We start from the raw sequence: 288,358 nt of genomic DNA, 5'->3' as shown, positions 1-288,358 counted from the left end.
GGTAAAGACCTCAGGAGTAGAGTTGCTGGGTCACAGGGTAGGATTATGTTTAATTTTGTGGAAAACTGCCAGACCATCTTCCAAACTATTTTATAGTATTTTATACTTTCATCAACACTGTATGGAAACGTCTGCTTTCTCTTTCTGCACTGTAGCTTTATTTCTCATGCACTTCATAAGATGCATGCCTTTGAGAGCTGAGCTTTATATGGGGATTTTCTAATCAACTCCCACATTGGATGGGCCTGAGACTTCATTCCCTTCTTGGGTGCCCTGAGTGTCCATCAACGTTTTGCTACAGTTCACTGTAATTGAGAAAATACCCTTAGGATGAAAGCCAGTTTCAGGAATATGCTTCCTAGGATTCCTGTTTTTATTTCATTTTGTCATTTGCAAATTCTTCACGTGTTTGCCAGATCTTTGAAATGTTAAAAATATATAATTATTCACAATTTTTAGTTGTTTTCCATGAAAGAGTCATTTGAGAAATCTAGTCTGCCATGCTATCATAATGAGAAGTCTGCAGAATATACTTTTAAAAAGTAGATCAGGCCGGGCACAGTGGCCCACGCCTACAATCCCAGCACTTTGGGAGGCCGAGGTGGACAGATCACTTGAGGTCAGGAGTTCGAGACCAGCCTGGCCAACATGGCAAAACCCCATCTCTACTAAAATACAAAAATTAATGGGGCGTGGTGGTGGGCACCTGTAATCCCAGCTGCTTGGGAGGCTGAGGCAGGAGAATCACCTGAACCTGGGAGGTGGAGGTTGCAGCGAACTGAGATCACTCCGCTGCACTTCAGCCTGGGCAACAGAGTGAGACGCCATCTCAAAAAAAAAAAAAAAAAAAAGTAGATAAGATCATCTCATACCTCTGATTAAAGTTTTCTGATGATTTCATCTGGCACTTAGAACAAAACCTCAGCTTCCTGGCCGGGCATGGCGGCTAACGCCTGTAATTCCAGCACTTTGGGAGGCCTAGGCGGGTGGATCACCTGAGGTCAGGAGTTTGAGACCAGTCTGGCCAACATGGTCAAACTCTGTCTCTACTAAAGATACAAAAAATTAGCCAGGAGTGGTGGCACACGCCTGTAATTCCAGCTACTTGGAAGGCTGAGACAGAAGAATCGCTTGAATCCAGGAAGCAGAGATTGCAGTGAACCAAGATTGTGCCATTGCGCTCCAGCCTAGGCGACAGGGTGAGACTCCGTCTCAAGAAAACAACAAAACAAAAAAAAGAAACACAAAAAATCTCAGCTTCCTATTTTGATCTTTATGATATGCTTATGCTTACTTCCAGGTCATCTTAAAACATTGCCCTCTTGCTATGTTCTTCCTGCTGATCCTCAAACACACCTTCTCTCCATCTTGGGGCAATAATTCCTCCATGAAGCTGCCTCTGTTTTTAATCTTTAATGCTTCAGAGAGACTTTTACTGACTTTGCCACCAAAAGTAGACCTCCCCCAATACCACTCCTTATCCAAATAGTCTATATTCTCATAGCTCTTATGACCATAAGACATTGTGTTATTATTTACCTATTTATTTGCTTGTTGTCTGTCTTGCTCTCTAAGAGAATGTAAATTCTATGAGAGCAGACACTGTTTCTTTCATTTCACTACTGTTTCCCCAGTACCTAAAATTGCACTTGTAACTTAGAAGGGACTCAATGAACGGTTGTTAAATGAATGAATGAATGAATTCTGTAGCGACTAACCTTGCACACATATATAACATATATTTATGAACTGTTAAGTGTAGTCATGCCTGAATATGTAAATACTAATTTTTTTTTTTTTTTTTTGAGACAGAGTCTTGCTCTGTCGCCCAGGCTGGAGTACAGTGGTGCGATCTCAGCTCACCGCAAGCTCTGCCTCCCGGGTTCACGCCATTCTCCTGCCTCAGCCTCCCATGTAGCTGGGACTACAGGTGCTCCACCACCACGCCCGGCTTTTCTTTTTCTTTTTTTTTTTCAAGTAGAGACAGGGTTTCACCATGTTAGCCAGGATGGTCTTGATCTCCTGATCTCCTAATCCGCCCGCCTCGGCAGGCAATTACAGGCGTGAGCCATGGCACCCGGCCTAAATTTTTATTTTAAAGAATAAATTGCTGTAGGTTTATGTCTCCTTTACATGGTATTATTGGAATTCTTGAAAAATTTATGTGTATAGGCATACCGTGAAGATGTTGCAGGCTCAGTTTCAGACCTGTGCAATAAAGATATCACAATAAAGGGAATATTGCAATAAAGCAAGAGTCACACACATTTTTTCTTTTCCAATGCATACAAGAGTTACGTTTACACTATACCATAGTCTATTAAGTGTGTAATAGTATTATGTCTAAAAAAAAAACCAATGTGGGCCAGGTGCAGAGACTCATGCCTGTAGTCTCAGCACTTTGGGAGGCTGAGGCAGGTGAATCACCTGAGGTCAGAAGTTCAAGACCAGCCTGGTCAACACGGTGAAATCCCGTCTCTACTAAATATACAAAAATTAGCCAGGTGTGGTGCTGGGCACCTGTAATCCCAGCTACTTGGGAGGCTGAGGCAGGAGAATGGCATGAACCCAGAAGGCAGAGGTTGCAGTGAGCCGAGATTGCGCCATTGTGCTTCACCCTGGGAAGCAAGACCGAAACTTCGTCTCAAAAAACAAAACAAAAAACGATGTACATACCTTAATTTAATAATGCTTTGTTGCTAGAAAAACTTCTGGCACAGAGACATAAAATGAGCACAAGCCGTTGGAAAAATAGCATTAAGTGGCTTGCTCAACACACGTTTTCCATAATCCTTCAATTTGTAAAAAGTGCAGTATCTGCAAAGCACTTTATAAAGAGAAGTGCAATAAAACAAGGTGTGGCTCGTATTACCTATACATTGCAGAAGTGATACTAAGTATTTATTTTAAAAGGAGATGCTGGTTTTCAAAGGGTTGAGAACCACTGTCCTAAGTGCTGATGATTCTCTGTCCTCCAAGCACCAACCCATATTTGTCTGACATTCTACTGGACAGTCTACCCTCAGATATGGCATGGCATTCTAAGTTCAACACCTCCAAAACAAAACTCATCATCTGACTCCACAAAACTTCCTCCTTGTGCTTGGCTCCCAGGTGTTATGCTTTTGCCTACTATCCCCATGCCCACCATCATTTAATCAGTTGTCAAATAGTATCTTTGTACCTGCTTGACACCACTTGCAGTTGCCTATTCCTTTTCTTCCCCGTTACCATGTTGTAGTTTACATGCTCATCATCTTGCCCCTGGTACCTTGAAACATTCTCTGGAGTCTTCTGCTGCCCTATGCCACTCTTATTTACTCTCTAAATAGCATTTATAGTATGTATGTCAATGCACAGCCTGTTGTGGGACTTTTCAGCCTCAATAGGCGCATGAGCCAATTCCCCTAATCTCATGTATCTATCTATCTATAATCTATCCATCTTTCTATTTATGTCCCACTGGTTCCATCTCTCCAAAGGACCATTACTAATACAGATTTTGTTACCAGGAGTGGTACTAGAGGAACAGAATTTTCTCTTTTTTTGAGATGGAGTTTCGCTCTTCTTGCCCAGGCTGGAGGGCAATGGCGCGATCTCGGCTCACTGTAACCTCCGCCTTCCAGGTTCAAGCGATTCTCCTGCCTAAGCCTCCCAACTAGCTGGGATTACAGACTGCACCACTACACCTGGCTAATTTTGTATTTTTAGTGGAGATGGGGTTTCTCCATATTGGTCAGGCTGGTCTCGATCTCCCAACCTCAGGTGATCCACCTGCCTCAGCCTCCCAAAGCACTGTGATTACAGGCGTGAGCCCCCACGCCCTGTGGGAGAACATAATTTTAAGGAAAAGTTTCCCAAATTGGTTCTGGGGTTTCTGGAAGTGGCTCCTTAATTCGATTAGACCTAAAAATGCTAAGGACTCTACTTCTAGTAGTAGAGAGGGCACTGATAGTCCACGGCCTGTTTTGGAGATATGCAAAATAAATGCATTTGATACTCATAATTTACTACTTATAAGAGGCAAAGAATTTAATGACTCTATACATAATATTCTCAAAACATTTGTGGAAAACCAAGGAATATAATTGTGTCTGGAATTGGTTCCTTCCTGTTGGTTCTTGGTCTCGCTGACCTCAAGCATGAAGCTGCAGTGAGTGTTACAGAGACGGAGTCTCGCTCTGTCGGCCAGGCTGGAGTGCAGTGGCGAATCTTAGCTCACTGCAAGCTCCACCTTCCGGTTTACGACATTCTCCTGCCTCAGCTGTCCGAGTAGCTGGGACTACAGGCGCCTGCCACCACACCCGGCTAGTTTTTTGAGTTTTTTTAGTAAAGACAAGGTTTCACCGTCTTTGCCAAGATGGTCTCGATCTCCTGACCTCGTGATCCGCCCGTCTTGGCCTCCCAAAGTGCTGGGATTATAGGCTTGACCTATTGCGCCTGGTCTGTTACACTTCTTAAAGATGGTGTATCCACAGTTTGTTCCTTCAAATGTTCAGATATGTCCGGAGTTTCTTGTTTCTGGTGGGTTCATGGTCTTGCTGAATGAAGCCACAGGCTTTCACAGTGAATGTCACAGTTCTTAAAATGGTGCATCTGGAGTTGTTCGTTCCTCCCAGTGGGTTCATGGTCACACTGGTTTCATGAGTGAAGCTGCAGACCTTTGCAGTGAGTGTTACAGCTCATAAAGTAGTGCAGACCTAAACAGTGAGCAGCAGCAAGATTTATTGCACAGAGCTAAATAACAAAGCCTCCCAAGCATACAACGTGACCAAACAGGAGTGGATTGCCACTGCCTGCTCAAGCAGCCAACTTTTATTCCCTTATTTGGCCCCACCCACATCCTGCCGATTGGTCCATTTTACAGAGAGCTGATTGGTCCATTTTACAGAGTGCTGATTGGTGCATTTTTACAGAGCACTGATTGGTGTGTTTACAAACCTTTACCAGAGCACTGATTGGTGCATTTACAATCCTTTAGCTAGACAGAAAAGTTTTTCAAGTCCCCACCTGACCCAGAAGCCCAGCCAGCTTCACCTCTCATAATGATGTTGGTTGGTTACTCCTAGTGTCACTGGATAGAGTGATGAAGGAAATGGATGATCTCCCGGATTGGATTCCCTGGCTCCCAGTTCACATAAGTGACTTAAGAGTTTCTAGGTGTGTCCTGAGTCAGAATCTTCTCTCCTGTAACTACAGGTCTGAAATTGCCAAAAATCAAACACAAACCCTCATCACATGACTGGCTGAATTGCAAGGAAAGCTGAACTCTCAGCCTCACAGACTACTGTTAAAGTGGGGGCATTGATTAGGAGACAGTGGAGTTCTGCAAATTGTGATGAAGACGTGTAGGAAGACCCCGATGAACCTGATAAGTCTCACTGGCCAGAAGTGACCTCCCCATTTCTACTCCCACCCTCAGAGGCAGCAGTGTCCGCACACACAGTGGTATCAACTTTTCTGCTCCCTCTGAGGGGTTTAACCAGAAATAGTAATGGCTTCCCCTGAGGCAGTAGCCATACAAGATAATGCTGATTCTCCTCAGGACCCAACCCCACCACGCTTTTTCGCTTCTAGAACTGTAACTAGAGTTTCAGTTACAAGTAGATGTAACAAGTTTCCTCAGGACCCTAAAGGCGAAATACCAAGTGTGAGTCAGGAGGAGGTGTGCTACACTCCAAAAGGGCTACTTGAGTTTTCTAATTTATAAAGCAGAAATATGGAGAACACGTGTGGGAATGGATATTAAGGGTGTGGGATAATGGTGGAGGGAACCCACAGTTGGATCAGGCTGAAATTTATTAATATGAACCCACTAAGCAGAGATTCTGCATTTAATGTTGCAGCTCAGGAGTAAGAATGGTGCTAACAGTTTGTTTGGCAGAAACATGAATCAAAAGACGTCCCATCAACAGCAAGTTAGAAATGGCTGATGTCCTGTGGTTTACCATAGAGGAAGGGATTCGAAGGTTGATAATGCTAGAGTGAATTTGCCATGTGAAACCTCACCCACATTAGGAGGGCCCAGAAGACATGCCTTTCACCAATGCCTTGAGAAATAGATTTGTAAGGAGAGCCTCCAAATCCCTAGAGCTCTGTGACTGCTCTTCTCTGTAAACCATACCTTACAGTGGGAACTGTAGTCACTTAATTGAAAAACATAAATGCAATGGTAATAATTAGATTCCAAGATGGTAGGTCCCAAGTGCTGGCATTCAATGGTCAAAGGCAGTGTAGGGGTAGTTACTGTAAAAACAACAGAGGCAAGGCAACAATTGCCACCCTACCTACCTTTCTCTCTCTTAGATGGGCAGAGATGACTCACGTAGTTCCTTTTATAAAGAATCCATGATCCCACTTCACTCTACCATCATAACCTAGTCACCCCCTCATTAGGCCCCACCTCCCAACACTGTTGCATTGGAGATTAAGTTTCCAACACATGCTTTTGGAGGGACATTCAAACCTTAGCTCAGATGTAATGGAATTACTGCATATCTGTCATGGGTCGAGTAATTTAAGCTTGGAAAACCCCCCAAAACACTACAATCCTTATTTAGTGTTGTGAAACTCACAATCTTGTGAGAAAATGATGGTATCACAGAACGTTAGAACTGGAAGAGACTTTTGAATTTTAATCCAGTCCATCATTTTACAGAAGAGGAAATGGAGTAGAGGCCACACCCTGAAGGCAAGTTGTAGTAGAACTGGACTAGAACCTAAATTCCCTGGTAGGAACACTAGAACACACACACACACGTGCCTGCACACACACAGTAAGAGACTGCAGTAAGTGCATGCAGCCTTACTGGTTAGCCAGTAAATGAAACCCTATTTAAAAACTGGGAAATGCAGCTGGGTGCAGTGGCTCACGCCTGTAATCCCAACACATCGGGAGGCTGAGGCAGGCAGATTTCTTGAGGTCAGGAGTTCGAGACCAGCCTGACCAACATGGTGAAACCCTATCTCTACTAAAAATACAAAACTTAGCTGGGTGTGGTGGTGCATGCCTGTGGTCCCAGCTCTTCGGGAGGCTGAGACAGGAGAATTGCTTGAACCCAGGAAATGGGAGGCTGTGATGAGCTGAGATTGCACTCCAGCCTGGGTGACAGAGTGAGACTTCACCTCAAAATAAATAAATAAATAAAATAATAAAAACTGGGAAATATTAGTGAAGTGATTGAGATCAATGTGCAGCCTTGGATAAGTAACTTAAATTCTTTGTGCCTCTGTTTCCTCACTTATAAAATAGGGATGAAAATGCCTGCCTTTAGGGTGTTCTGGGAAAGATCAATGATGTATGTAAAACTAGGGATGCTTTTGGTTGCAAGGAACACAAAATCCAATTGATAGTGTTCTAAACAAATAAGGGTTGATTTTTGTCCTATTGAGAGCATGGAGGGGCCAGGCACGGTGGCTTACGCCTGTAACCCCAGCACTTTGGGAGGCTGAGGCAGGCGGATCACGAGGTCAGGAGATAGAGATCATCCTGGCTAACACAGTGAAACCCCGTCTCTACCAAAAATACAAAAATATTAGCCAGGCGTGGTGGCAGGCACCTATAGTCCCAGCTACTCAGGAGGCTGAGACAGGAGAATGGTGTGAAACCGGGAGGCAGAGCTTGCAGTGAGCCGAGATCGCACCACTGCACTCTGCAGCCTGGGCGACAAAGTGAGACTCCATCTCAAAAAAAAAAAAAAAAAAAAAAAAAAAAAAAAGAGCATGGAAGTAGGTGGCTGCTGGCATTTATTAGTCCAATGGCATGAGTCCCTGAAAGTTCCTTGGCCTTTCCTTTATGCTTGTGGCTTCATGATGTCCAAATAATGTGAACGTTCCAGATGTCATGTTTGCATTCACAGTAGGAATAAGAGGAAACGAAGAAAGACTCTCCTAGGCACATCTGTCCCTTGTCCTGGGGACAACAGTTTCACCTAGACATGCCCCAGAAGGATTCTGCTTATGTCTCATGGACCCAGTGCCATCATGTCATTACCCCTAGCAAGATGAAAAGCTATAGGAAGCTAAATGTTTGGCTGTTAAGCCTCCGCAGTGGGGATGGCAAGGGAAAGGGGGTTGGGAATAGCTTTTTAGTAGCCAATGAATGGGACCTGCCATAAGAAACTATCATATAAGAGGCCTATTAAAGGGCTGTTTTTGGAATTTTAAGTAAACCTTTGAAGCTTGCCATGAACCTCTCCAGGCATTTTGACCTTCAACAATGGACTTTCATTACAAAGAGTTAACAAGAAAGCATGAGCTGGTTTTGGTGTGCAGTTTGTAGCTCCATCTCATCACTTACTTTTCACATTTTATGGATTTCTTGAAATTGCCCTGGGATTATGGGAATTTGGTGACTCAGGTCATGAACTGCATTATTTTGGCTTTAGCCTTCAAGGTAAAGATCTGATATTAAGCTGGTCTTTATATCTATTTTTAATGTCTTGGATTTGGAGGTAAAGGCGATTGGATGAAACCCCCAAACGCATTCAAGGTTGTGAAATAATGAAAATGTAAGTGGAGGCACGAAGATTCAATGTGTTCTTTATCATCCTTCGCAGCTTAAGTAAAATCACTGACTATACTCCGAGTCAAAAATAATTCAGGATTTAATTGGCAAAGGTATTTTAAGGTTCTCTCTTTTTCTATTTTTCTCCTGCCTTGGTAAAGCTATGAGTTATGTTGTAAGCACTGAGCATCTTGAAATAGTAGTTACTAAGACAACGTATTAAATTAAGAATTAATTGGATTTTTAAAAATTCTCCTGTGTGTACATACAAACATATTGGTATTTTGGTTCTCATTTTACCTTGGCACAATATCCTCCTAAAGAGAAGCCCATATATTCTTTGGATTCTGAAAATTATCATTTTCACACCTCCATAAGCAAATAGAATCCTTTTAACATATAAAGGATCTCCTTCCTAGGGAAAAGTTACTTATTACATACTTGTTAGTAGGTCTCCAGGCTGGCTTCCACCAAATTTTAATAAATCATTGCGTTTTCTATAAGTTGATTCCCCAATTCTCATGATTATTTGCCGATAATGTCCAGGCGTGTTTTCCATGTGCTTTCCTTAATTCATCGTGAAAACATGAGATTCCTCTAAAGTGGTAAATTATGCATCTCAAATCTGAGATCTGTAAGCGCTGGCAAGTGCTACTGGTGATATGAACTAAGTAGTCCAGTATCCTGTTGCAGTTGTCTGCGAAACGGAAACAAATATAAGCTTTCCTGTCAATGCAGAAGGTTAGGATCAGAAGGCATCTTAAAGAGCACAAAACACATCCTATTTATGTTACAAAGAACCAAAGCATAGATTTTTGTGGGGTCTTTGTGTTGTTTTTTGTTTGTTTGGGGGAACAAGGTCTTGCTCCATCACCCAGGCTGGAGTGTATGACCTCAGCTCATTGCAGTCTCAACCTCCCCGGCTCAAGCAATCCTCCTACCTCAGCCTCCCGAGTAGCTGGGACCACAGGCACAGGCTACTACACCTGACTAATTTTTGTACTTTTTGTAGACATGGAGTTTCCCCATGTTGCCCAGGCTGGTCTTGAACTCCTGGGGTCAAGCAATCGCCCACCTTGGCCTCCCAAAGTGCTGGGATTACCGGCGTGAGCTACTAGGCACCCATCCTGCATATCTTTCAATAGAGATAGTATGGCAATACGCTTCTTTCGTAGCCTTCATTCCCTGCCTCTGCTGGATGTGAGGCACTATGCTAGATCTTGGGGATACAAAAGGGACTCAGATACAACCTATCCCTAAAGAGCTCATGATATTAGGAACCTGCAAGAGGAATGAGAAAGGGGAAGGGCCCTGCTTTACATAGACGTCATCTCTGCGCCTCTAAGAGACAGAAAGGTAGGAAGGGTGGTGATTTAAATTAAATGAAGCCTCTTCTCTTGTTCATTCTGTCTTCTCTAAGCAATCTTTAGCAGAAGGCAAAGTGATAGCTTTATGTTCAGAAGACTGAGAAAACAAATTTTGACTCAGCTGTTTAGCCCTTTGCATCTCAATTTCTTTACCTGTAAATAAGGATGATAGTAATACCCATCCTCTAGAATTATGACAATGTACATAGTAAAATAGAGCCCCTAACCATGTACATTTTGGGGGGAGGAGAATGTACTATTCTCCAGGTGGACTTCAGTGCATTTGATTTTCCTTATGTTTATCCAGCCTACTTATTCTCCCTCAAACAATTTGCCCTTCAAGGCTAAGACACAACTTCCATCAACACCTTTCCTCTTGTGCCTCTCAGATCTGGTGGCTTCCAGGGCTGCTGGCAACACAAACCCCTTAGAAATCACAAGAGTGAAGCATAGGTTAGGGGTGTGGGGTTGGGGTGGCTCAGTAGGTTGTGTGGAGTAGGGAGACAGAAGGAAGGTTGTAGCTGCAATCATTACAGGTTCCTCAGCTGTGATTGGGGTGTGGCTGCCAGCTCTTCTGTCTCTAAAACAGACGATGAATAGAGAGCCTTTAGCCTCAGCACTCAGGGTTTCCACTCCATCCTCACTTCTCATCTCCCACCACGAGGGCACCAACCAGGGCTTCTTTAGCATGGTTTAGGCAAGTGCCATGCCCTCCACTTAGAATAATTGGGCACTTCATAATTCTTTTTATTGTAAATAATGATGATGTTCTTCATTTTAGAAAGAATACATGTTATTTTTAATCAGAATAAGAAAAATATTGAAATACATTTTTTATTATTTTGAAGCTTCACCATCTTTTAAATGCAAGCATGTCAGTGAATTGTTGAAATAAGTTTTGAATTTTTTTGTGTTTTTTGAGACAAAGTCTCGCTCTGTCACCAGGCTGGAATGCAGTGGCACAATCTTGGCTCACGGCAACCTCCACCTCCCAGGTTCAAGCGATTCTCCTGCCTCAGCCTCCTGAGTAGCTAGGACTACAGGCGCATGCCACCACACCCAGCTAATTTTTCGTATTTTCGTAGAGACGGGGTTTCACAGTGTTGGCCAGGATGGTCTTGATCTCTTGACCTCGTGATCCACCTGACTTGGCCTCCCAAAGTGCTGGGATTACAGGCGTGAGTCACCACGCCTGGATGAAATTTTATTTTTTTTATTAGCTTAGTGCGTGGTTCCTGCCTGTAGTCCCAGCTACTTGGGAGGCTGAGGCAGGAGGACCACTTAAGCCCAGAAGTTTGAGGCTACAATGAACTACGTTCATGCCACTGTACTCTAGACTGGACGACAAGTGAGACCTTGTCTCTAAAAATAAAACATAAAAATAAAGAAAGAAAAAATTCACAAAATAGCAAAAAATTTTGAGTTTAATGATTTGCTAAAATTAAATCAATGAATATCAGTATTTCATCACCACTGTCTCATGAAAACTGGTTTTTTTTTTGGCTCAAGCTTTTAAGCATCACAATAATAATAGTTGTATTCAGAAAATTCATTTGCATCATTTCAGGTATGTTGGTTAGATATATATATTGTTTATATTTAGTATGATATTATTTTTAATACCCATAAAGTTGGGAAACAGTGAATAAATATTGTCAAGGACATTTTTGATCTGTAATCATAATAAATTAATACTAGTACTATATGCTTTCTGGCCATTGTGAAATACAAAAATAAATGCCCTCAAACTGTTGACAGTCTAGGTGGGGAAACAACTCTTTCATTGCTGCAAGAAACTGACCTCATTGTCCTGCTAGCAACTACTGACTGTGGTCCAAGATTTTTTTTTGTTTTTTTAAGATGGAGTCTCGCTCTTTTGCGTAGGCTGGAGTCCAGTAGCGGGATCTCAGCTCACTGCAATGTCCGCCTCCCGGGTTCAAGCCATTCTCTTGTCTCAGCTTCCCAAGTAGCTGGGACTACAGGTGCGTGCCACCACACCTGGCTAAATTTTTGTATTTTTGGTAGAGACGGGGTTTTACCATGTTAGCCAGGATAGTCTTAATCTCCTGACCTTGTGATCCACCTGCCTCAGCCTCCCAAAGTGCTGGGATTATAGGCATGAGCCACCGTGCCTGGCCAGTCCAAGATTTTTTTTTAAAAGACATCTTAGCCTGGCACAGTGGCTCATGGCTCTAATCTCAGCACTTTGAGGGACCGAGGCAGGAGGATTGCTCGAGGCCAGGAGTTTGAGACCAGCCGTGACAACATAGCGAGACCTAGTCTCTAAAAAAAATTTAAAAATTAGTCAGGTGTGCTGGCACACACCTATGGCCCCAGTGACTCAGGAGGCTGAAGAGGGATGATCGCTTTAGCCTGGAAGGTCAAAGCTACAGTAAGCTATGATCACACCAGTGTACTCCAGCCTGGGTGACAGAGTGAGACTTGTCTCAAAAAAAAAAAAAAGACTGAACTCACAAATCAACTCCGTTGTGGAGGTGGTCAAATTATAGAAGAAACAGTTGCACACTTACCACTAGTTCTGTGGTCTTTGTCTCTGGTGCTCCACCATACACCACCTTCTCAAGGATAAATGTGCACTGCTGAGACTTTGTCCTGCTCACACACTGAGACGTAGAATAAAGGAAATCATTCACATGGGTCAGCCATTTGGGGCTTTTAAATGATCAGATTATTTACCTATAGAAAATTTTACCCTGAATTACCTAAATATCTGCCTTGGTTCTTTCATTCATTTTATAAGTGTACCCACAGGCGAAGACTGAGTCATAGTTAAAAGAATGTTTGTTTATCTACTTATGTGGTACACTAAAACAGGGAGGCATCTTTATCCAAATCTGAGTTGCTTGGCAACTGAATCAGTTTTCCATTTCTAGTTAACCAGCTGTGAATGGAGCCTTACAGAGTCCAAGAATCACACTAATGCTCACGTATTCATGGGAGGCCTAGAACCTAGACCTAGAAGGTCAGTAACTGAGCTACAATCTCGATAGAATCTATATTTCATGCATTTATAAAGCCATAGGCTCCCAGATGTGAAAGAGGTCTTAAATGTATCGGAAAAGGCCTTACCTTTTTTTGGAGACGGAGTCTTGCTCTGTCGCCCAGGCTGGAGTGCAGTGGCACAATCTTGGCTCACTACCACCTCTGCCTCCCGAGTTCAAGTGATTCTCCTGTCTCAGCCTCCTGAATAGCTGAGATTACAGGCGCCCAACACCACGCCCAGCTAATTTTTGTAATTTTAGTAGAGATGGGTTTTCACCATGTTCGGCAGGCTGGTCTCGAACTCCTGACCTCGTGATCTGCCTGCCTTGGCCTCCCAAAGTGCTGGGATTACAGGCGTGAGCCGCCATGCCTGGCCAGAAGAGGCCTTACATATTAATCTAAGTGCCATCCTGTAGTTAACTTTACTGTGGAGTTATGGGCCAACCTCTGCATGGACATCTGCCAAGTTTAGTTCTAGCATACTCTAGTTTTACAGATGATGAGGTTTCAAACTACTAACCATGTGCCCATTTCAACATTTTTTTGTTTTTTTTTACAAGGACATGCATTATATGTTTTCAATGAAGAGAATCACTATTGCTTATTCCATCTTTGGACAGTTTTTACTCATAAAAATTACTTCTTATAATGAGACAAAATCTGTCTATTAATTCTCCCAATCGTAGTTTATCTGTTGGTGCCTTATAGATCAAATGTAATACCTTTCCCATAAGACAGCCCAGCAACGTGTTATCCTCATCTAAGTTTTTCCTTCAAGCTAAATTTTCCCAGTTTCTTCAATGAAAACTCACACATAGTGTCAAGTCCCTTCACTACTCTGATCAGTCGTCTCTCAACTCAAATTCATTTTTGCATATTGTTTTTGAACCAGGACTCTAGAAGTAGAATGCAACCTTTCAGAAATGACAGAGTGAGTTGGGACCATGCACTAACTTGAATTATCCCATTGTCTTGTGAATGCAATTTAAGATTGCATGAGCCTGTAATCCCAGCACTTTGGGAGGCTGAGACAGGCGGAACACGAGGTCAGGAGATCGAGACCATCCTGGCTAACACGGTGAAACCCCGTCTCTACTAAAAAAAATACAAAAAACTAGCCGGGCGAGGTGGCGGGCGCCTGTAGTCCCAGCTACTCGGGAGGCTGAGGCAGGAGAATGGCGTAAACCCGGGAGGCGGAGCTTGCAGTGAGCTGAGATCCGGCCACTGCACTCCAGCCTGGGCGACGGAGCGAGACTCCGTTTCAAAAAAAAAAAAAGATTGCGTGATCTGCTTGATACAAACAATCTCTAAAGTTGATAGGTATTGGGTTTACTGAAGACGAAAACCTCTGTCACTTAAACATAGTCTCCTTCACCATGTTCATATGCTTTCGGAATTTTTTGGACCCAAAACAAGGCCTTAAATTTATCCTGCTAAATTTCATTCTATTCAATTCTGTCCCTCATGTCAATATATCAAAATCTCTAGATTCTTTCCTACCTATATCCTTTCTTTCAGCTCAGTGTCTTGCAAATATATGATGTGCCACACCTTTTATACCTTTACCCAAGTAGATGACAAAAAAATTTAAGTAGATAACAAGGATAGAGTCTTATGCTGTCTTGAAACTCACTGCTAGCGATCCATTAATCTACTCCTTGATTATTGCCACTGAAGCAGTTGCTAATCCTTACCTCTAGCCCATACTCTATCTTTATGAGGAACAAACCATGAAGAACCTTACCAAATACCTCGCAGGAACCAGAAAAAGAGAAATAAAACATGTTGGCTACCTCCTGCCTTCAGTTATCTTTATATCACCTCATTTAATGAATTTGTGTGTTTTTAAAGAAAGATTTAGTAAGTACCTACTATATGTCAGGTGCTATCCTAGGCTCTGGGCATATGCAGCAAAACTTCTTTTTGTTTTTTTTTTTTTGGTATTATCATACATTCAAGTATTATCATCCTCATTTTGCAGAGTAAGACAATGAGACTCAGAAATGTGAACTACCTCACAAAGTGAATACATAAGTGAATACATACCTCACAAAGTGAATCCAAAGTGGAACAGCATCAGAGCCAGGATCCAAACTTAACCACGTAAATTTCTTTTTCACTGATGGATTTAATCTCTGAAGTGCACACCTGCTGTAGCTACCTAATCCTCAGTCACTTCAGTTTTTCAACTTTTGCCTTCTATGCATAATAACTTTTCTTTCTTTCTTTTTTTTTGTTTGTTTTGTTTTGTTTGTTTGTTTGAGACAGAGTCTTGCTCTATCACCCACGCTGGAGTGCAGTGGCGTGATCTCAGCTCACTGCAACCTCCACCTACTGAGTTCAAGCGATTCTCCTGCCTCAGCCTCCCAAGTAGCTGAGACTACAGGCACGTGCCACTGCGCTCAGCTAATTTTTGTATTTTTAATAGAGACAGGGTTTCGCCATGTTAGCCAGGCTGCGTCTCAAACTCCTGACCTTGTGATCCGCCTGCCTCAGCCTCCCAAAGTGCTGGGATTACAGGCATGAGCCACCGCGTTCGGCCCAATTTTTTCTTTATTATAATCTCTGTCCATAAAGTTTGTATATTAACCCTAAGTAGTGAATAATGATGGGAATTATATGCATCACAGTAAATTGATAGGAAAAATATTTGGGACAACCGGGCTACTGGTTTATAAGGAATCACTAGTCTTCTGTGTTTTCCCTGATGCAACTCATTTTCTGGTTCTATTGTTATCCCCTTACCATGCATCCACCTCCCTCAAAATGAGCAAAATCTCCCAAATTTTCAAGTCTCTTTGTTCCTCTCAGAAACAATCGTAGAAGATTGGTAAGGTGAAGCATATTCAATTTCATATCTATAAGTAATAAAATGTGCCTTAATTATAGTGAGTTGTTGTCCATATCATAACCCAAAGTCATGCCTTGGAGAAGAGGATGAAGGCTGAAGATTTCCAGGGCTAGCTTTCAGTTCCCAAAGAAACACTAAAGTTGTGTTTAATGCAAAAGATACCGGCAAAGCAGTTCAGAATCTCATATATCTCTTTATTCTTTTTAAAAAACATTTTTGAGACAGGATCTCACTCTGTTGCCCAGGCTGGAGTGCAGTGGTGTGATCATGACTCGCTGCAGCTTCGAACTCCTGGGCTCAAGTGATCTGCCCACCTCGGCCTCCCTGGGACTGCAGGCACATGCCACCAAGTCTAGTTAATTTTATTTATTTATATTTTTTGTAGAGATGGTGGTCTAACTAGGTTGTTCAGGCTGTTCTCACACTCCTGATCTCAAGCAATCCTCCTGCCTCAGCCTCCCAAAGTGCTGGGATTACAGGTGTGAGCCACCATGTGTGGCCTTATTTGTCTTTGTTCTTTTAGGTGACAAAATTAAGTTTATGTCCTTCATCTTTCTCAATTATTCTTTTTTTTCCCTAACAAAAATCATAATTAACTAGATTTTTTTTTTTTTTTTTTTTTTGAGACAGAGTCTCGCTCTGTCGCCAGGCTGGAGTGCAGTGGTGTGATCTCAGCTCACTGCAACATCTGCCTCCCAGGTTCAAGTGATTCTCCTGCCTCAGTCTCCCAAGTAGCTGGGACTACAGGCACGTACCACCATGCCCAGCTAATTTTTGTATTTTTAGTAGAGACGTGGTTTCACCATGTTGGCCAGGATGGTCTCTGTCTCTTGACCTTGTGATCCGCCTGGCTCGGCCTCCCAAAGTGCTGGGATTACAGACTTAAGCCACCACGCCCAGCCTAACTAGATTTTTTTAAAGTAACTGAAAATTGGGTCAATTTTTTTTAGTAAAAGTAAGAGGCATAACAAAAAGGAAGCCTCCTGAATTTCCAAGTCTCTTTGTGCCTCTCAGAAACAGTTGTAGATAATAGTTACCTGCATGCTCCTGCAGACCTAATTCTCTATGCACATATGTATATATATGTGTATATTTTTTGGACATCTTTCCATATTAGACAGGGCAACTTGTCACATTCTTTTTAATACGTTCATTATATACTCCTGTCCAAATGTAGTACTATATTTGATTTAACTAGATTCTTACTGATGCATATTTGGCACTTTTCCAAATCTTCACAATGAAAAGCAATTATTTTAACTTAACTGATCAATTCAAAGTATACTTATAAGGCACATACTAAATGCCAAGCTGTGTTCTAAGCACTTTATAAAAGTGCGCTCATTTAATCTCTAAAACAATCCATTGAGGTAGGTTCTAATAGTGTCATCCCTGTTATACAGATGAGAACACCGAGGATGGAGTGACAGTCAGGTAGGCCGGGCGCTGTGGCTCAAGCCTGTAATCCCAGCACTTTGGGAGGCCAAGATGGGCGGATCACAAGGTCAGGAGATCAAGACCATCCTGGCTAACACGGTGAAACCCCGTCTCTACTAAAAAATACAAAAAAACTAGCCGGGCGAGGTGGCGGGCACCTGTAGTCCCAGCTACTCAGGAGGCTGAGGCAGGAGAGTGGCTCAAAACCCGGGAGGCGGAGCTTGAGGTGAGCTGAGATCCGGCCACTGCACTCCAGCCTGGGCAACAGAGCGAGACTCCGTCTCAAAAAAAAAAAAAGACAGAATTCAACCTTGTTCTGGCTCAGCACTCCATGCCAAACTTTAGTAGGCTTTCATACCTCTCTGTTGCTGCAACACAATTGTCTATTCCCGAAGTAGATCAGCTGCTAGGCGTAAGGAATGAAAGATGCTTTTAGTAGCCAACATTAGCAATGCTGTGAAAAAAACTAGAAAAGAAGATTTAAAAAGTGATAGAATGGATCAAGACAGCCACTCCCATTCCACCCTACCACACCCATTCCAGCAACCTCTGCAAAGATTTTTAAAAGGTAGACAGACCAAATTCCCCTGCAAATGTGATAAATTTCCCTGCAAACATGAAATCGCTTCTACCAGACACATTGAGGGAGTGGAGGTGGCAGCTCAAAGAGCTCCGGCTTTTAAATTCTGCAGAAAGACAGTACAGACACGAATGCAATTTTGTACAAAGCTTCACTGGAGTTCATGATTTTAAGTTAAGGGTAAACACATTCTAATCAAAGCCTTTTAAAAGAATTTGTCTCAAGAAACCTTTTTATCAGAGCTATTTTCAGTCAGAAGAGAAACAGTTTTGTTGCTGTGAAGCTCAAAAGCCAAATGCATTAAATTCTTTTTCCCAGATGCAAAGCAGTTGGTTCTCTGGTGCCAATTTTTGTATTTCTTAAGAATGGCAGCCGGGCGCGGTGGCTCACGCCTGTAATCCCAGCACTTTGGGAGGCTGAGGCAGACGGATCACAAGGTCAGGAGATCGAGACCATCCTGGCTAACACAGTGAAACCCCATCTCTACTGAAAATACAAAAAATTAGCTGGGCATGGTGGCAGGCACCTATAGTCCCAGCTACTCAGGAGGCTGAGGCAGAAGAATGGCGTGAACCCGGGAAGTGGAGCTTGCAGTGAGCCGAGATCGTGCCACTGTACTCCAGCCTGGGCGACAGAGTGAGAGTCCATCTCAAAAAAAAAAAAAAAGAATGGCATTGCAAGCTGCCAGTGGTAATACTGTTTGAATACTGTTTGAATCTCAATACTGGTAATACTGTTTGAATCTCAAAAGCCTTGAGAACCCTGCCAATGTTTTGGGTTTTAAACTTGACAAAGCCAGCCCTCCCATTCCCAAGGGGTAAATATGAAACATAACTTTCAGTTCCTCTGTACATACAATGCTAATTAGCTCAGTGCTCTAATTTTATTTCTGGCCTTTGGTACAGCTGAAGCTTTGCTGGTGTATTAGTAACAACATAAATGTTTGCACATTTCTGAGAGTCTGTGTCTCTGAATCACCTTGAGAGAAATAGCTTTGATCAGAGCATGAGAGCTACATTTCAACAATTTCTTTACTGTGTTGATGTTATTGGTGGTAAAAGCAGAATTTGAACTTTAGGATGAAAAAAAAAATAGAGGATAAATAAAAGAGAGGGAGCTCCTGCAAAGTATATGCAACTCTTAGATTAGGCAGTCCAAAGAGAAAAAATGCAGAAAATTAATGGCTCACTTGGGAGACACAAATTAATTTGATGATCTGATAAAAGAAAAAAATAACATTTTCTTAGATTTAGAAGAATTTACATTTTCAGAAATGTTGAAAATCTTTGAAATGTTTCTTGACATTTCGTTTGACAACCCCAGAGGTCAGACCCGCTGAGGGTTCAAAGGCTGTTGGCCTCCCACTTCCATCTGATTGTCCCCATATCTGATATATCCTCTCCCGTCTAGTGTGCTGTCATTATACCACATGAGACACACACTCCAAGAGGGGATTTGAGCTCTCAATAGCCATTTTGTTCTGCTCTTGCAAGTGAAAGATGAATCCTCACATCCAAAAATTAAATATACATCATTGCTGTGTTTGGAATGACATTCCATAAGTCTACATACACATCAGAAATACAAACTAAGAGAATGATAATTACCAAGGCCTGGGAAGAGTGGTGGGATGGAGATGAACAGAGTTTGATTAATGGGTACAAACATACGGTTAGATAGAAAGAATAAGTTCCAGTGTTCGACAGCACAGTAGGATGACTATAGTTAATAATTCATTGTGTATTTCAAAATAGCTAGAAGAGAAGATGTGAAAATGTGAAGGACCTCTTCAAGGAGAAGTACAAACCACTGCTCAACAAAATAAAAGAGGACACAAACAAATGGAAGAACATTCCATGCTCATGGATAGGAAGAATCAATATCATGAAAACGGCCATGCTCCCCAAGGTAATTTATAGATTCAATGCCATCCCCATCAAGCTACCAATGACTTTCCTCACAGAATTGGTAAAAACTACTTTAAAGTTAAGTTCATATGGAGCCAAAAAAGAGCCCACATTGCCAAGTCAATCCTAAGCCAAAAGAACAAAGCTGGAGTCATCACATTACCTGATTTCAAACTATACTACAAAGCTACAGTAACCAAAACAGCATGGTACTGGTACCAAAACAGAGATATAGACCAGTGGAACAGAACAGAGCCCTCAGAAATAATACCACAAATCTACAACCATCTGATCTTTGACAAAATCTGATCTTTGACAAAACCTGACAAAAACAAGAAATGGGGAAAGGATTCCCTATTTAATACATAGTGCTGGGAAAACTGGCTAGCCATATATAGAAAGCTGAAACTGGATCCCTTCCTTACACTTTATACAAAAATTAATTCAAGACATATTAAAGATTTAAATGTTAGACCTAAAACCATAAAAGCCCTAGACGAAAACCTAGGCAATACCATTCAGGACATAGGCATGGGCAATGACTTCATGTCTGAAACAGCAAAAGCAATGGCAACAAAAGCCAAAATTGACAAATGGGATCTAATTAAACTAAAGAGCTTCTGCACATCAAAAGAAACTACCATCAGAGTGAACACGCAACCTACAGAATGGGAGAAAATTGTTGCAATCTACTCATCTGACAAACGGCTAATATCCAGAATCTACAAAGAACTCAAACAAATTTACAAGAAAAAAACAAACCCATCAAAAAGTGGGCAAAGGATATGAATAGATACTTCTCAAAAAAGACATTTATGCAGCCAACAGACACATGAAAAAGTGCTCATCATCACTTGTCATCAGAGAAATGCAAATCAAAACCACAATAAGATACCATCTCACACCAATTAGAATAGTGATCATTAAAAAGTCAGGAAACGACAGGTGCTGGAGAGGATGTGGAGAAACAGGAACACTTTTACACTGTTGGTGGAACTGTAAACTAGTTCAACCATTGTGGAAGGCAGTGTTGTGATTCCTCAAGGATCTAGAACTAGAAATACCATTTGACCCAGCCATTCCATTACTGGGTATATACCCAAAGGATTATAAATCATGCTGCTATAAAGACACATGCACACATATGTTTATTGCAGCACTATTCAGCAAAGACGTGGAACCAACCCAAATGTCCATCAATGATAGACTTGATTAAGAAAATGTGGCACATATACACCATGGAATACTAAGCAGCCATAAAAAAGGATGAGTTCATGTCCTTTGTAGGGACATGGATGAAGCTGGAAACCATCATTCTCAGCAACCTATAGCAAGGACAAAAAAACCAAACACTGCATGTTCTCACTCATAGGTAGGAATTAAACAATGATAACACTTGGACACAGGAAGGGGAACATCACACACCAGGGCCTGTTGTGGGGTGGGGGGAGGGGGGATGGATAGCATTAGGAGATATACTTAATGTAAATGATGAGTTAATGGGTGCAACACACCAACATGGCACATGTATACATATGTAACAAACCTGCACATTGTGCACATGTACCCTAGAACTTAAAGTATAAAAAAAAAAAAATGTGAAATGTTCTCAACACAAAGAAATGATAAATGTTTGAGGCAAGATATCCTAAATACTCTGATTTGATCATTACACATTGTATGCATGTATCAAAATATCACATTTACCCATAAATATGCACAATTATATATCAATGAAAAATTTTTTTTGCTTGAGGGTAATGGTTCACACCTGTAATCCCAGCACTTTGTAAGCCAAGGTGGGAGGATCGCTTGAGCTCAGGAATTCGAGACCACTTGGGCAAAATGGCGAAATCCCATCGCTACAAAAAATACAAAAATTAACCGGGCTTGGTGGCATGTGCCTGTAGTTTCAGTTACTCAAGAGGTTGAAGTGGGAGGATCATGGGTCACCTGAGCCCAGGAGGTCGAGGCTGGAGTTAGCTATGGTGGCGCCACTGCAGTCAAGCCTGGGTGACAGAGCCAGACCCTGTCTTAAAAAAAAAGACAAAAGAAGCATTTGTTTTTTCTTGGTTTTATATCATCTATGTAGAAAACATGTGTGAAAGACTTTGAAATATACCAAAAGATTACTGAGTGACTTCAATGGAAAACAGTGTTCTGCTTGTGGTGTGCCCTTGGGTTATCTGGTTCTATGGAGCATGTGTCTTTCATTGTCTTTGAGCTATCTTACAACTCTGCCAGTTACAGATAAAAGATTTTGCAAACATTTTTGTCAATAGACCTGCAAATAAATTCCACCTGGTGGAGACACAACTGATTTATCCACCCTGCAGAAATAGCCAGTTTTGCATCTATTTGGAAATTTATTTCATGGCGCATATATATATATATATATATATATATATATATATATATATATATAATATATAAGATATATATATATATCTTCTTTTCAAATTCCATTTGGAATCAGTTATAAAAAATCTTATTTTTCATTGAATTGATTTCATTTTGAGGCTTCTTTTAAAATTTCAATCAGTACCTCCTTGAAGTAAGTGGAAACATTTGTGTCATCCTTGTAATATTTGAATAATCCAGAACAGACAGAAGACCAGAAGTTTATAGGAATAGAATTTGTTAACTTTTTACAGAACCTACAGCTAACAGGAAATAGAAGGCAGAGACTCAGGGAGGAGGATGAAGTTTTGTTCTATCTAATGGTGAACCATAGCATACCGTGCCTCCACAGCAATCCCTTTACCTCTGACTTTTATAACAGAAAACAAACAAAAAAAAGACATTTCATTAAATTTTCAAACAAGGTGAAGCTAGAAAAAAATAGCTAATTGTTTGGATGATAAAACTGGGCATTCAAAAATATTTTGACTGTCTGGAAACATTGAATCACATCTCAAAGAATGAATATCAATTGGTATAAATGTAAAGTCCTACCTTTATGTTTAAAAATCCAATTACATGAGTAAAAAATGGGGGAAAATATGGTTTTCTTGCTTGTTTATTTTTTGTTTGTATTTTTTCTTTCTCTTTTCTTTTTCTTTGAGATGGTGTCTCGCTCTGTCGCCAGGCTGGAGTGCAGTGGCAATCTCGGCTCACTGCAACCTATACCTCCTGGGTTCAAGCGAGTCTCTTGCCTCAGGCTCCTGAGCAGCTGGGACTACAGGCGCGTGCCACCATGCTCAGCTAATTTTTGTATTTTTAGTAGAGACGGGGTTTCACCATGTTGGCCAGGATGGTCTCGATCTCTTGACCTCGTGATCTGCCCACCTTGGCCTTCCAAAGTGCTGGGATTATAGGCATGAGCCACTGCGTCCTGTCGAAAATATGGTTTAATAAAATCCCATTTGATAAGACAGATTTTAGCTGAATGACATTCCAAATGATCTAATAATATAATTTGGTTGCCATAGACTTGTGTTTTTTATGGAGACGAGTCTCACTTTTGCCCAGTCTTGCCCAGGCTGGTCTCAAACTCCTGAGCTCAGGCAGTCTGCTCACCTTGGCCTTCCAAAGTGCTAGGATTACAGGTGTGAGCCACCGTGCCCAGCCTTTTTTTTTTTTTTTTTTTTGGAGACAGAGTCTCTCTGTTGCCCAGGCTGGAGTGCAGTGGTGCCATGTCGGCTCACTGCAGCTTCTGCCTCCTGGGTTCAAGCAATTCTCCTGCCTCAGCCTCCTACAGGCGCCTGCCACCATGCCTGACTAATTTTTGTATTTTTAGTAGAGACGGGATTTCACCATGTTGGCCAGACTGTTCTGTAACTGCTGATCTAAGGTGATCCGCCCACCTCGGCCTCCCAAAGTGCTGGGATTACAGGCGTGAGCCACCACACCCGGCCGCCATAGATATTTGATTACAGACTCCATCCAAACACAGCATTAGCTCCTGGTCAATCAAAGCCCACGTGTCTTGCTGCATTTGGTACTGAACAATTTAAGGATATACTGGTAAATACAGATACAGAACATCCAGATAAGTGCACCAAGATATGGAAAGGGCTTTATAAACCATATCATATGAGAGTCATTGTGGAAGAAATTTTGAGTGATTGGATTGCAGGAGATTTAGGAGATAGAGGTAGGATGCCAGTTGAAAGAAGATTCCTACAGATCTATACTAGGACCAAACAGTGGAATTTGCATAAAAACAAATTTTAGGTCACTATAAGGAAAAATATGGAGTTGGAGCCCCTGTGGAGAGTCCCCACCAGGGCACTACCTAGCAGAGCTGTGGGAACAGGAATAGTGCTCTCCAGACCCCAGAATTACAGAGCAACCAGCAGCATTTAATCTCAGCCTGGAAGAAACACAGGCATTGGACTCTAATCACGAAATCAGCCTCATGGGCTGTGCCCAGCAAACCCATGGAAACTGGCTGCCCAAAACCTTGGGAGCCTTCCTCTCGTACCAGTGTGCCCAGGATGTGGAGTGTGGAGTCAAGCTAGATCATTTTGCAGCTTTAAGATTTAATGTCTACCGTGCTGAGTTTCAGACTTGCGTGGGGCCTGTGTTACCTCTTTCTTTTGGCTGAGTTCTCCCTTTGGAATAGGAATGGTTATCCAATGCTTGTATAATCATTGTGTCTTACAAGTAAATAACTTGTTTTTTATTTTACAGGCTCACAACTGTAAGGAACTAGGCCTTGAGTCTCAGATGAGACTTTGGACTTCAGACTTTGGGTTGATGCTGGAACAAGTTGACTTTGGGGACTATCAGGATGGAATAATTGTATTTTGCAATGAGAGAAGAGTATGAGTTTTGGGAGGGCCAGGGATAAAATGCTATGGTTTGGATATTTGAGGCTTCCAAATCTCATGCTGAAATTTGATCTCTAGTATTAGAGGTGGGGCCTAATAGGGTGTGTTTGGGTCATGTGGGCAGATATCTCTGAATGGCTTGGTACAGTCCTTGTGGTAATGAGTTGAGTTCTTGCTCTATCAGTTTCCATGGGAGCAGATTGTTAAAAAGTCTGTCACTTCCCTCTTTCTCTCTCACCATGTGATCTGTGCACATATGCCAGCTCCCCTTCTCCTTCTACCAGGAGGGAACCAGCCTGAGGTCCTCGCTAGAAGCTAATGCTGGTGCCATGCTTCTTGTACAGCTTGCAGCACCATAGGCCAAATAAACCTCTTTTCTTATAAGTTACCCAGCCTCAGGTATTCCTTTATAGCAACATACATGGACTAAGACAAAAGCCAATACTGGGATCCTAAATATGTCCATTTGTGTAACATGAATTCATAATCTACTTGTGATTCTTAATGTTTAAAACCCAGATATGATATCATTTCTTTAACAAATTATTTTAGTTATTTGAATAATTCAACCAAGAATGATAGTCTTTTGGTAGGCACAGGAGGTATAATAGGTGGCCCAAGGGTTTTCTGCCTCACTGAACATGGTACATATATCTTTGTTAAAGGTACCTCCCCAAATTCCAAGCCTGAAAAAGATGATGAACTTCTAGTCAAGAATAATCTGATTGAAGATAAAATAGAATTGTATACCTGAAGAAGATCGGATTCTTGTGTCCAATGTCATTCTTAATCTCGTAGGGACTCATTCGACTCAATCTACTCTGCACTCATTCACATTTCTACCTTTGCCACAATTATTTAAGGGTACCTAGCATCAGGATGACTGATACCACTGGGGATGCTGATAGTAGTGGTATAGCAATTCCTCTACAACACTTGTATGCCTTGACAGTAATTTCTGGTACTGTTCAGGAAATAAAAGTCCTCACCTCCTAGGCAATAAGGACTGGAGCTGTAGAAACATTTTCTGTCCTGGACCTTACCCTACAGTGAAGGATTTTACTTTGCCCTATACCAGCCACCAATGTCAATGGGATATTTCCCGCCAAAGAGTTTCTTCCATGTAGCACTGGCTCCAAAGTACTGCACCAAGAATTTATTCTCGTTTTGTTTTGTTTTTGAGACAGAGTCTTACTCTGTCACCCAGACTGGAGTGCAGTGGTTCAGTCTTGTCTCACTGCAAGCTCTGCCTCCCAGGTTCGAGTGATTCTCCTGCCTCAGGCTCCCTAGTAGCTGGGACTACAGGTGCGTGCCACCACGCCTGGCTAATTTTTTGTATTTTTTAGTAGTGACAGGGTTTCTGTGTTAGCCAGGATGGTCTCGGTCTCCTGACCTCGTGATCCACATGCCTTGGCCTACCACAATGCTGAGATTACAGGTGTGAGGAACTGTGCACAGCCAAATATATTCTTAACCCCGCCATCAGATTACTCATGCAAATATTTTCACAGCTTAATTTTTTTAAGACATAAAAATTGCTACTGGCTACCTTGATTGTGTTGTTGTTGGTGGTGGTGGTGGCGGTGGTGGTGGTTGTTAAGTGTTAAGTTAGGGAGAAAAACAACATACAAGTGAAAAAGCAAATGGATCCATTGCATCATTCATGGGGGAAATTTGTTTCTGGGTGTGTAATGTAGTCAACTCTAAAAATTGATGCAAGTGGTCAGAGGTATGCTAGTAGTTATTTAAGTACTCTCCAGGAAAAAAAAAATAACTGATTTGCCATGTAGGTGCCCATCAACAGAGGATTGGATTTTTAAAAATGTAAATATACCTCATGGAATACTAAGCAACCGTAAACAAGAATGAAATCATGTCCTTCACAGCAATATGGATGCAGCTGGAGGCCATTACCCTAAGCAAATTAACACAGGGACAGAAAACCAAATACCACATGTTCTCATTCCTAAGGGAGAGCTGAACACTGGGTGCAGACAGACACAAAGATGGGAACAATAGACACTGGGGACTACTAGATGGGGAGGGAGGGAAGTGGGGACTGAAAAACTACCATAGTGAGTACTATGCTCACTCCTTAGGTGATGGGATCAGTCATGCCTCAAACATCAGCATTGCTCAATATACCAGCGTAACAAACATGCACATGTACCACTTGAATCTAAAATAAAATTTGACATTTTAAAAAACTAAGAAAATAAGTGATTTGTAACATTTTCCAATTTCTGTGGTAAAACTACTTCCACAGTGCTCAATTTCAAGCTACTAAAATGGACACCATTGAACTCAGGGTTGAGAAGAGAAATGCTAATAGGCCCTTATGAGTCAAGTGAGCCCCCTCAATTGGAAGTGAGGGGACAAATTTTGGCAGGTACTTAGAGGAAAAACTGCCTGTGACATTTGACTCCTGGAGTGAATCATTTTTCATAAAAGATTTTGTAGAGTTATTTAAGGCTGGTTTGGACCTGGCACATTAAAATAAAGCAGTATTTGTTTATTTTTTCTGTCTTTTTGCCAACTATTTTGATCAGCTGTCCAAATTTGCTTTCTCTCTGAAAAGTATTTTAAGAATGAGAATTGCATCTATTCTAATATTTATCTTGAAGTGCTTCCCATCATTGTGAAGTTTAATCTGTATTTTTATATCAGGAAGAAACTTTAATAACAAAGCTATGTGGTTGTAAGAAGAAATATAATTTTATATCTTTTTTTTTTCTTTTTTTTGAGATGGAGTCTCGCTCTTTCGCCCAGGCTGGAGTGCAATGGTGTGATCTTGGCTCACTGCAACCTCCGCGTCCCGGGTTCACACCGTTTCCCTGCTGCAGCCTCCCAAGTAGCTGGGACTACAGGTCCGTGCCCCCATATCCTTCTAGTTTTTGTATTTTTGGTAGAGACTGGGTTTTACCCTATTGGTCAGGCTGGTCTCGAACTCCTAACCTCAGGTGATCCACCTGCCTCAGCCTCCCAAAGTGCTGGGATTACAGGCCTGAGCCACCGTGCCCAGCCAATTTTGTCTTTAGAATTATTCAAATACCAGTGATACTCCTTCCTCCATAAATACACACACAGTTTGATCCCATTTAATATAATGACATCTGTTGTTTAAGGTTGATAATAATTTGGAGGTAAAGAAAAGAGTGGCAGGCTAGGCGCGGTGGCTCAGGCCTGTAATCCAGCACTTTGGGAGGCTGACATGGGTCAATCACAAGGTCAGGAGATCGAGACCATCCTGTCTAACACAGTGAAACCCAGTCTCTACTAAAAATACAAAAAAATTAGCCAGGCATGGTGGCAGGTGCCTGTAGTTCCAGCTACTAGGGAGGCTGAGGCAGGAGAATGGCTTGAACCCCACAGGCAGAGGTTGCAGTGAACCGAGATTGTGCCACTGCACTCCAGCCTGGGCCACAGATCGAGACTCCGTCTCAAAAAAAAAAAAAAAAAAAAGAGTGGCAAAAATTCTTGGCTCAATATTCCATTCCCAACCCCTTCTTCCTTGTCTTCCTGAAAAGAACCTGGAAAACTAAACTTTCCAAGAATCCTCTGTAGCTAGACTTGACAATCCCGTGTTTAACAGGTCTGTCCAATACCATGCAAGTCGAAGCCTACTTGGGGATTATAGGAATGTTTTCCTGGCAAAAAGGAACAGACACAACTGTCCGCATCTACTCTCTATCTTCTCCTTTTATTCTGAATTGAATGTGAGGATAATGCCTAGATCAGTGTCAGCTTAGATCATGGGGCAGCTAGCATGATAATAAAAGCTAACACCATGGGATGGCAAATTAGAAAGAGAGATTAGTCGAACCCCGATAACATTGTCAAATCATTGACCAGAATAGAGTGTCTACATCTAGACAATTCATTATGTGAAAAAACACCCCTCTTTCCCCTATTTTTTAAACCTTCATGGAAGTATAATATTTATTTATTTATTTATTTATTTATTTATGTAGAGATGGACTCTCGCTCTGTCGCCCAGGCTGGAGTGCAGTGACGCAATCTCGTCTCACTGCAAGCTCCGCCTCCCGGGTTCACCTCATTCTCCTGCCTCAGCCTCCCGAGTAGCTGGGATTACAGGTGCTGCCACCATGCCCGGCTAATTTTTTTGTATTTTAGTAGAGACAGGGTTTCACCGTGTTAGCCAGGATGGTCTCGATCTCCTGACCTCGTGATCCACCTGCCTCTGCCTCCCAAAGTGCTGGGATTACAGACTTGAGCCATCGCACCTGACCACAAAGTCAATGAGTTTTGTTTTATTTATTTATTTATTTATTTATTTATTTATTTATTTGGAGATGGAATCTCACGCTGTCGCCCAGGCTGGAGTGCAGTGACATGATCTTCGCGCACTGCAACCTCTGCCTCCCGGCTTCAAGCAATGCTCCCACCTCAGCCTTCCAAGTAGCTAAGACCACAGGCGTGAGCCACCTCACCCGGCTAATTTTTGTATTTTTTGTAGAGACAAAGTTTCACCGTGTTGGCCAGGCTGATCTTGAACTCCTGGCCTCAAGTGATCCGCCCACGTTGGCCTCCCAAAGTGTGGGATTACAGGCGTGAGTCACCATGCCTGGTTAAGTTGCATAAATTTATAAAGTTTTGCAACCATCATAATCCACTTTTTCCTTAAAGTTAATTTTCAGTCAAGCCCCATTACCACCACTAGCCTTTGGCAAACACTGATCGGCTTTGTGTCTCTCAACTTGCCTTTTCTGGAGATTCCATATAAATAGAATCATACAGCTTTTAGCCTCACATCTGGCTTCTTTCATTTACAGTAATGCTTTTGAGGTTCACCTATGCTGTGACATGTACCAGTATTTTACTCCTTTTTAATGTGGAATACTATTTTATTTGTATAGATATACCTTAATTTTTTTTATCCATTTGTCTATTGATTGATAATTGTGTTTTCAGCTTGAGTCTATTACCAAAAATGCTGATATAAATATTCATGTATAAGTCTTGACGTGAACTTGCGTTTGCATTTCTCTTGGAGAGATTCCTAGGAGTAAAATAGGGGGATCACATGGTACATTTATGTCTAACTTTTACAGAAATTGACTAACTGTCTTCCAAAATGACTGTAGTATTTTATATTCCCACTAGCAATGTATGAGAGTTTCCAGTCTTTCTACATACTTGCCAATATTTCATATTATTTGTCTTTATAAATATAGCCATTCTTAGTAAGTATATAGTGGCTTTTTTTTTTTTTTTCCTTTTTTTTTATTTTGAGACAGAGTCTCTATCGCCCAGATTGGAGTGCAGTGGTGCAATCTGGGCTCACTGCAACCTCCACCTCCTGGGTTCAAGTGATCCTCCCAACTCAGCCTCCCAAGTATCTAGGACCACAGATGTGCACCACCACACCTGACTAATTTTTTGTATTTTCGGTACAGAGGGGCATTTGCCATCTTGCCCAGGCTGGTCCTGAGCTCCTGAAGTCAAGTGATCCGCCTGCCTTGGCCTCCCAAAGTGCTGAGATTACAGGCATGAGCCACGGCCCCAGCCTAGTGGCATCTTGCTATACTTTCAATTTTCATTTCCCTAATAACTAATGATGTTGAACACTTTTCCATGTGCTTATTAGTCATTCACATGTCTTCTTTGGTAAATGTCTGTTCAAGTCTTTTGTCCATTTTTACTTTAAAAATTTTGTATTGATTTTTATTTTTTTGAGATGGGGTATCACTCTGTCACCCAGACTGGAGTCTAGTGGCGTAATCACAGCTCAGTTCAGCCCCGACCTTCCAGACTCAAGTGATCCTCCCACCCTCAACTTCCAGAGTAGCTGGAACTATAGGCATGCACCACACATGCCCAGCTAATTTTTTAAAAAATGTTTTGTAGAGACAGGGTTTCGCTATGTTGCCCAGGATAGTCTCAGACACTCTTGGACTCACACAGTCCTCCTGCCTTGGCCTCCCAAAGTGTTGGGATTACAAATGTGAGCCACCTTGCCTTGCCCAGTCCATTTTTAATTGAGTTGTTTGTCTTATTTTTGAGCTGTAAGAGGTGTTTGTTTGTTTGTTTGAGACAAAGTCCCACACTGTCGCCCGGGCTGGAGTGCAAAGGCGTGATCTCGGATCACTGCAACCTCTGCCTCCCGGGTTCAAGTGATTCTCCTGCCTCAGTCTCCCGAGTAGCTGGAATTACAGGTGCCCGCCACCATGCCTGGCTAATTTGTTGTATTTTTAATATAGACAGGGTTTCACTATGTTGGCCAGGCTGGTCTTGAACTCCTGACCTCGTGATCTGCCCACCTCGGCCTCCCAAAATGTTGGGATTACAGCGTGAGCTGCTGTGCTGGCCACTGTAAGAGTTTTTTTATAGATTCTAGGTACATGTCTCTGAGATATATGATTTGCAAATGTTTCTCTGTGGCTTGTCTTTTTATTCTCTTAATGTTGTTTTTGAGGCACAAGGTTTTTATTTTAATGAAATCCAACTTATTGATTTGGATCAATGGGAGGTTTTTTATTTCTACTATATGGACACACAATTGATTTTTGTATATTGATAGTGTATCCTGAAAACTAGCTAACATAGTTTATTAATTCTCTTTTTTTGTGGATTTTAAAGAATTTTCTACATAGAGAAATAAACACAGATAAACAGTTTTATTTCTTTCTTTCCAACCTAGACTGTATGCATTTTTTGTTTTTGTTTGTTTGCTTGCTTTTTAACTTGCTGCAGTGACTAGAGAATATATTGAAGAATATATTGTTGAACAAAAGCAGTGAGAGTGGATATCCCTGCTTTTCCCCTGATTTTAGGGGGAATGTTTTCACTCTTTCACTATTTAATATGATTTTAGCTATAGGTTTATCATAGATCCCTGTTATCATGTTGAGGAAATTCCCTTCTATTTCTAGTTTGTTGAGATTTTTTAATTTATGTGTGGGTGTTGATATTTTTCATATGCTTTTTCTTCTTCAATTGAGATAGTCATGTGATTTTTGCTCCTTACTATTCTATTAATATGGTATATTACATTAATTGATTTTTTTAGGTGTTGAACCAACCTTGCATTCCTGAAATACATCACATTTGTTCATGATGTATAACCTTTTTAATACACTTGAATTCTGTTCCTGAATTCACTTTTCTAATATTTTGTGAAATTTTTTTTCAAGTATGTACATGATACTGGCTAATCTTCTTTTCTTGTGATTGAGCTATCTGGCTTTGTTATCAGGGTAATACTAGTCTCATAGCATGAGTTTAAAGGTGTTCCCTCCCTCTCTGTTTTCTAATAGTTTTGTGAAAACTGGTATTACTTTAAGTATTTAATAAAATTCACCAAAGAAGCCACTTGGACCTGAGCATTTCTTTGTAGGAATACAGTTATTTCTAATTACGAATTAGATTTCTATTAGAAATTACTGGTGCAATTTCTCTTTTTGTTTTAGGTATATTCAGATTTTCTATTTCTTCCTCAATTAGTTTTTGGAATTTGTGTCATTCTGCAACTCTCTCCCCACCTGCCCAGTTTCAAAGTTTGTCTAATTAGTTAGCATAATACTGCTTATAATATTCTTTATACTCTTTCAAGTGTTGATAGAGTCATTGTGATAGCCTCTCTTTTGTTCCTGATTTTGGTAATGTGTGTTTTCTCTCTTATTTTCTTTGTCAATCTACTTAAGAGTTTGTTAGTTTTATTGTATTTTTGATTTTCTCTATTTTTCTCTATTTTGTTGGGGGGTGGTTTCTATGTCAGTGATTTTCATTCTAATCTTTCTTATTTCCTTCTTATGCTTGCTCTGGGTTTAGTTTTCTCTTATTTTTCTAGTTTTTTAAGTTGGAAGCTTAGGTTATAGATTTGTGAACTTTCTTCTTTTCTGATACTAGCTTTGCTGCAGATTTGATGATATTTCTTAATGAATTCAGTTTAAAATTACCAAGCAAAACAGTACTTATGTGTAAAGTTTATACCATGGTAAGATCATTTTGACAGCAACTAATGTTTAAATTACAAATAATATCAAAATGCTTTGCATATCTTCTGTGCTGGCAAAAGCTAAAATAAGAAAAAAGATCTGCATTAATATGCTAATTTTCAGCAGATGTATGTTCTGATCTTAAACTATGAGATAAGAATCTGATAGGATTCTATAAATGCCTTTCAAGCAATGAATATGGTCTGTGTTTGTTATTTGATACCTATATTTGGCAGTACCTGTCTGTGTAAAAAGCCATTTTCAAAGGTGAAATACAGAAAGTCTCACTACAGATCAGCATAAACATAAGAACATTTGCAGTTGACTTTGATTTTAGGGAATACTAAATTTGAACCCTAATTAAGCAAAATGTCATCTCAGAAAAAGAACTGCATACTTGTGATTAGACCTGTATTACAAAAAGTTCTTAATTATTATGATTATATTTTGAATTTCATTGATGAAAAATGCATGAAAATTTATTTTCTCATGTTATATAGATACGTACATAAGATCCTTGATTGCTTCTTGGCCTGCAAAACCTAAAATATTTATGATTTGGCACCTGACAATAAGAGTTTGCCAGCCCCTGCCTAAGATAATATCTGCCTAACAAATTAAAAATTTATCCCAGGCCGGGCGTGGTGGCTCAAGCCTGTAATCCCAGCACTATGGGAGGCTGAGACGGGCGGATCACGAGGTCAGGAGATCGAGACCATCCTGGCTAATATGGTGAAACCCCGTCTCTACTAAAAAATACAAAAAACTAGCCGGGCGAGGTGGTGGGCGCCTGTAGTCCCAGCTACTCGGGAGGCTGAGGCAGAAGAATGGTGTAAACCCGGGAGGCGGAGCTTGCAGTGAGCTGAGATCCGGCCACTGCACTCCAGCCTGGGCGACAAAGCGAGACTCCGTCTCAAAAAAAAAAAAAAAAAAAAAAAAAAAAATTTATCCCATCTGGGAAATGATAACATCTCTAGCACCTCTAGTATTTTTCATACACAATGTCTGGCATTCAAAGAAAAATAACTAAGTATTTTTAGCAATAAAATCAAATTACCAAAAGCCAAGAGAAAAAAACAGACAATAGAAACAGAAAGATATGTATTATAGATACTGGAGTTATCCAATATAAATTTTATTCAAGCAAGTACATATATATTATATATAATATATTTATACTAATATATAATATAATATAATATATAATATAATATTTATAATACTATTTATAATATAATTTATATTTATTAATTTATAATATAATATAATCCCAATTTATACAATAATTTATAATATAATTTATTAATATAAATATAACAATCATTACATATAATATACTATATATTATATATATTAGCAGAATCTTTTGAAATTTATTTCAATAATTTTGGGGAACAAGTGGTTTTTGGTTACATGGATAAATTCTTTGGTGGTGAGTTCTGAGAGATTTTGGTGCACCCATCATGCAAGCAATGTACACTGTACCCAATATGTAGTCTTTTTTTTTTTTTGAGACAGAGTCTCCTTCTGTCACCCAGGCTGGAGGTCAGTGGCGCGGCTCACTGCAATCTCCGCCTCCCAGGTTCAAGCAATTCTCCTGCCTCAGTCTCCTGAGTAGCTGGGACTACAGGAACGTGCCACCACATCTGGCTAATTTGTTTGTATTTTTAGTAGAGATGGGGTTTCACCATGTTAGGTTGGTCTCGATCTCCTGACCTCATGATACACCTGCCTCCGCCTCCCAAAGTGCTGGGATTACAGGCATGAGCCACCATGCCCGGCCATGCCCGGCATATGTAGTCTTTTATCCCTCATCCCCCTCCCACCCTTCCCCCCGAGTCCCCAAAGTCCATTATATCATTCTTATGCCTTTGCTTTTTCATAACTTAGCTCCCACTTACAAGTGAGAACATATGATGTTTGGTTTTCTATTCCTGAGTTATTACACTTAGAATAATGGGCTCCAACTCATCCAATTTGCTATGAATGTCATTATTTCATTCCTTTTTATGGCTGAGTAGGATTCCATGATGTATACATACCACAATTTTTTTTTTTTTTTTTTTTTTTTGAGATGGAGTTTCGTTCTTGTTGCCCAGGCTGGAGTGCAATGGCATGATCTTGGCTCACTGCAACTTCCACCTCCTGGTTCAAGCAATTCTCCTGACTCAGGCTCCTGAGTAGCTGGGATTACAGGCACCTGCCACCACACCTGGCTAATTTTTGTATTTTTAGTAGATATGGGATTTCACCACGTTGGCCAGGCTGGTCTTGAACTTCTGACCTCAGGCGACCAGCCCACCTTGGCCTCCCAAAGTGCTGGGATTATAGGCATGAGCCACTGCACCTGGCCTATACTACATTTTTTTAATCCACTCATTGGTTGATGGGCATTTTGCAATTGTGAATTGTGCTGCTATAAACATGCATGTGCAAGTGTCTTTTTCAAACAAGTCATATAATGACTTGTTTTCCTGTGGGTAGATACCCAGTAGTGGGATTGCTGAATTGAATGGTAGTTCTACTTTAAGTTCTTTTTTTTTTTTTTTTTTTTTTTTTTTTTTGAGACGGAGTCTCGCTTCTGTCACCCAGGCTGGAGTGCAGTGGCCGGATCTCAGCTCACTGCAAGCTCCGCCTCCCGGGTTCACGCCATTCTCCTGCCTCAGCCTCCCGAGTAGCTGGGACTACAGGCGCCTGCCACCTCGCCCGGCTAAGTTTTTGTATTTTTAGTAGAGACGGGGTTTCACTGTGTTACCCAGGATGGTCTCGATCTCCTGACCTCGTGATCCGCCCGTCTCGGCCTCCCAAAGTGCTGGGATTACAGGCTTGAGCCACTGCGCCCGGCCTACTTTAAGTTCTTTAAGGAATCTTCATACTGTTTTTCTTAGTGGTTGTAGTAGTTCACAGTGCCACCAGCAGTGTAAAAGTATTCCCTTTTCACCTCATCCATGCCAACATCTATTTTTCTTTTTCTTAATTATAGTCATTCCTGCAGGAGTAAGGTGCTATCTCATTGTGGTTTTAATTTGCATTTGCCTGATAATTAGTGATGCTGGGCATTTTTTCCTATGTTTGTTGGCCTTTTGTATATCTTCTTTTGAGAATTGTCTATTCATGTTCTTTGCCTACTTTTTGATGGGATTATTTGGTTTTTTCTTGCTGATCTGTTTGAGTTCCTTGTAGATTCTGGATATTAGTTCTTTGCTGAATATATAGTTTGTGAATATTTTTTTTCCCATAAGAATATATTTTTTGGAAAACAGTGAAAAATAGATAATTTTTTTCAGACAATTGGCATATATGAGAAAATTTCCCAACTATCACAAAATCTACAAGAAAGAATAATACTTTTGTTAGTAATTTGTGGTATATCACCATAATGCTCTTTTCCAACTTTTTGGTCTGCTTACCCTTTCATTATTTCTTTTTTTTTTGAGACGGAGTCTCGCTCTGTCACCCAGTCTGGGGTGTGGTGGCCGGATCTCAGCTCACTGCAAGCTCCGCCTTCCGGGTTTATGCCATTCTCCTGCCTCAGCCTCCCGAGTAGCTGGGACTACAGGCACCCGCCACCTCGCCCGGCTAATTTTTTGTATTTTTGTATTTTTTTTTTTTTTTTTTGAGACGGAGTCTGGCTCTGTCGCCCGGGCTGGAGTGCAGTGGCCGGATCTCAGCTCACTGCAAGCTCTGCCCCCCCGGGTTTACGCCATTCTCCTGCCTCAGCCTCCCGAGTAGCTGGGACTACAGGCGCCCGCCGCCTCACCCGGCTAGTTTTTTGTATTTTTTAGTAGAGACGGGGTTTCACCGTGTTCGCCAGGATGGTCTCGATCTCCTGACCTAGTGATCCGCCCGTCTCGGCCTCCCAAAGTGCTGGGATTACAGGCTTGAGCCACCGCGCCCGGCCATTTTTTGTATTTTTCCAGTAGAGACGGGGTTTCACCATGTTAGCCAGGATGGTCTCGATCTCCGGACCTCATGATCCGCCCGTCTCGGCCTCCCAAAGTGCTGGGATTACAGGCTTGAGCCACTGCGCCCGGCCACCCTTTCATTTCTTTGCATAAGAATAATTTATAATACTATTATATATGGAGACAATAGCTGGATTATTCAGTCTTTCCTCTAACATGATTGTTCATTTCCCGCATTAGTAGTAATTTTGGGTGCCATTTCCTCAGAAAGCATCAGATTTTGTCAGGGTAAACTGTGTGAAATACATTAAGATACAATTGAGTACAGGGGCCGGGTGCGGTGGCTCACACCTGTAATCCCAGCACTTTGGGAGGCCAAGATGGGCGGATCAGGAGTTGGAGACCAGCCTGACCTACGTGGTGAAACCCCTACTCTACGAAAAATACAAAAATTAGTCAGGTGTGGTTGTATGCACCTATAGTCCCAGCTACTCGGGAGGCTGAGGCCGCAGAATTGCTTGAACCCAGGAGGAAGAGGAGGTTGCAGTGAGCCAAGATTGTGCCATTGCCCTCCCGCCAGGGCAGCAGAGCAAGACTCCATCTCAAAAAATATAAAAAGAAAGAAAAAAATACAGTTGAGTACACTGGGATACATAAAAATTTGTGACTTCTTACACAGACATACTTGCTCTTTATGGCATTGCTATTGGTTTGTGTTCTACAAATGTAGAAATTCTTGATAAATTTTATTTTACACAATTTCCATCAGAGAAAAAAATCCATAGTTGTATGTACTGTGTAACTGAGTATATTCATGACAGGAGAGAACTTTAGTATGGATTAGATGTTAATGGAAACCAAATCTTCCATTTATAATTTTTATTTTATTTTATTTTATTTTATTTTATTTTGAGACAGGATCTCACTCTGTCACCAGGCTGGAGTACAGTGGCACGATCATGGCTCACTGCAGCCTTGACCTCCTGGGCTCAGGTGATGCTCCCACCTCAGCCTCCCACGTAGCTGAGACTACAGGTACACACCACCACACCCAGCTTTTTTTTTTTTTTTTCATTTTTTGTAGAGACAAGGTTTCACCATGTTGCCTAGTCCAGCGTCGAACTCCCAAACTCAAGCAATCTACCTACCTTGACATCCCAAAGTGTTAGGATTACAGGAGTGAGCCACCATGCCAGGCCTCATTTATAATTTTTAAACGTTTGATATTTGGAAGAATTTTCCACAGACTGTTTTTGCCTCTCTACATTTCAATCTTTATTTTTCCTCCACTATATATTTGCTCCTAGTTTTGTCTAAACTATGATATGTTCACGTAGTGATACAATCTCTGGCTCCACACCTTTGTGTCATGAGGAATGGTGATTTAGCACAGTGAACAGTAGAAATATTCCTAAAATTTATTCCTACATCAGAACAGCTACCAATAATTTACCTATAAATGAAAGTGACTATAAACCACATAAATATATCCTTGTAAACCTAAATCAAATGTATCCCTAGGTCAACTTCTTCCTGGCTAGATCCCAAAATTGAATATCACCACCCTTCCTTCCTTGAAAAGCTGGCACAGGTGTGTCAAGCAATGACTTCATCAGTCCTACAAGCTAGAAAAGTAGAGAAAATGTGCCTTTAGAGCAGCATTGTCAAAGAGAAATGTAACGTGAGCCATGTATGTACATTTAATTCTAAAGTAGCCACATTTTAAGTAAAACAGGAAAAAGATTGAAATTAATTTTAATATGCTTTATTTAGCCTAGTACACTCTAAATATTATTTCAACATGTAATGAAATTAATTTTTTGTGAAATTGATTTTTGAGATGACTTTTTTGTACAAAATCTTTGAAGAAAGTTGTAATGGAGAGAAAGTTGGAATGGAAAGAGACAATGGCCTTAACTTATTGTGTTGAAAATATCTTATTTTTAAAAGGTTACAAAAATATATTTCTTTGTGAGTACATTGACTGGAACTCCAGCCAGGGACTTGGAAGGAACTGAGGCAAATGAAATGTCCTGAAGCTTAAGCTTCATTAGCTAGAAGGATAAAGGAGAAACAAATATTATTGGCAAAACCACAATTATTTTTGCACCAACCTAATAACAACAGTTATGCACTGGAGACTGGGGAGCTGAGAAGACAGAGGTCAAGGATAGAAAAGAAACACTCTACCATTTGCCTTTTATCATTCTGATGTTTGTGACGCCTATTAAAAATTAAATTTAGGCTGGGCACGGTGGCTCACACTTGGGAGGCTGAGGCAGGTGGATCACCTGAGGTCAAGAGTTTGAGACCAGTCTGGCCAACGTGGTGAAACCCTGTCTCTATTAAAATACAATGATTAGCCGGGCATGGTGGCGGGCGCCTGTAATCCCCGCTACTCAGGAGGCTGAGGCAGTAGAATTGCTTGAACCCAGGAGGCGGAGGTTGCAGTGAGCAGAGATCACGCCACTGTACTCCAGCCTGGGTGACACAGTGAGACTCTGTCTCAAAAATAATAATAATAAAATAAAAGTAAATGTTTTGAGGCCAAATATTACCAATTGTAAATGAGTGGCAAATACATTAGGCACTAAGTAAACACTGTTAGAAGCCTAACTAAAAAAAAAAAAAAAAGTCGGGAGCTGACAACCAGTGAATAAAGCATCTATCCAAGAATTCTGAGGGCTATCCATAGACCCTAAATACCAGACAAGTAGTAGGAGTAGTAGGATAATCATTCCATTTATCATCAACCCCCAGTCTCTCTCTCCTTCACAAGTATTACACTGAAATGTATCTAAGTATAGCATAATTCAATTCTTAATTTTATTTTATGGATGCAAAAATTCTGCTAATATTAATCCAGAAAGTAGAGAACTTTAAAGCTGCGCTGTGGCCCTAGCCTCATTTGTCTCCTAAGCACATAAAACGTGGCTAGTACAAATTGAGATGTGCTATAGGTGTAAAATACCAACTGTATTCAAAGATTTTGTACAAAAAATTAATTTGATTACATGTTGAAATAATGTTTGGAATGTACTAGGCTAAACACAATTTATTAAAATTAATTTTATCCTTTTTCCTGTTTTTTTTTTTTTTTTTTTTTTCTTGAGACAGAGTTTTGCTGTGTCGCCAGGCTGGAGTGCAATGGTGTGATCTTGGCTCACTACAACCTCCACCTCCCTGATTCAAGTAATCAAGTAATTCTCCTGCCTCAGCCTCCTCAGTAGCTGGGACTACAGGTGCACGCCACCACGCCGAGCTAATTTTTGTATTTTTAGTAAAGACGGAGTTTCACCATATTGGCCAGGCTGGTCTCAAACTCCTGACCTCAGTTAATCTGCCCTTCTCGTCCTCCCAAAGTGCTGGGATTACAGGCGTGAACCACTGCGCCCAGCCTCTTTTTCCTGCTTTATCTAAAATGTGGCTGCTTCAAAAATTAAATGTACATACGTGGCTCACGTTACATTTCTCTTTGACAATGCTGCTCTAAAGGCATATTTCCTCTGCTTTTCTAGTTTGTAGGACTGATGAAGACATCGCTTGACACACCTGTGCCAGCTTTATCATTTTTGAAAAGAAAGTTAAATTTCAAAATACCAAGAACAAAAAAACCTCCCAGAATGAGAAAATTACATATCTATCACTGTAATTGAATAGATCTATTAAAGTGTTATATAATTACATTGTTTCACAAGTTTGAAATCATCTCAAGAATTCTCTTTAAAGTAATAAGTAGTTTCTCCAAATAGTTCATTCTAGTTTTTTTTTATTACCAACACCCTTTATACCTCTCTCAAATATCTTAAATTATATAAAATGAGAATGATGAATTTTTATAATCTTTAGAAAATAATCTTATAAGGAAAAATTTATAAGCAAGCAAAAAAAGACATACAAAATCTGATTGTTTTTAAGGAGTCAGATTCATTCATTACAGTAAATAGTGTACTGGCTTACCCTTCAATATCAGTCTACAGCTAAAAGACTTGGCTTGGCGTGGTGGTTCACACCCCAGCACTTTGGGAGGCCAAGGTAGGCAGATCGTGAGGTCAGGAGTTCGAAACTAGCCTGACCAACATGGTGAAACTCTGTTTCTACTAAAAATACAAGAATTAGCCAGGCGTGGTGGTGTATGCCTGTAATCCCAACTACCCAGGAGGCTGAGGCAGGAGAATTGCTTGAACCCAGGAGTTGGAGATTGCAGTGAGCCGAGATCTTGCCACTGCATTCTAGCCTGGGCAACAGAGCAAGACTCTGTCTCAAACACAAACAAACAAACCCTTAAGGCAGGGTGCTTCAACATATAAAAATTAATTATGATAATATACTACATTAACAGAATGAAGGAAAAAAAGCTACATGGTCATCTCAATTGATGTAGCAAAAGCATTCGACAGGCCGGGCGGGGTGGCTCAAGCCTGTAATCCCAGCACTTTGGGAGGCCGAGACGGGTGGATCATGAGGTCAGGAGATCGAGACCATCCTGACTAACATGGTGAAACCCCGTCTCTACTAAAAAATACAAAAAACTAGCCGGGCGTGGTGGCGGGCGCCTGTACTCCCAGTTACTTGGGAGGCTGAAGCAGGAGAATGGCGTGAACACGGGAGGCGGAGCTTGCAGTGAGCCGAGATCCGGCCACTGCACTCCAGCCTAGGCGACAGAGCGAGACTCCGTCTCAAAAAAAAAAACAAAAAAAAAAAAACAAAAAAAAACAAAAAACACACACACATTCGACAAATTCAGCACCCTTTCATGACAAAAATACACTCAACAAATTAGAAATAGAAAAAAACTAGATGCTGGGCATGGAGGCTTATACCTGTAATCCTAGAGCTTTGGGAAGCTAATGAGGGAGGGTCACCTGATCCCAGGAGTTTAAGACCAGCCTAGGCAACATAGTGAGACCCCATCTCTACAAAAAGTTTAAAAAAGGCCGGGCGCGGTGGCTCAAGCCTGTAATCCCAGCACTTTGGGAGGCCGAGGCGGGCGGATCACAAGGTCAGGAGATCGAGACCACAGTGAAACCCCGTCTCTACTAAAAATACAAAAAATTAGCCGGGCGCGGTGGCGGGCGCCTGTAGTCCCAGCTACTCAGGAGGCTGAGGCAGGAGAATGGCGGGAACCCGGGAGGCGGAGCTTGCAGTGAGCCGAGATCGCGCCACTGCACTCCAGCCTGGGCAACAGCATGAGACTCCGTCTCAAAAAAAAAAAAAAAAAAAAAAGTTTAAAAAAAAAAAAAAATCGGCGGGGCACAGTGGCTCACGCCTGTAATCCTAGCACTCTGGGAGGCCGAGGTGGGTGGAGCATGAGGTTAGGAGATCAAGCCCACGATGAAACCTCATCTCTACTAAAAAAAAATACAAAAATACAAAAAATTAGCCAGACGTGGTGGCGGCGCCTGTAGTCCCAGCTACTCGGGAGGCTGAGGCAGGAGAATGGCGTGAACCCGGGAGGCGGAGCTTGAAGTGAGCTGAGATCGCGCCACTGCACTCCAGCCTGGGAGACAGAGCGAGACTCCGTCTCAAAAAAAAAAAAAAAAAAAAAATCAACCACATTTGGTGGGGTACACCTGTAATCCCAGCTACTTGGGGAACTGAAGCAGGAGGATCTCTTGAGCCTGGGAGGTTGAGGCTGCAGTGAGCAATGATGGTGCCACTGCACTCCAGCCTGGGCGACAGAGCTAGACTCTGTTTCAAAAAAAAAAACAAAACAAAGAAAACTACCTCAAAATAATAAAGCCCATATATAAAAAACCAACATCCAGCATCACACTCAATGGGGAAAGTCTGAAAACTTTTCCTCTAAGATCAGGAAAAAGACAAGGATACCCACTTTTGTCATTTGTATTGAACATGGTACCAGTAGTTCTAGTCCAGAGCAATTGGCAAGAAAAAGAAACAAAAGGCATTCAAATAATGAAGAAGTAAAATTCTCTCTGTTCACAGACAACATGATCTTATGTCTATAAAACCCTAAATGTTTCATCAAAAAAACCTATTAGAACTAATAAATGAGTTTAGTAAAGTTGCAGGATACACGTTCAACACTCAAAAATTGGTTGCATTTCTATACATTAACAACGAATTATCTGAAAAGAAAATTTAGAAAACAATTCCATTTATAACAGCATTGAAAAGAATAAAATACTCAGGATAAACTTAACAAAGGAGACAAAATATGTGTACTCTTAAAAACCACAAAATGTTACTGAAAGAAATTAAAGACACCAATAAATAGAAAGACATTCCATGTTCAGCCGGCTCACGCCTGTAATTCCAGAAATTTGGGAAGCCAAGGCGGGCAGATCACAAGGTCAGGAGATCGAGACCATCCTGGCTAACACGGTGAAACCCTGTCTCTATTAAAAAGAAAAAAAAAAAAATAGCAGGGCGTGGTGGCAGGCCCCTACAGTCGCAGCTACTCAGGAAGCTGAGACAGGAGAATGGCGTGAACCCGGGAGGCGGGGCTTGCAGTGAGCCGAGATTGCAGCCCTGCACTCCAACCTGGGTGACAGAGTGAGATTCCGTCTCAAAAAAAAAAAGACATGCCATGTTCATGGACTGGAAGACTTAATATTGATAAGATCTCTACCTGAAGTGATCTACAGGTTCAATGCAGTCTCAATACAAATCCCAGCATTGTTTCTTCAAAAAAAAAAAAAAAAAAAATTCGTACAGAAATCTCAAGAGACCCAGAATAGCCAAAACAATCCTGAAAAATATGAAGTTGAAGGTTCCCTACTTCACTATTTCAAAACTTACTACAAACCTACAGTAATCAAAACAGTGTGATACTGGCATAAAGACAGATATGTAAACCAATGGAATAGAATTAACAGCCAAGAAATAAACCCTTGCATATACGGCCAAATAATTTTTGACAAAGGTGCCATTTAATGGGGAGAAGTTTTTTTTTTCAATAAATGCTGGAAAAACAGAATATCCAGAAGAAAAAAAAAGTTACACTATCCCTTATACAGAAATCAACTCGAAATAAACTAAAAACCTAACAGCAGAAACTAAAACTATAAAACTCATAGAAAAAAATACATAGGGGGAAATCTTAACGACATTGAATATGATAATGATTTTTTAGATATGACACAAAAAGCATAGGCAACAAATGAAAAAATAGGTAAGCTGGACTTTATCAAAATTCAGAATTTCATGCATAAAAGGACACCACTAGCAGAGTAAAAAGGAAACCCACAGAAAGGGAGAAAATATGTGCAAATCATATATCTGGTAAAGGATATCTGGACTATGTAAATAACTCCTACAACTCAACAACAGTAACAAAAAGCGACCCAGTAAAAAAATACACCAAGGACTTCAGTACATATTTCTCCAAAGAAGATATACTAATGGCCAATAAGCACATGAAAAATTGCTCAACAGCACTAATCATCAGGGAAATGCAAATTAAAACCACAATGAGATATCACTTCACACACACTAGAATGGTCACTTTTAAAAAGAAAGAAAATAACAAAGGTTGATGAGGATATGGAGACATTGAAACTCTTATGCACTGTTAGTGGGAATGTAAAATTGTGCAGCCATTCTAGAAAATGGTATGGCTATTTCTTCAAAAAATTAAACATAAAATTACCACAAAATCCAGAAATTCCACTTCTGTATATATAGCCAACAAAAATGAAAGCAGGGACTCAAACAGATAGATATACACCCATGTTTATAGCAGTATTATTATTATTATTATTTTTTTTTTTTTGAGACAGAGTCTTACTCTGTTGCCCAGGCTAGAGTGCAATGGTGCGATCTCAGCTCATTGCAACCTCCGCCTCCCAGGTTCAAGCGATTATTCTGCCTCAGCCTCCCTAGTAGCTGGGAACTACAGGTGCACACCACCACACCCAGCTAATTTTTGTATTTTTAGTAGAGACAGGGTTTCACCATGTTGGCCAGGATGATCTTGATCTACTGACCTCATGATCCACCCATCTTGGCCCCCCAAAGTGCTGGGATTACAGGCATGAACCACCATGCCGGGCCAGCAGTATTATTCTTAATAGCCAAAAGGTGGAAGTGACCAAGTGTCATTCAATGGATAAATGAATAAATAAAATATTATATATACATACAATGAAATACTATTCAATCTTAAAAGAAAAGGAAATTAAGGCGTATGCTACAATACAGATGAAACTTGAAGACATTATGTTAAGTAAAATAAGTACATCACGAAAGGACAAATATTGTATGATTCCATTCACATGAGGTACCTAGGGTAGTCCTATTCATGGAGACAGAAAGTAGAATGGTGGTTGCCAAGGACTAGGGGAGGAGAGAACAAGGAATTAGTGTTTAACAGGTAAGAATCTCAGTTGGAGAAATGAGAAAGTTCTGGAGAGTGATGCTGGTGATGGTCGCACAATGTGAATGTACTTAATTGTACACTTAAAATGGTTAGCCTGATAAAATTTACATTTTGTGTATTTTACCACACAAAAACTTACTTGGGGAAAAATTGTAGGCTTTTAAGAAATTCTAGTATCTTTCATTTTAAATTGTCTTGAGTCTACTTTTAAGCAAAAGTAAAGCAGTGGTTTCAAGCCTCATTTTAAAAAAATTCATGCTAATCACTGGTGATATTAGCAATTGCTTATATCCTGAGTGCAACCAATTTAGAACACGATTTCGGTTATCTGCTTGAAGAGCTGATTAGGAAAGTGGAAGGGATCATGACAAACTCAGCAGAAACCCCTCAAACATTCTTTTCTTGGTATAGTAATGGCAAGAGTCACATGACCAGCATACTTCAGTGTGGCAAGACCAATCACTTGTTGAGAGATTGCCTGAAAATCATGTAAGGCTCTCTTAGAAATTAGCATTATTTACTTCTATTTGGTGGCATATTTTTTTCATGTACTTAGGAGCTTCATTTGGGTGCATTTACAGAAACTGGAAAAAGTAGCAGTTAAAAAAATTTGGTTGGGTGCAGTGGTTTACGCCTGTAATCCCAGCACCTTGGGAGGCCAAGGTGGGTGGATCACCTGAGGTCAGGAGTTCAAGACCAGCCTGACCAACATGGTGAAACCCCATCTCTATTAAAAATACAAAAATAAATTAGCCTGGCATGGTGGCAGATGCCTGTAGTTCCAGTTACTTAGGAGGCTGAGGCAGGAGAATTGCTTGAACCCAGGAGGCAGAGGTTGCAGTGAGCCAAGATTGTGCCACTGCACTCCAACCTGGGCAACAAGAGTGAAACTCTGTGTCAGAAAAAAAAAAAATTTAAGATGGTTACACTCTTAGTGATTTAAAGAGCTAAGATTTTTTTCCAGGCTACATTGTGTTTTTTTCTTCAGATAAACTTATTAAAATTGAAATACAATTCATATATCATAAAACAAACCTACTGAGTGTACAATTCAGAAGTCTTTATTATATTCAGGAAATTGTGCATCACCACTATCCAATTCTAGGGCATTTTCATCAAACCCAAAAGAAACTCCATACCAATTAACAGTCATTTAATTTTGTCCCTCCCTGAGCCCCAGGGAACCCCCAATTTTCTTTCTGTCCGGATTTGCCTACTATGGACATTTTACATAAATGGAATCATACAAATGTGGTATTCTGTGTCTGACTTCTTTCACTTAGCCTCATGTTTTCAAAGTTTATCTGTGTTGTATCCTATATTAGTACTTCATTTCTTTTCAGGGCTGAATAATAATATATGGTTGTATGACTGTATCACAATTTGTTTATCTACTCACCCATGGTTAGATACCTGGGCTGTTTTGGATATTGTGAATAATGTTGCTATGAAAATTAGCACACAAGGTTTTTTTTGTTTCTTTTTTTTTTTTTTTTTTTTGAGATGGAGTCTTGTTCTGTCACCCAGGCTGGAGTGCAGGGATGTGATCTCAGCTCACTGCAACCTCCACCTCCTGGGTTCAAGCGATTCTCCTGCCCCAGCCTCCTGAGTAGCTGGGATTACAGGCACATGCCACCACTCCTGACTAATTTTTGTGTTTTTAGTAGAGAAGGGGTTTTGCCATGTTGGTCAGGCTGATCTCAAACTCCTGACCTCGTGACCTTCCCTCCTCGGCCTCCCAAAGTGCTAGGATTACAGGCATGAGCCACCATGCCCAGCCAGCATATAAGTTTTTATCTGGCCATATGTCTTCACTTCTCTTCAGTAGATACCTAGGAGTGGAATGGCTGGGTCATGGGGCAAATCTATGTTTAACATTTTGAAGAACTGCCAAACTGTTTCCAAAAGTGGTTGCACCATTTTACATTCCCAACAGCAATGTATGAGATTTTTAATTTTTTTATATTTTCACCAACACTTGTTATTGTCTGTCTTTTTATTTTAGCCATCCTAGTGGGTGCACAGTGGCATTTTGTCGTGGTTTGATTTGAATTTCCTTAAAGACTGATGATATTGGGTATCTTTCCATGTGTTTATGGACAATTGGTATATCTTCTCTAGCAAAATACCTATTCAAATCCTTTGCCCATTTTTAATTATTTTATTTGTCTTTTAGTGTTGGATTATAAGATTTTTTTGTATATAGATACTAGACCTTTATTACATATATGACTTGCAGATATTTTTTGCTATTCTTTGTGTTCTTTTCACTTTCTCATTAGTGTTCTTTGAGGGTTTTAATTTTGATAGAGTCTAATTTATCTATTTTTGCTTTTGTTGCTTGTACTTTTGGTGTCAAAAGTGAGAAACTTGCCTAATCCAAGGTCAGAAAAAATTTACACTTATTATTTTGTTAGCAAAACTGCAGGGGTTTGGTCTAGGTTTGGCTGCTTGCTGCACAGAAGGCCAATCACTGAGACAAGGAGTATTGCCAGGGAAGAAGACTTTAATCAGGTGATACAGTTGAGAAGATGGGAGATCAGTCTCAAATTCACCTCTTTAACCAATTAAAATCAGGGGTGGGGCGGAGCAAGATGGCCGAATAGGAACAGCTCCAGTCTCCAACTCCCAGCGCGAGCGACACAGAAGACCGGTGATTTCTGCATTTTCAACTGAGGTACTGGGTTCATCTCACTGAGGAGTGCCGGACGATCAGTGCTGGTCAGCTGCTGCAGCCCGACCAGCAAGAGCTGAAGCAGGGCGAGGCATTGCCTCACCTGGGAAGCGCAAGGGGGAAGGGAATCCCTTTTCCTAGCCAGGGGAACTGAGACACACAACACCTGGAAAATCGGGTAACTCCCACCCCAATACTGCGCTTTAAGCAAACAGGCACACCAGGAGATCATATCCCACACCTGGCCGGGAGGGTCCCACACCCACGGAGCCTCCCTCATTGCTAGCACAGCAGTCTGTGATCTACCGGCAAGGCAGCAGCGAGGCTGGGGGAGGGGCGCCCGCCATTGCTGAGGCTTAAGTAGGTAAACAAAGCTGCTGGGAAGCTCGAACTGGGTGGAGTTCACAGCAGCTCAAGGAAACCTGCCTGTCTCTGTAGACTCCACCTCTGGGGACAGGGCACAGTAAACAATAACAAACGCAGCAGAAACCTCTGCAGACGCAAACGACTCTGTCTGACAGCTTTGAAGAGAGCAGTGGATCTCCCAACACGGAGGTTGAGATCTGAGAAGGGACAGACTCCCTGCTCAAGTGGGTCCCTGACCCCTGAGTAGCCTAACTGGGAGACATCCCCCACTAGGGGCAGTCTGACACCCCACACCTCACAGGGTGGAGTACACCCCTGAGAGGAAGCTTCCAAAGCAAGAATCAGACAGGTACACTCGCTGTTCAGAAATATTCTATCTTCTGCAGCCTCTGCTGCTGATACCCAGGCAAACAGGGTCTGGAGTGGACTTCAAGCAATCTCCAACAGACCTACAGCTGAGGGTCCTGACTGTTAGAAGGAGAACTATCAAACAGGAAGGACACCTACACCAAAACCCCATCAGTACATCACCATCATCAAAGACCAGAGGCAGATAAAACCACAAAGATGGGGAAAAAGCAGGGCAGAAAAGCTGGAAATTCAAAAAATAAGAGCGCATCTCCCACGGCAAAGGAGCGCAGCTCATCGCCAGCAATGGATCAAAGCTGGACGGAGAATGACTTTGATGAGATGAGAGAAGAAGGCTTCAGTCCATCAAATTTCTCAGAGCTAAAGGAGGAATTACGTACCCAGCACAAAGAAACTAAAAATCTTGAAAAAAAAGTGGAAGAATTGATGGCTAGAGTAATTAATGCAGAGAAGGTCATAAACGAAATGAAAGAGATGAAAACCATGACACGAGAAATATGTGACAAATGCACAAGCTTCAGTAACCGACTCGATCAACTGGAAGAAAGAGTATCAGCGATTGAGGATCAAATGAATGAAATGAAGCGAGAAGAGAAACCAAAAGAAAAAAGAAGAAAAAGAAATGAACAAAGCCTGCAAGAAGTATGGGATTATGTAAAAAGACCAAATCTACGTCTGATTGGGGTGCCTGAAAGTGAGGGGGAAAATGGAACCAAGTTGGAAAACACTCTTCAGGATATCATCCAGGAGAACTTCCCCAACCTAGTAGGGCAGACCAACATTCAAATCCAGGAAATACAGAGAATGCCACAAAGATACTCCTCGAGAAGAGCAACTCCAAGACACATAATTGCCAGATTCACCAAAGTTGAAATGAAGGAAAAAATCTTAAGGGCAGCCAGAGAGAAAGGTCGGGTTACCCACAAAGGGAAGCCCATCAGACTAACAGCAGATCTCTCGGCAGAAACTCTACAAGCCAGAAGAGAGTGGGGGCCAATATTCAACATTCTTAAAGAAAAGAATTTTAAACCCAGAATTTCATATCCAGCCAAACTAAGTTTCATAAGTGAAGGAGAAATAAAATCCTTTACAGATAAGCAAATGCTTAGAGATTTTGTCACCACTAGGCCTGCCTTACAAGAGACCCTGAAGGAAGCACTAAACATGGAAAGGAACAACCGGTACCAGCCATTGCAAAAACATGCCAAAATGTAAAGACCATCGAGGCTAGGAAGAAACTGCATCAACTAACAAGCAAAATAACCAGTTAATATCATAATGGCAGGATCAAGTTCACACATAACAATCTTAACCTTAAATGTAAATGGACTAAATGCTCCAATTAAAAGACACAGACTGGCAAACTGGATAAAGAGTCAAGACCCATCAGTCTGCTGTATTCAGGAGACCCATCTCACACGCAGAGACATACATAGGCTCAAAATAAAGGGATGGAGGAAGATTTACCAAGCAAATGGAGAACAAAAAAAAGCCGGGGTTGCAATACTAGTCTCTGATAAAACAGACTTTAAACCATCAAAGATCAAAAGAGACAAAGAAGGCCATTACATAATGGTAAAGGGATCAATTCAACAGGAAGAGCTAACTATCCTAAATATATATGCACCCAATACAGGAGCACCCAGATTCATAAAGCAAGTCCTTAGAGACTTACAAAGAGACTTAGACTCCCATACAATAATAATGGGAGACTTCAACACTGCACTGTCAACATTAGACAGATCAACGAGACAGAAAGTTAACAAGGATATCCAGGAATTGAACTCATCTCTGCAGCAAGCAGACCTAATAGACATCTATAGAACTCTCCACCCCAAATCAACAGAATATACATTCTTCTCAGCACCACATCATACTTACTCCAAAATTGACCACGTAATTGGAAGTAAAGCACTCCTCAGCAAATGTACAAGAACAGAAATTATAACAAACTGTCTCTCAGACCACAGTGCAATCAAACTAGAACTCAGGACTAAGAAACTCAATCAAAACCGCTCAACTACATGGAAACTGAACAACCTGCTCCTGAATAACTACTGGGTACATAACGAAATGAAGGCAGAAATAAAGATGTTCTTTGAAACCAATGAGAACAAAGATACAACATACCAGAATCTCTGAGACACATTTAAAGCAGTGTGTAGAGGGAAATTGATAGCACTAAATGCCCACAAGAGAAAGCAGGAAAGATCTAAAATTGACACTCTAACATCGCAATTAAAAGAACTAGAGAAGCAAGAGCAAACACATTCGAAAGCTAGCAGAAGGCAAGAAATAACTAAGATCAGAGCAGAACTGAAGGAGATAGAGACACAAAAAACCCTCCAAAAAATCAATGAATCCAGGAGTTGGTTTTTTGAAAAGATCAACAAAATTGACAGACCACTAGCAAGACTAATAAAGAAGAAAAGAGAGAAGAATCAAATCGACGCAATTAAAAATGATAAAGGGGATATCACCACCGACCCCACAGAAATACAAACTACCATCAGAGAATACTATAAACACCTCTACGCAAATAAACTGGAAAATCTAGAAGAAATGGATAATTTCCTGGACACTTACACTCTTCCAAGACTAAACCAGGAAGAAGTTGAATCCCTGAATAGACCAATAGCAGGCTCTGAAACTGAGGCAATAATTAATAGCCTACCAACCAAAAAAAGTCCAGGACCAGATGGATTCACAGCTGAATTCTACCAGAGGTACAAGGAGGAGTTGGTACCATTCCTTCTGAAACTATTCCAATCAATAGAAAAAGAGGGAATCCTCCCTAACTCATTTTATGAGGCCAACATCATCCTGATACCAAAGCCTGGCAGAGACACAACAAAAAAAGAGAATTTTAGACCAATATCCCTGATGAACATCGATGCAAAAATCCTCAATAAAATACTGGCAAACCGGATTCAGCAACACATCAAAAAGCTTATCCACCATGATCAAGTGGGCTTCATCCCTGGGATGCAAGGCTGGTTCAACATTCGCAAATCAATAAACATAATCCAGCATATAAACAGAACCAAAGACAAGAACCACATGATTATCTCAATAGATGCAGAAAAGGCTTTTGACAAAATTCAACAGCCCTTCATGCTAAAAACGCTCAATAAATTCGGTATTGATGGAACGTACCTCAAAATAATAAGAGCTATTTATGACAAACCCACAGCCAATATCATACTGAATGGGCAAAAACTGGAAAAATTCCCTTTGAAAACTGGCACAAGACAGGGATGCCCTCTCTCACCACTCCTATTCAACATAGTGTTGGAAGTTCTGGCTAGGGCAATTAGGCAAGAGAAAGAAATCAAGGGTATTCAGTTAGGAAAAGAAGAAGTCAAATTGTCCCTGTTTGCAGATGACATGATTGTATATTTAGAAAACCCCATTGTCTCAGCCCAAAATCTCCTTAAGCTGATGAGCAACTTCAGCAAAGTCTCAGGATACAAAATTAATGTGCAAAAATCACAAGCATTCTTATACACCAGTAACAGACAAACAGAGAGCCAAATCCGGAATGAACTTCCATTCACAATTGCTTCAAAGAGAATAAAATACCTAGGAATCCAACTTACAAGGGATGTAAAGGACCTCTTCAAGGAGAACTACAAACCACTGCTCAGTGAAATAAAAGAGGACACAAACAAATGGAAGAACATACCATGCTCATGGATAGGAAAAATCAATATCGTGAAAATGGCCATACTGCCCAAAGTAATTTATAGATTCAATGCCATCCCCATCAAGCTACCAATGAGTTTCTTCACAGAATTGGAAAAAAATGCTTTAAAGTTCATATGGAACCAAAAAAGAGCCCGCATCTCCAAGACAATCCTAAGTCAAAAGAACAAAGCTGGAGGCATCACGCTACCTGACTTCAAACTATACTACAAGGCTACAGTAACCAAAACAGCATGGTACTGGTACCAAAACAGAGATATAGACCAATGGAACAGAATAGAGTCCTCAGAAATAATACCACACATCTACAGCCATCTGATCTTTGACAAACCTGAGAGAAACAAGAAATGGGGAAAGGATTCCCTATTTAATAAATGGTGCTGGGAAAATTGGCTAGCCATAAGTAGAAAGCTGAAACTGGATCCTTTCCTTACTCCTTATACGAAAATTAATTCAAGATGGATTAGAGACTTAAATGTTAGACCTAATACCATAAAAATCCTAGAGGAAAACCTAGGTAGTACCATTCAGGACATAGGCATGGGCAAAGACTTCACGTCTAAAACACCGAAAGCAACAGCAGCAAAAGCCAAAATTGACAAATGGGATCTAATTAAACTAAAGAGCTTCTGCACAGCAAAAGAAACTACCATCAGAGTGAACAGGCAACCTACAGAATGGGAGAAAATTTTTGCAATCTACTCATTTGACAAAGGGCTAATATCCAGAACCTACAAAGAACTCAAACAAATTTACAAGAAAAAAACAAACAACCCCATCAAAAAGTGGGCAAAGGATATGAACAGACATTTCTCAAAAGAAGACATTCATACAGCCAACAGACACATGAAAAAATGCTCATCATCACTGGCCATCAGAGAAATGCAAATCAAAACCACAATGAGATACCATCTCACACCAGTTAGAATGGCGATCATTAAAAAGTCAGGAAACAACAGGTGCTGGAGAGGATGTGGAGAGATAGGAACACTTTTATACTGTTGGTGGGACTGTAAACTAGTTCAACCATTATGGAAAACAGTATGGCGATTCCTCAAGGATCTAGAACTAGATGTACCATATGACCCAGCCATCCCATTACTGGGTATATACCCAAAGGATTATAAATTATGCTGCTATAAAGACACATGCACACGTATGTTTATTGCAGCACTATTCACAACAGCAAAAACTTGGAATCAACCCAAATGTCCATCAGTGACAGATTGGATTAAGAAAATGTGGCACATATACACCATGGAATACTATGCAGCCATAAAAAAGGATGAGTTTGTGTCCTTTGTAGGGACATGGATGCAGCTGGAAACCATCATTCTTAGCAAACTATCACAAGAACAGAAAACCAAACACCGCGTGTTCTCACTCATAGGCGGGAACTGAACAATGAGATCACTTGGACTCAGGAAGGGGAACATCACACACCGGGGCCTATCATGGGGAGGGGGGAGGGGGGAGGGATTGCATTGGGAGTTATACCTGATGTAAATGACGAGTTGATGGGTGCAGCACACCAACATGGCACAAGTATACATATGTAACAAACCTGCACGTTATGCACATGTACCCTACAACTTAAAGTATAATAATAATAAATTAAAAATAAATAAATAAAAATAAAATAAAATCAGGGGTTTATATAGCAGGGAAGAAATGTAACTATATGCTGGAAAACAGGAATAAAGGAAGGGTAAGGAAGAGGAGTTGGTCAACAGGAAGTAGGCAGTTGCTTATGCAATCTTGATGGGTGAGGTGTCTGGGCTTTCATTGTCCAAATGCAGCGATCTGGTAAGCTTCAGTTCCTTGATACTATCTGGGAGGCCTGATGTTTGGTTTCCTAAGAAAGGAACTCAGATAAGGCAAATGTAACTTTCTCAGGTTTCAAGACTGGGATGGTCAATTTCTATGTTTATTCAAAAGAAACCATAAACATCTGTTTTATAAGACAATTGAGTCAGTTTCATTTCCTTTCCTTTCCTTTTCTTTCTTTTTTTTTTTTTTAAGGTAGAGTTTTGCTCTGTCACCCAGGCTGGAGTGCAGTGGCGCGATCTCAGCTCACTGCAACCTCCGCCTCCTGGGTTTGAGCAATTCTCCACTCAGCCTCCCGAGTAACTGGGATTACAGGTGCCCACTACCATGCTCAGCTAATTTTTTTATTTTTAGTAGAGACAGGGTCTCACCATGTTAGCCAGGCTGGTCTCTAACTCCCAACTTCAGGTGATCTGCCCACCTCGGCCTCCCAAAGTGCTGGGATTACAAGCATGAGCCACAGTTTCATTTTCTTCTAAGAGTTGTGTAGTTTTAGATCTTACATTTAGGTCTTTGACCTATTTTGAGTTAATTTTTGTATATGGTGTGTTTTTTTTAAGTCCAAATTCATTCTTTTGCATATTTTTATCCAGACATTTCACTACCATTTGTTGAAAAGACTATTCTTTCTCCATTGAATTGTCAAAAATCAATTGTCCCCAGCCTGGGCAACATAAGCAAACAAAGAAACAAACAAAAACTTTTAAAATTAGCCAAGCGTGGTGGCTGTACTACTCAGGAGGAAGAGGTGGGAGGGTTGCTTGAGCTGGGGAGTTCAAGGCTGCAGTGAGCTGAGATTGCACCAAGCATGGGCAACAGAGCAAGACTCTGTCTCAAAAAAATAAAAATAAAAATAAAAATAAATTGCCCATAAATGTAACAGTTTATTTCTGGACTGCAATTCCACTCCACTGATTTATCTAGCCTTATGCCAGTACCACACTCTCTTGATTTCTGTCACTTTTTAGTAAGTTTTGAAATCAAGAAGTGTATGTACTCCAACTTTGCTCTTCTTTTTTAAGATTGTTTTGACTATTCTGGGTCCGTTGCAATTCCAGAAGAATTTTAGAATCAGCTTGTCAATTTCTCCAAAAAAGACAGTTGACATTCTGATAGGGGCTGTGTTCAATTTGTAAATCTATTTGTGGAGTATTGCTATCCCAACAATATTAAGTCTTTTTATCTGTGAATATGGTATGTCTTTCCATTTATTAGATCTTCTGCAATTTTTTTTTTCTTTTTCTTTCTTTTTTTGACATAGGGTCTCACTGTGTTGCCTAGGCTGGAGTGCAGTGGTGCAATCATAGCTCACTGTAGCCTCAACTTCCCAAGCTCAAGTGATCCTCCTGCCTCAGTCTCCTGTGCAATTTCTTTCAGTAATGTTTTGTAGTTTTCACTGTATAAATATTGCACTTTTTTTGTTAAATTTACTCCTAAGTATTTGATTTTTGATGCTATTTGAATTATTTTCTTAATTTTATTTTCAGATTTTCCATTGCTAGAAGTAAAATAGAAATAAAATTTACTTTTTATATATTAATACTGTATCCTTCAACCTTGCTAAAATGCATTAGCTCTAATAGTTTTTTTGTGTATATCCCTAGGTTTTGTCACGTACAACATCATGTCATCTTCAAGTAGAGATAGGTGTACTTTTTTTTTTTAATCTAGATGTCATTTTTTCTTGTCCAATTGTCCTAGTTATAATCTTCAATACAATGTTGAACAGAAATGGTGAGAACTGACATCTTTTTTTCCTCCCTGATCTTAGGGAGAAAATTTTTAGTCTTTCACCATTATGTATAATGCCAGCTGTGATTCTTATAAGGTGAGGATGTTTCCTTCTATTTCTAGTTCTTAAAATGTTTTTCTAAAATCATTAAAGGCAGTTGGATTTAGTCAAGTGCTTTTCCTGTGTCTATGGAGATGACTGTGTTCTTTTTGCTCTTTGTTCTATTCATGTTGGTCTATTACATAATTTTTTTAATGTTTAAACAAGTTTAGATACCTGGAATAAATAACTCATGGTTATACATGTTGGTGGATTCAGTTTGCTAGTATTGGTTGGGGATATTCATCTGTAGTTCTCTTCTTTGTGTGTGATGTCTTTGTCTGCTTCTCTATTTCATTTATTTCTGCTCCACATTATTTTCTTCCTTCTCTTCGCTTTGCATAAAGGAAGGACTCCTCCTTCCTAGGCCTCCCAAAGTGTTGGCTTACAGGCATGAGCCGCTGCACCCAGCCACTGTTCAAGTCTTCTATTTCCTTTCTGTTTCCTTGCAGTTGTTCTCTTCATTATTGAAAGTGGAGTGTTGAATTATCCAACCACTATTTGTTGAATCATCTTTCTCCCTTACATGCTGTCAGATTTTGCCTCATATATTTTGGGAGTCTACTGCTGGGTGTAATATGTTTATAACTGTTATATCTGCTTGATAATTGACACTTTCGTTATTAGGAAATACCCTCCCTCTTTTTTTTTTTTTTTTTTTTTGAGATGGAGTCTTGCTCTGTCACCCAGGCTGGAGTGCAGTGGTGTGATCTTAGCTCACTGCAACCTCCGCCTCCCAAGTTTAAGGAATTCTCTGCTTCAGCCTCCCGAATAGCTGGGATTACAGGCATGTGCCACCACACCCAGCTAATTTTTTGTATTTTTAGTAGAGACGAAGTTTCACCATCTTGGCCAGGCTGGTCTTGAACTCCTGACCTCGTGATCCACCCACCTCAGCCTCCCAAAGTACTGGGATTACAGGCATGAGCCACCGTGCCTGGCCGGTTCTCCTTTTTCTTTAGTAATCTTTTTTGCCTTAAATCTATTTTGTCTGTTATTAGTATAGTCATGACAGCTGCTATACTATTCATGCTATGTTATGCATAATGTATTATGCTATGCTATACACAAATATATATATATTATATGTATATATGCAATACCTTATGCTACACATAACATGTACATGTACGTATACATAAATATACACCTATATACATACCTATATATTATGCTATGCTATAAACAGCTGGTTACTGTCTGCACAGTATTTCTTCCCTATCCTTTTATTTTCAAACTATTTGTGTATTCAGATCCTGTTGTACAAGAAAGCATATAGTTGGATCATTTAAAAAACCCATTTTGCCAATATCTGCCTTTGATTGGACTGTTTAATCCATATACATTAATGTAATCACTGATAATATAGAATTTATGTCTGTTAATTTGCCTTTGTATCTACACGTTTTTTGTGCTTTTTTACTCCTGTATTCATCCATCACTGACTTCTTTTGCATTAAATAGATATTTTTGTGTTGCATTTTAATTCCTCTTCACTATATATATTTTTAATTATTTTCTTAGTACTTACTCTAGGACTTATCATTAACCTCTCAATTTATCCAAATCTAGTTTGGTTTAATACCAACTTAATTTCAATAGCCTACACAAGTTTTGCTCCTCTATAGATCCATGCCTTATTTGTGCTGTTTTAACAATAGCACATCTCTATATATTATAGATCTGTCAACACACACAAATTTATGATTATTGCTTTACACAGTTGTCTTTTAAATAAAAGAATGTTTAAAAAATCAAAAAAGTTGTCTTTCATATTTACCTATGCAGTTACCTTTCTTGGAGACCTTTATTTCTTCATGTGGATTTGAATCACTTCCTGTCTGGTGTCCCTTCATCTCAGTCTGAAGGATTCCCTTTAGCATCCTTTTTTTTTTTTTTTTTTTGAGATGGAGACTTGCTCTGTCACCCAGGCTAGAGTGCAGTGGTGCAGTCTCTGCTCATTGCAAACTCCGCCTCCCCGGTTCACGCCATTCTCCTGCCTCAGCCTCCCGAGTAGCTGGGACTACAGGTGCCCACAACCACGCCTGGCTAATTTTTTTGTATTTTTAGTAGAGACAGGTTTCACCATGTTAGCTAGGATGGTCTTGATCTCCTGACCTCATGATTGGCTCGCCTTGACCTCCTAAAGTGCTGGGATTACAGGCTTGAGCCAGCATGCCCAGCCCCCTTTAGCATCTCTTGTAGGGCAGGTCTACTAGTGATGAACTCCCTTTCCTTTGATTTATCTGGGAATGCTCTATTTTTTTTTTTTTTTTCATTTTTGAAAGACATAGAATTCTTGGTTGACTGCCTTTCTTTCACCCACTTTAAATGTATCATCTCATTGCCTCCTGGCCTTCATGTGTTTTGATGCGAAATCTCATTGAGGATCCCTGTGTGTGATGAGTCAATCTTTCATGCTGTTTTCAAAATTCTTTGTCTTTTGCTTTAGATACTTTAAATATAATGTGCCCAGGTTTGGATCTCTTTGAGTCTGTCTATGTGGAGCTTCAAACATATGTACTTAATGTTTTTTCTTAAATTTGGAAGGTTTTCACCCATTGTTTCTTCAGATATTTTCTCTGTTCCTTTTTCTCTTTCTCCTCTCTTTCTGGACCTCACATTATATGTGTACCAGTTCACTTCAAGGTATCCCACAGGTCTCTAAGAATCTTTATTTTTAGTCATTCTTATTTTCTATTTGTTTCTCACTGTATAATCTCATTTGACCTATCTTCAAATTTGCTGCTTGCTCAAATCTGCTGTTGAGTTCCTTTAGTGAATTTTTTACTTTAGCTAGTGTACTTTTCAACTCTGAAATTGCTATTTAATTCTTTTTTACTTTATTTCTGTTTTTCTCATCCTCCCCAACAGCTGTACTCCAGAGAGGTGGTTTGTGGGGACTTCAGGGCTGGGGTGAGGTGATGAAGGCAGCAGTGGGTGGGAGCTGCATGGAGGAGGTAGAGGGATGCTGGCAACAGCAGCAATCTAGTTTTTAAAAATATATTTTCTGTCTCTTTATTGATATTCTCTAATGAGACATCATTCTCATACTTTCCTTTTAGTCCCTTAGACATGGCTCCCTTTAGTTCTTTGACAACATAGTTAAAACAGTAATTGAAAGTCTGCATAGTAATTCCAAAATTTGGGCTTTCTCAATGACTGTTTATTTTGACTACTTTTTTTCCTGTGTATGGGCCACACTTTTCTGTTTTTTGTTTGTTTGTTTGTTTTTGCATTATGTAATTTTCTATTGAAAACTGGACATTTAAAATAATATAACATGGGGCCAGGCTCAGTGGCTTATGCCTGTAATCCCAGCACTTTGAGAAGGGGAAGCTGAGGTGGGCAGATCACCTGAGGTCAGGAGTTTGAGACCAGCCTGGCTAACATGGTGAAACTCCATCTCTACTGAAAATACAAAAATTAGCTGGGTATGTTGGTGCATGTCTGTAATCCCAGCTACTCAGGAGGCTGAGGCAGGAGAATTGCTTGAACCCAGGAGGCGGAGGTTGCAGTGAGCCGAGATCGTGCCACTGTACTCCAGCCTGGGCAACAGAGCGAGATTTGACCTCAATAAAAATAATAATAAGAGTAATGATAAAAGCATGGCAACTCCAGACATTAGGTTCTCTCTGTTTCCCAGATTTGTTATTGTTGTTCTCTATGGGTTTTCTGTTTGTATGTTTATTGACTTTTCAAAATTAATTTCGTAAAGTCTGTATTCTTTGTCATGCATGGCCACTGAAGTTTGTTCTTGGTCCACTTAGTAGCAGCTAATGATTCTACATGGATTTCCTAAATGCCAAGAACCAACAAGTCTCCCAGTCTTTGCTGGGGGAGGCCTCTCTATGTGCACATTGAAGCATACCTTCTTCATATCCTGCTTGCACAGAGCCTCATGTGCAGCCATAGGTGACAGCTTAGGGCCTTCTCAGGTCTTTCCTGAGTGCGCACAGAGCTCTGAGCATGTGCAGTGTTTCCTATGCAGGCATATGGCCTTCTAGATTCCCAGGACTATGTCAGAGCTTTCCAAAGTGTCCATAGATGGCTCATTCCCCAGTTTTTCCTTTTAAGCTTTTGGTTACCCTATCGTTCACCCCAACAGTTATCTACCATCTCAGGCAGCTGCTATTTTAAACAATTGCTGCTGATTGTTTTTGTCAAATAACTTTAGGAGAAATTATGTTCTCGCTGGGAAAGTTCCAAATCAGGTCAAATAAAGACAAGATTCATGAGTGGGACCTTGAGAGAATCACCAGACAGGTTAAATAATGACCATTCTCTAGGAACAGAGCTTTGATGGTGCACCAATCCCATTTTATCCCTCCAGTGCCTGCCAAGCACTGTTTTCACTGTGAGTTTGGGCTGCTGGTTTTTAAGATCACCACAGAGCTGAGGTGATGAAAGTGGGAATAGAGAAAATTAAATTGCCACAAAGCTCAGTATTTTTACCAGATGTGACCACTTTTCCTGAAGAAAAACTCCCCTCTGATTGCTGCAAGCCTTCAGTTATTGTTAATTTTGAGTTCTGAAAAAGTTGATTTTGAATTTTTTCCCAGTGTTCTAATTACTTTTATTGAGGGGAGGATTTTAAGAGGTCCTTACTCTGCCATTGCCACCAGTATTCAATTCATTTTTTACTGTACTACAAAATTAGTTAATCAATAACAAGCATTTCAATTAGAAACCAATATTTTGGATATTTGGCTCTAAATTAAGTCCTTAAGTTGCTAAAGTACTGTATAAACCCCCTTAGAACTAAGATAACAAATAGACATTCCCTACATATATTTTTCTCGAATGGAAATTTCTTTCTAGATCTTTAATTTCTTAGTTTTCATCTTTTTTTAATATTTATTTATTTATTTAGTGACAGGGTTTCTCTACGTTGCCCAGACTGGCGTTGAACTCCAGGGCTCAAGTGATCCTCCCACATCAGCCTCCTGAGTAGCTGGAACTACAGGTGTGTGCCACCGCCCCCAGCTAGATCTTCCATTTTAAAGTTTAATGACACTTCACTAAAATTTAAATATTCCTGAATGGCAGCATTGATATGCATTCACTTGATTTAGATACTCCCTTTCTTCCATTTGTTGGACCTCAGTAGTCTAGGTCTTAGCCCTCACCTCTGTGGCTTCGTTGTTGCCATTCTTGTCACTGAACAAGAGATAAACGAGCCAAGGCTCTGAACTGACTCACAGTGGGAAAGATATCATTGTTCTGGCAAGGATCCCGATTCTGGGCTAAGAATCAAGTGCCCATTCTATTTATCTCTTTTTGGAGTTCTTTTTACCTACCATCAACAATTTTCTAAATTTGGTTCAATTTCCATAACCCTTTAGAGGTTGCATTCCACCACCTCCTCTTCTCCCCTTTAACAGTGAATTAAAAGTGTGACCTGTTAATTAACAAGTTGCAGGACTGTTTTCCTCTCTCAGCCTTCCTCCTCTTGCTTCCTCAGTAGAGCTCTTTTATTATGAGCAATTGCTCTTTCATCCCTCACTGGATTGGCTTAGTTATAAGGAAGGCATGTATAAATTTCTCATTCTGAGAGCTGCTCTTTCTAAGGTGCTTGGACCACTTATTTTTCCATGAAATGTTTTCTTGTCTTGGTTTTTATAATGTTGCTCTGCTCTCTCCTGGTTCTTTTTTTATCGTAATACTATATTTCCCTTTCCTTTCCTCGTTGATCTTCCAAATTTGAAAGAAGGACTTTCCCAAGGTCCAGTCCTCCATTACTTACCTTGCCTCCCTTTGTGCTGAGAGCTCACTGACTCCAGAGATCCAGACTTTGGAGATCTTATGTGGTGTCATGCCAATTACCATTTCTTCAGCAATATCTTAAGGAACCTCCATTTCTGTCCCAGAACATGCTCCTGAGCTCAGATTTATACTTCTAATTGTCTGTTACACATGTCCACTTGGCTGTTCTCCATTCCTTTCAAATTTAGCAGAGCTAAGTCAACTCATCACCCTGTCCTCTTCTCCACTAATCCTATCTCATCATAGTTAACCTCTTGATTTTTCTATTTATGTTTATGATGTCATAATTTTCTCAATCCTTTGGATTTCAGAGCTAGAAAAACATAAAAAAAAATTTTGTAAATCTCTGTGGCTATTGGTCCTTAATACATAGTATTTTAGTTTTCTTGATTCTTCTTACAAAGTTTACTTCTTGTTTCATCTTTTTGCTGGGAGATTGGCAGTATCTAATACAAATTATAATGTACATATTTTTTGACTCAACAATTATATTTAAAAGAATTTATCATACAACTTTATACAGCTGGGAAAAGATTTATACACACAGGTGTGTTAATTTCAACATTAGTGAAATAGGAAAAGTTTGGAAATAAAAATACCTACAAATGAGTGACTGGGTCTGTATGTACCAATATGATAAGATATCTAAGACATTCTGTTGCATTAAAAAAATCGAGTAATAATACTACATGCATGCTATTATTTCATTTTGTAAAACAACAAAAAAAAGATGTACACATAGCACACATACATACTTGTATATACATAGGCATTTTTTGTGTAATTTATTTTTCACCATTTATTTATTTATTTATTTATTTATTTATTTTGAGACAGAGTCTTGCTCTGTCACCAGGCTGGAGTGCAGTGGTGTGATCTCGGCTCACTGCAATCTCCAGCTCCCGAGTTCTAGCGATTCTCCTGCCTCAGCCTCCCGAGTAGCTGGAATAACAGGCGTATGCTGCCACGCCCAGCTAATTTTTTTTTTTGTATTTTAGTAGAGATGGGGTTGCACCGTGTTGCTTAGGCTGGTCTCCAACTCCTGAGCTCAGGCAATCCACCTGCTTCGGCCTCCCAAAGTGCTAAGATTACAGGCATGAGCCACCAAGCCTGGCCTATTTTTCCCCATTTAAAAAATTAAGGTAGTCAGCTGGGCGTGGTGGCTCACGCCTGTAAGCCCAGCACTTTGGGAAGTCGAGGCGGATAGATCACGAGGTCAGAAGATCGAGACCATCCTGGCCAACATGGTGAAACCCCGTCTCTACTAAAAATACAAAAATTAGCCGGATGTAGTGGCGGGTGCCTGTAGTCCCTGCTACTCGAGAGGGTGAGGCAGGAGAATCTTTTGAACCAGGGAAGCAGAGGTTGCAGTGTACTGAGATTGTGCCACTGCACTCCAGCCTGGCAACAGAGCAAGACTCCATCTCAAAAATAATAATAATAATAAGGTAGTCCAGGCATGGTGGCGCATACCTATAATCCCAGCACTTTGGTAGGCAAGGTAGGAGGATTGCCTGAGTTCAGGATTTCACGACTAGCCTGGGCAATAAAGCAAGACCCCCATCTCTACTTAAGAAAGAAAAAAATTAACTGGGCATGGTGGTGCCCACCTGCAGTCCCAGCTACTTGGAAGGCTAAGGTGACAGGATTACTGGAGCTGGGGAAGTTGAGGCTTCAGTGAGCCCTGAACGTGTGCCACTGCACACGATTGTGTGCACACTAAAAAAGGTATAATTTACGTACAAGAACATCCACCTGTTAGCATCCAGTTTTGAGTGTTTTCACAAATGCATACATGTGCAATCACCTTCACAATCAGCACACAGTGCAGTTCCATCTCTCCAGAAAACTGGCTTGTGCAACTTTGTGATCTACTCCAGTCCTCATCCTCAACCCCTGGAAGCCTTTCATGTGTTTTCTGTCCTATATATAGTCATGCTTTGCTTAGCAACAGGGATACAGTCTGAGAAATGTGACTAGGCGACGTTGTCATTGTGCGAACCTCATAGAATGTACTTACACAAACGTAGATGGTATATGACACACGTACACTATATGGGGTAGCCCACTGCTCCGAGGCTACAAACCTGTACAACATGCTACTGTACTTCATACTATAGGCAATTGTAACATCATGGCAAGCAATTGTGTCTCTAAACAAATTTAAACATAGAAAAGGTACAGTAAAAACACGGCATAAAGGATAACAAATGACACACCTATATAGTGCATTTACCAATGGAGCTTGCAGGCCTGGAAGTTGCTCTGGGTGAATCAGTGAGTGAGAGGTGAGTGAATGTGAAGGCCTAGGACATTACTGGACATTACTTTAGACTTTATAAACACTGTACATTTAGGTTACACTAAATTTATAAACAATATCTTTCTTTTTACCATAATGAATTAACTTTAGCTTACTGTAACTCTTTTACTTTATAAACTTTTAGATTTTTAAAAACTTGTTAACTCTGGCCAGACGTGGTGGCTCAGGCCTGTAATCCCAGCACTTTCCGAGGCAGGTGGATCATGAGGTCAGGTGATCGAGACCATCCTGGCTAACATGGTGAAATCCCATCTCTACTAAAAATACAAAACTTAGCCGACTGTGGTGGCAGGCCTCTGTAGTCCCAGCTACTCGGGAGGCTGAGGCAGGAGAATGGCCTGAACCCAGGAGGTGGAGGTTGCAGCGAGCTGAGATTGCACCACTGCACTCCAGCCTGGGTGACAGAGCAAGACTTCATCTCAAAAACAAAAACAAACTAACAAAAAAACAAACAAAAACTTGTTAAGTCTTTTTAACTAACACCGTTTAAAACACAAACACATTTTACAGCTGTATAAAAATGTTTTCGGCCAGGCACGGTGGCTTACGCCTGTAATCCCAGCACTTTGGGAGGCCATGGCTGGCGGATCACGAGGTCAGGAGATAGAGACCATCCTGGCTAACATGATGAAACCCCATCTCTACTAAAAATACAAAAAATATTAGCCAGGCGTAATGGCACGCGCCTGTAGTCCCAGCTACTCGGGAGGCTGAGGCAGGAGAATCGCTTGAATCTTGGAGGCAGAAGTTGCAGTGAGCCGAGATTGCACCACAGCACTCCAGCCTGGGTGACAAAGCGAGACTCCGTCTTAAAGAAAAAAAAAAAAATTTCTAGGCTGAGCATGATGGCTCACACCTATAACACCAGCACTTTGAGAGGCAAAGGCAGGTGGATTGCTTGAGTCCAGGAGTTCAAAACCAGCCTGGGTGACCTGGCAAAACTCTGTTTCTACAAAAAATAAAAAAATTAGTTGGGCATGGTGGTGTGTGCCTGTAGTCCCAGCTACTCAAGAAGCTGAGGCAGGGAGGCTGTGGTGAGAGGATTATTTAAGCCCAGGAGGTGGAGGCTGCAATCCAGCCTGGGTGACAGACTGAGACCTCATCTCAAAATAAATAAATCATATTTTCTTTCATTATATCCTTATTTTATAAGCTTTTTTCTATTTAAAAAATTTATTTTGCAAACATTGTGTATCAACAAAAAATGAATTTTTTTCTTTTACTTTTTAAACTTTTTTGTTAGAAACTAAGATATAAAACACACACATAAGGCTAGGCCTACACAGGGTGAGGATCATCAGTATCACTATCTTCCACGTCCACTTGTCCCCCTGGAAGGTCTTCAGAGGCAAAAACAAAACAAAACAAAACAAAACAAAACCAAAAACATGCGTGGAGCTGTCATCCCCTATGAGAACAATGCCTTCTTCTGGAATCCCACGTGAAGGACCTGCCTGAAGCTCTTCTTGAGGATTGGATTTGTTCACACCAGCATCATGCTGTTGTGCTAAATTACAGCTGCTACAAAGTCACTAGTAATTTTTCAGCTCCATTATAATCTCAGGGACCATTATCATGTATGGGGTCTGTCTTTGATACAATTGTTATTTGATACAATTTGATACAATTGTTATACCAACCAGGACTGTAGATTTCGTTTACCAGAATGTCATAGAAATGGAACACAGTAGACAGCCTTGTAAGTCTTGCTTCTTTAAGTTAGCATATTTAGGCTCATCCCTCTCATTGGCTGTATCAGTAGTTTATTTTAACCACACAGTAGCATTTCATCTTATAGATATGCCACAGTTTATTCCCCAGTTGAGGGTAATTTGTGTGATTTTCAAATTATAGCCATTTTGAATTTTTGAATAAAATCACTGTAAACATTTGTGTACAGGTTTCTGTGTAAACATAATTTTTTCTTCCACTTGGGTAAATATCAAGGGGTAGGATTAATGGATCATATTAAGTATATGTTGAACCTTATAAGAAATTTGCCCAATTTCTTCCTAAAGAGGCTGTACTAGTTTGCTTTCTCACCATCAGTGTTTGTAGGTTCTAGTTATTTCACATCTTCTCCAGCAGTTACTATTTTCAGGGTTTTTTTTTCTTATATTATTTATTATTTTTATTTTTATTTTGAGATAGAGTCTTACTCTGTCGCCCAGGCTGGAGTGCAGTGGTGCAATCTCTGCTCACTGCAAGCTCCACCTCCTGGGTTCACGCCATTCTCCTGCCTCAGCCTCTTCAGTAACTGGGACTACAGGGGCCCGCCAACATGCCCGGCTAATTTTTTTGTAGTTTTAGTAGAGACAGGGTTTCACCATGTTAGCCAGGATGGTCTCGATCTCCTGACCTTGTGATCCACCCGCCTTGGCCTCCCAAAGTGCTGGGATTACAGGTGTGAGCCACCGTGCCCGGCCTTTTTTTTTTTATTATTTATTTTTGATTTCAGCCATTCTAAAGGGTGACGTCTCACTGTGGTTGTAATTTACATTTCCCGAAGGGCAGATGTGGAGCATCTTTACTTGTGCTTAATTTATGCATAGGCATCCTTAAGACACATACACACACACACAATCGTGATTGTGTACAGTGTCACCAGGGGAAGTATTTGCAGTAGCTGGGGATGGAAGACTTTTACATTGCACCTTCTACTCTTCTTTATGTGGTACTAAAATTTTGTCAAACGCATGTTAATTTTGAAATTTTAAAAAGTTAACCTTAAAAAAAGTTTCCTCCTATAGATAAAACCATCTCTGTGCTTTATGAATTCTCTAATAGGTCTTCATATGCAAAATATAAGGAGAGTAGATTACTCAGATAACCACAGTGTAATCTAGGATTCAAAGGCCATTGTGTTCAATTCTAGAAAAAGGTCTTTTCCATCCATTTCTTCTTTGTAACTCCCTAGTTCAGACGTCATCATAAGATAAGACAATGTTATTTATTTCACCTATTTCAAAAATCCATAACCCACCACTTTGATCCCTTTAATAAGAAAAATGTCCGGGCATGGTGGCTCACACCTGTAATCCCAGCACTTTGGGAGGCCAAGGTGGTCGGATCACCTGAGGTCAGGAATTCCAGACCAGCCTGGCCAACACGCCAAAACCTCTTCTCTACTAAAGACACAAAAACTAGCCAGGTATGGTGGCACGTGCCTGTGGTTCCAGTCACTTGGGAGGGTGAGGCAGGAGAATTGCTTGAACCTGGGAGGTGGAGGTTGCAGTGAGACAAGATGGTGCTACTGCACTCCAGCCTGGTTATCAGCACAAGATTCTGTCTCAAAAGAAGAAGAAGAAAAAAAGGCATAGACGGGGAGCAATATAAAATTTTAATTTTAATTTCAAAATTGAACCCTAACCACAAAGAGATACCATAACATACCTATTAGAATGTCTGACATTGGAACACTTGAACATAACAAGCATGGTTGAGGATATAGAACAACTGGAATTCACATACAAGACTGGTGGGAATTGGAAATGGTACAACCAATTTGGAAAGCTTTTTGGCAGTTTCTTTAAAAGTTTCAACCAGGTGCAGTGGCTCACACTTGTAATCCCAGCTACTCGGGAGGCTAAGGCAGGAAGATCACTCGAACCTAGGAGGTGGAGGTTGCAGTGAGCTGAGATCACACCATTGCACTCCAGCCTGGGTGACAGAGCGAGACTCTGTCTCAAAGAAAAAAAGAAAAAAAAAAACCCACAGTTTCAAAATACTCCTACCATATGACCCAGTTATTCCCCTCCTAGATGTTTACTGGAGAGAAAGAAAATCATACATCCAAATACTTGTACACAAACGTTGATAGTAGCCTTATTTGTAGTAATTCCAGACTGGAACAATTCGCCATCAGCATGTGGATGAATAAACAATATGAGATACAGCCATAAAATGGAATACTACTCAGCAACTCAAAATAATGAATATGGATAAATCACGAAATAATAATGTTGAGTGAAAGAAGGCAGCCAAAACATGAATACAAACAGTATGGTTCCCCATATATAAAATTCAAGAATGTGAAAACGAACCTATAATGACAGAAAGTGCATCCGTGGGTGCCTGGGGATGGGAGAGGGAGCACAAAGGATGTGGGAACAGGATTACAAAGAGGCTCAAGGAAACTTTTGGGGACAATGGATGTATTCATTATCATGATGCTGGTGATGGCTTCTAGGTGCATACAGATGTCAACACTTAAATTATCTAATTTAAATACGTACAGTTTATTTTATGACAATTATGCTTTAATAAAACCTGCTATAAGATTATGCTTTACTCACGCCTGTAATCACAGCACTTTGGGAGGCCGAGATGGGCAGATCATGAGGTCAGGTGATAGAGACCATCCTGGCTAACACGGTGAAACCCCGTCTCTACTAAAAATAAAAAAAAATTATCTGGGCTTGGTGGCGGGCGCTTGTGGTCCCAGCTACTCAGGAGGCTGAGGCAGGAGAATGGTGTGAAGGTGGGAGGCGGAGCTTGCAGTGAGCAGAGATCACACCACTGCACTCCAGCCTGGGCGACAGAGCGAGACTCTATCTCAAAACAAACAAACAAACAACAAACAAATAAAAAATTATGCTTTAATGAAACCTGAACCTTAACAATATCTGCCAAGTGTTTGACTTCCTTATACAAAATTAATAAACAAGAAGCCCTCCTGATGGCTTTAGACTATAGGCCTGTGGGGGTTTTTTGTTGCTTTTGTTGTTGTTTGAAACAGAATCTTGCCCTGTCACCCAGGCTAAAGTGCAGTGGCATGAATATGGCTCACTGCAGCCTTGACATCCCAGACCCAAGGGCTCCTCCCACCACAACCTCCCAGGTAGCTGGGACTACAGGCGTGTGCCACCACTCCCGGCTAATTTTTATATTTTTTATAGAAAAAGGTTTTCTCCATGCTGTCCAGGCTAGTTTCGAACTCCTAGGTTCAAGTGATCTACCCTCTTTGGTCTCCCAAAGTGCTGGGATTATAGGCATAAGCCACTGTGCCTGGCCCAGGCCTGTGTTTTTTTAAATCTTTGAAGCATGAGATAATGGTGATGAGGAGGATGAAGAAGTGCTGGAGATGGATGGAGTGGCAGAACCCTTTGCTCCTCAACTGTTTCTCCTACAACCTATTGGTCAGCTAAATGCTGTAGTGTCCAAAACAGAAGCCACCAGCCACATGTGTCCATTGAGCACTTGGAATGTGGCTAATGAGGAGTTAAATATTTTATTTTATTTTATTCAATTCATCAATTGAACTAATTTAAAATTTAATTATGATAGCAATATGTCTAGTGGCTGCCATGTTGAACAGAACAACTATAAAGCACTTCTTGCTGGAAGTCTCTTTATCATTGTTCTGTCCCTGTCCAACTGCTATTTAATTTAATTTATTTATTTTTGGGGGCAGGGTCTGGCTCTGTTGCCAGACTGAAGTGCAGTGGTGCAATCATAGCTCACTGCAGCCTCAATCTCCCAGCTCAAGCAATCCTCCTCCCTCAGCCTCCCAAGTAGTTGGGACTACAGGTGCATGCTACCACACTCAGCTAATTTTTGTATTTTTTGTAGATACAGGGTCTCACCATGTTTCCCAGGTTGATCTCAAACTTCTAACCTCAAGCAATCCATCCACCTCAGCCTCCCAAAGTGCCTGGATTACAGGCGTGAGCCATGCACCTGGCCCTGCTATTTTAGTTTTTTGTATCCTCACAAAGAAGTAGAGGAGACTTCTGTGAGGGATAAAGTGGGGGGACAGAGGGAAAAGCACACCTGAACTCCTCCACCAACTTGGACATGAACACCTCCATCATCACAGAAAGTTCTTTTGGCGGCCGGGCATGGTGGCTCACGACTGTAATCCCAACACTTTGGGAGGCCAACGCAGGTGGATCACCTGAAGTCAGGAGTTCCAGACCAGCCTAGCCAACATGGCGAAACCCTGTCTCTACTAAAAATACAAAAATTAGCCCGGTGTGGCGGCTCACTCCTGTAATCCCAGCTACGTGGGAGACTGAGGCAGGGGAATCACTTGAATCCAGGAGGCGGAGGTTGCAGTAAGCCGAGATCACGCCACTGCACTCCAGCTTGGGTGACAGAGCGAGACTCCATCTCAAAAAAAGAAGAAGAAGAAGAAAAAGAAAGTTATCTTGGCCCCTGCTGCTCTTGGTTTGCTGACCATGTTTGAACATGATAGATTTGAACCAACATGAGAAATGAAATTTGCTGTCTGCTTACTTCCAAAGCCAAGAACTGAAGAATGATTGAACTGCACTGACTGCATATCTTAAAATACACAGAGCAAATGCTACCATGAGTCAGCCAAGATCAAGCCCCGCTCCAGAATGCAGACTGTTCATCATTGCTCCAGAAACCAGGGAAAAGACCAGATCTGGGACTTCAGGCACTAGGGATGGATTATATGTGGAGAGTTGAAAAACTACAGAATGTACTCTTACATAATGGCTAAGGTTTCTCCGCTGATAAATGCCAACTTTCCAGTGGACCATGGAAAATTGTCTATTTTGGGCCTCTCTGTGGGAGGCCATGGAGCTCTTACTCATGTTGTGAAGAATCCTGGAAAGTGCAAATCTATGGCAGCATTTGCTCCAGTTTGCAACCAGTTATCTGTTTTTGGAGGGTGGAGGTGCGGATGGGGCAAAAATCTCTCAATGGATATTTGAAATCAGATCACAAAAATAAAAGGCTTATGGTGCTGCCATTCTTAGAAAGCTCTATTCAGGTTCTGGTTAGACGTAATCAAGGAAATGATGTTGAAACATTTCAGCAACATAGCTACTTCCTTACACCAACTGTTTGTAGATTTCAAGAGGCTTATAATTACAGTTACTTTTCTTTGCAGTCTTCATTAATGACATCAGACTTCATGCAAAATACCTGAAGCAGGAAATATCAAGACACTGAAGTCTCCTCTGAATTATATATTAGAATAAGGGAAAATGCAGTTATTGTATTTGAAAATATGAGTTTTTGTGAACCTAAAATATCTTCATTCACAGTAGAATCATCTTCCAAATAAATGTACATAATACAAACAACAAAAAAAGTTCAAATGTATACTCATGGTTTTAGAAAGTGCATCAACCTTCAAAATGTTTGAATGACCCCATCCAGTTACTTAGGCTTTTCTACAGTTCCTTTGTTTATTTATTTACTTATTTTTATTGATTGAGATGGAGTTTTGCTCTTGTTGCCCAGGCTGGAGTGCAATGGTGCGATCTTGCTCACTGCAACCTCCGTCTCCTGGGTTCAAGCGATTCTCCTGCCTCAGCCTCCCAAGTAGCTGGGATTACAAGCATACACCACCATGCTCAGTTAATTTTTTAAAATATTTTTAGTAGAGATGAGGTTTCACCTTGTTGGCCAGGCTTGTTTTGAACTCTGGACCTCATGTGATCTGCCCGCCTTCACCTTCCGAAGCGTTAGGATTACAGGCGTGAGCCACTGCACCTGGCCTGCTTTATTTATTTATTTATTTATTTATTTATTTATTTATTTATTTTTAGATGCAGATTCTCTCTCTGTCACCCAGGTTGGAGCGCAGTGGCGTGATCACAGCTCATTGCAGACTCAACCTCTAGGGCGTAAGTGATCCTCCCACCTCAGCCTCTGGAGTAACTGGGACCACAGACACTGTGCCATTGCATCTTGCTATTTTTCTTTTTTTATCTTCTGAATCTCCCTCCGTTGCCCGGGCCAGTCTTGAACTCCTGGGTCCAAGCAGTCCTCCCACCTTGGCCTTCCAAAGTGCTGGGATTATAGGGATGAGCCACCTCGCCCAGCCAATTGCTTTTTTAAAATGTGGAGCAGATAGGTCTTACTTTACAGATTTCTTTGACACTTTTTTTAAAGTTGTAGTAAATTATTCAAGATTTGGCTGAAGATGAGTGTTGTTGCATAATGAATTTTCGCTACTGCATATGTGAGAAGTAAGAAATTAATCACTTTTTTTCTTTTTTTTTTTTTGAGACGGAGTCTCACTCTGTCACCAGACTGGAGTGCAAGTGGTGTGATCTCGGCTCACTGCAACCTCCGCCTCCCAGGTTCATGTGATTCTCCTGCCTCAGCCTCCTGAGTGACTGGGACTACAGACATGCACCACCACGCCCAGCTAATTTTTGTATTTTTAGTAGAGACAGGGTTTCACCATGTTGGCCAGGAGGGTCTCAAGCTCCTGACCTCGTGATCTGCCCGCCTCAGCCTCCCCAAGTGTTGGGATTATAGGTGTGAGCCACTGCACCTGGCCCATCTTTTTTTTTTTTTTTTGTAGAGTCAACTTAGATTTAAGACCCCAGAATTTTTCTTCTTCATTAGGTCAGAAACTGGAAATATCAACTTTATTCCATTCTGTGCCATAGAATTCTCTCTCTTCCCAGATACTGCCCCTCTTCCCAGGCATTTTGCAGGGGTGCCATTGAATTTATTTCGTCACTGCTAGGAGAAATCCACAGAATTGTAGTTAGGTGGCTACTAAAGTTTCAAAAATGCAGAATTTTACCCATTAATGCTTTTATTCTTCTTAAAACATGAAATTAAAAAGGTAGCCTCACTAGACTCTTTCAATTTAAATTCAAGATTACTTTCAGCGAGATCCACCATGTGGTCATGGATGGTTGAGTTGAAAGATTTTGTTCCAGCCGGGCCCTGGTTCCATGGGCCAGTGATGCCTGCAGCCCGGCCAGCCATGCTCACCACCCCAGCACTGTGGGCTGTCTTGGTTCTGTCTGTCCTTACTGGCCACATAGCATATTCTGCCTTTCCTGCTGCCTGCTCCTGGGCCTGCCTGCACGTGCACATGGCTGTGGGGATCCATGGCTATCCCTACTTCTTTTGTCTCAGTCACTGTGCCTCCAGTTTGCCAAGCGTCCTGCTCTTATGAATCCCTGGAAAGTAGAAGCCTGGGGAAAGAGCCAACACCAAGGAGGGCCCCAGCTCCCTTCTTCACACCACCGTTCCACTCACTATTAACAGATTTGATGGGGCCCATAGAACTTCTGGAATGGTATGAGTGAACATATGCTCTCTCTAAAGCATAGAAAACCCAGCTGCTTCTGGTCTAGTACCATATGAGATCTTATTCAAAAGAATAGGAGTGGCTGGGCATGGTGGCTCATGCCTGTAATTCCAACACTTTGGGAGGTTGAGGCAGCAGGATCACTTGAGGCCAGGAGTTTGAGACCAGCCTGGGCAACAGAGTGAGACCTCGTCACTACAAAAATTAAAAAAATTAGCATAGTACATGCCAGTAGTCCTAGCTACTTGGGAGGCTGAAGTAAGAGGATTGCTTGGGCCCAGGAGTTCAAGGCTACTGTGAGCTATGATCCCACCATTGCACACTACCCAGGGTAACAGCATGAAACCCCATTAAAAAAAAAAAAAGAAAGAAGGGAGGGAGGGAGGGAAAAAGGGAGGAAGGGAAGGAAGGAAGGCCAGGTGTGGTGGCTCATGCTTGTAATCCCAGCACTTTGGGAAGCCAAGACAGGTCGATCGATTGAGCCCAGCAGTTTGAGACTAGCCTGGCCAACATGGCAAAACTCCATCTCTACAAAAAATACAAAAATCAGCTGGGAGTGATGGCACACGCTTGTAGTCCCAGTTACTCGGGAGGCTGAGGAAGGAGGATTGCTTGAGCCTGGGAGGTAGAGACTGCAGTGAGCCAAGATTGCACCACTGCACTCCAGCCTGGGTGACAGAGTGAGACCTTGTCTCACAAATAAAATAAAATAAAAATTTAAAGACTTGAATAATTTTTTATTTATTATTTATTTATTTATTTATTTATTTATTTATTTATTTATTTTTGAGATGGAGTCTCACTCTGTGGCCCAGGCTGGAGTACAGTGGCGCGATCTCAGCTCACTGAAAGCTCCGCCTCCCAGGTTCACACCATTCTCCCGCCTCAGCCTCCCGAATAGCTGGGACTACAGGCGCCCTCCACCACGCCTGGCTAATTTTTTTGTATTTTTAGTAGAGACGAGGTTTCACTGTGTTAGCCAGGATGGTCTCAATCTCCTGACCTTGTGATCCACCCGTCTTGGCTTCCCAAAGTGCTGGGATTACAGGCGTGAGCCACCACGCCCGGCCAAGGCTTGAATAAATTTTAAGAGAAAGAAAGAGAAAGGAAGGGAGGGGGAGGGAGGGGAGGAGAGAAGAAGGGAAGGGAAGTGGAGGGAAGGGGAGGGGGGGGAGGGAGAGAAGGAAGGAAGGAAGGAAGGAAGGAAGGAAGGAAGGAAGGAAGGAAGGAAGGGAGGGAGGGAGGGAGGGAGGGTGGGCAGGATGGCAGAAGCTAATTAAGATATAGTTGACAAATAAAAATTATATACAGACACTCCTTGATTTACAGTGAGGCTATGTCCCAATAAACCCACTGTAAGTTGAAAATATTGTGAATGGAGAATGCATTGAATACCCCGGATAAACCTATGGTGAAGTCAAACATCCTAAGTCAGGACTATCTGTGTATTTACCCAAAGTGTACAATGTGATGTTTCTATATATGCATACATTGTGAAATGGTTACATCAAGCTAGTGAACATACCCATACCTCACATACTTACTTTTTGTTGTGGGGACATTGAAGATGTACCTTCTTAGCAATTTGCAAGTATATAATACACTATTATTAACTGTGGTCACCATTCTACACAATACATCTCCAGAACTTGCTCCTCCTCTCTAACTGAAACTTTGTACCCTTTGACCAACATCTCTCCACGCCCCACTCTGGCCCCTGGCAACCACCATTCTACTCTCTGCTTCTGAGTTCAACCTTTTGAGATTCCATAAACTGAGTCTTTATTGTAGCCTCAGATATTTTTGCGTGAGCACTGATGAGATGACTACCCCAGAGCCCGCATGGTGTAATCAAAGTGTGCATGCTGATACATTTCCTTAATTCAGGAATTTCCCCCGTGCGATCAAGTTCTCATGTCGGCAGCTGAGAAAGCCACTGACAGCTGGGGAGCTATTTTATCCTTTAGTCACAAGATGATAGAGATAATCTTGGATGGGAAGTGTGGGGGAGAGTAGGAGGAGAATGCTCGTTGCTCTGACCAGAATTGGTAAGGGGGCTCCTAGAGCTTCCTTTCCTGTAGACTCAGCATCTAAATAACTCATGATGTTATCCCGTACATTCAATGAGAAACAACTGCATCAGAGCAACAAAACACTTGAGGTATCAGAAAGAAGGATCAGGTTTTAAAAAATCAGCCTTATTGTTATTTTTAAGGATCATTGCAAAAATATTTCATCCAGATTGCACTGTTGCCAAAAACTGAGGAACCCGTAACACTCTAATAGAGTACTGTTTTTCAAGCATGACGTCTGGCCAGGACAGTTACTCAAAGTTAATCCCTCTTGTTTTGGTCATCAACAAAACAATGACTGTGGAACTAAAACAGGCAGAAACTTGGATATCTAGAGTTGGTCTTTGTAAAACGTTTGTACGTACCCTGACTAGGAATCTCCCTGATCGCAGGGAGAGTTTCTGTTTCAGAATTTTCTACTTGCTGTCTTAGAGATTCCATGGAATTACAGATTAATCCATTCTTTATTTTGTATATATTAAACATTATAAATACTCTGTATTTAATGGTACTAGGTATATAATATGCACAATATATACAATATCCAATTCATAATACACCACTGACTTTCATTTATTGTTTAAAATTGCTTTTGGACAATCAAAGTTTCTTCTAGGCAATGCATATTTTCCCTATTTTTTCCTAAGTGTTATGTGTCACAATATTCAGTTTGAGTGACATTTATTGAGAGCCTTCTATGTGCTAGGTGTGTGACATTTGGGCATTTGTTTCACTTCAAAGGGGGCTGTTAATTTCGGCTAAGTTCTGGGTAGCCTTCTCTACATCTCTCAGTTTTCTTTCTTTGCCCTTGCCCGCTGCCCCATTTCTAGCAATAGTGTAAAAACTTACGTTCTGCCATGATTAAATGAGAGGGGCAGGATTCCACTCAATACTCTCAATTTTATCTTTAAAATTGAAATCTAATTTTTTTTTTTTTTTTTTAACGGAGTCTCGCTCTGTAGACTAGGCCCAGGCCAGAGTGCAATGGCATGATCTCTGCTCACTGCAACCTCTGCCTCCTGGGATCACGGAATTCTCCTGCCTCAGCCTCCCAAGTAGCTATGATTACAGGCACCTGCCACCATGCCTAGCTTATTTTTGTATTTTTAGTAGAAATGGAGTTTCGCCATGTTGGCCAGGCTGGTCTCGAACTCCTGGCCTCAGGTGATCCACCTGCCTCGGCCTCCCAAAGTGCTGGGATTACAGGCGTGAGCCACCACGCCCGGCCTGAAATCTAATTCTTGATTACAACTATAGATTATGGCTTCTCTTTTAACTTACAAATACAAAATACACCACATAGAAGAGATATGAAGAGAAATGAAAGAATACACAAATACATGCTGTTAGGATGATGTGATATTTTTATCTGTTCTATATTTTCATTAAAGATTCTATGGAGAATAAATAAACTTGCTTTCTTACTCATAAAACCTAACCATTGGCCTCAGGCAATTTCACCCTCTGAAGCCTTCTTTATATTCAGAGTACAAGTGTTAAATATCATATTCGTAGCTTTTTCTGGGTTCAAGTCGGCCTACAGGTCTCTTACATTCTCTCGAATAATTTCTCTTCCTCAGACTGTCTCTAAACTTTGATGTCTGGCTTTTCTCTTATTAATTCTGCTATCAAAACCATTACCGTATTTCTTCTCAATAACTGGGATTTTTATAAAAACGTGTTCAATGCTTTTGGCAATCGTTTTATTTCCCACACTGTTTAAGATAAACTTGCCAGCCGGGCGCGGTGGCTCACGCCTGTAATTCCAGCACTTTGGGAGGTCGAGGCAGGCGGATCATGAAATCAGGAGATCAACACCATCCTGGCTAACACAGTGAAACCCCGTCTCTACTAAAAATACAAAAAATTAGCCGGGCGTGGTGTTGGGCACCTGTAGTCCAGGAGGCTGAGGAAGGAGCATGGTGTGAACCCAGGAGGCGGAGCTTGCAGTGAGCCGAGATGGTGCCACTGCACTCCAGCCTGGGTGACAGAGCGAGACTCCGTCTCAAAACAAAACAAAACAAAACAAAAAGATAAACTTGCCTATTTCTCTATAAGTCCCAACTTTAAATCTGGATTTGTTTCATTAAGCAAACTAATAAAACTGTTGACTGACCACTGATTGCATATCATGTACGAACTGTCCTTGTTCAGGAACACTAAGTATAGCTGTGCTGGTGGCTTACGGATGATATTTGCTAACATGTAACAAGAGGAAGACACACTGGGAGCAGCCCTTTCCTTAGGATTGAGTAATGACGTAAAAGACATTTGAGATATCTGTGACCTTGCTTTTAGGCATTTACAGATCGGTAGGGAACCCTTAAGAAACAGAAAACAGAAGAAATTTAAGGTAGTAATTTATTTCTAATTTAACGAATAGACTGTAAATTTCAAAGGTATTTAAGGAAGAAAGAGATGAAAGTGGACTGAAGCATTCAGGTACAGTTCTAAAAGTCAGTGGCATTTAAAAAAGATGATTATGTTTGTTAAGATCAGTGGTCTTATCTATTTTTAGTTACATAAATTTTTTATGTGGGGACAATCTTATCCACAAGGTAGATTATTAGAGACACACACAGTGGTTTGAGTGGTGTCAGGCACCTCCTTCCTCTTCTCAAATACCTTCTTCTAACCGACCCCAACTTCACTGCCTGAAAATTGAGTTAAGGCACGGCTATCATAAGATGGTCTTTCAAAAAGGAAGATATTCCCGAAAGGCTAAACATACCAAACACGATCTATCCAGATGATTCTGATGAATGAGGCTGTTCGTGCCTCAGCTCAAACAGTTTAAGACAGGCCCTCAGGAGAAGATTTGGAGAAGAGACCACAGAAGCCGGGATGCCATCTGATACAGCAGCCTGTGGTTTTGCTTTCTTTGGTTCAGTTATCCATGGTCATCTGCAGTCTGAAGATATTAAATGGAAGATTCCATAAATACACAATTTTAAATTTCAAACTGTGCTCCATTCTGAGTAGGGTGATGAAATCTCAAGCCATCCTGTTCCATCCTGTCCATTTGTGAATCATCCCTTTGCCCAGTATATTTATGCTGTTTAACAAGCTTGTCCAACTTGGGGCCTGTGAGCCACACGTGGCCTAGGATGCCTTTGAACGTGGCCCAACACACAAATTCGTAAACTTTCTTGAAGTATTATTTTTTATATATATATATATATATTTTTTTTTTTTTTTTTAGCTCATCAGCTATCATTAGTATTTTATGTGTGGCCCAAGACAATTCTTCTTCTTCTACTGTGGCCCAGGGAAACCAAAAGATTGGCTACCCCTGCTGTCCAGGTTATCTGCCTGTTGACATCATCGGCTCCTGCATCCAACCATAGCCATGGCAATGACTCCATGATCCAGTGTCACTGATATGGTTTGGATCTGTGTTCCTACCCAAATCTCATGTTGAATTGTTATCCCCAATGCTGGAGGTGGGGTTTGGTGGGAGGTGATTGGAGCATGAGGGCAGTTTCACATGGTTTGGCACCATCCTCCCTTGGTGCTGTCCTTGTGATAGTGAGTTCTCGTGAGATCTGGTTGTTTAAAAGTGTGTGGCACCTCCCCCTTCCCCTTGCTCCGGCTCCTGCCACTTAGGATGCCTCACTCTTCCTTTGCCTTCCACCATGATTGAAAGCTCCCTGAGTCCTCCCTAGAAGCAGAAGCTGCTATGCTTCCTGTACAGCCTGCAGAACCATAAGACAATTAAACCTCATTTTTAAATAAATTACCCAGTCTTGGGCATTTGTTTACAGCAATGCAAGAACAAACTGATAAAATCACCCAAAGCAGATGACTCGTCTTCTGACATAATCATCAGAAGATGAATAGCAACCTAAAGCGCCATCACAATGCCTACGTCATTCACCTCAGCTCATTAAATCCCACAGGCATTTTATCATCTCACATCACCACAAGAAGAAGAAGGGCGAGCATAGTACAATGAGATATTTGAAGAGAGGGAGAAGGACTACATTCACATAACTTTTACAACATTATATTGTTATAATGTTCTATTTTATTATTGTTATCATTGATCTCTTACTGTACCTAATTTATAAATTCAACTTATCATAGGTACATATGTATAGGAAAAAACATACTTTATAGAGGTTTCAATATGAATCTGTGGTTTCAGGAATCCACTGGGGGTCTTTGAACATATCCCTTGTGGATACAGGGGAACTACTGTACTATATAAGCTTTATAGACAATGAATTTTGAGGTCCTGGGTCACCTCCTCTGTTGAGATTCTAGCAAAGTCCCTTATATAAAAGAGTTCATTAAAAAGTTGTATTTTGTATAAACAAAGGTAAAAGAGCAGTAGAATCATTCTAACCATAGGTTTCTCCTTTTTCCCCTGAGTCTACTGTGTTATCAGCCCCTGAGTTCAGCCTTGGCTGTTGCAATTGGAGTGTAATCCATGAAGACAAACTCAGTGCAGAGGAGGTGGCTCACAATGCAAGGACAAGGGCACAAGGTGGAAGAAGAGACCAGAATACTTTTAGCAATGACAAGGAAGGAGACATCAACTCAAAATAAATATACAGGGCAAAGGAGATGATGGGAGACATTTTGAGACAGAGGGGAGAAAAGTTGAAGGAGTAGAAGTTAACACAGTTATCAGCCTCCTTGTTTAGCACATCATGAGATCATCAGCTAATGAGACAGGCAGGTTTGGGCTGGAATCTCCAGGGAAACTGAAAAGAGTTTAAAAAGCCCAGCTACTGTCCTCTTCTTTCCAATTCCACTACCTTCTGACCTAATCCTGTGAAAGAAAATGTTATCAACAAATACGTAGTCAATGATCTTCATGTGTCTGGCCTGAGAAAACAGCCATTAACCAAACAGACCTAATCCCTACTTTATTGGAATGTATAGGTCTAGTTGGAAAATATGGACAATAAGTATCAAAGAGTTGTGAGGAAGAAGCGTTCACTGGGGGCTAGTCCTTCTGGGGAGACATCGTATAGCAGACCGATGCTATGACAGACAGGGCTAGTTAAGGGAAGAGTTCAGGCTTCAAGTTGAGACTCACTACTTTCCCCTCCAGACTAGCTAATTATTTCTTAGTGGATTTCCCGGCCTCCTGTCTCTTTCCAGTCCTATATGCCACCACCAAATTAACGATTGTTATCATGATTATGCTCAAAAATGGTCAATAGTCCCCCAGTGCCTACTATTTAGGCTTCAAACATTTTAGGCTAAGATTGAAGGCATCTACCAGCCAGGGCCTAACCTTCCTTCCATACCTGGCTTCCACAACCCTCCATTCCAGCTAAACTCACAGACTGTCCTTCATACATGCCATCCTTTATTACCTCTCCACTTTTGTCCCTGCCCATCATCTTGAGGGTTTTTCCTCCACGATCCACTCTTAATGTCTCATTTCCTCATGAAGACTCAACTCTCATGCCCATCAGAAAGTGTTCTCTGATCCCCAGTCTAGAAGCAACCTCTCTCTCATCTGAACATCCATGGAAATTTGTTAATACCTCTTTTAAAATTTTTTTAATGACATTCCTTGAACTGTGGTTATTTTTATACTCTTCACATCTTCCTATTATATTATCAACCTAAAGACAGGATTTGTGGCTCATCCACTCTTACACTCCATAATACTTTATACTCCAATAAAAAATAGATTTAGCTAAGGAAATACTCTGCTGTTTGTTGAAGTTAGTGCTAAAAAAAAAAAAAGTCATATCGAATGGACATTTGGAACTTCCCTGTGATCCTGCACACATTGATTCTTATGGATATATATATTTTTTCTGCATTTCTGGAACACAAATGTTCTAAATGCATACATACTTCATCCATCCATCCATTCATTATTTAATATACGCATGTTGAATGCTGGCCATATGCAAGGTATCCACAGGATAGGGAGGGTGCTGGCTCTGGCTTTATGCAGTGTACGCACTCATTGATCAATGTTTCTGTCATTTTCTTTCCCTTCTTTCCAGACAAAAGGAAGCAAAGACTCGCTGCACCTCATTACTGTCAGCAGAGAGCAATGTGTAATTGGAATGACCTTTGTATAAGTGGTGACCTATGGGGTCAGAATAAGCCTTATAATGTACAGAACCAAATTATGTGCAATTTTAAAATCGACAGAGAATATTGGCCTTTTAGAAATTCATCTCATATTTATTGTTTGGAGATTTTACTTTCAGAAGATGTCAATTACATTTCCCCTCTTTTTTTCTCTTCTCTGCAATTATTTTCCTGGCATTCATTCAATAAAGAGCTTCAAGTCACTTTTTTAGATTGAAATCAACTTTGATGAAAATTGAAAATCAATGCTTTCCTTCTAATGACGTTAAGAGAAAAGCCTCCAATTTTGTAATTATAATCAATATATAAAGGGGAAGTGGCCGCAAATACACTGAACATCTTAAGAAGTCGAGTGGGTTTGGTTACTTTAATTTTTAAATAATCAGGACATTTTAAAAGTTGCTGTTTATAAAATACTTTTTAAAAATGTTATTACACGCACTATGAGTGCACCCAGTCTTGATGCCTCGTTAAAGCGTTAGCTGTCTAGCTCCTCCTCCGTGAGCCTTTCTCCTCATACTGGGTCTGGGGACACACATGCTGTCTCTTTATTTCTGAGGATCCGTTACCCATTTCTCTGCACAAGTCTTCGGGGTTCCCATCTATCTGTGCCTCCTTCAGCCAGGAGCCTCCGGATCTTTCCAGACTTCTTTGCAGTACTGCCTCATGTACTGAATCCATTTCTCTCATAGCCTGGCGCTTGGCAGGCAGGCTGGCGTTCCCTGGCTCTGCCTTCCCCATCTCCCTGTCTTTTCTCCCACGGCCCATCTGCCCCTCCTTTCCTCCACCCCCTTCTCCTCTCTGCTCCCCTTTATTTCCACTCCCCACCCGCGTGGCTTTGCCCTCCCTCTCCCCCCTCAGCTCGTCTGTATTTGGAGCTCCGGAAGCTGCCGGCGACTCTCCCCTGGAGCAGCGTGACTGACACCGGCTCCTATTCAGCTGGGAGGAGGGAGAGGGGAGGAGAAGGGGAGGGCCGCGGGAGGAGGGTGCGAGTGGCCGACCACGGATTTGCATTGCCGAGGACTGGACCCCAGGGCAGCGAAGCAGGTAATCCTGCAGCGGTCGAGGCCAGGCGAGGCGGGGAGGGGTCGGGGTGCAGGTGCGGGGGGCGCCTGGCGGCGGGCGCTGGCAAGTTGCGTCCGATGGGTAGGGTGGAGAAGCGGCCGGTACGCGGTGGCGGTGGCGGTGGCGGCAGCGCGCGGGGAATAAAGGCGGCGCGGGCGCGGGGGCCGGGGCGCGGGGCGCGGGGACCGGGGCGCGGGGACCGGGGTGCGGGCGCGGGCGCACTCCCATCTGGGTCAGCGGAGCGGCGCGCCCTGCCCCCGCCTCCCCAGCTCCGGCGTCCTGGCCGCTCGGAAGGCGGGGTGCGGGCGGGAGCGGCCCGGGGTTGGCGGGCGGCCGCGGCCTCCCCACCCAGCGCCACCGCCCGCCCCGCCGCTCTAACTTTGGGGGGTCTCGTCCGCCCGGCTGTGAGTCTTCCAGGGGGGTGGGGTGGGAGTCGTTGCGCCGGCTCTGACCAGAGCCACCTCGATCAGAAAGTGCTGGAAAGAAACAGACCTGGCTTCCCCTCTGCAGAACCTGACTTGAGGCGATGAGTCACTTCTGAAAAATGCAGAGGCAACTGAGACGGGGGGAACGGCTCGGAAAAACGGCACCCGCCGCTGGCTCTCTGACTGCTTTGGGTAGAGGGGTGTTCATGGAAGTAGCCACCCTATCATCACTTTTAGGGCCAAAAATCAACCTGCAGATGGCCTTTTCTTTATTCTCATCAGAGTGGTGTTCGCTGCAAGTTGTAGCAATATTTGAATGGATGCATTCTTAAAAATGAGTATGTATGGATTACTGCATTTAGGAAATTGAACCAGGACTAGGTCCAAACAGCCAGAGTGGAGATGAACACTTGGTAAGAAGATCTAGGGCCTTTGGTTTTATAGTCATGGAAATACAGAAGCTTCTGGGACTTGAGCACTGTAGTTTACTGAGTACTCCTGTTTCTTTACTGCTTCTGTAGATTTCATTTAAGCAATGTTCCTTAGAATTCTTGGTAAACTATCTAAGCTCACTTAGTGTAAAATTACAACCGTAGAGTGAACTTTAGAGAATTGGATTGATCGTTACTAGCGTCTAATTAGACTGCAAGCCTCTCGAGAGCAAGGATGGGTTGTTTGGTAGTTCCTACAGCACCAAACAGTATTTGGCTCACAGCATGTGATGGATGGACAATAAAAGTGTGTAAAATAGTTAATTCAGTACCTTAAGTGTAGATGGAGCATGACTTCTTGAATATACTGCATATTTTGCAAGGAAAGGCGACTTCTTCTTGAATGCCGACATTTAAAAAAATTCTTAATAACATTACAATCGAAGTGTCAATAAATACTTCTTAAGGATAAAGAGAAAAAGAAGTTACCTATCAGGAATCAGGAAAGTGATTATCAAGGTGGTCTTTGCTAGTAGGAAGTAGGTTTTTGTTCCCCATCGTTAATGTGAGAAGTAATTTAATTTGTTGATACAGGATAGGGTTTCGTAAACCTTTGAGTTAAGAGCTAGATAGTAAACACGTAGGTTGTGCAAGCTGTATAGTCTCTTTAGCAACTACTCAGTTCCACGGTTATAGTTTGAAAGCAGCTAAAGACAATACCTGTAGGTTGTGTTTCACTTTATTTACAGACATTGAACCTTGAACTTTTAACCAGTAACAAAATATTCTGTTTTTTTCCAGGCATTAAAAAATGTAAAAACTATTCTTAGCTTGAGGGAGGAGCAGAAAACACAAGAGAGAGGGGAATGGATTTGTCCTTCTAGTAGTAGTTTGCTACTCCCACTGCTTGACTCTGTGCTAGAATCAGGAGAGGAACCTTTTGAAAGGATTAATGGGCCACATTCTCTTGAGTGCCTGTTACAGCTTGGTAGTTAAGTTAAATACCCTCCAGAAAAGCATTAACTTATTTTGAGCATTATGGTGTTTTGTTTTGTTTTGAATATTTCCTAACATCTTTATGCATGAGGTTTGTTTTGTTTTTAATTTATTATGTAACATTTTATACATAAAAATAATATGCTAAGTCTAGGTAAGTTATGAACATTATAGTCAACTGAACAACTGTGAACCCATCACTAGGTTTATAAACTAGGGCTTAAGAACTAGACAGTTGTGAAAAGATAGCTCATAGAATGGGAGGAAATATTTAGGAATCGTGTATCTGATAAGGGACTTGTATCCACAACATATAAAGAGTTCTTACAGCTCAATAATAAAAAGAAAAATAATCCAATTTAAAAATGGGCAAAGGATCTGACTAGCTATCTACCGAGAAGATATACAAATGGCTAATAAACCCATGAAAAGATGCTCAACATCATTATTCATCAGGGGAATGCAAATCAAAACCATGATGGGATACCACTTTATACTCACGAGCATGGCTATAATCAAAAAGTCAGATAATAACAAATGCTGGTGAAGATGTGGAGGAATTGGAACCTTTGTACACTGCTGATGGGAATATAAGATGGTGCCCTCACTTTGGAAAAGTTTGGCAGTTCTTCAAATTAAACATAGAGCTACCATATGACCTAGCAATTCCATTGTAAATATATGTCCAGGAGAAATTAAAACATATGCTCACAAAAAAACCTGTACACAGATGTTGACAGCAACACCATTCGTAATAACCAAGAGGTGGAAACAAACCAAATGACTATCAGTTGATGAATGGGTAAATAAAAGGTGGTATATCCATTCAGTGAGATATCATTTGGCCATAAAAAGGAGTGGAGTACTGATGCAAGCTACGACATGGATGAATCTTGAAAACATTATGCTAAGTGAAAGAAGCCAGTCAAAATATCACGTACTGTATGATCTAGTCATATGAAAACGTCCAGACCAAGGAAATGTATAGAGCTGGAAAGTAGATTTTTTTGTTGCTTAGGGCTGAAGGGGTTGGAGGTGGGTTGGGTAGGGAAGTGATAGATAAAGGTCACAGGGTTTCCTTTTTAAGCTGAAACATGAAAATATCCTCTAATTGACTGTAGTGATAGTTGCACATATCTGTAAATACACTAAAAACCATTGATTTGTACACCTTAAATGGGTGAATTCTGTGGTATGTAAATTACATCTCAATAAAATTGTTAAAAAAAATAAACAGAAGACTGGGGGAGGAAGTACTAGATTGTTAGCATCCTGTTGCATCTTTGTGTTTTTCCTCTGTGCCTGCTCTCATGTCCCTCCCAACCCTGAATTTTGTGTTAATCATTCCCTGGTTTATTGTAAAACAGTTTTATCACATGTATGTATTCCGAAACAATAGTGTTTAGGTGTGTTTTTTGATTTATAAAAAAAGGTATTTATAATCTCACATTCTTTCTTGAGATGGAATCTGTCGCCCAGACTGGAATGGAGTGGCACAGTCTCAGCTCACTGCAACTTCCGCCTCTCAGGTTCAGGCGATTGTCCTGCCTCAGCCTCCTGAGTAGCTGGGATTACAGGCACATGCCACCACACCTGGCTAATTTTTGTGTTTTTAGTAGAGAAGAGGTTTCACCACGTTGGCCAGGCTGGTCTCAAACTCCTGACCTCAGGTAATCTGCCCTTCTCGGCCTCCCAAAGTACTGGGATTACAAGCGTGAGCCACGGCACCCAGCCTAACCTCGCATTCTTAAAATTCAACATTAGGTCATTAAGAATTACCCACATTGGGCCGGGCGTGGTGGCTCACTCCTGTAATCCCAACACTTTGGGAGGCCGAGGCAGGCGGATCACGATGTCAGGAGATTGAGACCATCCTGGCTAACACGGTGAAACCCCGTCTCTACTAAAAAGTACAAAAAATTAGCCGGGCGTGGTGGCAGGCGCCTATAGTCCCAGCTACTCTGGAGGCTGAGGCAGGACAATCGCCTGAACCTGAGAGGCGGAAGTTGCAGTGAGCTGAGACTGTGCCACTCCATTCCAGTCTGGGCGACAGATTCCATCTCAAGAAAGAATGCGAGATTATAAATACCTTTTTTTATAAATCAAAAAACACACCTAAACACTATTGTTTCGGAATACATACATGTGATAAAACTGTTTTACAATAAACCAGGAGAATGGTGTGAACCCAGGAAGCGGAGCTTGCAGTGAGCGGAGATGGCGCCACTGCACTCCAACCCGGGCGACAGAGCGAGACTCCATATCAAAAAGAAAAGAATTACCCATGTTGTTGCATGTAGGTATGTAATATTTCTTGGCAAATATTCCATGATTTATTTCACCATTCTCGTTGACAGGCATTTGGGTTGCTTCCCATGTTTTGCTATTACAAAGAATGCTGCTTTGGAGACTTTTTTCCATGTGTCTTGGCACATATGCGCAAGAGCTCTTTGGTGTGAATGTGCCATGTATTTTAATGGCAAAACAACAACAACAACAAAACCTGATTCTCCTTTGACTTACACATTGATGGCATGTAACCACTTACTCATTTCCCCAAACCAAGATAAAATGACTAGATCTGACATTGTGACTTCTCATCCTATTTACATTCTAGTTGTAAATGTATTTCCCAATGTTTTGAGAAGTGTGGAAAATCTAAAATTTCACAGCTGAATTTCACAGCAGAACCTTTTAACCCGGTCACTCATGGGCATCTTCATCTCCTTATATCACCTGGGTTTAGGATGGGAGGGAGGACAACTTTATTATTACATCAAAGGAACATTAATCAAAGTACATGAGTGGTTACTAAACCTCACTAAAAGTTGCCTTGTATTGTATATCCTGCTGGGTGGTCTAGTATTTCCGATATGATTTAGTTAGGTAATTCTGGTAACAGTGAGCCTTGGGCAGATCTAGATCTGTCGTTGACTTAGGCTGTGAGCTTTTGCCGTTCATTCAGGATATTTCTCCTTCAACTTAGAAGGGGGAAAGCACCTTAAAGTCTGAACAAATCTTTATGATTGAACTTAGAAGGGGGAAAGCACCTTAAAGTCTGAACAAATCTTTATGAGGAATTTTAAAATTGCTGCTAACTGGAGACAGAGTCTCGCTCTGTCGCCCAGGCTGGAGTGCAGTGGCCGGATCTCAGCTCACTGCAAGCTCCGCCTCCCAGGTTCATGCCATTCTCCTGCCTCAGCCTCCCGAGTAGCTGGGACTACAGGCGCCCGCCACCTCGCCCGGCTAGTTTTTTGTATTTTTTAGTAGAGACAGGGTTTCACTGGTTTAGCCAGGATGGTCTCAATCTCCAGACCTCATGATCCGCCCGTCTTGGCCTCCCAAAGTGCTAGGATTACAGGCTTGAGCCACCGCGCCCGGCCTGTTTTAAACTTTTTTTTTGAGACGGAGTCTCACTGTGTTGCCCAGGCTGGGGTGCAGTGGCACAATCTCAGCTCACTGCAAGCTCCGCCTCCTGGGTTAACGCCATTCTCCTGCCTCAGCCTCCCAAGTAGCCGGGATTACAGGCGCCCGCCACCACGCCCAGCTAATTTTTTTGTGTTTTTAGTAGAGACGGAGTTTCACCGTGTTAGCCAAGATGGTCTCGATCTCCTGACCTCGTGATCCACCCACCTCAGCCTCCCAAAGTGCTGGAATTACAGGCGTGAGCCACCGCATCCGGCCCAATTTTAAACATTTTTAAGCATACTATTCAGTGGCATTAAACTCATTCTCACTGTTGTGCAACCATTACTATTGTCCATCTCCAGAACTTTTTCATCACCCAAAACTGAAACTTCGTACCCACTAAACATAACTCTGGATTCTCCTCTTCCCCAATCCATGGAAACCACCATTCTACTCTCTGTCCCTGAATTTGCCTATTCTAAGTACCTTATACAATATTTGTCCTTTTGCTACATGAACTTTTGTTTGTTTGTTTTTGAGATGGATTCTAGCTCTGTCACTCACCCAGGCTGGAGTGCAGTGGCGCCATCTCGGCTTGCTGCAACCTCCGCCTGCCGGATTCAAGCGATTCTCGTGCCTCAGCCTCCCCAGTAGCTGGGATTACAGGCACGTGCCACCACCCAGCTAATTTTTGTATTTTTAGTAGAGACAGGGTTTCATCATGTTGGCCAGGCTGGTCTCGAACTTCTGACCTCAGGTAATGCACCTGCCTCGGCCTCCCAAAGTGCTGGGATTATAGGGATGAGCCACCACACCCGGCCTACATGAGCTTTTATATCTGGGGAAATTCCATCTTGTTTTGTTTCTCTCTTTAATAGACACTTCTCCCACTTTAGGAAAATATGGCTTCTTTCACTGAGAAATTATGTGAAGGGATTGTTTCCCTTTCAGTGTACAGCCCTATACAGAAAAGGACATAGAATGTTGTCTAAAACCAGAAGAAGAAATTATGACTATTATGAATGGCGTCTTCATCTACCCTGTCAAGTTAATTAGGCATCTAATAATCCTGGCTTCTCATTGAACACTTAGCCACCTGCAGAAGCTGCACTAGCCCCTGATTCTTAAAATTTCGCATTTACCTGATACATGAATGAAGTAAATCACCTTTGATGTTCCTATCAGGCCTCAGCTTTTCAGAATTTAAAGGCCATTCTGCAATATAGAAGTCTGATCTAAAATCTCTTTTGTTTTGATGGGAAGGGGTATTCTGAGAGGCTGAAGGAGGGTTCCAAGAGGCTGAACATAGAAGGGAGTTAACCTAAATGGCAGTTCTGAAGAGGAAGATGGTTCCTGGAGAAGTTAGATGCTGGAGACACCAAAGACAGACCTGGCACGGTGGCTCACGCCTGTAATCCGAGCACTTTGGGAGGCCAAGGCGGGTGATCACGAGGTCAGGAGATCGAGACCATGCTGGCTAACATGGTGAAACCCCGTCTCTATTAAAAATACAAAAAAAAAAAAAAAATTAGCTGAGCATGGTATCACGTGCCTGTAGTCCCAGCTACTCGGGAGGCTGAGGCAGGAGAATCACCTGAACCCAGGAGGCGGAGGTTGTAGTGAGCTGAGATCGCACCACTGCACTCCAGTGTGGGTGACAGAGTGAGACTCCATCTCAAAAACACACACACACACAAAACAGACCTGTAGTATGTAGACAGCTTTGTTGTCCCATTATTGTGCACAGTTTAATGAGAAAATAACCTCTGTTACTTTGCATCATTCCATTTGGAAATCCAGAGAAATTCTGGGATCCATTGGTTGACTTACTCCCTCTATGTTGAGTGACTGCTGTATCCCTAGCATCTAGGAATGCAAAAATGAAGATCGGTGAAAGAAGACAGAATGAATAGAAGATGACACTTAAGCTGTAAACATAAGTCTCAAAGAATCTATTCTGATGATTATCATCATTTCCTACTTTGTTTCTATTTAGTTTTAGTCAGAGAAGAATCACTGGATTCTTGGCCGGGCGCGGTGGCTCACGCCTGTAATCCTAGCACTTTGGGAGGCAGAGGCCGGTGAATCACGAGGTCAGGAGATCGAGACCATCCTGGCTAACACAGTGAAACCCCAGCTCTACTAAAAATATAAAAAAAATTAGCTGGGTGTGGTAGCAGGTGCCTGTAGTCCCAGCTACTCAGGAGGCTGAGGCAGGAGAATGGCGTGAACCTGGGAGGCAGAGCTTACAGTGAGCCGGGATCACCCCACTGCACTGAAACCTGGGTAACAGAGCGAGACTCCGTTTAAAAAAAAAAAAAAAGAATCACTGGATTCTTGTGAAAATGAATTATTTTATCCTAAGGCAACAAGAGCAGTTAAATTGGACCACACTAAGAAAATGAGATGATCAGATTTTTCAGAACCAGGTAAAAGAGGCTTCCAGATGGTGGATGTATAGTTCAGTCTGGTTATAATGTGATGCACTGGAGGTGGAGGCATCCATTTGTAATCTTAGTTTGGAAGCTGCTATGGGCTGAATGTTTATGTCCTCCCAAAATTCATATGTTGAAATCCTCACTGCCATTGTGATGGTATTAGGAGTGGAAGGCCGTGGGAGGCGAATAGGTCCTGGGGTAGAGCACTCATGAATGGACTGGTGCCCTTATGAAAGAGAACCAAGAGAGACCCTTTGCTCCTTTCACCAAGTAAGGACACAGCAAGAAAGTGCCATCTGTGAGCCAGAAAGTGGGCCTTGATCTGCATTGATCTTGGACTTCCCAACCTCCAGAGCTGTGAGAAACAAATTTCTGTTGTTTATAAGCTATCCAGTCTGTGGTGTTTTTTTATAGCAGCCTGAAAGGAACTAACATAGTAACCTATGTATTACCCAAACTGTGCAAGTGATAGATCAATATGATAGTGTGATCTTTCCATCGAATGCGTACTGTCCTGGTATTGCTACTCACCCCCTCCACTGGCAGGAAAAACAAATGTCTGGCCTAATGAGTTAGGTTGGTTGATGGACAGGTTCAACTAATTGGTTACTTGACATGAGGTAGGCTAAATGCAGATAGTCTTTCTCTCAGCGGTCACGCTAGAAGCTGTGGCTAGAGATTTTCAGGGTACAATGCAGATCCACAATTCTTTGGGCAATTTTAAGTTTACATTTTTATTTCTCCTCCATTTGAATGTCTTCTCTGTTTCTTAGTACTTCTCTCTGTGTTCAAAGTTTCCACTGTAGACAACCCTCCACTCCCCCTCCTTCCATCTTGCTTCAGAACAGCCTCTCTCTTCTTTAGGAATTCACTCCCCTCAATGCCTTTCTGAATAGAAGGTGGACAATTATCTAATTGAAAGTCTTCAGTAATTGAAAACTTTAAAAAGAGACTTGTTAATAGTGTGAGTCTCTATATAATATACGATTGGGATGGAACTCTTTTTTATGCTTCTTATTTTGGTTCAGCAATCTTTAAACTGTGTGCATTTGCTATATGCAAAGGCTTCCCAAAGGTACATATGCACAAGTGTTTTGAGAATATAAATGTCCAAATCCTCCTCTTCCATATGTGCTTTTTCCTAAGACTAATCTTGATGACAATGGACCTGTAATGGAGACATAAGTTCTCTTTCTCATCTGCTTTTCCATAATCACCTTTCTCTCACTTTCCTCGTAAAAAGCGTATGTCTATCCCATTTTCCTAATCCATTTTACTAAATGGTTTATGGCTAACCCATTTTAATAAATTGCTTTACCTAAGGATGTAAAACTCTAGGGGATGGGGAGGGCAAGAAAGGGGGAAATTTCTGAATATAAATTTCTTTGCAAGGGTGAGAAAGCAAATGACTCTATTGTCTGAGCAGAGACCCTTTTGCCAATCACGTGTTTTCTAAATCTATCTTAAAAAACAAAAAGCGAAGGCCAATCTAATCAAATTGTAAACCGATATTAAAGGATAAACTCTAAAAGAGAATGAAATTTTGACTCTCATACAAATAAAAAATAGACATTTTCAAACTTATTTAAAATATGAGAGAGCCAGAAAGGTCTTCCAGTCAATTTAAAGGAGATCATTTATAAGAATGCTGGAATGAATTTCCTTAATACATATAAAACTGGCTTCTTCTACAATGGGAGAGGGAAGGTGACTGGACTTCCACAGGATAAAGTTTATTTGCATGTCTGTATGACTTGCTTTACTATCAGATTTCTGCAAGTTAACATATCTTTACAGAGTTGTAAAATAGCTTAGTCAATGGCAATGAATGACAGAGGTGACCCAGATGAACAAGTATTAGGGTACTCATGAAATTTGTCTTCTCAGTTTTTCCTTACACTGACACTTAAAATCAGTTTTTTGTTTGTTTGTTTTTTGAGACCGAGTCTTGCTCTGTCACCCAGGCTGGAGGGCAGCGGTGCGATCTCGGCTCACTGCAAGCTCTGTCTCCCGGGTTCATGCCATTCTCCTGCCTCAGCCTCCCAAGTAGCTGGGACTACAGGCACCCGCCACCACGCCTGTTGAAATTTTTTGTATTTTTAGTAGAGACTGGGTTTCACCATGTTAGCCAGGATGGTCTCGATCTGCTGACCTTGTGATCCGCCTGCCTCGGCCTCCCAAAGTGCTGAGATTACAGGCGTGAGCCACCGCAGCTGGCCTAAAATAAGTTTTGATATTTCACTACCATGTGATGTTGAAGGAGTTCAAAAAATTAAGTGACATTTCTATAACAAAATTCCTCCCTTTCCATCTCCTTATTATGTTTCCCAGCATTACATTGATAAAAACAAAAAAATCAGAATCAAATTGATGCTCAACCTTCACTCATTTTATTTTTATTTTATTATTATTATTTTTTATTGAGATGGAGTCTTGCTCTGTCACCCAGGCTGGAGTGCAGTGGCACGATCTTGGCTCACTGCAAGCTCCGCCTCCTGGGTTCAAGTGATTCTCATACATCAGCCTCCTGGCTAGCTCGGACTACAGGCGCTAGCCACCATGCCTGGCTAACTTTTTTGTACTTTTAGTAGAGAAGGGGTTTCGTCATGTTGGCCAGGCTGGTCTCAAACTCCTGACCTCAGGTGATCCTCCCACCTCAGCCTCCCAAAGTGCTGAGATTACTGGTGTGAGCCACTGCACCCAGCCACCTTGACTCATTTTAATAAATATGTACATCCAATATCCATAAAGTAATGAAAAATGAAAGTGTTCAAAAGAGAGAGATTTCCAATAAAGTTGCTTTTTATTTACTTTTAGTAATTATTTCTCAAAATTTGTAATATTTGTGTTGTTTTCTAAGTAGTGTCCTACTAATAGTAACAATGGTATCAGAATAGCTTTTTTTAAAAAAAGTTTTGACCATTGAATTAGAATTTAAATTTAAATAATGTTTTTGATGCAGAAAAGTATGGTAGACTAATGAGTAAAATATACTAAAGTGTAAAATATACTAAATCATAAAATACGTAAAATTAGGATAAACTTCTGTAGCGCACGAAGCGTGGAAATATAAGTTCAGGGAGAAAATGGAATTATGCAAAAGTTGTGACTATTATAAGAGCAGCCTGTTCCTGTATTCTTTTAAAATGAGTAAGAATGAATTTCATTGGACATAGAAGATAGTTTTATATGTCAGTATTTACAGTGTTGGAAGTTACATTCTTTGCAACTATTCACATTTTGGTGACAGTTTCTATATGCCAATCTAAAAATGTGCAAGAGGCTTTTACAAAATTCTTTTAGGGTATATACAAGTAAAAGAATTGAAGACTCCTGTTGTAGCTCACCCTGCTGCTATTTTCTGACCAAAAACCAACGGTCAGTAATTGTGGCAAAACCTTTCTAGTTCAGTACTAGTAAATGAACCAATTCATTAATTGACGTAGTTCTAGTGACTCCTTGTTTCACTGGATGTCCCTAAGGAAGACATTTAAGAATAAAGGTCTTGGTCGGTCACGGTGGCTCGCGCCTGTAATCCCCCGCACTTTGAGAGGCTGAGGCAGGTGGATCACAAGGTCAGGCGTTCGAGACCAGCCTGGCCAACATAGTGAAACTCCATCTCTATTAAAAATGCAAAAAATGGCTGGGTGGTGGCTTATGCCTGTAATCCCAGCAATTTGGGAGGCCGAGGTGGGCAGATCACGAAGTCAGGAGATCAAGACCATCCTGGCTAACACGGTGAAACCGCGTCTCTACTAAAAATACAAAAAATTAGCTGGGCGTGGTGGTGCGTGCCTGTAGTCCCAGCTACTCTGGAGGCTGAGACAGGAGAATGGCATGAACCCAGGAGGCGGAGCTTGCAGTGAGCAGAGATCAGGCCACGGCACTCCAGCCTGGGAGATAGAGTGAGACTCCATCTAAAAAAAAAAAAAAAATTAGCTGGACGTGGTGGCAGACACCTATAATCCCAGCTACTCTGGAGGCTGAGACAGGAGAATGGCATGAACCCGGGAGGCGGAGGTTGCATTGAGCCAAGATCACACCACTGCACTCCAACCTGGGTGACGGTGTGAGACTTCATCTCAAAAAAAAAAAAAAGAATTAAAGGTCTTGGTACTTACGACACCTCTCAAAAAAGGATAACAGCCATTACATTTTATTTATTTCTTTGTAGGCAGTTATATCTTTACTTTATTCATCTTTATTGTTCTCCTCTTTGGAGGTACTCACTGTAAGGTATTGTGTGAGTGTGGGTGTATAACAGACAGAAGACAGACAGACAGCACTACAGTATTCCCCTCTTATCCATGAGGGATATGTTCTAAGACCCCCTGCTAATGCCTGAAAGCATGGATAGTACCAAGTCCTATATAGACCACGTTTTTTCCTATACATACCTACTGTGATAAAGTTTAATATATAAGTCCAGGTGCGGTGGTGCACGCCTTCCAGCACTTTCGAAGGCCAAGGGGGGTGGATCACCTGAGGTCAGGAGTTTGAGATCAGCCTGGCCAACATGGTGAAACCCCAACTCTATTAAAAATACAAAAATTAGCCAGGTGTGGTGTCAGACGCTTGTAATCCCAGCCACTTGCGAGGCTGAGGCAGGAGAATCTCTTGAACCCGGGAGGCAGAGGTTGCAGTGAGCTAAGATCACACCACTGCACTCCAGCCTGGGCGACAGAGTGAGACTCCGTCTCAAAATTTAAAAAAGTTTAATGTATAAATTAGGCATAGTAAGAGATTAACAGTAATAACTAGTAATAAACTAGAACATTATTGCCATATCCTATAATAAAGGTTATGTGAATGTACGGTCTCTCTCAAAATATCTTATTGTACTGTGCTCACCTATATTTGGGCCATGGTTGACCATGGGTAACTGAAACTATAGACAGTGAAACTGGGAAAAGGGCAACTACTCTATTTGGATCTGTAAATGTATAGCTTTCACCAAGTTTGGAAGTTTTTGGTCATGATTTCTTCTTCTGTTTTGTTTATTATTATTATTATTTTATTTGAAACAAAAAAGCATAAGGTTTTGTTTTTTTGAAACAGGGTCTCACTCTGTCACTCAGGCTGGAAGGCAGTGGCACAATCTTGGCTCACTACAGCCTCGATCTCCTGGGCTCAAGTGATCCTCCTGTCTCAGCTTCCCAAGTAGCTGGGACTACAAGTGCACACTACCACACTCAACTAATTTTTAAGTTTTTTGTAGAGACGAGGTCTCCCTATGTTGCCCAGGCTGGTCTTGAACTCCTGGGCTCAAGTGATCCCCCTGCCCCAGCCTCTGAAAGTGCTGGGATTACTGGTGTGAGCGACTGTGCCCAGCCTGAGCAGTGGTTTATATCTATTTCAGTTTGCAAAGCCTTTGGGACCGTCCCACAAATGCACAGCTCAGGGACTTGTGCTGGTTCATACACAGAGCCAGGGCATCCCCTTCTTTAGCTCTCTCCTCTCTGGGATTCTCGCCACTCACCTCTACCCCAAGATCCTTTTTTCCTGTTCTTCTGGAAGGATTGAATTTATTTTAAAGTTTACGCTGCTTATGCTGCTGTAGTACAGTTCTCTAAGACTTGGGGCCATCCTTAGGACATAGTAGCAAGAGGAATAAAATACCAGGAATTCTCCCCATACTCTGTGGACCACGAGGTCCCCTGTTCCCCTACTTTTCTGTCAGTAAGCCCATATTTCTTTCTTTTTTGCGGGCGGTGGGGGATGGGGGCGGAGTCTTGTTCTGTCACCCAGGTTGGGATGCAGTGGTGCGATCTCGGCTCACTGCAACCTCCGCCTCCCGGGTTCAAGCAATTCTCCTCCTCAGCCTCCTGCATAGCTGGGATTACAGGCGCGTGCCACCACACCCGGCTAATTTTTGTATTTTTAGTAGAGACAGGGTTTCACCATGTTGGTCAGGCTGGTCTCAAACTCCTGACTTTGTGATCCGCCTGCCTCGGCTTCCCAAAGTTATAGGTGTGAGTAACCGCGCCTGGCCCAGGTTTCTTTTGAACAAACCTTCAGGTGCCTGTGCTTCTGCTCACTGTTCTGCCACACAGTTCTGTGACTACAGCCACGTTTGGGAGAAAAAAATGCAAACAAAACCCAAAACCTGGGCTTTCCTCACACTCTTCTGTTAGTCAGGGCCCCCTTTCCAGTTCCTCTGGCCAAAAGGAGGGGGTTCTGTTGGAGTGTTTACTACCTGCACCCCCACACAATTCTGACTTCGGGTTGACCCTGAAGAAGAAAATAAGAAGAAAACCCAGCGTTTTACTCCCAAATGGGTTCCCTTTTCAATTTTGATTCTTCTCAATTCATGTACTATTGTTTTGTCTTTTGGAATCAGATAGTTGCCTTTTGGGTTTTGAACACTGTTTGGAGAGAGGCTGAAATGGGCTTTCGTCCTCCTTGAGTATCCCTGGTAGCCCCGTCCTCTTTTTGAAGCTTTCTCTTGTTTCCTTTTTCTTCTCTGTTTCTTCCACACCATTCTTTTCTCTCCACTTTACCCACTTTCTCCGTTTTCCCTTTTACTTTGGGCTCCCAGGTTCAAAGAGCAAAAAAAGAAGAACCTGCAGTATTTTTTTAGTGGTCAACAACACAGTTGAAAACTCTGATTGTGTTGAAGTAGTAAATTGAGGCTGGGTGTGGTGGCTCATGTCTGTAATCTTAGCACTTTGGGAGACTGAGTCAGGAGGATCATTTGAGCCCAGGAGTTCAAGGTTACAGTGAGCTATGATTGTGCCATTGCACTCCAGCCTGGGCAACTGAGTCCTGTCTTTAAAAAAAAAAAAAATGGCCAGATGCAGTGCCTCACGCCTGTAATCCCAGCACTTTGAGATTACAGGCAGGTGGATCACTTGAGGTCAGGAGTTCAAGACCAACCTTGCCAACGTGGTGAAACCCCATCTTTACCAAAAAATACAAAAATTAGCCAGGTGTGGTAGCGCATGCCTGTAATCCCAGCCACTCAGGAGGCGGAGGCAGGAGAATCCGTTGAACCTGGGAGGTGGAAGTTGCAGTCAGCTGAGATCCTGCCACTGCACTCCAGCCTGGGTGACAGAAGAAGACTTGGTCTCAAAAACAAACAAAAAAAAATCAAAGTCAAGTGTGAAAGTAGACCCAGGAAGCTAGAGACACATGCTTCTTCAAGGGGGCTGGAGGAATGCTTGGGCCTTCTCCAAGGGGGCTGGAGGAATGCTTGGGCCACATTGATCACCTGGCTATTTTATTTTACATCAGATGATCACACTTGGATTTGTTAGTAACTTCTATTCATAAAACTGGCTCAGCACTTAAGAACTGATCTTTAAGGTTTTTCTTTTTTCATTTTCTTTTAAGAGAGTTGCTGAATCTATTATTTAATTGCATATAATTACAATGAATGCTGGTACATTTTACGATTACAAGGAATTTCAACAAACCTTATTATTCATTGTCTAAGTCCATTAGTATTGCTGTAAAGGATACCTGAGACTAATTTATAAAGATAAGAGGTTTATTTGGCTCACAGTTCTGCAGGCTGTACAAGAAACATCTGCTTCTAGCGAAGGCCTCAGGCTGCTTCCATTCGTGGCTTAAGTTGAAGGGAAGCTGGAATGCGCAGATTACATGGCGAGAGAAGCAGCAGGAGGAGAGGGGAGGTGCCAGGCTCTTTTTTTTCTTGCCACTCTATAGCTCACAAGTGGATGCCAGCCTCTTATTAACAACCAGCTCCCTTGGGAACGAATAGAGCAAGAACTCACTACTGTGAGAATGGCACCAAGCCATTCATGAGGGATCCGCCCCCATGACCCTAACACCTCCCACCTCCCACCTCCCACCTCCCACCTCCCACCTCCCATTAGGCTCTACCTGGGGATCAGATTTCAACATAAGTTGGAGGGAGTCAAACAAACCAAACCATAGCGCTTACCATTCCAGAGAGATAAGACATTCTTCACATTGAAATGACAGAATTTAATAAAGGAAAACATTTCTAGTCATGAGAAGTGACTGACTATATAAAATCATAGCCTCTTTTATGCTTTCAGTCCATGGTCCTTTTGATATCCCTCTGGTTGCAGTCTGCAGTGATTTTGCAGTGTGTTTGTTCTGTGGTGTGGTTTGAGAAGTGTGGTGTGGTTTGAGAAGTGTGGTGTGGTTTGAGAAGTGTGGTGTGGTTTGAGAAGTGTGGTGTGTGAGGCGGGGCGTGGTGGCTCATGCCTGTGTGGGCGGAGGATTACTTAGGTGCAGAGGCAAGAGACTGAAGACACAAACTATTTCAGTATAATAAAGACAATAGTTAGAATAAGAATAGTCATAATACAAATTAGACATAGAGATGATCATGAACGATTATCAATTATTATAAACATTATTAATCGTTAGCTTTTAATATTACTCCTTGTTGCATTACTAATACAACCTAGGAATAACCGGTGGGTATGGGGTCAGGTGCTAAAGGGACATTGTGAGAAGTGACCAAGAAGACAAGAGGTGAACCTTCTATCACACCCGCATAAGGGCTGCTTGAGGGCTCCTTGGTCAAACGGTAACACCAGTGTCTGGGAAGGCACCCGTTACTTAGCAGACCACAAAAGGGAGTCTCCTTTCCTTGGAGGAGTCAGGGAACACGCTGCTCCACCAGCTTCTTGTGGAAGGCTGGATATTATCCAGGCCTGCCCGCAGTCATCCGGAGGCCTAAACCCCTCCCTGTGGTGCTCTGCTTCCATGGTCACGCTCCTTGTCGACTTTCATGCTCCTCCCATACTCCTGATTCCTCTTTAAAGTTCATAGTAGATAGTGGTAGAAAAAAATAGTGAAAGTCTTAAAGTCTTTGATCTTTCTTGTAAGTGCAGAGAAGAAAACGCTGACGTATGCTGTCGTCTCTCTGCTTCGGCTACCTAAAAGGGAAGGGCCCCCTGTCCTGTGATCACATGACTTGCTTCACCTTGTCAATCACTTAGAAGATTCACCCTCCTTACCCTGCCCACTTGTCTTGTAAGCAGTAAATATCAGGGAGTGTAGCCGTTCGGGGCCATCACCTGTCTCTACGTCTTGGTGGTAGTGGTCCCCCGGGCCCAGCTGTCTTTTTTTCTATCTCTTTGTCTTGTGTCTTTATTTCTACGATCTCTCTTCTCCACACATGAGGAGAAAAACCCACAGGCCCTGTAGGGCTAGTCCCTATATACCTGTAATTCCAGCACTTTGGGAGGCTGAGGCAGGCGGATCACCGGAGGTCAGGAGTTCGAGACCAGCCTAGCCAACATGGTGAAACCCCATCTCTACTAAAAATACAAAAATTAGCCTGGTGGGTGCCTGTAATCCCAGCTACTCAGGTGGCTGGGGCAGGAGAATCACTTGAACCCAGGAAGTGAAGGTTGTGGTGAGCCAAGATCATGCCAGTGCACTCCAGCCTAGGTGACAGAGTAAGACTCTGTCTCAAAAAAGAAGTGTGGTATGTGAGGTGTTGCCGTCATTGTGTCTGGAAGATGGAAGAGGTGGTGACACTTGCCATGATAATTCAGGGACTGAGCACTCACTGGGTACAGATTGCAGTGATGAGTGTGGTGGACCATTCAGAGGGAAATTATAATAATGACATGTAGGCATCACTTTATAGTTGCAAAGCTCACTTCATGGTCTCCTTTCACCTTCCCAAGAATCCTGGCATGTATTATTATTGGGTAGATAATACTTAAGTCATATTTCTAGAAGTCCCCTGAGCTTTAGGTCCCTACTTGTAACTGCCAACTGTAGGCACTTCTAATGCAGATCCTGTAACTCTGAACTCCTCTGCCCTGGGCACTCCCTATCTCTGTTTTGATTGGCACCACCTTCCCTGAAGCAAAACGTCTAAGATAGCCTAGCTTCTCCCTTTTCCTCCAAATCCTCAACCATTTAATCTTTTCCCAAATCTTGCCTAATTTAAACTTCCCTTAGATCTTCCTTAACCTGCTGTCACTTTCTTAGTAAATTCCCAACTCCCCTCCCAGCCCTCTCTACCACCCCTTCTAACTACTCATCAATCCCTTGTTTCCCATGCTCTGTTAGATAGCTCCTGGCGCATAATGAATGTTCCATCAATATTTACTCGTCATTCATGCTTCCATGCCTTTGCATATGCAAGGCACAGGCGCTGGGATGCCTTTACTTATTTTTCTTCTGAATACCATCCTCTCATCTTTGAGACTTAATTTGGTTCCTGTCATAACTTTGGTAGCCTCTCTACTTCCCAGGGCTCAGTTGCATGTCTACCTTTGTTGAGCTCCCCTTCCCATGTGCTCCCACTGCTTTCCTGCACACCTCTGTTATAGTAATTCTCAAAGTGTGGGCCCCTTCTACTCTGAAGAGTGCTTCTTAAAAAGGCAGATTCCTGGGAATACCGAGAACTACTGCATCAGTATTGTTGAGAGTGAGGCCCAGGAGCCTGCATTTAGGAAGCCTCACCTCTCCCCCAGTGATTCTTACACAGAGGAAGAAGAGTGGTGAGAATCAGTGTTTTATTCTCTCACCTGCCTTGGCCCCTACAACTAGTTCCAGGAGTGGGGAGTAGGGCCACTTAGAGTAGTCTCCGGGTAAGTTTCACCACCACTTCTGACCGTTGGGAGATGAGAACAGCAAAGTTACTCAGATTTAATGGTTTTTAACTGAATCTTTACAAAGAGGCACAATCCTTTTTCATTTGTTTGTTTTTAAACCTTTTTTGAGTTATAATTTTATATGTCATAAAATTGACCCATTTTAAATGTCCTAACCTACTTTCTGTCTCTATAGATTAGCCTTTCCTGGATATTATAAATGGAATCATACAATACACAGTCTTCTTGTCTACCTTTCATTTAGCGTAATGTTTTTGAAGTTCACTTGTTTTGTAGCATGTATCACTATTTCATTTTTTTTTTTTTTTTTTTTGAGACGGAGTCTCGCTCTGCCACCCAGGCTGGAGTGCAGTGGCCGGATCTCAGCTCACTGCAAGCTCCGCCTCCCGGGTTCACGCCATTCTCCTGCCTCAGCCTCCCGAGTACCTGGGACTACAGGCGCCCGCCACTGCGCCCGGCTAGTTTTTTGTATTTTTTAGTAGAGATGGGGTTTCACCGTGTTAGCCAGGATGGTCTCGATCTCCTGACCTCTTGATCCGCCCGTCTCGGCCTCCCAAAGTACTGGGATTACAGGCTTGAGCCACCGCGCCCGGCCTATTTCATTCTTTTTAATGGCTGAATAATACTCTGTTATAATACATATGTATTTTTTTGCTTTGCCATTCACTGGTTAATGGACATTTGGATTGTTTCCATTTTTTGGTCATTATGAACAGTGCTGCTACGACATTTGTGCACAAGTCTTTGTGCAGACATATATTTTTATTTCTTTTGAGTGAAATAGAGTGGAATGGCTGGTTCATATGACAAATATGTGTTTAACTTTTGAAGAAACTTCCAAACAGTTTAAACCAACTGCACCATTTTCCACATTCACCAGCAATGTGTGGGTTCCAATTCCTTCGTATTCTCACCAGCACTTTTTATTATCTGTCCCTTAGTTTGTAACCATCCTAGTGTGTGTGAAGTGGTATCTGATTGGAGTCTTGATTTGTATTTTCCTAATGACTACTGATGTTGAGCCCTTTCACACGTGCTCTCGGCCATTTGCCGGTCTTCTCTGGAAAGATGTCTATTTAGATATTTTGCTGATTATTAAACTGGCATATTTGTCTTCTTATTGAGTGTGAAAGTTTTTTATATATTCTGGATATAAGGGGAGTAATATATTTACTTGATGGAGGGAAAAAAGGTTCACAATCCCCCTGCCCAGTCTGTAGTGGCTTCACAATCCCCCTGCCCAGTCTGTAGTGGCTTCACAATCCTCCTGCCCAGTCTGTAGTGGCTTCACAATCCCCCTGCCCAGTCTGTAGTGGCCTGGCCAGCAGGGTCTCCATGGCTCTTCTTTTCTCAGTGCCAGGGTGTTGCCCTTAGGGGACTCCTAGAAGCAGTTCTTTGAACTCTACCTCGTCCATGGTGTAAACAAGAGCAAAGGGGCAACGTGGGGACACAGGAATAGAAAAAGCTTCCTCAACTGCATAGGTGCTTAGAAATGGCCATAGAGGGGCTTGGGGAATGAGCTCCTCTTCAGTGAAGGGTTTCTTTTTCTTTTTTTTTTTTTTTGAGACAGAGTCTCTCTCTGTTGCCCAGGCTGGAGTGCAGGGGCAGTGGCGCAATCTCCACTCACTGTAAGCTCTGCCTCCTGGGTTCACACCATTCTCCTGCCTCAGCCTCCCGTGTAGCTGGGACTACAGGTGCCCGCCACTGCACCCGGCTAATTTTTGTATTTTTAGTAGAGACGGGGTTTCACCATGTTAGCCAGGATGGTCTCGATCTCCTGACCTCGTGATCCGCCCGTCTCGGCCTCCCAAAGTGCTGGGATTACAGGCGTGAGCCACCGCGCCAGGCCTAGTGAAGGGTTTCTATCTCGTGTTCAGCTAAGCGAGTTTCCACTCCGTGATAGGGGAATAGCATAGGGTTTATCCTGGTCCTGCTCAGCATTCAGAGTCTTTTATTTTATGGCTCTGCCTTACTCAGCCCCATCACCCCAAGTCAGCGCACAGAGCCAGCCCGGGGTGTACTTAGCCTTCCCCATGGCCTCAGTTCTCACTGGGCTCCCTCTTGCCTCAGTAGCCCGGTTCCCTGTGGCCCAGTGCCATGGACAGCTGGCCGGCCCCCAGTGGCTGAACTGTCTACTCCTCAAGGAGATGGTGCCTTGAGAACACAGTCTGTGTCTCATCCACCTGTGTAGCCCCAAGCCAGTACTGAACGTAGCCCAAAACACCTTTGCAGACAATTTTCTTAAGCCACTGAATGAAGAAGAAGGAATGAATTCGTATATGGGAAATAGGAAAACTGAGACTCAGACAGATTAAGTAGTCTGTCTACTAGAAGACTCAAGACCTCCAGAATCACGTGGGTTGTCACGTGATGAAGGGACTGGGTCTCAAATTAAGGTTCTCTGATCCCCAGAGTGCTTTTTCCACTACATCAAGTTATGGGTCCTAGCCTTTTATCTTCAGACATCTCAACTTAGAGGACAAATGCTTAAACTACGAGGCTGATCAGAGATGGTTCTGAGGGGTGATACCACCAGAGTGGAGGGGGCAAATGGGATGGCAAGGTAATTGTATGTGTGGTTTCCATAGAGATGTTAGGGAATAAATATTTCTAATTTCAACTTAGAGGAGGCATATTTATATACAAGGCAAATTAGGGATGGCTCTGAGGGGTGATACCGCCACAGTGGAGGGAGAAAATGGGATGGCGAGGAAATTGTATATGTGGTTTCGATGGTCGATGGAGATGTAAATACCTTTCCGGAGATGACTCTGATTTGTGAGATACTGCAAGATCTCTTGGAGGAGCTGGGATTTGGGGAGTGAAAGTAGCAGTGCTAGGAAGAACCTTGGAGGCAGCTGAATCATGGCACAGGAGAGGGATAGGATAGGACGTATTTGGGACTTGGGGAGTTGTCCCTGTAGCATGTGGGTATCTCAGGAGCCTGGGAATTGTAGCTAGAGAGCTGGGGTGAGATCCTTCTGAAGGTCAGGCTGAAGCATTTTTCTCCTGTGGTGAGACCTGATTAGAGGCTCTAGAGGAGTCAGTTGGCTAACCAGGATCTCATATATGTTTTCTCCAGTTTCATGAAACATTGAGAGTGTTCCTTTTCTTATATAACTCTCTGGTCTCAGCTATTCTGATTTCACCATCTCAAAAATCAGAGACTCTTGAAACATCTTTGCAATAAAAAGAAAATGGTGCTTTTTGTTTGCTGTTTGGCGAGAAGCTGTCTCCAGAAATGCTCTATAGGAGAGTAAGCAAAAGACACGAAGGCGGGCACTTTGGCAACGTGAATGTATCTCTTAGTCAAACAGCTCCCTGGCTTGACTGAGCAGGGTTTGCTTTCAGCCCCCTCACACTACAGTAGGGCAGGAAACGTTTTTTGATCAGCCTTGGTTTTCGAGATATGAGCCTTGTGCCTAGCAGATAGTGGGAACTGACTGATTTGAGTGAATGAAACAAACATATTCAATGAGCCAGTTAATGAATGAATGAATACTGTGATGGTGTGTTTCTCCTATACATAGCATTACCCAATTAGTAATAGTGAATCACAAGGTTACTTCTCCTAGTGCTTGGTAGTTTCCTGGGAAAGAAAAAAAAGTCACTGATATGGTTACAGTAAAGAGAATTTAACGATTGACCAGGCGCAGTGGCTCACGCCTGTAATTCCAGCACTTTGGGAGACCGAGGCGGGCAGATCACACGAGGTCAGGAGTTCGAGACCACCCTGGCCAACATGGCAAAACCCCGTCTCTACTAAAAATACAAAAATTAGCCTGGCGTGGTGTTGGGCGCCTGTAATTCTAGCTACTTGGGAGGCTGAGGCAGGAGAATCACTTGAACCCAGGAGGCGGAGATTGCAGTGAGCCAAGATCACGCCACTGCACTCCAGCCTGGGTGACAGAGTGAGACTCTGTCTCAAAAAAAAAGAAAAAAAAGAGTTTAACAATTTAGAACGGTCTGATTTGATGGTAGTTTACCAAATATTTTAAATTTTGATGGACCTATAGAGAAATTAGCCCATTGTAACTTTATTTTTTGCAGAGAGTTCACATATAAACCAGTTGCCTAGCCTCACTATGAGAAAATGTTTGAAAGTCTCCAGTTTCCTGTCACTTCAAGTCTATTTCCTTTTTTTTCTTTATTTCTTAAAAAAAAAAAAAACACTTAAAAATGGGGTACATGTGCAGAACGTGCAGATTTGCTACACAGGTATATGTGTACCGTGGTTTGCTGCACCTATTGACCCGTCCTCCAGGTTCCCTCCCCTCAGTCCTCACCTCCCAGTGGGCCCTGGTGTGTGTTGTTCCTCTCTCTGTGTTCATGTGTTCTCAGTGTTCAACCCCCACCTATGAGTGAGAACACGTGGTGTTTGGTTTTCTGTTCCTGCATTAGTTTGCTGAGGATAATGACTTCTAGCTTCTTCCATGTCCCTGCAAAGACATGATCTCATTCCTTTTTATGGCTGCATAGTATTCTATAGTGTATATGTACCACATTTTCTTTTTCTAGTCTATCATCGATGGGCATTTGGGTTGGTTCCATGTCTTTGTTACTGTAAATAGTGCTGCAATAAACATATGTATGCATGTGTCTTTATAGCAGAATGATTTATAATCCTTTGGGTCTATACCCAGTAATGGGATTGCTGAGTCAAATGGTATTTCTGGTTCTAGATCCTTGAGGAATCGCCATACTGTCTTCCACAGTGGTTGAACTAATTTACATTCCCACCAACAGTGTAAAAGTGTTTCTGTTTCTCCACAGTCTCACCAGCATCTATTGTTTCCTGACTTTTTAATAATCACCATTCTGACTAGCGTGAGATGGTATCTCATAGTGGTTTTGATTTGCGTTTCTCTGATGATCAGTAATGTTGAGCTTTTTAAAATATGTTTCTTGGCCACGTAAATGTCTTCTTTTGAGAAAAGTCTGTTTCCTATTTAATACTAGGTTCATGATCTTCAGAAGCCCTTGGATCTGGGTCTCCCTTTCGGAATTGGAAGAGAAACACTCACTACCATTATTTCTGTATTTTTGGCCTAGTGAAGAGAACTTTCAGCTAGCAATCAGGAAACCTGAAAGACCCACTTGTTTTATTAACATGAAAACGTTATCCAAGTAGCATTATCTCTTACTTGTTTTGTGAACTTGTTGTGAGGAATTTACAAAATCCTTTAGACAATGTGGAGTTTTAACACAATTTGAAATCCTGAAGAAAAAGGAGCCATGGAAGAGACCCAAAGGCTTACATTAGAGGGAGCAAGTGTGCTCTTTCAAGTCATGGGAGGAAGCCACTGTGGTTCCAAGTAGGAAAAACCAATCTAGCGTCTTCTTTTAAATGAAAATTTCTCCTATGAAAATCTGGCTTTCAGCCTGATCTGGGATGGTGCCAGTGAGTGGGTAGGCAAGGAAAAGGCAGCGAGAGGTAGCTAATTAATTAGTCAATCAAAAAGTATTTATAGATTCTCTAGGTATAGGGCACCATGCTGGACTCAGTGGGAGATGCAAAGAAGAGTAAGATCCAACCTCAGCCCCTGAAAAGCTTGCAGCCGGTCTCCTTGGGAGACAAGGTGTACATGTGCTGACAGGAAAGAAAGCACAAGGCAGGTTTTTAATTGGGCAGTATGTCTCACAGATGCAAAATAGGTAATCCAGGCAAATAGGGTGTTATTCTAGGCTTATCACCATTTACATTGTGCCATGGAGTGTCAATGTTCAAAGCATCTATGAAAGCTGCTTTTGTAACTGGTTCCATTGAGCTAGTTAGGGCTTAACAGACCCTTCACCACTGAGCATAAGATGGGTTGGGTGAAGAAAATATGACGGATGAAGGAGTGCTGCTGTTTTGCAGAAATGACCCCAAAGAGATTGGGCCTTCACCCTTTGCTGTTTAGAAGCAAAAGAGTCGTTGTAAAAATGTTCAGAGGGAAAATATGTGATGAAAAACATGAATTACATACCACAATTTTCATTTTATGGTAACCGCACCTTCATGTAGACTTGAGAAAACTCTTTTAAACATGTTGGAGGAATAAGTACATGGACAGAGGAAAATGAAATGTTGGGGACAAAAATAAGGCTATACTGACCTGAAGTTTTCCGTTAGTCATTTCCATTGACCAGATCTTCTAGATGACTGCCTGACATTCCAAATATAACTATTCCCGCTGACAGCAAAATGAGATGGAATGACTTAATAGCGGCAGCTAACGTTTATTATTGACCATGTTCCAGACTTTCTCTACCTTTATACTTCATGGCAACCCTGTGTATAGTATACCTCCTGGCTCAGATGCAAAGAGTCATAATTGTGTTAACTCTGGATACTGATCACACAAAAATTGTGATATAACACTATTGGGAGGACAAGACAATAGGCAATGTGCATGTAGGTAGTAGTGGAGACTGAGCAAGGAAAAAGTAAACCCTTGTATTTTTGGTGGGAACTCAGTAGATAATGCCCCAAACTGAAGAAAACCAAATAAGACACAGAGATAGAGTCATGTTATTTAGAGATAAGGGGGAGGTGGGGGGTGATTATCAAGGACACAGTTAAAATAATTGAAAATGATTGGCACTTATGACACAGAATGGAAGAGTGTAGAACTATTGATTCTTTAAATTATGTGCATGTTTAGCTTTGATAAAAATAAAAATTAGACTGGGCGCCATGGCTCACGCCTATAATCCCTTTACTTTGGGAACCTGAGATGGGCGAATTACTTGAGCCCGAGAGTTCAAGACCAGCTTGGACAACATAAGGAGACACTGTCCCTGCAAAAACTAAATTTAGAAAATTAGCCAGATGTGGTGGCATGCCCTGTAATCCTAGTTACTAGAGAGGATCTTTGGTGGGAGGATCCCTTGAGCCCAAGAGGTGGAGGCTGCAGTGAGCTATGACTGTGCCACTGCACTCCAGCCTGAGAAATAGAGTGAGACCCTGTCTCAAAACAAAATCAAAAAACCTTGAAAAGTGAGGGGAAAATTCAAATAAGAAAAAAAAAAAAAAGACCAAAAAGGAGGATGGGTGCACTTCTCATTATAATGACACTCAAAACAGAATACCAAAAAAAAAAAAAAAAAAAAAAAAATTAATTCAAAACAAAGAATTAAGATTAATCTCAAGTACAAGTTTTCAAAACCTGATTTTTTTTTTTTTTTTCTGAGACAGAGTCTCATTTTTTCACCCAGGCTACAATGCAGTGGGGGTGAACATGGCTCACTGCAGCCTCGACCTCCCAGGCTCAAGAGATCCTTCTGCCTCAGTCGTCCAAGTAACTGGGACTATAGGCATGTGCCACCACAACTAGCTAATTTTTCAATTTTATGTAGAGATGGGTTTCGCTATGTTGCCCAGGCTGGTCTAGAACTCTTGGACTCTAGCAATCCACCCGCCTCCGCCTCCCAAAGTGCTGGGATTACAGGCATGAGCCACCGGACCCAGCCCCTAAAACAAATCGTGAAAAAGAGAAAGTTGTGCGATGTTATGTTCCTTCCTCTTTTTTCCCCACACACACTCACACTCTGGTCAGGTGTTTCTGTGTATCCTCTGGCCTTTCCTTGCCGTCGGCTTCTACTTGAATAGGATGACTAGCGATGATCTGGAGGACCAAGTTTGAGCTGTGTCATCTAACCCAGTCGCTTTATTCTCCAGCTGTGAATCTGGCTTCTCTTTGTTCCTCACTGGGTTCTTAGAATAGCTTCTTTCCTACCATCTTGCTGTATCCTCCTATTCTGCTGGCCTCCTGAACCAAACTCCTCGGTCTATCCCCCTGGCTCTGACTCATTCCTTACCCTGACCTTGCTGTCTGTATTTGCTTTGACTACCCTATGAGTTTCCTCAACCTAATTCTTAATTCCTGGCTGCCACCTCCTTGTCAAAACTTGGCTAAATCCACTTTGGAATGCTAAGGCGGATGGGACTGCCTGGGAAGAATTTGGAGAATCTGCAGGTCTGCTCTTTCCTCATTCTTGAGAGCCAGGCTAGTGGCTGAGGGTATATGGAGAGAGAGAGGGAGAGAGGCAGAGAGAGTTTGGAGAGAAGAGGGCATGATCATGCCGACCATCCTGGGCCCCATCAGTCTCCTTGGGAATGCTAATATGTCTCCTGGTATAGTCTTTCTTTTATTTATTCTTCATTTTATCTTAGAAACTGTTCTGAAAGTTTTAAACCCAGAGACATCTCTCCAACTTCCTTGCATGAGCTGTATTTTGACCACTTTAGAGACTGTGGCAGAATTTCGGTCTTGCTCGTGGTGATTTTACATGGAGTGACATCTGAGTCGCTTTTCGACTGCATTCCACACCAATCTGTCCAGCCCTGCAGCTTGTGGGCTGACTCCTGTTGTCTTTCAACATACGGAGCACTATGAGATAGTGCGAGTTTGGGTCTTGTCAGGGAGTCTGATTAAGCCACAGTCAGAGACGGCAGTCCTAAGTGTGAAATGTAACAGGCCTTCTCAAGACAGCTTCATCTGTGAACTGCTGGAGGTGGCTGGTGCCATTCTGTTAGGAATAGGAGCTTGCTAACAAAGCAAACATTTTTTTTTTTCTGTCGCGGGCTAGGTCTATGGTGGTAACATTTGGCAAGTTGAGTAACAGGGAACATAGATAACTGTGAACAGATGGGCAACTATTAAAAGATTTCAGGGGCTTTCATCATTTCTCAAATGGCCTTCACCCACCTACAGGATACCCAGTTCCCTTGCAAGAGGATTACGTAAAGGATTCAATTACATTTCTCTTTCCTTTTTTTTTTTTTCTTCAATTGCGATGGAAGCACAAGCTCTGACGTGAAGAGGAAAAGAATAGATGAGAAATTTCTAATTTTGAATCCCCTTAGGATTAGATGCTGATTTCAGCTGTGCAGAGAACACTGCCCCATATTTTGCAAGAGTAACTGTTGCCAGTTTCAGGAGAGATGACTTTCCAAAATAGACAGTAAACTCCGCCCTCCACAGCCGATGACCATCTGACATTCAGACAGAATTACAGAGGTATATAAGCTTTTGAAACTTTTATAACCTTGCTTTTGAAAAACGGCAGTGGCACGTCATCACTGCGTTTAAGCTCAAAACTGATGGACTACAAAACACATAAGAGAAATGTATTGCCTGGTCCCCTGCAGAAACATAAAATATTTATCCATCTGAGAGCAATTAAATGTATTTCCCCCTGCTTTAGGACAGCAGTGTCTCTGATTCAGAAGCATGCTGTTCCTCTTTTGCTCAGAATGATGCTTGGAAGGTTCTTAAGAGGGAGAAGAATTCCAGGCACTGATTAAGAGGAGGCATGTTGTCTTCTCTTAAGGGGCAGCAGCCTGATTTTGCCAAAAGCAGTCATAAGTTGATGTGGCCGGGGTTAAGGTGGCTATAAGCTAGATCTCAGGAATCTGAACAAATTAGATTGGGTGTCATTCCTCAGAGGTTGCCTTAACGACATATAGATTCTAGGGCCAATAATCTTAATATAAGTTTACAATTTTAGTGGGTACTTACCCTATGCACAGTCATTTAATTTTCTGTTTGGAAGCAGGAAGCATGGATACCCTGCCCCCTCGCCATTTTTTTTTTCTTCTAGACAGTGTCTTGCTCTGTCACCCAGGCTGAAGTGCAGTGGTGTGATCTCAGCTCACTGCAACCTCCACCTCCTGGGTTCAAGCAATTCTCCTGCCTCAGTCTCCCGAATAATTGTGTTTACAGGTACCTGCCACCATGCCCGGCTAACCTTTTTATTTTTATTATTTTATTTTATTATTTTATTTATTTTTGAGATACAGTCTCTCTCTGTTGCCAGCCTAGAGTGCAGTGGCACAATCTCAGCTCACTGCAACCTCCGCCTCCCGGGCTCAAGTGATTCTCCTGCCTCAGCCTCCCGAGTAGCTGGGATTACAGGCATGTGCCACCATGCCCAGCTAATTTTTGTATCTTTGGTAGAGATGGGGTTTCACCAGGTAGGCCAGGCTGGTCTCGAACTCCTGACCTCATGATCCGCCTCTCTCAGCCTTCCAAAGTGCTGGGATTACAGGCGTGAGCCACCGCACCTGGTCACCCTGCCCCATTTTTATCTCCAGTCCTCTAATCAGCTTCAGTCCCTATTTATCCCAGCCAAGAGTACTGGGTAACTGAAGATCCCTGTCTCTACAAACCACCCCACCGAAGACTAAATTTTGCTTAAACATAACCAGCAGCCTTATAAAAGGAAAATAACCATTTGTCATATTTTAAATTAAAACCCTACATTCAGAATAATTATAATTTAAAATAATTCAGCAACAGAAACACCAAAACAAACCAATCAGTAATAAGTGCAAAACAATTAGCTCTTGGAGGTGATGGCCTCTTTGCCTGCTAAATGATGCTCAGGTTCATAAACTCAGTTCTCCTGGATTGGGCTGTTTGGTTTTATGTAATTGAGTAAACAAGGATTATCAGTGGGTTTAGTCTCCTTGGAGAATTTTACTTTAACAGAAGGAATTATTGAAAATACTGAAAATATGTTCCCACCATTAGCAGAAGAAGAGCTGGCAATATTAATTTTTCCATATATGTTTTGTAGGCTTTTAAAAAGTAAGTACTGCACATAGATTGTGTCATATAACAAAGAAGCATCCACACAGGCACTTGGAAGCAGTATAAAGGGAGTGAATATTTGTGTATTACATACTGGGCTTGTAATAATCACTAATGGAATAGAAAATAAGCTCAATATAATGCTGATTTTTTTTTTTGTTCCAAGATTTAGGTTCTTTTGAATTTCACATATTTTTCTGATATTTAGAAATACTCTTTAGATAAATAAAAGACGCATGCACACACATTTATAGCAGCATAGTTCGCCATAGCAAAGATACGGAACCAACCTAAGTCCCCATCAACCAATGAATGGATAAAGAAAATGTGGTGTATATGCACTATGCAATACTAGTCAGTCAAAGACAGGAACAAAATAAGGTCTTTTACATTAACTTGGATGGAGCTGGAGGCCATTATTCTAAGTGAAGTAGCTCAGGAATGGAAAACCAAATATCCTATGTTCCTCACTTATAAGTGGGAGCTAAGCTATGAGGATGCAAAGGCATAAGAATGATATAATGGACTTTGGGGACCTGGGGAAGGATGAGAGGGGGATGAGGGATAAAATACTACACATTGGGTACAGTGTACACTGCTCGGGTGATGGGTGCACCCAAACCTCAGAAATCACCACTAAAGAACTTATCCATGTAACCAAAAACCACTTGTACCCACCCCCAAAACTGCTGAAATTAAAAAACAACAATAATACATACAATTTCTTGGTTACAAAAATAAAAATAAAGCCATCCCCAGTGATTGTGTCTTCCTCCTTGCTGTTGTTGAGACTGATGGTGTTGGTTTGCTTATTCTCCCTGATGCTCATGCAGCCTCCGTTTGTGCCTGTGCTTTTCCAGAATGGCCAACATGCAGGGACTAGTGGAAAGACTGGAACGAGCTGTCAGCCGCCTGGAGTCGCTGTCTGCAGAGTCCCACAGGCCCCCTGGGGACTGCGGGGAAGTCAATGGTGTCAGTGGAGGTAGGGTCACAAACTGTTGTCATTCCTGGTCTTCTTGTGGGTCACTTCATTTTGTTTCCATCATTTCACTCTCAAGGAACATTTCTATTATCCTTCAGCTTCCTTACCCCTTCCATTGTATGTGACCATAACATTAACCAGAGGCAAGCAATCCTGAAAAAGAGAAAGGAAGAAAATCTTTCAACCCACAATCCACAAAAATTATCAGTATCTGTGCCTTTTAGAGACAGGGTCTCGCTTTATCACCCAGGCTGGAGTGCAGTGGTGCAGTCATAGCTCACAGTGACCTCAAACTCCTGGGCTCAAGCCATCTCCCCACCTCGGCCTCCCAAAGTGCTGGGATTACAGGTGTGAGCCACTGTGCCCAGCCTCAGTGCCTCTTAAGAGCATATTCATCTTTCGTTTAGTGTTCATACTGCTGTCCGGCACTCAATGACTAAATATATTATCTACATAATTATCAAAAAAGAAACTAATGTTCTTGATTAGAATGTAAATTGGAAGGAATTATCATTCTGTAGATTTTCATTTTAAAGAGAACAAATCACTAAATTTAGGAACTCAAGTTTTGAAGGAAGCTAGTGTTATGCAAAGACAAATATGACTGTGATGTAACATAGCTACGTCATGGTGTTTTACCTTTGCCTATTCCTAACCAAATATGGTGTTTTTTTGTGTGTGTTTTTTTTTTTTTTTTTTTTTTTGAGATGGAGTCTCGCTCTGTCGCCCAGGCTGGAGTACAGTGGCATGATCTCGGCTCACTACAACCTCCGCTTCCCGGATTCAAGTGATTCTCCTGCCTTAGTCTCCCGGGTAGCTGGGACTACAGGTGCCTGCCACCACGCCCAGCTAATTTTTTGTATTTTTAATAGAGACGGGGTTTCACCATGTTAGCCAGGATGGTCTCGATCTCCTGACTTCATGATCCGCCTGCCTCGTCCTCTCAAAGTACTGGGATTACAGGCGTGAACCACCATACCCGGCCAACCAAATATGCTTTTAAAACTATATCCTAATGCCATACTGTAAAACATTTTTTAATTATATAATCAAAACTAAAAAGTTGGCTACTTTCTCAAAAAGGGTACCACATATGGCAAACTCTCCAAGTTATCTACAATAATTTTTCCAATTCCTTCTTGAATAAGGGACAAAGAAAAATTACAAATAATTTACTTAATAATTTTTTTTAACAAATAAAGGACAACCAATTAAATTTGAATTTCAGATAAAGAACACTTTTTGGGGGGTTATAAAGATGTCCCAAATACTGCATGGGCTATACTGCGTGTTATGCACCTACATCTAACATTTATTCATTGCTTATCTGAAATTCAAATTGAACCAGGCAATCTGCACTTAATATGGCAACTCTGTTCTTGTCACGTGGGCTCTTCCTCCTTATCTGACCCATATGGAATCCTGTCAGGTTTTTTTGGGCTGAGAAAAGCCATGGGGAAGAAGGGACTTCAGAAAAAGCTTTCACCAGGGAAGACCTACATTGGTGCTTCTAGAGTTTCAGGCGAATTTGGACCCGTGCCTGTATTACATACCATGGGACAGAAATTACTGTGTGAGCACAAATGTGCTGGCTGGTTTATTTCCCCCCTGAACATAATGAAAATTAAAATGCTTTGAATGAATTGAAAGGGGGTGTTGTTTTAAGGAAGGCTGCCAGGAGCCTGTAAGTTTTTTCCGCTCCAACTGAGACACATCTATGATTTCACTTTAAGCCTCTTTTTGTTAACTGTATACAGTTGGCATATGAGATTCAATAAACCTTATTTGTAAGAAAATATTTTCATCCTCTCTTCAATAACTTTGTTTCATTATACTGTTGGCATCAGGTGATTAAAGACATTTCTCTAAACTACTGACCACAAATGTTAAGCCTTTGTTTTGTGAATACACAAAACAAAGTTAAAATCCAACTACCAGGAGATTATTTAGTATTATTGAGTAAAGAAAAAAAACTCAATAATTTGAACCTCACTTATTCAAAGAGGTACTAGACTGAACTTGGTACTTTGTAAAAAAAGATTTTTTTCTAGGAAAATTAATAGGCTTAGAATTAGAGGGTATGTAATTAAATTATTTAAATTATTTAAGTGTTTAAACAAATATTTTTCTCATATAACAAATCATTCCAAACCAGTTATTAAAGCCAAGCTCTTCTAAAACAACTTAGCCCACAATTTACTATCCTACTTGAAATGAAGTAGGATAATTAGTAAATTGTCTGAATGATATCCATCCTTAAAACATTTTACTAATGCTAAACAACACCATTTCCATTTCTTCTTAATTAGTAAGTTTTGACAATTTTCTAAATTCTACTTTTGACAAATCCGCAGAACAACCTTTTACCTTACTTGTAAATATCATTATGACAATGTTATAGCAAAAGTTAAGTTTTTTTTTACTTTAAAAGAAACTTTTGGCCAGGAGTAATGGCTCCTGCCTGTAATCCCAGCACTTTTGGAGGCTGAGGCAGGCAGGAGATCGAGACCATTCTGGTTAACACAGTGAAACCCCGTCTCTACTAAAAGTACAAAAAATTAGCCAGGCGTGGTGGCGGGCGCCTGTAGTCCCAGCTACTCGGGAGGCTGAGGCAGGAGAATGGCGTGAACCCGGGAGGCAGAGCTTGCAGTGAGCCGAGATCACCCCACTGCACTCCAGCCTGGGCGACAGAGCGAGACTACATCTCAAAAAAAAAAGAAACTTTTAGAAGGAACATAATCCCTTACAAATGCATAATAGGCATAGATCAAAAGACCACTCTATTTTGATACTGGTATTATGATGTGCTTTAGAAGGTGAGTGCTTTTTGTTTTTCTCTGATGACAATCGGGTAAGTCCAGGTCAACGGTTGAAGAAATATTTTTGCGTTTTTACAATGTGACAAACACCATGCTAGGTGCAAGAAAATTGAAGATGAATTATCCGCAGTCCTGATGCTCCAGAATCTTTGGTCTCAATGCATTACTATTCAGGGCCCCAAATTCTTTGATTAAGGGATGCTCAAAGGATGCAGTTTGGAGAGAAAGACAGGTCTGCCTGCAGGAGGTGTGAACAGAGCTGAACGATGAAAGGAAATTGGAACATATTCCCTTTTATCATTTGTACCTTCTGCTCTGTCAGAAGAGGACTCTGACACATTTCTGAAACTTTCTCCCACTTTAAATACTCAGCAGAGACCGCACCCCACCTCCCCCGCCCCTCACCCCGTGCCCCGCCTGGGGCGTCTTCCATAGCAACAAACAGGTTTATCTGTTTCCAAAGGGATCCATAAGGAGCCTTTGGGCTTGTGTCCTTCTTATGTTCCAGAAGTTGTTACATACTGTGCTGTGAACTTTAAGGTAACTTACTCAGCTTCAACATCTAGCTTCAGCATCCTGCTCAGAAGTTACAACACACCTGCAGAGCCGTAAATAACATTTCCATCACCCTTTGGGCCTGTGGAAATGGGTAATTGGGAAAAAGAAAAAGAAAGACACTCACCTAATAGTTTTGTGAGCATGGATGATGTATTTGTACATGAGGAAAGGAATCCTAGGTTTTGGTTAGAGTTTTCATAGTTTCTCAGTATTGTATTTCTCAATATTAGGGACATGAAGTCAGGGACTTACATTTTTTTTCTGTTAATTAAAAGGCAGGGAAGGAAATGCAGAGCACACCTGTTGGGCAGTTGCCACCTGAGCTTTGCCAGTAATTTGGCAGCTCTGAACCCAACGGGTATGGCCTCAGCAGTCAGTTTCACTCCCACTGTGGTTGTCCTCCCGCCCCCTGGGGGTGAAGAAGGAAGAAAAGGAGTGAAATCAGCTTTCTTTTCTTCCTTGCCCAGAGTTCATTATTACCTTCTGACTGTCCTCGGTAATCTTGGGATTGTAAGGTCATTACAGCACCTGAGCAGGTGGCTATGGAGGAAGGGCCACTGGCTTTGAATGAATCGGCTGGGTTCAGGTTTTGGATCTGCCTTTTGTTTGGTCTGTAACTGTGGCCCAGTCAAGTGCTGTGTTTGCAAGCCATTTCCTCATCTGTAACATTGCAATGGTGCTACCTACCTCCCTGGGTTCGGAGGGAGTGAAATGAAATTATGTAGCGTCTTTACTCAGGAGGATGAAAAATAGCAAAACAGTGTTTTCCGGAGCTGTTGAGAAATGTTTAATAAACATTGATTGAGATCCAGGCATGGTGGCTCACGCCTGTAATCCCAGCACTTTGGGAGGCCTAGGTGGGTTGATCACTTGAGCCCAGGAGTTCGAAACCAGCCTGACCAACATGGAGAGACCCTGCCTCTACAAAAAATAAAAAAATTAGCCGGGCATGGTGGCACACTTCTGTGGTTTCAGCTACTTGGGAGGCTGAGACTGGAGAATCACTTGAACCCAGGAGATGGAGGTTGCAGTGAGCCAAGATCACGCCACTGTACTCCAGCACAGCCTGGGTGATAGAGAGTGAGACTCTGTCTCAAGGAACAAATAACAAAAACACTGATTGAGTGAAGGAATGACTTAGCGAATGAATTAGTGAGAATGACATTGATGATATTAAACTTCCATATTGCCTATGGCAAGACAGTCCCAGGTTTTCTTTTCTTTTTTTTTTTTCTTGAGACGGAGTCTCGCTCCATCACTCAGGCTGGAGTGCAGTGGCGCGATCTCGACTCACTGAGATCACCTCCACCTCCCAGGTTCTAGCGATTCTCCTGCCTCAGCCTCCCAAGTAGCTGGGATTACAGGTGCCCACCACCACGCCCAGCTAATTTTTGTATATTTATAGAGACGGGCTTCACCATGTTGTCCAGGCTGGTCTTGAACTCCTGACCTCAGGCGATCTGCCCGCCTTGGCCTCCCTAAGTGCTGGGATTACAGGTGTGAGCCACCGCGCCGGCTAGTCCCAGGTTTTCATTCAACTGCCAGGGAATAACAAAATGCTCCTTTCCCCAAGGTGTGGCACCCTCCGTGGAAGCCTTTGACAAGCTGATGAACAGTATGGTGGCCGAGTTTTTAAAGAACAGTAGGATCCTTGCTGGGGATGTGGAGACCCACGTAAGTACTTTCCTCCCCTGTTCTCAGTGGAGTTTAAACTTACCAGCCCAGCCTCTGACAACTCTAAACAGCCTGAGGAGATCTTTATTTGTTTTTTTACTCTGGCTAGGCAGATGGTGGCTAAAACATTCATTTGCCCATTTATTCATTTAATTGTTCCTTCAACGCCTATGGATAGAGCCTTGCCCGGCACTGTTTTGGAAGCTAGAAGCATGGGGATGAACAAGATAGGCCACATCCTGCTCTCACAGAACTTCCACTTTAGTCTGGGAAACAGATGATATATACAAATATATAAACGAATTCAGGTAGTGTTAAGTACGAAAAGAATAAGAAAGCAGGGTCATGATTTAGAGTGCTGGAAGCAGGGATACTGCTTGAGATAGGAAGGTGTATCTGAGGTGACACTGAGCAGAGACCTGATGGAGAGAGGTAGTGAGCTGTGGAGAGATGTGGGGAAGAGAGTTCCAGGCAGAGGGAACAGCAAGAGCAAAGGCTCAGAGCAAGCGTGGTGTGTTCCCAGCAGAACAGAACGTCTGGGAGAAGATAAGGGAGAAGGATAACAAGGGATCAGAGTACAACATGCTCTTCTCGTCACAGTGAGGGACTTGGCTCTCCTTCCCACTGTGATGGGAAGCCACCTGGGGTCACCGGGCAGAGGACTCAGGGTGATTTGATTTATGCTTTAAAAAAGTTCCCCTGGTTGAGCTGACTCAGTCACCAGCCACCCTTCTTCTTTCTCTAAAATGCGGCCTGAGGATATCACCTCACATCCATTGGGATGGCTACTATCCAAAGAACAGGAATTAACAAGTACTGGTTAGGATGGGGAGAAGCTGGAGCCTCTATGCACTGTTGGTGGGAATGTAAAGTGGTGCAGGCATGGTGGAAAACAGAAGGTTGGCTCCTCAAAAAAAAAAAAAAAAAAAAGAACTACCATATGATCCAACAATTTCACTTTTATGTATATCCCCCAAATTTAAAAGCAGCATCTCCAAGAGACACCCATGTTCATAGCAGCATTATTCACAATAGCCACGAGGTGGAAGCAACTCCAGTGGGCACTGACAGATGCACTAAATGTGGTCTTTACATACAGTGGAATATTATTCACCCTTGAAAAGGAAGGAAATGCCGTTACATGTTGTAATATGGATGAACCTTGAGGACATGATGCTAAGTGAAATAAGCCAGATACAAAAAGACAAATACTGTATGATTCCACTTATTTGCAGTACCTGGGGTGGTCAAATTTGTGGAGATAAAGTAGAATGGTGTTTGCCAGAGGCTGGAGGGAGCAGAGAATAGGAAATTGTTCAATGAGTGCAGAGTTTCAGTATTCCAAGATTAAAAAGTTCTGGAGATTGTACAACAATATGAATATACTTAACACTACTGAGCTATACACTGACAATTGTTAAGATGGTAAATTTTATGTTATGTGTATCTTACTCTAATTTTGAACAAAGTACAGCCTGAGGAAAAGCAAAAACACAGAGTTTGATAATCTCTGGATTGGAAGAGAATTTTAAAGCTACCTAAGCTAGCCTGCCAGTTTTAGACACTTTTCGTATTTTAAAACATATTAGCATCATCTCCGGGGTTAGTCATTGTTTGCATGCATTTAGTGAAAATCTAATGTGATAGCCAAACCAATTAAAAACATAAAAAGACATTTATCACTGGATTCTTCTTTTTCTTTGACCTTTGTTTCTCACTAAGGATTGAATTCCAAATCCACCTACCTATAGATTTCTCAGCAACAGCACAATCCTGGCAAAACCATTTTCAGTATAGATTCACAGAAAATCTGATTCTTCAATAAAGTTGTGGTTTGGGGCTTAAAAAAAAAAGTATAAAGGGATTCTCTCTTTGCTCCCCTCCCAATTAGACATCATATGCAACACACAACACCAGTCTCCCAGGGGATCCAGTGACTCTGGTTATGCCAGAGGCTCCAAGATTGTAATTAAATAGGTGCTTATCTCATCATATTGCAATGTATTTGTTTGCCACATCTGAGAAAAACAAAGATACTTCTCCATTTCTGTTGAAGTATACCCCTTGGTGAAAGAGACAAGCCTTGATATATATGAGTTCTGGAAAAACCTGGGCACTAAGAAGCGTCCGCATCAAATGTATCCCACAGCTCTATCGTTACTACTCTAGTCTGTTCTTTTCCTCAGTGTTTTTGTTTACGAGAAACCTTGTATGCAGCAAGAGAGTGGCTGAGCCTCTTATATTCTGAGACATGATAACTCCTGAATGCTAGCATACACAAAGGAATATTATCTGTAATACACTGAAAAAGATGCTTGAGTGATTGATGAACATTTTCTCTCTTCAACACTATCACAGTAATCATTGTATCACTATGGTTACTATTAATTAATGTCAACATTAGGCTTCTGAGGTACACAGTACATTATAACTCATTAGGAGTATCTCAAAAATTCTAGATAGAAACTTTTTATAGGAGAATAATGAGGCCTATAAATAAGTGCATTTAACTTTGCATTTTTTAAAAAGGATTTGTGTGCTGTCTTCAAATTGCACAGTAAACAGTCCCTTTAAGTTCTTTTTAGAACAAAGTGAGATATAAAGTGTAGCTTGATTAATATTAAGTTTTTCATCTCTTCATTCATCAGGCTGTAAACAGGATGACTCAGATGAAGGAATATTCTCAATAACGAATATGTAATGCTTAAGGAAATGTTATGTTCTCACTAGTTTTTAAAAAATAGAGGAAAGGAAGGAAAAGAATAAAAGAGGGAAGGAAGAAAGACAAGCAAGAAAGAGAGAAAGAAAGAAACACTTGTCATCTGAAAGTTTAGACTCCAGCTCTACAACACAAAGAAAAGTACAGGCAGCTATAGTCCATCTGCCCATGACTTTAATACTTTGAACATGCTGTTTATTTTTTCTCTGGCTTATAGAACCATGTGTCATTGGCATTAAGCTTGCAGCTGTTGCCTCTCACATCAGCCAGAAGTGGGGGCTGAACTTTATTCCAAGAACACACCTGTTGCCTAGAAAAAAAGCCCTCACATACCTGATTGTACAGGATGGAAATTTGAGAGTGACACAAATGTGCATCATGTTAAATCCTGTGCCTGGGCTTAAAAGCCATTTCACAGATACCAGTAAGGAATAAGGGCAGCCAAGCTATGATTTAACGTCTGTCTCGATGTGTTGGCTGCTGGTTGGGTTTAATTTACTGAACACTCAATAGTCTATTGACAGAACGGACCACAAAAAAGGGGAACTAATAGCTACAATTAGGTATCTCTGCTGAACCGAAGAGCATAACAGGTTTAGAAAAGATTAGATCTTGTAAAGCCTTCTTGTGTGCAACCTAAACCAAAGGACTTGTTTAAACTACCCTTCAACCCAAGAACCATGACACAGCTTGCACCCCTTTTAAAAAACAATAGATAATTGTATGCATAATTGCATACATGCATGATTTTATAATAGATGTTGGGTAAATAGAGTTCTCAATGTCAAGAAGCAGATCCTCTAGAAACTGGGCCTATATAAGACCTAGCCCTTGGTTGGACATCATTTATCCATAAATAGATTTATGTGATTTGGGTTTTTTTTTTTTTTTTTTTTTGAGACAAGAGTCTCGCTCTGTTGCCCAGGCATGAGTGCAATGGTGTGATCTCAGCTCACTGCAACTTCCGCCTCCCGGGTTCAAGCGTTTCTCCTGTCTCAGCCTCCCAAGTAGCTGGGATTACAGGTGTGTGCCACCACACCTGGCTAATTTTTGTATTTTTAGCAGAGATGGGGTTTCACTATGTTGGCCAGTCCAGTCTTGAACTCCTGACCTTGTGATCTGCCCTCCTGAGCCTCCCAAAGTGCTAGGATTATAGGTGTGAGCCACTGCACCTGGTCATTAGGGTTGTGTTTTTTTTTTTGTTTTTTTTTTTGAGACAGAATCTCGCTCTGTCACCCAGGCTGGAGTGCAGTGGCATGATCTTGGCTCACTACAAGCTCCGTTTCCTGGGTTCATGCCATTCTCCTGCCTCAGCTTCCCCAGTAGCTGGGATTTCAGGTGCCCACCACCATGCCCGGCTAATTTTTTTGTATTTTTAGTAGAGACAGGGTTTCAAAGTGTTAGCCAGGATGGTCTCGATCTCCTGACCTCGTGATCAGCCAGTCCGCCCGCCTCCGCCTCCCAAAGTGCTGGGATTGCAGGCGTGAGCCACCGTGCCCTGCCCATTGGGGGTTATTTTTTAACAAAGCTATCCTATTGTTAGGAGTCATGGTGGAACTGATCTCAGGTCTATTTCTAATTGATGTGACAAATGTGAAGCAGCTGCACATCATAGCTTTTCCTAACCCAAGTCCTTTTTGGAGATTTCTAAAACTTACATTTTAAATGTTTCTGGGAATCTGGAATATTTATTTCCTGTTCTTGATTGAAGTGGATTTAAAAAACTGTTATTACCACATGCTCTCACTAGTAAGTGGGAGCTAAACATTGAGAACACATGGTCACAAAGAAGGGGATAACAGACAGTGGGCCAACTGGGTGGTGGAGGGTGGAAAAAGGGTGAGGATCAGAAAGTACCTGTGGGGTGCTATGCTCATCACTCGGGCGATGAAATAATCTGTACACCAAACCTCCGTGACACAAATTTACCTACATAACAAACCTGTATGTGTACCCCGGAACCTAAACTAGAAGTTTAAAAAAAGATAGCATTTAAAAAAATAATTCTTACTAATTATTTAAAATGAAAGAACCACAATTTGAACAAAAGGGCAATAAAATTCAACTAAACATAACACACATAAAGCATACTATGATTAAATCACATGCCGCACAATATTCTGTCCTTGAGTTCCCTGACTTCTATAAAGGATGAACATGATCAGAAAGTTATTAGAGCCTCACTTTTGATGGGTCACGGTCACTATGCTAGATGTCCCTAGTCTTTACCATTTATTTAAATCATCTACAAAATAGGTTGCTCATTTTGTACCATGCTGTTCAGTTAATGAGTTCAAAGAGTGGCAAAAAGAGAAGTCCCTCTTCCTCTGACTTGCACTGGCAGTTTGTATTAATATTTGGAGTTAGAGTGGCCTTGCTTTTGACAGCATGACCTTGAGCTAGTCCCTTCATCTCCTTAACGAGGCAGGACGACATAATTTATCAGGGCCTCTGGCTCCCAATAGCCCATGCACCTGACTCATCAGTTCTCTCAGCCTGAAAGCATGAGGGAGCCATTCGGTTTCCAAATGAAGAGCTTGCAATAGTGTGGCCTCACCACCATTATAAAGAGCATCTTCAGCCATGCCAGGGAAGATACCCTGAGAAACAGGCAGAAGGAACCACGTCAGAAAAAGGATACACAGAACACTAAAGACAAAACGTCATTCCGCTCTCCTGTGGTATAGATGAACATCTGGCTCCTTCATCTAAAAGGACCTGTAGGCCTCTACCAATCTGTGCTTTCTGGTCCTACGAGTTGTCACATCTTCCTTTACCTGAATCTTATCTCTGAAACATATAATAACCTTACATCTGGAATATATAGTACAAAATATCTGCATGTGTATTTTACGGATGGTATCTTGTATTCTTTCAGTTCTTTCAATTCTCGAAAACATTTATGGATCATTTGTACTCATTTAAAAAGTGACCATTTACATTTTTGGTGCTTTAGAATCTGTGTCTATACAGGATCCCCATCCCAAAAAATCTTATCAGAAGCACCACTTTGGGGCTGACTCAGCAAACCAGCCCATTCCACGTCGATCTCCTCACCTCCCCACTCTGTCTGCAGCCAACTAGCTCTCCCCATGAACTTCCAGTTTCCTGTTCACTGTTTTAATTTGAACATTAATTTTTATTACCACTAGATGTAGAATATCTTGGCAATTGCAAGCCCGAATAATCTGTATGTGTTTCAGTTTCACCAAATGACAGAGATCCAAAAAATGACTTGCATCAAGAATTCTGCCTCTGGGTTTCATCCAGGCTTTAAATCGGGCATCTTCTTTCTTACTGTCTTAGCCATTAACGATAGCCAGAATTTTTAGAGAAGGAAGCATTTAAAAGTCATCCATTCCAGTTATCCACCCATCCACCCCCTTGGCTTGCTTGCTTGTTTTCTCTCTTTTTTTCTTGCTTCCTTCTTCCCTTCCTTTCTTCTCCCTCTTTTCTTTCTTTTCCTTTCTTTCCATACATTTTCATCCTTCTTTCCTTCCCTACTTCCTTCTCTCCCTTTTTCCCTCGTTTTTCTTCCTCCCTTCCTTACTTCTCCCTTTCTTTCTTTGCTTTTATTTTCTTTTTCTTCCTTTGTTCCCTCCTTTCTCCTCCCTCCCTTCCTTCCATCTCTGTCTGTCTGTCTTTCTGTCTTCTACAGAGAAGAAAACTGCAAATTAGAGAGGCTAGGTGATGTGTGTGGTATGTTAAAGACCTCAGCAATGCTGTGGCAGAGCCAGGAATCTAGTCTCCAGAGTCTCTGTCTGTCACCTTGGCAGGCGCCTACTTTAACCTGCAGTAGGGTGGCCCCATCACCATTCTAAAAAGCATCTTCAGCCATGCCAGGGAAAACACCATGAGAAGCAAGCAGAAGGAACCATGTCAGAAAAAGGATACACAGAACACCGAAGATAACACATCTTCTCTTCCTGCCCTCCTGTGGTAATAGACGAACATCTGACTCCTTCATCTAAAAGGACTCTAGGCCTCCACGTGTCTGTGCTTTCAGGTCCTACAAGTTGTCATGGCAGCTGTGTCTCCCGCCACCCTTGTGGTAATTGACTGCCTGGTGAGAAGCAAGACCGCAATGACCTGCCTCCTTCCTCACTCCCTCTTTCTAGAAGAGGAGGATGGGTCTCCACGACCAGGCTCAGGCCCAGGGCAGAGGAGAGGGTGGAAGGCTACTGTGCCTCTTAGTGACCAGGAGAACGCTGCCTCCGGGACAGAACTCTGTCTCTCTGGATCTTCATTTCTGCTCCTTTGCACTGGCCTGGGCTCGGCCTGGTCATTACTCACTATGCTGTTGGCACCAAATTAGCAGAATTCAGAAAACTCACAGATAGATCAGCCTCTGTTATCATGTCTTCCCAAGAACGGGAAGTTTTATTCTCAGCACTGAACACATAGTTTACTACCAAACATGCTTCAATCCACAGCCCATCTCCTGCTAAATTTCAGGCCTTAACTGGACATCCCTGTGACTCCTTTTTTACTTAAAGTTTGTTTCTAGAGCACGCAATCTCCATCTATCTCACTGAACATCCTGATTTCATAAACACACTTAGAGCTTTGGGGACTGACCAATAAGAAACCGGACTTGAAATCAAAACCAGACTTCAAAGGGCCACCAGGCCTCACCAACCACAGGATTGCCCCGTCTACTCTACCAGTGAAAAAAGTCATCACCAAGATATCTTGCTAAAACAACGAATCAGATTCCATGAGTCTCTAAGGTTAAGATGATACCTGCCCTTTTTCTTTTTCCTGGACAGCAAATGTGCTTTCTGCCGAACTCTTGCTTCAGTGTTTTTCTTTCTGCTTTTTTAGTAATTTAATTTTTTTTTTTTTTTTTTTTTTTTTTTTTTTGAGACGGAGTCTCACTCTGTCACTTAGGCTGGAGTGCAATGGCGCGATCTCAGATCACTGCAACTTCCCCTCCCAGGTTCAAGCGATTGTCCTGCCTCAGCCTCCTGAGTAGCTGGGACTATAGACCTGCACCACCAAGCCGGGCTAATTTTTGTGTTTTTAGTAGAGACGGGGTTTTGCTATGTTGGCCAGGCTGGTCTCGAATTCCTGACCTCAAGTGATCCGCCTGCCTCGGCCTCCCAAAGTGCTGGGACTACAGGCGTGAGCCATTGCACCCGGCCTGATCTAATTTTTTGAGTAAATGTTTGCATGGGTTAAAAAATTGAAGCCAGGAAAAGCTCTGCATGTACTTTGTATACTAATGTACGTGTTCATCCCATTGCCCGCCATACCCCTGAAGGTGACGAGTTTTCTAGTTACTTATGTATCCTTCCAGTGTTTATTTTTGAAAATACATTTATTCTTATTTTCCTTTTATGACTAGACGGTCACCTCATTATATACACAGCTTTGCACCTTGTTTTCTTCACTTAATATATTCTGGAGATCTTTTCTGTGAGTCCATCGAGCTTCTTCACTGTTTATTACAGCTTCAAAACACTCCTCTGTGTAGATTATCACTGTTTATTTGACCAGGCCCCTGTTGCTGGACGTTGGGATGTTTCTAATCTTTTGCTACAGTGCATAAGCATGTATGCACAGAATTATCTGTATACACAAGTATATCTGAGGATAAATTCTCCAAAATGGGATTCTTGGGTGTACCAGTTAGGGTCCTGGAAGGATACTCATGGATAGATCCTGTGAGTCTCTAAGGTTAAGATGATTAAACTCTTAATCTTGGCATGGTCAAACTAGGGACTTTTTCTTTCTTTCTTTCTCTTTCTTTTCTTTTCTTTTTTTTTTTTTGAGATAGAGTCTCACTCTGTCACCCAGGCTGGAGCACAGCAGTGCAATTTCGGCTCACTGCAACCTCTGCCTCCTGGGTTCAAGTGATTCTCCTGCCTCAGCCTCCCAAGTAGCTGGGATTATAGGTGCGTGCCACCCTCCCAACTAATTTGTTTTTTCTTTTGTGTTTTTAGTAGAGACAGGGTTTTACCATGTTGGCCAGGCTGGTCTTGAACTCCTGACTTCAAGTGGTCTGCCCACTTTGGCCTCCCAAAGTGCTGGGATTATAGGCATGAGCCACCGCGCCTAGCCCAAACAAGGGAATTTGAGGAGAGTTTAATAAAGGGACTATTTCCAAAGCTGTGAGCAGGCAGTCAGGAAACAAGAAATCATAAAGTACCCAGGACTACCAGTCACAGGAATCACTGCTACACCGAGGTTTGGAGAGGAAGAGAGAGAGGCGAGTATCAGAACCTTCCGCAGAGAGACACAGCCACGCGATGGAGACCAGCAGGAAGAACCAGGGGAATAAAGGCCACCTTCCGCTTGCCTCCCTTGCTCCAGTCTCCTGTCAAGCCTTCCACTGAACCCAGTGAGAATCCAGGAGCCAAGGAACCTGTGGATGTTGATGCCTTCTAGGTCAGGGGTCCCCAACCCTGTTCAGAACCAGGCTGCACAGCAGGAGGTGAGTGGCGGGCAAGCTTCATCTGTACTTACAGCCCCTCCCCATCCCTCATTTTACTGCCTGAGCTCCGCCTTCTGTCAGATCAGTGGAGGCATTAGATTCTCAGAAGAGCATAAACCCTATGGTGAACTGCACATTCGAGGGATCTAGGTTTTGTGCTCCTTATTAGAATCTAATGCTTTATGATCTGTCACTGTCTCCCATCACCCCCAGATGGGACTGTCTAGTTACAGGAAAACAAGCTCAGGGCTCCCACAGATTCTACATTATGGTGAGTTGTATAATTATTTCGTTATATGTTACAATGTAATAAGAATAGAAATAAAGTGCACGATAAATGTAATGCATTTGAGTCACCCCCAAATCATCCTCCTGCTCTGTCTGTGGAAAAATTGTCTTCCATGAAATTGACCCCTGATGCCAAAAAGGTTGGGGACTGCTGGTCTAGGTGGTTGGCCTGGAGCACAGAGCAGGGTGCAGCAGGGTAGAGAGTGGGTCTAGAGCAGCAGAACAGGGATGGGCAGGATGCTGGGTGATGAGAAGGGCATTGTGCTTTTGAGATCGATTGTAAACTGCCTTCCATGGGGAATATGCCTGTTACACTTTCATCAGCAATGGATGAGTGTGTCTCTTTCCCCAGACTCACCTACAGAGGGGGACGTCAGTGGAGTTTTGCCAGTCCGATAGGTGACAAATGGTATTTCTGTGTCGTTTTCAATTTGTATTTTTCTTACGATGAGTGAGGTTGAGCACCTTTTCATATGTTTAAGAGTCATAGGCTGGGCACGGTGGCTCATGCTTGTAATCCCAGCACTCTGGGAGGCCGAGGTGGGTAGATCACAAGGTCAAGCATTCGAGACCAGCCTGCTAACACAGTGAAACCCCGTCTCTACTAAAAACACAAAAATTAGCTGGGCATGGTGGCGCACACCTCTAATCCCAGCTACTCGGGAGGCTGAGGCAGGAGAATTGCTTGAACCCAGGAAGTAGAGGTTGCAGTGGGCCGAGATTGTGCCACTGCACCCCAGCCTGGGTGACAAAGTGAGACTCCATCTTGAAAAAAAACAAAAAAAGACATTGCTTATGTTGTTTTTTTTTTTTTTTTTTTTTTTTTACCACCCAGAAATTTTTTTACGTAGGAGAATTCATTATAAACATATCTTTTTTTTTTTCTTTTATGGCTTCTAGATTGTGAGTTGTCATTTAAAAGGCTTTTTCTGCTGGGTGTGGTGGCTTACGCCTCAAATCCCAGCACTTCGGGAGGCCAAGGCAGGCAGATCACGATGTCAGGCATTCAAGACCAGCCTGACAAACATGGTGAAACCCCGTCTCTAGTAAAAATAAGAAAATTAGCCGGGCGTGGTGGTGCGCACCTGTAATCCCAGCTACTTGGGAGGCTGGGGCAGGAGAATCGCTTGAACCTGGGAACTGGAGGTTGTAGTGAATTGAGATTATGCCATTGCACTCCAGCCTGGGCTACCGAGCAAGACTCCATCTTAAAGAAAAAAAAGAGAGAGAGAAAAAAAAAGAGAGGAAAAAAGCCTTTTTCTTCTAACACTTTCATGGCTTCATTTTTGACACATAATTTGGATCCACATTTGAGTTTATCTTGGCGAATGATGTAAGGCATGGATCCAACTTTTTTTTTCCCCGATAGGTTCCTGCAATTCCCATCACTATCATTAATCAGTCCATTTCCCCCATGGATCTAAATGCTGCCTTTATCACATGCTAAACACCTGTAGGTCTTCAGGTCTGTTTTTGGACTTTCTGTTCATTTCATTGTACTGCTCATGTCTCAGTTCCAACTGCTTTAGTCACTGAGGATTTAGAGCAGCAGTACTCAACCTTTTGGGCACCGGGGACTGGTTTCATGGAGGAGTTTTTCCATGGACCAGGGAGAGGGATTACATTTTATTTCTATTATTATGACATACTCATCAGAAGATAGAGTCAATGAGAGCCCTGAGCTTATTTTCCTGCAACTAGACAGTCCCATTTAGGGGTGATGGGAGACAGTGACAAATCATCAGGCATTAGATTCTTATAAGGCGCATGCAACCTAGATCCCTCGCATGCCCTGTTCACAATAGGGTTCACGCTTCTATGAGAATCTAATGCCATTGCCGATCTCACAGGCGGTGGAGCTCAGGCGGTAACGCAAGCGATGGGGAGTGGCTATAAATATAGACAAAACTCCACTTACTTGCTGGCTGGCTTGCTCACTACTCACCTCCTGCTGTGCACCCCACTTCCTAACAGGCCATGGACCAGTACCAGTCTGTGTGTCCTGGGGGTTGGGGACCCCTGATTTAGAGTATGCTTCATGTGTAATAGAGTTAATTCCCCCCATGGCTTTTCCTATCCAGAGTTCTCCTGGATGGTCTTGCTTGTCTTTGCCTTTTTATTTAAAATCAGCTTGTCTGTTTCTGGAAGAAAAATGTTGGAGTTTTTATTGGAATTGGTTAAAATTATGAATTAGTATTAAAATGTTCACATCTGTGTGATGTTGAGTCTTCCTGTCCAAAACCAGGATATGTCTCTCCATTGAATCAAGTCCACTTTTGTATCCTTCAGGAGTTCTATCAAGTTTTTCTTCAGAGTTTTGGCATGATTCTTGAGTTTATTTTGGAGGACAGGGGTTGTTATTTTTAGTAAATGCGCTAATTTTGTCTATATATTTTTGAATTGGTTGTTCGTGTATGTGAAGGCTGCTGATTTCTCTGTGTTAATTTTGTACCTGGCTACCTTTCTGAAGTTCACTTTTGTTGTTGTTTATTGGAGCTTTTCAGTTGATTATCCAGCACTTTTTAAGTATATAGTTATTTGCAAATAGTAATTATTGACCTCTTCCTTTTTATACCTTTCATGTCTTTTTATTTACTATTACCTTTAAGGTAGTATTTAAAAAATATTGACACAGGCTTATCTTTTAGCAGGAATGCCAGCCCATTAAGTATCATGCTTGTTTTGGGCTGAAAAAACTGTGTGTATGTGTGTGTGTGTGTGTGTGCATGTACGTGTGGTCATTTTAATGTTCAAATCTGTATCTCCCATTTTCAAGCAAGAAGATTATTGAAATTTTTTCAAAGGTCTTTTTCAGCATCTATAGAGATGCTAAAAATATAACTTTTCTTCTTAGATCTTTTAATACATTAATTATATTAATATGTTAATATTTCTTCATATTTCTTCATATTGAGTCTTTCTTACATTTCAGGAGGCTATTTAGTTACATTGAAGTGACCATTCTAAACTTTATTTCATGTTTCTTTTAAGATGTTTAAGGAATTTCACATGTGGCAAAGGAAAATATGAAATTTTCTCAGTCATGTGAACTAATTTGTTCAAGAAAAATATGCTGCCTTTGAAAACTCCTTATGTACTTTTAAGCTTTATTATTAATATATTATTAAATATCAAGTGCATTTTAAAATACTTTTTTAGCCTTAAGACTATTATATGTACACAGTACAGGCTTATTTCAGATCCTCTGTCCAAATGAAACAAAATTGTCCTTTTTTGTTTGAGACAGGGTCTCACTCCCTTCGCCCAGGCTGGGGTGCAGTGGCACGATCAAGGCTCACTGCAGCCTCAACTTCCTGGGGGCAGGTGATTCTGCCACCTCAGCCTCCTGAGTAGCTGGGACTATAGGTGCACACCACCACGCTCAGCTAATTTTTCATATTTTTAGTAGAGATAGGGTTTCACCATGTTGCTCAGGCTGGTCTCGAACTCCTGGGCTCAAGCAGTCCTCCCACCTTGGCCTCCCAAAGTGTTGGGATTACAAGAGTGAGCCACGGTGCCTGGCCTTAAAAATACACATTTTCTATCATAGATTCATAGGTAAACTATGGCCAACAGATTTGAAACGTGTAGCTGTTGAGAAAAACAGTTCAAATTAACTTTATAATGCATTTTTTTCTGTTATGTACGTAACCTACACTTTTCAAATTTAAAATTTTAAAAAAAACAGCAACAATAACGTGTAGGAATTGTAATGAACTCTTGTTGCGTTCATTTCTTTGCATAACTCGTTATTGCCTGTACAAACCAATTAAGCAGGAAGAGGAAGAACCTCCACAATGTCATTAGCCTTTCCTGGCCTGTTTTCAGTAGCAGATACTTTAGGGGCAATTACATTCTTTGGTCGAGTCAATCGGGCAAAGCTGAGTCCTCACTGGAGTTGCTGAATGTGAAAAAGAGTCCTCTACTCCACAGAGCTCATGACACAATGATTGGAATACTGCGCTAGGGGAAGGAAACCTGGGTTTTACCTCCAAGTTGACCTTGAACTTAGTGTACAGCTGTGGATGGGTTCTTCATTCTCTGGGTCTTTTGAATCTGCACATGGTGATGTTCGCCACCAGGAAACCTGTGGAGCACCTGCCCTGGTTCTTCCTTTCTGTTCTACATTCACTGACACAAGCAAAATGGAACAGACAACATGTGCAGGGGTGAATTTGTGAGCATGCCTAGGGCTGCTGTGCTTGGGGTGAATCACATTACCCTCGGGTACCTCTGCACTTATACCTGGGAGAAAACTGATTGGGTCTCACATGCATGATATTGCTCTGTGGAAATGCACGGCATGTATCTACAGCTCAGTCCATGCCAGAAGTTCCTGAGAGTTGGCTGGGTGTGGTGGCTCAGGCCTGTAATCCCAGCATTTTTAGAGGCCAAGTGGGTAGAATTGCTTGAGGCCAGGAGTTCAAGACCAGCCTGAGCAATATAATGAGACCCCCATCACTTTTTTTTTGAGACAGAGTCACTCTGTCGCCCAGGCTGGAATGCAGTGGCATGATCTCGGCTCACCGAAACCTCTGCCTCCTGGGTTCAAGTGATTCTCCTGCCTCAGCCTCCCGAGTAGCTGGGATTACAGTTGCCCACCACCACGCCCGGCTAATTTTTGTATTTTTAGTAGAGATGGGGTTTCACCATGTTGGCCAGGCTGGTCTTGAACTCCTGACCTCAAGTGATCCACCCGCCTCAGCTTCCCAAAGTGCTGGGATTACAGGCGTGAACCACAGTGCCCAGCCTTTTTTTTTTTCTTTTTTTCTTTTTTTTTTTTTTTTGAGACAATATCACTCTGTCACCCAGGCTGGAGTGCAGTGGCAGCATCTTGGCTCACTGCAACCTCTGCCTCCTGGGTTCAAACGATCCTTGTGCCTCAGCATCCCAAGTAGCTGGGATTACAGATGTGAGCCACCATGCCAGGCTAATTTTTGTGTGTTTAGTAAAGGCAGGGTTTCACCATGTTGACCAAGCTGGTCTGAAACTCCTGACCTCAAGTAATCCACCACCTCGGCCTCCCAAAGTGCTGGGATTACAGGCATGAGCCACTGGGCCCAGCTGACCCCATCACTATTAACAAAATAAAATTCTTGAGAGTAACCAGCAACTTTCTTCCTAACATTTTCTCCTCAAAAATACCCTTTCATTAGCTGAACATGGTGGCATGCACCTGTAGCCCTGGCTTCTCGAGAGACTGAAGCGGGAGGATCATTTTAGCCCAGGAGTTCTAGGCTGCAGTGGTCCATGATCACGGTACTGCACTCCAACCTGGGTGACAGAGGAGGTTCTGTCTTTAAAAAAAAAGAAGAAAAAAATATGCTTTTAGAGGATTGTTTCCAATGTCCTGAATTAATCATGTAACTGAATACTGCAGAATGTATGTTCTTTGTCTTGCCTCTTGCTTTGCCGCCTTTTTTCCCTATCCTTCCTTCTTTCTAAAACTATGCCCACATAATTGGAAATTTGTTGTTGTTTTCTATCTAGACGTTGGGATAACTCTATTCTTTGCCTGGAGGCTGCTTCAGCAATACTTTTGTCCAAAGGAATGACCTCTTTACATGCTGATTTCATTTAGCTTATCTTGTTATTTCTATTCATGCACCCATTCCCACAAAACACACACACGCGCGCGCGCGCGCGCACCCACTCCCTCAACTCATCTATGAATTCCTCATGAAATTGTATTAGCTACATGTAAGAAAAAACAGTCTCAGTCAAATGTATGGGCACACTGGCTAAAGCATCACTCTGATTCTAGGGGATGTGTTTGCAGATTTATCATATTACTCTGCATAAAACAAGTACAAAATATGTTTTCCAACCTTCAGTATTTTTTTTTCTTTTCTGGTTGTCTTTACATTGTGGCTTAACACTGTTAGTTTTAAAACATGCCAGATTTTACACACACACACACACACCCACATGTTATAACACATTACACACCACGTCTTTTTCATGTATCAAATATAAGATGTTTAGTGATATAAAAGAGAACTCACATGTGTTTGCAGTACAAATCCTTTCCCTTTTAGAAAACCCTTTAAAAAAATATCTTATATAGTGAGGTACTTGGAATGCTGATACTTGACTTTAAATTGCTGTAGTTAAAACAAATTAATATATGGGCAAAGTAGCATGATTTATAACTTTGGGCCCACCTGTTGAGAGTTGGGGTTTATTACAAGGTTCCAGAATTATGCTGTTTTCTTCCAGCCCTCTGTCTGTCTAGCACTGTGCCCATAATAGTTAATAAGTGTTTTCTAAATAAATAAGTGAAAACAAGTATTTAAATGGATGAATCAAATTATTAAGGAACAATGGAATCAATGGACAGATGAATTTACTGTGGCTGACAGCTTGAATCAAGCCAAACCTAGACCACAGTTAAAAAGTAAATCATCAGCTAGGTGCGGTGGCTCACGCCTGTAATCCCAGCATTTTGGGAGGCTGAGGTGGGTGGATCACGAGGTCAAGAGATCAAGACCATCCTGGCCAACATGGTGAACCCCATCTCTACTAAAACTACAAAAATTAGCTGGGCATGGTGGCTTGCGCCTGTAGTCCCAGCTTCTCAAGAGGCTGAGGCAGGAGAATTGCTTGTTCCCAGAAGGCAGAGGTTGCAGTGAGCCGAGATCGTGCCACTGCACTCCAGCCTGGCGACAGAGCAAGACTCTGTCTAAAAAAAAAAAACAAAAAACATCACGGTCAGGTTTTAAGTCATGAAATTAGCAAGTGAAATATTGAGAAACATAGATTATTATCAACACCTGTGAAAAGAAGGGGAAAAATACATAGACTGTATAGACTGTTAGATTGCCATGTCTCTATAGATTTTTGTTTGTCTCTCTACACACACACACACAGACACACACACACACACAGACACACACACACACACACACACACACACACACACACACACACACACAGAGTCCTGAATTTATCACAGCTGTGACAGTTTATCCAGTACCTCCTTCATTCCCTTTATTCTCGTTGCTCTTTTGTAGTTGAGGAAAGTGGGCCACTGAAAGACTGGGGCTCTGAGGCAATTTAAGCAAATGAGACAAAGATTTATAAGTAACCAGAAAATTCATCAATATATTGACTTGTACTCATTGCCAATAGAAACACCTTGAGCTCCATCTGAGACAAGATATTTATGTGAACCTTACACATAAGTATTTTAAGTATTTTATTTTGTACTTATAAGTATTTTATTATTTATTTATTTTGAAACAGAGCCTTACTCTGCCACTCAGACTGGAGTGCAGTGGTGCAATCTCAGCTCACTGCAACCTCCACCTTCCTGGTTGAAGTAATTCTCTTGCCTCAGCCTCCCAAGTAGCTGGGATTACAGGCGTATGCCACCACGCCCAGCTAATTTTTGTATTTTTAGTAAAGAGGGGGTTTCACCGTGTTGGCCAGGCTCATCTTGAACTGCTGACCTGAGGTGATCCACCCACCTCAGCCTCCCAAAGTGCTGGGATTGCAGGCATGAGCCACCACACCCAGCCTCTATAAATATTTTAAACTGAAGATCAGGTTAAGAAATAGAATTTTGTTTGGTTTTCCAGTTTGGATTGGGCTGTGGCGTGTTGATTCCCCCTCAGTGGTTAACATTCAAAATGATAGAGATTGGGCAAGAAATGACTTTGGAGTCTGAAAGGATAAGTTGGGAAATTAAACTTTTGGTGGGGACTTTACTGTGTATTTCTAATAATCAAATCTCTGTGGTTTCAAGAGTTTTTGGCTGTATTTATACCATTGTAAACATCTGGATGGAAAGTGAAAAATTAAGTTGATTATCTCAATATACACAAATACAGGCAGTCCCAAACTTTTCAGGGAGATCCCCTCTCCCCAAAGCTCATTTGTAAATTATTTCTTAGAAACTTGGAAGGCATTTTCCTATAGACATTTCCCATAGACCATGTGTGGTTGGGCTCCCATGGAAAGGTATCTAACAGCACCACTGCATGCGCTGTGCACAGAGGCTGCAGCTCAAAAACTATTCCCTAACGGTTTGTACCATGAGATAAGTACAGAAATGATGAGTTACACTTTGAAAACTCGTATAGCAGTGCAACAGAGGAATTAGGTCTGCTGAATCTAGTAACTGAAATAACTTAGACTTCTACTATACTTTGTATTTCAGCTTTTTAAATTTCATTTTTCTAGTACTGCCTTTTTACTTATTTTACAAAGGTATCAGTCTGTGATAGATGAGACATTATGAAGAAAAACCTTCTCTATTGGTTACTGAGCAGTACTTACATAATGCAAAATACCAAAACGTTTATTTCACCATGCTTTTAGTTAAATGAAACAAGAAAATGATAACACAAAATGAAAAATAGTCATTTGTTATGAATGCTGATACCTGGGGGAATGTGAGTTTAATTAGAGAAAGTCAAAGACATAATAGGGATTTCTATGTGTACTTTCAGCTGACTTTGGGTCTGATTCCTTTCTATTTTCGATAACAAACAAGATTTTTCTTTTTTCTTTATATGAGTGTATAGTTATGCTGCTTTGGTGCTTAGCAACCATTATTAGGGTTACCTTGGAATTCATAAGTGGGACAAAAAGACAGGAAAAGAGATTTTCTGAGGATTACCAAGCAGGAATTGAAAGAAGGAAGAGTAGGGAGGTGGTATATGCACTTAAGAGAGATTTGTCTTGTTAAATATAAAGTCTGGAGGCATATTCATTGAATTACTGACAGTGGTCACCCTTGGAATAAAATCCTTGGAATCAAGATATTGCCTGAAAGGCAGTTCACCGCGCAGCAAAAAACAAAGTAAAGAGAAAATGTGGGCACCAGCTGGTGCCACCAGTCCTTCACAGCTTGGCTGCAGGGCAGCCTAGAGGTCAGGGGTCCCAGCTACCTGGGAATCCATGGGGAATGAGGAACCAGTGTTTAGCAAGGACCTTCCATGGTTGAGTGATCATAGTGAGTTCTCAATGCAGATGAGTTGATATTGGGTGGACCTGGTTCATGAATGAACAAAATCTGGTTCTTAGCTTTTTTTTTTTTTTTTTTAAGAGGCAGAGTCTTGCTCTGTCCCCCAGGCTGGAGTGCGGTGGCATGATCATAGTTCACTGCAGCCTCAAACTCCTGGGCTCAAGAGATCCTCCCACCTCAGGCTCCCAAGTAACTGGGACCACAGGCAGCTAATTAAAAAAAAAAAAAAAAGTTTGTAGAGACGGGGGAATCTCACTATGCTGCCCAGGCTGGTATTGAACTCGTGGTCTCAAGCAATCCTCCCACCATGGCCTCCCAAAATACTGGCATTAGAGACATGAGCCATCATGACTGGCCCTTAGCTAAATTTTAGTCACTAGGGATCAACTTTCTTTTCCTGCCTTATTTTCATTTTCCATATTAGTAAGAGAGGCAATTTTTTTAAAAGGGGGAAGGAAAACTAGCATCTGTAGAGGGTCTGCTAGGTATCAGGCCCTAGGCACAGCAATCAACAAACATTACTTCCTTAATCATTAGGAGAACTTTGTTTGTTTGTTTTTCTGAGACCGAGTCTTGCTCTGTCATCCAAGCTGGAGTGCAATGGCGTGATCTTGGCTCACTGCAACCTCCGCCACCTGGGTTCAAGCAATTGTCCCACCCCAGCCTCCGGAGTAGCTGGGATTACAGGCACTCGCCATCATGCCTGGCTAACTTTTGTGGGTTTTTTTGTTTTGTTTTTGTTTTTGTTTTTGTTTTTTTTGAGACGGAGTCTCGCTCTGTCGCCCAGGCTGGAGTGCAGTGGCGCGATCTCAGCTCACTGCAAGCTCCGCCTCCTGGGTTTACGACATTCTCCTGCTTCAGCCTCCCTAGTAGCTGGGACTACAGGCGCCCGCCACCTCGCCCGGCTAGTTTTTTGTACTTTTTAGTAGAGACCGGGTTTCACCGTGTTAGCCAGGATGGTCTCGATCTCCTGACCTCGTGATCCGCCTGTCTCGGCCTCCCAAAGTGCTGGGATTACAGGCTTGAGCCACCGCGCCCGGCCTAACTTTTGTATTTTTGAAGAGACTGGGTTTCACCATGTTGGCCAGGCTGGTCTTGGACTCCTGACCTCAGGTGATCCACCTGCCTTGGCCTCCCAAAGTGCTGGGATTACAGGCTTGAGCCACCACGCCTGGCCAAGAGTTTTTAATATATCTTTTGAGGTAATGAAACCATGCCTCAGAAAGGTTGGGTAAGTTGGGAATGGTTATGTGTAGTAAGGGGTAGAGTTGAATTTGATCCCAGGCCTATCAGAAGCTCATGTTTGTGGTTTCTCTACTACATTACAATGCTTTACAATAATTTCAGTCCTTCATTATTAAACAGTAGTTACTGAGCTTCTGTTGTAATAAAGGTGCTTTTATATGGGCACCTACTGGCTTATTCCTCTGGAATACGTTTTCTACATGGGGACACAAGGCATATATACATACATGAAAACTTAGATCAGAATATGACTTAAATAACACAAAGTGAAAGGATAATGCCATAATGCTTAGTGTCACATTAGTGGATTCCAATATAAGGAGTACCTTGTTGTCTCTGATTTTTCTGAGTGGTCTTAGTAGCCAAGTGTCCTTTCTTTGTGAAGACCCAAGATTCATCAACCATGAAGGATTTGCTGGTTCTCTAAGTCAAAAGATTTGGCTTAAATATGTTGATAAAGTGCTTTAGATTCCTTAAGTGATAGAAAAACAAGTTAGAGAATTTGGAGAGGAGCCAATCTGCCAAGTGTTTTGTGGCTATACAATGATTGAATTTGAAAATGCAGTTTATTCAGGAGAATGGTTTTGTTCAGAATATAAACTTCTAACAATATTCATGCCCGTCAGAAAAGCAAATGGATTTAAACATGCAATGGTGTTTTCTTTCTTTTCCTATTCCCATGCCCTGAGAACTACTCGCTGTTCTAAATTCTTTCCAGTCTTTGATCTTTTAAAATATAAATTGCAATAATAAATTATTTAGAAGAGTTCAATGTTGGGCTTTTTAAGTTACAATGATTGGTCTTACATTATAGATTTTGCAGACTTTTCTGCACATACTGTTTCTGTAACCTGCTTATTTCACTTAGACTATGTCTTCTGGACCTCTTTCCATGTCAATGAGTTGAAGTCTACATTATCTTTTTTATTTTATTTTATTTGTTTTGAAACAAAGTCACTCTGTTACCCAGGCTGGATTACAGGGATGCGATCTCAGCTCACTGCAACCTCCATTTCCCAGGTTCAAGCGATTCTCCTGCCTCAGCCTCCTGAGGAGCTGAAATTACAGACACCCACCACCACACCAGGCTAATTTTTCTATGTTTAGTAAAGACAGGGTTTCACCATGTTGGCCAGGCTGGTCTTGAACTCCTGACCTCAAGTGATCCGCCCACCTTGGCCTCCCAAAGTGCTGGGATTACAGGTGTGACCCACAGCACCCAGCCTACATCACCATTTTTAATGACTGTATAGTATTTCTTCATGTGTTACACCATAATTGATTTAAACAATAAAAATTGTATGTAGGTGAAGTAATGTATGTACAAGAATTTAGGGCTTGGACTAAGGTGACACAAGTGAACCTTGCAGGGTGTGACCTAAAGAGAGACCACCTCTTAAATTCCATACCATGGGCTTCTTGCTAGCTCTACCCTGGTCCTATCCCTGCAAGGATGGTCACCTAGTAGTATTTATAATCATTTAAAAAACTAGTTTCATTTGACTTGTTTTCAGTTTTGACCCTATTGTAAACCACATTGCAGTTAGAAGCCTTGTACTATTATTTTATTATTATTATTATTTTTGAGATGTATTTTCACTCTTGTTGCCCCAGGCTGAAGTGCAATGGTGCAATCTCAGCACACTGCAACCTCTGCCTCTTGGGTTCAAGCAATTCTTCTGCCTCAGCCTCCCAACTAGCTGGGATTACAGGTGCCCACCACCACGCTTGGCTGATTTTTTGTATTTTTTGTAGAGACGGGATTTCACCATGTTGGCCAGGCTGGTCTCAAACTCCTGACCTCAGGTGATCCACCCACCTCGGCCTCCCAAAGTGCTGGGATTACAAGCATGAGCCACCGTGCCCAGCCAATTATTTTATAGTTATATAATTATTTTCTCAAGGAAAATTCCTACAATTAGAAATGCCTGGCCAGTGGCAAGTGGTCCCTAATTTTATTGCCAAATTATTCTTCCACATATATGTTGTACTGATTCATATTCTCACAGTGTCTTAAATGCTTTAGGCTATTTGGTGATAATTATGAACTAGGAAAATAGGAGTTTTAGGGAAATGGTGCTTGATTTGAAAGCACATTAATATTCATGACATTGTTTAAAAATACTTTGCTGTCTGCTGAATAAGCAGGAAAATAAAAACAACCCACATAAATCATCCTTTTTGCGAAAGAAAACCATTTATCAGTTCTACCTTTTTTTAATTTTAAGATGGAGTATCGCACTCTCACCCAGGCTGGAGTGCAGTGGTGCAATCTCGGCTCACTGCAAGCTCCTCCTCCTGGGTTCACGCCATTCTCCTGCCTCAGCCTCCCAAGTAGCTGGGACTACAGGCGCCCACCACCACGCCCGGCTAATTTTTTTCATTTTTAGTAGAGACAGGGTTTCACCGTGTTAGCCAGGATGGTCTTGATCTCCTGACCTCATGACCCGCCCTCCTCGGCCTCCCAAAGTGCTGGGATTACAGGCGTGAGCCACCGTGCCTGGTTCCAGTTCTATCTTTGATCTATTTGATGTACCAAGAAATTTGTTTAAATTGCCTCTTTAGGGTTGGATATGACGTATTTTGGATGGAGTTGGTGGGGCATTGAGGTCACCTTAACTGAAACCAATAATGCAGCTGAAATATGTAATAGAAGATTCTAGGTCTGGATGTGGAAAAGACACATTGGAGCTGTTTCTTAGTGTTAGAACTGTGCACTGATGTAAATACTTTTGTGAGCTGGAAGTTGCCAAGGCAACAGTCCTATTAATGAAGAATAAACCTCATTTATTATCAGTGCCTGAATAATTATTTTTTAAATAAATGTACCTAGTGGTCTAACATTGACATTCTCAATCTACCTACTCATCTTTCCTTCCCAGATTGCAAAACTATTTAGCCTTATTCAATAAGCATGCCTCCTTTCTCCGCCAATGAGAGTAAAATCATTGAAAAAAATCAGTAAACTGTAAGGGCACTAAAAATGCTAATTTTTAACAATTACCTAATGTAAAATTATTGCCCTTTTGATTTGTGCTTTGGCTAAGGCAGAGCCTGAAATCAACTGTGATTTGGTTGGTATTTGAGCAGGCCAGAGTCTTTAAATTAACTTGTCTTTACGATTTAATGGAATATTGCCAACATATTTGTTAAGTAAGTGGAGTGTGACATTACTGCTTCCTTCCTCCCGTCAGACTGTAAATTTAGACTCCATTTTATTGAGCGCACATGGACACTTCAGAAAGGCAGCTGTGGCTGAGTTGTAGCCTTTATGAAATCTCTTGTCTTGAGGAGCCCGAGAATTGTGTTAAGGGAGATAGTGGTTCCAAATGACTGAGGACCAAGCAGTCTACTTTCTGGATTTTAGAGAAAAGGAAATCTTCTATCCAAAATAAAATAAAATAAAAATACATTCCCCTTTTCATTTTCTTTTTTGTGAAAATGCTTCTTGTGTTTTGTCAAGCGAACCAAATGGGAAAACTTACCTTTTCAACCATGGGTCATATCAACAAACCTCCTGTCCAGGTTGGATGTTTGCTGTCTGTGCCACACAGTTCACACCTCATCACTTACTATTCACATGCACTAATGATTCTGTGTTCCTGTCTAGTTTCCCCTGATTTATATCTAATGTAGCATCTCAGCACATAGTAGGTATTCAGAAAATACCAGAAAATATGTATATATAATGTATATTATATATATTATATTATAAATATAAATATATATTATATATATTATATTATAAATATAAATATATATTATATATATTATAAATATAAATATATATTATATATATTATATTATAAATATAAATATATATATATATATATAGAGAGAGAGAGAGAGAGAGAGAGAGAGAGTCTTGCTCTGTCACCCAGGCTGGAGTGCAGTGGTATGATCTCTGCTCACTGCAACCTCCGCCTCCCGGGTTCAAGCGATTCTCCTGCCTCCACCTGCCAAGTAGCTGGGATTACAGGCGCCCACCACCACACCCAGCTAATTTTTGTATTTTTAGTAGAGACGGGGTTTCTCCATGTTGGCCAAGCTGGTCTCAAACTCCTGACCGCAGGTGATCCACCTGCCTCAGCCTCCCAAAGTGCTGGGATTACAGGCGTGAGCCACCACGCCCTGCCTAGAAAATAATTTTTGATTGTAAAATTGTGTAATAAGTTTCTGTTTCACTCAGGTCTTTTCAACAGATTTTTTTTTCTGATAATGAAAAAAATATTTGGCATAAGAAAAATGAACAATCCATATTTAAAAAAGAGAACAAAAAACATTCAGAATCCCACTACTCGAAGGTCACCTCCACTGATACCATGGCGTGTTTATTTCATAAGAACATTTTTTCAAAGTCTAAAGAAGCTAATCATTGTACAGTCTGTTTTCTCCTTGATAAGATAGAATCACAGTGTAATCTGTGCTGGCTGTGTGTATAGGGCAAGTGACACCTGCCAAGCACTAGCAGGGTACAGGTAGTTCAGATGAGATATTAAAATGCCAACCAATGATGGGACCAGTCACAGACCAAAAAAAGCTGGCCCTTCTGTCTCACCATGGCAATTTCAGATTCAACCACAAATAGCAGGCAATCTGATTTCTCGTTTCTTAACTCTTAGCTTTAGACAGTGTTACTGACAAAACAGATTTTTACCCTCAGAATAAGTTTTAGCACAAGCAGACGTATACTTTCTTTGCTGATGGCACTTCTGGCTTGCTTCTTTGTGCCCTTTCCTAATGGCACACTAGGAAGAGAGTAATTTCCCAAACTAATCAGGCAAAATAGGAAACAGTCCATGGGAACCCAGGAAGTCATAGCAAAGAAACATTCCATACTTTTTTATTTTATTCTTGGCTATGACAGCACAAAGGGGGCAGTTTGGATGTTGGTTTAACGCCCCCCTCCATCTCTGTGACACCTCCAACCATCCCCAAATAAATATGCTAAAAATAACAACAATAAGCACAAAGAATAAAATCTTATGTAGTTAGTATAAGCATCTTTGGAGGACTTTGCTATTTTTCATAAGCAGCAGCAATCCAAGTAACAACAGAGCACTTATCAGTTTCTTAGTGACCTCCCATATCACAGTTTCACTGTCCTTTCCCCCAGATAACTGTCTCTAAGCCCATCTTACATAGGTATTTATCACACTCACCCTCACCTCACTGGTAGTCTCCCCACACATGTCAGTTCATGGGGAGATGAACTGGAATGGAAATCCCATAACATTGACTGAATAAGTCCTTTCTAGTTTTTTTTTAAAAGTGGGGGAGGGGGCCACCTATTTTAACTCACAGGACTGATAGCAAAAGTTGGGAAGATACAGGGATGTTATGGCTTCTCCATCAACTACTTATAAATCAACATTGGTTGGGTTTAACTTTTAACAATTTATACTCCGTTCAAATCCTGACCATGTTGTTCCATGCATTCTTCCATCTACTCAGCAGATCTTGAGCACCTGTTGTGTGGCAGGCAATGGGTAGAGTGGAAACTGGGATTTCAAGGCGAGGTGGGACTTTGAAGTAGAGACTTGGAAGAATGCTAGAGGGAGCAGACTAGGACAAAACCAATGATGGCATGGAACACTACTGATGACTTTGGAGAACTCTATTGAGGTCTAGATGGTGTAGACTAAGGAACTGCGTTTTTCCTGCCTTACCACTATTGATTCATTACATGATTGGTATCACTTGGAACTGTGTATCAGGGAAAAGACAAATGCCTGTGAGATCCATCTGCATCTTGTTTTTGAAGATGGTCATATGCCCCATCTGTTGTTCTTTGAGCCCTTTAGTAAAATCAGCTCCCATACTTAATTTTCAGTCATGTTGCCTTGACCACGGTGAATGGAATCCTTATCAAATGGTAAATACATGTAAGTTGTCTGCTCTATGCAAAACCCCATGCTAGGCTCAGCAGAGGATACAGAAGAAGGGAATAGGAAATCTTGGCTCTTTAGGGATGGAGAGTGCCATTGAGGAAGCAGTGAAGACACTATTCCCACAAAGTTAACCCACAGTGGTAATTAGTATGGGATTAGAGAGAGGGCAGTAGGCTCAGGTCAGTAGACCCGACTCTAATCCTACATTTGTCCACCAATCTTGGGAAATTCACTAACCTCTCCAGGTCTTGATTTCTTTTTTGGAGAGGCAGAGACCTGTTTCTGGGTAAATAAATATATTTATTGTCTCAGGGCTCTTTCTTTTTTTATCCTTTCTTTCTTTTCTTTTCTTTTTTTTTTTTTTTTTTTTTTTCCTTCCTTGCCCAGGCTGGAGTGCCATGGCATGATCACAGCTCACTGCAGCCTCAGCCTCCTGGGCTCAAGCAATCCTCCCGCCTCCGCCTCCCGAGTAGCTGAAACTACAGGCATGTGCCACCATGCCGGGCTAATTTTTTAATTTTTGTAGAGACGGGGTTTTGCCATGTTGCCCAGGCTGGTCTCAAACTCCTAGGCTGAAGCAATCCACCCACCTCAGCCTCCCAAACTACTGGGATTACAGGCATGAGCCACTGCGTCCGGCTCAGGGCTCCTTCAAGCAGATCCCTGGGATACGTGGAGACCACCCCGACTGGAGCAGAGGGTACTTGGAGAGGAGTCGTGGCCATGACGCTAGAAAATGAGGGTCCAATTGTGCAGGACTTTGGAGGCCAGGCAAAATGCTAGACTCATCCAAGCCCTTTCTACTAAAGGAGAGCTCTTGAAGTGATTATAAAAACGTAAGTGTCCAGGCGCTGGCTGAGTAGGGATGTGATGAGGCATTCTGCCCTCGCCTGCAGCCTCTGCTCCCAAACACCATTAGCACAGTTTTGCCCTGGAGTCTTGTTTTCTTTCGTTTCACTCTTCTTTTGTCATCTCCCATTACCATGGCTGCCCTGTGCTCGGCAGAGAGGCAAAGTGCTCACGTGGCTGCTTTATAAATACTTTTGGGTGGTAATAGTTCCCATGACTGGCTTAACACTGCCCACTTGTCTTCTTCCATTAGGTAAGTGGTAGTAGCTCTGAAGTCAGTCTTGCTTGATATGTTTCAAAAGAACATTGGCTTGACGCAGTTATAGCCAGCTCTCGTGATCTGCATTGTTTTCATTTTCTTTTGCCAAACTTTTCCATTTTCTATGCTTCAAGTCTCTCCCTGGGCAATAGAAGAGAACTTGGGAAGAATCAGGATTTAGGAATTCTTGCTTCAGCTTTGCCACTTGGGCAGAGAGCTTTATTTTTTTCTAGATGTTCATCCCTTCACTTAAAAAAATGCAAGGATTGGCCGGGCGCGGTGGCTCAAGCCTGTAATCCCAGCACTTTGGGAGGCCGAGACGGGCGGATCATGAGGTCAGGAGATCGAGACCATCTTGGCTAACACAGTGAAACCCCGTCTCTACTAAAAAATACAAAAAACTAGCCGGGCGAGGTGGCGGGTACCTGTAGTCCCAGCTACTCGGGAGGCTGAGACAGGAGAATGGCGTAAACCCGGGAGGCGGAGCTTGCAGTGAGCCGAGATCCGGCCACTGCACTCCAGCCTGGGCGACAGCGCGAGACTCCGTCTCAAAAAAAAAAAAAAAACAAAAAAACAAGGATTGAATGAAATGAGCCCCTTCGGACGGTATGAGTGCATGGTTTTGTTACAGCAGGTTGTGAGTCAGACATGAGCAGGGCAGGAGGGCTCCCGCTCCAGGAACGTCAGGCCACCATCAGGTGATGGTCCAGAGGTTGTTAACTGTCTCGCTAAAATAATAATTAGTCGCAGCTGGCACCAGGGAAAGGCAGTCTCCCAATAAATAGGAAAAACCTGAAACTGGTGATAAGTTCCCGATAAGATCTAAGGAGTTGGGTGAGCAGACTCAAGCACGAGCACTAAGAGGCAAAATGGTGGAGTTTAACTGGTATATGACCTTCCTCTAGGAATGCTCAACTGCTAAGAGAAAAAAAATGCCTCAAGTGAGCATGCGCACAACTTAAATAACACACCGCATGTGGTCCCTCCCAAGGGCTGGCAGGTGTGCATACGGACAGCCCACCCCAAAGGAAGAATCAGAGAAGAGACACAGACCCAGGAAGAATGCCAGCATGTAGAACCCCAAATCAAAGGGCAAATCACACACTTGAAACTCTCAAGTCACCCGCTGGGCCCTCTTTCAAGTGTACTTTACTTCCTTTCATTCCTGCTCTAAACTTTTTTCTTTTTTTTTTTTTTTGAGATGGAGTCTTGCTCTGTCGTCCAGGCTGGAGTGCAGTGGCGTTATCTCGGCTCAAGTCAAGCTCCGCCTCCTGGGTTCATTTCATTCTCCTGCCTCAGCTTCCCAAGCAGCTGGGACTACAGGCTCCTGCCACCACTCCCGGCTAATTTTTTGTATTTTTAGTAGAGACGGGGTTTCACTGTGTTAGCCAGGATGGTCTCGATCTCCTGACCTCGTGAACTGCCCGCCTCGACCTCCCAAAGTGCTGGGATTACAGGCGTGAGCCACCACTCCCAGCCTAAACTTTTTAATAAACTTTCCCTCCTGCTCTCAAACTTGCCTCAGTACCTCTCTCTGCCTGTGCCCCTCAGTCCCTCTCTCTGCCTGTGCCCCTCAGTCCCTCTCTCTGCCTGTGCCCCTCAGTCCCTCTCTCTGCCTGTGCCCCTCAGTCCCTCTCTCTGCCTGTGCCCCTCAGTCGAATTCTTTCTTATGAGGAAGCAAGAACTGCGCGGTTGCTGCAGACTTGTACAGATTCACTGCTGCTAATGGTTTTGTAGTGGATGCCCTCTGAGCTGTTTTGTTAATTCAGCTGCTAATGAAAATGGAATAGAAATGAGAGACAAAATATATGAGGGATCATTTAGGCCAGTGGTTTTGAAAGTGCAGTGTCCAGACTTGAAGCATCAGCCTCACCTGAGAACTTGTTAGAAATGCAAATTCTTGGGCCAACCCAAATCTACTGAATCAGAAACTCCAGAGATGCGACTCAACAGTCTGTTTTAAGAAAGCCTCCAGTTGATTTTGATGGACACTCAGAACCACTGGTTCAAGTCTTCTGCAAGGTGCATAATATGTCAACTCATATCTTTCTTAATCTGTGTTTACAGGGTTGGTGCTTATGTTCACATTTACAAAATCAAGCATCTTCAGTCTTGTTTTAAGCAAAATCACGAAATGGGTGAAATTTGTCTTTGGCATTCTGTTACCTCTTTTGGGGGCTCATTTCTTGTCTCAGTTTCATCTGTCAGGTTCTTCTTTAACTCTTCATTGGCAGAAAATCTAGCGACTTTTCCTTTAGAGTACAGTACAGGCCCCTAAACAACAAATCTGAAAACACAGTGTCTCTATGAAAAACAGGGCATCAGTAGACTAACTGGGGAGGTATGTGAGGATGGCATTGGCAATAGGGCCTGCAAATTGCACTGAGTATACAGATGCCTATTCCCCCATCTTTAGAGGAAGAGGGGCCCCATCCCTTGGCTGTCTAGTTCTCAAGAAGAGGGCTGATGCAGTTTCAGAAGGATCTGGAAATGCCTTTAGCACAAGCACCCAGGCTGGATGCTTTTTCCATCTTCCAAGTATTGCCTGTGGCTTTTCCCCCTGTTGTGCCTGTTCATTTTGCCATCCACATGGGACTTTGCAGCCTGTAGTGCTTCCAGTGAAACAATGCAAAGATTTGATGAGTATCCAGAAATTAACTGGGCTTCCCTAGGGAGCCAGCTGTCTTTCCTGAGGGGATTAGATAGAAGTAAGTCATATTTCGCTAGTGTCTACTGACTGCCAAGGCTAGTTTTAAACTGATTTCTGAAATTCATTCCCCTATTCTTCGTCCTAAGACCACACAGCAATAGATGTTCCACCAGGCTGTCTGAGAACCCCGGTTACTGGTGTGATAAGTGGTAAAATTCAAACAGAATGCACAGATTTGACCTTGCCAAAATTATCCCTTTCCTCTCTGCACACACATGCTCACAGGCAGATAGATGCACATGTTCACCCACAAAGGTTGCCCAGGCTTTCTGAGCCCTGCACACATGTGATGGACAAACTCAGCAAAACCCCTCGATTATTTGTCATTACTGAAAACCCCTACGTTTGGCTTTTTCTTTCACAGTGTTTTGAACTGCCTGAGTGAGCCAAATTCTCCCTTTCAAGTTACCAGACTCAGCAGGTTCAGTAAAATTGCTCCTAAATAGGATGCTGTCTGGTTGAAGGGACTCATGGAACTTTCCAGAAGGAAGAAGCAAGTGGATCGGAAGTTGGAATGAAAGTCCTTTGACATGTGGACTGATGAGGCTAAAAATGAGTGTGGATTAGGGTCTGCTAATTATACCCAGAGTTCCAGGAAGCTGAAAGAGGTGCACAGTCAAATTCTCAGAAAGGTTTTGTCTACATAAGCAAAATGGAAGGGAGAGTTGAAGCAGATATCTCAATATCGGGCCATTCTCCACCCCAACCTCAACTTCTATTGTTCCCATGAAACACCATTTGGAGGAAGAGAATTATGAATTAATGAAATTGGCCATCTTTGCTTATCAGACCTGCCAGAAAATTGCTCTATTAGCAACAGGCTAAATGTTATTACTAGGGAAAGTAAAAAGGCTAATGATCATGCTCATCTTGGGATAACTACAAAAATATTGTTAATGCCACCTCTGAGCTACAATTTTAACTGCAGAAGTCAGACCATCCAAATTACTGTTTCCACAGCAACTACAATTCAGTCGGCTCTGCAAAGCTTGTCATAGATGAGGACGTTACCTCTATATTATCGTTGCTGGGGAAAAGTGCACTTATTTTATTTATAGCCAAGCTGTGCAAAGTTGTATTTTGTAGTCTTTTATTTGGAAACGTGGTCATTAGAGACCGACAAAAGTCCTTCTGAATCACTGAAATATATGTTTTGATACATGGAAAAATACTGCATAGCTCAGAGCTTCCCATTCACAATGTCATAATGGCCTCCAGGACAGTGAAATTTGAAAGCCCTCTATTCTTCCCTAATGAATATCCAAAATTTGAGATCTTGAGCAATATAGTCCCAGCAATCAGGCTACCAGGACAAAGAGAAAGAAGATGGGGTACTCCAAAATGGCTTTGAGAAAAACATATACTAATTTAAACATTCAGGAGACTTATACCTATTGTGTTAATGATGATTGAATTTGTGATTTTAATGTAAATAGTCTACAAATCTTGGTTTGATTTCAAGCATTTTCTTCTCAGTGGGAAAAAATATCCTTGGATGAGAAGTGACAAGAATGTTAGAAGCAAGAATAAGGTGTTCGTTCATTTCAGTTATATTTTGGAACATTTGTCAGATGCCAAAACGTTAATATGAAGTGGTTTGACAAAAACTAGTCATTTTCCGTTAGTTAACACATTTACCCTTCCAGCCCAGAAAGTTATCTGATATTGACACGGGGATGAAATTAACCTAATCCTCCGGTTGTTATTTTGTTGTTTTGGTATCTGTTTTTGAAAATGTATTAAGCAAGTTCTTGCCTATCTATTAGAGAAGTCAGTCATATCCAAGATTGCAGAGAGATAGAAACTGCCCATAAACAGATGTGGAGCTAAAAAGGAAGAGATTAAAAATGAAATTATGTATAGAAGAATATAAACTCATGACCAAATAAAACCGAATCACAGAATTTTTCTCTCCCCAAAAAGGAGCAAAAAAAAAAAAAAAAAGAGTTAAAGAAAAACACCTCACTAATAGTAAGCAGACAAAAAACCCATAACCTAAAGCAATACATTTTAGTAACTGGTGACTGAGTGGCTTTTGATTTCTAACCCTGCCTCCAACCCCCCTTAAAGACATTCCTTAGGGGTAATGATATCAGGAAAGGAGAATACGAAGCAAGAAAAAAAACACTGGACTGCTTCTGTTTATAGATGTAAAGCCCTCATGTCTAGGTTCTGAATTGGAGAACTGATCTAAAGTCGCAAGGGACCACTCCATCCGAATGTTGTGTGTTCCAAGTACGTGGAGTGAATCCTGGTTTGGGGTATTTAGCAAATTCCCAGAAGAATGAGCAGCACTTGAAGACACAAATAAAGATGACATCACCTCAGCCAGATTCTTCCTCTTCCTGTTCTAGCAGGCGTTGAAGAATAGAGAGCAGAAAGCATTTGGCCCCCAGATTCTTGCTTGAAAGGGCAAAGAAGCTGATCTCCAATATGATGGCAAGGAATCACCCACATTTTATTAGAAAAATTAAAATATCTGAAAAAATTAAAATACGTGCAAAATGGAAAGATCCAGTGTGGCAGCTACAAGTACTGCGTCAGAAAGGAGGCTGGCATGCAAAGTAGAAAGATGTGGGCTTGAAGAAGACGGGACTTAAGGAACAGAAACAGGTTCCTCACAATGACTTAGTAAGAAGATAACTTGTACTCTTAGAATTTAACAAAGTATAAAAAGTATTTTTAAAATAGCCTAAAGACAAGGTGATAAAACAAGAATGAAATGAAAAGGGAGATTTAAAGTCTGACAAATCAAGAATTAAACACATTAATGCAAAAATGATATATAAATTAGAAATGGTAACATATATGAGACCTGTTGAAAATTTGTTTACTAACAATATGAAAAATATTCTTATAATCACAGAGAATACAGATAACAGACAAGGAGATTAAAGACAGACTCTAAAAGATATTAAGACATTCAAATATTCTACACTATGAGGATAATTGGGTCCCTGAATAGAGACTCTAACAAAAGGAACAAAAGAGACACTGAAAGATACAATAAAATTTCCCAGAAATGAAGAAAGGACCAAGTCTATTCCAGGAAATATACTATGGAATGCTCAAAACGCAAACATATCTTAGTTAAGCTATTAAACCTCAAGGATAAAGAAATAATTCTTGAGATACCAAATCAGAATAAGTCAATTTCCTACAAGGGAGAAAAAAAATCAAGCTAGTCTCAGACATCACTATTGCCACAGCTGGGGCCACGCTCTCTGAAAATAGAGAGAGAAAATCACTCAAGGTTATTATATCCCATCAAGATGTTGTTAAAATATAAAGACAACAGGGAGACATGCTTCAACCTGAAAGAACTAAAACAACTTTGAGACCTTGTTGAAGAAAATACGCAATAACGAATGTCCAGCCAATTAAAAAAAAATAAAAATAACTCAGAAACGGAGAAGTTAAGGTGAGAATCATTAGGTTTGCTTAAATGCAGAACTAATACTTAATAACTATGTACACTAATATTACAGATCAAATATGAATGCTATCAGTTTGGAGAAAATAAAAATAATAACTAAAAACTATGGAAGATAAGGATCAGAGATGGAAAAAGTGTAAGTACTTATGTTCTCATCTTTCCCAGCAAGAAGTCAATCAATACTATCTAGAATTATAACATGTCTTTTAGAATGCAACACATAATTACCCCAATCTCAACATTTTATAATCTTTTTTTTTAACCTTAGAATGATCATTTAGGACATAAAAACTATTATGGTACAGAAACTTTTCTTTGAAGTTTAACAGTTCTTTTTCATTTTCATCTCTACTATTCAATCATAATTAAAATGTATGCTTTTTTTGTTCAATGACTAGTGGTTAAAATTTTTAATTTTAAAAGTAAAATATTTTTTAAAAAGAAAAAAGTGTAGCACTAGGTATGACCCCATTTTATAAGTCTCTCTGCATATATTCTTAAAAGGTGGTTACAATGATGTTCATTTAATGATTATTTCTAGGTTGTGAGGCATTTTTTTAAAACTTTAATCTTTGCTGGGTGTGGTGGCTCATGCCTGTAATCCCAGCACTTTGGGAGACCAAGAGAGGAGGATCGCTTGAGCCCAGGAGTTTGAGACCAGCCTGGACAACATAGCAAGAACTCATCTCTACTAAAAAATGTAAAAATTAGTCGAGTGTGGTAGTGTGCACCTGTGGCCCCAACTACTCAGGAGGCTGAGGCAGGAGGATTGCTTGAGCCCAAGAGTTGAAGGCTGCAGTGAACTAAGATTACACCACTGCACTGCAGCCTGTGTGACAGAGTGAGATCCTGTCTCTAAAACAGACAAAAAAAGAAAACAAACAAACAACAACAACAACAACAAAAACCCTGTAATCTTTGAAACATTTTTTTTTTTTTTGAGACGTAGTCTCCCTCTGTCACCCAGTCTGAAGTGCAATGGCACAGTCTCAGCTCACTGCAGCCTCCGCCACCCAAGTTCACATGATTCTTCTGCCTCAGCCTCCCAGATAGCTGGGACTACAGGCGTGCACCACTATGCATGGGTAATTTTTGTATTTTTAGTAGAGACGGGGGTTTCACCATGTTGACCAATCTGGTCTCGAACTCCTGACCTCAGGTGTCCCACCCACCTCAGCCTCCCAAAGTGCCGAGATTACAGGCATAAGCCACCATGCCTTGTCTAATCTTTGAAACTTTCCGTATTACAAAAAAAAAAAAAAAAAAAAAATTATTCCAAGTCAGTATCCTTTATCTTAAAAGAATAACTGCATGAATTTTCTTAAAAACTAGAAAAAAATGCCAAAATGGTTAATTATGGGTGATCTGGATATTTTTTCTTGGTACACTTCTGTAATTTGTTTAATTTTAAAAATTAACAAAGAAAAAAGAACCCAAAAAAACCAAAATTAACAAATTAGTTGAATGAATCAAGGGTGAAGGTAAGAGAATATGTGTTTGAGGGCATTCCTGCTTGCACGTCTCCTTATGGGGTGTTGAGTCCAGGTGGGGCCCCCTCTACCAGGGCCCAGATGGCACTAAAATCTCTCCTGGGCTCATCTTAATGATTAGAAGCCACTAGCTTTCAGTGAGCATATCTAAATGGGGATGGTTTAAAGGACAATTCTCTTTCCTCCCGAAGGTGTAGAATAGAATTTGGGCATATGTGAAAGAGGATAAAAGAGAGACAGCCTTTGAAAACAAGTGCACTTTGGGGCTCCAACATTTTTTAACAACTTTATTGAAGTATAATTCACATGTCATAATATTCACCTTCTTAAAGTGTATGATTCAGTATATTCACCAAGTTTTGAAACCATCATCACTGTCTATTTCCCGAACATTTTCACCACCCCCAAAGGAAACCCCATACCCATTAGCAGTTCACTCCCTGTTCCTCCCTCCCAGCAGCCCCAGCACCCACTCATCTGTAGTGGTTTCTGTCTCTATTGATTTGCTTCTCCTGGACATTTTATATAAATGAGATCATACAAATGTACTCTTTTGCAACTGGCTTCATTCACTCAGCATAATGTTTTCAAGGGTCACCTGTGTCGTAGCAGGTGTCAGTACCTCGTCTGTTTTTCATGCTGAATAATATTCTCTTGTATGGGTCAATCGCATATTGTTTATTGGTTCACGAGTTGATGGATATTCGGGTTGTTCCCATGTTTTGGTTATTATATGATGCTGTTATGAACATTCATTTACAAGTTTTTGTGTGAAGATATATTTTCATTTTTCTTGGGTATATACCTACGGGTGGAATTGCCTGATTATATGGTAACAATTTTTAGGAATCAAACATGGAAACTGCCATCTTCCTCTTTGTTCCCAGGCAGAAATGGTGCACAGCGCTTTCCAGGCCCAGCGGTCTTTCCTTCTGATGGCCTCTCAGTACCAGCAACCCCACGAGGTAAGACAGTGTCCTGAGAGGGAAGGTGTCCCAAGGTATGGGCAGTGTAAGATGGAAAACAAGGAGGCAACAGAAGCATTTATTATAGTTGACCTCCTCAAAATGAGACTTAGAGCACATGTAGGTTCTGTCTGTAATCTGGATCCTGGTCTAGAACAATTCTTCTGTCTCATAATCTCATTAATAGCAGACAAGTTTTTTGTTTTTTTTTTAAGTATGCCATTTGCGAAAAAAAGAAGAAAGAAAGCAATGTGTTCTCTTACTACTAATATGTCATTATGGTCAAATTCTTACTGTAACAAATGAACATTACCAGTTTAAAAGGTGAGTTGACTTGTATCATCTTTATACTAGTCTCACAACCTTTTATAATCACGGAAGTGTTTATAACTAATTTTTAGCCCAGATTTTGAGCTGCTTTGTTGTCAAAAACTGTTCACATCTATGATCATCTCTAACCTCCAAGTATGGATTTTATTAGCTCCTATTTCCTAAGTAGCATAGATGGGCTAAACCGGTGGTTAAGTGTTTTGTGTTTATGGGTCATCTACGGAGCTTCGTTGCAGTTTCTGGTTCATCAGGCCTGGATTGTGTCCCAAGATTCTGCTTTTTAATAAGCTCCTGGGTGAGGCCTATGCTGCTGATCCTCATTCTCAAAACACCAAAATTGGAAAGAATTTTCATGAGTCTTTAAGAACTTAGGCATAGTCCACTTCGCCTTTCTCTTCCATCATAAATATGAATGAACTTTTCTTAGGTTAAAGATATTTAGAGGTGTTAGAGGATCTGATGCTAACTGCAATGATATTACCAATGTAGTAATTTTAACAACTTTTAATCTATTGTAAAATTACCAAGTAAGGCCCATGATAAATTTTAATACAGAAGGAATAAAATTGTGGGAACAGATGTTAAGAGCAAAGTAATGGTTGGCGGAGGTCCGTCTCATTCCCTAGGCCCTGTAAATTTCCCACTCTCTTTTTTTTTTTTTTTTTTTTTGGAGACTGAGTCTTGCTCTGTCGCCCAGGCTGGAGTGCAGTGGCCGGATCTCAGCTCACTGCAAGCTCCGCCTCCTGGGTTTACACCATTCTCCTGCCTCAGCCTCCCGAGTAGCTGGGACTACAGGCACCCGCCACCTCGCCTGGCTAGTTTTTTGTATTTTTTAGTAGAGACGGGGTTTCACCGTGTTAGCCAGGATGGTCTCGATCTTCTGACCTTGTGATCCGCCCGTCTTGGCCTCCCAAAATGCTGGGATTACAGGCTTGAGCCACCGCGCCCGGCCAAATTTCCCACTCTCTAAACCAAAGCGTAGTCACCACCTGCCCAAACTACTGACATTGTATCATGCAAATAACTGCATTCCCTCTACCAAGGGTTCATAATGACAACTTTTGACTATGCTAATTGTGTCACAAATGAAATTATTCATTAAAAAGTAGTCCTACTACTGGCATACTTTGCTATATCAGAAAAAAATAAAAATTGTTCTTTTGGCTAAATATTCTGCATTTGAAATTTAGTAACATTTATATAAGTAAAAAATAAATTGAGTATACGTTATGATACAATAGCTTAAATGTAATAGCTCACTTTGAATTATAAAACAAACTCCTGAAATTGAAAAATTTGAGCTAAGAATCCTGGGAATCCAGAACTTTCACCTTCAGGGGATGACACTCAGCTCCATAAAGGGGCGAGACCTGAGACCCGAGACCCTCCCTGGAATGGTCGTTTCCAGCCATGTTTGTGCAGTAGAATCACCTGCAAAATTTTTAAAAAATACCAGTACCCAGGTCCCAACCCAAGAGTCTCTGACTTCATTGGTCTGAGGAGTGGCCTGGGCTTTGAGATTTCTATGGGCTTCATGGGTTATTCGGACTTCCAACCAGAGCTGTCAGCCCCCACCTGAGATGGATATGTCACCTCCCTCCACATGAAAGGAGTGAGCTCACAGCCTAGGTAGGAGGCTCTGTAGGGGTGAAAATATTCCGTGTTCCATCATGGATGCATTGTCCTCCGTGGTCTTCTCAATCTCTGCTTTGCAGAAGAGCAAAGTGAAACTGGGAAATCACAAAGTGATGTGTTGTAGATTCGGCCTTAGCCTGCCTTTTCTGTGAAGTGGGAGGAGAGTTGGTCCAATTGAGATTCTCAGGTAGAAGAAGAACTGTGACTTTCCTCACTAGGTTACCACTCCATCCCTTCCCTAAGCCTCAGAACAAGAGGCCTCTCCAATGGCTTTGCAGGCCTTAGACAAAAAAGCCACTCACTAGACATGGATGAAAATGTGAGTGAATGAACAATGAATGAAGGCGTTGGGTCTGTGGCATTCCAGCATGAGCCAGGGTCAGGGACACTGTGTGGCTTAGCATGTGGCTGTGCAGATTCTTGGTCATATCTACAGTTTCCCTTTCTTACTTACTCTACTGCATCCTCTCTCTTTTTTTATCTTTTCTTTTTTTAAAGATGGATTCTAGCTCTTGCTCTGTCACCCAGGCTGGAGTGCAGTGGTGCAATCCTAGCTCATTGCAGCCTCGAACTCATGGGCTCAAGTGATCCTCCCACCTCAGCCTCCTGAGTTGTTATTACAGGCGTGAACCACTGTGCCTGGCTCTATTGAATTCTTGATAAAGGGGAGGGAAACTGGTTCCCAGGAAGGCACGCACTGGAAATGCCTGGCAGCACTTACCACAGTGCTCCATGTGCAGTAAGGCCTGGACCAGGACCAGCAAAATGCCGAGCAGGCTTATGATGCCTACCTCCCTTCCTGGCCCTTCCCTCTACTTCCCTTTCCTCTTTATTCAGAACACCATCCTACGACTTCCACCTGAGAGAAAAGCAGACCTGAGAGATTCCCACATGTTGTTCGGAACCCCTGTCCACTCCAGTGGGGGTGGTACAGGCTCATGAGGCTGAAGAGAAGTCCCACAACCAGCAAACGAGACCTCGGGTTTTATTGGGGACTTGCATACAGGGGAGAGAGTCCAGTAGCAGAGGGCTGGACAGGAGAACTACAACCACTTGCGAAAGGCATGTAATTTACGTAGCATTTTCATGTAACATCCTCCATCTAACAACCTCCACCTGGTAACCTTCATTTAACCTAAAACAAAAGGCCTCCATCCCCCCACATGGCCGGTGTTCCATGGCATTCCCCGGGAAGCACCAGGGACTCAAATGTTCCTCATAGAAGAGCAATGGATCTCCAGGTTGGCCACTCCCAGATTCTTTAGTTGCAAACTCTGAACACACATTCAGGTGGATCTGCCATACAAGATCACTCTCAGGGTGTGCTCAAGTCATTGCTGTCAACTGCGCCTGTCACACAATCGCCACAGTGGTGAAAACAGTCTATGGCCAGACCTTGATCCACCCAGTATGCATTCTAGAAGATGCATCTTAAAGATGAGTATCATAATGCAGATCATATTTTCTCATAGGAACAATTATTGTAACCATTTGTGTCTTACTGTCCTCCTCCTTTCAGGAGGAAGAGAATTAACTGCTGTAATTTCAGCTCTCATTGACACACAGCAGTGATTCTCCACCCTTAGCGTGCATGACAGTTCCCTGCAGGGTTGTCAAAACTCAGATTGCTGGGCCCCACTTACAGAGCTTCTAATTCAGTAGGTCTTGGTTGAGTCCCAAGACTCTGCTGTTCTAAAAAGTCCCCAGATGATGTGATACTCCTGGTCCAGAGACCGCACTTTGGATCCTGTGCTGTATGGATGGCTCTCACTGTTATAATTTGAGCTCAGATTTATTTCAGGTGCTTCCGAATTTCATTTCCAACTGTCTCTAGACCACTGCTTCTCAAACTTCAGTATTGATTTGAATCATCTGGAGATCTTGTTAAAGTGCAGAGTCTGATTCAGTTGGTCTCAAGTGGGGCGCAAGAGTCTGTAGTTCTAACAGGCTCCCCAGCGATGCTGGTGCTGCTGATTTCTCACTACACATTGAGCAGCAAGACTTCAGTCATTACCATCCAAAATCCCAGCAAGCACAGAATCCCTTGGTGGTCAAATCTCAAATTCATATTCTCTTCATATTCTCTTCTCCTACCATTTCTATAGCAAAGTACACCGTGTTATGCTGTAGTAACAAACATCTCTAAAATCTTAGTGATGGATAACCACAGAGGTTTATTTCTTGTGCACACTATATAGCTATCTGTTGCAAGTCAGTTCAATATCTAGTGGATGAGTTACTAAATAATGACTCATATAATTATTTACTTAGCGTTGTAACAGGGCTCTGAGAGAAAAGATTATAGAATGAATCTTCAATAGGAGTTTTGGGCATTGGGGAGGGAAGATCTTTTAGGGCTGGAGGACCTTCCAGGGAGTCCCTTGGATCCTGCTAATGAATGCAAGTGACCACTCTTGCTGCCACAGCATAAGGCAAAATTAAACCAACATTAGTGTTCGGTTGTGGCTCATGTCAGCCTTGTGAGACCCTGAGCAGAGAACCTAGCTCTGCCTTGGCCCAGAATTCTGACCTACAGAAACTGTGAGATGATAAATGGATATTGTTTTAAGCCACTAAGTTGTGGTAATTTGTAATACAGCAATAGAAAACTAATAGGGATTCTCTCAATTCCCTTGTTGCTGAACTCTAAGGTAATGAATTTTCTTAAACTTTTTGTGGGTACATAGTAGGCATATGTATTTATGGGGTTCATGAAATGATTTGATACAGACATGCTGTACATAATAACCACATCATGGGGAATGGGGTATCCATCCCCTCAAACATTTATCCTTTGTGTTGCAAACAACACGATTATACTCTTAACTTTTCTTTTCTTTTTTTTTTTGAGACGGAATATTGCTCTGTCACCCAGGCTGGAGTGCAGTGGCGCTGTCTTGGCTCACGGCAACTTCAGCCTCCTGGGTTCAAGCGATTCTCCTGCTTCAGCCTCCTGAGTAGCTGGGATTATAGGCACGTGCTACCACACCCAGCTAATTTTTGTATTTTTTAGAAGAGACAGGGTTTCACCATGTTGGTCAGGCTGGTCTTGAACTCCTAAACTCATGATCCACCCGCCTTGGCCTCCCAAAGTGCTGGAATTACAGGCATGAGCCACAGTGCCTGGCCTATTCTTCATTATTTTAAAATGTGCAATTATTATTGACTACAGTCACCCTGTAATGCTATCAAATAGTAGGCCTTATTCATTCTTTCTAACTACTATTTTCATACCCATTAACCATCCCCACCTCCCCACCTCAGCTCCCCCACTATCCTTCCCAGCCTTTGGTAACCATCCCTCTACTCTGTATGTCAATGATTTCACTTCTTTTAATTTTTAGATCCCGTAAGTAAGTGTGAACATGCAATGTTTGTCTTTCTGTGCCTGGCTTATTTCATGTAACATAAAAATCTCCAGTTCTATCCATGTTGAATTTTTTTTTTTATAAGACCTCAGACCACAGACCAGAATGTGCCCTTCAGTTCCTCCACCTTCACTCTTCCATCTATCCTGGCAGAAGCAAGATAAGGGATTCATTGACAGCCCTGATTGACAGTGGTGACCCCCAATTTCAAATTTCCTTTCTCACTTTGGCAATGAGGAAACAGGTCCCTTGCATTCTCTAATACTAGGACATTCCAACATTTCAGCCTTGACCCACAGAAAAAAGGATATTTTACTCCCCCACCCAGTTTCACAAAACATATTCTTACCATGTACACTGCATTCTGACATTTTTCTTCTAGTCTATTCTGTGCTGTGGTCATGACCCACTGAACTGATCTTAAGATGCACTAGTGGTCACATCTTGCAGTTCAGAATCATCTTTCTCATTTATTTATTACATGCTCATGACATAAAGCACATTATGAAACATTTGCAAAACATCTCAGCTTTTCCTGTCTCCCCTTGTTGTATTTTACATAAATAATCTTTGGGCAAAAGAATGGCCCAGTTCTTATAGTACTTACAGGTTTTTTGTTTTTTGTTTTTTTTGTTTTTTTTTGAGACAGTCTCATTCTGTCACCCAGGCTGGAGTGCAGTGGTACGATCTTGGCTCACTGCAAGCTCTGCCTCCTGGGATCACGCCATTCTCCTGCCTCTGGGCTGGGACTACAGGCGCCCACCACCACGCCCGGCTAATTTTTTGTATTTTTAGTAGAGACAGGGTTTCACCGTGTTAGCCAGGATGGTCTCGATCTCCTGACCTCATGATCCGCCTGCCTTGGCCTCCCAGAGTTCTGGGATTACAGGCGTGACCACCGTGCCTGGCCCCGTACTTATAGTTCTTATAGTCTAGAATTTGTCAAGCCCATCCTCTTCCAGTTGATGGAAGGATTCTCACATGGAAAATGGACAAGAAGCCCCCACCCTGGCTTAGACTGTCATTCAGGGAATTCCTGGGAGGTCTCCCACTGACGTCCCACCAGTCTAGCCCTGAGTAGTTTGCAGGAGCAAGAAGGGAAGCACCCGGAGGGTGGAGAACTGCAGCTCATGGGCTGTAAGTGCAGCAGGCTTTCTGCTGCCTTCACACTTTCCCTGTTTTCTCCAGCATTTCTTGTGCTGCTAAGACCTGACAGTGAAGTGATCTCTGTGTGTGTGTGTGTGTGTGTGTGTGTGTGTGTGTGTGTGTGTGTGTGTGTATTTGCATGGAATCAGTATGCACCTGCACATAGAGAAAAAATTAATCTTAAGTTTTTCAACTTCAGGGAAGATGATTCATGGTCACTGACTGCCCGGTTGGTTTTATTCTATCTAAGAAGTCTGAGTTCTGTATTCCTCCATAAGGGAGAGAGAGAGCGTTGCTACTATCCTCCCTCTCCTTTTCTTGTCTTTATTAGAACTTGTACTTTAAAAGGAAATAGTGCCTTCCTGTGCATAAAGCAGGCATCTAAAACTGATTCTCTTTCCTTTCATTGTTTATAGAATCTGAAAAACTAGAAGGAGAAGGAGGGGTAGCGACCCCTCTTGGCCATTCCTCCCTCTCTTGAGTGAATACACGCGCCCAGCACTTTCTCAATAAGGATTTTCTAAGGCATGGAGCAGTCATCGAATTTGTTAATAATTTGTTCACATTAAGCAAAAAAGCCTAGCGGCAGTGATCTTAGGACTTAAGCTAATTATTTAGATGCATGAGAGATCCAGATTATTAGTGGGCATAAATATGTTCGGGATTTTAATAAAACATATTAATTTGTGAGGGTGGTCAAGAGTAGAAACTTTGGACTTGGGCCTACTTGGATTTGAATTTCACATTTTGTCCTCATTAGCTCTGCTAATCCAAATGCAAGAAAAACAAATTCATCTGTGTCTTCTAAGTTTGTGAATCTTCTATCTTTTTCTCGGTGTCAACTGGAGAATTAACTTGGTAATCCACTGACCCACTCTAACCAAAACAACTTGTCAAGTTACCCACCTGGGGGAAGGCAGTTAAACTTTCTCAGCCCATGTTTTCTTGTCGTTAAAACAGGGATAACATATCATTCCTACCTCAAAGGATTATTGGGAGGATTAAATGAGAAAAGGCCACGAGGGTCATGTGACTGACTAGAAAAGTTTATTATTAGTCAGTGTTGTCTGATTGCTTTAGCAAAAAGTCCCCAAATCTCAAAGGCTTAAGAGAGGAGATTTTTTTTTTCTTGCTCACATAAGATCTGCTCCTGTGTTTTTGGTTGCCAGTCTTCCACATGGTCGTTCAAGGACCAGGCTTCTTCCATCTTGGGGCACCCAACTCCTCTTAAGTCCTCAGCCATTGAATTGGAAAAGAATGCAGGAATGTTTTATGGGCCGGGCTTGGAAATGGCCTACGGCACCTCACCTTCATTCAGCCTTCTGGTCATTCCTAGCTGCAAAGGAGACTGGGGAATTTAACCCACCTCTATGCCTGGAAGGAAGAAGTAACAGATTTGGTGAGCATTTGGCCAGTCCACCAGAGCGAGTCACTTGGTTTGGCTAAAATGAGCTCTCTCTCTGTGGAAATGTATTATCTTTCCAAAAACTCATAGGGATTTTCCAGACTAATACCCCATTTCTCTAGCCATCCAGGGAAAGACAAGAAAGACTTTGAAATCTAACAGCTGAATTTTTATTGCACTTGAGTATAAATATATGTATCTATGTATGTATATAATATTTCAAAATTTCTTTCAATTACAGTGAGTTTATCCTTTTTACCTATAAAATGTTTTACTAAACTATAAGGTGTCAAGTTACTGTACAGTATTTTAAAGTGCCAAACAAAGTAGTCATGTGACTGATCTCAGAGCATACCTTGGGTGAATTACTTGGTGCTAGTGGCAGGTCTAGAAATTGCAAAGGAAAAGCAAACGAAGGAGCACAGAGCCAAACTCCCAAGTGTTTCTAAGTCCATGCCCAGAAAATGTCATAGCATTGCTCAATCAGAATTGCTGAATCTTCCTGAAAGATTTGGCCATGATTAGTGCTGCTAAGTTCTGTTGTCAAGGGCCATATGACAGATAACATAATGCAATAAAGTAATTCTGGCCCTAATGTAAAATGAAATGTCTTTTTTGAAATATTGCTGTGAAGTTGGGTTTTTCTTAATACAAAGGCATCAAGAAGATATTCTGTTGAGTATCTACTGTTAATTATATGTGCACAGCAAGGATTTTTAATGGATTTTTAAATGTCTGTTTCGTTGATCTTGGAAACAGAAAAAAACTACAAGAGAAGTAAAAGGTAAAAACGTTTCACTCTTTGTATCACGCTCAGTTACGTTTCCGTTTAGCCATGGTATTTCCCGGTGGTCTGGAGTGACAGTTTCAGGAAGGAGTAGCACCTTCGAATCTAAACCAGTGACTCACTTTATGGCCTTTTCCAAATTACCTCGATAGTCTCACTTCATAAATATGGGTAAGTTTCTGCTACAGTTGATAGTGCTGAATGGGTTAGTTTTCTTCACCACCAACTCAAAAGCACCCAAAGGCAATATATGCTTTTAATTTCTGGAGAAGCATATTAGTTTAAGTTCCACTAAAATATCTGCTTAGATATAATTTATGTAGTATAGGTAAAAACCAGTTGCATTCTGATACTTACAAGATTGCTTTTATGTAAACAGCAACTTTCTGAGTAGCAGAAGGTGGAGAAGTGAGGCAAAAAGAAGCCTTTTTCCTTTTCCTATGGGCCTTCCAATGGCAGGAGAATTACCTTGGTCATTACATGGTGGCTAGCGGGTGAGGGCTGCTGCCCGTGCTGGATGTAGATGCTGGTTAACACACAATAAAACACCAGGGAAGGAAGGTGAGGCAGGGATTTGTGTGATATCATCAGGGTCTGCTTGAGTTGACAGCCTGAAGCTACCCAGTCAGGGCTGAATCCCAACAGGAAAGCTAATCATTAGTTTATCAGGATGCAGAGAGGGAGGTAATCAGAAAAGAGAGTAATTCTGTCATTCTTCTGCCCAGACTGTTTGCTTTAGCAACATAAAGCTGTGGGTGAGCCTGTGAGCTGTGACTATGAGTTGGTAGCTTTATAGGTATTTAGAAACCCAGGACTGTGGAGGCAGAAGGGATTTGCTAAGATCCTGTCCTGTTGGAACATCACTCATGGTGACCTTTTTTTTTTTTTTTTAATCTGATAAGGCACATTAGCTCATCTCTCTTTGTATAAGACATGAATTAGATAATGAATGGCTGCCCAAAGGAAGTGAGGTGGTTATCGCACCCTGGGGATTCGGGAGATTATCCGGGGGGTAAAGGTTAATAAAGAAGGATAATATCCTTTGTTTGATCAACTGCTCCATACTAAGTTCGTTAGAATTCCAGACTGCCTTGGTGGCAAATGCTACATAAACGATAAAGCTGTGTATGTACTAATATTTGACTAGGGAATTTTTTATTCTCCATTGTAGTTAAATATTGAGATCACTTTGTGTTTTTAGTAAAATATCAATGATATATCATTTTCCACTGTGAGGTTAAATATTTGCTTGCTTAACCACCATCGATCGGATATAAAAAGTTGTAAGTGTTGCAAGTTTTTTTCTCTCATGACCTGAATCAAAAAGTAATTGAGAAAGAGGTCACTGTGTCATTCAACAAAATCTTTTTAAAAGCCAAACGTATTTTGACCTTTTATTTAGATTTGCTACTTGTTCATTGTTTCAGCAGCCTTCACTTAGATCCTCTTTGCCGGACATAGCTTCTATCATCTGTACAAAGCTGTATATGCGAAAATTGAAGGCAAGGAGAAGGTAATTCCAGCTGGCATTCCAGTCTGGATCTGCTGTCATAAATTACTTAGCAGAGGGCATGGTTCGTTGCTTTTTATGGTCGTGTTCTATATTTGTATGTGCTGGGGGGGTGGATCACATGACAAAACCATCATTTGATATTAGTGTTTATGTGCCCCAACCAGTGAGGGCTCGATTGAAGCTTCACTGTGCAGTACTTTTAATTTGTACGTTTAGCTCTTAATTGAAAATGCAGACACTTCCATAAGTACTAAAACTACAAGTAATCTAAATAAATTTTACATAATTGTCTTTAGGAGAAGACAAACTACTGTACACCAAGCTAATTCAAATACACTGTGCCGTCCAGAGATTTTAAAACATAAAATTTTGAACAAGCCTAGTCAGCATTGCCAGAATAATGAAGACCAAAGTTTACCATTTTCCATTATTTAGTCCCTCCCCTCATTAGCTGATGTCTGTTTATTTAAGAGGAAAGACATTTTTCAAACTAATCGAGAAAGAGGAAAAAAACACAGTTTTGTTGTTGTTGTTGTTGTTCTATTCTCCAAATCCCTTAAATCCCTTCCCCTAGTGCAGCTTCATACTTAAGTTTATAGTGGCAAACACCTCGAAAATGTCCTTCTTGTTTGATTATTTTTTTTCCCATAAACTAATCAGGAAAAAAAAGATGGTCTTGTCAGGTTTTGGTGCATCCACTGCTTTGAGAACTAGTGTTTCCATATCTGGAATCGTTTGTTAGATAAATTTGCCTGTAAGTAGTTGCTTCAGATCTTTGTCAGGTCTTGTTCATCTTACATACTGCAGCCCTCTTTAATTTCCTCAACTCCATTAATTTATTTTTCAAGCTTTTCTTTCACTAAGCATTTATTGCATGCCTACTCTATAGTAGTCAGGGCACTTAGCACATCTACATCTATTATTTCATTTGTGTGAGAACATACTTTGGAAAATAAGGTCAGGGTGATGTTATTTGAACTTCCTCAGCACCTATGTAGTAGTCTCTGTCAAACCACAAGTAACTTCTAAAATCACTGTGTTATTTTAGAAACACTTCTACTGTTATTTTTTGTGCATATTTTCCATCCCCTCAACAAGATTTGCAGAGCCTCAGGGATCTTTAGGGTTGATGTCTCTCTGCTTTTCTGACATATTGTGGTCTTCATAATATTTTTTATTAGATGCCAAGTTTGACGAGAAGAGAGGCTCGGGTTCTGAGTCACTTGTTTTGTTTGAGGAATAAAAGCTAGGTTCGGCCAGGCGCGGTGGCTCACACCTGTAATCCCAGCACTTTGGGAGTCCGAGGCAGGCAGATCACAAGGTCAGGAGTTTGAGACCAGCCTGACCAATATGGTGAAACCCTGTCTCTACTAAAAATACAAAAATTAACCGGGTGTGGTGACTTGCGTCTGTAATCCCAGCAACTCAGGAGGCTGAGGCAGGAGAATAGGTTGAACCTGGGAGGCTGAGGTTGCAGTGAGCTGAGATCATGCCACTGCACTCCAGCCTGGGCAAAAGAGCAAGACTCCGTCTCAAAAAAAAAAAGGAAAAAAAGAAAGAAAAGCTAGGTTCATGGATCACAGTGGTGCAGGGAAGGGAACCGAGTGAAGGAGGGACATTGTTATTTGGTGATGCTGTTATCTTTTACTGAAAAGGAACTTGATATTTGGAGGTGTATTTGGTAAGGACTTCGTTATCAGTTGACAGCATAACTGGTAACATGTAAGTCCTGGATCAGCCTTGAAAGAGTATTCCTTATGGGAAATGGAAAGATTAGAGAAGAACAAGCGAGATGGTGTTGGTGAGGCATTTCATTTCAAAGGTTTGTTTCTCTTACACCCCTTTTTACTAAATGAATGCCTTTGAGGGGACCACGGAATGGTTCATTTCTAGATGTGTGGCGCTAACGAAGAGAAATGACGGCAACCAGATTTGGGTGACAGATGTCGCTCAAGCCTTCAATGATTATAGAATATAGGTTCTGGGAAGAATGTGCTGATTAAATTCACATGGGCTGTGGAGATCCAGCTGGCCTGATATTTAAATGCTGCTGAAAAATGTTCCAATTAGATGGATTCTTCCCTGTGCAGAGTTTTCATGTAAATTGTGAAAAACGGTACTTTCTTGAGGCAATGAAATGGTTGTGAATGTCCAATGTCAGTCCTCCGACGATTGTAATTATGCAGCTTGAACTACAGAAACTGCAGCGCAGAAGAACTTCAGGGTTTATCCTGGCTGTGTGCAGATGGACTCTCTATATAGAATAATGACCAACACATCACACAAATTGGATTTAAATGACTTGAACAACAGGAGTCCCATCATTTTCTTTGGCTGAATATCCTATGGTTGAATGTGTACAGGATTCCTCTTGGATAGTCATAATTGGATTATATTTCCCATAGGAGCAGGGTTGTAATTTGAAGCTTCGTATTTTACCAGCTTGACAGCAAATTAAGCACAGAGAGGACAAACTATACATCATACAAACCAAGATACAACTAAAACCTTTCTAATTATTTAAAATGGGAAAATATGGCTCCACATCCTGTAAAGCGGTTAAAATATACTGTTCACGTTGATTATAAGACATGCTAATGAATTCTAACTGCAATACAGTTCATAAAAAAAGTATATATCATAACTTACCTATCTGAAGTTGATGATGGATGGTCATACTAAATAATCATCAATAATACTTTTATTTGACTCTTTATAATTTGAAATGTCTTTTCATAGAAAAGCACTGGACCACCCACATTTTAAAAATATTTTTTGTGATTAAGTGAGAACTCTTGTCTTTTCCTCTCTTGACAGCGTTTCTCTGGCCTGGACAGATATGTTCAAAATCATTCTATAATTCTCTAATACCACGCTTGAGATTGGATTATCTTTTTCAAAAGTAGCAACCAAAGAATCACAGCATTCTGAGGCTGCACGTGCACTGGGGAGGGCTCCCTTGGCCCTCGTCTTCTCATTCAACTTTTCTTTGTTCTTCCATCTCCCAAGGCTTAAATGGGAACAGGAGACAGACAAGAACAATGGGAAGTATGTGAGGAGAGAGGGTAGAGAAAGATAATCCTGTCCCTGTGGCTTGTCAGTTAGAAGTGAGGGAGGGAGCTGTGAGCTGAGCACGTGGCTATGCACTTAGAACTTTTTCCCACAATACTTCTCTGAACCACTTTGAACCACTTTGGTCTTATTTTCTTCCTTCTTTTCTTTTCTTTTTTTTTTTTTTTTTTTTTTGAGACAGAGTCTCGCTCTGTTGCCCAGGCCGGAGTGCAGTGGCGCAATCTCGGCTCACTGCAACCTCCGCCTCCTGGGTTCAAGTGATTCTCCTGCCTCAACCTCCTGAGTAGCTGGGACTACAGGTGCGTGGTCACACCCGGCTAATATTTTGTATTTTTAGTAGAGATGGGGTTTCATCATGTTGGCCATACTGGTCTCGATCTCCTGACCTCAGTTGATCCACCCGTGTTGGCCTCCCAAAGTACTGGGATTACGGGCGTGAGCCACCACGCCTGGCCTTATTTTCTTCTTTCTTTCTCCATCTTTTGCAGCCTCCAAGGCAGGGAAGCTGAAGTGTAGCTGTTAATCAGTAACAAGGCAGTAATGAAGGAATGGAACTGTGAGATGTAGGGCTGCCTGCACTGTTACAGCATGTCATCTGGCCACTTTCATTTCCTTGATTCATTTTTGTACCTTTATTTCGAATCAGGTTACCCTAAACTCAGTTGTTTCCCTTACATTGACTCTTGATGCTCTTAGGTTTTCCCAGTCTCCAGATCAGTTTATGTGCTGACTCAGGTAGTGAATAATCACTGAAATGACTGCCAGTAAGTACCAGGGAGAAGCTCATAGAATAGAATATGACTATTCAGTACTTCTGACGGGGAATGCCCAGCTTCGTGACCAGTGCTCATAACGAGTGCTCAACAAGAGACAAAATGAGTAAACCATCCAAAACCAGCCAGACCCCAGAGATTTTAGATGATTAAGATCTTTTCCCAAGATCACTTATTAAATGAGTCTCTGAAAACCTCCTCTTGTCTTTCTGTTTGTGGAAAGTCAACCCTAATTACTTTTTACAGTAAGAGAAACTCAAGGAGTCTGGAAGAGGGTTTTCTCCCCATACTTAGGGGATGCACAGAGGAGATTCATACTTAACAAGATCATCATCAAGACCTCCCCATAATTATCTCCTGACCTATGGATTGCTTATGAAAAAAATATTGTTCCCATGTAGATAAGGAATAGCATAGATCTTTGTGATAAATTTTGGGAAAAGATCTATTTTTCTTGAAAAGAACCTGTGATTTAAATGTAGTCCTGTCATTTAGGTTGTTTCATGTAACTGTTAGTTTTTTCTTAATGATTACAATTTTTAACTTTGTTTCTGTTCTTTGTTTAGTTGTTCTTCCGGTATGTCCTAAACAGAGTTTTTTTTTTAATTTTTTTTTTTTTGAGATGGAGTCTCGCTCATCGCCCAGGCTGGAGTGTAGTGGTGCGATCTCGGCTCACCGCAAGCTCTGCCTCCCGGGTTCATGCCATTCTCCTGCCTCAGCCTCCCAAAGAGCTGGGACTACAGGCGCCCGCCGCCACGCCCTGCTAATTTTTTGTATTTTTAGTACAGATGGGGTTTCACCGTGTTAGCCAGGATGGTCTCGATCTCGTGACCTTGTGATCCACCCGTCTTGGCCCCCCAAAGTGCTGGGATTACAGGCGTGAGCCACTGCGCCCGGCCCCTAAACAGAGTTTTAACTTTATTACTAATTTTACTTCTTGCATTTTTCCACATTTCATATATATGATATATATATAATATATATAAAATATATTGTATATCATTAATAATAATTATGTATAATGTATAAAATTTTATGTTGCTTGGGGCATAAACTTTACTCTTTTAGATAGTATCTGTTGCAATCCTATAGAGACCCTTCAATTGCTTTTTTCTCTTGAGACAAGGTCTTGCTGTATTACCCAGGCTGGAGTGCAGTATCGTGATCTTAGCTCACTGCAACCACCACCTCCCAGGTTCAAGTGATCCTTCCACCTCAGCCTCTTGAGTAGCTGGGACCACAGCCTTGCACCACTACACTTGACTTTTTTTTTTTTTTTTTAATTTTTCATAGAGACAGGGTCTCGCTATGTTGGCCAGGCTGGTCTCGAACTCCTGAGCTTAAGCAATCCACCCACCTCAGCCTCCCAAAGTGCTGAGATTACAGGCATGAGCCACCACACTGAGCCTCTCAATTACTTTTTATTCAGAATACTTTTTTAATCTGATAACATTATAAGTATCCCTTTTCGTGTTGTTGATGCGACCTCCTATCTTCCTTGGAACCTTATCTAATCAATCGTTTCCTTCTTTCTCTCCCTACTGGATCCTTCTGTTTAGTCTGCAAACCAAATCAATGTTCTCTATTTTAAAAAAACAAACAAACAAAACAAAAACAACTTCCTTCACTGCCTAAAATGTCTCTGTCCTCCTCTTTACTGCCAGCCTTCTTAGGAACACACTGTCCTCCCTGATCTCATGTCCTCACTTCCCTGTCACTGTTTAATCTCCTGTCCTCTGTCTTTCCTCCTTATCATTTGACAAAAAAAAGACTTTCCCAGTGTCCTGTTCGCTTCCTAATTGTCCTCATTCCATTCAGCCTCCTTGAAGAATTTTTACCACTGACCATCACCCTCAAAGTTTTTCCTTCTCTTGGGTAATAAAACTATGCTTTCTGTCTGTTTTACTTCATTTCTTTCTCTGATTTCTCTTCCTCTATCCCTTAGCTGTACATATTCCTTTAATATTCATTCTATGTCATCAGAAGAGGACTTTCTCAAACCTGGTCTCTCCCCTGTCAGTTTCATCCATTCCTATGGTGGGGTCCGTCACTCATCTGCTCCTGATGCCCACTGTATGTTTCCAGCTGAAGGCTCTTGCTCCACGGCCCCGGGCCTGGGTGTCCTCCAGGAGCTCAAATGCAGTGCGTCTGTACCACACACACCTCCCCCAAATGCTGGGCTCCCTCCTCCTTCTTTCTCCCAGTTGATAGAACCTCAAGCCACCCTGTCTCGTGAACTAGAACTCCTAAGTCCTTGTGACTTCTCCTTTCCTTCACCTCTCACATCCAGCCGATCTCTGAGTCCTGACAATGCCCTAACCAGGGGAATCTATGGGATGTGAAAACTTCATTCCCATTTGCGCTAATTTGGAAAGGAAAGGAGGATGAGAGGGAAGAAGAGGAGAAGGGAGGACAGAAGTAAAAATGAAGGAAGGGAAGGAGGAAGGAAAGAAGGAGGGAAAAAAGGAGGGGGTAGAAGAAAGAAAGAGAGAAGAGAAAAAGATGGCCTGCTTTTTAATTTTTTGAATATAAGGGTATTACAAGCTTGCTTTTTAAAAGTCTATGAAATGAAGAAAAGACAAAGAAGAAAAACCATCCCACCAGTCTCTGACAGACACTGCAGTATGGCCTCTTCAACCAGTCTCTGCCTCGAAGCTTCCCCTCCTGCAGTCTGTCTTCCATTCTTATCATCATAACTGTTGCTACAAAACAAAGCAAACAAGCAGAAAACAAATTGAATCAGGAATCCTGCCATAATCCATTGCCTATGCAATCTATTCCAGACTGCAGAGGATGACATTCAAGGCCCTTTGCAACTTACTCCAGCCTCTGATTCCTCTCCTCCAAAACTTCTCCTCCGCAGCAGGTCCATTAGCCCAATCACATTGGACAACCCAAGTGCTACGAACATGTATAATGTGTCTTTGTTCATGCAAGGGCCCAAAATGTCCATCCTTCTCTTCCTAATCTGTATATTTTTCATTTTAACAGATGTAGTGTATTCCATAATTTGATTAGCTGGGCTTAGAGACACCAAGAACTGCTTTCTCTAAAAGCTCAAAGGCTAATGAGGGCAAAAGATAAACTTAAACATGGTATATTGTAATAAGGGCATTGTAATAAGTACTGAGCTGGTGGGGAGCCCTAGGTAGCAGTCCTGAACGCTGCATAGGGATTGGGGAGTTGGAGAAGAGGTCACAAGGAAGGGGCCCCTTGAACTGGGACTTGCAAGAGAAGCAGGACTCATGCATGAGAAACTGCGCCTGACAAATGGAAGCGCCTGAAGTGTCTTTGCTCTGGTATTCACACAAACAGATTCAATCTCACAGTCCATTCTCCCCCACCCCATCTGCCAAGATGACTTGGTGCTAAATATGTTTTTTTTTTTTTTTTTTAGACAGAGTTTGCTCTTTTTGCCCAGGCTGGAGTGCAGTGGCATGATCTCGGCTCACTGCAACCTCCACCTCCTGATTTCAAGTGATTCGCCTCCCGCCTGAGTAGCTGGGATTACAGGTGCCTGCCACCACACCACCACGCCTGGCTAATTTTGGTTGCTTTTTTTTTTTTTTTTTTTTAATAGAGACAGGGTTTCACCATGTTGACCAGGCTGGTCTCGAGCTCCTGACCTCAGGTGACCTCAGCTTCCCAAAGTGCTGGGATTACAGGCGTGAGCCACTGCACCCAGCATAAATATGTATGTTTTTTAAACAAGATTGTTGACTTTTATTTTTTAATCCAGTCAATTACTTTTTAATTCTTTTTAATAACCAAGTTTAGGCTGTTCACACATGCTTTTTGATATGTTATTTGTCCTGAAGCCCAAGTATCTTTATTGTAGTAGTTCTTGCTTTCTCTTTTCATTTCTGTGGTTTTTATGGCAGATTTTTAACTCCTTATTTCTCTCTGAACTTGGCCAAAGGATAAACTTAAGTAGTCTGATGTTAACATTTTAACAATAATATATTCCAGAAAAAACATTTTAACTGCTTCTGTTTATTTCAATTAACTAAGTAAACTTGGGATTCTTTTCCGGGAAACAAAAAGAATCTTTTGTTCCTCTTCAGCTGTTCATTATTTGCAGTTATTATCTGAGATCCTTTTTGAGATTCTGCTAATACCTGATAGTTCCAAGATTATATCTGCTAATTTAATAACCATTTCCATTATATTCTATTAATCCTTGCATAACATTCTGATTCATTTGTTTCTCAAATATGTCCTTATAAATCTCTGTCTAGTTTTGTTTACAGTGGCAAAATGGATATGTTTCTTTGTGATATACTGTTCATATTTTTAATTGGTCAATTTTTCTAAGTCTGAAAATCTCCTCCTCTGCTTTCAAAGAGCAAAATGACCCTGGGCAAGTGCCTTCTCTTGACCTTGTCGTAGCTTCTCCACCCCGTCCTCTCCTCCTCCAAAGTGTAAGGAGAGAAATCTAATTACCATTCCATGTCATTAAATGCCAACTCTCTTTACCTGTGATCACTTTAAAGCTTTGACTTGGGCTTTCTATTTCTTTAAGGTGACAGACATGCATATGGAGTGGAGTTCGGGCATGGGAAGTCACCCACCACTGAGTGAGTGGCTTTCTCTGGATTCTCATGATGTTCATACCAAAACTCTATTTCAGGTCAATAAATTTTCTGTTATCTCTGTTCCTAATTTTATACTCATCACAGTCCTTTCCTTTCTGTCCTTCAAAGCTTGAGCTTCCTATTCTGTTTTGTAGGTGTATTCGTCAGCTAGGGCTGCTGGAGCAAAATAACACAAAGTTAGTGGCTTAAACAACAGAAGCGTATTCTTTCATAGTTCTGGAAGTTAGAAGTCAAGGCGTAGGCCGGGCGCAGTGGCTCACTCCTGTAATCCCAGCACTTTGGGAGGCCAAGGCAGGCAGATCACGAGGTCAGGAGATCGAGACCATCTTGGCTAACACAGTGAAACCCCATCTCTACTAAAAATACAAAAAATTAGCTGGGCATGGTGGCGTGCGCCTGTAGTCCCAGCTACTCGGGAGGCTGAGGCAGGAGAATCGCTTGAACCTGGGAGGCAGAAGTTGCAGTGAGCCGAGATTGTGCCACTGCACTCCAGACTGGCGACAGAGCGAGACTCAAAAAAAAAAAAAAAAGTCGAGGCATGGGCAAGGCCACACTCCCTCAGATGGCCCAAGGGAAGAATCTCTTCTGGGACTCCCTCCTGGCTTCTTGTGGGTTGCTGGCAATCTGGTGTTTCTTGGCTTGTAAATGCATCATACTTCGTCTTTATGTTCACATAGTTTCTCCTTGTGTGTCTGCCTCTGTGTCTACATTTCCCCTTTCCATAGGGACACCTAGTCGTACAGGACTAGGGGCCGTCCCTACTGCAGTACGACCTCATCTTAACCAATTACATCTGCAACAACCCTATTTCCAAATACGGTCACATTCTGAAGTACTTAGGATTAGGACATCAACATATCAATTAGTGGGGGGACACCACTCAGCCCGTAACACTAGATTTGTCAGGCATTGTTCTACTGTTATTATCTGTGTAATGCAGGCGTCATTTGGGCCAGTTGTTCTAGCTTGTCCTGGCTTATGCTATCACATATTCCTCTGTACCAGTAACTGCTTCTTCTCTCTCTCTCTTTGGAAGCTTTCATCGTGAGCCCATTCAGACCTGCTCAGGTGGAGAGTTCCAAGCCCGTTTGCCCTTTTAAGTTGCAAAAGTGTTTTTTCATAAGAGTCAGGCTGCCAATTGGTGAGATTTCATTTATTCGATTTCTTTATTGTTTATGAAGCCTATCATACTGTGTGTGTTGTGTCTTATTTTCTTATTTCCTAAAATCTTACAGATAACAATACAAGGAGGGATTATCATCTGTAAAACTCCTTCCCAAGAGTGCAGGGTACATAGATAGCATTCAGCAATTTTCTTGAATTCTTTTTTTCCTCCATTGTTTTCCTGTCTAATTTTTGTGGACAGTCATATGAAAATCTTGGCGACTTCCTGAGACTTCACATGCACACGTAGAACTCACATAAAAGTGAAGGAGTGACATTGGTGTGCATTTGGCCACATTCCAGGGAAACATACCCAGATTAGACCAGCTCCTCAGGGTGCAGACCAGGTGACGTCAGAGGACACAGTTGGACTGGGATTCATTCTTACAATGGGATAAGGCAGGGCTTAGGCCCCTGTGAGAAAGAACCAAGTACTGGTTCCTAAAGGTATGAAAGACAGGAATGCAAACCCTCATGGAGCCCCAGGGCCCCTTGATAGAGAATTCTCACATGCCCAGCTCCACCACTGCACCACAAAGCCTTCCAGAAGCCCAACCATCAAGGCTGCTGAGAGATTCCTGTCCCTGGCATGGCTGATGGGGGTGTTTTCACACCAGGAGCCACCAGCCCACTGTTCAATGATAAGAAGCGCTCATGAACTCTGCACACGAGCACCCTGAAAAAACCCCGAGGAGCTTGCCCTAGAAATAGCCCCACTGGTTCGCTCCTGTGTGCTTCTTGTCTGTTTCTGGTCACTTCTGCTTGGAGTTGTGTGAGTCCAGTAAGAAGAGTCCCGGAGAGCAGAGTGGTGACTGCTACACTCCCAAGCTTATGTCCTTGGTCTGCCAGCCTGAGATGAGAACTATTTTTGCAGACCAAAATGAAAGACCACGGACTCCATTTTTTTTTTTTTTTTTTGCAGACCAAAATCAAAGACGGATGAACTCTATTTTTTTTGGCAGATCAAAATCAAAGATGATGGGCTCCATTCATTTCCTTTCCAGAGCTCTTTCCTGATAGCGAAGATGTTGTGGGCAGAGAAAGATAGAAAAGAATCATTTCTATAGCGGTTTCGCGAGTCTGCGTCTGTGTATTCGATGCTTGGGTGGGGCTCCCCCTTCTCAGGCAAGGCCTTGTCACAAGCTCCTGTGTCATGAATTGTTGGAACCCGCAGCCTGGCTCAAATGACCACAGGGGTGCCTCTTTGTCAGACATACGCTGTGCATCTGGCGGCATCATGAGGGTAATGTGATATGGCTCACAATTTTAATTTTAACAAAAAAATACATCTGTCAGGCTCATTTCAGCTGACAGGATAAATATCATATTTCATTGCCAGTTTGTAAACACCTCACTTTTCATCTCTATCTAACATGTTTCCTGGGTGGTTTACAAATTGAAAACTCAAATGGAATACATTTGGGGCTGAGCACGTGTGCTCTGTCAGTCAAGTCTGGGGATAGTGTTTTTATGGAGCCAGGTCCATGCAAGCAACACATAGGTGGCTGACCAGGAAATGTGACAGTGGCAGATTTGTCTTAGGTAGAATTGTCTTGAGTAAGAAAACCCAGTGGAGAAAGTGGTTTTGAGACTGTTGGGCAGCTGCCTTGGACACCTGGAGCCGTTTCTCTTACAGATGAAGATGCATTGTGTTATTGTCTCAGGATCCTCGTCCTGTTGCTTCTCTGGCCACAAACTGTTCTTCACCAAAGATGATTTTATTTCACTGTCTTTGAAAATCGTTCTTTATAGGTAGAATATGAAGATTCTCTGAAGTGATTCCAAAATGCAAAACTCAAACACTATTGTTCGATTTCTTTACTTGCAACAAGAGAGTAGAAAGGACAGTATTTGTGTTGTGATGCTGGGTCGCTCAGCAGGGAGAGAATTTGAGATAAGTAGAATGGCAAATAGAAATAGTGAAATAACTAGATTCCCAGTCCCGAGGGTTGTTTTTCTCAGTCCTGTTATAAACAGTACTGATGGCATTTTATGTGAATATTTATGAGGGACCTTTTAATTAAAGGATCTCAAAATTCTCGTATCACCTGTTAGTTAATTTTCACAATGTCGTGCTAGGACGCCTGGGTAGTAATGTTACATGCCACGTACAGATGGAGAGATCAAAGCCCGCAGATGTTCACTTACAGAACTTGCCAAGAACCTGCAGTGATCAACTGGGCTTTTTCCAACCTGGGGCACCAGCCTCTGGTTACCGGTGCCACCCAGCTTTCCCAGGCTTGGTAACCAGTGAGAATCAGGTCTAGGGCTAGCTGGGAAATGACAGGAGTGGTGATTTTGGACTCACCCTCACCCTTTCCTGCCATGCGAACTCCCACCTCCCACCCACTCATCTTCCTTTCTTGTCAATCCGTTTATTACTCCGGGCTGATTTCCACTGACCCCGGAAAAGGATTAATTGATAACTACAGGGGTTAGTAATTATTGACAAGGTCACACTTTTCTGAAAAGTATATGCATTTTCAAATGGAAATCTAAACGCTAGCCAGGTCTTCCCAGGCTTGGCTTGCTGCTGTCCTGCTTCAATTACTCTTTTCCTTCATTGTTAGGAACCAGAGATGCGTAAGAACCTTCTATAGAAGTAGCCCTCAAACTACATCTCCACGGCAGGTTCTGTCAAGCCATCACTTAGTGCAGAGGCTTCTGAGGATGAGGAGGGGAAGGACGGAATGGAAGAAGGACATCTTGTTTGTGTTCCCCAAATCCATAGCACTGTAACTCTGAAAGGGTGAAGCAGTGAACATTGAGTGTACCAATTCTGAAAGCCTAAAGTCCCTCATACACAACAATCACCTATAATATATTTGTGGCCAAACAATGTTCCAAAAACCAGTAAAATAAGCCAGGCATGGTGTCATGCACCTGTAGTCCCAGCTATTTGGGAGGCTGAGGTGGGAGGATCCCTTGAGCCTAGGAGTTTGAGGCCGGCCTGGGCAACATAGCAAGACCCAGTCTCTCAAGAATATACATTAAACAAACCAATGAGATAGAAAAACTCTACAAAATCTTGGGAAGTAGAATTCAAGGAAGTTGTGACAGTTGATAATTTAAGCTCAAGTAAATTTTCTCAGGGGAAAAACCTAGATAAATAACTGACAGCGTGTCAGGTGTGGTGGCTTATGCCTGTAATCCCAGCACTGGGAGGCTAAGGCGGGCAGATAATTTGAGCCCAGGAATTCAAGACCAGCCTGGGCAACATGACAAAACCCTGTCTCTACTAAAAATACAAAAAAATTAGCCCAGCATGGTGGCGTGTGCCTGTAGTCCCGGCTACTCAGGACTGAGGTGGGAGGACCACTTGACCCCAGGAGGTCCAGGCTGCAGTAAGCCGAGATCACACCACTGCGCTCCAGACCGGGTGACTGAGCAAGACCCTGTCTCAATAAATAAATAAATAAATAAATAAATAAATAAATAAATAAATAACTGACAGTGTTTAAGCATGGCCAGGATTATCATAAGATGACCAAGATTATTATTTAGAAATCAGCCTCCAAATACCATCAATGCGATGTTTAAAGGCTAGGGATGTAAACATGTTTTCTCTTACCCACTCTATTACTGTAACCCAAAGGCAAACTGAAGTCACCCTTCCGCTTAGGATCCAGTAAGATGTGCTGGAACCCTCATTCCATGTCCTGGGGACATGCCAGGATATCTGGAAGTGCTTGTGCAGCACACTGTCACGGTCGCCCCGGCTTCCAGGCCAGGCCGCTGCGGAGGACTCAGCTGTGTCTTTTCTGCTCATGGAGCCCCGTGGTTCTCCTTGATTGCATTGGCAGGAGGCAGTTGCAGTTTTAAATAGCAACCTCCAAGCAAGGAACTCAGAATCATCCTCTGTGTCCCCCACTGCCATCACGTGTCTTGCTCACCTCATTCATTAACTCAGCACTTAATTGCTGAGCACGTACTATGTGCCAGGTGCTGAAGATACTGAAGAAAAGAAGCCATCCTAGTGCCTGCTGGAAGCCCTGTCCCTTACCTGCCTTTCAGAGCCGTGTCCTTCTCCCATCCCCCTTGCTGTGGACTTCCCCACTCCCTCATCAAGACCCTGAGAAACACTCCCGACTGGTGTCTGCTGGGACTTGGTGCCGTCCCCCTGCCCCTGCCTCTGACTCTCTCCTCCCTGACAGGTCGGTTATTCTAAACTTCCAACTAGGCCACTGTTCTGCATTAAATCCTCCCAGAGCTCCCCAAGAGCAAATGCCTGTCTGGCTCAGCAGCCTCATCGCCCAGAATGCCCCCAGCTGGGTTTGTTTGTCCTTTTGTTTGTTTGTTTGTTTGTTTCTGAGATGGAGTTTTGCTCTTGTCACCGGGGCTAGAGTGTAGTGGCACCAACTCAGCTCACTGCAACCTCCGCCTTCTGGGTTCAAGCGATTTTCCTGCCTCGGCCTCCTGAGTACCTGGGATTACAGGCACCCGCCACCACGCCCGGCTAATTTTTGTATTTTCGGTAGAGTTGGGGGTTTCACCATGTTGGCCAGCCTGGTCTCAAACTTCTGGCCTCAGGTGATCCGCCCGCCTCGGCCTCCCAAAATGCTGGGATTTCAGGCGTGAGCCACCGCACCTGGCCCAGTTTTTGTTTTGTTTTGTTTTGTTTTGAGACAGGGTCCTTCACTGTTATCTAGGCTGGAGTGCAGTGGTTCCATCATGGCTCACTGCAGCCTCGAACTCCTGGGCTCAAGTGGTCCTCCCACCTCAGCCTCCCTAGTAGCTGGGACTACAGGTGTGTGCCACTATGCCTAGCTAGTTTTGTTTGTTTGTTTGTTTTGTAGAGACAGAGTCTTGCTTTGTTGCCCAGTCTGATCTCAAACTCCTGGGCTCAAGTGATCCTCCCGCCTCAGCCCCTCAAGTAGCAGGGATGCCCAGTTAGTTTTATGTTTATTTTTGTAGAGATGAAGTCTCACTCTACTGTCCTGGCTGGTCTTGAACTTCTGGACTCAAGTGATCCTCCCACCTTGGCCTCCCAAAGAGCTGGGATTACAGGCATGAGCCACCACGTCCGACCCGATTCTTATTCCATGCCGTTCAGGAAAATTTGTTCTTTCCTGAGGATAGCCTGGCTTTGTGTTCTTTTTGGTATTTTTGTCTGCCGTTCTCTCAACCTTTCCCTTCAGATTTCTTCTTACCTGTAAGTAATAAGCAAACACTTCCCCTCTGGATTGTCCCACCTGGTGCCAGCCGCAGTCAGACTAGCGGCCTCCCAAGCCCTCGATGGCTCGGTCCCACAGCCCCCCTGTAACCGTTCGTTCATGTGACCATCTCATTCATCTTTGAATAGCTCAGGGCCAGGAATATGGTCATTGAGATAAATTTAGTCATTTATTGTAATTCTTCAGTGAATTTCATATCTCGTTTTTTAAAAAACCCATTCATATCACAAGCCCACATTCGGCTCAGAGATAAATGTTAAATCGGCCTAAACCTCAGTGTCCTCTGCTGAAAAATGAGGATAATAATACTGAATTACAAAGTCACTAAGAGAATTTAGCATCTATCTTTGTGGAAGCCATAGTTTCAATCACATCAGAGCCTCTCCTTATAGAGCCGCAGTTTGTGTTAGTTCTGTTGTCATCACAGTTTGCACGCCGAGTTAGCACACTTAGCCTTGAATTATACCCTCTGGACATCTAAGGGATTCATGAACGTGGTGCACCTGCTGCTTCATATCTGTTCCATGAGGTGGATATTATTCTCTCAGTTATTAATGGGCAGAGTCAAGACTAAAATCCAAGACTGACTCTGATGCCCATGCTGTGTGGGAACTCCACTGTGCTGAGGGGTCTGTGCTGGCAGGACATCCTACCACTGGCAGTTTTGCCTTTGGCCCACTCCTCCAAACACAGGAAAATACTTCCACCAGAAAGTCTGCTAACTAACTTTCCTTCCAAAATTAATAAAATTGATGGCCACCATGAGTCACAAGAAAAACTACCTTTCAAGAAAATCAGGCCGGGCGCGGTGGCTCACGCCTGTTATCCCAGCACTTTGGGAGGCTGAGGCAGGCACATCACAAGGTCAGGAGTTCAAGACCAGCCTGGTCAACATGGTGAAACCCCGTCTCTACTAAAAATACAAAAATTAGCTGGGTGTGGTGGCACGTGCCTGTAATCTCAGCTACTTGGGAGACTGAGGCAGAAGAATTGCTTGAGCATGGTAGGCGGAGGCTGCAGTGAGCCGAGATTGTGCCACTGCACTCCAGCCTGGGCAACAGAGCAAGACTCTGTCTCAAAAAACACCAAAAGAAAAAACAAAAACTCAGAATAGTAACTACCATTCAGTACAGTTTCCAACAAGCAACAGTGTTAAGTCCTCAGAGTCCCACATGGTGCCCCAAAGGGTGTTGAATGACTGAATGTCCCACAGTTGGCATTACCCAGTGTCACCTACCATCACAGGGAGTGTTCAGTTGCGACTACACTCTTCCGTGCGTCTCTCTGCTTGCCTATTGGATTAGCTTCTCGAAATGTGTTGCCTTGCCGCTTACTACCTGGGGTTTTGCGTCCATTCTCTCATTTAACAAACACTAGTTGAGATTCTATTTGCCAGATCCTGGTCTGGAGCTGGGAAAACTGTAGTGAGCAAAACAGATCTGCCCTGCTGGAGTTTGTAATCTACTAGGTCCATCATGATAGTTGTGCCGTTTAGCCAGATCTTGAGTTCTCCATGGGGGTGCTAACGTCCTCCAAAAGGGCATTTTGGAAATGCGTGAGCGTCTTTTTGGGTTGTCAGATACAGGAGGTTTCTCTTGGCATTTGGTGGGCAGGGGCCACAGACGCCAGAAGCTCAGCAACACACAACACAATACATTATCCCTCCTCCTAGTTGACTCTCACCCGCGACGTATGCACGTAGGTGAAAAACATTTTTAATCATCTGAGCTCAGAAGCTAATTTCATTCCATATTCTATATTAATATGCATAGTAATTTTATACATATCCTAAATTACCCTGGAATGCAGCTGCAGTGCAAATTGAGGGAAGATGAGACTATGTTTTGTTCTGAAATTTGCCATATGTTATTTGCCATGTCAGAAAATGGCATCTGCAGATATCTCCAAAAGACTTCTTGTATTTGAGTTGCTAAATCACTCACCTGTATGAGTCCACACTGTGGCTGTCTCTTTCTGCAGGATTCTATGTGCACTTGCAGCTTTGAGACTACATCATATCTTCCTGGTGGCGTTGTGGCCAAACATTTACGTCTTGAAATTGCTTTCCTTTTTTTTTTTTTTTTTTTTTTGAGATGGAGTCTCGCTCTGTCGCCCAGGCTGGAGTGCAGTGGCGCAATCTCAGCTCACTGCAAGCTCCGCCTCCCGGGTTCACACCATTCTCCTGCCTCAGCCTCCCGAGTAGCTGGGACTACAGGCGCCCGCCACCTCGCCCGGCTAGTTTTTCGTATTTTTTAGTAGAGACGGGGTTTCACCGTGTTAGCCAGGATGGTCTCGATCTCCTGACCTCGTAATCTGCCCGTCTCGGCCTCCCAAAGTGCTGGGATTACAGGCTTGAGCCACCGCGCCCGGCCAATTGCTTTCCTTTTATTTCTCCTTTATTTTACAATTAGACACCATATGGATTTCCTTCTTTTTTTAATCTTTTATTATTATTATTATTCTTTAAGTTCTAGGGTACATGTGCACAACGTGCAGGTTTGTTACATATGTATACATGTGCCATGTTGGTGTGCTGCACCCATTAACTCGTCATTTATGTTACCTATATTTCCTAATGCTATCCCTCCCCACTCCCCCCACCTCACAACAGGCCCCAGTGTGTGATGTTCCCCTTCCTGATATGGATTTCTTAAAGTGATGTGTACATGTAGTTTATATTATCTGTGAATTTCTTTCAGGCAGAAAAGAGGATTATAAAACACTTGCAATTTTAAAATGGAGTATTGAGTTGGGTGGGGTATAAGTCACAAAGCTAGGTGTTCCTGCCATGTCAACAGCACTCCTTTGCGGGCAGAGGTCCTGCCCATGAGTTTTCGGTTGTAGTCCTAAGATTCTGCATGGATCCAATCAGAACAAACAGAATGACAGCCTTGGAGAAGGATCCTGGAGGCCTTCTACTAGGCCAGGGTTGCTGGAGTGTGGGGACTTTGGGGAGTCCTGGAAGAGAGACTGGGGCAGCCAGGGTAACAGGGGGTACCCAAAGGGCTTGGAAAGTGGCTGTTTGCCAACCACTACAAAGGATCGTGGTGCCTTAACAGCTGGTGAAGCTGCCCTTGTGCCCTTTGGCTGAATGTCAGCTGTCACTCAGCCCTCCTGCTGACATGTCTGTTTCCCATGCAAGTAAACTTCAGGCTGTGCCCATAGCTCCACTGGGTAAACAAGAGGACATGTGCTACTAAAAGAAATCTGTCTCTCTTTCACTCTTCTTCTGCCTTGAGCTGGTAGAAACTCAGTGTCATTAACTTCATGCCCCAGAAATGTGAGTTTCTGATCCTGGGGTTCTTCTAGCACCCTTGCACTGAACTTGAACAGCCTTTCCCAAAGACTGTCCCCCAATGTCCCAGAGATCGTCAGAGTGCCCCATCTGTTCTCCACCTTTTCCAGTATGTCCCAGGGTCATGTAAGTAAATTGCCTGAGATTCTCAAAAAGAGATGACCTAAGTTTCCACCCCATTCAAAAGGGCCTGCATTGTAAGCACATCCTTCTTACCGCATACCGCGGACACCGTGTTCTCAGCTGCTTCATCAACTACAGTGTTTAACTCAGCAATAATTAGTCCATTTTGTCCAGCTATCCATGATATGCTTTTTCTTCAGTATTTGAGGACAGTAAAATTGCTTGAATAATTACAATAATAGCAGCTGTCATTTTTAGGCCTCTATTACGTGTCAGACATGATGCACATATTGTATTATGTAATCGTCATCAGAACCTTACAGATGACATAGGAAGAATACTGGGGCTCAGACTGGTGTGAACGATACGGTTTAAACCCAGATGTTTCCTGTTCTGAAGCCAATGCTTTTTCTGTTTTGCCTGAGTATTAGCTGTGGGAGCCAGACATATCTGGGTCCAAATCTCTGTTCTAGCCAGATGATCTTGGGCAAGTGACTAAGTATTTCTTGATCTTGTTCCCTCACTCATAAAACAGGGATAATAATGCTGATGTTTCCACCAAAGTTTTATGATGTTTACATAATATATAGAATACAAAGTACAGTGCCTGATTTGTAGTAAGCAATCAGTAAATTTTCATTTCTTCCCTCCCCACAAACTGATCTTGACATGATAGTCATCCCATAGGACTCTCACAGATTTCTATGGGCTTCCTAGCATGACCTGCTGATGAGGACCAAATAAATCCCATTGTCTATCCAGCTCAGCTGCTCTTGGCCCCAGCCTTGTCCCTGTGTTTATTCTGGAAGGAGTACTTAATGTGCCAGGAGGAAGGAAAGGGTTTGACCTTACTGGTCTTTGCAGGAACTGTGTTTTGTACTTTGCGGTACCCATATGTGATGCTGGAAAGGTACATTTTTTAGAAATTCAGAGAAATCTTCTATAATCAACAATGGGAAATGGTTGTCTATTTTTTTCTCTATATAAATTTCCCAACTTATTGTGATGTTTGCCAGTGGTGGGGTGTGTGTAGTTTGATTTTAACTTTGTATTTTGGGGTCACCAAAAAAACACACCAAGATACAAGTATGTCTATGGGCTGAAAGTGAGAAGCAGCAGAACTGAGGGAAGGTAACTGAAAGAGAAAAACAGGATTGATGAGGCACCAGAGGGTCCAGCAGGTACATGGAACTGCAGCTGGCAGGCTTTATTCTGTGCTGCCAATCAGCAGAAGGCATATTATTCTGGACTATGTGCTGGCATCCAAAGTGGCTGGAATTGCAAGTGAACTTTAGCCTATGCGTGGCTGAATTCAGGTCAGCCAGTTGGGGGGAAAAGCAGCTTTTATCCCTGTCCACTTCCTGATGTCTCCTCATTGATGTTCCATACTCTGTTCTGATCAGCTGCTAGCATGTGACAGGCTGGCTGGATCCAACAGCATCAACCAAATGTTCAGTCAAACATTGTAGTCAGCTAAATATTTTCACATAAGCCTTTTACATCAATCAAATCTCCCCTGCTCCTCTGACTCCTTCGTGACTGCTTCACTCCTTTTCTTCATGTACTGTATCTTTAATATGTCTGTTGTTTACTGTCTGTTTACTGCTTGTAAACCCCAAAGGAACGACCCATTTTCCCCACTTATGTATCTCAAGTCCCTAGGACTATGCCTGGCACCTAGTAGGTGCTCAATAAATATTATAACAGATAAAAGGAACAAGAAAACATGAGGTCAGAGTTAGTGGACATCAGGCAGAAAAAACTGTTTATGAAGGAAAACAGAGGAGGACATAAAAGGCAATATCTGATCATTTTATTCACATATGAATAAAAAATTTGTATCAAAACAAGATAAACTCTTACCATCTTTAGAGAGGTACATTTTATTTCTGCTACCCAGATTTTTATTTGTCACTTCAGTGTTAGTTTGTGTATTCATTCCTTTGTTCATCCATTCCTGTTACATGACACTGTGTTTAGTATAAAAATGCAAGCTAAACCACCAGCATCCACTCACATAACCCAAATAAGCCATTTTAAATAATGCACCTCTCTCCCACCTCAATTTGTTAAAATATGGTAGAGATGAAACCAAGGCTAAAGGTTATTTCTCTCTACAGGCCAACAAGTTTTAGGATATAATGAGTAATTGACCTGGGAAATTAAACAAAAATAATTTTACTGCCAACCACAGACTGTACCCATAATCGAGGCTGGCTGTCTCACAGACTTTCGCTGCTGGCCAGAGTGAATGACTCAGCACAAGTCAACCCCAGGAGAGAAACAATACAGAGCTCACCCCTGGCTGACTGAGGGCCCGAAGCGCCATTCTTGTAGGTGAGGAACAGAGCATGTATACGTTGTGTTGTTCTGAATTGGAACCGAATTGTACTGAATACAGGAACATATAGCACATTTATGAATCATGTGTACTGGATTGAAAATGTGAGAAGATTCTCCCAAGCAAAGGCACACTGAGGAGTGGAGACCAGAAAGGAACTGAGCTGAGGGGGCAAAAAAAAAAAAAAAAAAAAAAAAGCCAACCCATCGCAGCCGCACTGCACTGCAGATATTACGGATCAGTTGTGGCCCCTGGGAACGCCTGTTTGAGGACGGTCGAAACACTATGCCTAAATCGGAGCTCCTGGTCTTTCTGCTAAAGCCTGCTCCTTCTGCCTTTTCCCCATCTCAGTTGATGGCGACGCCATCCTTCTAGTTGTTCGGGTCAGAGACCAAGGAGTCATTCCTGACTCCTCATTTGCTTTGATACGCCACATCTGGTCTGAAATCTACTTTTCACAATCTCCACTACATTCACTCTGGCCTGAGCTACCTTAATCTCTTGTCGGAATTATTGCGGTAGTCTCGGGTACGATGTCCCTAGTTCTGTGTTTACCCTCCAATAATCTATTCTCAGTACAGCAGCCAGAGCGATCCTTAGAAAAGAAAACCACATCACGTTATTCCTCTGCTCAAAACTCCATGATTATCTCCGCTTCATTCAGGATAAAAGCCAAAATCCTTTCAGCAGCTCCCATGATTGGTGCCCCAACACCCTGTCATTTTCTCTCTGACTTCAAACCCTGGCCTTTTCTCCCTCGGTCACTCCATTCCAGCTACGTGGGTTCTGCTTGCTCCTTAAACACTGGAGGCACATTCCTATCTTGTGATCTTTGTGGTGGCTGTTTCCTCTCTCTGGGGAGCCCTTCCTGCAGATGTCTACATGGCTAATGCCACTTCCAGATATTTATTCAAATATCACCTTCTCAGTGAGACCTGCGCTGGCCATCCTATTTTAAATGGGAACCCACCCCCCGCCATATGTATTTCTGATCCTCCTCACTAGGTTCTACCTTTTTCCCTCCATGGTTTTTAACAGTTAACATGCTATATAATTTAATTATTTATTATAATTATTTCTCTGGGTCTCTCTTCCCCTGTGATGGTTAATTTTATGTCGACTTGACTGGGCCCTGGGATGTCCAGATATTTGGATGAGTATTATTCTGGGTGTTTTTGGATGAGATTAACATTTAAATAAGTAGACTGAGTAAAGTAGATTGCGCTTCCTAATCAGTTGGAGTGCCTCATCCAAACAGTTGGAGGTCTGAATAGAACAAAAGTCTGACCCTCTCTTAAGTAAGAGAGAATTTTTACTGACAGCCTTCGAGCTGGGACATTGGGTGTTTGTTTGTTTTGTTTTTCCCCTGCCTTTGGACTCGAAAGATCATTGGCTCTTCCTGGATCTCCAGCCTGCCAGCCTTCAGACTTAGACTGAAACTTACACCATTGGCTCTCCTGGGTCTCCAGCCAACTGACTGCAGATCTTGGGACTTGCCAGTCTCCATAATCACAGCCAATTCCTTGCCATAAATAAATAAATAAATAAACAAATCCTATTTGTTATGTTTCCCTGGAGAACCCTGACTAATACATGCCCGTCGCCACTTAAACAAAAGAGGGCAGGGACATCAGAGTACTGTCTGTGTTGTTTACTGCTGTACCCCAGAACCTGGACCAGCTCTGGCACATAAAAGTCACAAGTATATATTTGTTGAATAAATGAAGAAACAAATGAACCAGCAGGTAACAAAATAACTCTCTTTACACATAATAGTGGGCAAAATTCCTCTTCATTTTATTACACAGTCATGATTTATAAGCTTTACATCTAAGAACTGAGTCAAAAATCAAAGAATGGTCCTTCCAGCACATGCCTCATAGAAAGTAGTTCTGGTTGTACATCACATTTTATGCTGGATTTATACACACCATTAGCCACACTTTTCCTTTGGGGTCAATGTCGAAATCCAGGCTCAGCAGTCTACAAGCACTGATAAGACTTGGAGTCCATGAGATTTATGGCATATGGAGCTATGGGACTCCTCTGGACTTGGCAGTGGCCAAAAATCTTGGACAACAAAGAAGCATCTCAGCTCAAGCCTTGAAGATGAAAGATCATTGGCTATGAGTGTGCACTGCAAAAGAAAAAGCCTGCAATTTAGTGACTTTTTTCCTTAAAAAGCCTGCTTTTTCACACAAGTGTAGGTGCATGAAAGAGGAAGCAAGAAAATACAGAGAAAGGACAGGAAAGAGACTGTAACTGTCAATGGTGGGAGTTGTTAGAAGTGGGGACAGGGCTGGCCAAAAAATGACCTGCAGAAAAGACAGCAACAGAGGACAGAATCCCAGTGCAGCGGGGGATGGCTATGCCAGCAGCCCACCCAGAGATGATTATAGCTCCCGAAAGCAACTGCTGTACATGTGTGTGCGTGTGTGTGTGTGTGTGTGTGTGTGTGTGTGTGGTAAGTGAGGGAAAACAGGCTGCTTAACTTCTGATAAATGCCCTTGAAAGCATCTCTATGGTTATAAGTCAGACAACCAGAGAGGAAGGGGCAAATGAATACACAGTGGACAGCCCAGCAGGCCTCCATGAAACCCTGAAGCTACCCCACAGGCCTCTTACAGCAGCATTTCCCTGGATCTGTTCACAGAATACCAGTTCCTTAGAAAACTGTGGGTGAAATTAAAAGCTCCATGGATCAAAAAGCTTGAAAAGTATCAGGTTAAGCAAAGTTAAGTAAGTTTCTTTAGTACCTTGTTCAGTATTCTGAAGTGAATTGTGGGCCTCCAAAAGTGGGTGCGCCATATGCAGAATCCTCCCAACCCTGTTGACTAGGAAGCACGGCTCATGTTGAGCTACTCACCAAATGGGCTAGTGCTCTATGGGATGCATTGCTCTGTTTTCTCTCTTTTTTTTGGTTGTGTGTGTGTGTGTGTGTGTGTGTGTGTGTGTGTGTAGAGATGCGGTTTCACTCTATTGCCGAGGCGGGTCTCAAACTTCTGGGTTGAAGCTGTCTGCCCACTTCAGCCTCCCAAAGTGCTGAGATTATAGGCGTGAGCCACCACGCCCCGCTGTTTGCTCCTAAGAATAACAAACAATGGAATTTTAGGAAGATGATGTTACCCTTAAAAGACAAAGCACATTTCAGATTAAGGATCATTGGAGCTAAGTATCCCTGGCTTGGTACAATAATGGCTCATCTACCCTGTGGGATATCTTAACACTCAGGGGAGTTAGTGAAATTCTTTGCATCTGCTGAGTTTGAGGTGGAAACTGTAGGTTTACATCCTCTCAGCCACATTCTACATAAATTAATCTCAGATGAAAAGATCTGGCCTTGTCTCTATCATGGACCACTTACAAAGGGAGAGACAGTGACCCAGCAAATTCAATTGACTGGGCTGGGAACTTTCAAATGGCGGATTGGATAGTTTGAGATTTATCATTAGAAAGTAGAAAGAACAGATGAAAACCAATCAGCATGGTACTTGGCATATAGTCAATGTGTGTCTGGAATTGGTGGGTTCTTGCTGACTTCAAGAATGAAGCTGCGGACCCTCGTGGTGAGTGTTACAGCTCTTATAGGTAACTTGTCTGGAGTTGTTCATTCCTTCTGGTGGGTTCATGCTCTGTCTGGAGTTGTTCATTCCTTCTGGTGGGTTCATGCTCTCTCTGGCCTCAGGAGTGAAACTGTAGACCTTCGCAGTGAGTGTTACAGTTCATAAAGGTAGCATGGACCCAAAGAGTAAGCAGCAGCAGCAAGATTTATTGTGAAAAGTGAAAGAACAAAGCTTCCACACCCTGGAAGAGTATTCCAAGTGCGTTACTGCTACTGGGTCAGGCAGCCTGCTTTTATTCCCTTATCTGACTCCACCCACATCCTGCTGATTGGTTCATTTTACAGAGAGCTGATTGGTCCGTTTTGACAGGGTGCCGATTGGTGCATTTACAAACCTTGAGCTAGACACAGGGTGCTGATTGATGCATTTACAACCCTTTAGCCAGACACAAAAGTTCTCCAAGTCCCCACTAGATTAGCTAGACACAGAGCACTGAGTGGTGCTTTTACAAACCTTGAGCTAGACACAGGGTGCTGATTGGTGCGTTTACAATCCTTTAGCTAGACACAGAGTGTTAGACAGAAAAGTTCTCCAAGTGCCCACTAGATTAGCTAGACACAGAGCACTGATGGGTGCATTTACAAACCTTGAGCTAGCCACAGGGTGCTGATTGGTGCATTTACAAACTTTAAGCTAGACATAAAACTTCTCCAAGTCCCCACCCGACTCGGAAGCCCAGCTGGCTTCCCCTAATGGACCCCTGGCAGCCAGTCCCGCTCCACACCCCTGCACTCCTCAGCCCTTGGGTGGTCTATGGGACCCAGTGCCGAGGAGCAGGGGGCCGTGCCTCCGGAGGCTCAGGCCACACGGGAGCCCACCAGGGGAGCAGGGGAGGTCTTGGGCATGGCGGGCTGCAGGTCCAGAACACTGCCCCATGGGGAGGTGGCTGAGGCCTGGTGAGAATTTGAGTGTGGCGTGGGCGGGCTGGCAGTGCTGGGGGACCAGGCCCGGGTGTTAAGCCCCTCACTGCCTGGGGCACTGGCGCCAGCTGGCTGCTCCAAGTGTGGGACCCGCAGAGCCCGTGCCCACCCAGAACTCACGCTGGCCCGCCAGCACCACACGCAGCCCTGGTTCCTGCCTGCACCTCTCCCTCCACACCTCCCCCCAAACGGGGAGACAGCTCCGGCCTCGGCCAGTCCAGAGAGGGGCTCCCACAGTGCAGCAACGGGCTGAAGGCCTCCTCAAGTGCAGCCAGAGTGGACACCGAGGCCAAGGAGGCACCGAGAGTGACCAAGGGCTGCTAGCACATTGTCACCTCTCAAATGCACATCAAATGTTGACAGAATGAAAAATGAATTGCCGTTGAGAAAAATTTTTTCTTACTATATCAGAGAACTAATTTCTGATCACTGTACATTGTCATAGATTTATAAAGCTGGCGAATTCAAATGGTTTCAGCAGTTTTCTCCAATTTTTGTCCCTAGGGATTACTAGTGAATTCCCTCTGGGTTTAAGTAAAGCACAAGTGAGACCTTCTGCTCCTTGGCTTTTATGTGCAGAATCTCACAAAGTGAAATTATAGGTGATTATAAAATTCATCACTGTCAGAAGCCAGATGATACCTCCCAGATAGTGTAAGAGTTGGTATCTTCTCAGCTGAACCAGTAAGCTGTAATAAGAACAAAATACAAAATGAGATTCTTCTTAGCCACCTGATCTGTTCTCTTATACTTATTGTAGACAACTAGGTTAAGCTTTGGTTTTCAACTTAATTTTCTCTCCAAAATGTCTGGTTTCTCTCTGCAGCAATTTTGTATGTCGCTATTTGTCATTGCCTGGTATTGATCCACTACTTCCTTCCTGGATCTCAGTTCAGCTAATCCCATGCCCCTGCCATGAATCCAGCATTTTCTGGAACTCGTGTTGTCAAGTCCCTTTATACAAGGGAAATACACTAGAGCCTCCTCTGTCTCCCATATTCGTTAGTTAGCTGCACACTGATGCATGAATGGAAAAGATATGTTTTCTCTGACTGGACTGTTAGCTTTTTGCACTACCAGTCAAGTATCTTATCAAAACAACTATAATGAAAACTATAAATCTCAACCTGAGGGAACAGTTAATGTGAACGGTTTTCTTGTTTGTTTATTTTGTTCTGTTTTTATGGTCTCCCAAGCCCTGGTGTTGCATTAAGATTCAGGATATGAGCTATTGTGAGGCTAGTGTAACATCGCGGATCCTTGTGTTAAACGTTTACATTTCCATTCAACTTGACTTTTCCTCTCACATAACCTATCTTTTGGAAAAGTGTCAAACATTGACAGCATAGAGAAAATTGTGGCCCACACGTCATGTCAACAGAACCGTGTTCTTGTTCTGATGTGTAACTTGTAGGTTTTAGAGTGCGCACACCCTCAAATTCTGCAGCACAAAATCTAGAAATAATGAGAGATGGGAATCACATCTGTGAACAATGGCAAAGACAAAGAATAGCAAGTGGGAAGTGACCAAAAAAAAAATGTCTACTGTTCATTGTGTCAGTGGCCCCAAAATCCTAGAGAAAGCTTTGAATGATTCTGACAAGTTAAAATATATTGATAATGACAGTGTAGATTATTATCTATCTGAAGGGTACAAAAATGGCTTCAGAGAAGGCTTTTTAGCCTATGATTTGCCGAACACTTTTGAAGAAAAGACATTATATTAAAAATGCCCAATTTGCAACTGCAAGTGTATTGTTCTACCTTTATAGAGCAGTAGAACAATCTCATGTCAAATTTCAGTGCTGCCCTGGAGGTCTTATCTAAGTAGTTCTATGTCCCAGGCTCCAGATCTCTTCCTTTCTAGTTCTTCTGAAGATGTCAGTAAAGGGGCATCATAATGATGATCCTGGGCCCCCATGAAAAATTAAATTAAATTATAGATGGGAGCCTGTCATTATTATTATCTGTTTTTCTGTGTGACTAAAATAGCTTGATTTTTTTTGTTTTTTGTTTTTTGTTTTTTCAGATGGAGTCTTGCTCTGTTGCCCAGGCTGGAGTGCAGTGGCACGATCTCAGCTCACTGCAAGCCCCGCCTCCTGGGTTCACGCCTGCGTCAGCCTCACGAGTAGCTGGGACTACAGGTGCCCGCCACCATGCCTGGCTAATTTTTCTGTATTTTTAGTAGAGGTGGGGTTTCACTGTGTTAGCCAGGATGGTCTCCATCTCCTAACCTTGTGATCCACCCGCCTTGGCCTCCCAACATGCTGTGATTACAGGTATGAGCCACCACACCCGGCCAGCTTGCTTTAAAAACAAAAACTATTACTGAAAAAAAAAATGTGCCAATGAGGTTGTTGAAAGATTAGCATTAAAAATTAAAGTAGGGGCCGGGCACAGTGGCTCACACCTGTAATCCCAGCACTTTGAGAGGCCAAAGCGGGTGGATCATTTGAGGTCAGGAGTTTGAAACCAGCCTGGTCAACATGGTGAAAGCCCGTCTTTACTAAAAATACAAAAATTAGCTGGTCATGGTGGCACACGCCTGTAATCCCAGCAACTCAGGAGGCTGAGGCAGGAGAATTGCTTGAACCTGGGGGGTGGAGGTTGCAGTGAGCCGAGATCACACCATTGCACTCCAGCCTGGGTGACAGAGTGAGACTCCATCTCAAAAAAAAAAAAAAAAAAAAAAAATTAAAGTAGAGGTTTATGCATGTTAAAAAGCTTGTCTCTGAGATACCAAGACAATGTAACTATCCAAAGCAATGTATCCTCTGGAAGACCAAGTCACCAGGTTTCATATTCTTGAAGAATGATCTTTAAAGAATATAAGCAAATATAGCTTGGGCATGGTGGCTCATGCCTGTAATCCCAGTACTTTGAGAGGCTGGGGTGGGAGGATTGCTTGAGCCCAGGAGTTCAAGACCAGCCTGGGCACAACATAGGGAGACCCGGTCTCCTCAAAAAAATCAAAAACTTAGCCAGGGCTGGTGGCACATGCCTGTGGTTCCAGCTACCTGGGAGGGTGAAGCTGGAGGATCTCTTGAACCTGGGAGGTTGAGGCTGCAGTGAGCCAAGATTGCACCACTGCACTCCAACCTAGGTGACAGAGTGAGACCCTGTCACAAATAAATAAATAAAAACATAAGCAAATATAGTATATAAGGAACATAAAGTTTAGCAATCCTAAAATAAGGAACATATATGAACCATCAAGTCTTACAAAGATGTAAAAATATTTCCCAAGGAATCTATTATTATTCAATATAATGGCAACTGTTGTAAAATCGTGTACATGATGAGTGGTGCTCACTAGGTTTTGCAAACATTTTAGATTGTTTAAATTGTACAAGTGTTTTTAAAAGTGTCTCCATGGACGTATTCTGAAATCTCCAAAATGTTCCTGGACAGTAAAAAATTTTTATTTAATGGGACTCAACAAGAAGGAAACTAGCCTAAGGAAACACCTACAATTGCAGCGAAGCAAAAGTTAACTCAATTGAACATTTCTGATTTGTAAACAATTGCTTCTGACTTTAAATGGTGAAAATAATTGCTTCAATTATTAGAATGTGTCCAAATATATATATGTGTGTGTCCAATATATATATACATATATATATTATTATTTTTTTATTTTTTTGGAGACAGAGTCTCACTCCGTTGCCCAGGCTGGAGTGCAGTGGCACGATCTCGGCTCACTGCAACCTCCACCTCCCGGGTTCAAGCGATTCTCCTGCCTCAGCCTCCCGAAATACTATTCCTGATTTGGATAACCTTTGCTTGAGAAAACTTTATTCTTCTTCACCTGGGTAATTTATTCTGGCAACTTCTGAATGTGTTTTCCTAAAGCTTCTTCCCTAATTGGAAGGAGGTTTAATATTTTTTTGTTGTTGTTGTTGTTGAGACGGAGTCTCGCTCTGTCGCCCAGGCTGGAGTGCAGTGGCCGGATCTCAGCTCACTGCAAGCTCCGCCTCCCGGGTTTACGCCATTCTCCTGCCTCAGCCTCCCGTGTAGCTGGGACTACAGGCGCCCGCCACCTCGCCCGGCTAATTTTTGTATTTTTAGTAGAGACGGGGTTTCACCGTGTTAGCCAGGATGGTCTCGATCTCCTGACCTCGTGATCCGCCCGTCTCGGCCTCCCAAAGTGCTAGGATTACAGGCTTGAGCCACCGCGCCCGGCCGGTTTAATATTTTTTGACACATGCAAACTTAACAGCCCCTATGTGAAATATTTTCTACTTTTAAAGGTGTGAAACTGGTTAAAATGTTTTAAAACTTTTCCCTTAATTGCAAAGGAAATATATGTACATGTTAGAAGACTTAGAATATATAGATAAGCCAATAAAATTAAAGTTCTATGTTGACACTTTTTGATGTATATCTTTCCATATATTTTCTGTGCCGTGCACTTACACACATACACACATGCATCCAAATGAAATAAACTGGTGAAACTTTGCACAAAAATATGTAAGCGAAAGTAATAATGATTGGTATTTGGCAGTGTGGTTTACTAACGCATACTGCTTGATATGAGCTTTCTTGGAATTTTAAATGTAGATGGAACCCAAACCTTTTTAAAATTTTACTTTAATGCTATTAAGTTTGTTTGAGTTGTAGTGGTAATGCAAATGTCATTACCTTGAAATCATTCCTTCTCAAATGATAGAGTTCTCACAGTACATGCCAGGAATGTATTGATGGGATTTTATTTGTATGCTTGTTTGTTTTCATGGAACTATTTGAATTAAACTCTTAGAATCATTCTTGATAGTTTGAATCGCCATTACTTAAAAAGTAATTATTATTATTTCTGAAAATATTTCCAATAATTATATCTACACTTGATATTAACTAAAAGGCCGAGAAGCAATGAATAATTACATCTACAGGAAAAAAAAAACCAACACCAACTTTTAGCACTGCTTTTTTTCCATGTGGTGGAATGCAGAATGTTTATTGTTTACTTATGTTTTACATCTATATTTTTTGGTGTTTCACAAAGAGCATATATTGGTTTTTATAATCAGAAAAAGAATTTCATTACAAAGAAGTAACATGACTGAACCGTTTTCTACCTGATACAGAACTACATGAGAACCATGGGTTCCAGAAATAACAGGCCTATTTTGTTTTACTCAATGATACATCTTTGAGGTCAAACTCCCAGAGTTTGTGCCATCTCTTACAAAACAGCATGAGTGGGAATTTGGTTTTCCTTTTTGGGTAAAGTTTCTACAAAGCTTGCTGATAAAGCTCATTTTACTTTTGCAAAACAATTCCCTTACTTTGGGAGCTAAACGGAGATGAAGCTGATAACGGGACTCAGTGCTTCAACTTTAAAGCAGAAGCTAGGGTCATAAAGACATGGAGTCCTAAAATACTCTTCCAAAGTACAGTCGCCTCCAGCTAAGATAACCCTTGGAAACGTTTGATGAAAACGTGCAGTTTATTCATGCATCTCTTCCATGTTGGCCATTTCCACCTTCTTCTGTCAAAGCCACAGAAACTAGGGGTAGGCCAGGGAGCATGTTCAGCTCATCTTCACATGAATTCTGAGAAATTGTTGAGAATCAAAGAAACCTTAGTGAGACATTAACAAAAAGTAATCTGAGTGACACCTATGTAAAAGTCATTGCAAAGCACACTAGCTGCTAGACATATCCGGGGAGCTACCACCAATGCACTCCCTTGACAGAAAACCAGGACACCTCTTAGATGAGCTCCTTCTTTAGTGGAAAACCCTTATGTAATTTTAATTGACATCAGTGCAAATCAGCCTGTATTGAATGAGTGTGCCTAATATATGCTTAATACTGAAACAGGTTGAAGTACCTCTCATAGACCCCCCATTGACTTTTCGTCTGACATCCCACACAACCAGCTTTGATGGAAGTCACACCATCACTCTGATGTTCTCTTCTATTTTTGATTCCAGCCTTGAAAGTCAGGATGAACTGGTGAAGATAAGACTTCTTTAAAGTACAGGAGAAGTCTATTGGCACAGAATAAAAGCAGTAATGTTTATTAGAGTTGTGCAAATAGCTGTTGTACTTAGTTCTCTCAACATTGCTTTTTTTTTTAATGATGACAATTCTTCACATAATTGCCAAACTAAAGCAAAAGAAAACTTTCTCAATCTTTATGATGCTTTCATCAGATAACCAATATAAAGTATCTTCGAGAAGACTCTGTCTCCTCAGACTTTAGTTTGTTCTCGGGAAGTTAGAGATAAACAAAAATGGCCTTAATAAATCTCTCTAATGTTATAAATATACAGTTTCTGGGTTTTTTCCCCTTGGGGCAGTGGGCCAGGTATCATCAACAATTCAGATATTCTGGCCTTTCTCAAAAATGTCATTACATTAAGAACATTGTGACTTAGCCAATTGTTGGAGAAAATTAGGATGCTTTTTAGTAGTTCTGCCATCATTAAAAATCAGCTGCCTTCTGGGGAAACTGATGCCACACCCTTGATCAGGTGTTGAATTTGAACTGAAAAGAATCCCCCAGAGAAGGAGATGTTTGCTTTCTAAGAATGAAGCTCCAGGGAGGGTATTTAAAACTGATGTTTGGCAACCATTAACGAACAAGTATGCCATAATTGTGTTTGGGGCCAGGAGTGTTTAGAGGGGTTTTTGTTTGTTCTATTGTTGAGGGTTTGGAGGGAAGGGGTTGAAGGTGTTTGCTTTCCCTGAACTGCCATTACCCCTGCATTGGTTTGATAGGGCTGCCCTAACAAAGTACCACAGACATGTAGATTAGAAACAACAGAAATTCCTCACAGTTCTGGAGGCTGGAAGTCCAGGATCAAGGTGACGGCAGGGTTGGTGTCTCCCCACGCTTCTCTCCTTGGCTTGTAGATGCTGCCTTTTCCCTGTGTCTTCATGTGGTCTTCCCTCTGTGTGTGTCTGTGTCCTCATCTCCTTTTCTTATAAAGACACCAGTCAGGCCAGATGCCATAGCTCACGCCTGTAATCCCAGTACTTTGGGAGGCCGAGGCGGGCAGATCACAGTTTGAGACCAGCCTGGCCAACCTGGTGAAACCCCATCTCTTCTAACAATACAAAAATTAGCTGGGTGTGGTGGTGTGTGCCTGTAATCCCAGCTACTTGGGAGGATAAGGCAGGAGAATTGCTGGAACCCAGAAGGTGGAGGTTGCAGTGAGCCGAGATCGTGCCACTGCACTCCAGCCTAGGCGACAAGAGCAAAACTCTAGCTCAAAAAAAGAAAAAAAAAAAAAAAGACACCAGTTGTATTGGATTGAAGCCCACCCTAATGACCTCATTTTAATGTAATCATTTCTTTAAAGACCCTATCTCCAAATATGGTTGCATTCCAACCATATTTAAGATCCTTTCTCCAAATATGGTACTGAGGGTTAAGGCTTCAGCATATGAATTTGGTTGGGGGGCGGGTGGACAGAGTGCAGCCCCTAACAACTCTGATTCAAGGTCTTTTCACCAAATCCATAAGCCCTTTGCTTTGTAGTGGTCAGAAGGGAAAGAGAGGAGACAGGAAGATATTCATGGCTTTTCCACAAGAACTGACTAGCTTCTGCAGCAAATGTTTTTGTTTTTCCCCTCCTTTAGTACGGGATAGCTAAAAAGTCCACTGGGAACCTTGAGAGCACTTTGCTTTCTCTCCCTGTATTTCTTTGTTTCCCCCAAACAGAAGGGTGCCTCCGTCCCTCAGCATATGTTAATTAGGAAACCGCTCTCCTTGTGTTTGCATTTAAGAGATGGGAAGGAGCTAGTCAGTGAACTTGGCCAATGAGAGGCTCTGTAACTGGCAGATACCTTGGAGATCACCAGCCACCTGTTGTGCACCCACAGTATACCTGACCCTTTACCAAGCACGACACGTTCTCTCATTTACTCCTCCTAATATCCCTGTGAAGCAGGTGCTGTTGTCAACCCTAGCTTGCAGATGGGACAAGGGAATCTTGGACAAGTTTGGTAATTGATATAAAGTCCCAGAGCTGAGCATACTGTGGAGCAAGGATTTGAACCCAAGAAGTCTCCTGCTAGAACCTGTGCTCTTAATCTCTTCTTAACACCTTTCCCTAGTCGTATTGGCAGAGAAGAAACCTGTATGTAGAGAACTAACCATATTTTCCTCAGCACCCAGTATCAAGAATTGTCTCAGGGCCTCCCCAGAGACCTAGGTTCTAGCTCCAGCTCCACTAATCATTGCTGGCTGGTCTTGACATAGTAAATTAACCTCTCTGAGCTTGTATTCCATATGTAAAATAGGAGAATTGGATTACGGCCATGTTTCTCAAACTTTTAGGCTAGATCCATAAAAAGAAATACATTTTATTTGGCAACCCAGTACACACACACATGCACACACACACACACACACACACTTCATAGCCAAAACAAGAGTTTGATACCAAAATATCCATCCTTATTATATGTGAATGTCCTCTGATCTTTTCTATTCTAATCTATTTTCATGATTTTTAAATGCTAATTGTGACCTATTCTACTGGATTTGTCAAAAAGCTGAACTAGGTGACCCAGTTTAGACTCCTGGAATCCTAAAATCCTGTTAACCTATGTAGATGCCTGTTTGGAGCTTCTCATATCTTAAACGCATATTTATTTTAAACAAATGAATATCACATATTACAGGGGACAACATCCTTTTTACCTCTGGTATAAGTTAACTGCATCATGGAAATTATAATAATTACTTCTATTTATTGTGTACCTCCCATGTGCCAGGGCTTTAAAATGCAGTATCTCCTGTAGCCTGTAGGTGGTAGGTATTATCTCTGATTTATAGATGAGGAAACTAAGGATCTGATTAAGTAATTTGCTCAAGGCCCCGTAGGCACCAAAGTTTTTTGAACCAAGGCCATTCTAATTCCAGAGCCCTTACATTCAACCTTCTTTTCAGAGGAGGGGATATAAAGGGGTTTAGAAGGAGAGGTAAAGTCTAAAAGCTACCGCAGCTGCTCATAATTTATTTCCTAATGGTTTGCTGTCCCCGGCAGAAATGACTGTCCTCTGGGGTGTGAAGCCACTGCTGCAGCAATGATTGAAATCACCTGGGAAGCTTAAACAATTCCCCCTGCCCTCACCCAGGCCACCCAAGGACCAGTTAAGTCAGAATTGCTAGGGGTGGAACCCAGGCCTCAGTGGTTTTTAAAGCCCCCAGGGTGGTTCTAATGTGTAGCCAAGGCTGGGAACCATTGCTCTGAAATCTCAGAAATTAAAGCGCTGTAAGGAGCTTTTCTATTTTACCTCCTGCAAACAAGATTTACTAAAATACTGCTTAAAACTCTTTAACTGCTCCCACAGAGCTGAAGTACAGGGTCTTTGCTGTTTCTTTGGAGCACGCACAAAAATCTGATAAACAACCTTGTATCTGCTTTTCAACACCTAGAGAAATTAGAGAATGCTAAGGATGTAGATGAGGAGATGTTTAAAGCAACTGTGGTATTCTGGAGAATCTAGCTCCGAGATACTTCATAACTCAGCTCACGTCATTTTGTTTTTTATTTTTTATTTTTATTTATTTACATATTTTTTTCAGACAGAGTCTCACTCTGGTGCCAGGCTGGAGTACAGTGGTGAGTCACAGCTCACTGCAGTCTCAGATTCCTGGGTAATTCTAATTCTCCCAGGATTGGAGCCTCCTTAATAACTGGAACTACGGGTGCACACCACCACAGCCACCTCATTTTTAAAATTTTTTTGTAGAAGTGGGGTCTTGCTGTGTTGTCTGGGCTGGTCTCGAACTCCTGGCCCCAAGCAGTCCTCCCGCCTCAGCCTCACAAAATGGTGGAATTACAGGTATGAGCCACCACACCCAGCCAGCTCATGTATTTCTGAAAGTCATTTTTGTATAAATGGAGAAGTCAATTGTTGAATTTGCGGAATTGAGTGTGACCTGTGGCCATAGGCCAAGTGGACTGGGGACAATGTAGAATGCTAACAAAGACTAAAGTCACTATAAATATGATAAGCCATCACATTTTCTTAAAAAGGGCCGGGCGTGGTGGCTCACGGCTGTAATCCCAGTACTTTGGGAGGCCGAGGTGGGTGGATCATTTGAGGTCAGGAGTTCAAGACCAGCCTGGCCAACCCCGCCTCTGCTAAAAATAAAATTAACTGGGCGTAGTGGCAGGCACCTGTAGTCCCAGCTACTTGGGAGGTTGAGGCAGGAGAGTCACCTGCCTTGGGAGGCGGAGGTCGCAGTGAGCCAGTATCATGCCACCGCATTCCAGCCTGGGACAGAGTGAGACTCCGTCTCAAAAAAAAAAAAAAAAAAAAGGGCAGGGGGGCCTCGGTGAAAGATTTCCACTTTTTCACATGGATTATGGTAACTATGGTGAAACCAGGAAGCCTCTCCCAAAGCATTTTCCCACAGGAGCAGGATGATGTCATTTTACTAACCTTCCAGTCTTACCCAACTTTATACCGGGGTTATTGCAGTGTGTAATCTATTTGCCATTTGAAATATAAATGATCAACACTCAATTTCACTGTCTTCCGTGAAGGAGTCTTCAAAATGGGGACTGTGCTATACTGCTGGGTTTTTTCCACATCTCAAGCCGCAGCATTAATAATGTTAAAAATATCTGCAATTTTCATACTTCAGACAGTAAAAGCACAGCATTACCATAACCAAGAACAAATGCGTGCTATTCTCAAAGATGATTATATGTTTCTTTTAGACCCCTTGACAGATGGCAAGTCCTGAATTCTCCTGCTTAGGCCAACATGGATAGAGGTGCTATGCGTCTGCTCTGTCTGTAGTAACAGCCCCCGATGTTTGATTGCTTCCAGAATGATGTGGCCACACTTCTGAAACCCATATCGGAAAAGATTCAGGAAATCCAAACATTCAGAGAGAGAAACCGGGGGAGTAACATGTTTAATCATCTTTCGGCCGTCAGCGAAAGCATCCCTGCCCTTGGATGGATAGCTGTGGTGAGTCTAGATGGAATGTTGCCTCTTCACCTCATCACACTTTTGGAGTATTTAGGAGAACTCGTAGCTTAGTTACCTTCACGCTCCTTGCACTGAAGGAAGCTGGCCGAATGCATCTGCTTTCTCCTACCCTGTTTAAAGTTCAGTGCTTTCTGTTCTGAGATACTGTAGAAAGTGTTTTTATCAACCTTTACAGAGCAACATTTGCCTCCCACTTTCAAGTCCACACGTCTCCATTGCTTTTCTTCTTCTTTAAGGCATTTTCTTTCTTATCCTATTTTTTTTTCCTTCTATGCTTGGGTGACGGTCCTGTTTTCTCAGTCCCCCAAACCCGGTCCTTATGTCAAGGAGATGAATGACGCTGCCACCTTTTACACTAACAGGGTCTTAAAGGACTACAAACACAGGTACGTACCTTACTTTACTCACCAAATTTTCAGTTGATTACTTGTTAGACATTTGTCCCTAAAACTCAGTGCAGTTAACTACTGATTCCTTTTCAAGGCTCTACACTAATGTACTATAAACTTTAAAGGAAAATCTAATCTTTGCAGATAAAGTCAAGTGGAAAGTGTAATCAATTATCCAGATAATATATGTGTTTTAGAAAGTCTGCCTCAGTTCACTTATAATGAATAAACTCTCCCCACTTGAATGTATGTCACTATCTTATGTATTCCCACAATAATCAGAGAGCTTGGTGATGGAGCAACCCTGTATGGTGCAGAACCTTTACATGGATCAAAGTAGAGTTGGAGGGTGAGCTATAGACGAGAGGAGGAATCAGGAAATGAAGTGTGAATCAAGAACAGAATGAGATGAAACAACAAACCAGAGCAGTGAGAAGGAAATCGGAGACTCAGTTAATATGAAATACAACTGGGGTGGATACAGAGACACCTGTAAGACCAGCAGCCATTCAGAGCGCTGCTGAAAGTATAGATGAGTCTAAACCAAGGGGCTTTGCCTGGTGAACCAGCGTGAAAGGACCTTGCATTCGACAGCACAAGTAGTAGATCCCAGAGTAACTTAAACTGGAGTCAGAATAGAAAATAGGCCCAAACTGAAAGCTCTGACATGGCAGAGCTGAAGAAATATCCAGGAAAATGTGTCCTAAACCATTTAAGGGATATCATGAGATTCCTCCCCCTCTGATAAGGTCATGCCTTGTACTCTATAAACAGTTGGCTAAATGTGATGTGGCTCGTGCCTAGGAACTAAGGGAAGGGATGAGGCAAATATAAGAGCAGCAAGGTTCTACCTGCATCTGGCCCTGGACTCCAGCGTGGATCTCCCTCTGAGCTCTTAGATGGCAGCAACAGAAGTGACCATTGGTCAGCAAATGCAGAGGCACCTGGAGACGTCTCATGTGTTGACCCAGACTGTTCAGGTGGAAGGAAATTAAAGAACCTGTATTACTGGATTATTGCTTCAATTCACGTTTTTTTTTTGGTTTTTTGGTTTTTTGAGGCAGAGTCTTGCCCTGTTGCCAGGCTGGAGTACAGTGGCATGATCCTGGCTCACTGCAATCTCCACCTCCCAGGTTCAAGCAATTCTCCCGCCTCAACCTCCCAAGTAGCTGGGACTACAGGCATGCACCACCACGCCCAGCTAATTTTTGTATATTTAGTAGAGACAGGGTTTCACCATGTTAGCCAGGATAGTCTCAATCTCTTGACCTCGTGATCCACCCGCCTCAGCCTCCCAAAGTGTTGAGATTACAGGCATGAACCACTGTGCCTGGCCTCAATTCACCCCTTTGTTTTACTAATGCAGATGTGAAAATTAGAACCAGAGGAAAAGGGTCTACAACAATGTAAGACAAATTTTATAGGGAATATAGAAAAATTGCGTAAAATATATAAATAAATACCTAGTATACTCCAGGCCATTAATTAATATTACATATTCAAAATTTTCATCAGTCTTTCTTTTGTAGATTTTTTAAATTTTAAAAACATTGAGTAGATACAAAAGAATATTTATAAAATATACATAAGGTGTAAAGGATTACAATACAAAAAAATACATATACATCCATCCCTCAGGTTAAGAAATATGTAACAATATTTTTTTACTATAAAAAGCAGGCCGGGAGTGGTGGCTCACACCTATAATCCCAGCACTGTGGAAGGCTGAGACAGGTGGATCACTTGAGGTCAGGAGTTCATGACCATCCTGGCCAACATGGTGAAACCCTGTCTCTACTAAAAATACAAAAATTAGCCGAGTATGGTGGCATGCACCTGTCGTCCCAGCTACTCAGGAGGCTGAGGCAGGAGAATTGCTTGAACCCGGAAGGCAGAGGTTGCAGTGAGCTGAGATTGTGCCACTGCACTCCAGCCTGGGTGACAAAGTGAGACTCCATCTCAAAAAAAAAAAAAAAAAGCAGCTATACCCAACAATTCCATTCCTAGGTATGTTTCCAAAAGAAATGAAAACGTATGTTCACCCAAAATCTTGTACACAATATTCATTGCAGCATTATTCATAATAGCCAATAGGTGGGAACAATCCAAATGTTCATCAGCTGATGAATGAATAAATAAAATATGGTATATCTACACAATGGAATATTATTTGGCCATGAAAAAAAAATGGAGTATTGATACTTCATTCTTTTATTCAGGCAGCAGCATGGATGAACCCTGAAAATATTGTGCTAAGTGAAAGTAGGACTGGGGAAATTTAGGGAAAACTTAAACTTTTAAAAGTTTAAGATTTTTTTTTTAAGTTTCAAGTAATTACTCCCTTTTGGGGAATAATTGCTAATGGGTATAGGGTTTCTTTTGGGGGCGACAAATATGTTCTAAAATTGATTGTGGTGGTGATGGCTCAACTCTGCTGAGCTAAACTATGGAATTGCACACTGGAAATGGCTAAAGTATATGGGATGTGAATTATATTTCAATAAAGCTATTATATTTTAAAAAACAAAAAGAAAAACAACCATCACATTCCCCTCACATAATTTAATTGTTCCATGTTGCTTTTAGGAAGAGGAGCTTTAGCAGACAGAACTCCTAATTCCAGGGTCTTCAGTGCACCGCTTTTCCTCTTAGGGGCTCTGCCCACCCTGAGAAAACTTTGGTTAAAACAATTGTGCTCAGTGACAGACTTTTTGCATCAAGGCAATTGTGCCCAATGATACGCCTCCAAATGTTGCCGTGTTTTATTAGAGACTTTAGGAGTGCGCGGCACGCATGAGAAAGGCATCAGAAATGCAAGATGGCCTGTTCTTCTGACATAAAAATGACATTTCAGAAAAGAGCAAGTTTCAGTTGCCAAACCTGGATATCATATGACAGCATGAACATACACCCATAGTGACTTCTTTTGTTCCAGATATACAGGCACACACCTACACATGCCAGTTCAGGACAGCTCAAGCACTACCTAAGTTTATGCCTTTTTACATTCCACCCTTGGAGACTATTTTAATTGGTATCTCAGTTCATCAGCTCCTGTCCTTCTCCCAGTCCCTCCCTGAGTATATGTTGGGGCTATGGGTGTGAGGGGTTCTCCCCAGGTAGCAGCATAGTCAAATGGGTTGGGTTTTCTATATACTTTTGTTCACAAAGAGAGTTCAGTATTTGCCCCTCAGTGTTAACTCTAGCAATTAAGTAGAAAATGTACTTCCAGTAGTACCAAAGACGACTCAGTTCAGCTCAGTGGACCACCTCAAGACTGTACAAGAAGCCGAAGAAACGCAGCTGGAGGTGCAAATGCATTCGTTTTACTGCTAGGAGTAGTCAAAGCACTCCCAGGTCACCTTTGAGCTTCTGAAAGCGGACTAAGCAGCATACTCCACACCACACAACACCCATTTACTGGTGGACTCAAGCCCGCCGTGCCGTCTCTGTGTCGTAGTTATTTGTGAGTCACTGCTGCCCACTGGGCAGATAGGACCGAAGGTAGAGGAATAAAAAGGCAGACTTCCTTGAGGTTTAAACAGGACTGTGAGCTGTGGAGTCTGTATCTGTGCAACACTTACCACCAGCTTGACTGCTCATTGGCTGTTTTTCTCTTTTTTTGTTTTTTTTTGTTTTTTTTGAGATGGAGTCTCACTCTGTCACCTAGGCTGGAGTGCAGTGGCGTGATCTCGGCCCACTGCAATCTCCGCCTCCCGGGTTCAAGCAGTTCTCCTGCCTCAGCCTCCCGAGTAGCTGGGACTACAGGCAAGCACCACCATGCCCAGCTAATTTTTTTTGCATTTTCAGTGGAGACGGAGTTTCGCCATGTTGGTCAGGCTGGTCTCAAACTCCTAACCGCAAATGATCTACTCGCTTCAGCCTCCCAAAGTACTGGGATTATAGGCGTGAGCCACCCCGCCTGGCCTGGCTCTTTCAATATATGAATAGAGCGAGTCATTTATTTTAGCTTGATAGAGGTGTGGCCTCTCTGAGTCATAATCATTAAAATTCACATTCCCCTACCATAGCTTCTTCCAGAGTATATGAAAACTGAAGATAGTTTTGCAGCTCCCAATGTGTATTTGGGTCCTGCTCAATTTGTTACCTCTTAAAGACTGACTTCAGGTAAAAGAGCACCATACTCTTAGTCCTTATCACAAGTTTTGCTAGAACGTTGTTCAAGTCAAAATAATACTGCATTGGTTAAAAAAAAAAAAAAAAAAAAAAAAAAAAGAACTTGCCCATATAGACTTGGACTTCATCCATTGTTAAATTCTTTAATAGAAAATAACTGAATCAGACATGGTGGCTCATGCCTGTGATCCCAGCTCTTTGGGAGGCTGAGGAGGGAGGATAGCTTGAGTCCAGGAGTTCAAGACCAGCCTGGGCAACATAGTGAGACCCCCCCCATCTCTACCAAAAGATTTTAAAAATTAGCTGGGCATGGTGGTGCACATCTGTAGTCCCAGCTACTTGGGAGGCTGAGGTGGGAGGATCACTTGAGCCCAGGAGGTTGAGGCTATAGCAAGCTATGATCTCACCTTTGCACTCCAGCCTGGGCAACAGAGCAAGACCCTGTCTCTAAAAAAAAAAAGAAAAGAAAGTATACTGAATGTCAACATGCAATTTCTATAATGTCTACAAACATACGTGTGTGTTATATGTACATACACATACAAACATAGACATATGTGTGTACATTTATGTTGAAGTAATGTTCAAGCTCTAATAACAGCTATGTGTATACTGCTTCCTATGCACAAGGCACTGTACTAAGACCCTTACAAGACCCCACAGACTTAGGAAACTAACGGGAGAAACCGTTGGAGCTACACTTAGTTTTTGAGTTTTGACTGTGAAGGTGAGATAAAGCGACAATGAGATTTTTCATACATTTGATGAATATAATCAGTACATCTAAAAATCTAGAACAAAACCACACTCACATTTTTTCTATTTGTGGAGTGAATAATTATGACTTCGGTTCCCAATTTCACTCTTTCTAAATGGCATGCCCTAATACAATAGGATTCTAAACATGCTGGTGGTACTTTAGGGCTTTTCAAGGAAAACAAAATATGTCTAGAGACAAGGCATTATTACAAGAGCTTTAATAATAGAGATTTCCATTCGTGATTATCTTCAGATTAATGGCCCAGGAACATAATTAAATTTTTCTTAACTCAAATGTCATCATTTTTGCATTACCTTGACTTCTATAAGTGAGAAAATATTATGGGTAAAAATTCCCAAAAGGAAACGCAACTATTTTTACCTATCTATAAGTTTAATATTTCTAACAATTCTTTCAATCTTTTATGTTAATCCCGTTATAAAAGGTAAGCATTTTACTAGCCCTTGGTTCAGTAAAATAGAGATAAAAATACTGGTGATGCCCTGCCTGGTTTGTATTGTCATTCAAAATATTAAATTAAGGGAATTTCAATAAATGTCCCTTTAAAAGTAAGGGGTGTTACCTGTTTGTAAGAGATCAATTTTCTTCCTATACCAAAGTCTTTGTCAGTCATAATGACTGAAATTCTCCAATTTGATTACAGTTTTTGTTTTGTTTTGTTTTGTTTGAGATTGAGTCTAGCTCTTGTCCCCCAGGCTGGAGTTCAATGGCGCGATATCCTCTCATGGCAACCTCCATCTCCCGGGTTCAAGCGATTCTCCTGCCTCAGCATCCCAAGTAGCTGGGGGATTACAGGCACGTGCCACCAGGCCCGGCTAATTTTTGTATTTGTAGTAGAGACGGGGTTTCACCATGTTGGCCACGCTGGTCTTGAACTCCTGACCTCGTGATCCAGCTGCCTCAGCCTCCCAAACTGCTGGGATTACAGGCGTGAGCCACTGCGCCTGGCCTGATTACACTTTTAACCAAATAATTCAACAGAATTATGAGAAAATGAACCCAATGCTGTTTTTCTTTTTTTTTCTTTTTAATACCATTCTCATTCCTGGGAGCGTATTGTCTCTCATTTTGCATCAGAAGCAGCACAGAAAGAAACAGCCTCCATGCTACGCCCCCTTCACATGAGTGCTGACAGGGACAGTGCGAGGACACCCTACTCAAGTCAGCTTAGCTCTGTCGGGTCCCCTCTCTGTGGTCCCTCTGCTCCATACCCGGAGCTCAGGGCATCCGGTCACCTGCCGCCTCCCCTCAGGAGAGTGCTGGGCCAGCTTCCTCCCAGGGTTCCCTTCTGAAGCGCTTCATGGTGACCAGGCTGCAAGGACAATTACTTCAGGCTCCAGGGGCCCTAGTCACTAGATAACTGTGTGCCCCACAATCTTTTTAAAATTTTCTTTTAGATCCTAACTCTGCTTTCTTCCACTCTCTTTCACAACAAAGTGATTTGCGTCATGTGGATTGGGTGAAGTCATATTTGAACATTTGGAGTGAGCTTCAAGCATACATCAAGGAACACCACACCACGGGCCTCACATGGAGCAAAACAGTGAGTACCTGGCCCTCTTCCACCTGTGTAAAAAAAGTCCATAAATATATATACACCCGGTGGCCCAGTAATCTCACACCTTAAAACTTACCTCAAGGAAAACATAAGATTAAATGTCCATGCAGAGGGCCAGGCGCGGTGGCTCACGCCTGTAATCCCAGCACTTTGGGAGGCTGAGCTGGGCAGATCATTGAGGTCAGGAGTTCAAGACCAGCCTGGCAAACATAGCAAAACGCTGTCTCTACTAAAAATGTAAAAATTAGCCAGGCATGGTAATGCAAGTCTGTAATTCCAGCTACTCAGGAGGCTGAGACATGAGAATTGCTTGAACCCAGGAGGCAGAGGCTGCAGTAAGCCGAGATTGCACACTGCACTCCAGCCTAGGCGACAGAGCAAAACTCTGTCAAAAAAAAATGCCCATGTAGAAACTGTTTATAGAAATGTGATTTGTTGTAGGAGAAATTTCGGAACTGCCTACATAACATAGAAAAGAAAATGGCTAGCCAGGCGCGGTGGCTCACGCCTGTAATTCCAGCACTTTGGGAGGCCGAAGTGGGTGGATCACCAGAGGTCAGGAGTTAAAGACCAGCCTGGTCAACATGGTGAAACCCCATCTCTACTAAAAATACAAAAATTAGCTGGGTGTGATGGCGCATGCCTATAATCCCAGCTACTTGGGAGGCTGAGGCAGGAGAATCGCTTGAACCCGGGAGGCAGAGGTTGCAGTGCACCAAGATCGTGCCACTGCACTCCAGCCTGGGCAACAGAGCAAGACTCTATCTCCAAAAAAAAAAAAAAAAAAAAAATAATAATAATAATAATGTGTGATAGAAGTTGAAGGGAACAAGAAGGTTTGGAGACAGGTGTACACGGAAAGCTATGCAGCCATAAAACAGAACAAAAATCACGTCCTTTGCAGCAACGTGGAAGCCTCTAGAGACCATTCTCCTTTCCATTAGAAATTAATGTTACAGTGGACTTAGGGGACTTGAGGGAAAGGGTGGAAGGGGGCTGAGGGATAAAAGACTACAAATTGGGTACAGTGTACACTGCTCGATTGATGGGTGCACCAAAGTCTCACAAATTACCACTAAAGAACTTACTCATGTAACCAGGAATTAACGCAGGAACAGAAAGCCAAATACCACGTGTTACCACTTACAAGTGGAAGCTAATTAATGGGTACACATGGACATAAAGATGGGAACAACAGATACTGGGGACTACTAGAGATAGGATGGAGGGAGGAGTCCAAGGACTGAAAAATTACTTACTGGGTACCGTGCCCACTACCTGGGTGACGGGATCATTCACACCCCCAAACCTCAGCATCACACAACATACCCACGTAACAAACCTGCATATATATCCCCTGAACCGAAAGTAAAGGTTGAAATTACTCAAAAAAAAAAAAAAAAAGGAAGACAGATGTAATTTTAATGAGGAGGAATTATGATTAAAATGTCCTTTAAATGTTCTTAACTTCTGTCTTAGTGTTCTAAAGTGTATTGAATAGTATTTTTGAATACCTAGGTGATCCTAGGACTTTGGTATCTTAGTAGCAGCATAAGATCCCGGCCTGTGTCTGTTCCCACTTTAATTCCTATGTGAGATGTTGCACTGACCTTTGCCCCTTTCGGCTTTATCTCTTACATCCTCTCCCATGTTTCACCGTGTGTTCCAGCAACCCCTCACTCCTTGTGGTATCCTGAACAAAGTCAGTGCTTGGATTGCACCAAATGAAACGGATGTTGTTTCAAAATTTACCAGACTCATATTGTGTAACCTTTATTGCAATGTCCTGAGCCTATATCCTGCTGTATAACCTAACTTCCCCCGGGGAAGTGCCCCTACCTCTTCTGCAAGGCTCACCTCACACATCACCTCTTTAAGAAACTTCCATTGATCTCCATCAGCTCCCCATCTGGGTTGGGTGGCTCTGCGCTCTGTCTGCCTCCTTTGTATCTTGAGTATACCTCAGTCATATCCTTGGCATATGGAATGGTGCTTTACTGTGTGCTTTGGGGACTCTCCCACTAGACTGGAAACTCATCTCTGTCTCCAGCCCCAGTGTAGTGCCTGGCACAGAGTAAGTTTACAGTAAATGGTTTGAACTAAACGATCGGTGAGGGGACTCTTAAGAGTGTTTCTTGCCCTTTTGAGTCTCTGCACTTGCTTCTCATGGAAACTCCTTTCCGTTAGAACTTAATGTTATGGTGGACTTAGGGGACTTGAGGGAAAGGGTGGGAGGGGGCTGAGGGATGAAAGACTACAAATTGGGTACAGTGTACACTGCTCGGGTGATGGGTGCCCCAAAGTCTCACAAATTACCACTAAAGAACTTACTCATGTAACCAGACACCATCTCTTCCCCAAAAACTTATGGAAATCAGAATAAAATAAAGAAATTAATGTTAACTTGAATGAAACAGCTTCTTTGTGAATTCCATTCAGAGGTAAAACTCTCACTGTCCTGAAAGCAGTACCCCAGCACCTAACCCTCAGTGCTGGATATCCCCGTCAGTATAGTAAGCAGGCTTCATGCTAAAGCAGAGTTTGTGGTTTTTCAAAAGAGTGTGGGGGCTTCTACATTTGTTTTCCAACACTTATACAAATGTTAACTTTGACCCTTCAAGATCGATGTTTCTTTTTATATTCTACTTTGCCTGTTTTCTCCATAGCACTGAAATGTACAGTGCAAGATACAACTAAGTGGGTTAATTTTTTTTTTCTGCCCACAACATTGTGACTTTTGAGAAGAGAGTTCAAAAACACGTGAAGGGTTTTAATAAGTAAGGCTATGTGTGAATATGGATGGGTGTTTATGTAGACTCATTGGAATTATTTTTTATCGATTTCCAATGAGATCGTGTTTTGTTGTAGAGCCATGCATCATAAGGAGAAAGTGTCACATCTTTACCATGGAGATAGATCATTATTAGAGAATAGTAAAATGAAAATCAGGAGCCCTTGACTCTATTATTATTTCATGGTAGATAAATGCCAGAGGAATGAGAATCTGTTTATGGAAAATAGTGTCAACAAATGCTAGCCTGTTAATTCTCTAATGGTGCCCATGGAAAATGAATAGAAAATTACTTTTAAATGGTTTGAATACCTTTAATGCAATGTACTAAGCTGAGTAATTGTGTTTATGAATATAAAAGAGTTGATTATTAATTACAGAAAAATATAAATGTCGTTGTTTTCCTTTGTTCTAAAGTGAATACTTATTTCATTATGTTCAAGCTTCATAAAACAATACTTTCTCTTACCATGTACCACACATTCGGATATTTTATTTTTTATTTCATTTTTTATAAAATTCTGGCTGAGACCCAATAAATTGATTTCATGACCCCACTAGTGAGTCACATCTCACATTTTTAAAAATGTGTTATAAGCTGGGTGTGGTGGCTCACGCTTGTAATCCCAGCACTTTGGAAGGCTGAGGCGGGTGGATCACCTGAGGTCAGGAGTTTGAGACTAGCCCGGCCAACGTAGCAAAACACCGTCTCTACTAAAAATACAAAAATTAGTCAGGCATGGTGACGGGCACCTGTAATCCCAGTTACTTGGGAGGCTGAGGCAGGAGAATTGCTTGAACCCGGGAGGCGGTGGTTGTAGCAAGCTGAGATCGTGCCACTGCACTTCAGCCTGGGCAGCAGAGCGAGACTTGGTCTCAAAATAAATAAATAGTTATAAAACATAAGTGTTACATTTATACAAAATAAATGTGATCCATAGAGCACATCAGGCATCATGGATTGCCATGACAGCTGTTATTTATGTTATAGATATTACGTGCTCACACAATATGCCAGGGGAAAATTCTATTCAAAATGGTAAAAGCAAAGCATCTGCTTCACTTCTTTAATGGAAGAGCAAAGTGATAAAGTTTTGGTCAGATATTAAAAATGACTAAAGATATTGTGTCAAGCCTTAAAACATATGCCTAGAAATATATTTCCTGATTTTTTGTCTTATTCTTCCAAGTTTTGGGCAGCTATTAAAAAATATATTATAACAATTATATTTTTGAATTTTAAAATTAAATTTCTTTTAAATTATTAAAAACTACTTAAAGATTCCAAAGCATAGTCCATAGCATCAATTAAACTAATTTCTCTTGTCTTACTATGGCCTGTCAACATTCCAGCAAAATGAAGAATAAAGAGTTATAGCCAGAGTTGCAGCATTCTTGCAGAGAAGAGAAAGGACTACTAGAATCATCTGATTGAATGGTCTTTGGGAGGGGAAAATAAAACAAGATCATTTCATTTGTTTGCCCACTGATCACAACTCTGTAAAAACTACATATTTATAAAATGATAAATATCATGAAAGAACATAGAAAGATGTGGTGTTGATGTTCATGGACACCACAGTATTCAGAGATTTTTTTAAATTTAATTTAATTTTTTTTTTTTTTTTTTTTTTTTGAGGCAAGGTGTCACTGTGTCACCCAGGCTGGAATGCAGTGGCATGATCATGGCTCACTGCAACCTTGACCTCTTGAACTCTAATGATCCTCCTGCCTCAGCCTCCTAAGCAGCTGGGACTACAGGCCTGCACCACCACCCCTGGCTAATCTTTTTATTTTTTTGTAGAGACAGAGTTTTGCCATGTTGCCCAAGCTAGTCTCGAACTCCTCAGCTCGAGGAATTTGCTCGCCTCGGCCTCACAAAGTGCTGGGATTACAGGCATGAGCCACCGCATCCGGCCCAGAGGTTTTTTTTTTAAAAAAAAAAAAAACCCATTCCATCTTAACAGACACAGTCCATTGCACAAAACTCCTACTTGCACCATGAAAAGTTTATGATGACTTAACATCTCATGTACTTTCAGTAATTGTTGTTTTTTTCTATTTTCAAATCGGATTTTGAGATTTGCACTCTATGGGGTTTTTAGTAACTGACAGCATGCTGTTTGAGACCCGGCCTGACTCTACAAAAATCATCCTTCCCTGAGTTAACAGTTGGAGCTGAAAGTCCCTGATCCCATCTCCTAACCTCTGCCTCCAGACCGCAGCTGTGTCAGGCAACTGCTGCCCTGTTCAGTTGTCAGGGTGAAATGCCAAACTTTGAGGCCAGTGGTTGGAAGAGAGTCTACGTGTGTGTGTGAGTGTGCCGGGGTGGGGTGCGGGTGAGTTGGGTGGGAGGAAGCAGCTGTGGAGCAATCTGTCTGGAATGTCTTCTTACATTTACCGTAATAAATGGAACGTTGTCATTTCTATGAGCTTTTTTCCAACATGAAGGCAGCTGTTAGCTAGAAAGACCCCACACCAGAAGCTACTTGCCGTTTTCAGTTAGTTTCATCCTTGCAACTGGACCTCTTTTTCTTATGAGTTTGTGTCATGTCCTCAGTGCTAAGTTTCAAATGCACTTTGTTGAATAAATTGATCTTTTGGCACAAACCCAATAGCAACACTGTTACTTAGGATCCCTCGCAGTTGGTCAGATCTGTAATATTCCTTGGCAGTTCCTTCAGATCAGATAACTAAAGCCGAAAGACTAAGGCCTGGTCTTTACACTTACAATTACTGAAATAATTGATTTTTTTCCTACAAAACTGTTCATTTCTGTGAATCTATAATTACAGACAATTATTCTGTTCTAAAAAAGTTCTGTTCAAAAAATTCTGCTCAGAAAAACGTCATGTAAAGAATTCTATGAGTAGAATAAATATGATCATTTTATTAACTTTCGGATGTTAAACTTGTTGACATATTTCTGTCCTTTCCTGTATTTTTGCATTACTTTAGCTTTGGGAACAAATAGAATATAATTATTTGTAGAGTAGAATAAAGCTGCACATGGATAAATGCATATACAGTGTTAGGTAATAGTGATGTAGTTCTATTTTTGTTGTTGTTGTTACTGCTTTTTGTTTTGTTTTGTTTTGATACAGGGCTTCCCTCTGATGCCCAGGCTGGAGTACAGTGGCACGATTGCAGCTCACTGCAGCCTTGACCTCCTGGACTCAAGAGATCCTCCTGCCTCAGCCTCCTAAGTAGCTGAGACCACAGGCGTGCACCAACATGCCCGGCTAATTTTTATATTTTTTTTGTAGAGATGTGATTTCACCATGTTGCCCAGGCTCGTCTCAAACTCCTGGGCTCAAGTGATCCGCCTGTCTTGGTCTCCCTAAGTGCTAGGATGATAAACATGAGCCACTGCACCCAGCCAATGTAAGTCTTAATAATACAGGTTTTAAAAATCCATCCTATACACTATCATCCATCCTAGCCTCTCCTGAACCTCCGGGAAAATGCAAGTAGTTGGGGGCGGTTACAATTATAGACAAGGTGGTGTTTCATGTTTCCCAAAGCAAAACACTTTAGGATCACTTATTTTCCTCTAGTTAGGTGTTTCTTTTCTTTCTGTTTCTTGGTGTCAAGGCCAAATGGTCTGTTAACAAAGCGAAAGTTTAATAGCTTACTTTTGATCAAATTAAAACTCAGCCAGAAGGTATCCTGACTTCTTATAAATAATGTAGACTCCGTGGCATGTCATTAAATATGAATATGTATGCCTTGTATGTTTTCAAGTCTTCAGGCCTCTCTGCCTTCCTCTTGCTGTTTACAAGAGAAAACTGTCCTGAAGCTTTTATATCCAAATGTTCATTTAGAACTTGTGCCAAACCCACACCTTAGGGCGATTAATCAAAGTGAATGGGCAGAGTCTCAGATGATGTGTTGGTTGTCCGATGACAAAGCTCACTATTCTCCTCTGTGGCTCTTCCCCCGGAGTGACTCTGGCCAGTGCACCTGACCACAGCTGCTTCGTTCTACTTAGTTAAGTTTGGGCTTCTAGGTCCTTTTTGGGGCTCTGGGTGGCCAGTTACTTTCATTCTCCTATGGAGGGGTTCCACATTGCTCAGCAGGGGTTAGAATGTCATCAACTAACAAAGGAGCCTCAAATGCCCAAATAGATAATAAAGTTAGGTTGGAAGTGGCTGTGAGTTCAGCTTGACAAGAGACCACATAATTAAACCAATATGGCTTAAGCATCTACTGTGAACCGAGTTCTGGGCAAGGGGCTAAGAATACAAAGATGGATAGATGGCATTGTGGACACAATTCCTGTCCATGGAAATGCACGTTCTAGCTGAAGAAGATAAGCAATGCACCATAATAGAATGGGGGAGCAGCGTGCTAGGGAAACACACAAGGCATGACGCTTGCATATACCAGGACAATGTGGAAGGCATGGCCCATCCTGTAGTGCAGCGTGGTTCTGGGGCCAACAGCAACCTGGGCACTTGTTAGAAAGCTCAAGCCCCTTGACTGGATGCGGTAGCTCACGCCTGTAATCCCAGCACTTCAGGAGGCTGAGGCGGGTGGATCACCTAAGGTCGGGAGTTTGAGACCAGTGTGGCCAACATGGTGAAAACCTGTCTCTACTAAAAATACAAAAATTAGCTGGGCGTGGTGGTGCAGACCTGTAATCCTAGCTACTCAGGAGGCTGAGGCAGGAGAATCGCTTGAACCTGGGAGGCAGAGTTTGCAGTGAGCCGGGATTGCACCACTGCACTCTAGCCTGGGTGACAGAGCAAGGCTCTGTCTCAAAAAAAAAAAAAAAAAAAGGAAATCTCAGGCTCTCGGGCCCCACCTCAGTCCTCCCGAATCAAAACCTACTTTTCAACAGGATTCCCAGGTAATTTATATGCACAGTGAAGTTTGGAAAGCACTGCTCTGCTGTATTTAAGTTGGGCCAAAGGAGTTGTCATAGGGAAATCATTCACTTTTACGTGTTCATTTATTTAGTAATTCACTTCCTTGGTAACTATTTATTGGCTGCTTACCATGTGCCAAGCACATACCAGGCATTATATGTATACTACGGTTCTTCCGTGAGGCAGCAGGGATTTTATTATGATGCATCAATAAATAACAACAATACAAAGCTAGGTTGGAACATAAGCCTTGTGAATTAGACTCCTTCCCGGGTGGACAGGAAGAGCCACAAGAGGGTTGACACTTGATTTGGATCTTGAGGGTGAGCAGGAGTTCCCTAGGCAAACAGTAAAGGGAAGGGCAGTTTTGGAGCAGAGAATTCAGCATGTGTACATAAGACACGAACGGTGTACTTTGAGAGAAGGGCTGGTGGTTTCGCAGAGCTGAATGTGGCAAAAGGTGAGGCCAGAAAGGCAGGTTGGGGCCAGATGGTGAAATCTTTGTGCATCATGCTGAGAAGGTGGGGCCTGTGGTGTTTGAAGTTGTTTCCTTTGCCATAGGTTTTGTTGTTTGTTTTTTGGTTTTGAGACAGAGTCTCACTCCGTCGCCAGGCTGGAGTGCACTGGCACCATCTCGGCTCACTGCAACCTCCGCCTCCCGGGTTCAGGTGATTCTCCTGCCTCAGCCTCCTGAGTAGCTGGGATTACAGCCATATGCCACCATGCCTGGCTAATACCTCAGGTGATCCACCCACCTCGGCCTCCCAAAGTGCTGGGATTACAGGCGTGAGCCACCGTACCCGGCCTGCATGGGTTCTTTAGCAGAAAGCAACACACTGTGAAAAATGACTTATGATTTGCATAAGATAGATGGAGAGGGGAAGAGATTAGAGGCCCTGCTACGTGTTGGGAGACTTTAGCAGATAGCTGGAGGTAGTTAGTATGTGACCTAGAGTGTGACAATGGCAATGCAAAGAGATGGCATGGCCACTGAGTTGGAGGACAAGGGACATAAAATCTAACACAAAATTTCCAATCTGGAAGTCTGGGAGAGAATCGTGGTAATATAAAAATAGGGAAATCACAAGGAGGAGCCAGTAGAGAAGGAAGGAAAAATCTTCACCTGGGGTTTAACCGCATTGTGTTTGAGGTTCGGGAGGTATAGGAGAGGCGTCCAGACACGTGTTGTCAGGAGGTGAGATTCAGATCTGGAATTCACTGAAGGGGGAGACCCAGATGTACGTGTTGGGAGTCATCTACCTAGAAATGACCAGCAGAAAAATAAGATGGTTAAAAGAGAGAGAGTGAGATCAAGGATAAAACCTTGGAAAACACCATTATTTCAAGAATGGGGTAAACGAATCAAGGAGACAAGAGCTAGGAGAACTAGAAGAATGGAGGGTCTTCCCATTCCATTTCATTTATCACAGTGACAGTGTTCATGTGTCCAGCTCCTAGAATCCCCTTCCTCTTTCTTCCTTATGTCAAATCCTGTCCATCCTTCCGGGTCTACTGAAACAGCCCTCACTCAAGAAGCTTCTCTGGGCTGGGCGCGGTGGCTCATGCCTGTAATCCCAGCACCTTTGGGAGGGCACACAAAGCTATAGGAAAAACAGGCTGGCCAGTGATACCAACTATAGTAAGCCATGGTGAAAAGGATTGGACAAAGGCTGTCATCAGCCATGATTACCATGTTATTAGTAACCAAGAGCAGTTTCTGGAGGACTGGAGGCAGATGCAGTTTTCCAGAACTAAGGAGTAAGAAGTTTTTGTAATCAAAGTACTTTGGGAGGTTGAGGCGGTTGGATCACAAGGTCAAGAGATCAAGACCATCCTGGCCAACATGGTGAAACCCCGTCTCTACTAAAAATACAAAAATTAGCTGGGCGTGGTGGCACATGCCTGTAGTGCCAGCTCCTTGGAGGCTGAGGCAGGAGAATGGCTTGAACCCAGGAGGCAGAAGTTGCAGTGAGCCAAGATCGCGCCACTGCACTCCAGCCTGGTGACAGAGCGAGACTCTGTCTCAAAAAAGAAAAAAAAAAAGGAGTAAGAAGTTTTCCTGTAATGATCTCTTGATTATTTCTGGACCAGTTGTCTAATTTGATGGATTATTTCTTATGGCTTCAATTTCTGCCTTTTGAAATTTGGGGTATTTGTGAATTTTCATTTTAATCTGTGCTATATCTTCAATAGAATAAGTTTAGGTGAAAAAGAGTCAAATATTTCCAATTTCACACACAGTCATTAAGAGCTGTACTGTGAAGCTCTAAGTAAATGTGTTTTTATATATATATATATATATATACACACACACACATTTTTTTTTTTTTTTTTTGAGACAGAGTCTCGCACTGTCACCCAAGCTGGAGTGCAATGGTGCGATCTCGGCTCACTGCAACCTCTGCCTCCCGGGTTGAAGCAATTCTCCTGCCACAGCCTCCGGAGTAGCTGGGATTACAGGCGCCCGCCACCATGCCCGGCTAATTTTTTGTACTTTTAGTAGAGATGGGATTTCACTATGTTGGCCAGGTTGGTCTGGAACTCCTGACCTCGTGATTTGCCCGCCTCGGCTTCCCAAAGTCCTGGGATTATAGGCGTGAGCCACTGCACCAGGCTGTAAATGTGTTATGTTTAGAACTGTTTTTATTATCTCATAAATACCTTTGAGTTTTAGTATCAGTTGATAATGATGCAGGGAAGGTCAACCCCAAAAGTGGGGCTTAGCCGAGAGGGTTCTTGGTGTCGCCAGGCAGGAATTCAAGGGTGAGCCAGCAATGTTAGACGGCAGCTTCTATGGCAGCAGCAGTGTGCAGCAGCAGCAGAGGAACCAAAGGAGCTGTGCCCAGAGTAGCAGCTCAGTGACCATTCTGCCATCATATTTATACTCACTTTTAATTATATGCAAATTAAGGGATGGGTTATTCAGAAAGTTCTAGAAAAGAGCTGATAACTTCCAGGTCATTGCCATGGAAAGGGGTAGTTAGTAACTTCCAGGTGTTGCCACGACGCTGGTCAACTGACATGGCCCTGGGGTGCATGTTTTCTGGAGAGGTGCTTTCACCCGTTTCCCCCATTGCAGCAAGTCTTCAGTCTGGTTTGGCATTCAAGCCCTGCCCATCCCCAGTCAAGGCCTGCCTCATACCTCAATAAGAATCCATAAATATTTTAGAGTATTTTTTTTTTTTGAGATGGAGTTTTACTCTTGTCACCCAGGCTAGAGTGTAGTGATAGCATGATCTCAGCTCACTGCAACCTCTGCTTCCCATGTTCAAGCAATTCTCCTGCCTCAGCCTCCCTAGTAGCTGAGATTACAGGTGCGCACCACCATGCCTGGCTAATTTTTGTGCTTCTTTTTTAATAGAAATGGGGTTTCACCATTTGGCCAGGCTGGTCTCAAAATCCTGACCTCAGGTGATCCTCCCACCTTGGCCTCCCAAAGTGCTGGGATTACAGGCATGAGCCACCGCGCCTGGCCATTTTAGAGTATTTAAATTTCTCTCCATCAATCAAAATAGTAGTAGCTTTTAAAGCTGCCTACTTTAATGGTCAATATTATTTTATTTACCAGAACTTTTTCATAACCAAGAATTCAAAACTCTCTATACCTAAGGGCTAGCAAGTTAATATACATTTCTAATTTATTTAAACCATCATCCTGGGAAAAATTGTTCATTTAAAATTCCTTAATTCATGGTGTTGAAGGCAGTGGTGCAACTGAGTGCGTCCTGTTGCCCATTCTTTCCTCCAATCCCTCTTAGGAACATCAGAAGGTGGTGGTTTCGTGGGGCAGGCAGAGATGCTTCCCAGAGCAAAATGGGGTCATTGGGTATGAGGAGACCTTGAGTGACCCCAGCTGCCAGCACCCCGTATTGTTATTTGTCAGTGAGATGCCACACTCTGCGTCTAACTGCCCAGCCTTTGCTCCACAGTCCGCCCCCACTTCCCGAGATGGAGCCTCCCAGCAGTCACTGCCACAGCTGAGTGATTTGCTCCATCTCGATGTCCCTCCCAAGCCTGGAGTAAGAAAGGGCAACAGCAGATGAAGCCCTTGGCCCATCTCTTTGGGGTCATTCAGGAGTGGCAAATAATCTTTCTCTAACAATGAATTTTATCTTGTCACATGGCCAGACTCCATTGAGACCCTCTTCCGAGTGGGATCAATTCGAGTAATACTCTTTTCAGTTCAAAGGAGCAGAGTATAAAGGCATAAGTGAGTATTTGGTGCACATGTTTTCATAAACAGGTCTGAAGGCAACCAAAAAGACATTTTTCTGAGTGGTAGTTGTTTCATGAAAGAAGTCTGTAGCATCCGAAGATCATGCTTTGAAAGATGACGCTGATGTGGATCTGTAAGTTCTTATGTGATTGTTAACAATTCCATTTCATTTATCATAATGACAGTGTTCATGTCCCCAGCTCCTAGAATCCCCTTCCTCTTTCTTCCTTACATCAAATCCTGTCCATCCTTCAAGGTCTACTGAAACAGTCCTCACTCAAGAAGCTTCTCTGGGCTGGGCGCGGTGGCTCATGCCTGTAATCCCAGCACCTTTGGAAGGCCGAGTCAGGTGGATCACTTGAGGCCAGGAGTTTCAGACCAGCCTGGCCAACATGACGAAACCCCGTCTCTACTAAAAATAGGAAAATTAGGCAGGCGCCGTGGCACATGCCTGTAATCCCAGTTACTCGGGAGGCTGAGGCAGAGAATCACTTGAACCTGGGAGATGGAGGCTGCAGTGAGCGTAGATCACACACTGCACTCCTGCACTCCAGCCTGGGTGACAGAGGGAGACTCCATCTCAAAAAAAAAAAAAAAAAAAAAAAAAGAAGCAGCAGCAGCTTCTCTAACCTCTGCTTATCACCATGTCCGCCACAAGCTGGAAGTTATCCTTCCGTCCTCAACAGCTGCATAGCACTTCTTATACTCTCCATTTCTTTTGTGATGCTTAGCATTTCCTACCTTATACAGCAGTTGTTTTCTCATTCAGTAACATGTTTATGAAGCACTTACCATGTTTCAGGCACTGTGCCACATTGAAACATGGAATTCCCTCCTAAGAGAGTTCTTAAAACCCTACAAAAGGAGGAAAGACACATTTTGGTTGAGGCTTGAAGGCTGTGTTTTCCAGATAGTCAACTGGGCAAGAGCCTTCCAAACTAAGCACACCCTGAGCAAAGACTCACAGACTGGGAGCCAAGTGCCTGCCACGTCTGGGAACACAGAAGTGTCCTGTCTTCCTAAGCTATCAGCTCATTGAATGCAGGCTCCATTTCCAGTTCAGCCTGGGATCAGTAGCAGTGACTGGTACCCTGGTACTGGGACAGCAGTGACTTGAAAACAGATAGGATTCAAACACATTTGCTAAATCAACTGTATTCATTTGTCATCATAATGAAATTTCCAGAGCGTTAGTCCATTAACTATAGATGGTGTCTGTTTTTCAAAAGCTACATAAAAATGTGTCTTTTATTTTTATTTTTATTTTTATTTTGACGGAGCTTTGCTGTGTCGCCCAGCCTGGAGTGCAGCGGTGTGATCTCAGCTCACTGCAACCACCATCTTTCAGGTTCAAGCTATTCTCCTGCCTCAGCCTCAAGAGCAGCTAGGATTACAGGCATGAGCCACCACGCCCAGCTAATTTTTATATTTTTAGTAGAGACAGGGTTTCACTATGTTAGCCAGGCTGGTCTCAAACTCCTGACCTCAGGTGATCCGACCTCTGCCTCCCAAAGTGCTGGAATTACAGGCGTGAGCCACCGCATCCAGCCAAAATGTGTCTTTTCTTTTGTCCAGTGATAGGAATGGAATGGACAATGTATTTTATTACAGGAACACCCATCGGCTGCCCACACCTCCTCTGCTGCTGTTCCTTGTCACTCACTGCCTTTCGTTCTCAGTTGGTATAAACTCAGGAAACACAAGGTGATATTAACTTAAGCAAAAACTATTTTCTTAAAAAGGGAAATGGGGGAAGGTGCAGATTATCTTCTAAAGGTAAAACAAACCCTTCATAAAATAGAACACACAGGCTGGGTGCAGTGGCTCACGGCTGTAATTCCAACACTTTGGGAGGCTGAGGTGGGCAGATCCCCTGAGGTTAGGAATTCAAGGCCAGCCTGGCCAACATGGTGAAACTCTGTCTCTACTAAAAATACAAAATTAGCTGGGCATGATGGCACATGCCTGTAGTCCCAGCTACCTGGGAGACGGAGGCAGGAGAATCGCTGGAACCCAGGAGGCGGAGATTGCAGTGAGCTGAGATCATGCCACTGCACTCCAGCCTAGGTGACAGAGCAAGACTCTGTCTCAAAAAAAAAAATAGAACACACAAGCAAGCCCTGGCTATGGTTTTTTGGTCCAGTCTGCACCCTTGATGCAAAGTGAGCATCCCTAAATAAACAAAATGCATATATAATATGGAGCCAAAGGTAACTGATCCTTCTAACAGCTATTATTTTGCCTTAACCCTCACCTCTACTATCTACTAAGTATGGATAATTGGAGAAAGTACAATTGTTTCTGTATTCCCCTGAAATCTGAAAGAAAAAACCCCGAATTTAGTGGTAGTTCAGACTTAGGCCCTTCTGGCCAAATGGAGTAGCTGTCCAGCTAATTCAAGCCACATGTCCCTCTTGGTCTTTATATAACTGTTGGCCCTCTAGAGTTTGTTTCTTTGATGAGTATACTTTGCTATCTTTAACCCTGGAAAGTTTTCCCATGGAAAATTTAATTTTATCTTTCCTTTTTTATGAGAAATTGTATTCTCAAGCTGGCAGACAAGAAGGAAAGACAATCTGGAAATTCCAGATTTGATCTAAATATCAGCAAAGCCAAACTAATAATTATGGCCACATATCAAGGCAATTTATGCAGAATATCTGGATCACTTGAGCATATTAGATTGTGTTCATTATATTCTCTTTCTTTTTCTTTTCTTTTTTTTTTTTTTTTTTTGAGACAAAGTCTTGCTCTGTCACCCAGGCTAGAGTGCAGTGGCACGATCTCTGCTCATTGCAATCTCACCTCCCGGGATCAAGCAATTCTTGTGCCTCAGCTTTCTGAGTAGCTGGGATTACAGGTTTGTGCCACCATTCCCGGCTAATTTTTACATATTTTATAGAGATGGGGTTTCATCATGTTGGCATGTTGGCCAGGCTGGTCTCAAACTCCTAACCTCAAGCGAGCCACCTGCCTGGGCCTCCCAAAGTGCTAGGATTACAGGTGTGAGCCACCGTGCCCGGCCGTGTGTTCGTTATATTCTTCTGGACTCTGCTCTGAGGGCTTGGTCTGCTTTTATCAAAAATTTTTACTTTGGGCATGTTAGAACAGAAATCACCACCTAACGTTTTTTGAAGGGCCACATCTGGGTATACAGGTAGCGGTTTGACTACCCATACAGGCATTCTGTTTTTGACTTCACTACCGTATTTAATAAATTACCTGAGATATTCAACACTTTATTGTAAAACAGTCTTGGTGTTAGATGGTTTTGCCCAACCGTGGACTAATGTAAGTGTTCTGAGCACTTTTACGTTAGGCTAGGCTAAGCTATGAGGTTCAATAGATTAGGTGTATTAAATGCATGTTTGACTCTTACAATGTTTTCAACTTATAATAGGTTTATGGGATGAAACCCCATTAGTATAAGTCAAGGAGCATCTGCATAAATTAAGAGAAAAACAAACATAAAAACACTAAGTCACTGGTTTACAGGTACTAATATAGACAACACATGTTTTTCCCAGGCTGTTTTCTGATTTTAAGCTGTTGTTACTTCTCCAAAGCAACTTTGCTTTCTGTTCTGTCTTTTTTTCATCTACTGCCAAAGCTCAGATCTTTCCAGAGATCATTCCATCAGAAGAATGACATACAGGGACCACAGGAGGGTGGGAGGAGTGGAGAATCATGAAACCATCAACGAAACCATGAGATCTGAGTTTTTATGACCTTTCCCCTCGTTTTTGTATCTTGGGATAAGAGTGTTTGGAGCTTTGCCTCTGAAGAAAATGGATCCAAATGGGCCCCACAATTCCTTCATATTTGTGGGACCGTCTTTTTATTTCGACTGTATTTAAGTACCATTAGTACTTTCATGGAAATCTGAAATTCCAGTAGTGTTCTGTTTTCCCCAAATTGACTTTTTAAAAATGATTAATAAACATATATTTAAAATATTATACAGCACTTCACTGTGATATTATTAACAATTCTGTGTTCTTGGTAAGGCCCCTAGAAACTTTGTTTTTATTGACAGAAGTCTCAAAATTCTAAGAAGTGGAGCCGGGAGCAGTGGCTCATGCCTGTAATTCTAGCACTTTGGGAGGCCAAGGCAGGAGGATCACTTGAGCCCAGGAGTTTGAAACCAGCCTGGGCAATGTGGTGAGACCCCATCTCTACAAAAAAAAGAAGTTTTAATTCCAATAAGTGATAAAAATAAGAGAATGGAGACAAAAATCATAAATTCAATTCAGTTACACTCACATTATACAGGATGATCATCTTTTAGTTTATGTGCAGCCTTTTTACTTGACGATAGTTGTCTTCTAATAAAAGTGTGCTATAAATATGAATGTAAAATTTGCAAGTTATTATGGAAATTAACAAATTTGGAAAGGTATCAGTTTCGCTAAGTTACCGATCAGTGTACATCTTGCATAAAATAGAAAGAAATTAGTTTTGACATTGAAAATATAAACACACCCTGGCTGGGTGCGGTGGCTCACGCCTGTAATCCCAGCACTTTGGGAGGCCAAGGAGGGTGGATCACGAGGTCAGGAGATCGAGACCATTCTGGCTGACATGGTAAAACCCCGTCTCTACTAAAAAAACAAAAAATTAGCCAGGCGTGGTGGCGGGCGCCTGTAGTCCCAGCTGCTCGGGAGGCTGAGGCAGGAGAATGGCGTGAACCTGGGAGGCGGAGCTTGTAGTGAGCCGAGATTGCACCACTGCACTCCAGCCTGGGCGACAGAGCAAGAATCCGTCTCCAAAAAAAAAAAAAAATATATATATATATATACACACACACACACACACACACACACACACACATATATGTATAAACAAACCCTACAATATGAATTTGCGAAGGAAGACCATCTGATTTATGTGTATAAAACATTATGCCATTTCTAAAACTGGTAGTTCTTTCTTTTAATCACTCCCTCCTATTATGCTATATGAGAGGCTTATCATCCTCATAGTTTATGTTCCATATTATACAAGGCCATTTGGGATTCTTTGTTTTTGGAAAAATTAATAAACAGTATTTTATTAAAATGTTCAGTTGTCACTTTGGGAGGCCGAGGTGGGAGGCCCTCTTGAGCCCAGGAGTTTGAGACCAGCTTGGGCAACATAGTGAGACAAAAAAAAAAGTTCAGTTGCAAAGCATTGTTAGTCTCTATAGTTGTAGCATGAAGATGTAAGTGTACTTGTGATTGAAATGGCTTTGCGATTTTGAAACTGCTTTTAGTTTTTGAGACAGGGTCTCTGCCTCCCAGCTAGAGTGCAGTGGTGCCATCATAGCTCACTGCGGCTCAATCTTCCGGGCTCAAGCAATCCTCCCACCTCAGCCTCCCAGCTGCCAGGTAGCTGAGACCACAGGTACATAACCACTGCACTCGGCTAATTTTTTTGACTTTTAGTAGAGACAGGATCTCACTATGTTGCCTATGCTGATCTCTTAACTCCTGAGCTCAAGTGACCCTCCCACCTCAGCCTCTCAAAGTACTGGGATTACCTTACTTTACTGGGATAAGCTACTGCACTGGGCCTAAACTGCTTTTAAAGTATATAATTGGACACCTGTAAGTTGTCACTGCTACCTAGAGATCATTAATGGTAAGCCGGGTGGTTAATGGGCCAGGATGGTTCAGAGATGGGCAGTTAAAGAGAATCTAACTGAGAAACAGAAGGGAATGTATGTTTGTGTCCATGAAGGAGAGTTCGAGGAAGGGCTCATAAAGGAAGGATGAGGGAGAGGAAACACCCATGAACAGTGCCACGGCATGTCAGCTGTTTCATTGTGTGGCTTTATGTACAATCTCCACAAATATGTAAAGACAGGTGGCTCCCAACAGTACTACCACTAAGCTAGCTTTATGGAAGAAACATCTTAACAAAAGTTGTGCTGCGAGCAACGTTATCCACCTGTTCCAAGAGACTGTCAGGTGATATTTTGATTTTTTTTGGTCTCCGCTTTTCTTTTTTTTTTTTTTTCAATTTGAGAGCAGGTACTGTTTATTAACCGACCAGCTTAGAAAAATAATCGTGGTAGACACCTTTGTTCATTCTTCTAGTAAGCCTGTTGATCTGGTCCTCCCTGTTCCCAGCATCTCCACCTTCTACAAAATGGGTGGTCTTTTTCTTCATTCCTCCTCGTGGAGAAGATCATTTGAAGGGCCACAGGAAGTTACTTGCTTCTTTGAAGCATTTTCCAACAGTATAGATCCCATGAATCAGATCCTCCCTGCAGATGATGCCATATTTACCGAGAGATCAAGCCATCAAAGCGTCGTCTGTCAAAGCAACTCACTTCTTACTGATTTTGCCATAACCACGCTTGTAGATTAGTTCATTTACTGACTTCAGACTTGGGTGCTCCCATGCAATGTATGGTTCTACAATCCTCAGCATGTTAATTGAAGCCTTGTTGAGCTCCACAAAGGTTCCATTGAAGATTTGACGAAGGGAAGAAGCTGCAACACCTTTCGGACCTTTGGGCTCACACCATTGATACCTCTGATCCTGATGACAAACGCCAATTTGGGTTCTGCAGATACATAGAAGTTGCCAGCTTTTCTTGCCATCCTCACCATTCGAATTTCAGTTCTGTACATCTGCCTAAATTCCTTGCGATAGTGCTTTGCTTTTTCATAGATAAGCTTCCTCCTTGCCTTTCGAAGCATCTTTTGGGCCAACTTCTTTCTCAGGCGCTTGATCTTCAGCTCTGCGAAATTCCTCCACTTTTTCTTAAGGGTTTCTGGCACAGCAGGAACCTTCTTCTTCTCTTCTACACCCTCCATGGTTCCAGCCAGAAAAAGAGTGGTCTCTGCTTTTTAAAAATGGGTAAGAACACTAATAGGTTGTCTGACCTGTACTTAAAGTTGGAGATCAATATTGTCTATATACATTCCCCCCATGCTTAAGGCAGTTCGCTTCTCCTGTTAGGATAAAGATATCTGCAAATCACCCAGGCCATCCCGAGGAGAGCTGATCACTTCCACCTTTGCACCCCAGCATCCTTCATTCATGTGATATGTGACTCATATCACACGGCATCTACAATTACTTCTTCGTGCATTTGCCACCCCCACTAGATTATGAGCTTCTGAAAAAGCGGAATGTATGCCTGCTTCCTCATCGAGTACCCCATTCCCAGCAAGGTAGCCCTTGGTAAATGTTTGTTTAGTGGACTGACAAAGCAGCCTTAATTATTCAATTCCCTTTCAATCCAACTATAAATAGTTAGATTCTACACAAACCAAATCCTCTTCTACCCCTATTGTTGGGTTTGAAATTTTTGAGGCAGAGTCTTGCTCTGTCCCCCAGGCAGGAGTGAAGTGGCACGATCTGGGCTCACTGCAACCTCCACCTCCCGGGTTCAAGTGATTCTCCTGCCTCAGCCTCCTGAGTAGCTGGGATTACAGGTGTGTGCCACCACGCCCGGCTAATTTTTGTATTTTTAGTAGAGACAGGGTTTCATCATGTTGGCCAGGCTGGTCTTGAACTCCTGACCTTGGTTGATCTGCCAACCTCGGCCTCCCAAAGTGTTGGGATTATAGGCGTGAGCCACCATGCCCAGCTGGGTTTGAAAAATCTTAGAGTTTAGGTAGAGCGCAGTGGTTCACGCCTGTAATCTCAGCACTTTGGGAGGCCAAGGCAGGTGAATCATTTGAGGCCAGGGGTTTGAGACCAGTCTGACCAACATGTTGAAACCCCTTCTCTACTAAAAATTCAAAAAAATTAGCCAGGCATGGTGGCAGGCACCTGTAATCCCAGCCTACTGGGAGACTGAGGCGGGCATAACACCTGAGGTTGGGAGTTCAAGACTAACCTGACCAACATGAAGAAACCCCATCTCTACTAAAAATACAAAAAATTAGCCGGGTATGGTGGTGCATGCCTGTAATCCCAGCTACCCGGGAGGCTGAGGCAGCAGAATCACTTGAACCCGGGAGGCAGAGGTTGCGGTGAGCCTAGATCATGCCATTGCACTCCAGCCTGGGCAACAAGAGTGAAACTCCATCTCAACTCCCACCCCTCCAAAAAAAAAAAAAAAAAAGAACTTGGAAGTGTTTTCCCTTTCAAAATAAAATCTAAAGTAATAAAGCGATTAGTATTTCAAGAAGTAATATTTATTGAAAACAAATTTTGATGTACGTTAGTATACAACTACATTAAATAGAGTATACTTATATGTTATATATAGTATATGTATCCAAAAAAATCACAAACCTTCCACATGGTGCATATCGGTTTCATTATTTTATAGCTACAGTTCATATATTTAAAAATAGAGGAGGCAGCTGTTCCCAGGACAGCTGAAATTAACTTAGAGAAAGGGATTTGCAGCACAGTAGCTTTTTAAAAAGTCTTTGTGCCAAAAAAAAAGTATATAATTGAATATCTGCTCTGAAAATTAATCTTAATAGACCTTAAATGCAGCATTTTTAGGTGTTGTGCTGTGTTCTTGCAACAGAAGTGAACTTTTGTACTCTGAATATGGGCATTTAAAATCATAGATGTGTAGCTTTTCTTTTCTTTCCTTTTTTTTTTTTTTTTTTTTGAGACAGAGTCTCCCTCTGTCACCAGGCTGAAGTACAGGGGCATGATCTCAGCTCACTGCAACCTCTGCCTCCTGGGTTCAAGCGATTCTCCTGCCTCAGCCTTCCCAGCAGCTGGGACAACAGGCATGTGCACCACGCCCAGCTAATTTTTGTATTTTTAGTAAAGACAGGATTTCACCCTGTTGGCCATGATGGTCTCCATCTCCTGACCTCATGATCCACCCACCTTGGCCTCCCAAAGTACTGGGATTGCAGGCATGAGCCACTGCGCCCAGCCTCATTTTTTTAAGTTGTAAGCCGTGGTTACAATGACTCCAATAGAATGTACTTTTTCATTATTCACAGTCTGAGGCTCTAAGATACTTAAGTGGCTTATTTCATCAACATAACAAGGTTGTTTTTTCAAAAAAGCATTTGTGTATGGATCACTGCTCCTTAACTAAGGTTAAGTCTGCCTCAAGGTTAAGTCTGCACTCAAGGCTGCAGGCTCTCATCTGATCCTTTTCTTCTTATCCAGTCTAGACAACCTGGTACCTCACCTCTGCCATGAGAGTCTATCTTTAAAAGGAAATCACCCTGAAGGGTTGTGTTGTTCCGTCTCTAGTCTCCAGAAGACAGGTCACAACCCTATCTCAGAACAACTTGAGCCCTAGATGGAGAGTCAAGATCTGGGTACATGTACCCCACTACTGCAACCCAGTGGGTACTCAGGAAAAATGAACGAGGCAAGAGGCCAGCCAGTTTCTAGAAGCAGGACACAGAGTCACAACAAAACCAGCATCAAGAGTGACATAATTGTCAAAGCACAAGACATCTTATATTCCCATAGGATCAAGACTGGTTCCAGAGGTGCTGTAGGAGCTCAGTCAAGTGCTAAAAGGCATCAGGGGGATGCAGCAAGGGGTTGTGGAGATAAAAACTGAGCCAGATATTGCACCAATTCCCAATACTTCTTTCATATGTATTCTAGCCAGAGGCCCACAGGCTGCACTACCTATGAGTCAAGGTAGCCCCTACCTTCCTTTAATTTGGCTAATGACTTTTTTTTTTTTTTTTGAGATGGAGTCTCACTCTTGTCACCCAGGCTGGAGTGCAGTGGCGTGATCTCAGTTCACTGCAACCTCTGCCTCGCAGGTTCAAGTGATTCTCCTGAGCAGCTGGGATTACAGGTGCTCACCACCACGCCCTGCTAAATTTTGTACTTTTAGTAGAGACAGGGTTTCGCCATGTTGGCCATGCTGGTCTTGAACTCCTGACCTCAGGTGATCCACCGGCCTCAGCCTCCCAAAGTGCTGGGATTACAGGCGTGAGCCACCGCGCCTGGCCATGACTTTTTCTTTTTAAGTCCAAATATAGCATAAAAGATTTCCCTGAAGAAAGAAAGCTTTAGAATCAAGCAGATATGTGATTCAGTAATGTCTATACCATTGACTGGCCATTTAATATTGAATTTAAACAGCCTTTCTGATTTCCTGCCATATTTTCTGCTAAACAGATATTTCAATGTAGTCCCAGTAATATGGTTGTCATAATTAAGATTAATTTCAGCATATAGGAAAGAATGGTTATTCCCAAACTTGTCTACAGATTGGAATCACCTAGGGAAGGTCAAAAAATACAGATGCCTATGCCCCTGCCTCCTCCACCCGCAAGAGTATTTCTGTGACACAGCCTAGTCCTCTTTGGAATTTTTGGCCTCCCTAAATGCTGGGATTATAGGCGTGAGCCACCACACCCGACTAATTTTTGTATTTTTAGTAGAGACAGTGTTTCACCATGTTGGCTAGGCTGGTCTTGAACTCCTGACCTCAGGTGATCCACCCGCCTTGACCACCCAAAGTGCTGGGACTACATACAGGTGTGAACCTCCACGCCCAGCCTCCTCTCTGTTTTCTCTTGGGACATCTGAAGATGGTGTCAGGCTGTGATTCCACTTGTGGCCAGACATAGGAGAATGTAGAAAGCTCCCGTGCCATGTGCTGTAATCTCCCACAGAATGAGAAGAGAAGGGGGCAAAGATGAGTGACTTTGCAAGGGGCAGCTCACGGAGACCCAGTGAAGGCAACATCTAAGCAGTTTCATTCCGAGTCCACCGCACGGTAAAGCCCCTGAATGCTAATTGAAAAGTAACCTTGGAAACAAGAGCCTGGTATTGTACTCTTGCAGGGGCCGATATGGGAATGAGCCAGGACATACAAAGGATTAGTCCAAGACGGAGTTTCAACTGGTCCTGAGTTCCCTTATTTTTTGGCTTTTATTTTCAACTTTGTAGCATTAAATCCTTTGTCTCCTGTTCCTGGGCCAGCCATCTGAATGTATCAAAGTTCCAAAAAGTTGAATCTGTGGCTTTTTAGTTTCAGTGTCCTTTAATGGCTCTTGGAGAGAGAGTCTGAATTCTGAGAGCCAGGGAACCATCTAAATCATTCTAAGATTTAGAAGCCAGCATCGTCTCCCCTTTCCACAAAATAGGACTATAAAGCTGCAGTGTTTCAGATGTTGGGGGAGGGGGCTGTCCCTTCACCAGCTGTATGAGTTATGATGTGCTTATGAATAAAAGTAATACTTGGTGGTTCTCAGTGTCTGAAGACTAGAATACTGTTTGATGTCCAAAGCTTATATTATACTCTCTTTCTGATTCAGAGCAAATTCTCAAATTTTATCCCAGTAACAGAGAAAACATTTCAAATACTGGTGAGGAAAATGGTCAGTCTCAGGAACTGTGAAATCATTTTCTACTTGACCTAAGAAACCTGATGGAATTAGGCTGCTCTTTATTAGAAACAACGACCATTGCAAATTAAATCTTCAGGAGATGAGGCCTCCAGCCTGCAGGGTTTCTAAAACATGCATTCTGAATAAGACAATAATATTTTATTTTCAGGGTAATTCTACGCTTAATAGGAATTATATAAGTACTTTGAAAATAGCGTGTTTTTTTGTTTGTTTTGCTTTGAGACAGGGTCTCACTCTTTTCCAGGCTGGGGTACAGTGGCGTGATCTCGTCTCACTGCAACCTCTGCCCCCCAGGCTTAGGTGATCCTCCCACCTCAGCCTCCACAGTAGCTGGGACTACAGGCATGCATCACCATGCTCAGCTAATTTTTTTGTATTTTTTGTAGAGACAGGGTCTCACTTTGTTGCCCAGGCTGGTTTCAAACTCCTGGGCTCAAGCGATCCAAGCAATCTACCCTCCTCGACTTCCCAAAGTGCTTAGATTCCAGGCGTGAGCCACCATGCCCGAGCCAGCATGTTTTGTTTTGTTTTTAACTGAAAACTACTATAGATTAAGAATCCCTGATTTTGATACTGCATAATAGTAAGTTGTTTATGACAATAAGGATATTCCGTTTTCGTGAATATTTGGCACTTAACGTAATGTTTTACCTTTCACATTTGATATTGAAAATTGATGAGTCCAAGCCACATTTCCATTACTCCCAATTTTTTAAGCTTCCTGACTATTGGATTTGTTTATAATTCCCTATTATGAGGTACACAGTTCTACTTGAGGGTTTAAAAGTATAACAGGGCCAGGCACAGTGGCTCACACCTGTAATCCCTGCAGTTTGGGAGGCTGAGGCGGGTGGATAATTTGAGGTCAGGAGTTTGAGACCAGACTAGCCAACATGGCAAAACCCTGTCTTTACTAAAGATACAAAAATTAGCTGGGCTTGGTGGCGCATATCTGTAATCCCAGCTACTCGGGAGGCTGAGGCAGGAGAATTGCTTAAACCTGGGAGGCAGAGGTTGTAGGGAGCCGAGATCACGCCACTGCCGTCCAGCCTGGGCAACAGAACAAGACTCCATCTCAAAAATGAATAAATAAATAAAAGCAAAACAGTATATAGGCCAAGTTTGCTGTATATTTGTGTTTCTATCTACCAGTTCTAAGTTCTGTGAAAATATCATCTATGGGGTCCATAAAAACTGGCACTTTGGGAGACCAGGGTAGGAGGATTACTTAAGGTGTTCAAGACCAGCCTGGGCAACATAGTGCGACCTCATCTCTACAAAAAAATAAATAAATAAATAAAAATCAGCCAGTCAGAGTGGCACGTGCCTGTTGTCCCAGCTATTCAGGAGGCTGAGGCAGGAGAATCGCTTGAGCTCAGGAGTTTGAGGCTGCAGTGAGCTATGTTCACGCCACTGCACACAGCCTGGGCAATAGAGTGAGACCCTGTCTCCTTAAAAAAAAAAAAAAAAAAAGCAAAACTGAACTAAAGCAAGTCCCTCTCTTGTCTATCACGTCGTATTGCCATTTGAATTTGTTAGGCTTTCACACTGAAAACAAAGGTTGTGCTTTACATAGCAGTGAACATAAGAATAACCATAGCTCTTGGATCAGGAAGAATTTAATTTTCAGTTGATTCACTAACAGCCAACAGTTGATGAAAAGTCCTATGGATCCTGGACCCTCATTACCTTTGGGTTGGACAAGCATCCCGGTCACATATGGTCCTTGTTTGGGGGTCAGTATGAGGCAGGCATATTTGGAAAATCAGGTCCAGAGAGTTTCTGTATCTCTCTCTTTCACTGCTCAAAAAGGTTCGGAAGCATCCAATCACCGCTGAATGTTTTTACCCTCCCCCACACCCCATTGGTGGTTACAGTTTCCAGTGTCTCAAAAGAGCTAATCGTTTTATCGGTTGGATCACTTTTTTCTTGTGATTCTAAATTGGCCAAGCCCCGGTGTCATTTAGATCCTGAGCCTTGGACCTGGACTTGGGAGTATGGCTCGTTTGCCTCTGATTTGGCAGCAGGGCTCATCACCACACAGATCCTACTGACAGGGCCACACAGCTAAGTCGTGTTCCATGTTCCCAAGCTGGAGCTGCCATGGTTCAGACCCTCCCAAACAGACCCATGATGCACAGGTGTGCCCTCTGGGAGCCTTTGCTGAGGCTTCAACCCCACTCCCTCATCGGCAGCAGGTTTTGACTCACTTGGGCAAAATCCCAGCAAGGGCACAGTCTCATTGTAATGCTGTGTCTTCTCTCTTCTCAGGGTCCTGTAGCATCCACAGTATCAGCGTTTTCTGTCCTCTCCTCTGGGCCTGGCCTTCCTCCACCCCCTCCTCCCCCGCCTCCTCCAGGGCCACCTCCACTTTTCGAGAATGAAGGCAGAAAAGAGGAGTCTTCTCCTTCACGCTCAGCTTTATTTGCCCAGCTTAACCAGGGAGAAGCAATTACGAAAGGTGAGAGAGAAAACAAGACCTGGAAGCTGCCTCCCTTTCCCTCTGGCTCCCAGACACAGTGAGCTGCCGGAGCCCCAGAGACGGATGCATCACTCCATCCCTGCCTCCAGCATGCAGGGAGAGGGGCCGCTGGTCCTGGGAAGACAGGAGCCTGCCATGTTCCTTATGTCCATGCAGAGGGGCTCAGGGGGTCACTGTGTAGACCAGAAAGAAGAACTCAGAGACTCTGGGTTCTAAATGGATCACTGTGCTGCATCCTTGCTTTAGCCCTCGGTGCTTGCACATCATCATTTACAACCAAGGCATCAAGATCAAGTGAAATAAAAATAGCAGGCTGGGCATGCTGGCTCATGCCTGTAATCACAGCACTTTGAGAGGCCAAGGTGGGCCGATTGCTTGAGCCCAGGAGTTCAAGACCAGCCTGGGCAACATAGTGAGACTCCGTATTTACCAAAAATAAACAGAAATTAGCTGGGCATTGTGGCAGACACCTGCAGTTCTAGCTACTAAGGAATCTGAGGTGGGAGAATTGCTTGAGTCCAGGAGGTGGAGGCTGCAGTGAGCTAGAGTGCACTACTGCACTCCAGCCTGGGTGACAGAGTGAGACCTTGTCTCTAAATAAATAAAAGTAAATAAATAAAAATGGCAAACATTAGCTCCTCTGTCCTGAAGCAGTGTTCAGGCTTGTCAAAGAATTATATCCCACTATACCGGGCTTGGAGCTAAGAATCCAAAATTCTAAATTTTTCTCTGGCTCCAACTGGCTCTGCTATGCCCTGTGAAACTCATTTGCAAAGTAAAGGAATGGATTCATAAAGTCAATTCCATATTCTGATATATACTCACTGGAATGCCCTAACCTTTTAGGCTGTGTCTAGAGAATGATTTAGCCATAAGAGAAGAAGTAAGATGTGATCCTTTTTCGTCAGGTATTTGCTCTTTGCAGGATTTTTATCTATCATTTTATATCTCAACAGAAGAGGTTCCTCAAATTAAAAAAAAAAAAAAATACTTGGCCGGTGCAGTGGCTCACGCCTATAATCCCAGCACTTTGGGAGGCCAGCGGGGGCAGATCACCTGAGGTCAGGAGTTCGAGGACCAGCGTGGCCAACATGGTGAAACCCTGTGTCTACTAAAAATACAAAAATTAGCCAAGCGTGATGGTGCATGCCTGTAATCCCAACTACTCAGGAGGCTGAGGCAGGAGAATCGCTTGAACCCGGGAGGCAGAGGTTGCAGGGAGCTGAGATCGCACCACTGCACTCCAGCCTGGGTGACAGAGGGAGACTCCATGTCCAGAAAAAAAAAAAAAAAAAAAAAACTTACAGTGCTTCCATCAACTGTAAACTTGTACAGGACTCAGCTCCTGCATGCTGACTTGGACAAAGCACTAGACTGTTTTGAAAGTTGCATTACCAAAAGTTCTTATGCTCTTTCTTTACAGCATGTTCATCTAGCAAATTAGAGACATCTCCCTTTGCATAAAATAAATGTGTCCATGTGTGTTGTCCTCCTAGGGCTCCGCCATGTCACAGATGACCAGAAGACATACAAAAATCCCAGCCTGCGTGCTCAAGGAGGGCAAACTCGATCTCCTACCAAAAGTCACACTCCAAGTCCCACATCTCCTAAATCTCATCCTTCTCAGAAACATGCCCCAGTGTTGGAGTTGGAAGGAAAGAAATGGAGAGTGGTAAGTGAAGCATTTTAACCTTTATTTTCCTGACACGTGCCAATGAAAGGAGCAACAGTCAAACCATTTACCAAGATCTGAAGGATTTCTTTTTTAAAAATTTTTTTATTGATACATAACATTTGTACATATTTATGGGGTACCTGTGATATTTTGTTATATGCATAGAATGTATAACGATTGGCCAGGTTCAGTGGCTCATGTCTGTAATCCTGGCGCTTTGGGAGGGCTGAGGTGGGAGGATCACCTGAGCTCAGGAGTTCGAGACCAGCCTGACCAACATGGTGAAACCCTATCTCTACTAAAAATACAAAAATTAGCCAGGCATGGTGGCACACGCCTGTAATCCCAGCTACTTGAGAGACTGAGACAGGAGAATCACTTGAACCCGGGAGGCAGAGGTTGCAGCGAGCTGAGATCATGCTACTGCACTCCAGCCTGGGTGACAGAGTGAGACTCTGTCTCAAAAAAAAAAGAAGGGGTAATGACCAAGTCAGGATATTTGGGGTGTCCATTACCTTGAGTATTTGTCATTTCTATGTGGTAGGAACATTTCAAGGCCTCTTTTCTAGCTATTTTGAAATATATAAGACAGTGCTGTTAACTACAGTTACCCTACTCTGCTATCGAAAGTTAGGATTTATTCCTTCTGACTATATATTTGTACCTATTAACCACCTAAGTGAAGTGGCAGAGGCAAAAACCACTGGCTAGAGTAGAAACCAGGGCGTTTCTGAATGCTTCCATAAACTTTATTTTCACAGGTTCTCATGCATTCTTTTCTTCAACTTTTTAAATTATTTTGTAAGTGGTAGTAAAATACACGTAACATAAAATGGACTATTCACTGTGTTTAAGTGTCCAGTTCAGTGGCATTAAGTCTGTTCACATGGTTGTGCTGCCATCACCACCACCCAGCACAGAACTCTTTTCATCTTGCAGAACCAAGAGTCTGTACCCTTAACCAATAGCTCCCTATTTCTCCCCCTGCATCCCTCCCAGCCCCTGGCAATTACCATTCTACTTTCTGTCTCTGTGGATTTAGCTATTCTTTCTCTAAGCTTTTAATCAGGCAGCAAGACAGACTGTTAATCTATGGAACTGGGAAGTCTGCCGCACTCTCACGTGCTGGGAGATGTTTCGTCCGGTCCCACAGATAGAGGGATTGATTCCTCTGTACCCTACTGCTGCCACCCCGCACTGTCTGGGCTGTGTGAGCAGGATGCAGACACTTCAAATGGGAGTGAAAGCTGGTGTCTCCTGTTGATCTGGAGGGCTTCCCTAAAGATGAAGGACCAGAGTCCCTGGAGAGTTGTCATCGCCTTGAAAACACACGGGGCTTAGACCACTGCTGTGACCCTTCACCAGCCTGTTTGCCCAACTCCTGTTTGACACAGCAGGTTTTGCTGCAGCATCGAGTCCAGACTTGGCATCAAGGTCTCAACAAAAAGCTCTCACATCCCTGCTCCAGCCTCCCACCTGCTAGGGTGCCTGATGCCTGATGTTTACAAAGAGATACTGACGTGCTTCCAAGAAGTGGTTCCGTGTTTCCCATCCTAACAATGAGAGTAAGACCTGTGGTTTCATCCATAAGGAGATGGTTCCGAACGAATATACTGCAAAGCCATACTTCATGCTGAGCTCGTAGCAATTTCAGTGTGCAGTGGATTCCGTTTATGTATCCTTATGTATTTGTATTTGTCTTAATTCTAGGAGTACCAAGAGGACAGGAATGACCTTGTGATTTCAGAGACTGAGCTGAAACAAGTGGCTTACATTTTCAAATGCGAAAAATCAACTCTTCAGATAAAAGGGAAAGTAAACTCCATTATAATTGGTAGGGCAGAATTATGGCTCTATGGTTATTTATGATGTTATAGAAACAAGCTGTATGTATTTAGTGGAGTTGTTTTTTTGGTGTGTTTTTTTCTCCCCCCTAGACAACTGTAAGAAGCTCGGCCTGGTGTTTGACAATGTGGTGGGCATTGTGGAAGTGATCAACTCCCAGGACATTCAAATCCAGGTAAGCAGAGCCTTTCCAACCATGCTGTAAGCTATGGCCTTGCACAGACCATCCACTCCGCCTATAAGAAGGAGCCTTGCGGCCAGGCGGGTGGCTCACGCCTGTAATCCCAGCAATTTGGGAGGCCAAGGTGGGCGATCACAAGGTCAGGAGAGCGAGACCATCCTGGTTAACATGGTGAAACCCCGTCTCTACTAAAAATACAAAAACAAAATTAGTGGGGCGCGGTGGCGGGCACCTGTAGTCCCAGCTACTCGGGAGGCTGAGGCGTGAGAATGGCGTGAACCTGGGACGCGGAGCTTGCAGTGAGCTGAGATCGCGCCACTGCGCTCCAGCCTGGGCGGCAGAGCAAGACTCCCCAGTGGCCACCTAAAATACTCTTATTCCTGTTCCCTCTGGACACAGCTCTATCATCACCCACTTGATAGACCCCTCTCTTACTTCTCAGTGTTAGTTCTGTCTTTTCAATCTCTTCTAACAGATCCCATTTTGTGTTTCCATTACTGGAATACCATCTCATTTCAAGGACAGCTAACTGGCCAGCATGGTGGCTCACGCCTGTAATCCCAACACTTTGGGAGGCCAAGGCAGGTGGATCACTGAGGTCAGGAGTTTGAGAGCAGCCTGGCCAACATGGTGAAACCCCATCTATATTGAAACTACAAAAATTAGCTGGGTGTGGTGGTGGGTGCCTGTAGTCCCAGCTACTTGGGAGGCTGAGGCAGGAGAATCGCTTGAACCTGGGAGGCAGAGGTTGCAGTGAACTGAGATCGCACCACTGCACTCCAGCCTGGGCAACAGAGAGAGACTCCATCTCAAAAAAAAAAAAAAAGAAGAGAGAGAGCTAACTATTCTTTATAGCCCCAGAAACTTGCACAGTACCTGTACATAGTAGGCGTCCAGTAAATGTTTGATGAGTATGATTTGAGTGAATCAACTAATGCATAAATAAAAATACTGTGAGACTCTCCTAGTATGATTAGCACCATTCCAAAGAGAACTTTTTTCTCAGGAAAAATTGGTCCTGGATCACGAGGAGGAAGTTTTTCTAAAGAATCAGTGAGATCATCAGAAAAACAACCTGGGAAGTAGAGTTGGAGTTGAATTTGCAAAACAGAAGAAAATCTGTGAATTTAAATCTTTAATCATTTTGATTTAGCCAAATGGAATTTTATAGTATGCCAAAATCTAAAGGACTTCTTGGTTTTGGCCAATTATAACTTCTATCTTTTTTTTTTTTTTTTTTTTTTTTTGAGACAGGGTCTTGCTTGAGCCCAGACTGGAGTACAGTGTGGTGATCACAGCTTACTGCAGCCTCAAACTCCTGGGCTCCATTGATTCTCCCACTTCAGCCTCCTGAGTAGCCAGGACTACAGGAGTGTGCCACTATCCCTAGCTAATCTTTTGTAGAGACAGGGCATAGCTCTGCTGCCCAGGCTAGTCTCGAACTCCTGGGCTCAAGCAATAACCTATGCAATAAGATAATGATTGAGAGAGATAAAACTGGAAAAGGAAGAGATAAAAATGTCCTTATTTCCCAACAAAATAAATGCGTTTATATAAAACCCAAGAGATTCAAGAAACTATAAAACTGAAAAAATATTCAGCAAGATGGTAGGATATGATATGAACAGGCAAAAATCAATAGCATTTCTTTCTACCACAAATAAGTTTTAGAAAATGCAATAGAGGTTGAGCGCGGTGGCTCATACCTGTAATCTCAGCACTTTGGGAGGCCGAGGTTGGTGGATCATGAGGTCAGGAGATTGAGACCATCTTGGCTAACACGGTGAAACCCCATTTCTACTAAAAATACAAAAAAATAGCTCGGCATGGTGGCGGGCGCCTGTAGTCTCAGCTACTCAGGAGGCTGAAGCCGGAGAATCGCTTGAACCCAGGAGGCGGAGGTTGCGGTGAGCCAAGATCGCACCACTGCACTCCAGCCTGGCAATAGAGCTAGACTCTGTCTCAAAAAAAAAAAAAGAAAAGAAAAGAAAAGAAAGAAATAAAGAAAAGAAAAGAAAATGTAACGGAAAATAAGGTTGAAATAGCTATTTTGTTGCTAGGTGCAACAAAACTGTAGGTACCTAGCAAAAAAAAAGTAAACAGAAATGGGAGATAGTTACAAAGAATGCAAGAGTGGTGGTGTAAGTCAGTGAACAGGAACACAACACTATCAGTGGTCTCAGTTATTTAATGTGAGTTTAATGAAATTCAGCTCAAAATCTCAACAGTTTTAAATGAAAAAATGGTCTTAAAATTCATTTGGAAAACAAATGGACAAGAATAGCTAAAACTGTGAAAGATGAATAAGGTGAAGGGAATTGCATGCCTGATATTGACTCATTGTAAAGTGCTATATTGTTAGTGGTATACAAAAATAGATAAATGAAACAGACTAGTGAGCCCTGAAATCGATAGATGCATAGATGGAAATTTGTATTTTAAGGCAATTGATTATCCGTGTGGGAAAAAAATACACTGAATTCTACCTCACATCCTACATAAAAGTAAAATGCTAATTGTGAAAAACAAATACTTTTAAACTTTGATAATAACATGTAGAAGAAAAATTTTATGCCTCAGAGTAGGAAATAAATTAATTAGGGTCAAAAAGCACAAACCATAAAGAAAGGACTGGTCATTTTAACTACATCAAAATTTAAATTATATGTTTAGCAGAAGACATAACGTGAAGCTGAAAGACAAGCCATGGACTGAAGAAAGATATTTGCAATGCAGATAATCAAAAAGGATTTGTATCTAGAATTTATAAAGAACTTAAATCAATAAGAAAAAGGCTGCTGGGTATAGTGGCTCATGCCTTAAACCCAGCACTTTGGGAGGCTGAGGTGGGCGGATCACCTGCGTTTGGGAGTTCGAGACCAGCTTGACCAACATGGAGAAGTCCCGTCTCTACTGAAAATGCAAAATTAGCTGGGCATGGTAGTGCATGCCTATAATCCCAGATACTCAGGAGGCTGAAGCAGGAGAATCGCTTGAACCCAGGAGACAGAGGTTGCGGTGAGCCAAGAATCGTGCCATTGCATTCCAGCCTGGGCAACAAGAGTGAAACAAGAAAGAAAGAGAGAAGGGGGCAAGGGAAGGGAGAGAGGGAGGGAGGGAGGGAGGGAGGAAGGGAGGGAGCCAAGAATCATGCCATTGCATTCCAGCCTGGGCAACAAGAGCGAAACAAGAAAGAAAGAGAGAAGAGGGGCAGGAGAAGGGAGGGAGAGAGGGAGGGAGGGAGGGAAAGAGGGAGGGAAGGAGGAAGGAAGGAAGGAAGGAAGGAAGGAAGGAAGGAAGGAAGGAAGGAAGGAAGGAAGGAAGGGGCAAACAATCTAATAGAAAAATGGGCACAGAATATTAAGGCAATTCAGACAAAAAAGAAAGCGGTTGATAAATGTATGAAAATACTTATAACCTACCTAACTAGTAGAAGTATAGATACCAATTAATACCACATTTAGTGATGTCTTCTCACACTCATCCATTTTGCATTCAGGCTGTCCTTACTTTGCATGGTGCTAGGTTAACTGAATCTTATCAATTTGAGGACTGCCTACATACTAAAGTCTGATGCTATAGGATTGCTAAGGAGGTGAAACAATGAGAACCCTGATACATCAATGTTGGGGGAGTAAATCTGTGACATTCACTGCAATGCAAATTGGCAGCATCTAAGAAAGTCACATTCAAAGTCTGTGACTGAGTAATTTCACTCTCAGTGTATACACTAAAGAAGCCCCAGTACATGTGCCAAGGAGACACATGTGAAAATGTTTATTGCAATATTATTCATAATGGCAATAAAAACAATTTAAATGTCCACCAGTTGGTAAGTTAATAAACCCTCCCAATAGGATACCAGTTGGTAGTTTAACTAGCATAGCAGCTAAAATGAACCGGCCAGGCACAGTGGCTCACACCGGTAATCCCAGCACTTTGGGAGGCTGAAGCGGGTGGATCACCTGAGGTCAGGCGCTCGAGACTAGCCTGGCCAACATGGTGAAACCCCGTCTCTACTAACAATACAAAAATTAACTGGGCATGGTGGCGGTCACCTGTAATCCCAGCTACTCTGGAGGCTGAGGCAGGAGAATCAGTTGAACCCAGCAGGTGGAGGTTGCAGTGAGCCGAAATTGCGCCATTGCATTCCAGCCTGGGCGACAAAAGCAAGACTCCATCTAAAAAGAAAAAAATGAGGCCGGGCGCGGTGGCTCAAGCCTGTAATCCCAGCACTTTGGGAGGCCGAGATGGGCGGATCACGAGGTCAGGAGATTGAGACCATCCTGTAACCCGGTGAAACCCCGTCTCTACTAAAAAAATACAAAAAACTAGCCAGGCGAGGTGGCGGGCGCCTGTAGTCCCAGCTACTCGGGAGGCTGAGGCAGGAGAATGGCGTGAACCCGGGAGGTGGAGCTTGCAGTGAGCTGAGATCCGGCCACTGCACTCCAGCCTGGGCGACAGAGCGAGACTCCGTCTCAAAAAAAAAAAAAAAAAAAAATGAACTACAGTTACATGTATAAAAATAGGTAAATCTCAAAAACAACATTGAGCAATAAAGGCAAATTATAGAATTGCAGGCTATGTATAATGTATCCATTTATTAAAAAATTTAAAACATGCAAAACTCATATTAAATATGCTTATGAGAGCTCCAGATGGCCGTCCCAGGCAACTCACGTGATGGACAGACCTGGTGAATGACAAACACAAAATTCAGAACAGGAGTTACATCTAGGGAGGGAAGGAAGAAGGTGAATGAGGTGTTGGATGGTACAGACTGGAGACTTCAACTATATTGCCAGATTTTAATCCAAAAAAAAAAAGCTAATAAGCCAAAATGTAATAGTCTATAAAGCTATTTGGTGGTTGGACATATATGTACTTATGTATGTGTTATATAATTTCTATATGTTTCTATGTTTGAAATATATCATAATTTTTAAGGATACAGACATGCGTTATAAAAATACCCTCTGAAAGGATAAACCATGGGGGACTGGAAACTTGGCCATGTGGCTCAGAGACAAGAGAAAGACATTTTACTGAATGATTTTTGAACTTTTGAATGTTCAAACCAAGTGAATATCGCGACCTATTTAAAACACTTGATACATTGTTTTAAAAGGGTTTGGTCACAATGGAACCAGAAGGTAGATGAACAGTTACCTGGGGGTGGGGATGGGGATTGACTATAAATGGGCATTAGGGATATTTGGGGGCTAATAGAAATGTTCTCAAACTGGATTGTAGTGATGATTGCACAGCTCTGTAAATTTATTCAATATCATTGGATTGTACACTTAAAGTGGGTGAATTTGGTCAGATGTGGTGGCTCACACCTATAATCCCTCCTTTGGGAGACCGAGGTGGGTGGATCACCTGAGCTCAGGAGTTCGAGACCAGCCTAGCTGACACTGTGAAACCCAGTCTCTAATAAAAATACAAAAATCAGCTGGGCGTGGTGGCACACAACTGCAATCCCAGCTACTCGGGAGGCTAAGGCAGGAGAATCACTTGAACCCAGGAAGTGGAGGTTGCAGTGAGCTGAGATCATGCCACTGCACTCCAGCCTGGGTGACAGAGCAAGACTCCATCTCAAAAAAATAAAAAATAATTAAATTAAATTAAATTAAATGGGTGAATTTTATGTTTGCAGATTTCACTTCAATAATACTAAAATATTGAAAAGGGTGGGGAAGGGGAATGGATGAAAGTTCATATGATTTGGCCCAGCATTCCTATTTTTGGCAAACTATCCTAAGATGATAGTACAAATTATGGGGGAGAGAAAAGACTAAGATAATCAATGGAAATTTGTAAAATTGTATGGAGAGAGAAATTCATGAAAAACAATATTAATGCAGAAACATGTATTAAATGCACGTCACCCATCGCTCAGCAGAGGAGCTATTCTTTGGCCCGGCTCTCCTGATAAGAAACAATCTCTGCTCTCAATGTTTTCACAGGTCACCAGGGAAGAAAGACATGTTTACTACATACCCAAATGCAGTACTGCCCCAAAATGCTGTGGAAATTAAATTCTGACATACCAGAAGCATTCTTAAAATTCCAGTACACATAGAGCATCCCTAGTCAAAAAATCCAAAATCTGGCCAGGCCCAGTGGCTCATACCTGTAATCCCAGCCCTTTGGGAGTCCAGGGCAAGCAGGTCAGGAGTTTGAGACCAGCCTGGCCAACATTGTGAAACCCCATCTCTATTAAAAATACAAAAAATCAGCCGGGCATGGTGGTGCACACCTGTAATCCCAGATCCTTGGGAGGCTGAGGCAGAAGAATCGCTTGAACCCCAGAGGTGGAGGTTGCAGTGAGCCGAGATGGCGCCATTGCACTCTAGCCTGAGTGACAGAGCGAAATTCTGTCTCAAAAAAATAAAAATAAACACAAAATTTAGAAAGGACATCTAGAAATCACCAAAACATGACTGCAGACACATTCTTGAAATACAGATATAGGTGCCGTGTTATTATTTGTGATAGAGCCCTATGTGTACCTGTCCTTGAACTACCCCTGCCTATTTTATTTTTCCACTGGGGCTCAATTCCAACTTAGTGTTCAGTTTCTATGAAGAGAGAGGAGGAACCAGAGAAGTAGAGTGACCTGGCCAGACTCCCCACAAGGAATTCTTTACATCACTTGCACCATCAACAGGAGTTGCTCCCGGTTTGCCATCCAGCCTTTTCTCCACTGTGAAAGAAGAGATGTCTTTATCGCTTTAATTACCATGACAAGAAGGAAAATTAAAGAGTTGTAATACGGTCTTTGGGGGAACAGTCTGCCCTTATGGAGATTTTGGGGGGATGTCTGAAAACGGATTGTTGGAAGAGAAATGTAAAACCGATCAGAACTTTTATAGCACTTCGATATTTATAAACAATACAAAGGATCGCCTCCTCTTTTGTATGATCCTATTTATCTATATAATGAGTATCCTGAGCCAAGCCCCCAGTTTTGGCTCCTGAAATGAATACATTTCAAAATACCTAGACATTCATCTCATGTAAGCCTCAAATTCAGCCACTGAGATTTTTATCCGGCAAAGGACTTATGTGGAAAGAATGGTAGTGTTTCTTATTTAAGTTCAGGAAAAAATCTACTCAGTTTTTACTCAAGAATAGTTTTACTTGTAAGTGACAACTTTAGAACTTGTTTTAATCCTAGTTTCGTAGAGATTTGTCAAAAGTAAAATTTCAAGCAAATGAATGTGAATACATCTTGTTTCCTTTATCATGAAATCAAATACATGTTTCAAATCCACTAACACAGTTGTGAGGCTTTTTCTGAACATCTAGCCACTGTTCCCAAATTAATCCCTTAATTTTGTCTCAGGAAAGAGACCCTGAGGTTTGAGAATCCCCTTGTGTGGTCTTTTCATTCTGTCCCCGAATGCCACCTATCCTATTCTGCCTGAAGGCTTTGCCATTAACCCACCTCCCCAGCTCTGACCCAGTAAATCCTAATGTTTGGTTAAACCCAAGCTAAAGCCAAGAGATTGTATTTTTTCAAGGGCATTGTGATTTCTGCTTCTTTGCTTTGGTCCCAGATATTTTTTCCTATTTCAGGTAATGGGGAGAGTGCCAACAATTTCCATTAATAAGACAGAAGGTTGCCACATATACCTCAGTGAAGATGCATTAGACTGTGAGATCGTGAGCGCCAAGTCATCTGAAATGAACATACTTATCCCTCAGGATGGTGATTATGTAAGTACCTTTCAGACGGCTGTCAAGAATTTTTCTGGAGCCTTCATTATTAACATTCTTAGAGATTGAGTAATCAACCACCAACTGCAAGCTTTATTTGTAGCATAATTCACAGGCAGGAGAGGAATTCAGGGAGCTGTCTTCCGCATCTCTTCCCGCCTATTAGCTTCTTGACTGTACTCACTCCTGGATTTCCGATTCTCAAGGTAGTGTACTAATAATTCATTTAATGTACCGGTGTTTATCAAATAGCACAGCGTGCATCTGAGTTCGTATTATGTAGGACTAAATATTTTCCTTTGCTCTGGTGGAGGTGAAAGGAAAGAAGGACAAATACCTCGGAGAAAAAATGTGAGGACAGAGAAAAGACAATAAGTAGGGCTATTTGTGCAGCTATGCTTCAGTGAGAGGTTAAGTGTAAGAATCGGGAAGTTTTATGAAAATGCCAGTCCCCCGATCTTCCACCTGAGGTTGGATTCAGGAGCCCTGGAGTGAGGCCCAGGAATCTGATTTTTAACAAGCATATCCATTAAGTCCATCCAATGGCCCTTCTGAGAAACACTAGTCTAAGAGACTTGGCCACTATTTATTTTCTCAGCTTTCTCTCCTCAACAAAGCACCTTCTCAAAGAAGCATACGCATATTCTCACACTTTGAAAAGGGAGTATGAATAAATAAGTGCATTTCCTGGCTCATGAAGTGTGATGGATCTGCTAGTTGCTACTTGGAAGTGGGGAGATCAATAGAGAAGGCCAAGCACGGTGACTCACCCCGTAATCCCAGCACTTCGGGAGGCTGAGTGGGGCAGATCATTTGAGGTCAGGAGTTTGAGACCAGCCTGGTCAACACGGCAAAAACCCATCTCAACTAAAAATACAAAAATTAGCCATGTGAATCCCAGCTACTTGGGAGGCTGAGGCAGGAGAATCGCTTGAACCCAAGAGGCGGAAGTTACAGTGAGCCAAGATTGCGCCATTGCACTCCAACCTGGGCGACACAGCGAGACTCAGTCTCCAAAAAAAACCAAAAAACAAAAAACAAACAAACCAAAAACACAAAATTCCCTCTAAGTCTGCCAGTGCAGGGAGCCAGTGAACCAGAGAAGGACGGGAGAAAACATAACTTAGCAGGCAAACATCTGGAAGAGGCGCTCCCTCAGCCTGAGGGGTCAGTCGCCAGGGCCTACGCAGCAATCGACACACAGGCTGATCTCCTTCGGCAGACAGCGCGACTGCTGACACATTCTCCCTTCCACACCTGGCAGTAACTTCTTCAGCTCTGCTCAGCCACGTGTCATACATTACAGGCCAGAATTCATCATTTCAGTTTAAAAAACAAAACTCGGCAAGCCTCAGGCCATGCTTCACTAGTAAGTGCGTATGGACAGTCTAACCCTGAGATAGAGAAGACTCCTCTCTTGGGTTCTCCACCTAAAAAAATTCCTGGAGAGCTGATGCCAACAGCTTCAGAGTAGCAGAGCCAAAAATTGGAGGGAGCCCTGGGCTTTATAGTCGTTTAAGCAGAAGGCTCAGCTGCATGGGACTGGATCTGCTAAGAAAAGCAGTGGGGTTTGGATGAACACTGCAGACTAATGAAGCTGGAATCTGTGGGCATGGGACCCAGGCATCTGTAATTGTTAAAGCTTCCCAGGCAGTTCCAGTGGGGAGCCAGCATTAAGATCCACCGGCCTAAAGGATGAGTGTAAGTCAAAACCTGAGCATTCATGCTAAAAACCAAGGTCTTGGCTGGGTATGGTGGCTCACGCCTGTAATCCCAGCACTTTGGGAGGCTGAGGCGGGCAGATCACAAGCTCAGGAGATCAAGACCATCCTGGCCAACACAGTGAAACCCCGGCTCTACTAAAAATGCAAAAAATTAGCTGGATGTGGTGGTGGGCACCTGTAGTCCCAGCTCCTCGAGAGGCTGAAGCAGGAGAGTCACTTGAATCTGGGAGGCAGAGGTTGCAGTGAGCCGAGATCATGCCGCTGCACTCCAGCCTGGGTGACAGAGCAAGACTCCATCTCAAAAAAAAAAAAAAAAAAAAAAAAAAACGAGATCTTGCCTCTTATAGGTCAAGTACCTTGTGGCCCTCTTCATGTGTTCTTGGTTGGAGCTGGTAGGGAACAACACAGAGGACCTGCCGTGGGCATTGTGGTGTAGGAATGAATGGAGGGGATGTTTCGTCTTGAAAGAAGTTGGTCTCCAGAGAAGACCCGTTAGCATATTACTAACCCCTCACTGCCAGGAACAGATTTGGGGCAGCTGTAGTGCAATTACTATCAAAGAGGTGGCTTCATCTGGCACATTCTCTGCTTGGCCTGGTTCTTGAGAACAAACACCAAGCCTCGTCTACCCATCTAGAAGAGCCCCAGAAGGAATATTGGCTACACAAACACACACACGTTATTCAGATTGTGGGTTCTTCAAGATTTTTCCATTGCAGATTTTACTCAAGAAGAATACATCACTCATTATAGCAAGGGCTTTGCCTTTATTTTATTTATTTGTTTGTTTGTTTGTTTTTTCGAGACAGGGTCTTGCCCTGTTGCCCAGACTGGAGTGCAGTGGTGCGATCATGGCTCACTGCAGCCTTGACCCCCCTGGGCTCAATCGATCTTCCTGCCTCAGCCTCTCAAGTAGCTGGGACTACAGGCATGTGCCACCACACCCTGCTAATTTTTGTATGTTTTGTAGAAACAGTATCCCTGAGGACAGGCAGAGACAAAGGAGAGGGTGGGATTACCATCCCCACTCCTGGGAATCCTCTGCAACTCTGCCAAAAGAGATGCCAAATCAGAGTGGCTCGTCAGCAGCACTACACTGTGTAAGGCTTGTCCTTATACAGTGGGGTCTCGCTATGTGGCCCAGGCTGGTCCTGTACTTCTGGGCTCAGATGATCTGCTGGCATCAGCCTCGCAAAGTGCTGGGATTACAGGTGTCAGCCACCATGCCTGGCCCAGGCCTTTCCTTTTGAATGAATGAATGACTTCATCCCAAAGAAACAGTTGGATCCTACATCTAGAAAGATAAGTACCCATGTGTGTTCCGTGAAAACACCACGGCTTGCGAGCATGGGCATCACTTATCAGACACATGAGGTTTCAACAAGCACTGCATGGACGGGAAGTCCGAAGAGGCCCAGAAGCCAGGTCCAAGGCCTCCTTGCCTTGGAGAGGTTTTTTATCTTCTTCTGAAAGTCTTCGGTCCTTCTTCCTTGCCTTGGAGGAGGTCTTCTATCCTCTTCTGAAATGACTGGAGAATCACTAAGAATCACTGTCTGGGAAAGGAGTGTGTTGACTCAGACTACTTTTATTTTTACTATTCTCTATTATTCTTTGTGTGTATGTGTTTGTATGTGTATTTTCCAATGGGAAAAGTAGAGTGCCTTGGTGAAGGGTAACAAACGTGTATATAACCCTAAGCTCATTTTTACAATTTATCAAAGAGTAGAGAGCTACCTCTGGGATAAAACCTTTCCACTCCATGTGATTGGAACCAGCAGCATTGGCATCACCTGGGAGCTTGTTGGAAATGCAGTTTCTCATTCCATTCCCCAGACCTACTGAATTAGAATCTGCATTTTCATAAGATCCTGAATCAGAATCTGCATTTTTTTTTTTTTTTTTCCGAGACAGAGTTTTGCTCTCATTGCCCAGGCTGGAGTGCTGTGGCGTGATCTCGGCTCACTGCAACCTCTGCTTCCTGAGTTCAAGCGATTCTCCTGCCTCAGCCTCCCGAGTAGCTGGGATTATAGGCATGCACCACCACGCCTGGCTAATTTTGTATTTTTAGTAGAGACAGGGTTTCTCCATGTTGGTCAGGCTGGTCTTGAACTCCCAACCTCAGGTGATCCGCCCACCTCGGCCTCCCAAAGTGCTGGGATTACAGGCATGAGTCACCAAGCCCAGCCAGGGAGAATCTGCATTTTAATAAGATCCTGGGTCAGAATCTGCATTTTAGTATTATTATTATTATTATTTATTTTTATTTATTTATTTGGAGACGGAGTTTTCACTCTTGTTGCCCAGACTGGAGTCCAGTGGCATGATCTCGGCTCACTGCAACCTCTGCCTCTCGGGTTCAAGCGATTCTCCTGCCTCAGCCTCCCGAGTGGCTGGGAATATAGGCGCATGCCACCACTCCTGGCTAATTTTTTGTATTTTTTTTAGTAGAGATAGGGTTTCACCATGTTGGCCAGGCTGGTCTTGAATTTCTGACCTCAGGTGATCCACCCGCCTTGGCCTCCCAGAGTTATGAGATTACAAGCGTGAGCCACTGTGCCCAGCCAGAATCTGCATTTTCATAAGATCCCAGTTGATTCATGTGCATGTTGAAGTTTAGTGGAGAGTAGTGGGTAAAATAGAGCCCAGATTTGAATTCTGGCTGTGCTGTTACTGGCCACATCTTTTAGGGCCAGTTGCTTAATCTTTCAGGCCTCTGTTTCCTGCAGATGGCATCCCCAAGAACTCCTAGCTCATAGGGTTATTATAGGAGATCTGCCGAGTTCATCTTTGTCCAGTGCGTAGAAGGATGCCTGGTTCGCTCTAAATGATGCTTTTAGCTTTAATGATGATACTGACTTGAAGTCACAGAACTGACACGTGACATATGCAAGTCTCCACGTGACAAAGACCTCCCCATGACGCAGCTTGCAATTCGATCGAATTTCTTTGCCTATCATGTGGCAAAAATCAGCCTCCCCATCTGTTTGCAAAAGGAAGCCTTCTTTTAAATAACTTCATTGTAGTTTAAATAACTTTGTTCTTCTTGCCTATTTCCAGAGAGAATTTCCCGTTCCTGAACAGTTCAAGACAGCATGGGATGGATCCAAGTTAATCACTGAACCTGCAGAAATTATGGCCTAACTTCCCGAGAGACCGAACTCCCTCACCTGAATCCCCCCCTATCAAACAAACAAAAAAGCAGCAGTAAAGAGCTAGAAGTTGCAGTAGCACCTACTGCTTTAGCTTTGGCCTCCAACAATTCTGTGCTGTAGACACAGCACTGTTTCTGGCACGCCTCGTGGGCATTTTGAAATATTTAACGTTTCCTCATGATTTGCCTTTGTGTGTGATTTTAGTTCCACATGATGACTTGTGAACATTATGGATTTAAAGGGAAAAAAAAAAGAATTCTGTTCCCCTCATATCATGAACACAGTAACTGATAGATAAAAAGACTGCATGATTCACTTTTACACTTATATTTCATTGCTAGTTAAAAAATAAAACCTTTGAGAATCTAAGATGTACATTTTTACCTTTTAGGCAATTTCAATATAATGTAGAAGTAGTAGTATGCCCTGAAAAATGTACACGTTTTTTCTTATTGTTACCACATGTTCACCTTTATCAGCGTGGATACTGTCAGCATGAGTACATATTTCAACCCACACTTTTAAAAGACCTAAGAGTTTATATTAAGGACCAAATTCAGTTTCTTGGTCCTTAGAAGACCTATATTCTCTGTAGTTACTGAAAACTGAAAGTAAATTCTAGTTATTCATCTTACATATTTTTCCACCATGTCATTTGAAAACTTACTTTTCTTCTGCATAAGAGATTCTTATGCCAAAACATTAATCAGAAGAAGTCATTTTTTTGCTATGTAATACCTCGCAACTTTGCTTTAAAATCAAGCTCAGTTATTATTTTCCAAGTTTGAACATGTTAAATATCAGATGCCTTGTAAATTATGTCTTTAATGTTTTATTATAGACTAATTTCCTCTTTTCCATCTGCCAGACTTGCTAACTAGCCTCAAAAATGAACATGAAAAAGCCATACATGTATTATTTCTCCGAAAACCTAAGGCATTATCTGTTGGTTTGGCTTGCTGCTCCTATTTTGTAGTCTTGATAGTAGAAGCTTCTTTAGCATAAGAGTAGCTATTATATTCCTTTTTATCTTTTCAGTACATAGTGCTGAAAAATCTGCAATTTCTTGGATCACATTTAATGAATTACAGTATAATGCTTGGCGGGCCCAGTACAAGCATATATAGCGTGCCTATTACAGCCTTTGGAATACATCGTTTTCATTTTTTAAATATCTTCTATATCCATATAGTATTCGAATTATTAATGCTCATGTACCAAGGTTTTGCTATGAAAGTTTTGTCTGTATGAATAATGTGGCTTTAGTAAATCATTTTTCAACTGTAAACTTATTCTGAAATAAAGTAAAATTCTAATTGTTTAAATACTGTGATGAATTCTGGATGTTAAAATGATTTTTTTCCTACTTTGATTTGCCCCTTGCTCATGTGTCATACTTAGAAAAGACAGCTGAGTCCTTCTGTTTGAATTAGAGAATTTATCCAGCATGCCATCAGCTTCCCTGATGAATGAGGTCTGCTTTGAGATAGATATCAGATAAAGCCGTTTGCAATTGGATTGACTGTCAGAAAATTCTAGAATTCAGTTTTGTAAATCAAGTCCTCTTCACTGAGAAAATCCTCCTCATAGATCTTTGTTAATGTAAACATCCCAGGACATAAGTGATTTTAATAAATGCCATGTATACCTTATAAACATATAATCATAAATAACATAATAAATGTATAAGTAAACTCCTAAAAGAAAAAAAAACTGAGAAGACCCTAAAATGGGTATATTATATATCCATAATATAGTGATAATTTTGTATTGCGATATAAATGCACCCGTAATTCTTAAAATCTGTCAACTTGCCTCGTACTTGACATCAGTCTTTCAGTATGCCTCACCATATGTATTGAAAATCTGGACTTGAGGCTCAACAATTATTTTACCAGCCCTGTATTCCTTAAGCCAGGGGTCCCCAACCCCCGAGCTGTGGACTGGTACTGGTCCATGGCCTGTTAGGAACTGGGTGGCAAAGCAGAAGGTGAAGGGCTGGCGAGCCAGAATTGCCACCTGAGCTCCGCACCTGTCAGATCAGCTGCAGCGTGAGATTCTCATAGGAGTGTGAACCCTGGTGTGAATTGTGCACGTGAGGGATCTAGGTTCTGTGGTCCTTATGAGCACCTAAGGCCTGATGATCTGAGGTGGAACAGTTTCATCTTGAAATTACGCTCCACCCCACCCCGCCCTGTCTGTGGAAAGGTGGTCTTCCACAAAACCGGTCCCTGGTGCAAAAAGGTTGGGGACCACTGCCTTAAACCATCTACTTAAGTAACATAACAGTAGGTTGAATTTGTTGAAAAACCTTTGGCAATGTATAAGCAATTAACAAAAACAATGCTGCATCGCCAGTGTCTCTTGTTTCTTGCACCTTTTGAATTCCTGGGTTACCAATGTTGTGACCTAATAAATATTGTCAAAGCATTAAGAAATCTGTACTTAGCAGAATTGCTGTCACATCCATTCCCAAAAAGTCAGAAGGAAAATCAGTGTCAGGGCCGGGCATGGTGTCTCATGCCTGTAATCCCAGCACTTTGGGAGACTGAGGTGGGCAGATCACTTGAGGTCAGGAATTCAAGACCACCAGCATAGCTAACATGGTGAAACCCCATCTCTACTAAAAAAAAAAAAATACAAAAATTAGCCAGGTGTGGTGGCACATGCCTGTAATCCCAGCTGCTTGGGAGTCTGAGGCAGGAGAATAGCTTTAACCAGGAGGTGGAGGTTGCAGTGAGCCAAGATTGTGCCACTGCACTCCAGCCTGGGTGACAGAGCAAGACTCTGCCTCAAAAAAAAAAAAAAAAAAAAAATTCAGTGTCAGAAAATTAAATGCCAAGGGTCTCCTGTATCTTGTTACTTTGTAGCATTACAGGATAAAAGTGACAATTCAAAAGAGGCCTTTGTTGTCTTGAAAATTCATTTTTGATAGTACTCTCCCCTTAGATAACCTATTACTGATAGTCAACCTCTCACAGCAAGCCATCTTGAAGTACAGCTTCGATTCTAACCACTCCTCCCTACATATAGAACTGGCAAGAAATACATATAGTTTGATTCACTTATTCTCTCCTTCACTGACAATGTCTGCTGCAACTTCTTAGATGCTAGATGGGTTTATCTAGGGGATCCCTTCATTTTAAAAATGAGAAAGCTGAGACCGTGGGCTAGAACACAACGCACACCTTTGTATAACTACTGTAGTTTGGCTTCTAGTCTCAACATACGCCTCAGTCTCAGAGGTCATCAATCCAGTGGCTTCATCTCATCCTTCATAGGTGGAGATTCTCGACACTGCCTTCATCTTATTAAACTCCCTTTGATGTTGTGATTCGTGATGTGTTTCTCTGGCTCCCTTCCCTCCTACCTTTTTTGTTTCCCTCTCAAATGCTCAAATACCTATTTCAATACCTCTATGTAGATGACTCCCAAATCCACATTTCCAACCCAAATCCACCTCCCCGGAGCCTTCACTCCCAAGTGTCCACAGAGTATTTCTACCTGCCTGCCCCAATGTTATGCAACATGGCTACAATTAATGCACATCTCCCACACATACCTAACTATTCCTTATCTGCCTTTCCAGTTTCAGTCAATGGCTCCCTCACATCTATCATAGATTTAAAACCAGCCATTTGCTGTAATAAAAAATATGAAAGAGGCCAGGCACGGTGACTCACGCCTATAATCCCAGCACTTTGGGAGGCCGAGGTGGGCAGATCACGAGTTCACGAGTTTGAGACCAGCCTGTACAACATGGTGAACCCCATCTCTACTAAAAATGCAAAAATTAGCCAGGTGTGGTGGCACACACCTGTAATCCCAGCTACTGGGGAGGCTCAGGCAGGAGAATTGCTTGAACCCAGGAGGCAGAGTTTGCAATGAGGGCCCAGATCATGCCACTGCACTCCAGCCTGGGTGACCAAGTAAGACTCTATCTCAAAAAAAAAAAAAAAAAAAAAAGGCCAAGGCGGGTGGATCACTTGAGGTCAGGGGTTCGAGACCAGCCTGGTCAACATGGTGAAACCCCATCTCTACTAAAAATACAAAAATTAACCAGACATGGTGGTTGCGCGACTGTAATCCCAGCCACTTGGGAGGCTGAGGCAGGAGAATTGCTTGAACCTAGGAGGCAGAGGTTGTAGTGAGCTGAGATTATGCCATTGCACTCCAGCCTGGGCGACAAGAGCAAAACTACATCTCAAAAAAACAAAAACAAAAAATACATGAAAGAGAATCAGATTTGGGAGAAACAATGGTTTAGTCTCGAACTTGTTCAATGCACGTTGTCTCTGTGACATTTACTTGGAGATAGAGAGTAAGCAGTTGGATCTGTGAACCCCCAAATACTGAGACAGGTCTCAGTTAATTTAGAAAGTTGATTTTGCCAAAGTTGATGACATGCACCCATGACACAGCCTTAGGAGGTCCTGCCAACATGTGCCCAAGGCAGTCAGACAATAGTTTGGTGTTATACATTTTAGGGAGACATGAGACATCAGTCAACATATGTAAGATGAACATTAGTTTGGTTTGGAAAAGCAAGGAGGGGGCTTCCAGGTCATAGGTAGATAAGAGACATGGTTACATTCTTTTGAGTTTTTGATTGGCATCTCCAAAGGAGGCAATCAGATATGCATTTATCTCAGTGAGCAGAGGGGTGACTTTGAATAGAGTGGGAGGCAATTTTGCCCTAAGCAGTTCCTAGCTTTGACTTTTCCCTTTAGCTTAGTGATTTGGGGGGGCCCAAGATATTTTCCTCTCACATTTCCCCCATTGTCTTTTTAAAAATCTTTTGGATAAAGTATTTTAGAAGAAAATGAGTCTCTAGTCTCTGGTTTCATCTGATTTCTCATGGCTAGGATGCTTTATTCCTAGATAGGTAGTTCTTGAGTTATTAGGAAAGCTCATTCTTGAAGACTGTGGAGTCTCATGTCCTATGAATAGAAAATAGGGGGAGGAAGAAAGAAAACAACAAACAGAGCAATCCTGGAAAATCGATATAGGCCACATTACTCTGAAGTCCATACATCAGTAAGCAGGTATGAAGGTGGCTTATGTATGTAAATAGGCTGCTGTTATTTTTTTCTGAGATTTAAGTTGTCTAACTTTAGTTTGCAGGGCTTTACGAAAGCACAGCTTACTTTTCAGTGGCTCCAAATTAGAAAAATTGGGGGAAAAAAAGAAAACAATTGAAAACATTATTTTGAAGACTTGTAGCCAAGAAAAATTAGAATTCTGTCCAAAATACAGAAAATAATAAAAATTGAAAAACATTAGGCAAGACTAGAATCTAACAAAAGTATAGTATAGTTTTTAAAACATAATTTTTCTCTCTCCCTTTTCTCATTTTTACTAAAGACAAACCATGGTAGGACTGTTTTGCTTTATTATACTTGGCCTAATTATTTATATACAGTGCAGCAAGAATAATTATTTTTTACATAGACTTTTAAATTGACCTTAATGGAATGTTGTTCTATCGAAGGAATCTAGATAAGACTTTTTTAAAGCCAAGCACAGCCATGGATTTGTACCATCAAATACTGATAAGTTGGGTGAATTCCTCTCCTCCTGAGGGTCCAAGATAAACTTGGGGCTCCTGGGCCTGTCAGAAATGGCATTCTTTACTTAGCACAGGTCAGGAACCTTGTACAGGGACTGTGTAGACAAAGGAATGAGGCCAGTTTTTCAAGGGGCTGTTATTGCCTCCATAAGTCAAGTCAAGTTTGATTCCTTAAAGGAAAGCACACCATTCCAGACAAAGCCTTGGTAAAATAACCAGTTTCTTCAATTGTGTCCTATTACAAATGAAAACAGATTCTTACTACACTTATGCAAATAACTGTGTTGTCATAAGTTAAGAATACTCACAAATAGTTGCTAAATTCTGTAGAAATCAGGTAGAGAGAAACAAATATGCTCCAAATTTTGTTCATGGAAGTATACTTTACTTAATTGTTGAAAGTTGTAAATAGCTTAAAGGAAAGTTTTCTCAACTCTGAAAAACAAACAAAAAAAAAGGTTCAGCAATGTTTTAAGTAAAAAGTTCAAAAGATTACTTCAAACTTCTATTAGTTTATCTATGCAGTTAATTCCTGTTCTGCTTGATATTTATGAACATTTCAGCTCTCCATGAGTCCTGAAAGTTTTTCTTCTATTCTGATATTACAGTCTCCAAAGTTATCAGAAACCTGCATTCAAAAACAGTAGTTAGTCTTATAGCTGATTATAAAACCACCTTCTAAAGAGGACCAAAACAAAACAATTTTCTGTGGATGACAAAAAGTGTTAGGGCAGCCACAGTCAAAGTCACAATTTACAATGTAATTTGTTACCTCTGTGGCACACAATAATTTAACTTAACAATTATAATTATTACTGATAACATACATTAAGTCATATCAGAATCTTAGGAGTTTCCCATTATTTTGGAACACATACCAATAATATAGTTATACAAATACAGCTTAAAGAAAACCAAACACTGTTTTATATTTGATAATGCTTCCTGTATAATTTTTATACCAAATAAGCCAAATATGTCATTTATTGGACTTTAGGGAACCTATTAATAATATCTTAAAGGATTAATTAGGTCAGTAAAAGACATAATTTATAATTTGATTTTGGAAGTTTGTCAAATACCAAAGGTTTAAAACATTTTATATAGGTTGGGCACAGTGGCTCTTCCCTGTAATCCCAGCATTTTGGGAGGCTGAGGAGGGCAGATCACAAGGTCAGGAGATTGAGACCATCCTGGCTAACATGATAAAACCCCGTCTCTACTAAAAATACAAAAAATTAGCCGGATATGGTGGCACATGCCTGTAGTCCCAGGTACTTGGGAGGCTGAGGCAGGAGAATCGCTTCAACCCAGGAGGTGGAGGTTGCAGTGAGCCAAGATCATGCCACTGCACTCCAGCCTAGGCAACAGAGCAAGATTCCATCTCAAAAAAAAAAAAAAATTGATATTACAAAATAGGATCACAGGTCATTGTAAAATAAGTCATTCATTTAATCAAAGTGATAATTCAAGGACTTCAAAACAAGGCAAAAACTTTCATTCTTTGACACAGGAGACTTAATTTTCCAAACAATAAGCCCTCATAAATACAGCATGAAACCAATTAAGTTTGTTGCCCAAAATTTTATAAACAATCTATAAAAGTTTCATCTTGATCATAACATATAACTTCCATAAACCTTTATACACTTTATGATCCTTATTAAGGAATAAGTTAATGCCAAGAAAACGTTGTTAATCTGACACAGGGGCCCATATGTTGGTCTTACATCAGTGTGCCTTTCACATTAATTATTAATCTATAGAGAAACTGAACTTATTTTATCTCTCAAAATTGGCCCTTACAATCTCTTATGACCACCTCTTCCACAATATGCCCTGGGCCTTGAGGAGTTGAATAGCTTTAATTTCTGGCCCTGTGTCTCAAGAATACAGTTTATTTTGATCAGCATTGTCCACTGGGCCTAAAGACAAGGCTTTAATTACTGTTAGTGTTTAAGATTTAGCAGGACTTGCTGTTCTTTTTAGACCCAGGAGTCAAAGCCCTGTAACTCAATGTCACAAAGACTTTAAAAGAACATACAGGAGATACAAGGAGGTAACAACCTTCATTACCTTAATTTTTTAAAAAAGTTTGAATCTTGAACCCAGGAGGTGGAGGTTGCAGTGAGCTGAGATCATGCCACTGCACTCCAGCCTAGGCAACAGAGCAAGATTCCATCTCAAAAAAAAATTTTTTTTGATATTACAAAATAGGATCACAGGTCATTGTAAAATAAGTCATTCATTTAATCAGAGTGATAACTCTTTGTTTTTCCTAAGCAAACCAAACTTAATAATAGTGGCATAGGAATTATTTCAAAAAAACATAAAATCTGTTAGGCCAGCTACAAAAAGACAAAAGAAAAGACCTTCTACAGTGCACAGAATATAATGCTGGAAGAAAATGTTTCCTTTAGATCTTTAAGAAAACATTGTTACCATCAGGCCACAACAAACAGAACAGAACCCAATGGGGAAAAAAAAAAACTTACATGAGCTGAAAATGAGTTGAAGGTGGGTATTACCATTTCACAGCTTTTAAAAGTGAAGAGAACACCCAAACTGGTGACATGCAATAAAAGTTGAACCTTGGGTTAAAATTTTAAAAATTAAAATCTCTTATAATTTATTGCATAAATCAACCCCCTAAGAAAATTTCATTGTTCTAACCAATTATTTCGTGTAGAAGTGATTTTTTTTAACATCAAACCCAATCCCTAGAATGACCATTATAGTTTCCCTTAATCATAGACAACTTGATTATATAAAAGTTTTTGGTGTTTTTGTTTTCCTTTTTTTTTTTTTTTTTGAGACAGAGTCTCACTCTTGTCTCCCAGGCTAGCGTGCAATGGCACAATCTCAGCTCACTGCAACCTCTGCCTCCTGGATTCAAGTGATTCTCCTGCCTCAGTCTCCCAAGTAGGTGAGATTACAGGCACCTGCTACCACACCTGGCTAATTTGTATATTTTCAGTAGAGATGGTTGCCATGTTGGCCAGGCTGGTATCAAATTCCTGACCTCAGGTGATCCGCCCACCTTGGCCTCCTACAGTGCTGGGATTACAGGCGGGAGCCACTGTGCTGGGCCTAAATACATCTTCTTACTGTGACTTTCACAGACCATTCATGACATGCTTGGACTTTCTGGTTTGTCATGAACATATCTCTTTCTTAAACAACCAGTCATTTTACTCTAGGGCTAAATTTACCATACAAAATTCTTTCTCATACGAAATTATTTCTCTTTAAATTTTCTTACCAAAAAAAAAATTCTTTATTTTCATAACTTTTATATCTCTTTTATTTCCTGACCAAAAAAAAATTCTTTATTTTCATAACTTTTGTTATATCTCTTTTATTGCCTGGTTCTTTTTACCTTGTTTTATACATGACCTTTAAATAAGCTTTGAATTAGATAAAAATTGTTCACCTTTTTTAAAAGAAACACTTTTGTTAAGAAAGAATGTTTTCCAGCCAGGCACAGTGGCTCATGCCTGTAATCCCAGCACTTTGAGAGGCCAAGGCAGGCGGATCACAAGGTCAAGAGATCAAGACCATCCTAGACAACATGGTGAAATCCCATCTCTACTAAAATTACAAAAATTAGCTGGGCATGGTGGTGCATGCCTGTAGTCCCAGTTACTCAGGAGACTGAAGCAGGAGAATCACTTTAACCCAGGAAGCAGAGGTTGTAGTGTGCTGAAATCACGCCACTGCACTCCAGCCTGATGACAGAGCGAGACTCCATCTCAAAAACAAAAACAAAAAAGAATGTTTTCTTACAAATATATTTGTATTGAAAAATAACCAAATAATGAAATATCTGTTATTTAATTTAACTTTAAATTCCAAATTATGATGAGTTTTTCTGCAAGTATGTATCCTATTACATTTACCTAATTATTTTATTTTAATCATTTACCTAGATTATTTATAAAAATTGTGATTTCATTATTTAAAGTTATAGAACCACCATAGCTTTGCAAAATTATAACTGAGACAGTGAAAAAGATTTGTCCTAACTGGCTCCATCTTGCTTCTAACCTCCAAGCTGTCCTTGTTTATTCCTGAGTGTAGGCTGCACTAAGTTTGGGAGGAACTTAGTTTATAGTTTGGCTTTGAAACAAAGATGGTAACAGTCCTTTCTCAAAACCATACTTACTGCCTGTGGACTAAACTGCCTAAAGTCACAAGATTAGAAGTTATGGTAGTCTGACTAAATTCAAGATGTTGCTATTTTTCTTAAACCAGTATCAATATCTTATTTATTAAAGATTATACAAGCAAAGATCATTCTGTCTTCGGCTGGGTTTATAGTTTTGTATATATGCCAAATTTTGACACCTTATAGTATTTGCCAGGGGTAAGTATGAAATTTGCTTGATTAATAATGCAAACAAAAATGTATGCTGGCAATTCTTAAGACATTTCTAATATTACTTTACCAATAATTTCAAAGCTAGCTTATTTATTAAAGATTTTATTTAAGTTATGTAAACTTGAAAAAGCATTTGACTAGTCTTTTATTTTTTTGTGACAAAGTATTTGATTCAAGTGCTTTTATTTTCTTAAGCCAATTAACTAGAGCTCTTTTATACATTTTCAGTAGTGAAATATTGTGTACACAACACGTAAATAGATAGATGTATTAGGCATGCCGATAGAAGTACATCTTATAGATTTATAAAAACCTTTTTTATCCTATCTTAGACTTTCAGATTCTTGATAACCTGTTTCACAACTCTAGGCAGTTGTCAGCTAAATAGCCTTAAATTTTCATATTAAAGGAAACAACTCAGGTGCAAATCAAATGGCAAAATTTACATCATAAGGTACAGAGACAAAAGTCTGGTGATGCTAGAGGGAGATTAAAAATCAAATCATTTATTTGATCAAATCAAACATAAAGTTGCAGAAATCTATCATAGGATTGTATAAGGAGACCAATTTTATTTAGGTAGGAACTACGTATCTTTTAAGTGGATCTCTGAGCTCTGGGCAGAGCCTACATGAATCCTGGGTCTACAAAAAGGAAGAATTATTGAGGTTAGACCAGTGATGCTTTTATAGTGCACTTAAAAAAAATTTTTTTTTTAAGCAAAGACATTTCTGAGTGTCTAAACCACACTCTTCCTTAAAACCCAAGAGTACTCTGTTGCAATACTATTTTAGCCAAAACAACAACAACAACAACAACAACAACAAAAAACAGGTAACACAATACAAAAGTAAGCAGTTTAAGAACTGAGACAAACTTGGCCAGGCGTGGTGGCTCACACCTGTAATCCCAGCACTTTGGGAGGCTGAGGTGGTCAGATCACGAGGTCAGGAGATCAAGACCATCTTGACCAACATGGTGAAACCTCGTCTCTACTAAAATACAAAAAATTAGCTGGGCGTGGTGGCATGCACCAGTATTCCCAGCTACTCAGGAGGTTGAGGCAGGGGAATTGCTTGAACCCGGGAGGCAGAGGTTACAGTGAGCCAAGATCACACCACTGCACTCCAACATGGCAACAGAGCAAGACTCCGTCTCAATAAAAAACACACAAAAAAACTGAGATGAACTTATCAGTTTACATTACAATATATTACATATATTACATCATTACATTATGAAAATAGGGAAAAACAGGTTTCTCCCCCAAAGGGAGTCTGGTGGCGCCTTCTCCATTTTCTTTAAGGAACCTGAGGCTGTTATAAACTATTTTAGGTCCCCCATGCAGCAGACGTTGCAAGAGAAAGGAGAGACAGCAGAAGTAAATGAAGAAACCAGAATTCAGCCAATTGAGAAGAAAAAACTTTTGCTCAAAAAAATGGCAAGGTCGTAGGAGAAAAACGAAAACAAAAACATGAAGGCCTTTTAAATACAAACACACACATAGGCCCACACACACATACACATTGTGAATGTTAGTTTTTAATTAAGCTGACTTTTAACCATTGAGTTCCTTTAAAAAATATATTTTTAAATCTCATTACCATATTTCAGCTAGGACAAATTGCTGCTATTTCAGAAGTACAGCCACTGCTCTTTTAGTTTGGCCTGGCTAGCAAAAAAAAAAAAAAAAAAAAAAAAAGTGGCCTTGTTATGTAAATAAAGCTCCTTATTAGTCAAAATCAAAAATCTTTCCTCTTTTGTTTTTTCCTTCTGCTGGCCGTTTTTCTCCCCCAACCACACCATGTTTTTTTTGTGAGTGTGGTGGGGTGGTGGAATTTAGCCACTTCAGAGGCCTTGTTCCCCAAAGTTTGGAACTTCCTTCAGATTTGATCAAGTCGGATAGAGTTGATCAAACCCAATCGGAAAAAGACCAAAACAACAAACATAGAAACAAACAACAAAAAAAACAGGTAAGCAAAACAAATGATCGCACAACTTACATCATTACTGAGCACTCTAATGGTAAGGAGAAATTAAGACCAGCTGATTGTTAATTTTAAATTTAACTGAGACAAAGCCCAATGCAGTTACTTACCTAGGGATGGGTCTCAGGCTGTAGACTGCTCTCTACCACCCTAGAAGCAGGAAAAAGCCTCATCTTCCCTGTTGGAAGCAAGCTCAAACTCCATAAAGTAGTTAACTGCCTTCCATCATCAAGAAAGCAGGAAAAACTTGCCTTCTTTGTGTTGGAAACAAGTAAAACTCCAAAAAATAAAATAAAATAAAAAAGAGTGGTATGGGCCAGGTGCAGTGACTCACACCTGTAATCCCAGCACTTTGGAAGGCCAAAGTGGCTGGATCACCTGAAGTCAACAGTTCGAGACCAGCCTGGCCAACATGGTGAAACCCTGTCTCTACTAAAAATACAAAAATCAGGGTGTGGTGGCACGCACTTGTAATCCCAGCTACTTGGGAGGCTGAGGCAAGAGAATTGCTTGAACCCAGGAGGCGGAGGTTGCAGTGAGCTGAGATCACACCACTGGAATCCAGCCTGGGCAACAGAGCAAGACTCGGTATCAAAAACAAAAAGGGAGGGAATTGTACAGCAAAATAAACTTTAGATCTCCATCCAATTTTGGGAGATCAAGGATTCTCTAGAGGGGGTGCTTCCAGGCATCAGCAAATTGTCCTATTGGTTTGAGCCATAAAGATAGGTCAAGCTGGTACCAAGCACCAATAGATTTGTCAAAGGTTGGAGGCACTTCTACTCAGAATCCCTTTGTGGTCACCAAAATGTGGACCCCAAAATTTCTGAGATAAGTCTCAGTTCATTTAGAAAGTTTATTTTGCCAAGATTGAGGACATATGCCTGTGACACAGCCTCAGGAGGTCCTGACAATATGTGGCCAAGGTGGTCAGACCACAGTTTGGTTTTTAACATTTTAGGGAGACATGAGACATCAATCAATATATGTAAGATGGACATTGGTTTAGTCTGGAAGGGCGGGAGAACTCAAAGCAGGGAGGGGGTTTCCAGGTGATAGGTAGATAAGAGACAAATGGTTACATTCTTTTTTTTTTTTTTTTTTTTTGAGACGGAGTCTTGCTCTTGTCGCTCAGGCTGGAGTGCAGTGGCGCGATCTCAGCTCACTGCAACCTCTGCCTCCCAGATTCAAGTGATTCTTGGGCTTCAGCCTTCCTGAATAGCTGGGATTACAGGAGTCCACCACCATGCCCAGCTAATTTTTGTATTTTTAGTAGAGACAGGGTTTCACCATGTTGGCCAGGCTGGTCTCGAACTCCTGACCTCAGGTGAGCCACCCACCTCGGCTTCCCAAAATGCTGGGATTACAGGCATGAGCCACTGCAGGTTGCATTCTTTTGAGTTTCTGATTAGCGTCTCCAAAGGAGGCAATCAGATACGCATTTGTCTCAGTGAGCAGAGGGGTGACTGAATACAGTGGGAAGCGGGTTTGCCCTGAGCAGTTCCCAGCTTGACTTTTTCCTTTAGCTTAGTGATTTTGGGGGCCCAAAATACTTCCCTTTCACAGATCTGTGGGTCTGGAGCCTTCCCTTGTCTTCTATACCAAATCCTTAGGAATCATTGCATAAACTTAATAGTCCAAAAGTGAATATCATTAAAAATGTTCATTTCAAAAGAATTGTTTTAAACCATTGGCACTTTCGGCACCACTTCAGATACAGATGCAATTTTAAGGGCTTTAATTGCTTCAACTGAGACAAGCTGATTTTATAATCTGTCACAGATTTCTTTTGCATATTTAACCATTTCAATGTTTCTGTACATGATGCAGCTTGTATCTGTGCTACAAGTGAAGAGTAAGCCAGCTTAAATTTCTCCAAATGGTTTTTGTTCCTCTACTGTTTGCTTAGTAACTTGGCACAGAGTATACAACTAACAAAGGGCAATGTTTGCCTGTTAGAGAAATTTTTTTTCAGTTTCCCTCCAATGCAATGTATTATTATTTTTTGAGATGGAGTCTCAGTCTGTTGCCCAGGCTGGAGTGCAGTGGCCCAATCTCAGCTCACTGCAATCTCTGCCTCCCAGGTTGAAGCAATTATCCTGCCTCAGCCTCCTGATTAGCTGGAATTACAAGCACCTGCCACCACACCCGGCTAATTTGTGTATTTTTATTAGAGACGGGGTCTCACCGTATTGGTCAGGCTGGTCTCAAACTCCTGACCTCGTGATCTGCCTGCCTCAGCCTCCCGAAGTGCTGGGATTACAGGCGTGAGCCACCGCACCCAGCTGGCAATGTATTATTTTATATTTAAAGATAATTTTTGCCTAAAACTGCAACTTTGAATATTTGAGTCCTAAATCTACTTTATTTCCTTGTTTTTTAGGACTGTCAATAGCCAAAGAACTACAAACCAAAAATAAAATTATAAGGCCAGAATGTAAGCCAAAAATAAAATACTGAGGTCCCCCAACCATCTGAATGGACTTCCTCCTCCACCAGGGCACTCCAAAATTTCACCTGAAAGACTGGTTCAAGTTAGGATGGGAAGTGGGGATTGGACATGCCCCCTTGTACCCTCCAGCATTAACATCAACACAGACCTTAAGTCTGATAAGAACCATTTACGGTCGGCCGGGCATGGCAGCTCACACCTGTAATCCCAACACTTTGGGAGGCTGAGGCGGGTGGATCACAAAGTCAAGAGATCGAGACTATCCTGGCCAACATGGTGAAACTCCTTCTCTAATAAAAATACAAAAATTAGCTGGGCATGGTGGCGGGCACCTGTAATCCCAGCTACTTGGGAGGCTGAGGCAGGAGAATGGCTTGAATCCGGGAGGCAGAGGTTGCAGTGAGCCGAGATTGTACCACTGCACTCCGGCCTGGCAATAGAGCAAGACTCTGTCTCAAAAAAAAAAAAAAAAAAAAAGAAAAGAAAAAAGAAACATTTACAGTCTATTATCTCTGAAGCCTGCTATCTGGAGGCTATCTGCACGATGAAATTTTGGTGTCCATAACCTCTTAATGTAACCAAGACATTCCTTTCTATTGATAATAACTCTTTCAGCCAACTGCCAATCAGAAAATTTTAAAATCTACCTAAGACCTTGACCTCCAACATTCCCCACTTCGATTGTCCCACCTTTCTGCATAGAACCAATGTATATCTTTAAAGTATTTGATTGCTGTCTCCCATTTCCCTAAAATATATTAAACCAAGCTGCGCCCGGACCACCTTGGGCACATGTCCTCGGGACCACCTGAGGGCTGTGTCATGGGCCATGGTCACTCATATTTGGCTCAGAATAAATCTCTTCAAATATTTTACAGAGTTTGACTCTTTTCATCAACAGAATGATACCCTCATAATAACCTGAAGATTCAGACAAAGAAAATGCACCACTTAATAAACTATAATGCCAGGTTTTAAATTGCATTCACCAATATCACAAAGGTTTTCTCATTGAAAATCAGTTAGTACTTTCCTGAGTTCAGTAATTCATCCAAGCAACTGATCAGTGGTATATATTTGAAAAATTTTTCGTTATTTTTAATAATAACTCTGTGACCTCATTTCTTTCACTCAAAAGTCAATAAATGTACAGTGGGAAGTCTTCCCATGAATATAATAGTTCCGTAGATTTGGTTTGGGAGAATGAGGTTTGGAAAGACTGATCTTTCCTGCTTATTGTCCCTGTGGGGCTTAATAGTGTCCACACATAATGAATAGTATGCATCCCCTCACAGGGTGATGCTAATGACACATGCCCTCCAGCAGCCCGCCCTGCATGCAACTGATATTGTGATAGCCCCTGCTGCAGGCATTCCTTAGTTTAAAAGCTGTAGAGAACATATCAGAGTTAGGAGGATGCAGACTCTCTGTTCTAGGAGAGTGATTGCCTTCTGCAATCAAGCATGATAAAATTTATGATCTTTTACATACATTTAAAGACATTGTCCTGTAGCATTACTAAAAGATGTATAGAGGTCTGGAGAAATATTTCACAAGATCTATATATGACATATTATCTTCAGTAATAGGATATAAATTTACAGCAATATGATTTTTAAAGGAGTTGTAAATTATTTGTATTCTTTATGTTCTGGGATAAAGAGAAAAGCTGGCTGAAATAACCAGGAATTTCTACCACCATTATGAGTCATTTCTTTAGCTCTGACTACAAAGGCAAATTGAAACAGAGATTTTGTTATTTATCTGGTAAAGTTAAGCAAAAAGCAACTACACACACCTATGGAAAAATAGTATTTGAAAACCTAAGTTATCCAAATTACCTGTCCAAATTCACCAAATAAGTGGTCAACACTTTCCCTACATGCTGAAAGCTGATATACAAGTATCTGAAGAATAAAAAAGGAATATTTTAATGGAAGCCTATTTAGTGAATGTGGAATTCAGGAAATGATGTCCCATCGTTAACAACTAAAATCTGAGAGATTTTCATGGAGTTATCAAAATGTTCTCTCATTTGTTAGCATCTAAAATAATTATGCCAGCAATATGGTCTACAGGCTGCTTCTACCAACTGACTAGACAACCATTTTCTTAAATTAAATTAACCCCATACTCTATAGTTTATAGAAGTCTCTCTCAAAAAAGCTTCAACCTCTCACCAGAGATATTTCTAATAGTGTTTATCTTTAGTGGAAAAAAACAAAACAAAACAAAACTCATACTTCATTAACTTTTAAAAAAGTAAAGTAAGCCTTGCATTAATGAAACAGGATAGTTCCCTTGACCCCTTTGTGGGACTCAGCCTGTAGCTCTCAACCCCTTATGGAAGTGGGAGCATGCAGGTGAGTGGTACAGGGGCCAGGACGAGTGCTTCTGGGCAACCAGCAGGAGCAGAACTCTGTGAAGGCCCATGGCAGCATCTAGGGGTTGCCCGCCAACCCCAAGGCCCCAGAGGGCATGTGTTAGAGTGCAGTGTCTTAGCTTTGTCATCCATGGTTGACTTAAGTGTTATACAGCTAAGTGGAGGGTCAGTGTGACAGCCTTTTGTACCCACACCCGGGCCCTTGTCTGTCATCCAGGAAGAATAAGGTCACATGAATGAATTGAAGGGTGATAAATGTGGAGGATTTTATTGAATGGTAGAAGTGGCTCTCAGCCAGATGGGGAGCTGGAAAGGGAATGGAGTGGGAAGGTGGTCTTCTCCTGGAGTTTGGCCATCCCTGGCCAAACTCTTCTTCAAGGTCCCACCATTAAGCCATCCCTGTGAAGTCAAGCTGCTTCTCTCTGATGTCCAGCTGCTTCTTCTCTTGTTTCCAATGTCTGGCTGCTCCTCCTGTCCTTCTCTGCCACTCTGCCAGTGGAGCCTGGCTTTTTATGGGTACAGGATGGGGGATGGGGTAGGCCAGGGTGGTTTTGGAAAAGGCAACATTTCGAGCTGGAAAACAGGAATGTATGTTTCATTTTGGGCTGCAGGTCCAGGTTTGAGGATGGGGCTTTGTCCACGACACTGCTCTTTTCTACTTAGTATTTCCCTGCCTACTGTCCGTATCATTCATTAGAAAGAGCTTTGCCAGCTGGGGTGCAGTGGCTCACACCTGTAATCCCAGCAGAGGCCGAGGTGGGCAGATCACAAGGTCAGGAGCTCAAGACCAGTCTGGCCACCATGGTGAAACCCTGTCTCTACTGGGTTTTAGCTGGGCATGGTGGTGTGTGTCTGTAATCCCAGCTACTGGGGAGGCTGAGTCAGAAGAATTGCTTGAACCTGGGAGGTGGAGGTTGAAGTGAGCTGAGATGGCACCACTGCACTCCAGCCTGGACAACAAAGTGAGACTGTCTCAAAAAAAAAAAAAAGAAAAGAAAAAGAAAGAAAAGAAAAAAAAGAGCTTTGCCATTAGTGTCAAAAGATCTGTGTCCATTCTGGATCTGCCACTAACTAGAGGTGTGCCCATTTGACAAGTGCCTGTGATACCTTCAAAGACAAATAATTCTTTTACAATGAGATTAATGTGTTAAAATTTTTTACATATGAAATTAAACAAATATATAACAAAACTGCCTGTGGCAGTGCCACTAGCTGTGTACCAAAATCTAGTCTCTCCTTCTTATCATTTCCCAGCCTCCCTTGCAGTTGGATGGCCATGTGACTATATCCCCCTTGAAGGAATGTGAGTGTTAAGTAATGTGGTAAATCTTACTTCAGGACTCAGTCTTTTAAGACAGTGTATTTTCTCCACGTTCCCTTTCCCTTCTACTAGCCAGATCCTAGGTGTGGCAACCAGCCTAAATCATGCAGATGACAGTATACTCTGGTTATGCAAGAATAACACATTAGAAAGAGCCTCAGTCTCTGAATCACAATATGGAAAAGAGCCATTCACTGACCTGTACTCGTCCTGGGTACTTACATGAGAAATAACCTTACATTGTACTTAAGTGATTACAAATTTGGGTTTATGTATCATATACCCTCTGATTTATTGGTTCCATTACCAGAAATATCTTCCTTCCAAGAACTTGGAAAAATGTGCACAATATATTATTAAGTGAGTATGTATCAGAAAAACAGATTGTCACCAGGTGCGGTGGCTCATACCTATAATTCCAGCACTTTGGGAGACCAAGACAGGTGGATCATTTAAAGCCAAGAGATTGCTGCAATAAGCTATGATTGAGTCACTTCACTCCAGCCTGAGCAACAGACTGAATCCTATCTCTTAAAAAAAAAAAAAAAAAAATGCCAGGCACAGTGGCTTATACCTGTAATCCCAGCACTTTGGGAGGTCAAGTTGGAGGATCAGCTGAGGTCAGGAGTTCGAGACCAGCCTGATTAACATGCTGAAACCTGTCTCTACTAAAAACACAAACACTAGCCAGGCATGGTAGCACACACCTGTAATCCCAGCTACACGGGAGGCTGAGTCGGGAGAATCCCCTGAACCCAGGAGATGGAGACTGCAGTAAACAGATTGTACCACCGTGCTCCAGCCTGGGCAACAGAGCAAGAGTCCTTCTCAAAAAAAAAAAAAAAAAAAAAAAAATCAGAGGAAGGTAATTACATTCTAGTCCATCAAGTTATTTTATTTTTTGTCTCGGATTACAGGTGTCTGTTTCAAGACAGTACACATGAAGAAAATGGTTTAAAACCGACATGAAAATGATATAACCCAAAGAGAAAAATCAAATAATATTTTAAAATGCTAATTTGAAAAAAAATGGTAAAAGCTACTTACTAGCACAAATGCTTAGAATCTAGTGATTTCAATTCAGCAAACCAAATGTTTTGTATTTATTTATTTATTTTTATTTATTTATTTATTTTTTTGAGACAGTCCTGCTGTGTTACCCAGGCTGGAGTGCAATGGTGCAATCTCAACTCACTGCAACCTCTGCCTCCCAGGCTCAAGTGGTCCTCCTGCCTCAACCTCCCAAGTAGCTGGGACCACACCTGGCTACTTTTTGTATTTTTTTTTTTTTTTTTTTTGTAGAGACGGGGTTTTACCATGTTGCCCAGGCTGGTCTTGAACTCCTGGCCTCAAGCCGTCCACCTGCATTGGCCTCTCAAAGTGCTGGGATTGCAGGCATGAGCCATCATACTTGGCCAATCACACGTTTTTTAAACATTTCTATGTGATTAGTACTAAGGGTACAAGGGGACAAGAATTCTAGTCCCTGCCTTGAAAGAAATACACAAGTAGAAGAATCCTTTAGAAAAATGTAAATTTTTTATTCCTAAAAACAAGGTTTAAATGCATACTTTCTAAAGTCACAGAAAAACAGAAAAACAAAAATATAGTTATATACCAAAGTACAGATAATAACAGAACAAAGAATAAGATACAGAAATAACAGAGTAAGATGAAAAATTAAGATCAAAAGAGACACCAATAAATAAAATGTGACAAATTATATCATGAAAATACAAAAAATTCAATTAAGCAAGTATATATATACACACATACATACACTATTTCTAGAAGTATCTCACAACTTTAGAACTAAAAGGATGGCAAAGGGATAATAAATGAAAGCAAACACCAAGAAAACAGAAATCACAATATTAGTAATATGTATAATAAAATAAAATATATTAAAATATGTAAAGCAAATATATTAAACAGAACAAAAGAGGTTATGTTATAATCATGAAGGATCTAATTAACACAAAAAATATAACTCTCAGAAGTCTTTATATGTTTGTATTTGTGTTTTCTTGCTGCATAACACAATACTACAAACTCAGCAGCTTGAAACACTACTCATTTATTATGTCATAGTTTCTGTAGGTCAGAAGTCTGGGCACAAGGTAGTTGCATGCTTATAAAAGTATTGGTTACTATTAGGATCTCACAAAACTGAAATTAAATTGAGATGCCAGCTAAGGTGTGTTCTCATCTTCTCATCTAGGGTTTAGGATCCTCTTCCAAGCTCATTCAAGTTACTGGTGTTGGAAATAAATGCTTGGTGCCACCAAGTGAAAACAGCACTCAGGCAAGTTTTCTCAGCAAGGCAATTTACTTCTATAGAAGGATGCGTCTCACGGATGGAGCAATGGTGAGAGCACACTGGACAAGGGAGGGGAAGGGAGTCTTATTCCTAATGCATGCAGCTAGCCCCTACTGCTGTGTCTTTCCCCTATTGGCTAGGGTTGGACCGCACAGTCTACGCTAATTCTGATCAGCTATTTTAAAGAGAGTGAGGGTACAAGCCGGAGTGGTGGGGTGAGTAGTTTTGGTGGGAGGGACAGTTGCAGAACAGGTGACTAAGGATGCCTAAGGACAGAACAGGTGACTAAGGGTGACTAAGGACAGAGCATGTGACTAAGGATCCCTAAAGACAGAACAGGTAATACAGGCTAGGAGGGTAAAGAATGAGGACGTTAAACTTTAAAATGGAGAACAAAGGACAGGGAAGCTGAACATACTGACATACTGGTTCTTTGAAGAGGAACTCAGAATTCATTGTACTTAACAATTTTCTCCCTCTTGAATTTTAAAGGAAGTTGACAGGCTAAACTTTGAAGAGGAATTTACTGTATCCTACATTAGTAAAATTCAGTTCCTTGAGATTGTAGGACTGGGGTGTCTGCTTTCTTGTTGGATATTGGCTGGGATCACTCTTAGCTCCTGGAAGCCATGCAAGCCCTTGCCACATGGCCCCTCCCATAGGCAGTTCTCAACAGGGCTGTTTGCTTCTGCGAGGCCAGCATGGGGCTCTCTCTCACTTCAAATCTCTCTAACCCTTTCCATTTTCTGACCTTTCAACCCTCTTTTAAAGGTCTCACTTGATTTGGTCAGGCCCACTCAGGATAATCCATCATTTGATCAACTTGAAATTGATTCAGAACTTTAGTTATATCTGCAAAATCCCTTCCACTTTTTCATATAACATAACTTAATCATGGGACTCACAGCCAACCACATTCCCAGATGTCTCTCACACTCAAGAGGAGGGGAATATTATGTGAAATCTATACTAGCCACTAGGAATTTTAGAGACCATCTTAGAATCCTACCTGCCAGTGTTGAATTGTTTTTCATGAAAAGATATTAGCTGTTAATATATTAAGTATATTAACCATTAAAAATGCAAAAAGATGGATTTTTAAAAATATATAAGTAGTGTGCTATCATATATATTTCTGTCTTTGACAGACTGACTATGCAGAAAAAAATGGACTCCAATACAAGAAATCAGAATTATATAATTAAGATTGATTTGAAAGATTATTGGAACTCTAAAAATAGAGAATATAAGTATATTTGATAAAGTGAAAATCTTGGATAAACTGAAAAGTAAATATTAATAAAAATATTGATAAACTGAAAAATAAATATTACATGGACCAGTCTCCAAGTCCAAGACAATAGAGTTAACAGAAGAAAACTTAACCAAAGTTATGCAGGCATTAAAAAAGTTTACTCTTTTAAATAATTCTTGATTCAAAGAAGAGAGGTGGGTACTACAATAACAATTTAGTGACAAAAGATTATAGAATGATAAGCATTCCAGCCAAAAAGTTAGGGAAAGGAAATGAAACATAATCAAGGAATACAGGAAAAATAAATTAATTATAACAAAGCAAAAATTAAAAAATTAAAACATTCAAAGTTTATTTTTTATGTTTGAAAAAGCAGTGAAGAATGTGGAAAGATATGTACTGACTTAACAGTGAGTGGTAATCCTTTGGGGTGCGAACATAATTGTCTTTTTTGTGGTTTAAATTTGTTATAATAAGCTTGGATTACTTTTATAATTAAAATAGATGATAGGTTGACAAACAAGGAATATTCTGGTGTTTAAAGATCAGCTAGAAAGTTCCAATTACTACATAAACCATTTCTCCAATATCTTTTTTTTTCCCTCTTTGTTGAGACAGGGTTTTGCTCTGTTACCCAGGCTGGGCTCAAGCAATTATCCTGCCTTAGCCTCCCAAGTAGCATGGATTACAGGCATCTGCCACCATGCCTGCCTAATTTTTTGTATTTTTAGTAGAGGGGGGGGTTTCACCATGTTGGCCAGGCTGGTCTCGAACTCCTGATGTCAGGCGATCCACCCACCTGGGCCTCCCAAAGTGCTGGGATTACAGGCGTGAGCCACCACGCTCAGCCCATTTTTCCAATATCTTATGGAACATATTTAAAAATTCATCATACAATAGTTCAAAATTAATGTCTCAAATTCCAAAATACAAATGTTATATAGGCATTGTCTCAAAACTCAAATAATAAAGCTATAAAATTATAATTTAAAAATAACTGAAAAAGAAAGTTAATTATTTTTGACAGGTATTTTGATTTTTAAATTTTTTTAGTGATTATAAATGTCTTTAGGTTTTTGTCTTTCTCTTAAGTCAATTTTGACAATTTATCATTTTCCTAGGAAATAACCTATTTTCTCTGGGTTTTCACATTTGTTGGAATGAACTTGAACATCAACTTCATTTTATTTTTTAAAAATTGTTTCAGTATTTTCAATATAATTTCTCATTCTCAATGTCTATAGTTATATTTTTTTCTGTTTTTCTTAATTAACATCGCAATACTTTTACACACTATATATATATATACACACACACATTTCCCCCCCCCCCAATGAACTAGCTTTTGGATTTATTGAAAAATTGTACTATCGCTTCTTCTGCCGCTCCTGGGGCTGCTTGTGTGCTCGTTCGGTGCGGACCTGGTACCTCTTTTGTGAAATGGCAGCTGAGGAGACGACGGAGCTCCCCACGGCCGACGAAAAGCCCAAGGAAGGAGTCAAGACTGAGAACAACAATCATATTAATTTGAAGGTGGCGGGGCAGGGTAGTTCTGCGGTGCACTTTAAGATTAAGAGGCGTACACCACTTAGTAAACTAATGAAAGCCTATTGTGAACGACAGGGATTGTCAATGAGGCAGATCAGATTCTGATTTCATGGGCAACGAATCAATGAAACAGACACACCTGCACAGCTGGACATGGAGGATGAAGATACAATTGATGTGTTCCAACAGCAGACGGGAGGTGTCTACTGAAAAGAGAACCTGCTTCTTTACTCCAGAACTCTGTTCTTTAAAGACCAATATTACATTTGCAATTAGAAAACTGCAATTTGGTTCCACCACATCCTGACTACTACAGTATAGTTTTCTCTGTTCTTTCATTTCCCCCTTCCCCATTCCTTTATTGTACGTAAAGGAACCGGTGTATGTGCACAAGCATATCGCATTTTTTTTAAACCAAACAGCCAATGGTATGTTTCGACTGACGTCAAATTGATGTCAAGTGGAGACAGGATGGGGAAAAATACTGACTCTGTGAAAATACCCCCTTTCTCCATTAGTGGCATGCTCATCCAGCTCTTATCTTTATATTCCAGTAAGTTATTTTGCTCTCACTGTTTTAACAACAACAACAAAAAAACAACATAAAACTCCTTGCATACCCTGTTCAATTGGAGAATTTTAATGTTTTTCATTTATCATTGTAAAACCAAGGACAATTTAATAACATTTTTGTACATAGCTGTTACATGTAGGGCAATCTGTCTTCAGGTAGGGATAAATTACACTAAAACAAACAAACAAAAAAGAATCCTAGATAGTTTTCCCTTCAGATCAAGCATCTTGTTGTTTAAATAAACTTCTTGTTTTAAATGAAAAAAAAAGAAAAATTGTACTATCATTCTGGTTTCTAAGTTTTGAATTTTTGATGGCTGTCTCATATGCTTGGCTTGCCTTGCTCTCCTGTAGCACTCATATTTCTGTAAGGCAGATTTCTAAAAGGAGGATTAAGGACTCACAAGGCTCAGATATTCTGAATTTGGGTGGATGCAGCCTAATTGCCCTTCCAAAAAGAAGGTCTAAGCTTATACTTCCACAAGTGACTGAACCTGTTTCTCCAAACTTTGTCAACTCTGGATACCACCTATCTTAGTACATTTTCCAGTCTGATGTGCAAAAACATGACATGGCCTATTTAAGTGCATAAAATTGATCAAGAGTGAGGACAGTCTATTGAATAAAAAAGAAGATAAGTTATCATGGTCAGTAAGAATAAAATGAGCCAGGATATTAAACATAGAAGAGTATATAGGCCTATGAAAAGAGAGAAAATGAAGAAAAGAAACCAGAATTGTGGAATTTTTTTTTTTTTTTTTGAGTGCAAGAAGAAGGGGAGCCTCTGTTTGCAGGAAAATTGGAATAGGGATAATACAAAAAAAATTTAATTAAAAAATAGAGAAAGGAGAGCCAGGGTAAGTGGGAATTTGATGAGGTTTAGTTGCGGTTTCAGTTAATGTTCTGCATGTGTACAACTTCAGACTGGCCAGGCATTGGGTGTCCACTTTATGTCAATGATAAGATGAGGTAATACAGTAAATAATAATGGGGAAGCGAAGAACAGCGATCAGGCTGGTGGGCTCCACCTTGTAGGGGAGGTCAGGAGGAGGTCTGGCATGAGTGGTGGGTGACACAGGCAAGGGTCAAATTCTAAGGGAAGAAATTGAGTTAGGCACAGAAGGGCAAAATTGACTTGGGTGCTCAGGAGCGTCTGTGGCTGTTACCCCTGGATTCATTGTTTCCAGGGCTAATAAAGGAGCAGCAGAAGCAACTCAATGTTTTTTGTATTTGTTTGTACCAACACGTTCTATTTTACAAATATTTGCGTTTGTCTTTCATAATAGCCTTCTACTGCTGACTGGACCAAAGCCAAACTCAGCCTCCCTCCCTGACCTTTCTGCACGATGCCGCCCTTTCTAGCATCTACCCACGGCACTCTCTTGTTGGTTTCCTTCCTCCCATATGTCACAGTCATTGTCTTCACACACTCGACTTATTTTCAGTTTTTTAATCTCATGCTATCAATACCCAAAGCAATGCTTTCTCTTGGCCCCGATCTCATATTTCACAAGTAAAATCCAATCCTAACCTAAAATAGTCTTTCCTTTTGCCAGAATATCATGGGTGATGTACTTCTGTGAGCATATATCTCAGAGCTGCTCCACAGTCTTCTATTAGTATAAAGCGGAGAAGGCTGAACAGATTACTATGAGGCCCTCACGCTCTGAAGTTGGGTTTGGAGCGTGTGGTGTTCTTAGCTTTGGAAATTCCTCCACCTACTGGTTGCCTAAAATCCTGTCTGTTCACATTATATAATGAGGTTCGCAGTTGTTTTATGAGATCAGCCTATTTTTAAGAGTAATGGGCCTCTTGTGAATGATAACACATTTCTAGGTCACTTGGAATTCCTAAAATAAAATTAAAAATGTGTTCTAAAGACAATATTTTCTTATCATAATAGAAAATGTTTTCAAGCAGATGACAAATTTCTTAATGCTTTTTAACAACCATTGGGGGCAGAAAATCATTATACAGCATAACAATTCAATCCACGTTAGGCTAGGGAAGGGAAAGCCTATTTTAGGTGTTAGTACCAAAATCAAGTTATTTTTCAGTGCAATCATTGATTTGGTGCTTGGGCATCTTATTTACAAAAGAAGCCTTCGGTAGTGGCTTTATTTTTTACAACTTGCTTCCTATCAATGTATCAAATCAGATGAACCTTATTCTGAAGGAAACACTTTAATGACCAATTTGACATCTTGGGGCAGGTTTGCCAGATATGACTAGTAAGAATAGTTGAAATATGTTGATAAACTAAAAGTAAGTTTATCTCACTAAAAATTAGAGAAATTCGTAATAAAACAATAGATTTATGGCTGCCAAAGTTTCAGGAACTCCCTTTTCAGTCACCCTATCAAACCATGGATTCAAGCATGGTTAAAAATAGTTCGCTACTTCTTTAACAGCTTCTTTTCCAAAACAAACTCCTTAAAGATTAGAACGCAATTATTATCTCTGCTTCTCACTTCCATTCCCCCATCAGTCAGCCTTTCACCTCTCACCCCACGGAATTTCTCATGGAACGCCACCCATGACTTCCTCATGGCCGAATCCAGGTTCTCCAGTTAGAAAGATTATCAACAAGCACTTGCTAATTTAAGTTTAAGAGAAATGTATTGAAAGTATATTACAAGCTGGGTGCAGTGGCTCATGCCTGTAATCCCAACACTTTGGGAGGCTGAGGCGGGTGGATCATTGAAGCCCAGGAGGTCAAGACCAAACTGGCCAACATGGAAAAACTCCATTTCTACCAAAAAAAAAAAAAAAAAAAACCCACAAAAATTAGTCAGGCATGGTGGCATGTACCTGTAATTCCAGACACTCAAGGGGCTGACGTGGGAGGATCACCGGAGCCTGGGGAGGTCAAAGTTGCAGTGAGCCATTATCACGCCACTGCACTCCAACCTGGAAGACAGAGCAAGACCCCATTTCAAAACATAAATAAAATAAAATAAAATAAAATAAAATAAAATAAAATAAAATGGCCAGGCGCGGTGGCTCACGCCTGTAATCCTAGCACTTTGGGAGGCCAAGATGGGCGGATCACAAGGTCAGGAGTTCGAGACCATCCTGGCCAACACGGTTAAACCCCGTCTCTACTAAAAATACAAAACTTAGTCAGATGTGGTGGCAGGCACCTGTAATCCCAGCTACTCAGGAGGTCGAGGCAGAAGAATCGCTTGAAAACAGAAGGCGGAGGTTGCAGTGAGCAGAGATCGTGCCACTGAACTCCATCCAGCCTGGGCAACAAGAGTGAAACTCCGTCTCAAAATAAATAAATAGAAACAAATAAGTAAATAAATCAACAGCACCTGAAATTAAAGGAAGAAGCATAGGTAGCAAGAGTTAATCAACACTCTTATCAGATAAGGGCCCTTTGCTGGCATTACATTTATTTCATCTTGGGATCGCTTGGCTCAAGTGTCCAAGTCCTCGTAAGTCAGTCCAGTCGGCTGAGCTTGGGCCACATACCCAGCTGGTGGCTTGGAGTGGCAGTGCAGAATGCCCTGGGAGTCTTAGCACAGGTGCACACACTGGGGGAGGAGTTATTAAGTGGAAATTCTCTCTCTCCCAAACAGGGAGGAAAAAAAAGAGGTAGTGTGGTCAAAAGAGAAAATGCCCACTACAGTTTTCATCCTTTCTGATTTCTTCATAGTTTTCGCACCAGATGTAACTCCTGTGATGGCTAATTCCATGTGTCAACATGACTGGCCAAGGGGCACCCAGATTAAACGTTGTGTCTGAGTTTGTGAGGGTGTTTCCAGACGAGGTTAGCATTTGAATTGGTGAATTCAGTAAAGCAGGTTGGCCTCCCCATTGTGTGTGGGCATCATCCAATCTGTTGGGAGCCTGAATAGAACAAGAAGTGGAGGAAGGAGGAATTCTTCCATTTTTTGTTTCCTGCCTGCCTGCTTGAGCTGGTACATTGGTCTTCCGACCTTGGACTGGGATTCACACCCATATGTGCACATATATACACACACACATACACACGCACACACACATATATATACACCTATATATGTGTATACACACACACAATGAATTGGTTCTGGTTCTCTGGAAAACCCTAATATGACTCCTTTCTTACGGAAAGTCCCTCTTCCCACTCAATCCCACTTTCCTTCTGAACTCACTAACTATTCCTTCTCCATCTCTGTTTTCTTCTGTGTTCTTGGCTTTCTTTTCTTCTTATTTCATTGTTTTCCATCTACTCGTCACTTCAAGGACCACCTGTATGCCTATGACTCTCTCAATGTGTATTTTTTTATTTTAAAACTTTTTTTTTCCTTTTGCTTTTTTTCTCTTCTTTATTTCTGAATGATCAATCTGTATCTTTACAGATGCAACATACTCAACAGCTGGTGTCCCTTGGATGGCCCACCAGCACACCACTGCCCCACTTCCACCCTCACGCTCTCCCTTCCTCTGCCTTCTTCATTTCCATGAATTGTACCACAATCCACTCACCCAGTCATCCAAGCCACAGACTCACTCTTTCCAAATACATTCAGTCATCAAATTCTGCAGACTGAGGCATGGCGAGGCAGCTCACCCCTGTAATTCCAGCATTTTGGAAGGCTGAGGTGGGTGGGTCGCTTGAGCCTAGGATGTCGAGACCAGCCTGGGCAAAATAGGGAGACCCTGACTCTTAAAAAAAAGAGAACAGTCTGCAGACTGTGCTTCCTTAATTTCACTCAAATGTCTCCTCTCCTTTGTATTCTCATTGCTACTGTCTTGCTTCAAGTTCTCTTCATCTTATCTAGGGTACAGTCTCCCAACCGGAGTCCACATTTTCAATTTTACACCATTCCAACCCATCTTCCACACTGCTCCCAGAGAGATATCTCTGAAAAAAACAAATATGACCAGATTTATCTCCCTTGTTAAAGCCCTTTATAACTTCTGCTGTCTACAGCATAAAGTGCAAACTCCCTCACATGGGATCAAAGCCCTTTATAAACCAACCCCTCCCTACTTTTCCAGATTTGTTTCTACTCATATCTACCTTACACCATAAGCATCAGCTTGGCTATTTCCGTGAACTTTGCCCATGTTGCCCTTCCCCTGAAATCGGCTTCCCTCCCATGTTCTCGTTCTCTCTCTCTCTCTCTCTCTCTCTCTCTCTCTCTCTCTTTAATTAGAGATGGGGTCTTGCTCTGCCACCCAGGCTGGAGTGTAGTGGTGTGACCATAGCTCACTGTAACTTCAGACTCCTGGGTTCAAGCAATCCACCTGCCTCATCTTCTCAAGTAGCTAGGACTACAGCCGTGCACCACTCCGCTAGCTAATTTGTTTAAAATTTTTCATAGAGATGGGGTCGTGCTATGTTGCCCAGGCTAGTCTCTAACTCCTAGGCTCAAGCAATCCACCTGCCTCAACTTCCTGAAGCTCTGGAATTACAGGTGTGAGCCACTACACCTAGCCACCTACCATGTTCTTTTTTTTTTTTTTTTTTTTTTTTGAGAAGCAATCTCACTCTGTCACCCAGGCTGGAGTGCAGTGGCGCGATCTCAGCTCACTGCAAGCTCCGCCTCCCGGGTTTACGCCATTCTCCTACCTCGCCGCCGAGTAGCTGGGACTACAGGCGCCCGCCACCACGCCTGGCTAATTTTTTGTGTTTTTAGTAGAGATGGGGTTTCACAGTGTTAGCCAGGATGGTCTCAATCTCCTGACCTCGTGATCCATCCGCCTCAGCCTCCCCAAAGTGCTGGGATTACAGGTGTGAGCCACCGCGCCCGGCCCATGTTCTTATAATAAATACTTTTAAGACTTAACTCAAAGCCCCCTCCTCTATAAAGCCTTTCCCAGTTCTCACCTCTGTCTCCTCAATGATAGAACTGACCACTCCCTCCTTTGGGTTCACACTTGACCCCCATACCTGTTTACCTGGAGTCTCTCCCGTCTAGTCTGTCATACTCTCAACAACCAAAATGGTGTTTCACCCATCTATGCATCCCCAATACCTGTCATAGTATCCAACGCTTAAAATGCTCAGTAAATGAGTACAGAAGTGAATTTGTGACTAGAGAGGGTGGAGAAAGTCTACACACTCAGCCGAGGAAACTCAGGGAAAACAGAGTCACTTTTTTTAGAACCAGCTGGGGCTATCTCGAGCCATAGTGTATGCCAGTGACTCTCTGCTCTGTTTGCACAGTAGAATTGCCTGGAGGGTATTTAGAAAATATGGATGGCGGGGTCCTAAAAAAGCCAATTAAATCAGAATCTTTAGGGGTGAGCCTAGACATAGGTATTTTTTAGAGACACCTCTGAGATTCTAGTGTGCAGTCAGAATCAAGAACCACCGGTGCAGGGCATTCCTGAAATGACTGCAGCCAGACTACAGGGGAATGAGAGCAGACTCCTACGGTGCTGCTGAGCAGAACACCCAGGTGGCAAATAGCTCCTCCTCCAAGGGAAAAGCATGAGCATCACTGGCCTAGGACACAGGCACAGCCTTGTAATCAATGATGAGGAATGCCTTCAAGAGCGACGCCAGATGGTACCACTTAAATATTTTATGACTCAGCTTCAAGGAAGTTTGTTGAGAGGAAATACAGGTTGAGCATTCCTAGTCTGAAAAATCTGAAATTAAAAATGCTCCAAAATCCAAAACGTTTTGAGCACTGACATGGTGCTACAAGTGGAAAATTCCACACTTGTCCTCATGTGACAGGTTAAAACGCAGGTGTACAACACATAGTTTATTCAGAATGCCTCCTCACCCCTAGAGGACCCACTTCCTGGTCTTTCAACTGCTTCTGATGTTTCTTCTCACCTAAAAAAAAAAATACAGGGTACAGTGTGCAGTAGCTTTTTTTTTTTTTTTTTTTTTTTTTTTTTTTTTTTTTTTGAGACAAGGTCTTGCTCTGTCACCCAGGCTGGAATGCAGCAGCACTATCACGGCTCACTACAGCCTCGAACTCCTGGGCCCAAGAGATCCTCCCACCTTAGCCTCCAGAGTAGCTGAGATTACAGATGTGGCCACCACGCCCGGCTAATTTTTTAAATATTTTGTAGAGACAGGGCCTCGCTATGTTGCTCAGGCTGGTCTCAAACTCCTGACCTCAGGTGATCCACCTGCCTTGGCCTCCCAAAGTGCTGGGATTACAGGCGTGAGCCACCACGCCCAGCCATACAATAACTTTTTAATCAAAACAGCATCGTAGTGGATACTGAAAGCCTACCATTGTTTGTTGTTGTTTATAGCTATTCAGGTTTTCTGACGGTGCTACTGTGCTGCTTATTTAACCTCTACTCATTCTTTTTTTTCACTCATTAAAATTTTTCCCATTTTTTCATTTTTCATTAACAGTATGTCATAGTTTTTACTATTATGTACTTATGTGTGAATAAGTATAAAAAAATATTGCTCCTCAGTAGCACATAAATTCAGTCAGGAATGATGGTGATACCAAACAACTACAGACTGTCCACATGGGTGGCTAAGATAGTGACACTTTTGCTTTCTGATGGATCAGTGTACTCAAGCTTTCTTTCAGGCACAACCTTATGTAAAATATTACATAAAATTGCCTTCGGACTATGTTAATAAGGTTATATAAAACATAAATGAGCTGGGCGTGGTGGCTCACAGCTGTAATCCCAGAACTTTGGGAGGCTGAGGTGGGCAGGTCACCTGAGGTCAGGAGTTCGAGATTAACCTGGCCAACATGGTGAAACCCCGTCTCTAATACAAAAGTTAGCTGGGCGTGATGGCACATGCCTGCAGTCCCAGCTACTCGGGAGGCTGAGGCAGGAGAATCGCTTGAACCCGGGAGGTGGAGGTTGCAGTGAGCCAAGATTGCGCCATTGCACTCCAGCCTGGGTGACAAGAGCGAGACTCCATCTCAAAAATATATATATATAAATAAAAATAAATGACTTTCATGTTTAGACTTGGGTTCCATCCCCAAGATAACTCGTTACATATATTCAAATATTCCAGGATCCAAAAAAAAAAAAAAAAAAGATGAATTCTGTAACACTTCTAGTCCCAAGCATTTTAGATAAGCGATACTCAACCTATACTTACAGAGATGCAAACCTTCCTCCTTCTCATGGAAAACACTGCAGGAGAGATCTTGGGAGCCCTTTAGTTCACTGACAAGGAAAGGGAAAGCAAGTAAAGAATTTTGGAATCCCACACTTTTTTGGGATTCTTTTGGCTGTAACAGAAACAAAGGAAAAAGCTTAAGCAACTCTAAATTTCAAGATTAAGATTCAACATTGTTTCAGGCATAGTTGGATCGAGGACAGAAATATGTCATAAGGGAACTTTCTCTGTTTCTCCATCTCTTGGTTCCACTTTTCTCTGTGTTGGTTTCAGTTTCCCATAAGGTTAATTCATGTGGCAGCAAAAATGGCCACCAGCAGCTATAGGCTCGTCTCATCCTTACATGTACCTGTAGTCCAGTGAACAGAAAGTATCTCTTTTCAGATGCTACAGAATCCCAGAGATGACTCTATGTAACCCAATCACATCATATTCTTATCCCTGAACCTGGGGCTAGGGGAATGCAATTCTCTCTTCCAGAACCACAGGGGTGGAGTCAGTCTCATCTGAACCACATAGATTAAGAATGTGGGGTGGCACTGTTCTCCAAAGAGATGCTAAATAGGAAGAGATACGTCTATTTCAGGTGATTCAACTGGTATACCCTCCTGAGATTATGATCCTGTTATAATTACTATTCTTTGGTTACAATCCAAAGAATCCGACTCTGGATAATAAGGAAAAAAATACCATAAGATATTGGGTTCACTCACACAATCAAAGGGAAAGGTAAAAAATCGGGCCTTGAAATGATCAGGAACCAGGATAGTCTAAAGAAAGAGTAACAGAACTTACGGGCAGTCCTTTTAGACTGATGGATCTCCAACCACTTGCAGCCATCAGTCGAGATTCAGATTCTACGGAGACAAAAATCTGATTGGCCTGTATCCAAGGAAGAGGGAGCAGGCAGGTGGAATCGGGTTTGACAGTCCCATCCGTGCAAGAATCAGAAGAATGAGGCAGGGGCAGTTTTCCTAAGCATAAGCAAGATGCTGTTCCTGGAAGGGAGAAAGGACGTTGGGCAGTAATAAACAAAAGCCGTTCAACTACACACCCAAATGGTCCCTGTCCCTCTCTCACTCTGCTCTCAAATCTCAGAGGCCAGAGCAAGTAAGGATTCAATAAAGACCAAGCCAACTTTCTGCAATTTTGCTTCCTATATTAGCTAAAAGTATCCAATGTGTTTGCAGTAAAATGTTCTAGCTTGGATCTGACATCTCAAACATTGAATAACAATTACAGAAGCTTTCTAATGTAGCTCTGTTCTTGAGACTTCTAAATGCATGCTTCTGCACAAAGACCTGGTCCGCCTGGAAGAGGGTCATCTTTTCCAGTATCAACCACTTGGGGAAGCAAAGGATTTGCAGGACTCAGGAAAAAATCTCTTAAGTGACTATCTGGATGTAAAGGATCTCGCTATAACAGTGCAGGAAATGAATTGGAGCAGGTCAAGACTAGAGAAGACAGGAGGCAGGGAGACCGGTGGGATTGTAGGTGGTATGTAGCAGTCTGTGGTATAGATGTGCCAGTACAGGTTTTACCAGCCTGCTAGTTATATAAAGTTTACAATCAATGCTGCAACCTTGAACAATAGTCATTTTGCTTATATGCAATAATTGTAGGATACATTCCTACAACTAAAAATGCTGAGTCTGAGGGTATATATATATTTTTTCAAATGGGGTCTCACTGTTGCCTATACTGGAGTGCAGTGGTGTGGTCACAGCTCAGTGGAGCCTCAGTATCTCAGGTTCAAGAGATCCTCCCACTTCAGCCTCTAGAGTGGCTGGGACTACAGGCCTCCACCACTATGCTTGGCTAGTTTTTTTTTTTTTTTTGAGATGGAGTCTTGCTCTGTCGCCCAGGCTGGAGTGCTGTGGCTCGATCTCGGCTCACTACAAGCTCCGCCTCCCGGGTTCACGCCATTCTCCTGCCCCAGCCTCCCGAGTAGCTGGGACTACAGGCGCCTGCCACCTCGCCCGGCTAATTTTTTTTGTATTTTTTTTAGTAGAGACGGGGTTTCACCGTGTTAGCCAGGATGGTCTCGATCTCCTGACCTCGTGATCCACCCGTCTCGGCCTCCCAAAGTGCTGGGATTACAGGCTTGAGCCACCACGCCCGGCCTTAAATTTTTTATAGAGACAGGGTTTCACTATGTTGCCCAGGCTGGTCTTGAACTCTTCAAATCATGTAATCCTCCTGCCTCGGCTTTCCAAAGCGCTAGGATTAAAGGTGTGAGCCACCACACCTGGCCCACATTTCTAATTATGACTGATATTGTTAAATTGCCCTACATAGAGATTCTACCAGTTTACACTGCCAACAAAGAAAGCCACTGGCCTAGATCAATGGTTCTCCAACTTTAGTGTTCACCAGAACCACGTGGAGGTCTTGTTAAAACCTCCATGTGGTGGGCCCCAGGTCCAAAGTTTCTGATTCAGAAGGTCAGATGTGGGGCCTAAGAATCTGCACTACTAAAAAGTTTCCAGATGTATTTTGAAAATCACTGCAACAGATCAATTTGGCTTCCACTTTATAGACCTGTTCTCCCCAAGTCAGGAAGTTCCTCTTCAATTCTGTGAGCTTTTCTCTATCTCCATTTTGCTTAACTTTTCTGCTATATTTTAGAAGTCTGTCTTTTTCTTTCTTTTCTTCTCTTTCTTCCTTTTCTTTTCTTTCTCTTTCTTTCTCTCCCTTCCTTTTCTTTTCTTTCTTTCTCTTTTCTTTCTCTCCCTTCCTTCCTTTTTTCTTTTTTTTCTTTCTTCTTTTTTTCCCTCACTCCCTCCCCTCCCTCCTTCCTTCCTTCTTTCCTCTTTCTTTTTCTCTCGCTCTCTCCCTTCCTTCCCTCCCTCTTTCTTTCTTTCTTCCTCCCCCTACCCCTTTCTCTTCTCTTCTCTTCTTATTTGGTCCTGTTAAGTATTCTTTCCTTGGCTCTCCTGTCCCTAAATGGACTCGGGCTTCATTTATTAGCCCACAGCTTTTCACCCAGAAGGAAAGCTCATTCCTTCTCAAGACTAAAAATATAAAGAGAATGTAAAGGCTGATGGGTGCCGGGTGGCAGGCGCCTATAATCCCAGCTACTAGGGAGGCTGAGGCAGAAGAATTGCTTGAACCTGGGAGGCTGAGGTTGCAGTGAGCCAAGATTGCACCACTGCACTGCAGCCTGGGTGACAGAGAGAGACTCCATCTCAAAATAAATAAATAAACAAACAAACAAATAAAAAGAATGTAAAGGCTGAAGCCATCTTTTGATCCCAACAGGAGAGTTTGCATTGCTAAGACAGAAACCAGATCCTGATGACATTATTTGAACCCTCTCTATTCAGCCATACCTGATGCCAGCCTTATTTTTTTTTTAATCAGAGCAATTAAAAAAAAAAATCAAACAGCAATTTTGATGGCAATACCCTATCCCAGCTTTTCCTCACTCCCAGCCCCCTTCTGCTCCCTGAAGCAAGCTCATTGTTAGGCAGTTATTTTCTTGCATATGACAGTAAGTTATTTTTGCTTTTTACAAAATCAGGACACTGACAAATGTGTCTTGAAGAAGGCTTCATTTAATTTCCACAAAGGTGATCCTGAATACTTTCAACTATTTGAGTTGCTTAATCTGATATTTGCTTTACTTGCTTCCATAATTCTAAATAAGGTGTTTACTTCAATTTTTAAAAATCTATTGCAGATGTTAATCATCTACTGAGTTTATAAGAGATCAGCTTTCAGCTAACTTACACCTTACCCCACTTCCTGTATTTCCCATGCTTTATAATTAAATACATCACACTTTTGGTTAAAATAGTAGTATTGCTAGGGCTGGGTGTGGTGGCTCACGCCTGTAATACCAGCATTTTGGGAGGCCAAGGTGGGTGGATCACAAGGTCAGGAGTTTGAGACCAGCTTGGCCAACATAGTGAAACCCCGTCTCTACTAAAAAAATACAAAAAACTAGCAGGGCATGGTGGTGGGCGCCTGTAATCCCAGCTTCTCGGGAGGCTGAGGCAGGAGAACTGCTTGAACTCGGGAGGCAGAGGTTGCGGTGAGCCGAGATCATGCCATTACACTCCAGCCCGGCAACAGTGCAAGACTCCATCTCAAAAAAAAAAAAAAAAAAAAAAAAGTAGTATTGCTGTTGCTTTGACTGTAAATATTATTCAATCATGAGCCAAGGAATTTATGACTGTTTTCTTTCCTTACTTGGGTTGTTGTTTTGGGGTTTTTTGGTTTTGTTTTTGCTTTTCCTGGTGTTAGTGATTGCTTTTCTTTTTTAAAATATTTGGTTCTCTGTACATCTATCCAACTATTTTTTAAAATTTGTCAAATGCTCATCAATATTATTCTCAAAAGATCAAACATATCATAATGTATAGATTTTATTTTTGTTAAGACTTCTTTTCTTACTGATACTCTGTTTTTGTTTGTTTGTTTTGAGATGGAGTCTCGCTCTGTCACCCAGGCTAGAGTGCATTGGTGTGATCTCAGTTCACTGCAACCTCTGCCTCCTGGGTTCAGGCGATTCTCCTGCCTCAGCCTCCTGAGTAGCTGGGACTACATGTGTGTGCCACCACACCCAGCTAATTGTTGTATTTTTAGTAGAGACAGAGTTTCACCAAATTGGCCAGGCTGCTCTCGAACTCCCGATCTTGTGATCTACCCACCTTGGCCTCCCAAAGTGCTTGGATTACAGGCATGAGCCACTGGGTCCGGCCTACGCTGTTATTTTTTATCCGTCAGTTGCTGGTAGGTTCCAGGGTAGAGTGATAAACTGGCAAAACAAAGTTTTTATTTCTGGACTCCAAATAACACCATAAAAAAAGGTATTTTCTGGGACCATTGAGTCTCTTGAAAGAATACTCCAATATCTGCTTAAGAGTTATTCCAAGAGCAGGGTTGGAGAAAAATTGGAGGATGAGGAGCCACTATTCAGCATACAGACTTTCGTTTAATTTGCTTCGTTTAAGCACTGTGCTTTACTTCCAATTTCCAAAGTACCATATACCTCCAAGTTCTCAATCTCTCCTTCAATCAAGGACTTTCTACCTTGCAAAAATACATGTAACTTGTAGGTTTGTAACTTTATTCCTTTGTTTTATTTCAGTGAGTGTTGTGGACAGGAGATAAGTACATGTGGTCAATTCATCATGCTTTTACAGACTATTTTTCTCAAACTCGTTTAACTCAGGAATTAGTCTTGCAGGGTCTAATTTTCAAAAAGTCATTTATTTTTACATCTCACTCCATGCTTCTGAGTTGCATTTCCTTCTTATGAAGTATATATATCTTTTGGAGTTTAGAGTGAGGGTATATGAGTAGAAAACTCTCCATTTTTGTCAGTTTCTTCAACAGCTTAATGGTTTATTATAAGGTGAACATCCTTGTAATCACTTCCTAAACCAAGAAATAGAACTTTGTCAGCCACACCAGAAGCCTGTCCGTGTGCTCCATCCCAATCACAAACTCCTTTCACCCCCATCACTATCCTGACTTTTAAAATAACCACTTCTTTTTGCATTTAAGTATGTCCCTAGACATTATAGTCTTACTCATTAATTTAATGTCTTTTATGCCTCCTTTAAGCTATAGGTTCTATTTCCTCCCCCAACTTACAATATATATGTTGAATAACCCAGTTGTTTACTTTGCAGGGTTCCCTATGGTCTGGATTTTGCAGATTGCACACTCATGGCATATTTCAATACGCTCCTTTGTCCTCTATTTCTGTAAACTGGCAGTTGGATCAAGAAGCTTCAGCACACTCAGGTTTAATCCCTTTGGTAAAACTACACATTACTATGAATTAACATATTTAAACATATATGACGGGTTTCAGTCCATTCTAATTATTACCTTTATTGAAACTCAAATTGTCCTATCCATGGCCAATAGGAGCCTCTTCTAGTTGGCTGGGTCCTTTGGACATGACTCCAGAAGTCTTTAATAATTTCTCTGCTCTCTAGTATAATAAGATATTTCATGCTCATTCCATACATTTCCTGCCCTAAACCTAGAATCCCTTGTTTCTTTTAGTGGGACTTGGCATTTCATACTGTGCACCCAAGAACACACACACGACTATATATATATAGATATACGTGTATAGTCATGTGCTGCATAACGACATTTTGGTCAACAATGAATGTCATATACAACTGTGATCCCACAAGATTATAACAGAGCTGAAAAATTCCTATTGCCTAATGACATCTTTATTTCATTTTATTTTGAGACAGGGTCTTGTTCTGTCGCCCAGACCAGAGTGCAGTGGCACAATCACATAGTGACATTTTCATGATCCTGACCCTGTGTAGTCCTAGGCTAATGTGTGTTTGTGTCTTCATTTGTAACAAAAAAGCTTAAAAAGTAAAAAATAATTATTAAAAATTTTAAAAATAAAAAGCTTATAGAATAAGGATACAAAGAAAATATTTTTGTACAGTTGTACAATGTGTTCGCATTTTAAGCCAAGTGTTATTACAAGAGTGGAAAAGTTTTCAAAAAATCAAAAAGTTTATAAGCTAAAAAGTTGCAATAAACTAAAGGTAATTTATTATGGAAGAAAAAATTTTTAAATAAATTTAGTGTAGCCTAAGTGTACAGTTTTTATCCAGTCTCCAGTAGTGTGCAGTGATGTCCTCGGCCTTCACATTCACTCACTCACTCACTGACTCACCCACAGAAACTTCAGTCCCGCAAGCTCCATTTATGGTAAGTGTCCTACACAGGTATATCGTTTTTATCCCTTTATACTGTATTTTTACTGTATTTTCTATGTTTCAATATATTTAAATGTACAAATACCATTGTGTCACAACTGCCTGCAGTAATCAGTACATTAATATGCTGTACAGGTTTGTAGCCTGGGAGCAATAGGCTATACCATATAGCCTAGGTATATAGTAGGCTGTACCATATAGGTATGTGTAAGTAGTACAGTCTGTGGTGTTCCCATAACGACGAAGTCACCTAATGATGCATTTCTCAGAACATATCCCTGTTGTTAAGTGATTCACGACCTGCGTGCGTGTGTGTGTGTGTGTGTGTGTGTGTATGTGAAATGTTAGGATATATTTTTTTTTTTCAGAAAAAAATTTTTTGAATTATAATGTGTTATAATTAGTTCTGTTACCTGTCTTTGGTTTTCTTTATCAGGGACTCCTAATCTATATGTTGGATCTTCTTTGCCTATTTTCAATATTTATCATTTCTCACAAATTATTTGTTTACATTTATTTTTGATTAAAAAAACTCATTTTCAAATTGTAGTTCTTTTCAGACACTATTGTATTTTCTTACTCTTTTATTCCTTGTACTTTAGTCGTCTTTTCTGAAATTAGTTTTTCTTTTATTTCTAACTCTTTCCCAAGTGCTGTTACTTCATTCCTTTTTCTACTTCTGGCTTATTTTGCGGTTTCATGTCTCATATCATTTTATATCTTTACAGTGACACTGTGCCGGGTGTTACATAAACAGTGGTGGTATTCAAAACAAAGTGCATGTCTCCAATAATCATATTTCACTCATTCCAAGCCACATTTATTTCTTTGTTTCTGTTTCTCTTGTTTCCCTCACCCCAACTTGGAATGCTTGTTTAAATATTAAAATTTTCTCATAGCTGATTTTAAAATGAAATCTGTAAGGGTAAACTTTTCTAGCTATAGGCTGTGATAACCTTTCCCTTATTTTGAGTTATTGAATAGGTTTTCAATTTTCTTGACAGTCCATCCCTTGAACCTAGATCATTAGCTTTTTAAGGAAAAAAGTTATGGCTTTTTATATCTCCCAGAAAAAGAATGACTCTGGGGCTGGGTGCGGTGGCTCACACCTGTAATCTCAGTACTTTGGGAGGACAAGGCGGGTGGATTGCTTGAGCCCAGGAGTTTGGGACCAGCCTGGGCAATGCAGCGAGATCCCCATATCTACAAAAAATGAAAAAATGAGCAGGGGGCAGTGGCACATGCTTGTAGTCCCAGTCACTTGGGCTGAGGTGGGAGGATGGTTTGAACCTGGGAGGTCAAGGCTACAGTGAGGCATGCCTGTACTGCTGCACTCCAGCCTACGTGACAGAGTGAGACCCTGTCTTTAAAAAAACAAAGAGAAAGAAAAAAAAGAATGACCCTGAGCATTGTTAGAACCCAGAGAACAATAACCCAAAATGAAGACCTCAGAAGCAAAAGTTTTTTCCCACCTTCTGCAACCCTCCTTTCTCTCAATCCCATTCTTACCCTCCCCCAATCCCCAAGGCTAGTCATAGAAACTGGAATCCGGCAGGGCGCGGTGGCTTAAGCCTGTAATCCCAGCACTTTGGGAGGCCAAGACGGGCAGATCACGAGGTCAGGAGATCGAGACCATCCTGGCTAACACGGTGAAACCCCGTCTCTACTAAAAAATACAAAAAACTAGCCGAGTGAGATGGCGGGCGCCTGTAGTCCCAGCTACTCGGGAGGCTGAGGCAGGAGAATGGCGTAAACCCGGGAGGCAGAGCTTGCAGTGAGCTGAGATCCGGCCACTGCACTCCAGCCTGGGTGACAGAGTGAGACTCCGTCTCAAAAAAAAAAAAAAAAAAAGAAACTGGAATCCGTCTTCCCCAAGGCAGGGCATAGAAACCAAACCCCACCGTTTCCTAAAGCCAGCCACAAACCTAAAAATATTACTTTAACCTCCCCGCACCCTTTTCTGTGCAAAAATTGTACATAAAGAAATTATCTGGCCGAGGGCAGTGACTCACATCTGTAACCCAGCATTTTGGGAGGCCGAGGCAGGTGGATCACCTGAGGTCAGGAGTTCAAGACCAGCCTAGCCAAGATGGTGAAACCCTGTCTCAACTAAAAATACAAAAAAAAATTAGCTGGGTGTGGTGGTGGGCAACTGTAATTCCAGCTACTTCGGGAGGCTGATAGGAGAATCACTTGAACGCAGGAGTGGGAGGTTGCAGTGAGCTGAGATCACGCCATCGCACTCCAGCCTGGGCCACAAAAGCGAAACTCTGTCAAAAAAAAAAAAAAAAAAGAAGGAAAATAAAAGAAAGAAATTATCTGATCTACCTTGTTTAACTGTTGTAGGCCACAGCCCCCATTCCAGAGGGTCCTGTTCCATACCCAGAAGGAAGGAATGCTGCAAAGAGCCCAAGGAGAATCTAGACAGACCTTGCTGGGCTTCCTGCCTGTTGGCGTTAGAGTGTTTTTTGTCCAATCATTTTGCTATACGGCTGTCCATGCTTTGTTGAACCTGAGCATACAAATACACAATCTCCCTTGTTATCTTTGGGTCTTCATTCTGAAGGCTACCGTGTCACATAAAACGATGATCAAATCAATGTCTATGTCTTCTCTCCTATTAACTGCCTCCTGTCAGTGACTTTCAGAGAACCTTCGGAGGGCGAAGTTTTCCCTTGGCCCGGACAGCATCATCATTAATATCATTAATAAATATTCCCACAGTATTTGGCCCTTCTGTGTCCTTTGTATGGTGCTGGGGATACAATGACATATCGCTGCAGAGATTTTCAAATGTAAAAGAAGAGGGATTATACTGATTTAAAAGCTGAATTTTGTCCTCACCCTGGAGCTAGTC

The 288,358-nt window shown here is 41.9% G+C and overlaps 1 protein-coding gene and 2 pseudogenes across 2 annotated transcripts; 2 read left to right on the top strand and 1 right to left on the bottom strand.

The window, feature by feature from the left end:
- Positions 1-81,623: 81,623 nt before the first annotated feature.
- CAP2 (cyclase associated actin cytoskeleton regulatory protein 2) lies at positions 81,624-248,264 on the top strand. Its single transcript, NM_001266532.1, is given in 13 exon segments — positions 81,624-81,716; positions 111,447-111,568; positions 116,519-116,619; positions 151,801-151,878; positions 197,948-198,091; positions 198,413-198,498; positions 204,857-204,962; positions 230,427-230,616; positions 232,134-232,309; positions 234,023-234,146; positions 234,250-234,332; positions 241,923-242,063; positions 246,845-248,264. Coding segments are annotated over 12 exon segments (1,434 nt in total). The 5' UTR covers positions 81,624-81,716; position 111,447; the 3' UTR covers positions 246,929-248,264.
- On the bottom strand, positions 222,766-223,678 carry LOC703563 (large ribosomal subunit protein uL30 pseudogene; annotated as a pseudogene). Its single transcript, XR_003729111.2, has one exon. The product of XR_003729111.2 is annotated as a large ribosomal subunit protein uL30 pseudogene (transcript).
- A 21,717-nt stretch (positions 248,265-269,981) lies between the features above and the next one.
- On the top strand, positions 269,982-270,489 carry LOC106997813 (small ubiquitin-related modifier 2 pseudogene; annotated as a pseudogene).
- Positions 270,490-288,358: the final 17,869 nt, after the last annotated feature.

The sequence above is a fragment of the Macaca mulatta genome, chromosome 4 (assembly GCF_049350105.2).
Source record: "Macaca mulatta isolate MMU2019108-1 chromosome 4, T2T-MMU8v2.0, whole genome shotgun sequence".
In the NCBI taxonomy this organism is placed as follows: domain Eukaryota; kingdom Metazoa; phylum Chordata; class Mammalia; order Primates; family Cercopithecidae; genus Macaca; species Macaca mulatta.
This window is presented reverse-complemented; position numbering and strand designations above follow the sequence as displayed.